Here is a 288,358-nt window from a genome sequence, read left to right as displayed (position 1 = left end):
CCCAAACATCGCTCCCATTGGCTGCAGGCAATGCCCCATGGGGGTGTTGCACCGCCATGGCCAGGCGGTAGCTTCCGCGATTTGGGTGACGGAGCATGCCCACCGCCATCTACCCTTGGCCCCATTCCAATGGCTACCGTACTTGTGAAGGGGGTGGTGCTGGTGTCACACCGCCGGGGCCAGGCAGTAGCCTCTGCGATTTGGGTGGTGGAGCATGCCCACCGCCATCTATCCATGTCTCTATGCCAATGGCTACTGCACTTGTGAAGGGGGTGGTGCTGGTGTCACACCGCCGGGGCCAGGCGGTAGCTACCGGAAGCTGTCCATCGCGAACACTGCATCAGTACACAGCAGTAACATGCTTAAGGGCACATCATTGGGCACACAATGCCATTATTCCATATAATCCACAGGTGGACGCACGTTATGTGTGACGCACATTGGTCTGTGGTCCCTGCCATGTCACTTATGCATTTGATGGTTGATGATACTTCGCAGTGTTAAGCTGGTGTCAATAATGTGTAAGAAATCAATGTGTTGTGGGTCACTGCTGACCTTGGCAAGGCTTGTCTCACTATATGGTGTTGTTACTTACTTGTGCTTTCATACCAGCTCATGTACACAAGTGACAGTTTTCCAGCTGCTGTGATCATTGGGTTGTGGATGTGTACCAAGTTCACATGATGCATTGAGGTGTGACAGGAACAGCAGATGGGTATGTGACAGTCATGGTCATTTTACACACATTGGTGGATGGTACTGTACAAGACGTGCACATGTGAATTGTGGGGTTCAGTATGTGTGCATTCACATTCACCTACGTGTTGTTTGCAGCACTTGTGTATTGTAAATGGAGAGGTGTGCCCTCTGTGTGTCTCAAATGTCCACCCATGTAACCTGCTGTGCCACGCATCTCTCATGGCAGTCTTTGCTTTTCCGTGACATCCTTAACGGTATGTGCTGTGGCCATCTCATGATGGTTGTCAGTGACATTTGTCCATTTACATCTCAACTAGGAGGAGGCCTAATCTCATACGTCACCTAACAGTGCTGGAGGACATGGAGGATATAGCGATCATTCGCAAATTCCGCCTCGACAGACCAACACTGAAGACCCTTTGTGATCTGTTGGACCCCCACCTGCATCCTCATCACCACTACCCAACAGCATTCACACCCACATTCAAAGTAATGGCAGCCCTCCACTTTTTGCAACTGGTTCCTTCCAGGAGACCGTGGCCAGCGCCAGTTGCAACTCATGTTTAGCCTGGTGCTGAGGGATGTTCTTGCAGCCATGATCTTATATAAGGATTGATACATACATTTCCCCAGGGGAGCAGAATTGGCCGTTGTGAAGGGTGACTTCTATCCCCTTGGGCACTTCCCCCATGTTGTTGGCGCCATAGATTGCACCCATGTAGGTCTGGTGCCACCACAGGCAAGTGAGCACATTTTTAGAAATCGTAAACATTATCATTCAATCAATGTGCAGGTGGTGTGCCTTGCGGACATGACCATATCACATGTGTTTGCAAGATTCCCCGGCTCAGCCCATGATTCGTACATCCTGAGGAGCAGCATGGTGCCCCGGATGATAGCAAATCTGCTTCCCGAGCGTGCATGGATTGTGGGTGAGTATGCCTAGTGCTGTGGTGTGCTGTGTGTGTGACCTGCTGTCCTCTGCCTGTGCAACATTGCAATGTGTGTTTGTCATTCACAGGTGACTCTGCATATATCAGCTGTCCATGGCTGCTAAGCCCACTACGGAATCCAAGGACCCCGGCTGATGTCAGGTACAATGAGGCCCATGGCAGGACCCGACGTGTCATTGAGCGGACTTTTGGCCTGCTCAAGTCAAGATTCTGCTGCCTTGACAGGACTGGAGGTGCATTGTCATACTCGCCTGGGAAGGTCTGCAAGATCATTGTGGCATGCTGTATGCTGCACAACATGGCCATTCACAAGGGGATTCCCCCGCTCCTGGATGATGGTGAGGACCCAAGGCCTCCGCCTGTTCCTGGCCCTGAGTCCAGTGATGAGGACACTGGAGAGGAGGAAGGAGTTGACATGCGTCAACAACTCATCACCCGCTACTTCACTTGAAGGTGGGTGACGAGGTACGACTTGCACATTGTCTGGTGTAATTGCTGTTGTTGTGAAGGGCTATGCGCAGATGTTACAGACAGGCACATGTTGAGTCACATGTGTGTGGAAATGTGGCAGTGACATTTCACATGTGAATGTATACAGAACTCTGTTTGGTGACACTTGCTGCACATTGTGTAGTCTGCCTGTAGACGTATGTGGATGTTTTGTGTAGTGTTATGTTATGTCTGTGATGCCACACTAACGCCAGTGACTGTTGTTCTGTTGTGTCTCCCTAGGTGCCTCGAAAATCTCCAGGCCTACCTACTGTACATCTTTTGAATACATCATGGACCTTTTCAAAACTGTAGATATTGCAGTACAAACCAAACTGCACAAATTCAAGTGTGTAAGGTGTTTTATTTACAAAGGTGACATGTGAGGGGTGCGGGCATATTTACATGAAGGTGGTGAAGGAGCAGTGAGTTGACAGTCATGGTAGATGAGATGCAAGAGTAGACACCACAGCGATGTGGTGACCCAGTCCAACAGACAGGTGCTTTCACAAGGCAGTGTGGGGAAGGACGGTCCAAACAGTCAATGCAGTGGGGAAGAGGGTTGCCATCAGGGCTGGCTCCGTGACTGGTGTGTGGCTGGTGCTTTGCCTCCAGAGACTCCCAGGCTCTTCTTTGGATGCCCCCTTGATTGCTTTGGCGGGGGGGGGGCCTGCTGCATGGCCAGCGGCGTCTAAGGACTCACCCCTTTCTGTGGCTGTAGGGGAGGATGGTGCACTGTTTTCCTGCAGCACAGCAGAGGGAGACGGAGGTGTTGTTTGGGACGCAGGCCTGTACCTCAGTAATGCCACTTGCTGGGCCATGAGGTCCACCATTTGTCCAATGTGTGTCGATGGACCTCATCAGCAGGATGAGCTCACGCAATAGTTTGTCAGATCAGCCACTTTGTCCCTGGACCTGTTCATATGTCCCGATGACTCTGATGAAGTGGTCCAGTGATGGTGTGCCAACCTCCTGAGGTCTGTGGGTGACCCTGGCCCTCCCACCGGCCCTGCTGCCACAGACCTGTTGCCTCGCCACTGTGGCTCCATGCACACTCTCCCTGCCCTCCACAGTTGTTGTTGTGTCCTGGTCATCCCCTGGGACAGGGAGTGTGCTGGTGGTGGTGGTGGTGGTGGAGGCACAGGCCGTGACTGCAGGGGTCTGCTGTGCTGTTGTTGTTACAGCAGCCGTGGTGGTGGGGAGGATGGGGGCCTTGCACCTGTTGGTCCCTGGCACACCAGATGGGCTAGCCTAGAGCTCATCGTCCAAACTATCCTGGGAGTCAACATCCAAGAGTCCATTTACCGGGGGTGGAGTCTGGCTCTGCTGGTCGTTGTTGTCCTCATCAGCGAGTTCTTCATCACCTGTGCATTAGATGAATGTTCAGTGTTGGGCACTGTGCAAGTATTCTGTTAGCTGCATGTCATCACTGTCTGTACACTACACAATTGAGAGATCTTCACTATTATTATTAATTGCAATACTGGGCGTAATTACATGGTGCAGAGGAACATCAATTACTCGTACATGTCATGTACCGATGCATTGCATGAAATTGGTGCTGTGTGTAGTGATGCAGGTCTCCCACCCCCAAACAGCCAGCCCAATGAAGATGGCTACCTTCCTGTAAGTTTGTTTAGTCAACAGTGCAATGGTTTCCAGGTGCTCCTGGGTGGGAGGGAGTGCTCCATGCTGCTGGGGTGTGGGACAGGGGGCATGGTGGGAGTAGGAGTGCAGGCCTCTCACCCCCAAACAGGCCTCCCAGTAAAGATGTTAACCTACCTGTAAGTTTGTTTGGTGAACAGTGCAGTGGCTTCCAGGTGCTTCTGGGTGGGAGGGAGTGCTCCATGCTGCTGGGGTGTGGGACAGGGGCTATGGTGGGAGTCGTAGTACAGGCCTCTCACCCCCAAACAGGCCTCCTAAGCAAGATGGCTACCTACCTGTTAGGTGAGGGTGAACAGTGCAATGGCTGACACATGCTTCTGGGTGGGGGAGGGCTCTATCCTGCTCAGCTGTAGGGCAGGGGGCATGATGGGAGTCATAGTACAGGCCTCCCACCCCCAAAACAGCCCTCCAAAGCAAGATGGCTACCTACCTGTTAGGTGAGGGTGAACAGTGCAATGGCTGCCACATGCTTCTGGGTGGTGTTGGGGGAGGGCTCCATCTTGGTAGGCTGTGGACAGTGGGCATGGTGGGAGTCGTGGTACAGGCCTCCCAAGCAAGATGACTACCTACCTGTTAGATGAGGGTGGAAAAAGCAATGGTGTTTGGGTTGTGCAAGGAAGTACTTATCAGTGTATTGGTTAACATTTGTTTGTACTTACCAGCCTCCACTCCCCCGGATACTCCTGTGAGACTCTCAGTATGCAGTATGGCAAGCACCTTCTCCTTCCATGGTGTGAATGGTTTTGGTTGAAAGGGAGGGCCACCACCAGTCCTTTCAGCCAGCTCAAGGTTCTTGCTTCTCCTCTCTTAGACAACCCTCTTGAGATCATGCCACCTCTTCATGATCTCCTTCTTGGATTGCTGCATTGATCCTTTGAACTATCCTTTCCCACATTTGTGTCCTTGTGGCTAATGGTGTCTGTTGGACCAGGCTACCAAACAGTTGTGGTTCCACTCTGACTATCTCATTGACTCACTCTCTGTGAATTTGGGCATTTTCTGTGGTGCCATGGTGCGTGGTGTTTGAAGTGTTTGTGGGTGCAGGGGTGGGTGTGGTGTTGATGTGTGAGGTGTGTTGTGTGCTGGGGGATAGTTGGTGCTGGTGTGATGGTGGTAGTGGTGGTAGTGGTGGTGTGTGTGCTGTGTTCTTTTGCCTCTCCTGTCAGATCTGGTGTATGCCCTTCTCTTCTGGAGTGTTGCAAAGGTATGTGGTCAGTAAAGGGGCTGGTTTAATACTCAGCGGTGTGGGTGTGTCCAAATGGGATTTTGATGTCAGGTGTGTTGTGGATGTTGTCTATGGAATTGTATGTTTTTTTGGGCATTTGTTTTTTCATTGGTATGTGTTTTGTGTATTTGGAGGGCATGCCTACTTTTATTTGTGCAAAGTTTGGCATTGTTGTGGTGTTTTGGCATCGTCCGCCATGTTTTTTATTTACCGTCCTCTGTGGTGGCTATGCTGCAGCTCCTCCGCTGTCTCTCCCATTCACTCCTGTGTGCGACCGCGGCGGTCGTAAACAGCGGATTGTACCGCGGGACCATCGGGGATATCCTAATTTCTTGTGCGGTGCATCCGCTTTGCTTGCGGCGTGTTGTAGCTTTTCCGCAGCGTTTCAGACCGCCGAGGTTGGTTTTTGGATGTCACCGCCCGCGTCCGGCGGTTTTGGTTTGCCCGCTACCACCACGGTCGGTCTTTTTTGGCTGTTGATCCTAATTTGATCGCCGGTTTATCCGTGGTACCGGCAGACGGTTGGTTCCCGCCTCCATGGCGGTCGGGTGGTTTTCGGACTGCTATCCTAATGGGGCCCCAAGTTTGAGTTACTATCTATATGAATAAATTAAGTGGTGTTTGTATAAGTGTGTAGGTGAGTAAATGTAAGTATGATCCATTGTTTGCATAAGTGAGTGGGATGACTGCATCAGTGAATAGGAAGTGTGCTGTTGTGTAATGTCGATATAGGTGCATAAGTATATTTGATAGTGTTCTATTGATCATTGACAGGCATGTGTGAGTGAATCTATAGGTAAGTGATTAGATTTGTGTAGATCTAGGAATCACTCAGTGGGTTTTTAGAAACTTGTATTGGTATGTCAATGGATTCAAATATGGTACTCTGTATTTTACAGTGAGTGATGAAAGGTTATACTAGTGTATGATGAGGTGTATCTGATTGTCACGTGGATGAAGTCATCAGTGATGTCATTTGAGATGTCATCAGTGATGTCACTGACCATGTCATTAATGATGTAATATGTGACATCATCAGCTGTGGATTGCGGGCGCGCGAGTTATAGTTAGCAGAACTAACTATAACAGAGGAATTTCAATGGTTTTGTACGAGTGAAATGTCCAGCTAACTATAACACCCCTAAAACCTATGTTTTTTTTCTGTGAATTTCTAAGGTTTTTTAAATGCTAATTCCTAACTCTAACATGTCTGAAACCTATGGTTTTTTCAGTGAATTTCGAAGGGTTTTTAAATGCTAATTCCTAACTATAACATGTATGAAACCTAAGGTTTTTTCAGTGCATTTCAAAGGTTTTGTAAATGACAATTCTTAAATGTATTAATTGTTATATTTGTTTTTTGATACTGATTTACTACATTTTTTTAAACTATTTATTTTTAGATATTTTATATTTTAAATTACATTATAATTACATTATACATTACATTACAAAATATACTTTCCTCAGAATGAATTACTTTAGTTTAAATACTTTGCAAATAGGCAATAGACTTTTAAGTACAGTAGTTACAGTTGTTGTAATGGGCAACACAATTTCAAACACAATGCAACATTAAGCTCAATGGGAATTTCTAGTTAAATGAAATGAGTTACTTTATGGATTACTTTTCTAACCACAGGACTGGATCCTAGATTCAGTCCTGGAACATCTCCTGTAAACAGTTGAGTAAAAGCGTTTTGGTTACAGTAGTGATTTTTAAGGAATATTATTGTATTTTAAAAGTTGACACTTAGAAACTTTTTCACACAGAATCACCAATGTTATCCTTTGGGAGGAAATTCACTTAGCAGGTAAGTAGTGTTATCGTTACTTTTTCTTACTCAGTGGTGGATGCTGGATCCAGCACTGGTGCATCTCCTGTAAACAGTTGAAAGAATGTGTTTAAGTTATACAGGCGATTTTTAAGGAATATTTGTAATTTGTGAAAATCGACACTTAGAAACTTTTCTGGTGACAACCAAACAATGGATTCCTATGGCAGGAAATACAAGTTACTGGTAAGTACGGTTAGAATTACTTTTCAGGGTCAGTGCTGGACTAAAAGATGCAGCACTGGGTTCTCTCCTGATAACAGGAGAGTAAATAGGAATTCGTTGTTCGGATGATTTTAGGTGAACATTTTAAAGTTCCAAAACTCCACACTTAGAAAAATTTCCAAGTGAAACCAGTAAATGTTAGCCTATGGAAGGAAATTTAAGTTACTGGTAAGTACGGTTAGAATTACTTTTCAGAATCAGTACTGGGCTCAAAGATGCAGCACTGAGGTCTCTCCTGATAACATGTGAGTACATTGGAATTTGTAGATTGGCTGATTTTACTTCGGTCCAGTATATATAGAGCCACTTTCCTACACCATCCACTCCCTTCACCACTGTGCAAACACGCCCTGTGGCGCATTTTAAGTTGGGGAAATAATTCCCCTTCAATCCTGAGGGTCTCTAGGGTCCAACTAGCCCACTAGGAACATCCAGTAAGCGCCACAGAACTGCGTAGCAGAGAGATGTAAAAAGATACAGGACCTAGACCACCTCTCTGCAACGCAGCGCAGGGGCGCTTACTGGAAGCACCTGGTGGGCTACTTCGCCCCCAGGGTCCTTCAGGATTGAAGGGGAAGTTTTACCCCAACTTAAAATGCACCACAGGGTGTGTTTGCACACGTCACCTCAGGCACCGTCCCCTCCCTTCACCACTGTGTAAACACGCCCTGTGGCCATTCTAAGTTGGGAGATTAAGTCCTGTTGAATCCTAAGGGTCCCTAGGGTCAAATTAGCCCACTAGGTACCTCCAATAAGCGCCCCTAGAGCTGTATTGCAGAGAGGTGTAAAAAGGGGCGTGTAAAAATGCAGCTCCTTGGCGCATACTGGAGATACCTGTTGGGCTATTTGGCCCTCAGGGACCCTCAGTATTGAAAGAGAATTCATTCCCCAGCTTAAAACGCGCCACGGGCGCGTTTGCCACAGGGATGAAGGAAGGGGGTGTGGCCTGAGGTGAAATGTGTGCAAACACGCCCTGCGGCGCATTTTAAGTTAGAGAATTAATTCTGCCTCAATCCTGTGGGTCCATGGGGGCCAACTAGCCCACCAGTTACCTCCAGTATGCGCCAGGGAGCTGCGTTGCAGAGTGGAGTACAGAGGCCATGCCCCTTTTTACAGCACTCTACAACGCAGCCCGTGGTGCTTACTGGAGGTACCTGGTGGGCTAGTTGACCCCCAGGTACCCTCAGGATTGACGAGGAATTAATTGCCCAACTTAAACTGTGCCACAGGGTGTGTTGGCACACATGTCAACTCAGACCCCGCCCCCTCCCTTTACCACTGTGCAAACACGCCCCGTGGCACGTTTTAAGTTGGGGGATTAACTCCTCTTGAATCCTGAGGTTCCCTAGGGTGCAACTAGTCCACCAGCTACCTCCACTATGCGCCACAGAGCTGTGTGGCTGAGAGGTGTAAAAAGGGGCGTGGCCTCAGAACGCCTCTCTGCAACGCAGACCCCTGACCCATACTGGAGGTTCCTGGTGAACAAGTTGGCCCCCAGGGACCCCCATGATTCAAGGGGAATTCTTTACCCATCTGCAAACACACCAGGGGCACGTTTGCAGAGTGGTGCAAGGAGGGGGCGTGGTATTTCTCATTTTTGGGCCCTGCGCCCTTATTTATTATTTTTTTTTTCAATTTAAAAAGTTGGGCCCCCCCGAGGCCTTCATCAGCCCCGGGGAACCTATCCCCCGGGGCCAGCCTTTGTGTTTTAAAAAAAAAAAAATATATTTCTAATTTGAGGAGGAGGGCCGCGTGGCCCCCCCTCCCGGGCCACTAATAGCCCCAGGGACCCCATCCCCCGGGGCTGGCCCACTCCGTTGGGGACCGTGAGAGGGTCCCCAATCCCCCCACGGTCCCACCAGCTCCCCGCCTCCTGCGGCAGCCAGCATTGCTTTTCCACATTGGGAGCTGTGTGGAAAAGCAATTTGCTTTGCTATTTGGAAGAGAGAGCAGATTTCCTGCTCTCTCTTCCAAATAGCAAAGCAGTTTGCTACAGTGTCACCAGGTGGGTGGGCACCCTGAGACACTGCTGGAGCCAGCCCTGGGGGTGGCGGTCCGCAGGGCCCTCGAGGGTGGTGGTCCACGGGGCTAGGGGGTCTGCCACAGACCCCTAATTTACATATTTAGAGCCCCAGGGAGGTGGCGGTCCCCGGGGCATGTGGGGGGCTTGAGCCTCCCCACAGAGGGTATTTGATTCAAAAAAATCCCCAGGGGTGGCGGTCCCCGGGGCTGCGGGGGGCCGTGAGCCCCCGCCAATCTTTTCTAAAAGCCCCGGAGGTGGCGGTCCCCGGGGCTGGGGGGCGCCTGAGAGCCTCCCACCAAATGTCAAGAAGCCCCAGGGGTGGCGGTCCCTAGGGTTGAGGGGGCCTGAGAGCCCCCCACCTAATTTCAAGAAGCCCCGGGGGGTGGCGGTCCCCGTGCTGAGGGGCCTGAGAGACCCCGCACACAATTAAAAAAAGCCCCGAGGTGGCGGTCCCCGGGGCTGGGGGCCCATCTGGGCCCCCCTTTACATAATTATTGCCCCCGGAATTTGCCCCCCCAGGGGCCAATTACCAAAGAAGCGCGGGAGCCCACACTTAGGGGTTTTTTTTATTGGCAAGATCCGCGCATCCTTGTGGGACTCCCTGGACAGGCCTAGGGGGTCAGGGTGTTTCTACCCTACCCCCTTTTCATGTTTTGTGCGTGTTTTATTTATGTTTCTTGTGCCTCGGTTCTACCAAGGCACAAGATGGCTGCCAACAGTTCCTGGTTTGGAGTGTTGACAGCCAATTAGCATACAGCTCGTGCTCGACAGGGTGCGCGGATTCTGCACGGCCATAGATATAAATGTACTTTTAATTGTGATTTTTCTCAGGAACTACTTAATGGATTTACACCATTTAAGCAAAAGGGACGAGCCTGAACCAATGACTACCTCTTTGCCAAATTTGGTGTAATTCCGTTTGGCAGTTCGGGCTGTAGCCTCGATGAACGGTTCCTATGGAAAATTGGAAGGGTGAAAACACTCTTTGGGACCCCCCTTTTTTCTCAGCCCCCGCTTCACAAATTACCCAGAGACATTCAGGATAGGAGCGGACCGGAGTGCCCCACTAGTTTTGAAAATTTTGCGAAGATTCGTCAACCGGCGCCAAAGTTATTCTAAATAGAATGTTGGGGATTTCCTATGGAAAATAGGTCCTAACTATAACTACCTACTGGCGACTATATATATATTCAGCTCTCCCACGTGGTGCAAGCATCACATGAGTTGACGACACTTTGTGCTGGCCATAATATAGTTTATTAAGTCAGCACTTCGGACGCGTTTCGCCTGACCAGCAGGCTTTTTCACCAAAAGTTTTACATTTGTAAAGTGGCTATTTTTAACCGTTGTGCAAATTACAAACATCACGTGACATAACTACAACTTGAGTGTACTAGAAGACAGACTCATAGTTTTCCAAGCTAAACCTCTCTTTTCTGTTTTTCAAAATATAATTGCTAGTTTAGCCACCATAAGTTTAAGAAACCTCATAGCTCAACTTTAGATTTAACAGAAGTTATTGGTGCGAATACACCGGGGAAGACGCACCCATTAAATCCGTCTTCCTCTCTTTTTCAAGTAACTTTATTAGCACCTTAATATATTCGCGGCTAAGAAAATTGCATAATGCAGAAATTTATATTCATGATCGCAGCAAGAATAGTAAATTGCCATTAACCACGCTAGACGTACATTGTTAGCCCCGTAGATGTCCCCTATGATGGTTACGTTTTGCATTTAGCCCCAGTGGGCAACATTAAGCTCTGTCTTCATAATGTCTCAACACTATAGATTAAAACCTTACAGTTTTGGTGACCAAGCCTCCTGGTCAGGCGAAACGCGTCCGAAGAGCTGACTCAATAAACTATATTATGGCCAGCACAAAGTGTGGTCAACTCGTGTGATGCTTGCACCACGTGGGAGAGCTGAATTTGTGAGGACCCGACTTCGGTGGTCTTTTTGGGACGACACACAAGCTGTTCGGGAAGGCGATGGCTTTAACCCGAGAACTGAGGTTTGATATATATATCCCCACAGGAATCTGTCACCACAGCTGCAACATTGACGAAATAGCAGACCCAGGATTTAGTGCAAATGTTTAGTTTATTAGATAAAGTCCCGCACCTCCGCTATGACGCGTTTCTGCCTCCCACGAGGCCTTGATCACATGAAGCAAAACGGAGTTGTTTTTTCATTTTTAAAGTGACAGTGCTCAGTAAAACACTTGTGAATATCGTCATCATGGTAATAAACGAAACACTTCTGTAGTTCTCCAATGCTCAACACGATAACACACATAAATAATTCTTAAATAGACATAAATATGTGCAAAAATGTGCTTGACAATAAATAAATACTTATTCTCTGAGCAACATAAATATAGGGCATAGTTGACACACAATATAAAATATTAAAATTCAATAAAAACCATGTTAAATCCATGCTCAATATGTAATTTTAAATGTGCTGATTCTGAGGATGACCGGGTCTAACTTTTCAATTTATAGTCAGATGTAGAAATCTGGGCCATGCATACAATATTCAAAATGCCTCCACACTCCTTCTCATCCATCCCAATCTGTACACAGCTACTTGACCTGCTGTGACAAATCCACATATCATATGTTATGTTACCATTCCCTTGCTCATACTTAATTCAGGTCAATTATGCACATGATTGCAAATGCTTTGCATTGTGTTTTGAGATACATCCTGCCCAAGTGGGCTTGAATCCATGATTATATTTCTTAAAGTGCTAGTGCATCTATAATCATAAAGTGCCCTCACCCTTCTAAATTGCAGCTGCAATGAAGTTCCAAATGTGTAAAAAAATAGTGTGTACCTAAATACTCTAAAATGTGTGTTCCTGATAAAAAAGCAATTATACAACTGTTTCAGCTAAAAGGAGTGAGCAAATGACCAGTGCAGGAGACATAGAGTCCTATAAGCAAGTGAAGAAATCCTCACTTGCATTCAGGCCCTGCGGTCCTTTGCAATCTAATTCTAAAATGTATTGGGTCTCCAATTTGCGCAAGAGATATTCTCGGTTGCCACCCCTTCTAAGTGGCAAGACTGTGTCAATGGCAAAATATTTCAAGTGTTGTATCTCACTGCCATATTGTTCTTTGAAGTGTCTTGCCACGGGATACGCAGCATCATTGTTGGTTAATGCTCGCATGTGCTGGAGTATCCGTTTGTAAACCTGTAGCTTAGTGCTGCCCACATAGCGCAGACCACATGGACACTCCAGCACATCCACTGTGTATTCTGTCTTGCAATTAAGAAATTGTGTTTAAAAAAGCGATTTTCAAATTAGTGTTATGTAATGTAGTATGTATTTTAAAAGTATGTGATCTATTTTTTTGTATAAGTATTCCTTTTATTTTGTAATATATGTGTTACATTTTTTGTAGTGATTAATTTAATGTTCATTAAATGTTTTTTTTAGGTCTGTAGCGGGTTGTGGGTTTATTTGGGAATAGGGTGGGAAGTAAGTCAATTATAATAAATTAATTAATATTTTGTATTTATTCATATTTATTCAATTTAGGTTTTATAGTGTTATTTGTGGGAATTGATTTATTATTAATTAATTAATAATTGGTTGTTAATTTTTATTAATTAATTATTATGTTAATTGTGTTATTTTTTTTAGGAGCGGTTAGTTGGTTTATAGGGGACTAGAGTGGGAAGTAATTTAAATATAATAAATTAATTCATATTTGTATGTATTCGTTTTTATTTCATTTAGATTTCATAGTGTTAATTGTGGGAATTAATGTATTATTAATTATTAATTGGATGTTCATTTTTATTAATTAATTGGTAATTATGATTATGTTCATTGTGTTTTTTTTTTTAAGGAGTGGGCTGGGAGTTTATAGGGGAATAGGTTGGAAAGTAATTTAATTATAATAAATTAATTATTATTTTGTATTTATTAGTATTTATTTCATTTAGATTTTATTGTGTAAACTGTGGCAATTAATTTACTATTAATTAATTATTAATTGGTTGTTAATTATTAACAACTAATTGGTAATTATGTTAATTGTGTCATTTTTATAGGAGCGTGTTGTGGGTTTATAGGGGAATAGGGTGGGAAGTAATTTAATTTAAATAAATGTAATAACATTTTGTATTCGTTAGTATTTATTTAATTTAGATTATATAGTGTTCATTGTGGGAATTAATTTAATATTAAGTGGTTGTTAATTATTATTAATAAACTGGTAATTATGTTAAATGTGTCATGTTTGTAGGACCAGGTTGTGGGTTTATAGGGGAATAGGGTGGGAAGTAATTTAATTTTAATAAATGTAATACTAATGTTTATGTATTAATATTTATTTGATTTATAATTGATAGTGTTGCTTGTCTGAATTAATGTATTATTAATTATTTATCAAGTGTTTGTTAATTAATAATATTTAATGAATTCATTGGTAATTAGTTTTGATAATTGTGTCATTTTTTTAGGAATGGTGGTGGGGGTTTTAGAGGAATTGGGTGGGAAGTAATGTATTTATAGTTAAGTAATAATGAATTGTTAACTAGTGGTCGTAAATTAATTAAAAAATAAATATGGCAATTGTTTAATTTGAGATGTGAGTTGTGAGCTTCATAGTGGTAAAGGATGGAGAGTAAATTAATTAATATGTTGTTATTAATTGATATTAATTTAATAATGTAAAAATAGTTGTGAAAATTGTGTAATGATTTCTATGTGTGTGTTGTAGTGTTTATTGGGGTAGAGGGTGGATAGTGTTTTAGGTTTCATTAATTAATAATTAGTTGCTCATTGTTATTCATTCATTAAATGATAAATATTTATACTCATTGTTTACTTTTATTTTGTGTGTGGATTTTGGTTTTATAGGGTTAACGTTTGGTGAGTAAATTAACATTTATCTGTTTTAATCAATTTTTTCATTAATAATATTTGTTTATTTGATAATTAATTATGTTTATTATGTAGGTACACTTTTTTTAAAGAAATTTAGATGTGTGTTGTGATTTGTGTGGTGTCATAGGGTAGGAAAATATTAATTTTATTTAACAGTTAATGTTTTTGATTATAATTAATGTCTATGAAATATAGTTAGTTGTTTGCAAATATTTTTTTTTAATGTTTATAAAATATTATTTGTAGGTAATTTTTTGATTTTTTTACCATAAAATATGTTTCTATCTTTTGTAATTTTTTATATTTTATATTTGTTTTGTTTAAACATTTTTTGTTTTGTTGTTGATATTTTGTTTGTTTTTAATTTTGAATTGACTTCTGTGAGAATATTAATTTTTACCCTTCCGCTATCCAACACTTTCGCTACTGTTGCACTCACAGGAGTGGGAATAGTAATTTGTACCCCTCCGCTATCCAACACTTTCCCTACTGTTGTACTCACTGGAGTGGGAATATTAATTTTTACCTCTCAGCTATCATACACTTTCCCTACTGTTGCAGTAATTGGAGTGGCAATAGTAACTTTTACCCCCTCCGCTATCCAATACTTTCCCTACTGTTGCAGTAATTGAAGTGGGATAGTAATTTGTACCCCTCCGCTATCCAACACTTTGAACTCACTGGAGTGGGAACAGTAAATTTTACCCCTCCGCTATCCAACACATTCCCTACTGTTGCACGCACTGGAGTGGGAATAGTAATTTTTACCCCTCTGCTGTCCAACACTTTCCGTACTGTTGCAGTTATTGAAGCAGAATAGTAATTTTGTCCCCTCCACTATCCAACACTTTCCCTACTGTTGCACTCCCTGGAGTGGGAATAGTAATTTTTACCCCTATGCCACCCAACACTTTCCCTACTGTTGCACTCAATGGAGTGCAAAATGTAAGTTTCAAAATGATTACATTTGATAATGTTTTATTTATAATATAATGTTTTTTTTATTTTATGTTACATGTGTATGTATATGTATATATAGATATATTTATTAGTACATTTTATATATTTACAACATTTAAAATGAATTAAATTATTAGTTTATTAATTTTTTTAAAGTAAATATACATATATACTACATTTTATATATGCATGGTTAACTTTTTTTAATTAAATGTATTTATTAAATTTGTTAAAATGTACATTACATCTAAATAATTTTTTAAGTTAATTTTATTATTTAATTAATTTTAAATTATTTTTTATACATAAAAAACAATATTTTGTACATCAATATTTTTACATCGAACATATTCTTTTGATATTTTTATACTTTACATTATAAAGATAGGATGTCGATATTTTTGACATCGATATTTATGTGGCGATATTTGTGTATGGGGATATTGTGTAATCGATATTATGTCAGTGTGACATGGCACTCCATTCTACGACACTCTCCTCCACTGTACTGTATGACACTCCAGTGGACAATGCTCCACACTAATACACTCTACGTCACCCCACTTCACTCTAAAAGGCTCCACTCCACTCTATGAAAGTCCATGACACCCTACTCCACTGTACAACATGCCAGTCAACTGTACAACTCGTTCCTTGACTCTACAATACTTGACTCCACTATATGAGACACCACTACACTATATTACACTTTAGTACATTGTACGCTGCGCAAGTCCACTATACTCTACTCCACTCTATTTCACTTTATAATACCCCACCCTACGAAAATAGACTTCACAACACTCTCCTCCATTGTACTGTACGTAATATGGAGTGTGGCGGTCGACCCAAGCATATTGCAGCCTCTGACCGCTGCTCAAATGCCAGGGAATGGCGGTCCTAGGGCAGTTCGTCCACCCAACTCCTAAAAGTGCAGTCAGACCACCGGTGCAGAGGTGGCTTGATCCACCACCGCTGCACCACCACCAGTCTGGCAGTCCTCGGACTTGACACTCTACCATGCACTGTGTTCTCCTAAATAATAACACTCCACTGAATGAGACTCTCCACCACTCTAATGTCTGACGCTGCACTTGACAATACAGAACTTTGCAACACTACTCCATTGAACTCTACTCTATGCTTAGCTCCAAGAATTTTAAAAAGTGTCAAAATGTGAAGAAAGGTTATAGGGGAAAAACTACGACACCACACACAAGTAAACCAATTATAAAGTAGCAGTAAACAAATATCACTATGACACTAGGGAAGCCAGTGGGCAATTTAAGATCCCAGGATTTGCCTGTTGGGAGAGCAGGTTTCTAGGGCTGGCAACAATCATTCTTCCAGGGATTTGTCTCCGGAGGAAATAGAAGAGAAGAAAAGGGCTAGAGCATGAGTTGGAAATCCTGAGGCTCATAATGAAGCGGATGGAAATGGAAATCCAGAACAAAGCAGGAGAGAGCCAGAGTGCTTCTGCTTTGGAGGAAAAGAAATTGCTTTTGGCACATGAGTTGAGCGCATGAGAGAACTAGACATTAAAGCCAATTAGGTGGAGTCCAGTACAAATGGTGGCAGCACACAGCCAGTGCATGGGGTAAGGTTTACATTCCCAAAGACCTAGTACAGAATTTCCAGAAGGGGGAGGATATTTATGCATGGTTTGCATCTTATTAGGCAGCACGGCATATGAATGAGGTCCCTGAGAAACATTAGGGGGCGGACCTGTGGAAAACACTTTGAGGTCAATGGAAGAACACTCTTACACCTTTGGAGGAGGCGGGTGCTCTGACCTATCCCAAACAAAGGAGGCTTTGTGCCTTATATATGGGCACACACCTGAGCAGTACAGGGAAAAGTTTCAGCCCTTCAAGAAACTTGACTCCAATAATTGGGTTGAGTGTGTAAACATGTATTGCAGAGCACTGGATGGTTGGATAAAGGGCAGCAAGGTAACTGATTACAAGGGGTTGAACAATATGATTGTTTGGAAGCACTTGAGTTGCCTTTGTCTTCCAGAGCAACGCCATCATCTGATGGATAGTAAACTGACTGACCCCAGGAAGCTTGCTCAGGACTACTGGACGAGTGCCAGCGTCCACAAAGGGCATGTAGGAAACCCAGCCAATGGTGGGCAGGGTCACCAGCAGAAGAGTGGGAAAGACAAGGCTAACCAGAAGGAGTTCTCTAAAAGGCCCCAAAATAGTTCCCAGGGTAACGATTCCCAATCCCCCAGTTCTATGCAGCCATGGCCCCTAAAGGTAGGCCAGACAACTAGGGTCCATGTAAGTGTTATGCATGTGGTCAGTAGGGTCACATGCAGAATGATCCCACGTACCCCAAGGCACCACCAGCACCCACTGGTGCACTGTCACCGGGGTTGGTTAGTATAGTACTGGGGGTGGAGTTAGTTTCTAGTGAGGGTGGGGAGCCTGCTATAATGACCCATATTTAATTAGGAGATAGAGAGATGTTCCAGGAAACCTGCCTGCCGTATAACACAAAAAGTACCAGCAGTGGGTGACTATCAATGGTAGGAGGGTGGAGGCTCTGAGAGACACAGGAACCAGTTTGACATCTGTCAGGTGTCAGTGGGTGTCTGAAGAGCAGGTTATCCCCAATGTACTTCACCCTGTAGTTGCTGAAGACAACTCTAAGCACCTATGTAAAGTGGAGCAGGTTCCCTTTGAGTGGGGTCTCAGGTTCCTTGAAGGTCACTGTAAGTAGGTCCATGACTGTTGACTGTCTGCTGAGCAATGACCATGAAAGCACACCTTGGAAGGAGGTGGAGGGCCAGGCTCATTTAAAGATGTTGGCCAGAGTGGGCCTGTGTGACTACTCAGTCAATGGCAGCCATTGATAGGGGTGATCAAGAGGACCTGGAGCCTCAAAGAGTGTCCCAGGTCCCCTGCCAGAAAGAGGATGAGCAGGCGGCATGAGAAAACCATCCCCTGAAGTTCCCACGGTCCAGGAGGAGGCAGAACCTGAGGGGGATGCCCTAGAAGCTACAGGGGAACAAGTGGCCAAACTGCGAGACCTGCCTGAGTTGACCCATTAACAGCAGGAAGGAGGTCCCTCCAGGAAGGAGGTATGCAAGGAGCAAATGGAATGCCCTACTCTTATTGGTTTGTGGCAGCCGGCTGCAGACCAGGCAGCAATTGGTCCATCCGGATCACATTTGATTTATTGGGAGAATGGTCTCCTTTACAGTGAGTTTGAGGCTGACGACCCATAGACAGCCCGTGGGCTGGTAGTACCTGTCTGCTACAGGATCTTCCTACGGGGTCCGACTTATGATGTGCCTTTGGTAGGACATTTGGGGTGCAACAAGACCTATCACAGGCTTGTCACCCACTTTTACTGGCCCCAAATGCAGAAGCACGTTGGCACACATTGTAGGTCTTTTCAAACTTGCAAGGCAAGTGGCAAGTCTGGATGGAAGTGCAAGGCTCCCCTTCAACCCTTTCCTGTGGTGAGCACCCTTTTTGAGCAGGTGGGAATCAACATTGTGGGGCCACTGGAACTCAAGACAGCCTTAGGCAACAAGTTTATCTTGGTCTTGGTGGACCATGCCTCCTGGTACCCAGAAGCTGTCCCTCTCAGGAGAATCACACCTCAGTGGTGAGTTGTGCATTGATGCGGATCTTTACCCACGTGGGGTCCCCCAGAGAGGTGGTCTCTGACCGTGATACAAACTTCATTTCCAGGTATATGAAGTCATTGTGGTAGGAGTGTGGTGTAATGTACAAATTCACCACTCCTTACCATCCCCAAGAGTCTTGCAGAACCCATGAGACTTAAGTGCAATGTATTTCTACCATGCCTGTTGTTTGCCTACAGGGAGGTACCACAGAAATCCCTAGCGTTCAGTCCCTTTGAATTACTGTATGGGCACCCTGTGAGAGGACCTCTGAGTCTGGTGAAGGAGGGCTGGGAGAAAGCTCCTGGTAAGACCCCCGAAGATGTGTTCAGCTACATGCTGGTCGCCAAAAACCAGACTCAACACTTCAGGAAACTCGCTCAGGCGAACTTGGAAGCCAGCCAGGAGAAGATGAAACGATGGTTCAACCAGAATAGCACTCTGGTTGAGTTTTAGCCTAGCCAAAAAACGTGGGTGATGGCACCAATGGAACCTTGTGCGCTCCAAGGCAGGTGGACTGGTCCATTTGAGGTTGTGGAGCACAAGAGTGATGCAACCTACCTGGTTAACTTGCAGACTCCTCTGAACCCTTTGAGGGTCTTGCAGGTGAACCGTCTCAAACCTCACTTTGAGAGGTCTGAAGTCACAATGCTCCTGGCTACAGATGATGGAATGGAAGAGGAGAGTGAACCTCTTCCTGATCTCCTGTCAGCCAAGGAACATGATGGGTCAGTGTATGGAGTGAACCTCTCTCCCACCCTGATCCCAGAGCAAACAGGGACTGTCACCAGGTGGGACAGTTTGGCTCCCTGTTCTCCCTTGACTCCCGGAATCGCCAATTGGTGTGTCCATAATGTGGACACTGGGGACAGACAGTTTACCTGTAAAACACAGCATTTACAGAATAACTGACAAAGTCAGGGCCAGCATTAAGGAAGAGGTTTCCAAAATATTGGCATTAGGGGTGATGATAGAGCCCTCCAGCAGCCTCTGGGCTAGCCCAATGGTATTGGTTCCAAAAGCTGCTGCACCCGGTGCCACTCCTGAACTCCGGTTCTGCATGGACTATTTGATTGGCTGGGAGCTGCTTGGTACCTTAGTACGTTTGATCTAACGTCCGAGGACTGGCAGAATGGCTTGACTGATGGGGCAAGAGAGAGGTCTGCATTCTGAACGCCGGGGGCACTACCAGTCATGTGTCATGCACTTTCGGTTGAAGAACTCCCCTGCCAAATTCCAGAGACTGGTCAACCAAGTACTGTCCAGGCTGGAATAATTCAGCGCTGCATACATGGAAAACATTGATGTGTTCAGCTCCAGCTGGGAGGAACATTTGTAACACCTCTTTGAAGTTTTAAAGGTTCTGCAGAAGGCAAGTCTCACTATCAAGGCCAGTAAGTGGCAGAAAGAGCAGGGTTCGGTAGTGTACTTAGGGCACCAGGTATGAAGCGGAGTGAGGGGTGAGAACCCAAAACTGTTGAGGTGGTCCATCTCCCTACAGGGAATGAACTTTATGGTGGAACACCGCCCTGGTACAGAACAGGCCAATGCTTATGGTCTGTCCAGATTCTTCTGCCTTACTGATGAGAACTCCCAAGAGGGTGGGTGGTTCTCCCCATCATTCAGCTGGAGGGGACACGTGTTAGACTTGGCACCTTTGGCATGGTTTCCCCTGACTTTTTTCCTCTACCTCCTGTATTTTTTATGCTGTGCTGGATTCCGATTTTGCTGGCTTAGATGCTTAGGGCACTTTGCCACTGCTGATCAGTGTCAAAGTGCAAGTGATTCCTGTGTAAATTGTTGTTACAATTGGTTCTCCCTGACTGTCATATTTGATTTACTGGTAAGTCCCTAGTAAAGTGCATACAAGTGTTCCAGGGCCTGTACATCAAATGCTACTAGTGGGCCTGCAGGACTGATTGTGCCACCCACATAAGTAGCTCTGAAAAGTTAGCTCAGACCTGCCACCGCAGTGTCTGTGCTCAGTTGTTAACTGCCATGTCGACTTGGCAAGTGCACCCAGTTGCCAGGCCCTAACTTCCCTTTTTCTACATGTATGGTACCCTTATGGTAGGCCCAAGGTACCTCCCTGGGCATGGTACAGTGTATGTGAAAGGTAGGACATTTACTGGCGTGAGTAACATATCCTGATAGTGAAATACTGCCAATTTAGTTTTTCACTATGGACAGGCTATCTAGCCCCATTGGATAGAATGGAAGTTTATCTATTACATCTTATAAATACAACGTCCCATTGGGACAAGATAGAGAAATAAAGTTTAGGCTCTCAGAATTTAATAACATATCTTTTAGTAAAGATAGTTGTTAAATATTGTGTTTGAAAATGCCTACTTTTAAAAAGTGATTCAGAAAAGGGGGTGGTGATGAACAGAGTGCCTGAATTAAGCAGACCACTCTTACCCAGTCCAAAGATCAGGGTTTGATCCATCACCGTTATTTAGCTCACTGCCCCATCCCAGCTCAGAACCTGGCTATATGCAAATTAGTCTGTTCCTGTCCCAGTGCATGATGGGAACAGGGCAAACCAAACTACCAAGCCAATTCTTATACTGGGAAGGAAACAAGCTTCCGGGGACCGGTTTCTGCCATTTCAGGCGTCGTCGGCCCGGCTTGCTTGAATCCTGATGGTGCAATGAGCAAGGGACTCACATCTGAGTATACCCTTCCACGCTTATGGTGGACAAAATGATTCAGAAAAGGGGGTGGTGATGAACAGAGTGCCTGAATTAAGCAGACAACTCTTACCCAGTCCAAAGATCAGGGCTTGATCCATCACCGTTTTTTAGCTCACTGCACCATCCCAGCTCAGAACTTGGCTATATGCAAATTAGTCTGTTCCTGTCCCAGTGCATGATGGGAACAGGGCAAACCAAACTACCAAGCCAATTCTTAAACTGGGAAGGAAACAAGCTTCCGGGGACCGGTTTCTGCCATTTCAGGCGTCGTCGGCCCGGCTTGCTTGAATCCTGATGGAGCAGTGAGCAAGGGACTCATGTCTGAGTACACCCTTCCACGCTTATGGTGGACAAAATGATTCAGAAAAGGGGGTGGTGATGAACAGAGTGTCTGAATTAAGCAGACCACTCTTACCCAGTCCAAAGATCAGGGCTTGATCCATCACCGTTATTTAGCTCACTGCCCCATCCCAGCTCAGAACCTGGCTATATGCAAATTAGTCTGAATCATTTTCTTGTTTAACCATTCTGTGTGCCTCTACCTGTTTGTGTATTGACTGTCTGGTTTTGGAATGACTGGGGGTGTGCATTCACTATAGACAGCCACTGGAGGGGTTGAGGTGTGCCTGGCATTTCCCGGATGACTCAGAGCTGGGCTGAATAGACCCTGGCTGAATTTAGAGTAGTGGGAGGAGACAGCCGCGGCCGGCAGTGGGAGTAAAAGCAGGGCGGTGACGTGGGGAGGGGGAGGGGGAGGGGCAGGGTGGGGAGTAGTTATGTATGGATTACGGAGTTTTACAGGTAAGTAAACATTTAAATAAATAAAACAAATTTCGTTGAGTACACTGCATCCCAAAATGCGATGCAGTGCGCGCAACGAAATTCGTTTTATTTATTTAAATGTTTACTTACCTGTAAAACTCCGTAATCCATACATTACTACCCCCACCCTGCCCATCCCCCTCCCCACGTCACCGCCCTGCTTTTACTCCCACTGCCGGCCGCGGCTGGGAGGAGATTTCCTTGCACCTGAATATGATCTGTCTGTCTCACTTGCAAAATGCTGTCTCCACCCCCTGCGGTCATGCTGCACAAGTGCGGACAGAACTGGTTTGGACTGGGCTCAAAGACTCTTACACAAAGAGAACAAAGACATTTTGGGGTATAAGTATTAGACCTAAAACCCCAGAGAGTTAGACTACTCCTGGAATCAAGAGGCACCTTTGCTCAAGGAGAAGAGCTGGAGAAACTGAGGAGAGGTACTGCCCTTTGCTGTGTGCTGTCTGGGGTTGGGCTGCAGTTGCTATTTCTGCCAAGAAAAGGAAAATGACTTTTCTGTGTGCTGTGTCCCCCTGCTTGAAGAAGATCTCAAGGGGCTTGAGTAGAGCTTGCCTCCTGTTCTGAAGTCTCAGGGACACAAAGACTTCACCCCCAGCTCCCCTGAACTTTGTTGCTGGGACTTCTGACCTGCCAAGAGGTGCCTGTGACTGTGTTGGGCCTCTGGAGGTTGTTTCTGCTGTTGGGAGCTGAAAAAGCAACGAAACTACAAGAAAATCAACACATCGCTTTTTTTGCAGATGTTTTTCTGATGCAGCACCGCTGTGCGAGAAGAATCTCCATGCATCACTGCGCCGCTGCCGAAACTGACGGAGCGAGAACTGCAAGAACCGACACATCAACGGATTGCGGATGAAGAACCCAACAGAGCGCCGCCTGACACCACTGCAATGATCGCCGACGCATTATGGATTTTCATGTATCGTACCTGTGCGGCAAGTTTTCCCAACGCATTACCCACGGACCAGAACCGTCTCTGAATCGACGCATCACTTCCCCCTACAGACCGGATTTGATGCATCACTTCTCCTGCTTGCAGCAGAACTGTCACATCACCTCCCCATGGTCTCAGAAACGTGTGCATCTCTTTGTTTTCAATGCTTCCCATATCTGTGTCTGTTTGGCCTTGTGAATTTTGTCACAACTACAGGTACTTTGAGAGAAATCACACATCCATAGTTTTCTATGGACCATGTTGTTTGAAATTTTTTCAAGCCATATTCTTATTACATGTATGTTGGATTTTTGTTGTTCTGGTCTTATTGAGTTTAGCTAAAGATACATTATTTTTCTAAACTGGTGTGGTGTCCATTTGTGGTGTTATCACTGTATTACTGTGTGTTTTCAGTACAAATACTTTACACATTGCCTTTAGGATAAGTCTGTCTGCTTGTGCCAAGCTCCCCAGGTGGTAAGCAGGGGTTATCTAATGTGTGTTTCCTCCTTAGCCTGGCTAGAAGCTAGAGTCCCTAGTTGGACAAAGGTACCTACCTCTGCCAACTAGAGACCCCCATTTCTAACACGCCCCAAATGGGATTTAGAGTAGTACAGAAACTGCTCTCCTAGCAGTTACAAAAGAACTGAGAGCAGTTCTAAATAGAGGTGGCTGCGCGACCTTGATCCTATTAGATCTAAGTGCCTCTTTTGACACCATCTATCACCCAACACTGATATAAGGATTAGCAAAAAGGAGGAATTGAGGGCACAACAATGAAATATGTGACCTCTTTTCTCCATAATTAAACGTTTCCAGTATGTGAAGAAGATAGGCAGGTAAATATATATCCCCTCACATGAGGAGTATCACAGGGCTCTTCCCTAAGCCCCACTCCATTTAATTTGCATGTCACACCTCTCGTGGAGATCACAAGGTTTTATGGTTTCTACTCCATCTCCTACATGGATGATGCACAGATTATTATTAGTCTGTCCAGTTGAACAGATAGCACCTCAATTTTCCTTAACTCCTGTCTAAACAACATAGTAGATAGGATTACAGCCAGTAGTCTCAAATTTAATGGAGATAAAACTGAGGTGCTGATAGTGGGAAGCAATCCTGCCGCATGGATGGTAATGAAGTGGCCAGATTATATGGGCAGTCACTCCACCCCTAAAAGGGAAGTCAAAAGCCTAGGAGTATGGATTGACAATAAACTGACAATGGAAATCCAAGTCAACTTCTGAAAGGTATTTGTTAAATGTACTACCTATGATGCTTTCTGACAGGGTGAGAATATTACTAATGTATCAACCCCTTTTAATGACAAGAAAATTCAACTCTGAAATCATTTGCCTGTCATATGGCACAGGTGTGCATGCACACATGTGCATGCACACCGGATTCGGTATTTTACCATCAAATATATTTGATGGTAAAATACAGATTCGGTAAGGGTTGTGGGACTCAGAAGAGTCCCACCTACATATCAAAATTATCGAATAGGTTAAAATACCGATTCGGTATTTTACAGATTCGGTAAATTTACTGATCGGTAAATTTACTGAATCTGTAAAATATGTGGCCCTACATACCATTTCGTTAATACCGGTCGGTAACGGCCGAAAATACCGATTTACGGCCGTTACCGACCGACCTACATCCGGCCCAATGATTCTAGTTATTTGGGGCCAGATGTAGGTCGGTCGGTAACGGCCGAAAATCGGTATTTTCGGCCGTTACCGTCCGGTATATGGGTGACAGGTATGTAGGGGGCATTATTTTAACGAATCGGTAAAATTACCGATTCGGTAATTTTACCGATTCGGTAAAATAAAAAATAGGTAAATTTACCGATTTTGAGGCATCGAGATGTAGGTGGGACTCTTCAGAGTCCCAGAGGCCTTACAGAATCGGTATTTCACCATCAAATCCAATTTGATGGTAAAATACCGATTCCGGTGTGCATGCACATGTGTGCATGCACACCTATGCCATGTGACAGGCAGACCTGCCCTTAGGGCATGTATGCCTGCCACATGGCGCACATGCCTATTTTTGGGGTGCCAGAGGGTGTCAAAGTGACACCCCCTGCACCCTTGCTAAAATCGGTATTTACCGATTCTGTAATTACAGAATCGGTATTGCCCATTGATTCCTATGGGCTTCACAGCCCATAGGAATCAATAGGAAATACCGATTCGGTATTTCCAGATTCGGTAAATATCGAATCTTAAAGATTCGGTATTTACACATCTTGAAATACCTACATCTCCCCCCTTCATATTTACCACTTCTTAAATACCGAATCGGTAAAATTCGGTATTTAAGAAGTGGTAAATAAGAATTACCTACATCGGGCCCTTGGTTGCTAGACACTGCCACATAGAGCATGGGGGTGATGTGAGTCTAATGCAAGACAGTCTTATTGATCATGTTGGAGTAGATACGAGAGGAGGCAACAGTGAGAATGCACTACACAGGTTAGAAACAAATTACATTCTACTTCTAACTACTAGGGAAACATGAGGCCTTAATGCTGTTGTAAAAAAAGTTTGTTTGTGATTTAGTGGTAAAGCACTAATGTCTGCCAATGCTTAGCAGGATGCCATTTAAACTTGGAGTTTTTTTAATAGATTTTGTTGTAAGGATTTATTTATTTATTTTTTATTTAATCTTTTTTCTTAGATGATAAATTATGTGTCGAGTTTCTTGGAAAATATCGGCTGGAATTGCAGCTTTCAGGTCAACTGAAAACGTTGAATATTTTTTTAATTAGGATTTCCTTTTTATGATTTCAGAGTATCAATTGGCATGATGAGTGACTATAGCAAGTTAATGTTTTCCAGTCCACTGGGGAGCAATTGTGAATTGCTTTGAAAATGATAGATGTGATGATGTCAAAATACAGACTTCATTTATGTGTATTTTATTAGCCCACTGGAGCAAGACTGTTGCTGATTTATGGACTATATAATATTTTAGATGCAAATTATTTAATGAGTTGCAAGATTAAACTGATATAATTTGGATATTATTTAAATATCAAGCAAAGAGAAAAAAAACATTTTTGGGTGGGAAGAATGAGATAATAACGTGTTTTCTATGTTAATTATCACATAACACATTGAGGGTGTATTTTATGTGTAATTATCGTGACTAAAGTTTCAGTAAAAGCCGAAACTCGTAGTTAGGTCAATTTTATGCCATGATAAATATATGTCTTCGATGTACTGATCTGAGTATGACAGCATCTTCCTAATTTAAGAGTGAGAAGATTTCGGTATGCAGAAGATGGGTGTGGCGGCTCCCAGCCGGACCCAGGGGCATATTACCAACTAGCGATAATTATCGCTATGTTGGCTTAGCGGCTATAAATTTATCGCCATGTAGCGACGATTTTTATCGCTTAGGAGCCTTGATATTATCAAGGTTTATCTCCTAAGCGATAAAAATCGGCCGAAATGCATGAATAGCGCTGAAAAGTCAGCGATATGCATGCATTACCGAGCAAATGCTCTTAGCCATGTTATCCACCTCCCATTGGATAACATGGCTAAGAACTGCTCAGGGCAGGTGTTAGCTTTTGGAGATATTCGCGCTTAGCGAGAATATCTCCAAAAGTTGGTAATAGGAGATAGCGATGTTAGCGACTGTTTCCAGTCGCTAACATCTTGGCACGCCCACTTTGCCTGTCATTAGTGATAAATTTCTCTGACATGCAAAGCGGAGCCCAAGATGGTCGCTATCTCCTACTAGATGTCGCTAACTGGTGTTAGCGACAGCTAGGTAATAGGGAGATCATTTTATCTCCGCTTTCTTGGCTTTTAAAGCCAAAAAAGCAGAGATAAATCCCTTGATAATATGCCCCCCAGTCGGCATTTAGGAACCTGCAGGCATTTGCTAAAAATGAAGGAGAAATGTATGGGTATAAACACTGCTGCATACTACTAACTTGTAATGGGAGGGTTCAAGTGGATGGAGTTTGTAGGTGATTTGGTGCATTTACATACTCAGCAGCAATTAAAAGGGAGAACTTTGAAATGTGCTGTCAGACTAGGATATGACACAAAAGAACCCACTCATCTTGGATAGTCTCTAGAGAAGAGATTGCGCTCCAATAAATCAACGATGTATTCATCCCAATGAAGGTTTTCAGCTAGTTTTTCAACATGCAATTGAAGAGAACAAACACTGTCCATGAACCTGTACAATGGGGGTAACGCTGTTGCATACTACTAATGTGAAAGGAGCGTGGCCAAACAGGTGAAGTTGTCAGTGATTTGGTGCCTTTGCATGCTCAGCAGCAATTAAAAGGGAGAACCGTGGACTTTGCCTTCAGACCCGGACAACAAGAAAGAACCCACTCATCTTGGATAGTCACTACAGAAGAGATTGTGGTCCAATAACTCAACAGTGCCTTCACCTCCAGTAAGGATTTTAGATCGATTTTCAACGTGCAATAGTAGAAAAACACACTGTTCATCAGCAAATGCAAATGGGAAGGGGTCCCCTGGGGACCCCCTTCCCATTTGCAAATGCTTTACCACCTACTTGAAGTAGGTGGTAATCGTGAGTGTTTTGCAACCGCTATTGTGGTTGTAAAACATTAGTACATGGGTTAGAGACTCGCTATTTGGAAAGGAATGCCCCTTCCAAATAGCAAGTCCCTAAACACTTTTTTGCGAGTCTCAATTAATTTGTGACTCGCAAAATTGTGTTAGTACATGTCCATACCAATTTTAGCATGCGCAAAAGGATCGCTAACCCATTTGCGCAAGCTAAAATTGATCGTACATCTGGCCCTTTGTGCCTTATTTTAAAAGGGGAAGGGCCCGCACTGCCCCCCTTTTTGAGCGTATTATGGGCCTCCATCTCCCGGTTCATAATATATATATAAATATATATATATATATATATATATATATATATTTCCGCACTTGTGCTCCTGCTACCACGCCACGCCATCAATCCTCAGCCAACAGACGAGCAAGAACACGGAAGACCCAGAGTGCAGGTGAGTTTTTATTTTGCAGTACACCACACCAGGATAACGTTTCACCCTACACAGAGGGCTTGGTCACATGGCGCACTGAAAGAGTTGCGTGAATTTAAAGTGCTAGTGCAGTAACAACGACATCAATGATTGGTTGCAACTTAATTAATGAAAATATATAACACATTTGTTAAAACCATCATTTACAAGTGCAAAAATGGGCAAGAAAGGCAATATTAGGCCACTACTTGATAATACCTGTTTAAATACAGTCTCATTATCCGATAGTATATATGAAGTTATGTAAAGAGGACCAACTGGCTATTCCCACAGTACATAATAAATTTGTAAGGTTACATATTTTTGTGAAAATTTCATGTATTAACAGTTTGCGCAAGATTGCAGCCGCACCAATGTACTTGATCTGGCTATTATGTAGTCTCTGCATAAATGCAATAGCTCCTGATGTACAATGTGAAAGTCCTCAAACTTCCTAGTAAAATATATACAAAAATTTCATCTATATACATCTATATACAATAAGTATCTTACATACTATTGCCAGTAATCACCTTGGAGTATTAACTGGTAATGTAAAACCGGATAACAAGAAAAAGGGCCTAAAATAATACATGCCTTACGACTTATTTCTAATGCCCCGCTAAGGTTACTGGTGCCGCATATGCCCATGACGTAGTTACTAACACCCTAACAAACAAGTGAAAATTGAAAAAGAAACAATTCTTACTGAGTTTGAAATTATAAGATACAGCTTAACACAACTAGTGAAGATCTATTGCAGTAACTGATAGAATGACTAATCAAATATATGTTAAACTACATGACATAGATTACAGGCGCACAGCCAGCAACATGCAGCACAGAGATGGGGGGTATTAATGAAGGCTGAGGAGATAGGCAGGACTATAGACATGTATGAAAGTCCTCCGTGGAATTAAGACCATTAGGGCTTTTACTGTCCATCTCCAAGATGTATTTGGTCTCAAGAGCCCTTAAGATCCCTTCTCGATTACCTCCCCTCCTAAGTGGACCTATAGCGTCAATAGCATAGTATCTAAGGAGCCCACTGTTATTATTGTGGAACTCCTTAAAATGCCTGGCTACAGGGTATGTGGCATCATTTGTGTTGATTGCTCGAATGTGCTGGAGCACCCTTTTGTGTACCTGCAATTTGGTACTACCAATATATTGCAGGCCACACGGGCACTCCAGCACATACACCACATACTCTGATTTACAGGTTAGCTGCTTGGTAATTTTGCGGGGCACTGTAGAGAATGCTGTCAAGAACTCGGTCTTGTTGAGCCCCTGGGAGCAAGCCTTGCAACTAGAACACTTCCTAAACCCGCGGCTCGCTGCTAGCCAATTTTTAGGTGGGATCACTTCCGGGCTGGATTTAACCAGTGCATCTTGCAACGAAAACGCCTTCCTGAAGGTGATCGCAGGTCTATTAGGCATGTGTTCTTCTATAACTGGATCTAATTTGATTAGATTCCAGTGTTGATTAATGATTTTTCTCAGCGCCCCATGTTGACTGTTATAGGTCCAGATGAGTCTGACTGGTTGTTCACTGCTGGCTGCAGTAGTTCTCTGAGATTTCCTATGGGTCAGTGCATCAGTACGGGATAGGGCATTGGCTTTCCTGATAGCTGTGTCAATGAGATGTTCTTCATAGCCCCTAGCAAGAAACCTTTGTTTGCTCGCTGCTTGTGCCACCCTGCAATGAGATTCTGTACTACAGACCCGCCGAATTCTAAGCATCTCCCCGTAGGGGATGCTACGAATTAAATGCGGGGGATGGTGGCTTTCAGCATGCAATATAGTATTGCCCGCAGTGGGCTTCCTATAAAGCTTTGTTTCTAGCTTGCCCTGACTGACCTCCAGAGTAACATCAAGGAAATGTGCTATTTCCTGACTGATATGCGATGTGAAGGACAAGTTATATGAATTATTGTTCAAAACATCAATGAAACTGGCAACTTGCTCATAGGTTCCTCGCCATACCATTAGGATATCATCGATGTATCTATACCATCGAATGATATGGCGGGTGCAGATGTCTAGGTGAATACCATTGAGGACCTGTCTCTCCCAGTACCCCATATGCAGACAGGCATAACTGGGAGAGAAACAGGCCCCCATGGCAACCCCTCTGACTTGTTGGTAATAGCGATTCAGAAACATAAAATAATTGTGATGCAAACAGAAGCTAATCATAGCAAGCAACATCTTATTGTGCTCAAATAGTTCTATTGGTCGCTTGCCAAGAAAAAACTCTGAAGCCCTTAACCCATCTGCATGTACTATGCTTGTATATAAAGATGACACGTCAAGGGTAATCAACCAGTAATCATCACACCACTCTAAATCAATCAATTTCCTCATCAGATCACTGGAGTCCTGAATATATGATGGCAGCGCCAACACATGCTCCTGGAGGAACAAATCAATGTAGGAAGTGGCTTTCTCCAGTAAGCCCCCGCACGCCGAAATGATGGGTCTACCTGGCGGCTTGTTCGCGTTTTTGTGTACCTTTGGGATAAGGTACAACACAGGGGTGATGGGATGGTCATTTTTAAGACATTTTAATTCGTCCATACTGATGAGTCCGCTGGAACGCCATCCCATCAGGAGAGAATGAAAGTCTGTTTGCGCTTTCCTGAGTGCATTTGCATCACAATGTCTGTAACATTCCGGATCATTTAGTTGGAGGTAGGCTTCTTCAAGATATAGTGCTCTCGGCCATAGCACGATGTTGCCCCCCTTGTCAGATTGCCTGACTATCATATTTCCATTCGCTCTGATTTTTTTGACCAGTTTCTGATAATTGTTGCTGCCATGATATTTGCCATAGTTGGATTTCAAGGTTTTCACATGTAATGCCTTCACCTGTTTCACAACTGCATCCTGAAATATATCTATGTTGTCGTAAGGGGTGGCAGGGGTGAACGTGGAACGGGGCTTGAGATTGCTTAAGCCACCAGTATGCATGTTATCCTGCCCTTGCGTGTTCTGAGAATTTGGAGCTTCTGCACGCAGAGCAGCCAGATCCTGCATCAGAGGGACATCGTTCACCACCAATCCCCCAGAAATATCTGTTGCCCCTACTTTTTTACCAGCATTGCGAGATTTTTTGTTGGCAAAATGCTTTCTTAGCTTCAGTTTTCGTGTGAATTTAAAAAGATCTAGTCTGGTGTCCACGTAATTGAAACTACTAGGGGGGCTGTACGACAATCCTTTAGATAAAATACTAATTTCCAGATCAGAGAAATTTGTGTCAGTCAGATTAATGACAGATAAGCCATTGTCCTGTGTTTGCGCCTGAATATTTATTTGAGTCGCGCTAGTTACTGCTTTTTGTTGGCATTCCACCGTCTGTAATTTCTTTTCTTTGGTTTTTCGTTTGGTGCGGCTTTTTCTCCGCTCCCGCCGCTTTGCGCTTGGGGTTTTGTGGATGCTGGAAATCTTGGGCGCAGTGTTTCGCGCCTGTCCTGCCGGACACATTCCAATTCCTGCTCCATAGTTAACCGTGTAAACCCCAATTGCTCTGTGAGTCTACTGGCTTCTGTTTCAGACCCGCTATCAATGTTGGAACTAAGGTCCGTGAGACTCGAGCCTTCAGGTGAATTAGATCGTGCCTGTGCTGCTCCCTGCGTTACATTGACGCCTGCCCGTGAGTTCTTTATTTTAGATGCTTTGATTGCATCATACTTACGGGCAAACGTGAAGATTCTGCCTTCATTATAATCATTTTTGTCACGCTGAAACTTGAATGCTTTACGTTTCCTGATAACGTCCTCTTCTTTCTGCACTCGTTGTTCCATTATTTCCCTGAATTTCTTGCATTCCAGCGTGATATTGGCATCTTCCTCGCACAAATTCGCTATTACTGCCTCTAGTGCGTCAATCTCAGTTTGTATTTTAGACCTATCGCTTTCTGCATAGCGCACCAACATTGTAACCAGTCGGCGAGATGAGTCTAAACTCCATTCCGCCCAATCTTCCAACAGTGCTGGGCCCATATACTCATAGCTCGGAGCTAGCATAACCCTTAGTCCACGCGGTATCCGGTTGACCTCTAAATATCGGCTTAGGGAGCGGTGCTCCCACCACTTAGACTGCTCCCGTTTTAGCAATTTTTCCAAAGCTTTAAATTTGACACGGAGATTATCTCCGCCGGTGGCGCCCAAATCCTCCGTAGCGGTAGCTGTAGACCCCCCAGCCGGGGAATCATCAAACGCTTCAAGAGCGGCAACCTCTCTCCCTTTGCGTGCGCCCGCTGCCATGGTGTATACTCAATTTCAACTAATGTCGTACTCACTCAGTACGGGGGCTGCTGCTGTAATCGCTGCTCGTCCTCCGACTGCGCACAACTCCTCCACTGGAATCGTTCTTTGTGGCTCGCTGCTGGAATGCGAATGCCGCAGGTTGAGACAGCCGTCCCAAAGGCATTCGACAAACAACCAACAGCAAACAATTGTCCCAGACGACCAGGGGCCAGAGCAGTAACTCCCCAACGGGAGAAAGTAAAGACTTCCGGTTGAGCGGAGGTCACAGTTTCCTGCTGCTCGGCCATTTGCGGAGGAGGGATCTTCCAAACACCGGAGAAACACTCAACCGGCTCAAAATGTTTCCGCACTTGTGCTCCTGCTACCACGCCACGCCATCAATCCTCAGCCAACAGACGAGCAAGAACACGGAAGACCCAGAGTGCAGGTGAGTTTTTATTTCGCAGTACACCACACCAGGATAACGTTTCACCCTACACAGAGGGCTTGGTCACATGGCGCACTGAAAGAGTTGCGTGAATTTATATTCCAACAAAAACTGCTCGCAGTTAGAGACACCCATGCAACGTTTAAAAATCACCTCTTTTATTCATGCAGCAGCAAGGTCAGGTGATGCTTCGGGACGGCGCTGTCGTGTGCCATATGGTTGCCTACGCGTTTCGGATTCAGTCCTTAATCATGGCATGGCATTGTGGGGGATAGGTGAGGTAAGGCGCATTGTAATTGTTCTTATAGTCTCAGTTCCGCCTAGTGGGGGGTACTTCGCTGCTCATGATGGTAATCGTAGTCACAGGTAGTGTTCAAACACATTGGATGCCGCTTTTTCCTCTTGCCCTCCATTGTGTCACTTCCTTCGGGAGCCCCGCTTTCAGCATAACGCGGCCCTTGCTTCTCTCATGCTCCAAGAACAGGTACGTTGCTCCATTCAATGCGCCTCTCTTTCCAGGCGTATGGATCCGCAGGCAGCGGTGGGGTTGTCTCCGTGACCTGAGTGCGGCCACATTATATTCCAACAAAAACTGCTCGCAGTTAGAGACACCCACGCAACGTTTAAAAATCACCTCTTTTATTCATGCAGCAGCAAGGTCGGATGATGCTTCGGGACGGCGCTGTCGTGTGCCATATGGTTGCCTTTGGTTTCGGATTCAGTCCTTAATCATGGCATGGCATTGTGGGGGATAGGTGAGGTAAGGCGCATTGTAATTGTTCATATAGTCTCAGTTCCGCCTAGTGGGCGGGTACTTCGCTGCGCATGATGGTAATCGTAGTCACAGGTAGTGTTCATACACATTGGGTGCCGCTTTTTCCTCTTGCCCTCCATTGTGTCACTTCCTTCGGGAGCCCCGCTTTCAGCATAACGCGGCCCTTGCTTCTCTCATGCTCCAAGAACAGGTACGTTGCTCCATTCAATGCGCCTCTCTTTCCAGGCGTATGGATCCGCAGGCAGCGGTGGGGTTGTCTCCGTGACCTGAGCGCGGCCACATTATATTCCAACAAAAACTGCTCGCAGTTAGAGACACCCACGCAACGTTTAAAAATCACCTCTTTTATTCATGCAGCAGCAAGGTCGGGTGATGCTTCGGGACGGCGCTGTCGTGTGCCATATGGTTGCCTACGCGTTTCGGATTCAGTCCTTAATCATGGCATGGCATTGTGGGGGATAGGTGAGGTAAGGCGCATTGTAATTGTTCATATAGTCTCAGTTCCGCCTAGTGGGCGGGTACTTTGCTGCGCATGATGGTAATCGTAGTCACAGGTAGTGTTCATACACATTGGGTGCCGCTTTTTCCTCTTGCCCTCCATTGTATCACTTCCTTCGGGAGCCCCGCTTTCAGCATAACGCGGCCCTTGCTTCTCTCATGCTCCAAGAACAGGTACGTTGCTCCATTCAATGCACCTCTCTTTCCAGGCGTATGGATCCGCAGGCAGCGGTGGGGTTGTCTCCGTGACCTGAGCGCGGCCACATTATATTCCAACAAAAACTGCTCGCAGTTAGAGACACCCACGCAACGTTTAAAAATCACCTCTTTTATTCATGCAGCAGCAAGGTCGGGTGATGCTTCGGGACAGCGCTGTCGTGTGCCATATGGTTGCCTACGCGTTTCGGATTCAGTCCTTAATCATGGCATGGCGGGGGATAGGTGAGGTAAGGCGCATTGTAATTGTTCATATAGTCTCAGTTCCGCCTAGTGGGCGGGTACTTCGCTGCGCATGATGGTAATCGTAGTCACAGGTAGTGTTCATACACATTGGGTGCCGCTTTTTCGTCTTGCCCTCCATTGTGTCACTTCCTTCGGGAGCCCCGCTTCCAGCATAACGCGGCCCTTGCTTCTCTCATGCTCCAAGAACAGGTACGTTGCTCCATTCAATGCGCCTCTCTTTCCGGGCGAATGGATCCGCAGGCAGCGGTGGGGTTGTCTCCGTGACCTGAGCGCGGCCACATTATATTCCAACAAAAACTGCTCGCAGTTAGAGACACCCACGCAATGTTTAAAAATCACCTCTTTTATTCATGCAGCAGCAAGGTCGGGTGATGCTTCGGGACGGCGCTGTCGTGTGCCATATGGTTGCCTACGCGTTTCGGATTCAGTCCTTAATCATGGCATGGCATTGTGGGGGATAGGTGAGGTAAGGCGCATTGTAATTGTTCATATAGTCTCAGTTCCGCCTAGTTGGCGGGTACTTCGCTGTGCATGATGGTAATCGTAGTCACAGGTAGTGTTCATACACATTGGGTGCCGCTTTTTCCTCTTGCCCTCCATTGTGTCACTTCCTTCGGGAGCCCCGCTTTCAGCATAACGCGGCCCTTGCTTCTCTCATGCTCCAAGAACAGGTACGTTGCTCCATTCAATGCGCCTCTCTTTCCAGGCGTATGGATCCGCAGGCAGCGGTGGGGTTGTCTCCGTGACCTGAACGCGGCCACATTATATTCCAACAAAAACTGCTCGCAGTTAGAGACACCCACGCAACGTTTAAAAATCACCTCTTTTATTCATGCAGCAGCAAGGTCGGGTGATGCTTCGGGACGGCGCTGTCGTGTGCCATATGGTTGCCTACGCGTTTCGGATTCAGTCCTTAATCATGGCATGGCATTGTGGGGGATAGGTGAGGTAAGGCGCATTGTAATAGTTCATATAGTCTCAGTTCCGCCTAGTGGGCGGGTACTTTGCTGCGCATGATGGTAATCGTAGTCACAGGTAGTGTTCATACACATTGGGTGCCGCTTTTTCCTCTTGCCCTCCATTGTGTCACTTCCTTCGGGAGCCCCGCTTTCAGCATAACGCGGCCCTTGCTTCTCTCATGCTCCAAGAACAGGTACGTTGCTCCATTCAATGCGCCTCTCTTTCCAGGCGTATGGATCCGCAGGCAGCGGTGGGGTTGTCTCCGTGACCTGAGCGCGGCCACATTATATTCCAACAAAAACTGCTCGCAGTTAGAGACACCCACGCAACGTTTAAAAATCACCTCTTTTATTCATGCAGCAGCAAGGTCGGGTGATGCTTCGGGACGGCGCTGTCGTGTGCCATATGGTTGCCTACGCGTTTCGGATTCAGTCCTTAATCATGGCATGGCATTGTGGGGGATAGGTGAGGTAAGGCGCATTGTAATTGTTCATATAGTCTCAGTTCTGCCTAGTGGGCGGGTACTTCAATGCGCATGATGGTAATCGTAGTCACAGGTAGTGTTCATACACATTGTCACGGAGACAACCCCACCGCTGCCTGCGGATCCATACGCCTGGAAAGAGAGGCGCATTGAATGGAGCAACGTACCTGTTCTTGGAGCATGAGAGAAGCAAGGGCCGCGTTATGCTGAAAGCGGGGCTCCCGAAGGAAGTGACACAATGGAGGGCAAGAGGAAAAAGCGGCACCCAATGTGTATGAACACTACCTGTGACTACGATTACCATCATGCGCAGCAAAGTACCCGCCCACTAGGCGGAACTGAGACTATATGAACAATTACAATGCGCCTTACCTCACCTATCCCCCACAATGCCATGCCATGATTAAGGACTGAATCCGAAACGCGTAGGCAACCATATGGCACACGACAGCGCCGTCCCGAAGCATCACCCGACCTTGCTGCTGCATGAATAAAAGAGGTGATTTTTAAACGTTGCGTGGGTGTCTCTAACTGCGAGCAGTTTTTGTTGGAATATAATGTGGCCGTGCTCAGGTCGCGGAGACAACCCCACCGCTGCCTGCGGATCCATACGCCTGGAAAGAGAGGTGCATTGAATGGAGCAACGTACCTGTTCTTGGAGCATGAGAGAAGCAAGGGCCGCGTTATGCTGAAAGCGGGGCTCCCGAAGGAAGTGACACAATGGAGGGCAAGAGGAAAAAGCGGCACCCAATGTGTATGAACACTACCTGTGACTACGATTACCATCATGCGCAGCGAAGTACCCGCCCACTAGGCGGAACTGAGACTATATGAACAATTACAATGCGCCTTACCTCACCTATCCCCCACAATGCCATGCCATGATTAAGGACTGAATCCGAAACGCGTAGGCAACCATATGGCACACGACAGCGCCGTCCCGAAGCATCACCCGACCTTGCTGCTGCATGAATAAAAGAGGTGATTTTTAAACGTTGCGTGGGTGTCTCTAACTGCGAGCAGTTTTTGTTGGAATATATATATATATATATATATATAGATATATATATAGATATATATCTATATATATATATATATATATATATATATATATATATATATATATATATATGTATATACATTGTAGTTTTCCTCAAAACATCCAGTAAACAACGATAGAAGAGTAGCGGACCCAAAAAGTTCTTTGTGCCAGAAATATTTATTTTGAAACACCCTGCATCGCCGCCATGATGCGTTTCAGTCCCACCTGGACCTTGATCACATGACGCGTTGCGTTAGTAAAAAGCCATTTTTAAAGCACCGTGCAACATTATTTACAACAGCTGTGCAACAAATTCATAGATAACAAAGACAGACTACGGCAGTGTTTTCAATGAGAACATAAATGTTGAAAAGCAAAATGTAAAATACTTACAAATATTTACAATTCAAAACAGTGTCTGCTTAAATGCATTAAGATCAAAAATAATTTATAAATATATCGAATATAAATAAATAAATAAATAAGCATCTATGTACACACTCTATATACAATAAAATATACAGTGCAATCATAGCGGGATCATGTGGGGCACAGTGAGCTTGACGATGAGGCAAAACTCATAAAACCCACAACACATGCATAACCTCATTTTTAGAGGATGCCCAAGCGAGGAGATGCAATAAAACCACCTCTCGTTTCCGTTGCCCCAGAAAGTTCAGCATATCATGATCTCATAGCTTCAAGCAATTGATTTACCATTCATAGTCTGTCATGCAAGGAAACTAAGGTCAATCATAGTTTCCTAAAAAGAATTAAGCCCAAGTGGGCATGCACAGCTGTTGATGAGTGAGCTTTCCAAAAAAGTCGAATAATCTTTGCATCTCATCACCAGCCGGGGATGAGAGATAGATTCTATGTGGGGTGATAATAGACAAAAATTATAATGAATTAAAACCATTGTACAATAGATCTTAAAAAGTGCACATGATAAATACAAATTCATAATGTAGTGAAAAAAGGGGTTCACTCATAGCCCCCATAGCAGCAAATGGATATAATGGTGAGCATAAATACATGATTAGTGTAATACAGTCATATAAACAATATTATTGCTTCCTTTAAGACTTGAAAAAGTGGAGGAAAAATATACCCAAAACTATTAGCCCATTATAAACATGTATGTAAGTCTTCCGTTGTGTTAAGACCTGCCGGGGACTTAGTATTTAATTCCAGTATGTAGCGTGTTTCTAATAGACGAAACACATTTTCACGGTTGCCACCTCTACGCGATATATATATATATATATCAGATTGGTGGTAGTGACTCTCTGGATGATCAGAGATAGGGATTTTTGTGGGATTTATTTCCCTTAATAGCTTTGCACCCGTTTGACGAATGTCCGCAAAACTCTGCTCATCTGCTGCCCGGTTTCCTTCTTGGAGTCCTGAAAGTTTCTCAGCATTTCATTAAGGGGGGTGCACAGAGTGAGGCATGCGGCAGTGTGCAGCATGCAGCAGTATGAGTAATGCAGCAGTGTACAGCGTGCAGCAGTGTGCGGCGTGCAGCAGTGTGAGGCATGTAGCAGTGTGAGGCGTGCAGCAGTGTGAGGCGTGCAGCAGTGTGAGGCGTGCAGCAGTGTGAGGCATGCAGCAGTGTGACGTGCAGCAGTGTGTGGCGTGCAGCAGTGTGAGGTGTGCAGCAGTGTGAGGCATACAGCAGTGTGTGTCGTGCAGCAGTGTGAGGTGTGCAGCAGTGTGAGGTGTGCAGCAGTGCTTCGTGCAGCAGTGTGTGGCGTGCAGCAGTGTGTGGCGTGCAGCAGTGTGTGGCGTGCAGCCGTGTGACGTGCAGCAGTGTGACGTGCAGCAGTGTGTGGCGTGCAGCAGTGTGAGGCGTGCAGCAGTGTGAGGCGTGCAGCAGTATGAGACGTGCAGCAGTGTGTGTCATGCAGCAGTGTCTGTCGTGCAGCAATGTGTCGTGCAGCAGGCGCAAAGTACAAAGCATTTTACATGAACTTTAGTATTTTGTGTCAGTCTTATTTTGACAAAATTTGGAAGGATTATATATTGCGGAGCAGAGATGAATATGTAGGGTACAGCACGTAAGTATTTCATTCATTTTAAGTGTTTTTAATGTAGGTATATCTGTGGCCATGGTAGTTCTGCAGTAATCCCGAGATATATAGTGATGACAAACTATTGACAAAGTGGTAATACGTATGGGAAAAATACCAAACCTAATACTTAACTACACTGAATGGCGTAACGCAAAATACAGGGACACTTAAACTGAAAACAAGATGGCTGCCTTTAATGTTTGTAAAGCCAATGATTACTTAATAATGATTTGTAGTTTAGTTTAGTTTCAAAATGCTTTATTCGGTATATATATATATATATATATATATATATATATATAACCATATAGCAGCAAAATAACAAGACATAAAATATTACATGTACCAAATATATTTAACCCGACAATATCAACATCAAATCCTAAATCATCAAAGGCCATGTCCTAAACAAATATTGCTCCTTCTTAAGCCAAAAGTACACATAGTAAAGTACAGTTTATCTTTATAATGTATGTGCAAAGTCCGCAATAAAGTGACATGTGCTTACAATCAATGAAGATATGTGCAACATTAGCATTCAAAAGTGCAATCTTCGTCTTTCGGTGCATGTGCAAAACTAGCAATGATAAAGTACATATAGATTTGATACACAGATTTAGAGTTTAAAATTCACAATGTCACTAGTGCACCGAAAACATAATACATTTGGAACACAAATTTAAAATTCATAATGTCACTAGTGTACCGAACACATAATATGGCCCAAAACAGTTGTCATCTCTTCCAGTTACAATAACATAAAAACTATTTGTACAGCTTATTCATACAATCGTCGATTTCCGTGCGGTTATGCATTTTAAAATATATGTAGCTACATAAAAACATATGTCTGGGCTCTGCAGGTTAAACATTATCTGAATAGCTGTCTTAGTACGTCGTAGCTCGTAATTTAAAAAGATGGGCTTTAAATAAAATTTCCTAAATGGAATATAAAATTTGCAAAACAGCATAAAATGACAGCTACTCTGCTTAGAAGTACCATCACAAGGGCATGGGGAGGTGCTGTGCTGGTTAACCAAAGGGAATGCCACTAAGTGGTGCACAGTGCCCAAGCGTAAGCGAGTTAATACAAAACGATGTGAGCTTTTTGTAACTACTGTTAGGTACGGTTGAAAGCCTTCGCTTACACTATACTCCTGATAAAGAGTAAACGTACTTTGTTTCGCGCATTCAGTGGTTCTGGTGTTTCTTTTATGTTTTAAAAAGGATTCTACAAGCTCTTTTTTTAGGTATAAAAGCCCCCAACTCAGGTTCATGAAAAGCATCGAATTCATAGAGTATTTTATACCAATGTTGGATGTGGCTAAGCCATGGTATACGTGAACAATAATCGAGCTTTAAACAGTCATTTATCACGTCCTGGGTAAATTTAGTTTCGGTTTTTGACCAAATTGATCGCCATAAAGCCAATGGGTGCAGAGCTGTTAAATCCTTGGCATGATTTAGGCTCACTTCCCTATGGGTTATCTCGGTAGAGGCTGAGGCCGGGGCACAGAGCAAGCGTTTCAGAAATGAGTTCTTCTCATTCTGAATTAGCTTTCCACTTTGAGTATGGTAACCCCATACACCCGCCCCATATAAGGCTGATGACAGACACCTTGAATTATAGATCGACACATCTCCTTTATTCTGCGGCCCCCTAATTTAGCAGCAAATCTAAAAACACTACTAGTGCTCCTAACCATTTTAAAACGTACGCTTTCCTGTTCGTTGGCCCACCTTCCGTCTCCAGAGAATGTAATGCCAAGGTAGCAGAACTTTTTAATGGTTTCTAATTTCTCCCCATCTAGAAAAAAAGTTGTGTTTTTTCTGGTCTTCTTCCCACATGACATTACGAATGTTTTGCCTTTATTTATTATCAATTTCCTACTAGTTGTAAAGGTCTGGAATTTATTAATAAGGCATTGCAGACCATTTTGGGTACGAGACAGGAGGACCGCGTCATCCGCGTACAGCAGTATTGGGATGGGGTTACCTTTAATAATAGGGGCTTCTGCTGGGGTTAATCTGAGGGTTTGGTCAATTTGATTTATAAATAGAGAAAATAAAAGGGGTGCCAAAACGCATCCTTGCCGAATGCCTCTATTAATCTTAAAAAAGGGGGTACATTCACCAGCAGTACCAAATCGAACTTTACTGGACACATTTTCATAAAGTCTTGCCAGGTAATGAATGATCTCTGTTGGTGCTAACATTTCTAATAAAACTGGCCATAAAAGAGAATGTTCAACAAAATCAAATGCAGAACTTAAATCGGCGATTTAAACATAAAATAAGTTACCTTCTGATTTGTAATAATTATGTACTGTGGTACTACTGTGAAATAACCCCAGATTTAACAAAAATACTGCAATAACAAATACTGCTAACATTCAATATATTTTTTTTTTTTTTTTTTTTTTTTTTAAAAACCTTTATTTGAGCAAGCAAAAAGGTACAAGGATGGGCCTACAACCACACGGGCCAGCCGCTAAAAAGGAGTAGACACATATCATATATGCCCGCAGAGGTAAACGTCAATCAACAATGCAATACTCCACATTATATACAGGACAAAAACAGGTTTTATATATATGAAAGAACAAACATACAGAAAGGCGAGAGTGTATCACTGAAGGTCAGCCCAAGGGACGCAAGGGGGGAACAGCAGCGGAAGTGCAGTAGCAATATCCTAAGCACTAAGGAGTGCGGAGTGGGGGGGGGGGGGGAGGGGGGCAGAGATCAGGAAGAAGAAGGGGGGAGAGCCGGAGACACCAGCTCAGTCCCTATATGAAGATTCCGGGAACGCTAGCCTAAGGAGACAGGGTAATCTCGATAGTGTCCACAAGGGGAGGAGTACAAATGTCGCCACGGTATTCGTTCCATTGACCCCACACCTTCACCCATGCCCTGGGTCTGCCCCTGGCCACATAGACAGTTTTCTCACGGAACATGGACCAATCCATGTTATCCTCCCATTGCGAGAGGGCAGGGGGCCTGGAGGCCCCCCAAAGTTGCGCAATATCTCGCTTCGCAATCATATAGCCCAGGGTGGCCCATCTAGTCTGTGCCACCGAATAGTCCGTGGGCTCCCAAACATTCAAAAGACAGCGACGAGGTTCCGGACGCAAGGATATCCCTGTCACCACAGTCATCAGATCAAGCACAGCCACCCAATAAGCAGCCACCATCGGGCACTCCCAAAGAATATGCAGGAAAGTAGCACGCAAACCACATCCACGCTTACACAGTCCATCGGAGGAAAAGCCCATCACCATCAGTCGCGGTCCCGTCACGTACACCCGATGAAGGATCTTCAATTGGACCAGACGGAGTCGAGCCGGTATAGCCACCTCCTTCGGAGAGGAGAGGGCCGATTGCCAATCCTCATCATCAAGTTCCAACCCATCTCCCATCCACTGTTCCCGAAGTCGGGCCAATAAGTCAGTCCGATTGTTAATCAACTTTTTATAGATCAGGGAGATAGTGCTATCAGGAAGATATTCGTCAAGGATACGGTCTTCAAGTGGGGAAGAGTCAGGCGGAATCTCACCAGGAGCTAACACCGAAACCAAAGCGTGCCTGATCTGTAAATAACGAAAGAATTCCCGACTACTCAGGCCGTAGTCAGCCTGGAGGGCCTGAAACGGGTGCACAGAACCCTTAGAGTATACATCCCCCACTTTAGAGATCCCAATCAAGTCCCAACGGTCAAAACCCTTGGAAGACCAAAGACCGCCCAGACGTTCTGAAGCATAAAGCGGCGTCGCCAACGTCAAGCGATCCTCCCAGCCCAGGCTCACATTCGCAGCACGCCACACCGTCAGAGCAGTCAAAGTAGGTCCCACAAGATGGCGCCCAGCGGAGCGAGAATAGAGCACTCTGTTAAAGTCACCTCCCGGAAGCTGAAGTTTATCCATCTCAAACGCCGGATTACGACCCGGCGAGAACACAGCGTGATTAATAGCGGACAGATGGGAAGCCCAGTAGTATCTCTTAATATCGGGGAGCGCCATGCCCCCATCGTACCACGGGATGGAAAGTTTCGCGAGAGCAATGCGCGGTCGCCCATCCCAAATAAGTTGTCTCTGAAGGCTCTCAATCTCCCGAAAATAGGTCTTGGGGATAGGATCATAATAATTCTGGAGAGCGTAGAGAAACCGCGGTAGTGACATCATCTTAAACAGGGCCGCCCGACCCAGTGGAGACAGGGGAAGTTTGCGCCAGCGGGCAACGTCCAAACGGAGCCTAAGCAACGGGGGAAGGAGAATACGATCAAAACGAAGGGACGGATCCAAGGTAACAAAAACCCCCAAGTATTTGAAACCATCCCGGACCACCTGAAGAGGAAGTCTACTCGGCAACGGAGGCAAGATACCAGATAAAACGTATACACAGGATTTAGAGCAGTTGATGACGAGGCCTGAGTTAGCGCCAAAGGACGCAAGAACGTCAAATAAAACAGATAAAGACTTGCGAGGAGAAGTAAGATACAAGAGGATGTCGTTCGCATAAAGCGAGACGCGGTCTTCGAAATCCGGGGCCCAACGAATACCTTTAAGGGACGGTTCCCAACGGAGCCAGGCCGCCAACGGTTCAAGAGCGAGCGCGAACAACAGAGGGGACAAGGGGCAACCCTGACGGGTACCCCTGCCCAAGGAGAAGGGGGCCGACACTCTACCGTTCACTACAACTTGCGCCAGAGGTTCCGCGTACAACAGCCTAACCCAGCTAATAAACTCGCACCCGAATCCAAATTTCTCAAGTGTCGCCCATAAATAGGGCCACTCCACAGTATCAAAGGCCATGGAGGCATCCAGGGACGCCAAAATGGCCGGTTCAGTCAAAAGCCCCGCCCTCGCCAGCGCGCCGTGGAGGCGACGTAAATTCAGAGCAGTGTTGCGATGCGGGATAAAGCCAGATTGATCCGGATGGACCAACTCCCCAAGAACCGAAAGGAGACGGGTCGCCAAAAGTTTAGCCAACACCTTAGGTTCAACATTTAATAGGGATATGGGCCTATACGAGGAACAGAGGTCACGCGGTTTACCCTCTTTGGGAATGACGACGATTGTCGCCAGACGCTGATCATAAGGAAGTATGTTCCGCTCACGAGATTCTAGAAACATGGCGCGGAGATACGGCGCCACCTTATCGGGGCGTAATTTGTACAACTCAATAGGCAAACCGTTCGGGCCCAATGCTTTGCCCGAACGGAGCGATCGAACTGCATTGGCTATCTCATCATTCGTAAAAGGGGAGTCCAAAGCAATACGGTCCAAGTCGGTGACACAGGGCAAAGTGATATCACGCAGAAGAAGGCGGGAGTCGGCAACATCCCTCACAGACACGGGAGCATATACCACACGGAAATATTCCGCAAAACGATCAACAATGGCGGTTGGATCAATCACATTCTCACCACTCGCAGACTGAATCACGGGCACCACACGATTAACTCTTTCTTTCTTGTCCAACCACGCTAGGAGTTTGCCCGCCTTGTCACCCACATCGTACAATCTGCCCTGCTGCTCACGAAACATCACCTTTGCAGCGTCAGTGACCAGAGATTTATATGCAAACTGTTTTAGACCCAGGGCATGGAGTTTCTCAGGCGTGACACCAGATTCCAACTCGTCCTCCAAAGCAGAGATCTCCTCCTCAAGGTCCACCACCTCCCTCCTCCCTGCCCTCTTAGCTTCAACAATCAAGGAAAGGGCCTGTCCACGAATCACAGTTTTAAAGGCTTCCCACAGGGACACAGCCGAAGAGACCGACCCCTCGTTTTCCAGGAAATATGCATCCATGGACTTGAGCAAGAGGGTACGAGTCTCAGGGGAGGAAAGATACCAAGGGTTAATGGGAGCCACTCGGCCCGCCGCCTCTACCCCAACCTCGAAACGAAGCCAGAGCGGCGAGTGATCAGAAATACCCCTCGGCAAATGTAAAATCTCACGAACCGCCGATGATTGGGCTGCGGGCATCAGGAAATAATCCAGCCGAGACAGACTGCCATGAGCCCCAGAATGGAAGGTGTATTGGAGCTGAGTAGGATGCAACAGTCGCCAGCAGTCCACAAGGCCAAAGGTATCTAAAAACCCACCCAACCACTGCTGAGCCTGCGGGGTATCTCTAGGGGGATGGCGATCGTGAAGGCCGGAAAGCACCGAATTAAAATCACCGGCCAGAAAGAGAGTGCTATCAGGGAGATCTAACAAAACACGGCCCAAGTCAGTAAAAGTAGAGGCCTGCAAACCCGGGGGAACATAAACATTGAAGAGAGATAGGGTGCGGCCTTCATACCTACCCACCAGGACAGTATATCTCCCACGGTCATCATGAATCACCTCATCGATCGCCAGGGGGAGGGAGGTTCGAACAAGAATACCCACACCCCTAGATCCGGAGGTAAACCCCGAGTGCGCCACAAGGCGGTAGCCCCATCTATTCATTGCATAACAAACATTACCAATCAAATGGGTTTCTTGCATGAAAACAATGTCCGGTGACAAACGTCGTATACATTTTAAGACCACACTGCGCTTAATACGATCTCCCAGGCCATTAACGTTCCAGGAAAGAAATTTCAACCCTCTACCCCCCATCCCAGCCGCCCGAGCCAAGACCCCTCGTCCATGAGCTAGACATCAGAAACAGCAGCAAACACAGGAGCAACTCGCCTTGAAAACAACACACAGAAAAGAAAAAACTTCCCAACCCCCCACCCCCAAACTGAAGAGAAACACCCCCCACCCTGCACCCCTGCAAAAAGCTAAAGAGCCACCCCAACCTGCAGTGTGCCTGTCGCCCAAGAACCCCTATTCTACACAAAGACCCCGGAGGAGGAAAGGTCTCCGTTCCATCCTCCCCCCGACCTCAGCAAGAACAAAAATAACAAACGAAAGACAGAATGATCACAATGTAGAGGGACGCCGGCCAACACTCCTGAGAATGTATTCAAAATAAAACATAAGAGCCGAACAGTTAGATCTCCACACCACCTTCGGCACCACCAGGGTGAGCGGCGGAGTCCGTCTCAGGAGGACGGTCAGGCAATGAGTCCAGCCAGTCATTAACAGCATCTGGCCGATCAAAGAAAAGGGTACGCTCATTGTATTCGACCCGGAGTCTGGTGGGAAAGAGCATGGCGTAACGTAGGCCCCGATCCCGGAGACGTTTCTTGGCACCACGAAACTCCATACGTTGTCTCTGAACCTGTTGGGAAAAGTCCGGGTAAAAGTTCACCGTAGCATTCTCAAAGGCCACCGGGCCCTTCACCCGCGAGGCCTGCAGGGTAGCGTCCCGGTCTCTATAATGAAAAAGCTTCGCTACAATGGGTCTCGGCGGGGCTCCCGGCTTGACATTGCCCCCTGGAACACGATGTGCGCGTTCCACCGTGAAAAATTTTGTGAGACCAGAAGGGGCCAGATGGTTCAAGACCATATCCTCAACCAGGAGATCCACCGAGTGGGGTTCAGGGTTTTCCGGTACACCAACCAGGCGAACATTGCAGCGACGTGCCCTATTTTCAAAGTCCTCCAGGCGACGGGTCATGAAGTCGTTCCCCCAACGGAGATTTCCAATCTCTGTTTGGAGCTCCGAGACGTCATTCGTAAGGCTAGAGGATTTAATATCCAGTGATTGTACCCTCTCATTCGTCTTGCGAGATCAGCACGAATCAGATTCACCTCAATAGCCACGGTGTCAAGTTTGTGGGCCAAGGCCTCGTACTGTAGGCCGATGGATTCCCTCACACCCGAGATGGCGCCCATGATATCCTGTAGGGAGGGCTCCGCCGACTCTTCCAAAACTCGTTCGGACGCTATACTAGAACCAGGCAGGGCAGCTCCGGGGGACCCCTTAGAATGGGTATAACGGTCCATGACATTTGATTGAACTGGAGCTCCGCGCAGAGGTGTTTTCGTCTTGCGCGTCTCTCTGTCCCCTCTGCCCGCCATTTTGAAGATGCGTCACAGGACAAGCCACCAGGTTCGACGGGCCCGACACCCAAAGTACAGGATCAAAAGTACATAAAAAAGGGGGCACAACTCGGGTAGAGGTCGCCAAGCCAGCAAATAGGTCACATGAAAGCCCAACAGCCGATCTGCCTCCAAGTCTCAGTCGCAACACGACATCCACATCCGTGGCCCAAGTCGGAACAGAATCGAAACCGAAACTTAGGAAGGGGGGACCCACAAGGCCAGATCTCCTGCCGTTGTTGTTCAATTGCAGGACGGCTACAGAACCGCACCCCGTCCCGGGCGCACCTCAAGGGCGGAGCCCAAAAGTTCAGAGCACCATATCTCAGGAATACGAGATCCAAATCGATTTCTGAAAAGTGCCAGGGTAATCAGCCAAACGTCCCCTACACGAATTCTTGCAAGAAATCAGGATTCAGCCAGGATAAAATGCCGGGAGCGGCGAGGGTCCGGAGAGCGCTGTGCTCAAGCGGCCATCTCGGATGCCCGCCAAGCTCCTCCCCAACATTCAATATATTAAAATGTGTAACATAATTACATAAATCACCTGCCCTACACAAAATAAACATTTGTGCACCACAATATCTAACCCTACCAAATTCAAACAAAATATGACTCCGGGTTTTCAAGCAGCACAAAATTTGAAAGTGTATTGCACCCCCATTTAGCCAACCCTGCAAAACATTTACTCCTTGCACAAATAAACTGGTGGAAGATGTTTGCAAACATTTGCCAACATTCCTCAAATGGGTGCAAAGTTATTAAGGTATAAAAAGAAAATGCAATCCATAAGTCGATAATATATAGAATTTTCTAAGCAAAAAAGTTAACCTATTGCCACTTCATATACATCGTAGCAGGTTTTTAGCAAAAATAGAACCTAATAATAAACTAAGGGCTAGATGTCTGAAACATTTTTGCATTCACAAAAGGGTCCAATTTGCTGAATAGGGGTATTAGCAAACACAAAAATACCATTTCTGTTGTACAAAGCCCATATTGGGTTTGAAAATCGGTATTTGGAGGGGCATGTTAGGGCGTCCCTTTCAAATACCAATTTGCATTGGTTTGTACGAGTGTTTTGCGACTGAAATGTGGTTGCAAATCATTTGCACTTTACTGCCAAAGCAAAGGCTTTAACCCATTTGCAAATAAATAGGGGTCCCCTTAAGGCCCCTTTCCCTTGGAGAGTTGTTGAATAACTATTTTTTAAGAGCAGGCCTTGGTCCCATGGACCACGGCCTGCTCTTAAAAAAATGAAATGTTTCATTTTATATTTTTAAATGTATCCCATTTTCCTTTAAGGAAAACAGGTTGCATTTTTTAATTATTGCTTTATTTAAAAGCAATCACAGACATGGTGGTCTGCTGACCCCAGCAAGCCACCATCCCTGTGATGAAAGCAAATTGCAGTGGGTCACGAATTGCGACCTACCTCATTAATGTTCATAAAGTAGGTCTATTTACGACCCACTATGGATTGCTATTTAGGAAATAGAGGCTAAACAACCCCTTTGTACATTAGTAATAGGAATTACCAAATAGTGATTCGCAAAAAATCACTATTAGGTAATTGCTATTACTATTGTTTGTACATCTAGCCCCTATGGGGTCTATTTGGATGGCGGGCGGACTCCGGTCCGCCCGCCACCCTAGCGGTGCTGGGACCAGCCGCCAGTGTTGCAGCGGTCCCGCACCACCAATTAGGATGCGACTGCCATGGTGGCAGTAGCATATATTGCATTGTGGCGGGCGGTGCTGTAAGTAGCACCCGCCACAATGCAATATCTGCATGTTGTGTATTGGCATGCACAATGTGACAGGCACCACGCGGTGCTTGCCACCTTGTGTATGCCAAGGTTGGGGGGTACCATGGGTACCCCCCAAGTGCAGCCCCACCCCCCGGGGGGGCCGCAACGGGCCCCCAAAGGAAACACTGCATGCCCTTCCATGGCAGAGTCTCCGCCATGGAAATGCTTTACACTGCCACCATCGTAATATGGATGGCGGTGCCTGCAAGGCACTGCCACCACATTGCAGGTCTTTTCTGCCGGGTAGGCAATTGTGACGATTGCCTACCGGCAGAAAAGCGGCGGACTGTCTTTCCGTCTGCCGCATTCCCCCCCCTCCCCCATGTGGCGGGGGTAAAACGCCGTCTGGTGGGGTGTTTCGGCGGGTGGATTGCCACCACTGGTAGGGCGGTGGCGATCCGCCTGCCATTCTAATAGACCCCTAAATGTTACACCCTACCCGAGAAGTAAGCGAAACGCTAACTGTACAATAATGCAAAATTTACATAAAAACGACATGGCTGATTTCTATCTTTGGTAAATACACCCATCAACCAATCACATCACTATTTCTAAGCCCCATGCACTGTGATATACCATAAAATGTGCACAGTATCCATAGCACAATATATAACTATGTTTTATACAACGTAAAGGCCCACAATTACTATTTATATATACAGCCAGAAATTTAACATTTAGATACTGAAAATCATATTTTTCAGATATAACAGTCACATGTTTTCACATCATTTTACATACTCCTAATTTAATTGCCAACTCCACTTTACGCCATTAATGTGTATAAGAGTTGGCTTTATGCCATTTTACTCTACGGTATTTACTGTGTGCAACTCCACTATATAACACTCCAGTATATACCATTAAATTGTATGCTAATCCACAGTATATTACTCCATTCTACTCCAGCCACCTCCACTGAAGCTATTATACTGTTCATCACTGTATTCTATTACACTTTTGTGCATGCCAATTTACTGTTCATCCCTACACTGTACTGTTCACAACTGTATGCTATTCCACAGTATGCAGCTTCACTTTACGCTATTCCACTATGTCCCACTTTACGGTACACCACTGGAGTGTAAGCAATTCAAGTGCACGCTACTTCAGTCTGCGACACTCAATTCAAGTAAAATGCAGTATGGGCCACTGCAGTGTATCACAATGTACTTCATGCTTTTTCACATTACAACACTACACTCTGCACTACTCCATTAAACAGCACTTCAGTGTATGTCACTACACTCTACGCTTCTGTAATTAACCCTATTGAATTGTACAACACTTTACTGTATGGTACTCCACTATATGCCACTCCAATGTACATCTCAAGACTTAACGCCAGAAAACTGTATGTTATTACAGTAAACACTACTTAATTATATGCTAATCTAGTGTATGGAAATACACTTGAGGCTACTCAAGTATACACCAGTGCACTGTACCCTGTTACACTGCACACCACTATAGTGTACACTATTCTGCTCTGTCCCACTGCACTGTACGGCATTCCAATATATGCCACTTCCTTTTACGCAATTGTACTTTTTAACACTGTACTGTACATCATATGCCACTCTACTGTATAGCACTCCAGTCAACCCCACTCCAGTGTACACTATTCCAGTTTACGCCACTCCAGTTTACCACATTCCACTGTATGTCACTCTACATCACGCTACTTTAGTATACGATATTCCAATATGTGCCCCTACACTATACAACACTCCACTCTATAGCTTTCGATTGTACGCCACTAAATTCTACCCGAATACACTCTGAAATATTTACAGGACATAACTTCACCTTGCTCACCTGCACTATACCCCACTATATGCCACTCTATAGTTGCCAACTTCAGTGTACGCCACTCCACTGTATGAGACTCCACTCTACAACACCTCACTGTATACCATTCCAGTGTAACCCACTCCAGGATACCTAAGTCCACATTATTCCAATTGAGTATACCTAAACATACTGAAACCACTGTACACCTCACAAAACTAACCTTCACTATACTCTACCACACTCCACTTACTAACACTTAACTCAGCACCACTAAACTGTACCAATAATATACATTTGTTACTAACATTAGAAAAACCATTTCAATTTCCAAAAAAAGCATAAGTTATAGTTTGGAAAACATTCTTTATGTTTTGCATAGAAACCAAACTTAAACTACACAAACATTGAAAATTCTACAGTTATGGTTATATATTTAATGTATCATTTAAGCACCACTTTCAAAGTAATATAAGGCATACTTAACTCACATTCATACTTGCGCACAACCTCAAAATTCAGATAACTTGAGCATCTCAGTACAGTCTTCTCACCTCACTCGACACACTATACTTTGGCCAACTCCCATAAAGGCAGCCAACACCACACTGCGGGGGGCCTACAGTCATGCAGTGGTGGACAGTGCACCACAGAGCCTGGCCTGCCATCACTCCCTGTGGCCAAACCCCGCATGCAGCCAACCCCATTTTGCACACAGTCGAAGGCCATGCACAGTGGGTTGTTGGGCCACAAGGCCTGACCTTCAGCTAGGCGCTGTCCTAACCCCAGCAAAGGCACCCAACCCTACATTGCAACGGCCTTTCAGTCGTGCATGGTGGGGGTTGGCCAAACCCCCTCCCCCCTTTGCAGCCAACCCCACACTGCACAAAATATTTTGTTGGTTAAATTAACATTCCTTTAAACACAACATGAGTTGTTTCATTTTTTTAGCATTTCAAAAAGATGTATTTGTTTAAAGTATTCAGTGTTCTTACTTAAGACAGAGAGCTTTATTAGGATTTTGGCGGTCTTGGAGCAGGCCGAAATGCCAGCACCCCCTCCATGACTGCCAAACTCATAAGGAGACCACTCACCGGTTTATGGCTGGAATCGTGGTTGGGTGGTCCTGTGGTGACTGGCCCATGGCGGTGCAAGGAGCGCTATTGCACATTCCTGGATGGCATGGACTGTGAAGTCCATTCTGTACAGGAATTAGGGGTGCATGCAGACAGGCATGCATTCCCTGGTGCAGAGGCACCAGGAGGTCCTGTGGGGCCCATTAAGTTTCCTCACGACCACAGTTTTCATGGTGGATCGCCGCCATGAAAACTGTGGCAGTGAGGAAACTCATAATATGCTTGGCGGTGCGACACCACCAGTATATTGCAGCCTCAGACCACTGTGCCACCACCGTGGGATCGCTGACCCATGTGGTAGCAATGGTCCAGTGCCGGTGTGACAACCATTGTCAGAATATGGCTATGGCAGTCCAATGAAGCCATAATATGCCCTCAGACTAATTTAATTGCCGCCCTAGTGGTCAAAATGTTTCTATCACTGAATATTACTTTCTGCAAATTAACAAAAATGTATATGTTGACATTCCTATGAAAACACAACTTCGTTCATTACGTATATATACAACCTACCACAAAAATATATTTGTTTGAAATACTCAGTGTCTTTTTGAAGACAAAGGGGTCCATTAGGATGGCGGGCGGATTGCCCCCGCCAGGCAGACGGTAGCCATCGCCGGCCTGGCGGGGGCAATCCGCCCGCCATCCTGACTAAAAACACCCCCTGCCATATTATCATGGCATGGTTGGCCGCTTTTCCGCCCCGGTCGCCTTGCGGCCGGGGCGGAAAATGGTTTATATGCCATATTATGATAGGCAAAATGGTTTATATGCCATATTATGATAGGCATTTGGGAATGCCTTTCCGTGGCGGCAATGCCGCCACGGAAAGGCATGCGGAGTCCCCCTGCGGGGGCCCGTTGCGGGCCCCCAGGGACTCCATGGGGGTGGGTGGTGCACATGGGGGTACCTATGGTACCCCCCTGCATTTCAATGCACAACATGACAGGCACCTCACGGTGCCTGTCAAGTTGTGCATTTCAATGCACAACGTGCATTTTTAGCATTGCGGCGGGCGGTGCTTTGAGCACCGCCCGCCGCAATGCTAAAAATGCGGGAAGCGCCCGCCACTGTGGCGGGCGCATCTTAATATGTAAAACGGGACCCCCGCCCTTATGGTGGGTGGTCCCATTCACCGGTAGGATTTGTCCGCCCGTCATCCTAATGGACCCCAAAGTCTCATATAATTATTTGCCAAGGGGACAAATATTTCCCAAATCTGAATATTATGTTCATCAAATCAACAAAATATATAAATTAATGTACTCTTCAACTATCAATAAGATCATTTCTACTATGAATCATATCATTTTCTGAAATACCCAACCTAAGTAAAAATAAAGTGTTCTTTAAAAAAATCTTTTAAAAACCATAATAGTTCCAAAATATAGACATCATTGCAAAAAAAGCAGTTTTACAAAAATAAAGAAGAAATCATAATTATACCATACAAAAATCTGTTGTGATTCTTTTTTTTTTAGATTTTGCCAAATGGTAATTCATATTAGCTTATATCACAAAAAGATTATATCAGAAGAAAACAGATGATGAAATAATACCATGCAAAACAAGACTTAATCAATATGTACACATAATTCATCATTAGTATTGAAACCTTCAGGGGTTTTTGCATGTAGGAAGATGATATATTCTGATTTCATCTTACACAGCTTTTTTCTCTAGCTCCTCCTCTGAGTGACCCCAATTCTGCCAATGCCAAAAAGTGATAGTGTGTCAGGATTTTGTTGGTGTTTTATTTACCAAAGGCTGGCAACTAGACAACTCTGATCGCAATGCTTGATTGCTTTAATAAAAAGCTTCAAAATAACACACCTTGAGTGCTCCTTTTATCCATTTCTTGTAAGAGGGAAACGTATGTCGTTCAAATACATACATATGTGTGTGTGTGTGTATGTATTTATGCATATATCTTTCTTAAAATAATACCCTTTCAGGTTTAGAGTGCAGCATAAATAAGCAGAGAACTCTAGGTGGTTAACAAGTTTAGGTGGAGAGCAGCTCCTGTATACAACACCCTACAACACAAACTACACTCGGAATCTGCTCACCTAAAATGCCTGTTTTTCTAGCTGGGTTGTTAAGCAGAGGATTAGCACAGTGCAATCCACACCAAGCTAGAAAGGGACAAGGTATTTCTACCGCAAAATCTTTAGGCAAAGATTTAGGACAGTGCCTTCCACGCCGAACTGTAAAATGACAAAAGGCTTTTACCACTCCAAGCACAGTGCTACAGTTTTGGATTGATAAAATACCATCCCAGTTAACCTGTACAGTGCCTTCCACGCCGAACTGTAAAGCAACCCTTGACACATATTTTGCTATTGATATAGCTCTACAGAGAGGTTTAGCTTAGTTCAGACACAAGGGAGCACCAGTATACGTCAAAACAATACCATTTCAAGCTAGACTACACCATAAATTATGCGAAGAAGAAGCTGAAAACTCTGGGTCGTTCCCAAGTTTAGGTGGGGAGCAGCTTCTGTATAGAGCACCCTAAAACACCAGCGATACTCTGCATCTGTTTTTTAGCAAAGTTTTTAAGCATAGATTTATCACACTGCCACCCATGCAGAGGTAGAAAGGGACAAAGTGTTTTGCCATTTCAACAGCAAAGTCTTTTAGCATAGGATTAGCACAGTGCATCCCAAGCTGGATTGTAAAATGACAAAAGCCATTTTAACACTCCAGGACAAAACTGAACTTCTCTGAAAAGATGTAATGACAAACATTTGAGATGAGCAGATTTAGAGTGTTGCTGGTGTTGTAGGGTGTTCAATACAGGAGAAGCTCTCCATCTAATCTTGGCCAACTGCGGCCAACCCCTTGCAGGCTGCCAACTCCACGCTGCACATAACCTTCAGCCATGCAGGAGAGGGGGTGGCCATAGGGCTTGCCCTGCAGGCAGCTCCTTGTCATAGGCTGTTAAGCCCTAGCACAAGTAGCTCGGAACAAGGCCTTTGCATCTCAACACCCAGGCCCATAAGGTACTTTTTCAACAGACTGAACTCAGTCCTGTATCTGTCCTGCATTGCATCACAGTTGGCCAGAACTTGTGCCTCTTGGACCTAGTCTACTGCAACCAGATCACGCTTCATCGCCCAGGCTAGCTTGAATTCGGTGATGTAGCAAGTACAGGATCTACAAAGGGGCACACCGTTCCCACCTAGAGCACCAAATAGAACAAGCATTGGAAATGCAATAGGTCTCGGATTTATTTGAGTTAGAGCTAATGGCATTGTAAAAGGCAATGTCTTTTAGCCATGTGTTATGGAGTGTATGCATGTGGTGTGTAGTGGAATTATGTGGATTGGATTGGAATTGTAGCCATGGTGGCATGCTGCGCTTTAGATGAATATGTGTAAAAGTAAAGTGCACCATATTGCGATTGCTACAATAGTTAATTGTGGATGCATTAACAATTGATGTGTGCACTGATGGCTGGTGGTGTGTGTGCCTGTAGAAATTGTGCACTAATGGCTGGTGGTGTGTGTGCCTGGTGGAAGCGTGCACTGCCGGCTGGTGGTGTGTATGTGTGTTTGGTGAAACCATGCACTGACGTCTGGTGGTGTGTGCATGGTGGAAGCCTGCACTGATGGCTGGTGATGTTTGTGCCCGGTGAAAGCATGCACTGAGGGCTTGTGGTGTGTGTGTGTGGTTGTGTGTGTGGTTGTGTGTGTGTTTGCATGTGTGGTGGTGAGTGTGTGGTGGTGAGTGTGTGGTGATGAGTGTGTGTGTGTGGTATTATGTGTGTGGTCTTATGTGTGTCTTTTAGCTATGTGGCATGCAGCAGTGTGAGGCGTGCTGCAGTGTAAGGCATGCAGCAGTGTGTGGCGTGCAGCAGTGTGTGGCATGCAGCAGTGTGTGGCATGCAGCAGTGTACAGAAAGCAGTGTACAGAAAGCAGTATGAGTAATGCAGCAGTGTGCAGCAGTGTGAGGCGTGCAGCAGTGTGAGGCGTGCGGCAGTGTGCAGCATGCAGCAGTATGAGTAATGCAGCAGTGTACAGCGTGCAGCAGTGTGCGGCGTGCAGCAGTGTGAGGCGTGTAGCAGTGTGAGGCATGCAGCAGTGTGATGTGCAGCAGTGTGATGTGCAGCAGTGCGTGGTGTGCAGCAGTGTGACGTGCAGCAGTGTGTGGCGTGCAGCAGTGTGAGGCGTGCAGCAGTGTGAGGCGTGCAGCAGTGTGAGGCATGCAGCAGTTTGTGTCGTGCAGCAGTGTGTGTCGTGCAGCAGTGTGTGTCGTGCAGCAGTGTGAGGCGTGCAGCAGTGTGTGGTGTACAGAAGTGTTTCGTGCAGCAGTGTGTGGCATGCAGCAGTGTGTGGCGTGCAGCATTGTGACGTGCCAGAAAAGGGGGTGGTGATGAACAGAGTGTCTGAATTAAGCAGCCCCCTTTTCTGAATCATTTTGTCCACCATAAGCGTGGAAGGGTATACTCAGATGTGAGTCCCTTGCTCATTGCACCATCAGGATTCAAGCAAGCCGGGCCGAAGACGCCTGAAATGGCAGAAACCGGTCCCCGGAAGCTTGTTTCCTTCCCAGTACAAGAATTGGCTTGGTAGTTTGGTTTGCCCTGTTCCCATCATGCACTGGGACAGGAACAGACTAATTTGCATATAGCCAAGTTCTGAGCTGGGATGGTGCAGTGAGCTAAAAAACGGTGATGGATCAAGCCCTGATCTTTGGACTGGGTAAGAGTGGTCTGCTTAATTCAGGCACTCTGTTCATCACCACCCCCTTTTCTGAATCATTTTGTCCACCATAAGCGTGGAAGGGTATACTCAGATGTGAGTCCCTTGCTCATTGCACCATCAGGATTCAAGCAAGCCGGGCCGAAGACCCCTGAAATGGCAGAAACCGGTCCCCGGAAGCTTGTTTCCTTCCCAGTACAAGAATTGGCTTGGTAGTTTGGTTTGCCCTGTTCCCATCATGCACTGGGACAGGAACAGACTAATTTGCATATAGCCAAGTTCTGAGCTGGGATGGTGCAGTGAGCTAAAAAACGGTGATGGATCAAGCCCTGATCTTTGGACTGGGTAAGAGTGGTCTGCTTAATTCAGGCACTCTGTTCATCACCACCCCCTTTTCTGAATCATTTTGTCCACCATAAGCGTGGAAGGGTATACTCAGATGTGAGTCCCTTGCTCATTGCACCATCAGGATTCAAGCAAGCCGGGCCGAAGACGCCTGAAATGGCAGAAACCGGTCCCCGGAAGCTTGTTTCCTTCCCAGTACAAGAATTGGCTTGGTAGTTTGGTTTGCCCTGTTCCCATCATGCACTGGGACAGGAACAGACTAATTTGCATATAGCCAAGTTCTGAGCTGGGATGGTGCAGTGAGCTAAAAAACGGTGATGGATCAAGCCCTGATCTTTGGACTGGGTAAGAGTGGTCTGCTTAATTCAGGCACTCTGTTCATCACCACCCCCTTTTCTGAATCGCATTGTGACGTGCAGCAGTGTGTGGCGTGCAGCAGTGTGAGGCATGCAGCAGTGTGAGGCATGCAGCAGTGTGAGGCGTGCAGCAGTGTGAGACATGCAGCAGTGTGAGGTGTGCAGCAGTGTGTGTCATGCAGCAGTGTGTGTCGTGCAGCAGTGTGTCGTGCAGCGGTGTGTCGTGCAGCAGTGTGCAGCATGAAGCAGTGTGTCGTGCAGCAGTGTGCATCATGCAGCAGTGTGTGGCATGCAGCAGTGTGAGGCGTGCAGCAGTGTGAGGCATGCAGCAGTGTGAGGCATGCAGCAGTGTGCAGCATGCAGCAGTATGAGTAATGCTGCAGTGTGCGGCGTGCAGCAGTGTGTGGCGTGCAGCAGTGTGAGGCATGAAGCAGTGTGTCGTGCCGCAGTGTGCAGCATGTGGCAGTGTGAGGCGTGCAGCAGTGTGAGGCGTGCAGCAGTGTGAGGCGTGGAGCAGTGTGTGGCGTGCAGCAGTGTGAGGCATGAGGTGAGGGGGTGTGAGGGTGAGGGGTGAGGGTGAGAGGGAGTGAGAGGGTGTGTGAGGGTGAGAGGGTGTGTGAGGGTGAGAGGGTGTGTGAGGGTGAGTGAGGGTGTGTGAGGTGAGGGTGTGAGGGTGTGGGGGTGTGAGGGTGAGAGGGTGAGTGAGGGTGAGAGGGTGTGTGAGGGTGAGAGGGTGTGTGAGGGTGAGAAGGTGAGTGAGGGTGTGTGAGGGTGAGAGGGTGAGGGTGTGTGAGGGTGTGTGAGGGTGAGGGTGTGTGTGAGGGTGAGGGTGTGAGGGTGAGGGGTGTGGGTTCTGAGGGTGTGTGGGGGTGTGAGGGTGAGGGAGTGTGAGGGTGAGAGTGAGGGGGTATGAGGGTGAGGGAGTGTGATGGTGAGGGGGTGTGAGGGTGAGGGTGGGTGCGGGTTGGTGAGAGTGTGTATGAGGGTGAGAGGGTGTGTGAGGGTGAAAGGGTGTGTGAGGGTGAGAGGGTGGGTGAGGGTGAGGGTGAGGGTGTGTGTGAGGGTGGGGGAGTGTGTGAGGGTGAGGGGGTGTGTGAGGGTGTGGGGGTGTGAGGGTGAGGGGGGTGAGGTGGGTGAGAGGGTTGTGAGGGGGTGTGGGTGTGAGGGTGAGTGAGGGTTGGTGAGGCTGAGTGAGGGTGTGAGAGGGGGTGAGGGTGTGAGGGGGTGAGGGTGAGTGAGGCTGAGAGGGTTGTGAGGGTGAGGGTGTGAGGGTGAGTGAGGGTGTGTGAAGGTGTGTGAGGGTGAGAGGGTGAGAGGGTGTGAGGGTGAGGGGGTGAGGGTGAGTGAGGGTGAGTGAGTCAACACAGCTTGCGAGGGATCAAGTGTCTAGAGGCAAAGCACAGCAGATTTAGCATTGCAGCTAGCAAGTCGAGTGTTTTCAAGCTGTGTCCCTAGAAAGATGGCAACACAATGTAAACATTGTCGGCATTGCTGGGAGGGCGGGGGAGCTGGAGAGCTCTTCTTTTAAGTCTGATGGCGGGGGCGGAGGAGCAGCTTGTAAACATTATCGGCATTGCTGGGGGGGCGGGGGAGCTGGAGCGCTTTTCTTTGAAGTCTGATGGCGGTGAGCGGCTTGGGAGCGGATTCCTCTGAAGTCTGATACGAGGCAGATGGTGTTTAATGTGCACGCGCGTCTTACACGACTGGATCACATGAACTGGACGTAATCCGCATTGAAAAGCCCCTTGGTAAGCTTTCCTGTTGCACCTCTATATGTCTCGACAGCTGCAATGCTCAAGCACATTGGCAGGTCGAGACCTAAAAATTCCAGATACTGGACGTAATGCTGGGCAAATCAAACATTCACCCCCATTCACATATCTGGGTTAAATCCACGTCCGCGCCGATGCGTCCATGAGTAAATAAAACTAAGGCGTTTTGTTCCTTCCCAAGGACAACTTGTTCGATCTGGGTCAACTGCTAAAATCAGTTATGATTCATTCTGATTTCAACCTGCTTCCAAGAAGTGGTGCACGCTATGGGCCGGATTCACACAGGGAAACACGCGTTTGTGCAAGTTTCTATTGGTTTTGGAATTCAGAAAACTTGTATTTTAATACTAGGTTTACCAGTACAGAGACTCCGCAGTTGGGGCAGACAACTCATACATAAAAAAGATGCACCATGCCTGTCTTTTTATTTAAGGAGTTCTCCACCCCATATACAATCCCCGCACTCCTAAACTTGGAATTATGCCTCCCCTAGCAATACGCTTTTTAGAGAAATAGTATATTTATATCTTTTTAGAAACTGTATTTCCTCTTGTAACTTCTCACTCTTGACAAATTGTTTTTTTTTTTTTTCTTTTTTAACACTGTTTTGAATGTATATGTTTTTCACTGTACTTTTATGACTGTACTATATACAGTCGAATAAAGGAATTTTGAATTTGAATTTGAATTTGGTATTAAAATGCAATTTGAGGAATTAAAAACAAAATGTAAAATTACACAGACCTGTAAGTTTAGGTTTGTGAACCAGGCCCCAGGATTCCCGTGGCTTGCTGCAGCAGTTGCATCAATCAGAATGCTATTGCAAAATATACAGGACTTTCATGAGAAAGGTGTGCGCGCATGTGCCTGTGTGTGACTAAGGTTGCGACGTACAATTTATTCAGGAAGGCAACTCCCTTCCTGGGAATATCTTGTTTAGTATTCATAGTGTTCAGGAAGCCACGTGGTGTTAGGACTCTGTCCTCTTCTGGCACACCTGTAGGGAGAAGCAGGAAGCGCCTAAAAACCTCAGGAAAGGCTATCGCGCTGCGCCGTGGATACTACGAGCTTCACAAGGACACCTTCGATAAATTAATAATACGCACCGTCTCAGCCCCGGAAAGGTGGGATGCAGCAGGCTTAATGGACTGAAGCGCGCCTGTGGGTCGATAAAAGTCCGGGTATTATTCGCCTGGAGAGGATGAGAAGCTGATTCGACATGCTCGGATAAAAACCTGCGAAATTCAAATTTACATGAGGAATCCAAGGCACAGTTTTTCCATCCGAGCTTCTCCTCTTGATGTCTTCTAAACTGACCTAGATGTGGGCTTTGATTCCCTTTGCGATACTTTTTTCCGCAGGTGGTGAGTACTCACACCTATTACCATGTCTCGGATTTTGATTTTAATTACATTTTAATGTTGTATTTAGTTGTTTCGTATCGTATCAACATGCCTTTCGAACACGCCACAGCACCGCGCACAACATAGAATAAGGTGGTGAAGGAGGATGTAGGGGAATGGTTCTGAACAAGGGCTTGGGGTAGCCAGGAGCCCGGTTATTGTTGGGGTCAATGGACAGCAATAAATTCACCAGCAATTTTTACAATGTTGACGATAGAGTCAGTGATAGTGTGTAAACCGTGTGATGATTGGTGGTGGAAGCAATTCAAAATAATGGACCGCAGCTCAGTCTTCATCAGTTTCATGAAGAGCAAATAGTTTGGGTGCGTCATCCGTGGTCAGTGAGGAGCGCAGCATTTCTGTTCTTGGGCCCTTGTACCCTCGGGTTTTCGTCATTTGGAGATGCCAGGTGGTCTGTGGGTTGTCTGTACCTCGGTTCCCGGTCGGAATGTAGCTTATGGCCCCTCCTGCATGTATACTAGGTCCTTATTCCACACCGACGTATGCATGGAGCGGATCGTTTTAAGTTTGAATCTGGATTCCACTGGGGCCAGGGGGGGGGGGGGTGCTTTTAACGCTGGTTTGATGTGGTACGTGTTTGAATGCAGTGCTCAGAACGGGGGCTGGATTATCGATTTTGCACACGATCGTCCAGTGATTCAAGTTCTCTATAATATTAGTCTGGTGCTTTCATTTATCAGTCAGACACATTCTAGGAGGTGAAGATGTTACCCCCCTAGTGGGCAAGCAGAGAGTTTGACAGACTATACTGCCCCAAATATACGTCCGTCCAACATTCTACACAACTCCTCGCGGTTCTCGGTCCACCCAAAAAACACAACACAAGGATTCTCCTCACCAACCAGAAAATCGCAAAGTCTTCGTTTCATAACACAATTCTGCCTTACGAAATGTCACATGAACCACCAATTAAAGAGCATCAAATGTCCTCTCAGCCACGTACTAAAGATGATATACTTCCTGCCCCAGACGAAATAGGGGCGACAGATACAAAGGGCAACAAATAAGTTCAACATAGGGGTATACATCAGACCCATACAGTCTATGTAGCACTTAGGGAAGTGTGTGTGTGGGGGGGGGGGCACCCTTTAAGGGAACCCTAGTTAACTTAAAGTATTTGAATATCTTTGATATCGGAGAGTCTCTGGGGCTCCTCACCATATCTTGAGGGGGCCCCCTCAGTGGAGTAGCTAGACACTTTGCTGCATGTGGTGGTTCTTGCCTTTGCTGCACAGAGGCAGTCGCATGTCTGAGGGGGTGGAGGAGGGCGGGGTGCTGGTGAGTCCTGCAAGTAAGTGCGAAGGGTGCCCCCAAAACTCATACCCCCCCTCACCCCCCCACTAGCCGCCCATCATTGTTTATCAAGCCACATTTGCGATATATAATCCCTCATCTTTATTGGTAAGGTAGGCCTTAATGCAACAGACAAAGAAAGAGAAATGGAACATGCCACACAGCCCTGTTCGTTTCCCACAATCAGGAAACTCTCTGACGTCATCAGGAGTGCACTATCCGGGGGAGTTGGTGGGATCTTTCTGAGGTGAGCTCGGAGATAATTGGTCAAAGCAGTTGATCTCTCTCGAGAATGGCTGATAAAATTGCAGTCACCCCAGGGGCCAATGCATACTTAGAACCTCAAGCACAGGAGCGACAGCTCACTTTGAGGGATTCTTTCAGAGGGAATCTCTGTGCTGCTGTCTGCTTCTTCTGTTAGTCCCAAGGCATGCACTCCGTTGCATTCAGGAACCTCAAAGGGCACCTGCGGATAACAGGCCCTTCCTGGGATGGAAGTGTACGGTCAGTGATGGTGTCTCCAGAGGCCTGACTATTTCTACATGAAATTAGTGTTACTACCTTACATTTTTCCCTTTATTTAGAGACATCAATCAAAAAGGACACGGCTTACACCAGTCTGTTGAGGGATTTGGGATAAGATAAAATATCTATATTTGTAAATGATACAGCTATCTATATGAGTTTACCATACAAAGCCTTAGTCGCGTTAGAGGAGGTTTCTATGAGCTTTGCGCTAACTTAGGCTAGAATTGAACTGAGACAACACTCACATTGTAGCGTATATATTTTAAAATGTTGTTCTCAGCATACCAAAAAGGTAATTTAGTCCTCAGAAATGATCTATTGACACAGAAAATACAGTCAACAATGATCAGGATCCATCACTTAAACATTTATCCGATAATTTCAAGAGATAGATAGATTTACATCTTTCTTTAGCTAGAAGCGTAAATCTTGTTAAGACTTAAAATGATTACAGTGCTCATTTCTTTTTACATTTTAAGGCTATAGGACTATATGTATCAGAACATATTTAACATTATTTCGGTTTAAACGTCATATCTTTTTTAGGAACTGCAAAAGGTCTCTATAATCAGTTTGCATACTAAAACCCCATATTTTTAATGGTAGTTGGTCACACCTGGACTTTCAACTTCATAATTGATATCAGTGGAGACAAAAGTATTCAGAAGGATGTATTCAGACTGGGGAGTATAAAATTAGCTGGTCCTTAGTATTGAAGAATACAGATAGGGTTTACTTCTGAAATTCATGAGACAATGATTTTTTAATAAAGGGTGCTTACAACAAACAACCTAATCTGGTGGGATATCCTGACATTACCAAGTGTGCTGTCTCTTACAAAAACACTATACAGTTTGAGAGAAGCTAAATTATCCACAGTTGAGCTGGATGCTACGTCAAAAATATGGTTTCCGATGGTCTGTTGCCATTTTTAGTGAATCAGTCAAAGTTCCCTTTTCCTACATCAGAATGTTTTAAATACCCGCATCAATATGGTACGCAAGTAGGTACTTCATGTCACTACAAAGATTGAGAATTTTATATGGCAGTTTTCCTATAGGTGAAAGCTGTTGTTTGCATAAAATCCTGAGCAATGTATTAAAATCTACAGAGAAATGCTTAACAGATTTAGATAAACAAAGTCAACGAGGAACCATTGGTGCACTCCTGAGAACTTTCCATGCAACAATTGTTTCTTTCAGATTCAAATCACAACGTTCTAAAGCTTTATGGCACAGTAATTATGCACCCTGGAAATGGTACAGCTAAAGTGTGCATGATTCATCTAACTAGGTACATTGTGGCTTAACAGACCGGAATCTATTTCATAAATCGGCAGCATACCAACAACCGGGCCAACTGTGACATAAGAGTTTCATTCAACTGAAATTAACTTCAAACCTCAAATCAATGCTACATCTCAATAGCTGGAGGAAATGAGAAATATGATTCGGCAGCCTGATTCCTTTTTTTTTTTTTAAATATCTTTATTCTTCAACAAGTCAGCAATTACAATAAACCACAGGCAGGATTACATATATCATGCACAGAAAAAACGGAAAAACAACAACAAAGGGCAGTAGATACGTAAATACCCTCAATCCTAATTCTAATCTAAACATTGCAATATAAATCCCCATATAGATTTTAATTTGTTCAAAGCTTGTGTTCCACTTGCATTCACCAGAGTGTATTCCATTGCATATATCTCCTTCATCAACATCCATCAATCATTAATATTTGGAGGGTGCAAGCGGATCCAGACTCGGGCAATCACCAATCTAGCTATTACCAACAGAATCAGTAATAGCCGATTCTGTCTATGATTAAACATTTCAGGCCCCAGCATAATGTCCCTCAATGTTGGGGAAAAATCTATCCCTAGCTTCTGAGAACAGATTTGGCCTACCTGTTGCCAAAAGTCATCAAGTTTAGGACATTCTAGAAACGTATGTCTCATATTCGCAGCAAAGAGATCACATTTAGGGCATTTTATTCACGTACTAGCTGTCCCCATATCGGCCCATTGAGCTATTTTCTCAGGTGTGTAATAAAGGGTACAGATAGTACAAAACTGCTGCATTTGTAAATTGGTAGCATGTACAGATTTCTTGACTACCCTTAAACTTTGCTTTATGTTGTTTACCGTAACCTCCTCCCCCAATGTTATACTCCATTTGTCAGCTAATTTATTACAATCCCCCTTTCTAAAACTAAAGAGGGTTTTGTACATACAACTAATCATAAATTTAGCTTTGTCCTGATATAATACATCTCATATATCCGACTTAGTTATATTAGTCAGTTTTAGATGCGTCAACAGATAACTCTTAATTTGCAAAGATTTAAAAAACATATGCCTTGGTAATTTAAATAAAAATTGCAAATTTATAAATGAAGCAAAACCCCCATGATCATATAGATCCCCGAGTGTAAAAACACCAAAATCAGCCCATTGTTTAAGTGTAATATCCTGAAAAGTCTCAGCAGCCTGATTCCAATGAATTATGGACTGTTTGAATACCTAAACGATACTTATACCATAGCTGCTTCCAACAGGATTATTAACTTTACCAATGTATGGGAAATGCTGATAAGGCATTTTATCTTGTTATTATTTACGTCTTCATTAAACAAATCTTCTGGTTCGATATGCAGGATTCTGGCTTTAACCATTTGTCTGAATTTTTATTTCACACATTTATTATATGATTCTTTCTTTTGCTAAAATAATTCACAGAGCTTTGATTGGTAGAATGATTTTGCTTTTTGTATTCATAACTCACAAACACCACTGAGAGAGAAAAGGAGGAAGGGGAGTTCTATTATCATCACCCCCATACATCTAAATCTAGGGGTCTTGTGTAAAAAGCATGATATTGTCTCAAAATGCCGGATGTTATTTTTGCAAAGTATCAGCAATCAAGGTCATTTTTGCGCTTTGTCAGTTGCTCAAACTCTGCACAGGGCAAATAGGCAGTTTGCAAGGTTTTGCAGAAATCGTGTCTTGTGAAAATTATGTATTCATGATTTCCTCTGTGAATCCTTCTGAATGGCTCTGAATGCTGGGATGAATGGCGGGAAAGGAGAACATGTCTTCAATCCCGCATTTGCATTCACTCACTGACATTATTGGAAACCCCGGACGTTTAAGGCACTTGGGCTGCAATATTAAAAATGTTACACAAACTGCAGGTCTGGATCTTAAGCAACAACTCTAACAACACCAGAACTGCCCCAACTCCTCAGCAAGTCAGATATGAGGTGAAGAGCCACATATTTCGAGTACACGGCTTAGATTTCACCACCCACATACTTCCTGCTTCAATTTAAACAATCCTGAATCGTGACTCAGTGCTCCTTCCGTGTTCTGTGCTTCGTTTCTCTGTAGCTAGTTTCACTAGAAATACCCACACATATATGTAAGGGCTGGGACTGCAGGCTGTGGTGCAATGAACAACAGCCTGTTCCCCTTGATGCCAGCAGCTGGCATTCAGATAGAGGAAGCGGTCCCTCATCAGCTTCCATTTGTGAATCTATAATGCCCCTTTTAGGAGTTGGAAATCTTTCAGTGGGTTGTTACCACAGGATCGATTGTGCAACTAAAGATATTTATCTTTGCTTTTTTTTTTCAATATCTTTATTGATTGTATACATATATGTCAACCCTCGATCCCTGAACCCACCCCCTCCCTTTTTCAGACTTTACCTGCACCGAACAGAGCTACAATTTGATTGTAGAGTTCCTCAAAATTAAGAAAACAGAGCATAAAATTTAAAGATGCAAAACAGTTCATCATATATACATTACAATCCAATCTTATGTTACGTAATTAAATCTGGGCTAGCATTCATCATCATACAACGGATCTATAAGGAGCATCTATCTGTCCCCAGTGTGACTTTGTATCCAATGCAATAGTGGATCCCATATTGTCAATCCTTTTCTACGTTTATTATGCCCTTTTCTTTTGTAGATACCCACCTCTAGGCTACATGTTGCAAATAATCGGGCTCTCCATTCTTGGAACACCGGTGTATTCGGGCGTAGCCATGCTGAAGCAATGCACAACCTTAAAACAGCCATTGCCACGAAAATGAACCCTTACATATGTTTTGGCTGCATAGCCTCTGCTGGGCCTAGTAATATTTCTTCAGTTGAGATAACTATTCCTGTTTTTAGAATCTCTGATAGAAAGCCTGATATTTCATTAATCAAATTTGTTAATGCATTGTATAAGGCGAATATGTGCACAATATCAGCCTTGGATAGTGCACAGCGTGGACATGTCGTTCCTTTTCCGGACCCCCATTTTGCTATTTTATTTGGGGTGTTTATAGAAGGTTTTATAGAATTGAGCTTGTCATTTTATAGACATTAAGCAAGTCTGAGATAGTTTGCAGGAGTGATGGGGAGTTTGGGGCAAAACTCCAAGTTTAACCTGCCATTTAGCCATCCATTTCTCCATTTTATCTGGATAATGCGAGTTCATAGACTCATAAACTTCCCCAATAGTTATGGTAGATTTTGTAAGCAGGTTTTCCATAGTTTGAATTGCCTGAAATGTTATCCTACCACCCCCTTTCTTTATCAAAAAATCTCAAACCTTTAAAAATTAAAAAAAAAGTACCTATGGCTACATTTAGAGTAATTTCGTAATTCTTCAAAGGTTTTCAGCCCAATAGACGTATAAAAACAACCAAGCTGTGTAATCCCTTCCTGTACTCACCTATCCATGCAGCTATCCCTGAAAATCTCTGGAAGGTCTACATTATTATATAATGGTTTCTAGTGGGAGAATCGCCCAAGGCCCAGCAGTTTTTGTACATTATTCCAGACCTTGTATATGCCGAAGATAGTCCTAAATCTGACCTATTGAAGTAACTATCATTAACGTGTTGTGTCGCCAAACACATCCTCTACAACCAACACCTAATAAAAGTTCTTGCGGTGTGGGGATATTGTCATTTAATCTACTATTCATCCCTGTGGAAATTAGTTCAATGCAATATCTCAATGTGGTAGTCAAATAATACAGTTTAAAATTGGGCATTGCCAGTCCCCCTCTCTCTTTAGGTAGAGTAATAAATCTGAGGTCTCTACGTGGCCTCTTATATCCCCATATAAACCTAGAAAACATAGATTCTCTAGATTCAAACAATTGGGGTGGGAATTCCAAACATATCGTTCTGAAAAAATATAAAAATCTGGGTAAAAAGAGCATTTTGATCTCATTGCATCTGCCCCCTATAGTTAGATGCAGATTATTTAACCGGACCAATTATTATTTTGTAGGTTGTATTAAGGGTTCCACATTATTACTAACTATACTTTCCAATTTTGCTGTTATACTGACCCCAAGTATGTGGCCTTCTCCATAACTCTGTCGTCTCTCATCTTGATTTTGTGATTAAGAATGATCTGGGTTTTGCCTTGGTTCAGTTTATATCCGGATACCTCTCCGAAGATTTTGGCCTCCTCTCCTATTGCGTTTATCGCATTGATGGGATCACTAGTAACTACGGCAATGTCATCCGCATACGTCAATGTTTTTGTAGAGGGATCTCATGCCCATATCGGTGGAATTAGCATGTTGTTTTCCAGTCTACGGATGAACGGGTCGATATAAATCGCAAATAGAAGAGGAGAGCAGGGGCACCCCTGTCTCATCCCCCTAGTAATGATGAATTTTTCTGACAATAACCCATTAACCATCACTACGGCTGACGGTTTGATGTATAGCATTTGCACTGCTTTAATAAATCTCTCCCTTATCCCGTTATTTAGCATCGTAGCACAGAGATATTTCCAGGAGACCCTATTGAAGGCCTTTTCGGCATCGAGTAGTATAAGTGCCATAGGGTCTCCTGCCGCCTCCGTACAGTCAAATAGTGAAATCACCCTTTGGACATGATCGGTTGTAGATCTCCCTGGAATAAACTTGTGTTGGCGGACAGATACAATTTTATACATAATTGGTGCCAGTCGGCTAGCTAACAGTTTAGAATAGATTTTAGAATCCCCATTTATCAACATGATAGGACGATAAGACCAGAGTTCTGTAGGATCTTTGCTTTTTTTTTTAAAGACTACGATCTTAGCTGAGGACTATGAGGCTGGTGGCCTCTCCCCTGAAAGATATGAACAAATAGATCCTGCATTATTTCTTTTAATTGAGATGAAAATTTAGCATAAAACTCTGTTGGAATTCCATCCATACCAGCCGCTTTTCCTGTAGCTAGACTATTCATAGAGAGAAGGATCTACTCCCAGTATGGAGAATTATCCAGACTATCTTGATCCTCTTCCTCAAATCTTGCTGCTAATCTTAGGTTTAAATATACATCAATTTTTTTCCGGAGGAATTTCTACCTATTTATATACTTTCTGATAAATTTGTTGACACGCAGCTCTTATTTAATTGGATTCGGTCTTTTGCCCAAATTCTGGATCCTTGATTTCTCTGACTAGATTAGCTGAACTTGGTTCTCGGGTACGTCCCGCCAATTGGGGGCCCACCTGTCATTTAATTAATATATTTTCTCTTTATGCGTTGTTGCCTTAACTACGTTTTTTTCTGTTAAAATATCGATAATAAGATTTTTGGCTGTTGCCACCCAGCTTAGTTCACTATCTGATGCCCACCCCTCCTGACCGGCCTTTATCAATCCTTCCTCTGCTATACCCAGATTTTGCTGTAGAACAGTCATTTTTTTGTTTAGCCTCTTTATTAGAACTAAGAGAGAATCATAGCGTCTCCCCTCTGATGCGAGCCTTTAGGGCATCCCAAACCACCTGCTACCTAGATTATCCTCTAGAAACCCCAGTATCCATCTTCACATATGCTGACAATATTTTTCATTAATTAACAGTGCTCTTTCAAACGTTCATATTTTCATAGTGGATTTCATTGTTCCACATTCTAGATTTGACATAAGAGGGTTCTGATCCGATAACACTCTTGGCAATTTTTCTATTGTGCTGGCAGATCTTAAAGAGCTAGAGACAAACATATAATCCAGCCTCGCATGCAAAGAGTGTGGATTGGAATAATACGTAAATCCTGGATCCCCTGAACGCTCTATTTGCCACCCGTTGATCAATCCATGCAATAAGCACATCGTTTTCAGAGCCTGAAAGACTTTCGGCTTCCTGCCCTGATATTTGAAACCTGGGCCTGACGAGCAGTCGCCTGGAAGATTTAAATTATAATCGCCACACACTATTAATGGGAGAGGCCAGTGAACCAATTCTTTGGATATGACAGTCAGTACATCAGAGTCATCCCTAACATTACCATAAAATGTACATAGTGTCATTTTACTTTCCCCATCATCATAATGGCATTCTGTAATCGCCCACCGCCCAAACTTATCAGATAAAGATCAAGTGAATTGCAGGCCGCCCCCTTTTTCCAGGATAGCCACCCCCTAGTTTGCACCCCTTGTGTTGTAGCAGTGATGAGTCTGTACCCTAATGTGTTGAGCAAGTATTGTTGTGACCCCTCTATATGTGTCTCTTGTAGACATATGATGTTAGCCCCAGTCATCTGTAATCCGACAGACACTCTGTCTTTTCTTTGCATCATTGAGGCCACATATATTGGCGGTCAAAATTCTCAGCCTAGCCATAATAACGCTTCTCCAACCCGTCCGTACCTATCTGTGAATGTATCCCACAGTTTAGTCGACACTTGCCCATGTTTAACATTTCTATATTCATAGTGGCCCCTCCTGTCTGCACCTTTCGTGTTCACCTCATGTCTGAAATCCCCCCTGCCTTGCCCTCCCCCTTCCCACCTCCCACCCCACCGTTATCTAGGCCGTCAGGCTCAATCCTGAGCCTGTGTGAAAGCGTCTAAACCAACTTCACCCACTCTCCACCTCCCCTCGTATATATACAAACTCCTAGCCCTCCCTTCTCCTTCTTTTATTTCCCCTTTTACAATTTAACCACTCTCTTAATCCAACTGAAGAGGAGAGTGAAGAGACTAATATACACATAATTACAAATAGTGCAAGACCATCAGGGCCATCTATCGGTTACTCTTGGTAGTCCCGGATTTCCCTGCTGTGATTTCCTTCAGTGCTCTTTCAACTTTTATCTCTGATGTGAAAAACAGAGTTCGTCCTTGTGAGATTACTTTTAGTGTAGCAGGGTTCTGGAGAAAAGCCAATGCCCCTGTTTTTTGGAATGGTGTAATCAATTGCCTGAGCCTCCATCGTCTCTCTACTGTGGCATGTGCGAAGTCGGGTTTTGCGAAAGATGAAAAATTCTCCCAATTCCTACTTTTAGTACGTAGGTCTTACCAGGTCATATACAACCTGTCAGAGCAGAAAGTTTCCAAAGTATATTAACATTACTCTTGGATATCACTGGTCATTTTGAAAGCACTTTGATATTGTCATCGGAAATATGTGCCTGCGTTGAATTTCTTTATCAGAGTCCCATTGTATTAGTTCTGGTAGCGCATTTTTCAACAGGTTTATTGTAAATGATCGGATATCGTTGCCTTCACTATTCTCAGGGAGACGGGGCGGAGCTTGCCGGCGCCGATGGCGGACGTGTGAGAGCTGTGCTCCGCGCCATTGCCCCAACTATCCTGTTAATTTCTCCTAAATCGCCGGAGCCTACAACCCCCTGGAGCGAGGAATCGCCCGCCGATAGTGGCTGGAGTGCCCCGATGAGCTGACAGCGGGAAACTGTGGCGAGCGTAGGAAGTGACTGCTGCCCGAGCCCTTTGGCGGACCAGGCCTCTGACCCCGGGCTGTCCTAGTGGAAGGGCCGGCCTGCGTAACCCTGCATGCGGCACGGGAGTGGCCGACAGTCCCGGGACCATCGAAGCGCTGCCGGACCCCGAACCAACCCGACGGAGTTGAGCGGTGAGGCGTAGAACAGGAGGGGAACGGCCTGGGGCAGCTTCGCGAGCAGGCAGAGGGCTGTGGTCGGCAGCGGATACAGAGGGAGAAGAGCGCGACTAGCGCCGAGGGTTATGCGCCCATCTTCGTCCCCGACATCGGGAGCTGCCTTAATGCTCGAGTTGCGGTACGGGAGGCGGGACGGCAGTGTGGCGCAATACCTGGCAATGAAGCAGAACTGATAGAACTGCCCTGGTGCCTACTCGCATACTATTCCACCGACGCTGCGGCCGCCCCTCCCCCTCATCCCCCCTGAGAGACTGCAATATTCAGCTGGGTGAAGGAAACGCAGGACTTGATTTGGGGAAGGGTGTACAAACTTTGCCCCCCCCCTCTGCTTACCTTTGGGAGGCCTGGAGTAGGGTCAGCCCCTTGAGAGAACACAGCGGTCAGACACCAGAGCGAAGTGAGTGTGGGGAGTGCGGGCCTTCTCAGTTGGCAGTTGCCCCTCCCCCCACAGCTGCCATCTTGTGGAACAGTAATTTAGCGTTGAGCAGGCCGTCATCAGTGCTAGACTGCGGTACAGCTACTTGGATCACGACTACTAGGGCCCTGACCTGGTACGGAGCTAGGAGGTACACCCAGGTGCGGCACGATCCTGGTAAGACACAGCCACGCTTAGTGCGGTGGCGGTGCCGTTAGACGCATCCGATAACACTGCGGACATTGTCATAAATATACCCCCTGGAGACGGCAGGTGCAGGGTCTGGTGGGGCGGTTGGGGGCTCCAGTGCGGACATACCTAGACTGTCACATCACTTGCACCAACCTTGCTGGAGAAAGCCCTGATCTACTTCAGAGGGAGATCGGCTCGGTGACTCTGCCTCCCCTACGACATCTGCAGGGCAACAGGTATCGAAGGAGTGGGCAACGCCCCTGACCTGGGCGGACTGGCCATCGACCATCCTGGTGGAAGTACAGAAGGACAGCAGCGGCGGCTGACTGGCTGGGTGCAACAGCTGTTCCGACCTCTCATTGATCCGTGCAGCGGTGTGCTATCTGGAAGCTGAGGAGGCAGAATACCCGACTAACTGAGTGACCTGACGGTTCTCGTATAGCTACCAGGAAGACACGGCAGAGTGGAGTCCACGTTGGTACGAGCGAGCGGAGGTTCGCCAGCCTGATAGTCGGAGTGTCTGTCTGGACTTAGATACGGCTCTGGTACGGTGAAAGTTGCGAAGTCTATGTCCAGCAGCTCCGCCATGGGTAAAGGGGACAGGACTCAGACCAAATTGTCATTTGATCAAAGACGGACGAAGGGGCCTGACACCCCGGCACCGGAGGCATCTCTGTGTCGTGCTACACCTGAGAGCTCACTGTGCGCGGATATTAGAGAAATGCTGGTGTCCATGGAAAAAGGCCTGCAAGACAGTATGGCGTCAATTGGTACCAAGATTGACGCGCTCACGTACCGCATGGACCGCATGTCGGAGCGCGTGGATAAGCATGCCGAGCACCTTGACATGGCAGAACGGAGACTCACGGAGGCGGAAGAAGCACAAACGGAGTGGGATAAAGACCGCAGGCAATTCAGCAGACTGCTACAGGTCATACAAGATAAGTCAGAGGACTTGGAAGCCCGCTCGAGACGCTCGAACATCCGCATAACGGGTGTGGCAGAGACAACACAAACCGGCAGGATGGAGCTCTTTGTAGAAAAACTTTTGCATACTCTTTTGGGGGAGGATGTTTTCTCTCCAATGTTCATTGTAGAAAGAGCACACTGTACGCTGGGGCCTCGTCCAAAACCGGGTGTGCCCCCGAGACCAATTATAGCAAAGCTATTGAACTACAGGGACAGAGACATGGCTCTGCGGGTGGCGCGAGAAAAAGGGAAACTGCAATTTGAAGGAATGGATATATCTCTATACCCGGACTTCACCGCAAAAGTTCAAGAGGAAAGACGGCATTTTGCGCCATACAAGAAGCAATTACGTGAACTAGGCCTGGACTACGCGATGCTGTACCCGGCGAAACTCCGGATCAACAGGCAAGGACACTCGCATTTCTTCACCGACCCAAGGGACCTGCAGAAATCTTTGAAGGAATGGTCCAAGGAACAAAGAAACAGCTCACGAAGCCAAACTGGAGATCTAGCTGATAATTCACATCTGGATGAGCAGGAATAATTGGCTCTCGGGGGGCGTCTGGCCCTCCTAACTGTTATATGGCCGGAGAACGATGATGGGGCTGAGAGTGGGGCACGCTTCGACGTTGGTTCCGGAGAGTCGAGATGTACTGACACCAGCGGACTGTAGGACCCCACGAGAAAAAACTGTTCAAAGGCCACTGGGTGAGATCCTCCCGTTATATACTTGTTGAGCAGCAAATGTATTAATGGTTTCCTTGCTACATTGATGATTGCAGAGTATTCTCTATGTCTGTCTACTGTTGCATTTTTGCTATTGATATGGATGCCACTGGGTGAGACTTCCCCACCTCTTTTTTTTTTTTTTAAGCAAAGCTGGTGGCTCACGCTGATAGACTTTCTTGGGGCAATGGTGTAGGGGCAAGCCCGTAATGCAGAATGTTGATCTGTGGTTCTTTGCTTTTACTGGTAACCTCTGCCCTAGCGCTTTTGGCTCGAAAGGTCCCTAAGGGGACTGGTTTGGGGATTGTTACAACTGTTTACTGTACAGTGAGGGTGGGGGGAGGGACTGGGATCTGTCTGACCAGGTTGGGGGTGGTCGGCTGTGGGTGGGGGGGAATGGTACTGGGGAATTGTTCAAGTTTTGAAAGGGGGAGCACACACGTCACACTAAGCAGCATCTCTCCTTGTTTTGGTCTCTACGTCCTGACTAGACACTATGGAGGTCGACAGGATATGGCGCGCTGGATTTGGAAAACTCTGACTGAAGACTATAAGACTCTGCAGCGGGGAGGACAGACCCCAGGGTAGCGAATGTAGAATGTGGTCCTGAAACACTGAGGGCGTTGACTTGGAATGTGAGAGGGCTGAATGATTATCGCAAGCTGAGAAAAGTGCTAAATTATTTATACAGACACCACATTGATCTCGCCCTCATACAAGAATCCCACCTCCCCCTTACAAGTAAAATGCTCTCTGCTAAAGGCTTAGGAGGTAATAGTATAGCAGCAGGGTTTACTACACACTCCAGAGGGGTGGTCACATGGGTGAATCCCCGATCCAAATTAAAGTTAACGCTGATGGAAGCTGACTCGGAAGGCCGCTACCTAATCACCAGATGTGTAGGTAAAGGCCACGAACTAGTGGTGGTTAATATCTATGGCCCCAACTATGATAACCCTGAGTTCTATGCTGCCCTAGCTGCCCTTTGTAAGACTCACATGGATACTAGAATGTTGTGGGGGGGGCGACTTTAACTTTATATTTAATCCGGACATAGATCGTTCATCGGGGCCAGCCCGTCGCCCAGCTGCTGCGGCCTTGCGCATGCACTCAGAACTGTTAAAATTAGACTTGGTAGATGTTTGGAGGCATGAACATCCTGGGAAAGGAGGATATACACATTACTCGGCATATCATGATGTGCACACTAGAATTGACCACTGGCTACTGTCTCACTCAATGATCAACGATATTAGGGGGTGTGTGATATTGCCACGTACACTTTCGGACCATTCTCCTCTCCTTTTGGTAATAGACACGCCGGTCAGGAGAATTCCTCCATTTACATGGCGGTTCCCACCATACTCCTTACTGGATGAAGTATTCAGGGGTGAACTGGCTGAGGACATAGACGCTTTCTTCGAAAATAACTTGGGTTCCGTTGACAGTTTTCAGACGGTGTGGGACACGTTCAAAGCATACATCCGGGGTATGGCAATGGCTAAGCACTCTAGTGTACTCAAATCCATAAGGCAGAGACTAAAAGGCTTAGAATCACAATTGAGGGACCTAGAGAAGCAACACCGGAACTCCACTGACCCCGACATTGAGGCCCAGATCAAAATGTTGATCTCTGAATTTAATGAGGAGGCTGATAGAGAAGTACAGCACATGGGCAAATACGCCACGGCACGCACATATGGAGAGGGGGAGCGCCCGGGCTCATTGCTAGCTAGACTAATTCGTAATAACAGGCGACCGCTGGTAATTGATGAACTGGTCCCATCTGCAGGGGAGGTGATTACTGGAGAGATGGAGATTCTTGAAGAGTTTAGGGGTTATTACGCTGGGCTTTATACATCCAAATCTTCCCAGATGGAGGAGGAAATGGATGACTACCTCAGCTACATTAAAATGCCCTTTCTATCTAACTTTCAGAGGGAATTTCTGATGGCGCCCATACAAAAGGATGAAATTCTGGAGGCGTTGGAGGGGATGCGTGCTAGCAGTGCTCCGGGGGCTGATGGACTGACGGTTGCCTTCTATAAGGCGTTTAAGGATAAGCTTATCCCACACTTGATGACCCTCTTCGCTGACATCTGCGAGGAGGGTAGCATGCCTGCTTCGATGAGAGAGGCTCTACTAGTCACCATCTTAAAGCCGGGAAAACCCCCTAATGTGTGTGGATCTTATAGACCACTCTCCCTGATTAATGTGGACACCAAGTTATATGCCAAGGTTTTAGCTAGGCGTCTGGCGTTGCTCGTCCCGGAACTAGTTGCCCCGGAACAGGCGGGGTTCATACCGGCCAGAAACCTCACGTATAACATTCGAACCGGCCTAGGTACCATGCAACATATGCGTCAAGAAAATAAAGCCATAGCGATATTCCTTGACATGGAGAAGGCTTTCGACTCTGTGGAGTGGCCCTTCATGCTGAGGGTGTTGAGGAAAATGGGACTGGGTGAACCCTTTTTGCAGATGATAGGTGCATTATATTATAGACCCACAGCAAGACTGAGAATAGGAGATCACGTCACGTGTGCATTTGAAATCAGCAGAGGAACAAGACAAGGCTGCCCCCTTTCACCCCTCTTGTATGCTCTGGTTGCGGACCCTTAGCCTGCGCAATTCGAGAATATCATAGGTCTGAGGGTATTAATTTTCCCACCTATAAGATTGGTATCTCTACATATGCAGACGATACCCTACTGTATATTCGTGATCCTGAGGCGAACCTCACATCTGTGCTGAGAGAAGTGGTTAAATTTGGGGCCCTGTCAGGGCTGAAAGTGAACTGGAACAAGTCTGTGGCATTCCCGTTAACTCCTGTCACCCTGCCCTTTGAAACGGAATATCCTTTGCAGTGGACGACTGACTCAATTAGATATTTGGGGATCCAGCTCCACACGGATCCAGACGTACTAATTCGAGAGAACTATGGGGTAGCATACACCAAGCTGGTTGATGATGTGGATAAGTGGTGCGCGCTTCCCTTATCCCTAATGGGAAGGATAGCCATCATGAATATGGTGGTTTTACCAAGATTCCTGTTCTTATTCTATAACATTCCGGTGGTGCTCTCCAAGGTCTTTTTTAAACAACTGACTCAAATCCTTATTAAGCTAGCCTGGGGAGGAAAACAACCTAGAGTTCAGTGGAAGGTTCTAATACTCCCATATGAACTGGGGGGCTGGGAGCTCCAGATCTAGAAAGATATTACAGAGCAGCGCAGTCGGCCCATTTGCATACATGGATTCATGGAAGCTCTACTATCCCGCATGTGATCTTAGAACGATTGTTTGCGGAGCCGCTCCCCTTGCCTGCCATTGTCTTTCAACGGGTAGACCGCAGAGTAGGTAGACTGGACTCCCTAAAATCCACAACACATGCCTGGAATGCGCTGATGCGAGCGCAGGACTGCGAACTACTATACTCCCCGCTAATGAAGATAGAGTGGGCGGTCTGGCTCTCCCCAATGACAGAGAAAGGAGTAACTACCGCACTGTATAAACTAGGTATCACAAAGATGGGGGACCTATTTTTGGATGGGGTAGCGAAAACATGGGATCAGATCAAACAGGCGCAGCCCGACTGTACTTTATTGCAACGTTTCCAGTTCCATCGGGTTCGTAGCGCGCTATTAGAATTGCTATGCCCCGAATTGACTGAACCCCCTGATATCCCAGAGCTAACATACTTCATTAAGACGGAGTCATCATCCAAACTGGTTACGCATCTCCATAAAATCGGGAATCAACACAAGAAGTACCAATACTCCAAGGCAAGGACTGAATGGCAACGTGACCTCCAAATCCCAATCACTGATGAGATGTGGGAATACTGTTGTGCTAGTACTAGGAAGCTGTCGCTGAATGGACGACATAGATTGATACACTTTAAATATTTGCAACGTGTTTATTACACACCAGAGAGGCTACACAGGTATGGGCTTAGGCACACAGCGGAGTGTGAACGCTGTCGCTTTCCAGTAGCTGACTTCATGCATATGGCTTGGCAATGCCCCGGAGTATATAAGTTCTGGACGGAGGTGTTTCAGGATCTGAGCATGATGCTGGAAACAGAGATATCAGCCAGTCCGTCGCTAGCACTGCTGGGATATTCCAAGTCACTTCCGGCATCACTACGGCGCCTGGCGGACATAGCCTTGCTAACAGCTCGGAGAGTGGTGGCGACGTGCTGGATGAGGGGACCGCTCCCAACTAAGAAGCGGTGGGCTAGGGATATGCTGTACTGCAACACGCAATCGGAAATATACAGTGAATTGCTCCCCCCGAAGAGTCGGCCCAAGAATTTTTGGGGGTTATATAGGGCATATTTAAATACAGGGGATACCGAGGGAGCTGACCAGGGTGAAGCACAGGGTGTGGAGCTAGACACACTTGGTTGAATGGGACGCTGGGCAAGATTAGGTCCTTACAGATCCCCAGCGGAGAGGGCGAACCAGATGGGAGACGGGACAAATGTCTACATACTTTAAGTGCTGTGGCGGGTTGTACTGACTTAGCTACCATACGAAGAGGTCCCCTACAGGGGGATTGGGATAGTAATACAAGACTGAATCAGGGTTGAATATAGGATTTGCCAGAGGGTTGACAGGGAGTGAGGTGTGATGTCAAGTGTGTGAGGAGTGGAGAGGGAGGGTGAGCTGCTGGTGTATAGTGGGTGGGAGGGGGTTGTTGGGGTTGGAGTTTTTGATTGACACGTCCTAAACACTGCACCAGGTCTACAGCCTGCAGGAGCTAACACAACGATTGTAGATCAACACACGAATGTGCGGTACACAGGCGGGGGCGGGGGGAAAAGGTGCGACATCACCATAGAACGTGATCGCGGAAACGCTGCTATGAAACTTTGTTGATACGCCGCCGGACCTCCGGGTTGTCGGCTAAATGGCTGTGTAAGATGAGACTGGGAAAATCAGATGGGTTGCAAAGGCCCGCCACCGAACGCTATGTAGTAGGCTGTATATCCTGTGAATTGCCTGATAAGTTAATAAAGGTTTTTGAAATAAAAAAAAAAAAAAACACTATTCTCAGGGATCCCTAGAAACCTTAAATTATTGCGGCGTTGGCGATTTTCTGCCTCTTCAAGCTTCCACATGACGTCTTTCAGAGAACTCTCTTGTGAGGTCACCTGCGTTTTAGGACATCCACTGTGGTTTCTAGGGCTTCCATCCGGTTTTCCACCATGCTTAGTCTTTCGGCAATTTCCGTGCATGTTTTCACAATTTTACTAATTGAGCCTTGTAGTTTTTTTGCAGCTACCCGGGCTTGCGATTTTCCATTTTTATCTCACTTTGGATCTCTGAGATTGTAGGATTACGGATAATGTGTGTTCAGGTGCCTGTTCCGAGTTTGTGTGTCCCACCATGCCCCTTTGTGGTTTCTTGACCATCCTCTCCATATCGTGCGGCCCCAAAAGGGAGAGCGCTTGAGTGTCTCTTGATGAGCATTTACAGGATTCTCAAGTTCATCCAATATAGTGTTCTCACAGATCCATGACACTCACTCGTTGTTTAGATCAGACATACTCTCATGCATAATAGTCTGAGCTTCTCCAGAAATCCCACTAGCGGCAGAGATATTTGTTGGGTCAATCATCTGTCCTCCCTCCTTAGCGTTCATGCCCTTCGTGGAAAACAGCCTTGTGATGACAGTCTGCTTTTTCCCCGATTGTCCTGCAGTTATACTATTTAAAGTCTTGGTATTCTTTGAGTTAATGTTCTTGCCCTTCTTACCAGCACATTGGTCGGACTTCCATGGTTCTGAGTCCGATTTCGGGTCAGTTTCTCGCCGCGTTTGGGCTGAGGTCGGCTGTATAGTTGGGCGCGTCTTGCACCCCGCTCTTTGCGCTGCCATAGCTTTTATACAATGCACTCTGAGGACTCTGGCGTCCCGGCTGTTAGGACACCCTAACTGGCATCCATCGGAGATTCCCCAGCCGGAGACTGCCATCAGCAGCAGCAGGGCCAAAGTCTCCCAGTGCGCACAGCAATCCCTACTTCGTTCAAACTTTCCGGCGGCTCGCTTCTCAATCGGCATTTGATCTCCTTGCCAGCCAGTCCACTGAGGCCAGAAATCAGAATCAGCACACATTCTTGGCCACACTCAAAATAAGCACTCGTCGAGGGGAGGTGGAGGTAAGCGACCGAGGTCTTACTCAGATGCCATCTTGGCCATCCTGTAAGATATTTATCTTTGCAATTTGGTAGCAAGTGAGAGATGCCCTTATTGCAGTCCATTTTACTTGCAGTTCACAAGCACTTGAAATGTAGACAGGCTGGGTTTGGAGTTGTTCAGGCTGTGGAGGTGCAATAACCTTTTGCACATCTAGCTTTCACATCATTTTTATGGTACTTTAGGTGCACTATCCATTGCCAACGAAAGGTGTCGTCTTTAGTAACTGGGGGGCATATTTACAACGAAGGTATGGAGTGCGTCATTAGCCTATCAGGCTTAATATCTCACTCCGCCACTTCAGATTCATATTTACAACAATATGGTGCAGCCTTGCGTTTCCCCCTGCGCTGGCACTAAACTTAGCAGCCTAGCGCCAACACAGGCACTCTTGGACCATAGTACAAGGGTGTCTGCGCTGAGGGGAAGATTGTTTATGGGAAGGAATGTCTCCCTTTCTGCACATAAACAATCAATAGCAATTTGCTGTTTCTATGTGTGCTGCACATCGCAGCACGCATGGAAACAGCAAAAACGAGATGAAATAAAGAATTTCTCCTCATTAAGCCTTTCAAAGATCAGGTTTTTCCTGGTCTTAATTTTGGCGCCGCCTCCTATTTACGCTATCCTTGTAAATAGGAAACAGAGTCAAAATCAATGGGTGTTGCGGTGGAACGCCCACCACAACACCCATTGCCCTCCCCTTTCACGCTAAGTACAGCGTGAAAGGGTGCCTTATTTACAAGGCAGCGTTAAGCCACGTTAAATGAGTTACCGCTGCCTTGCAAATAACGAGAAGCCCCTATCGCCATCACAACGTCAGTAAGAGTGATGTTGTAGTTGTGATAGGGGCTTATAAATATGCCCCTGAGTTCCTAAATAATTGTTTAACATTCGGTCTTGAATATTGGAGATCTCTTGGCTAGTGATTGATCTTCTTTTTCTCTGGTCTAATATTGGGATCTGTATGGTGTTTATCCTTCTTAACTCTCAGCCATTTTGATTCATACTCATGATAATAGCATTAATGGAAATCACCTTGGCTGCTTTCCCATGAAGACTGGGCTTTCCTCTATCATGAGTCCCCTGCCCAGAGTCATCAGTGAGAAGATGTAGAAATATGGCCCTGTTTGTGGTTCAAACATGACCAACTGAGAAATAACAGTAGTTGTCAAATCTACTGGTTTCCTAATCTAATGTAGTATACATGGTTATTAAACACTTTGGAACAGCATATTTAAAAGTTGACCGGCAGAGAGATACCACCAGTGGCACTTGATTAATCACTCCAGTCCAGTGATGCAAAACCCTCCATATTTAGATGCTTTCACCACCCCTTTACAGCAGCTTTAGTTCCAGTAGCAAACTTGTGTGTTGCTGCCAATTTTACTGGTAAAAGGTTTGCCAATACATAAAAGCACTGCAGTTACATCTTTCATGAAAAGGCATGTTATGTCGTTCCCCAATGGATGATTAAACTACAGTGAACATAGTGACCAACTATCAGCTCTTGGGTAGATGCTGACATGGTGGCCAGTGAGGTCTAGTGGTGTGCTGGGGCGTAGCTTCCATTCGCCCAGCAGGTGCAGTGGCACTGAGGCCCAGATTCCGAATAGTGAAATGAAATCTGATTATTGCTGTATTTCACAGTTCAACCAGTGGCCAATGAAGCCATATCCTTCCTTGCACTAGGGCCCAATGGGCCCACTGGTGGTGAGTCCTGGGCTCCAGTTCTTCCTTCGAGTGCTTAAGCTGGCAATCATGTGATAATGGCCATATTCGTCTCTCCAGCGACATAACAAAACTTGTGGGGGCCCCTCTTCAAAGTACATGGATCAAGAACAAGTCATGAGCTCTCAGGCCAGGGGCCTGTGCACAGTGCCCAGGGGGTCCCCTGGAGCTTGGGCTCCCGCACAGCCGGGGTTGCGGGGGCTATTGTTACACCACTGTCTCTCTCTGTGAGTCTTACCGTAAAATCTATAAATGCAAATTGTTTTAAACTGTTCTCATATCTTGGCTCCTGCAGTCCAGAACAACCCAGCCCCAGCCAATCTTTTGCTCCAAGCGCTCCTAAATCAAAAATGTATTTCATAAAGCATTACTGTTCTTTAAGGGCCTGTGTAAGTTTTCTCGTGATGCTATGCAGCTTCACAAAAAAAGAAGAAAAGAAAAAAGGCATGATGATGTCAATGTGCACATGCGCATGCACGCATCATGACGTTACTGACAGACTTCTAATACTGTATGCACATGCATGCATCACCAAATGTGTGTGCTCTTATGGAACGTCACAGGACCTATTTAATTCTTTCTTTTTTACCATTACAAGATAGCATTTGCCAATTGAACACTTGAAGGAGTAATGCACGAAAATGATTTTCATAAATGGAGCTGTCCAACAGCAAACAGCTGCAGCCGACCCTCGAAAAGTTCAACCAAATTGCTTCTTTTGGATGGGAGCAGTGGGGTAGTGTTAGAAAGTGGGTTTCTGGTCTGCAGCGGTATGCACCCTGTCCAAGCAGGAACCATAATCCTTGTCAGTGTAGATCACAACACAACCTAAATTAACCAGTGCTCACCCCCTGGTAGCTTAGGCACAGCGCAATCATGCTTAACTTAGGAGGCAATGTGTAAAGTATTTGTTTAACATTTCAAACACTAACACAGTGAAAACACCACGAAAAGACTCCACACGAGGTTCTGTTTTAAAAGAACATCTTACTTTGTCGTGATCAGTACATCGTCTGCGTACGCTGCAAGTTTTCACTGTCTTGTCTTTGAATTGGACCGCCTTAATTTCGGGGTTGCACCTTATCATTGTCAGCAGGTATTCCAATGCTAGCAGGAATAGGGCGGGAGATAGAGGGCAGCCCTGCCTGGTGCCTCTTTCTAGTGTTAGCGATTCTGATGCTCCTCCGTTTACGACTATCTTGGCTCGGGGTCTGTTGTGCAGTGCCATTACCATGCCCCTGTATTCGGTGCCCAGTCCAAATTTCTCCATGCATAGGTCTAAGAAGGGCCAGGAGACTCTGTCAAACGCCTTCTCTGCGTCCAGAGCTATCATGACTGCCTGATCTGTGCTGTTCATCGTGTGATCGATGAGATGACACTGGAGTCTGGTGTTATCTTGTGAGAGCCTGTGTTTGAGATAGCCTACTTGTGAGTTATGGTTCAGGTGAGGGAGGAGTATGTTCAGTTTGTTAGCTAGGATTTTGGCGTAAATTTTGCAATCTACGTTGATGAGTGATATTGGTCGGTAGCTTTGTGGGTATTGAGGATCTTTGCCTTCTTTGGGGATCACAATGATATTGGCTTCCGCCATGGAGTCTGTCATGCTTCCCTTGCGGATGCAATGGGTGAAGACCTCAAGCAGAGTGTGTTTTAGCTGCCCTATGAATTTCTTGTAGAAGAGCGCCGTGAACCCATCAGGTCCCGGCGCTTTGTTGGCTTTGAGCGTTGTGATTGCGGTTTCTATCTCTGCCCCAGTGATGTCCTCTCCCAGTGCGTCTCTTTGTTCTGGTGTTAGTGTAGGCAGGGTGATCTTGCTTAGTAGTTCCGCCCCCCCATCGGCTGCTAGGTTTTTTTCCGCTCTGTATAACTCCTCGTAAAACTGCTTGAAGACTTCTAAGATCGCCTTGTTGGTCGTTTGTGATTTGTTTGCTTTGTCTGTCAATGCCACGATCGAGTGTTGTCTCTGCTTCGCTTTCAGGTATGACGCTAGCGCTTCCCTGCTTTGTTGGCGGAGCATAGGTTTATGGATTTGTAGTTGTTGATCCATGTTCCCGCCCTTTCGCTTAGTATCCTGTTGAGCTCATACTTTGTCTTCGTTAGTTCTGTCAGCGTATTCTCGTCTGTGAGGTTTGCGCAGTGCCCTGCTTTTAGCGCCCTGATCTGTTCTTCTAGTTCGGCTATCTTCTTGTTCCTTCCCTTGTTCATCCTGGCTTTGATGTTAATTAATTTGCCTCTTATTGTTGCTTTTAGGGTGTCCCAGAGGGTGCCCTTGTCTACCTCTGCATTGTCATTGAAAGCTAGATATTCCTTAATGGCCTCCTCAATTTCGGTTAGATTCCCCGGGTTTTGCAAGATATCACTGTTGAGTCTCCATCTGCGAGTTGGCGTGTCATTGTGTCTCCCAGTTATCGAAAGTGATATGTGTGCGTGATCAGAGATGGTGATTGGGGCAATTCCCGTTTGGTCAATCAGGTGTGTGTGTGAGGATGACTTGCGGATATAATCAATTCTGCTGTATGAGTTGTGTGGATGAGAGTAGAAGGTGTATTCCCTTGCATCTGGGTGTTGCAGCCTCCAGGGATCTTTGAGTTGAAGTTTTGTGCATATATTCTTAAGTGTGTTGGTGTTCTGTGAGTCGTGACTCGGTCTGTGTGGGAGTCTATCCGTTGCCTGGTCTAAAACCAGGTTCTTGTCTCCTGTTAGTATGAGGAGGTCTTCTTGTGGGAGGTCTCCTAGTCTTCCCCCTACACTGTCCCAGAAAGCCGAAACATCATGGACTTCAAAACCTTTCAAACTGCTTGCCTAGCAAAACAAGGAACCTTCTGGATCACCACACCACAGGACTACGAGCCAGTATGGCTAGAGTTAGAATGAGACCTCCTAGGGGATTGAACCCCATAGCCCTACTCACGGCGAACAGACAGCCAGCTACACACAACCCCATCATCAAACAAACCAAAATAGCCCTGCTAAGGGTAGACAAGCAGCTGGGACAAAGCATCAGAGGCACCAAATGGGAGTCAATCTGGCACAACACTAAGATACAATACAAAGGGCGTACGCTATGTGACACAGTCTGGATCAACAAAGGAATCACAAACCCCATTCAACTAGAAAAGAAGAACACCCCACTCATGTTCCACACCCTTAAAAACTCACTTGACCTACCAGGGATAGAACTATACACGTTCCTTAGAATTAAAGCCGCCATAAACAAGGCGAACCTAAACCAAAACACACCCTCCATAATACAATACATGAGCAACCTCAACAGGATAGGACACCAAACATCACATATATACAAACTCCTCCGACCCAACACGTTCAGCCTAAACGCGAAAACAATGGGCTTTTGGGAAACACTGTCCGGCAGAAGCCTCAGCGAGGAGACAAAAAAGACACTGTGGGGGTCAGCCACAAAAAACAAGATAACACTGCAGCTGGCGCAGACTAAATTCTGGCTCCTACACAGAACGTTCTGGACCCCAGCTAGACTAGCGGCATGGGAACTAGGGAGGACGACACATGCTGGAACTGCCATAGGGAGAAAGGGGACCTACAACACCTCATCTTCGAATGTCCCAAAGTGAAAACGTTCTGGAAGAAAGTGAGCGACCTCATAAACACTGTAGTAGGAAGGGATATAAGGCCAGGGTTCGTAGGACTAGTGACAGCATTCATGGCACCAGATCTAGACAGCAAAGATGACAGAGACCTGGTAGACCTTCTACTCACCGCGCAGTTAAAATCATCCTAGGAAACTGGAAAAACACAGCCAAGGCTACATTCAAAGGCTGGGTCAACTGGGTCACCTTCCTCAGGGGAGCCGATGACGTCACAGGAAAACTCACAACCCCACCGCCAAAACTGAGATGTGGGCAGCTTTAGATGCACATCTGGAGACACACAAACCCCCACAGCAAAAGGGCAAACAGGTCACAACAGACTAAACCATAAAGATTCCCCAAACCCCCCCCCCCCCTTTTCTTCTTTCTTCTTTTCCTTCTTCCTCTGGTGCAGAGCATTCCAACGAAGCCTACGATGCAGATGCGTGCCTAATGTAACCAAGCAGGCGCCGAGAACGACAGCATCACAATACTTTCTGTACTGTAAATGTCTTCTTTATTTTTTCTTAATCAAAAACTTGTGAAATAAATAAAAAAAAAGAACATCTTACTTTTGAGAAGACATTAAAGGGTGCAATCAGTGGTCTGCTGGTCTGCTGGCACTGAGGCTGCCCAGCATGATTTTCATTGGGGAAGGTTTCCCAGAGGAACGGCTAACTCTCTGGGAATCAAATACCAAATTGGGAGTCAGTATCTTTCTGGTTGTTTGCAACAGCAATCATGGTCAGCCACGGCCCGTGCAGGTAAGGACGCTGGGACTGTGTGTGTGGGGGGGGGGGCATTTTAAGCGACGACGACGAGGGAAAATGTATTATTTATTTAATGTTCGTTAGTTGTCATCTGTCGAACTCCCCCTCACCGCTCTTACCTGCACAAGCCGTGGCTGGCAGTGGTGAGAAATCATTAATATATATCTTTTTTAATTGAAACTACAAAGGGATCGTTCTTTCATGTCCCCTCTTAATAGTAATGTGGAATGATTTTCAGATTCCTTTTAGCGAGATATAAAGGCGTTTCTCACTTAAAAAAAGAATTAAAACTAGATAACTAGGGAAACACTCTAAATGATTTTATGAATTACAGGGTTTACAGGCTTAAAAGTGATTTACACATGAAACCTATAACTTTTAACCATGTTTTCAGACAAGCACACCAGCGTCTTCCCAGCCAAATTCTGACAGTGTGCCCCTAACAGCAATGACCTTCACCATAAAAAAATTAAGGTCATTGGTATCATCCTGTAATTTGACTAGAATATAACTTGTCACTGTAAAGTAACCCCATCATACCCATCTCGAGGCAAATGACCTCAACAGAGATGCTAATTCTCAAAGACAAAAAAACGTACCCTAGTTTCTTTTCAAAATGTGCAAGAGAAATTTAAGCCTATAACTTTTTTACCGTAATAACCTTATAGGAAGACAAATGGAATCTTGACTGTGTAGATACTCAAGAGAGCTTCAAGAATGTATACTGCTTTAATGGTAACTTTGTTCACCTGCCCTAGGTAGCAGAAGATGTGGCCTAACAGCCAGAGCTGCTGACTTTGAAAGTGGGAAACCAGTGCTGAGTCCTAAAGTTGCCTCAAAATCCTGCGATCCTGGGCAAATCAGTTAATTTCCCTGTGCTAAAAATTACCATTTGCAATGTAACCTGATCCTCATGTAAAGCATTTTAAGGCCCTGGGCACAGTTCGTAAACATATCAGCACCCACACGCAAGACTATTCATTTACTGTTCTAATGTTATGTTGACCAAAAACCCAAGTTATCATTTTCCTACAAGTTTTTGCTTTTTACAATTTGGAACCTAAATTGTTTATCTCTGAATATTCGTACAAAATAGAGAACAGACTTGGCAGGCCCATAGGAGACTGGTTCAGCAAAAGCATGTCATTGGCATATATGAGCAATGGGAACACTCTTCTCCTCGGTGCAGCAGGAAAGCACATACCCTTGCCATGTAGTATGGAAGAACTGTTAAAGATAATGAGAAGAGCAGAGATGCCAGTATACACCACTGCCTTTGCCCATTATTTTTGTGGTCCGCTTGGTCTGCGCTATACAAATACTATAAATAAATACAATAAATAAAGACATTTTTATGAGAAGACACTCAAAAAATTGACAGAGTCTCAGTAACTAACTCTAAAGACATTCAACATTCTAATATATCAGATTGATCATAGTTTTGCTGAATTTACTGATACTGATTTGGTACCTTATAGTGCTCTACTTTCATATCCTTCCTACTTGTAGATTTCCTATCAGTGATCTGTGTGTAGTATTGTTACTTCTACCAGTACCCTTCCCACTATTATTGAGCTGATGTGCTTAAGTCAATGTGAATATGTTCAGCAGAACAAGGACCAGTACATATCAAGCCAGAAAATATGCAGCTGCTTTCTAATTCCTTGTGAACAGGTTGACATTTGGAGTCTTTACAAGAAGCAGTGGGGTTGGGACAGTATGCACACCTGATAAGACTGGGCCAGGTCTAAGTCCTTTTTTCACAAAGGAACTTCAGTTTCAACTGGGCTGTTCCTCGGTTAATGTTTTCCAAGGAGATAAGGGGCAACATCCTTCCAGTATTTTGCAAATAACAGTAGACAATAAAGTAACTCTTTAATGGTCGGTCTTATGAAATCCACTTTATAAATGATTAAATTCGTTCGTTCACACCTTATCTTCCACATAGGACTTTACGCTCCAGTTCCTTACATCTGGCCGCCATTAAGAAAATAAGGAAGGTGAGATAGGGAGGATTCTCCTTTTCATTTACTGCAGCTAAATTATGGAACTCCCTTCCCCAAGTTATGCGGGGGAACAACAATCTGCTGACCTTTCGCAAGCTCTTAAAAACACACCTGTTTGGAATGCTCCCCTAGCTCCGTGGATTGAAGCGATTCTGCTTTTCTTTTCCATAAGCGATACGAGGCCTCCGGGTAGTTAGGCGCTATAGAAATACTCTTCTATTCTATTCGTATTTGTTGTTAGGGTGTTCTTTGCTGCGAATTTTATTATTGAAAGTAAAATGTGGCTGTTGAAAATTTTAATAGGAAACGATCTGAGGATGTGGACATTGAGGAGCAGATCAAGAGCGCACAAGCATGCAGGGTGGCTGCCATAGGAGGTGGTTTTGTGGTTTCTTGGGAAGCTTCAAGGACGCAGACCTTGATGTTTCAAAGAGAAGCACATGGGTTGCGTGCTGTGCCTTCACTCCAGGTGCAGGTCTCGTTGGGCTTGATGTAGTGCACCCAGACACTGTGGACATGATTCACAAAGGTAAACTTACACTGTTGTATAATAAGTTAATGATTGTTTGCTAGTCACAAAGATAATACTAGTAGCAGCTTTACAGCGGTGGAGCCTCCTCACATAAAAAGATAGGCATATCCTATCTTTCTATCTGTGAGTTCTCCGCCCCAACTGTGGGGCATCCGCTGTTGTAAACTGAGGGCTTTAAGTGGGATGAAAAAACTGGGGGTTGGGGGTCTCTCAAAGGGGCGTGGCCAATGTTATTAAGGGAGTGGCTTAAAAATCTGTGCTTAGCATAGTGGGCCGCCCAACTTGTATTTTGTTGTTTCTGTCATTGCATCCAGATATATGATACAAGTAACACCATACCTACAACAAGTCAGGACTATTGGCTTTGCTAATGGTGTTAGTTGCTTGAGATAAATAAGCAGCAACTATGGCTTGTATATAATATTGACAAATCGTCTACTTAAAGCCCTGGTAATACCACAACAATGTTGCTGCTCCTGAGTTTCAAAAAGAGAAGGGAAATCTGGAGAGAAAATGACTCTCTTTAAAGGATTCCCCTAGAAGGCTCACCTGGCATGACGTCATGCCGTAAACTTCTCCACCAGTGAGAAGTGAGCAGTCTGAGCACGCACACATAGATGTAACTGCTGTCACTGAAGTCTGGAAAAAAACAGACCGCCCGTGCCAGGGAACAAAACAGAGCCCGATAGAGACCCGTTTTGAGGCCCCATTTAAAAAACTGCCGGTGCTCAGCAACAGTGAGACCCAACCCACTTAAACCCCTGCGTAAACTTACTATTAACTCTATGTGTGTGAATTCCCAAAAAAAGTAAACTTACACAAAAGACTTAGTTCACCTTTGTGAACCAGGCCCTGAATTTGAAAGTTGCACAAGCTGTCAGGTAGACATGTGTGGAAAGAGATTGTTTGAGTTTTAAATAGGACTTCCTTATGCAGGTAAATTCTCCAGTAATGCCTCATATCACCGCTATGATGCAATTAACATGATGCAGCAATGATGTAACCAGAACAATGGCGTAGCAAAGGATGCCATGGACGCTAATGTAAGGTAGGAACATGCGGTCCTCTGACCTTGTTTGCTAGAAAGAAAGCAGCCGTAATGGGGGTACAGTGCACGTGCAGCAGTGGGTAATTACCATTTATTTTAATTGAATTTATTTTAAATGTTTGAGTAGTTTTATTATGGGATTTTGGAGGGAGAGGCTATATTAGTTGGGCTTTTGGAGAGAGGGGATGTTTTACTAAGGGTTTTTTGAGGAGGAAGCAGTGGGCTCTTTGCCTTACCACTTTCGAAAGTTACCAGCTGCCCCTGGCTGTTATGAGGTTTTGTTGCTGATTGATTTCTAGTGCAATCTGTATATATTTATCTGTCCACAATTATCTTCCTCATTAATGCAGTTATGGCCACATGTTTGTTACAGCTCCTAGAAGTAAATTCTGTGGATATTTTACAGCTCAGGGTTGTGCTGGAAAAAAGCAAATAGGGGCAATCACCTCTGATTACCAACAGTTCTGGCTCACTAGTATCTAGCTACTGGTCAAGTACAAGCTCTCAAGTTTCTTGTTACAACATAACACTAGAAGGGTTGTTGAATCTGAACTAAGTCGTGGCATGGCATTTATATCCTACCATACCTATATGTTTCTGAGAATTGTAGTGCATTTCAAGTCTAGCACATGGCAAGACTCTGTAGGGGGTGTTAGGTGTGGGCTAGAGGCTAGAAGCCATGGGTTAGGTACACTGGTGTGTGACCACCTGGGACATAGGGCAGAGGGAATGACAATCTTAGACAGTGATTTATATGCCTCCCGCACAGATTGCTTTTTGTCTAGCCCTTGCCATGGTACGGCGAACCTTGACCCCACCAGGTAGGTCGCTCCCCCTCTGCACAGCACCTCCTGTGTGTCCCTGCCCCAGCTGCCTCTGCTGAGGAAGTTCGAGGCCCTCCACCACCCGCAGGCTACCACCTGTGCCTCATCCCTGGTGGCCAGTGGTAGGCCGTAGGTTTGTTCATCTCCCGCTTTATTGTTTCATTGTATTGCCTGTATTTAATTGTTGTGTCTGTGACTGCTGTTGTTCTGTCTTCCCCCGCTGCCTGTTCGTGGTCCGTGCCCGTTTTCCTCCATCTGTTCCCCTCGCTGTCCTCTTGCCTCTCAGCCCGGTTTTTCCTTCTCTACCCCTCGCTGCCCCGTGTCTCTGCCCGGTTTTTCCTTCTCCAGCCCTCGCTGCCCCCGTGTCTCTGCCCGGTTTTCCCCTCTGTTCCCCTTGTTGCCCCCGTGCCTCTCTGCCCATTTTTGCCTTCTATCTCTCAGCTGCCCCTGTATTCTTATGCCCTTTTGCCTTCTGTGCTACTCGTTTATTCCCTGTATTTCAGTACCCTCTTGGCTTCTGTGACACTCGTTTTTCCTGTATTTCTGTGCTCTTTTTGCCTTCTGTGCCTCTCGTTTTTTTCCTGTATTTCTGTGCCCTCTTGCTTTCTGTGACACTCGTTTTCCCTCGTTTGCCTCCCACATATGCCGGTCACTGCTCGGCCGCGGCTCTGGCGTGCCTAAGGCAAGCCCGTCTGTGACTGGACTGCGCCCAGCGCCAGAAACCCTGGCCCCCGCACCCGACATGACGACCGCCACCACTACAATGCCAGCCATCTGCACGCTCTCAACTCCAGATGGACCCACACCTGCTTCAAGGCCGCCCCGAAGCGCACACACGGTCCCATCACCTGCCGGAACTGCAGCTGCACCAGCCTCAAAGCCAATGAACCACCCGCCAAGAAAGACCCCAACCACCTCCGATGCATACTACTGAACACCCGCTCCGCACGCAAACACACCGTCGAGCTCTGGGACCTGCTCTGCACAACATTCCCGAACATCGCCTTCCTGACAGAGACCTGGTTGAACGACTCCTCCGCACCCGACATCGCCATAGCCATCCCAGATGGCTACAAGATCACCCGCAGAGACTGCACCAACGGAGTCGGAGGAGGAATCGCCAACGTCCACAAGAACAGCATCAGGGTCTCGACTAGCACCGACGATGCGCTCAGCACCCCCGAACACATGGACTTCCAGATCCACACAGACCCTAACTCCACCCTCAGAGGCACCCTCGTCTACCGCCCCCTGGTTCGGTCCCAAGTTCTGCGACTCCCTCGGCGACTTCATCAGCATGCATGCCCTGACCTCCACTGACTACATTATCCTCGGAGACCTGAACTTTCACCTTGAGAACAACAACAAGAACAACTCAACAACCCTGATCGATAACCTCGCCAACCTCTGACTGAAGCAACTCGTCACAACGCCCACCCACTCTGCCAGCCACACGCTCGACCCCGTCTTCTCCTCAAGCCCGCACGTCTCCATCAGCCACACCACCGAACTCCTCTGGACCGACCACCGCTGCAACTCACCACACACCACCACACCCAACAGATCCCCCGCCACTGCTGGAGCAAAATCACGAAGACCAACTACATGTAAACCTCGCTCTCAGCCCACCCACAGAACCCTCCAACCCCGACGAGGCTGCCCACAGCCTCAGACACTGGATCGAGGAGTGCCCCGACACCCTCGCCCCACTGAAGAAACCCCCCACAGAGACACCAGCAAGAGGGCCAGCTGGTTCACCCCAGAACTTCTTGCCTCCAAGCAAGCCTGCCAGAAACTAAGGAGGGGCACAGTGAACAAACTCCGGACAGCCACGCAGCACACAAGGAACCCATCCGCAACCACCACCACCTCATCAGGGCGGCCAAGAGGACCTCCTTCAAAGACCACCTCTACAACAACGCACACAATAGCAAGGAGCTCTTCAATATCATGAAGGAACTCTCCAACCCCTGCTCCAACATCAACGACATGCCGCCGTCGCAAGCCCTGTGCGACTCCCTCGCCACCTTCTTCCACCACAAGATAGCAGACATCCACGACAGCTTTAACACCCAGACAGCCCCAACAGACAGCAACACAACAGACCGCCGCACACCATCGACCATTACCCCCTTCTAGCCTAGACCAGCGTGAGCATCGATGACACCATCAAGACCATGAGCACAATCCACACCGGCTCTCCGTCAGACCCATTCCTCACCACGTCTTCAACAAAGCAAGCAGCTCCATCGCACCCCACCTGCACGTCATCAATCTCTCCCTCGAGACCGCGACCTACCCAGAGAGCTGGAAACACGCCGAGATCAACACCATACTCAAAAAACCTAAGGCAGACCCAAGAGACCTCAAGAACTTCCGGCCCATCTCTTTGCTCCCCTTCCCGGCCAAGGTCATCAAGAAAATCATCAACAGACAGCTAACCCGATACCTCGAAGAAAACCGAATCCTGGATCCTTCCCAGTCAGGGTTCCGCAGCAACCACAGCACCGAGACTACCCTCATCGCTGCCACCGATGACATCAGGACCCTGCTGGACTGCAGCACTCATCCTCCTTGACCTCTCCGCCGCCTTCGACACCGTCTGCCACTGCACTCTATGCGCACGCCTCCACACCGCAGGGATCTGAGACAAGGCTCTGGAATGGACCACATCCTTCCTCTCTGGCAGAACCCAGAGCGCCCGCCTCCCCCTTTCCATTCCAAAGCCTCCGAGATCATCTGCGGCGTACCCTAGCAGTCCTCCCTCAGCCCGACACTGTTCAACATTTACATGGCCCCGATGGCACACGTCACCCAACAGCGCGACCTCCACATAATCTCCTACGCCGACGACACTCAACAGATCCTCTCCCTCACCAAGTACCCAATTACCGTCAAAGACAACCTCCACGAAGGAATGAGGCCGTTGCCGAGTGGATGAAGATCAGCCGTCTGAAGCTGAACTCGGACAAGATGAAGGTCCTCATCCTCGGCTCCAACCCTTTGGTCTGGGACGGCTCCTGGTGGCCGTTGGTACTGGGGGCAGCACCGACACCCACCGACCACACACACAACCTGGGAATCATCCTCAACTCAATGCTCTCAATGACCAAGCAAGTCAACGCTGCCTTCTCCTCCTGCTTCAACACCCTCCTAATGCTCCACAAGATCTACAGAAGTATCCCGACAGATACAAGAAAGACAGTCACCCAGGCCCTCGTCAGCAGCAAACTCGACTATGGAAACATCCTCAACGCGGGAGCCCCGACCAAGCTCATCAAACGACTACAACGCATCCAAAAAACCCTAGCATGACTGATCCTCGATGTACCACGACACAGCCACATTACCCCCCACTTGAGAAACCTGCACTGGCTCCCCGTCAACAAGAGGATATCCTTCAAGCTCCTCATTCACGCACAAAAAGCGCTCCACAGACAGGCCCACCTACCTCAACAGATGGCTCTCCTTCTACATCCCCAACCGCCAGCTACGCTACGCCGACCTCTCACTCGCCATAACCCCGCGCATCCGAAGAACAACTACCGGCAGGAGATCCTTCTCCCACCTCGCCGCCAAGACATGGAACACCCTCCCACTGAGCCTACAACAGACCCAAGACCTGCTGATCTTCACGAGCATACTCAAGATCTGGCTGTTTGATCAGTAGCGCCCCCCTCCCCAGCGCCTTGAGACCCTCGCGGGTAGGTAATGCGCTTTACAAATGAATGATTGATTGCTTGATAGCTTGGGCACTCTTGGAGGACAGTCCAGAAAATCAGGCTAGGTAGTTTTGAAATGTTTGCAGAGTTTAACGTACTAAATGATACTGCACGATGTACCCACCCGTCCACGTGCAATGTTTTAAACTATACGCAAAGCACATGTGTCCTCCTATGTGGGTCCTCATTTATAATCACTCTGTCTCATTATTAATGCCCTCTCCTCCTTTATTTGTTCTTATCAGATTCCTCATGTTTTAATTTCCTCTTCCGTCTCTACTCTACCATAAGGTCTAAGGGCCAAACATACGACTCTAGTAAATTGCGACTCACAATTTGCGCTCGTTTGAGAGTAGCAGATTGCGAGTTGCAATTTACTATGTACAACAGTGTCAGAGACACTGATTGCGATTTCCAATATTAATATTAATGAGGAACTCGCATTTTGCGACCCCCATTGGAAATGGCTGGCCCCCCAGGGATGGTGGCCTGCTGGGCTCAGCAGACAACCATGTCTGGGCCTGCTTTTACATAAAGCTGCTTTTGTTTTTAAAATGCAGCCCGTTTTTCTTAAAGGAAAACAGGATGCATTTAAATAAATTAAAATTAAACGTTTTTGTTTCATTTTTTAAGGGCAGGCAGTGGCTGCACTTTTTTGTGAGTCGCAATTAATTTGCGACTCGCAAAACTGTGTTAGTACATGGCCATATCAATTTTAGCATGCGCAAACAGGACACTAACCCGTTTCTGCATGCTAAAATTGGTCATAAATCTGGCCCTAAATTATTTTCCCACAACTACCAGGTTATTTATTGTATTCATAAGGCTCACACTATTTGCTGTCTTACTGCCATCTTGATATTGTATTTCCTATTGCATTCTGGCCCCATTTTAGACTCTGTGCCCTCCTCAATACCCCTCCCACCTCCAATTCATTCATGCCTATCACAGGCATTCTAACACGCATCGCGCTTCTCCTGCTCGAATTTCCCTATGATCGGCTAATCTCAACTGTCTTTTAGGTCCACTGCCTTCTTCAAGCACTGTCAATTTAGTTGGCTGGGTATATATAATTTCTCTGAGTGTCCTTTGGATGAAATGCCTGAGAAACACTTCAGTACAAAAGCCTAATGTTCCCAGGGCTCCCAACTCTCAATGAACATGTTGACTTCCTAGATATATGTGTTCATGTAAACTCTTTACTGTTTCTGTCATAATTGCAACGGGAAAATGGCACATATGGGAGGAGAAGAAAGGGAAAGCCAAGGTGCAAGAAGAAAATCCATGAAAATACATTAAAGGGATGGTAGGTGATTAGAAGTACTGGTGGGATGGTGGGGTGAATCAAACAAGATTATGTACTGGTTCATTGGAGGCACAGACTCTTGTAACCCTCTGCTTCAGGGTCACAGCTACAAGTTCAGTTATATATTTTTTCTAGAAGATGAAAAATTCCTTACAAGATTGCCTCAATGCTTTTAAATATTGAGCAGCTGGTCTAGCCACAAGCAAGTGAGCATGAGAAGAACCGCCCATGTGAAGAAGCTACGGAAGTGACATCTGCTCTTCCATTGAGGAGTCTCGGAGGACTCAGTTTTATCTTCACCTAATGCTGCACTACTATCTGGCCCTACTTAGGGGCATATTAGCAAGAAGCTCGTTAAAATTGCTGCTGGCGATACTCCCCCCGACCTATTATGCCATTCGAGCCGACCGCCCTTCAGGCAGGCCTGGTGGAGGGGTAGCCCTGATCGCCCGTAAGGAATTCACTTTCCACCCTCTAGTCTCTCCCTCCATGGGAATCTCAGACTGCTTAGTGGTTCGATCCCTTTCCTTTACTCCACCTCTCACCTGTGTCCTGGTGTACCGACCCCCGTCCTCCCCTCAAACGTTCCTCCCCTGTTTTCAAGACCTAATGGCGACTTTGGTTGTTAACCATTCCTCCATCATTGTTCTGGGAGACTTTAACTTTTGGCCCTCCGACCCTGCGGAATGCGCCACGTCCAAGGAATTCTCAGACTCTCTTCAGTCGCTCAACTTTACGTCAGTCGTCAATGCTCCCACACACAGGTTGTGACATATTCTGGATCAAATCTGGCAACGCGATTGCCCGGTTAGTTCTATCTCCATCTCCCCATGTCCATGGTCGGATCACTCACTGATCACCTTATCCCTATCCCCCGTTCCACCATCTAAGCCCGCTCCTGCGAGGAATGTCTGGGCGCGCTCATGGAATCGTGTTGACATCGAAGCCCTATCGACCCTCCTCTCCTCTTCCAGCCCCGATCTGACCGCGCTGCCCTCCTCTGGTCAGGTAGATGCTATTACCAATTGGCTGCGAGCTGGGTGCGATACCATCGCCCCTCTAAAATGCATCGCAACCAAACGCCCTAAAGATGCAAACCGCTGGTTCTCAGACGATCTAAAGACCCAAAAACTCACTCTCCGCCAAGCTGAACGACAATGGAGACGAAACTACTGCCCCTTGGCTAAAACCCGGTACACTGAACTTCTCACTCAGTATAAGAAAGCCATATTAGACACAAAGAAAAACTATTTCTCCTCTAAAATCCAACTCGCGGAGAACCGGCCAAGAGAAATCTTTTCTATCGTCCAAGACCTTGCCTTTTCCGATAGAGCTTCACTCAAACCATCACCCTCTCAATCACTATGCGACTCCCTTAATCACTATTTCCTAGACAAAATCAGCAAAATTAAAATTAAAATTCCTCCTCCATCCCCGACCTTCACCGACCCCCGACGTCCTCCAGTCACTGCACATCTGGATTCAATTCCCCCCCCTATCGACGACTCATTTCTTTCCATTCTTCCGTTGGTCAAGTCCGGCTCCCCGCTGGACCCCTGCCCTGCCTACATCCTAAAGCAGATCTATACCTTCTGCCCCTCACCACCTTTAGTGCTTCTCAATAGCTCACTGGCTCAGGGCATCGTTACCCCTGCACTCAAATCGGCAGTGATCGTACCGATCTTAAAAAAACCTGGAGCGGATCCCTCCGACCCAGCCAACTTCCGCCCAATTTCCCTCTTGCCTTTCCTGGCAAAGGTATTGGAACGACATGTGGTAAAAACCCTGAGTGAGTTCGTGGAAAGTCATGGTGTTTTGGCTTCAAGACAGGCCGGCTTCCGCCCAGCCCACTCAACTGAGTCCGTTATAACATCGGTTCTGGATAACCTCCGACAAGGAATGGACACCAATCAACATCAGGCCCTGATCCTCTTAGATCTTTCCGCCGCATTCGACACAGTGGACCATACCATCTTACTCTCACGTGTCGAGGCGGCGGGAATCCGAGGAACAGCCCTACTATGGCTATCCTCCTTCTTGAGCGGCCGGACTCAGGCGGTTCGTCTGGGAGAGTTCTCTGCGGAATTTTTACCCATCCAGTGTGGTGTCCCCCAGGGTTCCTCTTTATCCCCCCTTTTATTTAATCTTTACATCGCCCCTCTTATTTTTGCTTTACAGCAACTGGAGGTCTCTGTGTACAAATATGCAGATGATCTCCAGCTCATTTTCCGCCTTTCCTCTGCCCCTGAGTCTATGTCGAAGGTTCAGTCCATCATGACCTTCATCCAGGACTGGATGAATTTCAACCACCTGAAACTCAACCCCGATAAAACGGAGCTGGTGTTGACAGGTGGTTGCTCCAGTCCCTGGTCCCCCTCCTTAGGTCCCCCACCCACTCCTGTATACTCTGTCAAAACACTTGGTTTCAAAATCAATAACCAACTTTCCCTACACTCTCAAGTCTCTGCTGTGGTTTCCTCAGCCTTTCTTTCACTCAGGACTATCCGCAGAGTCTCACGATTTTTTGACCCAGACGCGCTCAAACTAATTCTTCTGGCCATGGTGACTTCTCGCCTGGATTATGGCAATGTCCTCTACCATGGCATGCCCGACTACCTTATGAGGCGTCTCCAGCTGGTTCAAAACCAGGCCGCTCGGCTGGTTTTTAACCTTTCCAAATCACACCATGTAACTCCTCTCCTCTTTTCCCTGCACTGGCTCCCCGTTCGGCAGCGCGTCCTATTCAAGCTCGGCTGCACCATTTTTAAAGCCAGGACAGGTTCTGCCCCCTCCTTCATCAACTCTGCTATTCAAACCTACACTCCCTCACGAGACCTCCGATCCTCCTCTCACCATCTTCTCTTGGTTCCCCGCTTCAAACGGAAGAAGTGGGGTGGTTCCAAGTTTGCAACCACGGGTCCAGCTTTTTGGAACTCTCTCCCATTGTCCCTCAGAACCTGCACCCAGTACCCCCTTTTCCGCAGAGACCTCAAGACCTTCCTCTTCACCCAAGCCTTCCCATCCTGAATGTTCACCTTTCCCCTTTTCCGACCCACCGAGTAGTGGTCGCCAGTTAGCGCCAAGAAACCGCCAGGTGTACGAGCGCTGTACAAATCCCTTCAAATTCAAATTCAAATTCAAATTCGATCCCTCCTCATGACCTCCTCCTTTGGCTGCCTTCCCCATCACCCTGCAGAAGGGCCCTACATCTCTCCATAGCCCCTTTTTCACATACATTTAATTTGTTTTAAAGCGCTGGAAATGGCTGGCTTCATAAATTCACTCAGCTATCCACATAAAATACAGATCTGTTTATTGCAGCATGCATATAAACCCTCTGCACTACTTTATGGCAAGTCAAAACAGCCACAAGACAACATTCTGATCCCTCCCTCTAGCAGGTACATTAATCACAAGAGTTACTTTGACATTTGTATTGCTGCTTGAAAACTGGATGCACAAGGAACTCTGCAGCAGATGCTTTTAGATTGTGAGTTATTGCTAAACACAGCAACCCCATCTGAGGCCAGTGCCTACTACCAGGTCAGCACACAGAGCAGCCGCACTGGTTTCACCACCACAAAGTTGGCCCGGCCTTCAGTTGTGATTAAAGTCGACAGAGTGCAACCAAAGAGGGCTTTGCTGTATTTCTCTGCTTCCACTCATAGTCCTGGCCCCTCGATACACCTCCGTAAAAGTATTTGTTGTTCAGCGATGTAAATTTTTTATTTCTGTTTTTGTAACATTAGAGAAATTATTTAGCTTGGATAGGAATTGCTAATCCTGGCTGAATTTTTCTGGGAGATATTAAAAAAAAATGGCGAATATGTTGCAGTGATGATGTAACATTTCAGGAACCATGAGACCTATACTCATCATTTCGGTGTCAAAACATAGGTTCTGGGGGTGAACTAGTCTTATAGAGCCAGAGCAACCTTCCACCATTTTCCAAAATGGTGGCTGTAATAGAGGAAGAAGAGACGGATGTATGTTGTTACAACGCATGCTTTTACCACGCATGCTGTAACAACGCAAGTTTTAAAACGCATTCCATTACAACGCATTACACTGGGGGGTGCTGGATAGTGAATAGTTTAATTTACTATTCCAACACCAGTCCCCGTGGACACTAGGGAAGGTATTGGATAGTAAATTAAAACAATTCCCTATCCTAGAGCGCCCCCCAGTGTAATGCGTTGTAATGGTTTTCGTTTTAAAGTCTGCGTTGTAATAGCACTGCGTGCTAAAAGTTGCGTAGTAAAGGTTGTTCCCCAGAAGAGACATATATAGAAAGCCTGCCTCCATAAAAATTAACTGGATACACTGGATCAGTCATGTGAACTGCCTAACATTTCAATATACAATCTAAGACCAAGGAAATATGACCCTCCATCTTTGATATTTACCCGCAAAGGCTCACCAGGGTTCCCATTGACCATTCACACTCAAGGGTCAACTAGTTGTGAAGGGATCTCCACATAGAAAAATCATTTACTTTGATCATTGACTATTTGGGCAAGAAATAGACAACAATAATAAACTGGGTGGTGAAAAAACACATGCTATCACCTAACATACCTAGGAGCCAAAGAAGAGATACACAGTCAATTGACAATGACATAAGACAAGAACATTTATTTCTACCAAGCCCAGAGATACTCGTCCTACTCAGGTCAGGAACATTTATACCGATTATTGGTCTTCCTTGTTAGATATGGATATGTTCAAAGCCACAATCAATGGCCTAAATTTTTCACTTTCAGAAAGTGAATATTCAGGTGCACTTATTAAACATGTTGGTGATCTTTGTTACTGGTATTGATGCTAAACTGGAAAGCATGAATAATTTCATACTAAGGTCAAATTCTGGGTCTAAACCACAACCGGAGTCATGCGTGTGCCCCCCTGTTGACAAACTAAGTACGCTCCCGAAGGTTTGTGCAAGCATTAATAACTGATAATAAAAATAATCTTATGCTTTCTCATCAAAATAAAGCGGTACAAAAGGGGGTGGTGATGGACGGAGCATCTGAACCAATCAAACACTCACACCCAGTCAACAGATCTAGGTTTAATCCATCACCGTTCTTTAGCCCACTCTGCCACCCCAGACTAATTTGCATATGGCCATGTCTGAACTGGGGTGGCAGAGTGGGTCAAAGAACGGTGATGGATTAAACCCAGATCTGTTGACTGGGTGTGAGTGTTTGATTGGTTCAGATGCTCCGTCCATCACCACCCCCTTTTGTACCGCTTTTTTCGCCATAAATTGGCAGGGTATGCTCAGACGTGAGTCCCTTGCTCACTTTGCGACTGGATTCAAGCAAGCAGGGCTGATTTGCATATGGCCATGTCTGAACTGGGGTGGTGAGGAGTGAAAAATAACGATGGATTTAGGCCCAGATCTCTGTACTGGGGTGAATGTATGACATTGTTCTGCATTCTGTCCATCAACTGTTGGTTTTGCATTTCTCTTCAAAATAGGCCTGGCCAAGAACTTAATACCGTAACTACCCCACACATTTTACCTTATCAACACATCTGCACATCATTTAAGCATACTGAAATTCAGTTCAGTGATCTACATTCAAAGGGCAAAGCAGCATTTCGAGATGTGCAGAGAAAGTTGCAAACTACATGCGCTGTGGTTTTCCATAGTCAACATTGACACGGTGGACAATTTCCTGTTGCAGACCCCCAAAACCTCAGATAACAACAGATCTGTTTAATTCAGGTGAACACAACTCTCTGACTGTGGGCAGGGCCGGCTTTAGTGATGTTGGCACCTGGTACGACAGTCACTTTTAGCACCCCCCCATGACCTCCTCCTCAGACTCCCTCACTACCACCCGGCAAAAGGGCCCCTCATCTCTCCATAACCCCTCTCTTACTTACATTTCATTTGTTTTGAAGCGCTGGTGAAGGCTGGCTTTACCAATCCACTAAGGTACCCACTTTAAATACAGATCTGCTGTTTGCAGCAGACATATTAACCCTCTGTGCTACCTTGTGGTCAGTCAAAACAGCCACAAGACAAAGCTTTGATCCTTCTCTCTAGTAGGAACATTAATCACAAGAGTTATATTGACATGCTTCCTGGAATCTGGATGCACAACGAACTCGGCATCAGCTGCTTTCAAATCATAAGTTATTTCTAAACACAGTGCCCCCATCTGAGGTCAGTGCCCCCCTCCAGATCAGCGCACAGTATGGCCACATCGGTCACACTGTAGTGTCTTACTGGACACGTTATCGTGTCTCAGCAGGCAACAGGTTTACCAACCACTCCCTTGAAAGATTGCGACACACACCGCACACCCATACATCACATGTGTCACGAGTGATGTAGGCATGTTAAAAAAAGGGCCTGAGTGCACATGCTTATGGCCAGTTAACTACACATACCCACGGTGTCTGTGTCAATCATTGCCTAGCATGGGGGCCTAGGGCACACAACTCAACATTGTTGACGAGGGGTACTGACCAATGCCATGCTGCCTTGTAGGTCACACCCCCGCATGAAGAAGTGATAGGGAGTCCCTGCTGAAGCCTGCCTGTCAAGAAGGTTCATCACCCAAGAAGACGGTGAACCCTGACCTCAATGCTCCTGCTGCCAATTGCCTGCTGAGGGATTGTGTCAGGAGGGCAGCGTGGAGAAGTGAGTGTGGCAAGAAGCAGTGCAGTTGGCAGGAAGCACGCGCCTGCCCAGGTATGACCAGGCACATGCCATGTACTGCCCAACCTGGTGAAGTGCCTAACTTCTTGAGACGGCCGGCCTCTGTCCCGGCAAGAGGAGATAGGAGCTACACACTACCAACAAAGGGGGTGGCCCAGATGTAAAACACAGCGAGCACCTGAAGTCCCTGACAGAGTGCCCTACACGTCTCACACAAGACGAGCCTGTAAGTGCCCCTGCGACCTCGCCCTAAGCAGGAAAACTGAGAGACTGCACCTACCTTTGGAGCAGGTACTAGCCTAGGGCGATGAGAGGTCGGTCACTTCATCCAGTCAGCATGGAAAGAGGCCGTGCACCCACATCTGCAGTGCCTGCAGCATAGCCTGCAAACAAGCCACCCTGACGACCGAGTAACCACTTGCTGCACCATAATAGGGCCGGGCCAGGGAATGCAGATAAGGGAACCTCACCAAAGGCAACCACCTCCACAGAACATAAACTTGCTTTGCCGCCTCACAGACCAAGCTCACAATGCCCCGCGTCTCTTTTTTAAGCCACCTGCAGAATTCCGTGTAGTGCACAGATGCTAGTGCTACATCTGCAACCGGCTGCCAGTATAAGCAGCTGCTTTCGGGATTGGTGGGCCTGTGAGGCGTTATATGCCTCCATCAGTCTCTCCATCCTGCAAGCGAGGTGCAGGAACTGCCGGCAAGCAAGAGTGCTGGTGGAGTGGGTTATTGCAGTGCCACTTAGTGGTAACTTAGTGCACTGCACCTAGCATTGACATGCAGGAGGTGGCCTGATGCGGCAAAGAAAAGGAAACAACCCCCCCCCCTGACAACAGATAGTCTACTCTGCTGCAAAACACTACAAGTGAGAGCAGCATGGCCCACTGTTGAGGAAAGCAGCTGTGGCATTCTGAAGAGTGGCTGCAGTGCCACCTATTGCCCATTTGGAGATACTGCATCTGAACAGTAACAGCCCCAATGAGTCAGAGACTCATGGTATGTATCCCCTCCAGTGCTCTGTAAAGATCCCCCAAGGTCACTGCCAAGAGGGTAAACAGCCATAACAGCGCGGGAATTACCCTGCGCTGCTATTACAACGCTGCTTTTACAACGCAAGTTGTTACAACGACTTGCGCTGGAGGGTGCTGTTGGATAGGGAATAGTTTAATTTTCTATTCCAACACCTTCCCTACTGTAACGTGGGCTGGAGTTGGAATAGAAAATTAAACTATTCCACTATCCAGCGCTTACAGCGCAAGTCGTTGTAATGACTTGCGTTGTAAAAACAGCGTTGTAATGGCACGCGGGGTAAAAGCCCGCGTTGTAATGCCATACAACCGCCAAGAGTCCAGCTAAAGCCAAATTAGTGAAACCAAGGCAGAACCCAAGAGGAAGAAAATGTGTTTGGCAGACAAGCCACAAGGAGCAGAGCATAAAGAGAGGCTGTGCCTGTGAGGAGCAGCATAGCCTGCAGTGTGAAGATGGCTGCCCCGGCCCACAGAGGGGCCAAGAATGAGTACCCAGACTGTCAAACCCAGCAACTGCAGCATTACCCAGCGAACGAGAAAACTGCCTATCTCCCTGACAGGGGAAGAGAGCATCGTGCAACACCTAGTGGAAAGCCACAGTATAGACAGGTGTGCATGTAGGGCACACACTTAGGAAAGGCCTAACATGCCCACGATGCAGAAGGGAGAGCCTCAACATCTCCACTGCACTTAGCATAGCCCCGAAGTGGGCCAAGGACGGCAAATAAGGTATGCTCCCCCACACTGCCTTAGGACGGAGTCACCAGTGGCCCCCTGCGGGCAAGTGGAGAGTTGCACACTCCAAGTGGCAAGCTACCACCACCGCAACATTGAGAAGAGAATGTGGCACAACGCTACACCATGAAGAAGAGCGAAAATCCTGTCACCCTGAAGAACCGGTTGAACACAGGGGCGCTTGAGAGATCAACAAGGGGAGATGAACGGGGACTCCTACTACTACAAGACAAGAATGCACCCACAGACACAAGACAGCCACCTAGGTGGAGCAACGTCCCTGGAGACTTAATGGGAGAACAAAATGTAAGCCACTAGTAAGCCCAAACTGCACTGCTCTCCCTATGCTTTCCAGTGAGACTGTCAGTTCCTGAGCATCTGCAGTATGAGTCTCATGACAGCCCTGCTCGCAAACGCATAAGCCATGGGATAAGATCAGTACCAGCAAAGATACGTGGCCACGTAGTCACTCTAGCAATCCTCACTCCAGGTGAATTATCACCACCTGTCGCTCAGGTCTGATGGCAACCACATCATTATTGCCATGTTGTTCTAACAGCCCATCCACACCTGTGTCCTATTGGTAAGCACACCGACCACAGTCTCACCTCCATGGAGGTGTTGTGTAGTTCCTACAAATCTATATAGGTTCTGCGTTTTTAGACAATGTAAACTAGGGGATTGGTGTCCAAACAGCTTCCGGACACCCCGAATGATATATTAGTTTGTAGTCAAGCTAGCTCACAGTGCCACTATGAGCCCCTCTTACCAAGGAGTGAATAGTTTCTGGCTACTATCGAACATGACAACCCTGACCCCTCAGAAGTCGTGGGAACAGTACAGTACTTTTCGCTCAGTCACTTGTGCTCACTTTGTCTCAGAGATATACAGAATAAACTGTGGGAACATTTTCAGTAAGCCTTTATTGAACCAGCGTCATTCTAGTGTAAAATACGTGTGCTGCAACAACCATTAGCCACAAATAGATATATACAGTTATGAGCACCAATAGGGTAAAGAAAAGGTAGAATCCTACCATAGTGCTAAAACAATGAATATAGGCAGGCATATATAAACATAACAGTAATAATGCATACTCGTACAGTGCAAAACCCTAACTAGATGTATCTAAATGTACCTACCATGTATGTAGATGTATAGCCAAAAGTTCCCTTAGGAGGGAGCCAACCCCATTATCTGATGTGGGAGAGCGAAGGACCCCTTCTTGGTCTTGAGATTGACAGCCCGCAAAGGATATCAGACCACTGCGTGCTGGAGTGTCTGCATGCAGGGACCTCAGCGTCTCACATTAGTATGTCTGCATGGAAGTCTTTCTCCTCTAGTATTCCCAGGGAAGATGTAGCGCTTATATACCCAAAAAGTACCCTCGGGGTTCTACCTAAATGTGTACTGTGGGCATGTCGGGCAAGGATGATGACAAAGGGGACCCTTATATAGAGTTATTATGAAGAAAATGGCAATCCTGCTGTGATACTGAAAATCCTCATGCATAATACAAGAGGCTAGTTTCGGGCGAAAACCACAGGACAGTCATGTAGCACCTGAAAGGTAAAAGGTCAGCACCAAACCCCGTTATGTAGAACAAAGGTAGGACAGATGTAGGTAAAAGATTGTTTTACTACCTAGACCTATATGGGGTACATTGGGGTTCATAACAGAGGTTGCACAAACAACTTCGTCGTGATTATGTTAGTGATCCTACAGCAGCCCCTAGACAGCCCACCAGCAGCCCTGCACAGTCCAAGCGGTCCTACGGGAACTCCGCAAAAAAGGTCTCAAGGACATTCCTGCACAAAGGAATCCTGGTACGAGAGATGGTTTGGAAGCTGTTCTACCAAAAAGGGCCCTGGGGCTTCAGATGAGAACTTCCCAAGCATTTTCTACACCATCACAGTCCTGGGAAGACTTGTCATCACGGTGCCCATGTGCCAAAAGAGTAGATCCGGTAACAGGACTCCACCGACCCTCCTGATGCACCATGTTTGAACTGTTTAACACCAACAGCATTACTGCCAAAGCATGCAGGCCCATCCGACAGTGTGTAAGTGGACATTGATCCAACAGATAGGCTGCCAAAGAATCTGGACTCTGTCTACAGAGCATTCATGCCCACTGATAGCTGGTTAAATTATGGACATCTGCTGAGATGCCTGGGTGCTACCAGTTGCACTTGTCCACCGATGTCTTGTGGACTGCCTCTTGAGGCCGAGAGACTAAGTGGTGCCTTGTGTGCTTAGTTTTATTTCCGTAGGTTGGACTTTGCTTTGTTTTAATAAAGTTTGGGAGAAATGAAGAGTCCTCCTGGACATGTTCTGGTGTGTCAGCAGGCACCAGTTTTACCAAAATTGCAATCAGTGCTTCCAAGAATCTTGGTTGCATCCCCCTAAGGGCACTCCACTTATATCCGTAAAGATTTAAATAATTAAAGCCATATTCTTTGTCATTTATTCATGAATGTATTCATTCATTGCATTTCATTAATCGTCTTTGCATTCCATATGTTGATTCTTTTTAGTACATGACTTCTTCAAAGAATTTGGCTTTAATTATTTATCCTTTATGGATATAAGTGGAGTGCCCTAAGGGGGATGCAACCAAGATTCTTGGAAGCACTGATTGCAATTTTTGTTTTAAGATGTTACCTAATTGGACGGAAGCGTGACCCCAAGGAGCACCCTACAGAAAAATAGAATTCAATACGGAAAGTTCAAGGATAATTCACTAAACTATTGGTTATGCGCTAGCCAATTAATTTGAATACACAAACCAGTTTTACCAGCCACTCCCTTGAGGGCTGGCCACACATACCCCACACCCATCCACCACAGGTGTCACAAGTGACATGGACCTGTTAAGAAAAGGGCCCGAGTGTACGTGCTTATGGCCAGTTAACCAAGCATAGCCACAGTGTCTGGTTCACTTATTTCCATAGTATGTGGGCCTAGTGCCCACAACTTTACACGCACATCCCTAAAGCCGGCCCTGACTGTGGGTCCAGGCCATCCTTTGACTGAAGCTTCATACACATCTATGACAATGAGGAAACCCTGGAAGTTATGCCCCTTCAAATTCGGACTCGTACTATTGACATTGACTCAATAGGTCATTCTCAACAAGGAATTTTAACACCTACAGTGGGAACATTAATCTCAATTTGCGACAAAACATCAAATACTGATCAAGGTGAAATAAATGAAAATAGTAGCAATCTTTTAACAAAAGGATAACGCAAAAGACTGTGTAAAGAGAAAAGTAAACATTTGAAATCAGTAATCACTAAGGATTTAGAACTTTCCGTGTCACTTTTTACTAAATTCTATCTTATTTTTTCCAAAAACACAGTAAACCTGGATGACGACTCAAGGAAGTCGAACAAAAACACTGCCTGATTAGAGATTGTAAACCTGAATCATAAAGTCCAAGTAATGAAATTCAGATTATGTGAATGTTCAACAATGCTCAATAGTAAATCCTGACATCGTAACAAATGCAAGTTCACAAGAGATTGACAGTACCTCAATTGACACACACCAGGACGCCCTGCAGACAGAGGCCCCCAAAATATAAAAACTTTCTACTTAGCTAGCCCAAAGGAAATCCTCAAGTTTAGCAATAGGATGAAGGATAAACACGCAGACAGTGAAGCTACATTAACAGTAAGGGTTAAGTCACCTATGGCCAGATGTACAAAAATGCAATTTTGCATTTCCTAAATAGCGACTCCATAGGAATTGCTATTTAGGAAATGCAAAATGATATGAATGAAATGATGTATTTCCTGTAGAAATCGCTATTAGGAAATCGCAATTATGAAATCCCATGCCATTCGTACCAAAGTGCCGGTTTTGCATTTCCAAAATTGTGATTTCCCAATAGGAAATCTTTTTGTAAATGATAAAGCAAGGATGGCTATAGGCATTAGGCCCCCCTTAATGTACCCCAAAAATAGTGGTGCACATGTAGAGCACACATATGCCCGAGGGTCATGTGGGGGCTCTATTCCTCTTTAAAAATAATAGCATCTTGGGGTGTTTTTTTTTTAATTGCACATGGTTACCATCAACATTGAGTCGATGGTGATTGCATTTCCTAAATCCTCATTTTGCATTTAGGAAATGCTTTGTACATGTGGCAAGAAATCGCAAATAGGAAATCCCTATTTGCTATTTCCTATTTAGGGAATCGCAACATGTGATTTCTACTAGGTAAAAATAGCATGCTGCGATTCCTAAAGGCCTTTGTACATAAGAAAAGGCTGTTTTGTATTTCTTAATGGACTGAAATTACGATTTGGCCTGTTAAGAAATGCAAAAGACCTTTGCATATCTGGCCCTTAAAAACCTCGGGCCAGATGTACGACCAAGGAATTTGCGACTCGCATATTGTGTCGCAATAGCGACTCGCAAATTGGTATGTACAAAAGTGTCTGTGACACTGATTGCGATTGCATGGGGTCGCAAATTGCATGCCTCATGCATATTCATGAGGCACTCGCAATTTGCGACCCCATTGGGAATGGCTGGCCCTCCCAGGTATGGTGGCCTGCTGGGCTCAGCAGACTTCCGTGTCTGGGACTGCTTTTCAATGAAGCAGTTTTTTAAAAAATGCAGCCTGTTTTACTTAAAGGTAAACAGGATGCATTTAAAAAAAGAAAAATTATACGATTTTGTTTCATTTTTTAAGGGCAGGTAGTGGTCCCTGGGATCACAGCCTGCCCTTCAAAAACATTTTTAGAGCCAGTCTCAAAGGGAAAGGGGTGCTGGGGACCCCTTCCTACTTGTGAGAGGTTTACCACGTGACTTTTTTGCGACTGCAAATGCGGTCGCAAAACAGTCATACATGGCATTTGGGGTCGCTATTAGGAAGAGAAAACAAAGAGATGCTGGGAGAATACCTCCAGTGTGTCAGGGGTGTTTATTTTGTGTTTCGAGAGTTTGCTTTTGAAAAACAAAAAGCTTTGCTAAGCAGCGACATTAAACATAGTAGTTGCTCAGCAAAACTCGTAGATCTCGGCCTGCCTTTTGGAGAAGTCTACATATACTTTACTATCTCTTCACTTTATTTCCTTGCAATGGCCACCTATTGTAGAAATAACCTCTTGCCTCATTTATGAAAACTGTTGCATCGCTGCGTGAAAACAGCGATGCAATAGTTTTCAGTGCGCCCTCCTTGCGACAGGATGGATGTGCCATATTTAATGTATGGCACTCCATGTCGCAAGGTGTTACAGATACGTCAGTATTTCTGAGTATCTGTAGGCGCAAAAGTGGTGCATTGCTGGGGTCTGAAAAGAGACGCAACTCCAACAATGTGTCCCTTTACATGGAGCAAGCCCCATGAGAAAGGGCCTCCACCAGTCTTACACCTGCTGTGAGGCAGGAGTAAGATATTGACGCAGTAGCGTCCTAGAAGTGGTGCACTGAAATCTTATAGGTTTCAATGCGCCATTTCTACGAGGCTTTTTGTGGGGTAACACTCTCACTGCATACATTAAACCTGGCACAGGTATAATGTGGCACAGGGGTTTACAAAGTGACGCACCTGCCTTGATGTGTAACTTTGTAAATAGGGTGCAAAATGGAGCATTTTTTACGCCATCAGTGCGTCACAAAATGTGATGCAAAAGTGTTGCAAGACCTCATAAATGAGGCCCTTCATCTTTAAAGTCTTGTGCAGTTGTTACAGTGCATTCTCTAACCAAGAACTCTTTATTTTCAAGAAGTTTTGTGGTAGTACACCCTTCTGAGTTAAGATGGGCCATAAGGGGCCTGTGCTCTGAAATACTGCATTTGCAGAACCATTCACATTTATGCTGACAGATCAGAAATAAATTATGTAGTGACATTTTCATGCACTGTCTGAATTTTTATGTACAGGACTGCTTCAAAACAGAGTGTTATCTAACATTAAGCATGCCTGCTTTGTGCCTTCTTGCATCTCGTCCAACCACGCACAGGAGAGGGATGGCCAGGATATTGCATATTCGGAAGCTTCTAGGAAACAGAACCTCCTGCATAGTCCTTCCAAATTGTTTACTTTTATAGAGTATATTTGGCAGCATATTTTGATTCTGGCCACTGTGCTTGTGCTTTGGCCCCTAGAACCGTGACAACTAATTTGAAATGGCATAACTGGCCTATATGTAATGCTACAGTAATGTTGCACATAAAATGTGCATGTGGTATGAAAGTCAAATATCACATGTGGTCTGAAATGTGAATATGAGTCGCCCACTTTAAAAACCTTACAATATACATAAAAGTGATGGATGTAATGCTTGAATTAATCTCTGCCACTGGTAATTACTCGGACTGCATCTCAGTCCCTAGTTAGGGCTCATCAGCTAGGTACAGCTTGGTTCCAGTGACACAGTGTTCACAGGGACCACGTCTGGCCATTCATGTCCCACTTAGGGTGACACACTACAGTATACAAAAAAGTGATAGCTAGAATGCTTGAACTATTCTCAGCCACTGGAAATTACTTTTGCCACATCCCAGTCCATAATTATTTTGCACACTATGCCACCTCAGTTTGGACCCAGCTACATGCAAATCAGTCTTGAGCCTGTGCTGCCCAAACTGCAAAGCCATGTCCTCCCTGAACCAGAACACAGGTCATCCAGGACTGGTTTTGCCATTGCTAGGGCTCATCAGACAGGTATAGCTTGGTTCCAGTGACACAGTGTGCAGGGGATCCTCGTCTGGGTATACCTGTCTCACTTAGGGGGACACACTACAGTAAACAAGAAAGTGATGGATGGAATGCTTAAATAATTTGTACCCACTGGTAATTACTCGGGTCCGCATCCCAGTCCATTGTGATTTTGCCACCTCAGTTTGGACCCAGCTATATGCAAATCAGTCTTTCATTGCTCCAATAGGAACAGTGCAGGCCGAACTGCCAAGCCAGGTCCTCCCTGAATTGGAGCACAGGCAACCCAGGACCATCCATCACATTGTTTTTGTTGCAACACTTTAAAAACCTAGCATCAGGGTTTCCCCTGCATCCCTGAATTGATGAAATGCTGTAGGCCCAAGATATAGCAGTCCTTTGTCAGATTAAACTTGTTGACATGTTTAAAGTCTATTTCTCTTATTAGGTAGATTCCCTGTGAAATGTGCCTTTGAGCCTACAAGCTACATGTTATATAAGAGAGAGACATACTAATTAGGTAATTTCTTGTGTATCTGCAGTAACAGAGTTCTAAACAGCTATTTGAAACACTGGCTGTAGCAAGCCTTGCCCTTTTTAGATGCCTGGTGTAGTTACAAAATCCATGTCTTGCCCTATAGTCAATTCATTTGCAGTCTCATAAACTGGGCATCCTGCAATGATTGAAATTACATTTCTCCTGCAGTGACTGAACTTAATATTACCGAGGCTAAAACGGAATCCTTTCGGACAACATAGAACCATCCGAGGTAGCCTCTCTCATGGAACATTGCAAGCAGGATGACAACGGACATGAATTACAGGAAGATCCCATACACTTACAGAAGGATTGCGAGAAGATAGTAGTGGACCCCAAATGGGTGCACAAAGCACAGACAATAGTTCTGTAAGTGTTCTTTCTTATGTGAAAGAAAGAATGTAGTTCGAATCTATCTACTTTTGAAGTTGGTCTGCTTCTTTTTGGGCTGGGTCCTCTCTCACAAGAGGGTCAGATAGGTACAGGGGCAGTTTTAATGGGGGAGGGCTGCCACCTGGGATCAGTACTGAAAATGGCCATAAGCAGCGATGCATTCAAGCTCCCCTGCTGTCCTGTTTGTATACACTATCAATGTATTGTTCTCACTATCTGGAAGATTGTACTGATTGAAATATCTGGAAGTGGAAAGAATGTTAAACAAATCCTCGGGGAAAATCACAGAAATAAGAAATAAATAAAAGAACCTCGGACTGATATTGAAAGTTATCTAACATTTTTTTGAATTTTGATTGAAAATTTTCATTGTAAAAATACAGAGATATATAGTATGCTCAGGGAATCTTAACCAAAATTGTAGAAAAGAATGATGACGAATACAGTTTGATAGCAAACAAAATCAATCAATCAATCACGGTATTTATAAAGCGCACTACTCACCCGTGAGGGTCTCAAGGCACTGAGGGGGGGAGGGGGCTGCTGCTACTGCTCGAAGAGCCAGGTTTTGAGGAGCCTCCTGAAGGTGAGCAGGTCCGGGGTCTGCTGTAGGTGGGTGGGGAGGGTGTTCCAGGTCTTGGCAGCGAGGAAGGAGAAGAATCTGCCTCCGGAAGAGGTCCGTTGGATTCGAGGGACGGCGGCGAGGGCGAGATTGGCGGAACGGACCTGGTGGGCGGGGGTGTAGAAGTTGAGTCTGCTGTTCAGGTAGGCTGGTCCGGAGTTGTGGAGTGCTTTGTGTGCGTGGGTGAGGAGCTTTAAAGTGATCCTCTTGTCGACGGGGAGCCAGTGCAGTTCTCTTAAGTGGGGGGTGATGTGGCTGTGACGGGGGAGGTTGAGGATCAGGCGGGCCCAGGCGTTCTGGATGCGTTGTTGTCGCTGTAGGTGTTTGGTCGGGATTCCAGCGTAGAGTGCTTTGCCGTAGTCCAGCCGGCTGCTGACGAGGGCTTGGGTCACCGTTCTTCTGGTTTCGATCGGGATCCACTTGTAGATCCTGCGAAGCATTCAGAGGGTGTTAAAGCAGGAGGAGGAGACGGAGTTGACCTGCTTGGACATGGAGAGGGAGGAGTCAAGGATGAATCCCAAGTTGCGAGCGTGGTCCGTGGGTGTCGGTGCTGTTCCTAGTGTTGTCGGCCACCAGGAGTCGTCCCAGGCAGACGAGGTAGGGCCAAGGATGAGGAATTCCGTCCTCATCCTCAATCGTTTGCAGATCAGTTAGATTTTTTTTTTCAATTTTGAATTCACAAGATGAATCATGAGCAGACTTAATTTGCTCACAGAAAGGAGAATACGTATGTCGAATATAGGAGCAATAAACTTTAAGAGCAGGTTTGAAATAATTTTGCCATTTTTCCATTTTTGTTGTCTCAAATGTATGTTTTAGAATTTGCGCTGATGTTAGCAAGGCAAGTGCAAGTGCATCTGTATAAAAGGGTGCTACTGGAGCAGTTCTATGAGATTATACTACCTATAAAGGTTTGGTATCATAGAGGGATTCATTCATCCTTCGGGGAACAAGTTCTGATTGGTTGTACAGCCATCGGACTGGCATATGCGTAAAACAGAGATGTTTAGAAGAGGAGGTGTCCCAGACCCTGGACCCAGCAGGCACAATAACGGTAGGAGCAGGTCATTGCTTCCTCAGAAGGGGCCAGGAGTAAAGGAAAGGAATACCAAAGTGGTCCAACTAAGTTTAAGCAATAGGGTCCAAGATCGAAAGTGACATGTAGGAAGCGAAAATAGGATTAACTGATGGCCCTTTAAGTTGCTGGAGAAACTACTAGTTTCTTAAAATCCAAAGCAGAGATATAATCGAATAAGATTGAACATTCAGGCGTGGTTGGTTCATCAAGCCAGGGGATAAGGTCACCTAAAACCATAAAGTTTGTGAAGCGCATAACTCAAGGGGAAATTAACAAAAGTAGATAATAAGCAAATTTGAGAGTTTGTGATAAGTAAGGGCGCCAACAAGAAACAGTGAGAATCAATGCATAAGTTAATTATCCTCGCAGTAGTTGTAGGATAATGAGGTCAAAGATTAGCTGATATATAAGATTGGAAAATAATCGCTAAACTTTCCCAGGGTTTGCTAAGTGGTCACAGTGCAAAATCTTATAGCTGCAGGGAAGGGCAAGTGAAATCTATGGAACTGGTATATTTTTTGTAGCCTAGTTTCAGTTAAAAACAAGGCATCCAGGATTGCCGAAGGAATAAGACCATAAATATCGTACTTCTGCCTTGGGAAGGGTTGGACATTAATAAATGAGGCATATGCATTGAGGACCCGAGTCATGTATGCACAGGGAGTATGTCGCCCTGCCCACTGTGCATTGTGCACAAGGCTGCTAATCTCTGGTTCACTCATTCAGCTGTTTTCAAACAGGGATACGTTATCATTTTGGGAACCTTGTTCATGTGTGCCAGGATGAGAGAGTGGTAACAGGTATCTATAAACTTCAACATAGTGGAATGCTTTGTGTAAGGCTAACATGTAAATTGTCTCTGTCGGCAAGGAGACACCCCACTCTTTGAATTAGCTACAGATTCCCTACCAGGGTGATAGGAACATCTTGGTATACAACCTTTACAACGCATTTTTTACAACGCACTACCATTACAACGAAACTTTTACAACGCAACATCCATTACAACGCATGCATTTACAACGCAGTCATTACAACGCATGACACTACAACGCACACCACTACAACGCATGCCATTACAACGCAGTCATTACAACGCATACCATTACAACGCATAGTATTACAACACATAGTACCCTTACACTATCCAACACTTACCCTACTGTTGCACCACCTGGAGTTAGAATAGTAATTTTCACCCCTACACTATCCAACACTTACCCTACTGTTGCACCCCCTGGAGTTAGAATAGTAATTTTTACCCCTACACTATCCAACACTTACCTTACATGCAATGCAATGTAATGCGTTGTAATGGTATGCGTTGTAAATGTAGTATGCGTTGTAGTGGAATGCGTTGTAAAGGTAGTTTCAAAGAATTTGTTGTAATGGCATGCGTTGTAATGGTGTGCGTTGTAATGGATGTTGCGGTGTAAAAAATGCATTGTAAAGGTGGGCGTTGTAAAAGTATGCGTTGTAACGTCATACATCCGGACATCTTTCGTTTCCTGCTCCAGATCGGCATTCCTTTAGGCTATGGCCTCCTATTTGAGGCTAATAATTATTTTACCTGAGCCATTTCAGACAGGCTCAGCAACATCAGAGGTACATGACTTGAACATGGGTTCGCCACAAAAAAGGCATGCCACTTAAGAATTGGTGGATCCGCTAGAATCAAAAAAACAACACATTGTATGATTACCCGGGCAAGGCTTAGCCATCAAGGAAAATAAGAAGTGGGCCTGTGGACCTGTACTTTGTCTACCGTCTCACTCTATATCCGTGGACGAGCTATGCACCAGTATTGCTGAGAATATATCCAGGGTAAGAACCTCCATAGGCTACTACTGTCCTGCCAAGACTAGGGCCATGTCTACCAAAGAATCCAGACACACAAGGTTACACCAGCCAGCTGCCCAGGAAGAAAGACTTACAGCACAATGAACTCGGGGCCTGCAAAGGTACATTTACCTTCAACCATTTTGGAAGGGTGTGGTTTCTCTGTCCTTGGCCCTGTCCATGTCTGTAGGGTGCCTCTGCCAGGATGTCTAGAGGCCCTGTTTTCAAGAAATATAAGCTTCATTACCCTGCCCTGGAAACTCATTTGGTATAATTAGAGAGGATGGCAAAGTCAACTCATGCTCACAAATATGATTCTGTAGGTCATACTTTGTGGCCAATTGGCTGGATCGACTTCATAATTCTGAAACAAGCATAGTCAATATCTGTCCTCACATAACCTTCCATGCAACTGGCCTCTGCTCCTCAGTGAGGGATGTTTGCTTCTCCTTGTAATTGAAGTCTTCCAAAGGCATGCTGGTCTGGTCTTTTTTTCTGCTCAGATCAGCACAGACGTGGCTCTGCAGTCTTCTACAGACTTGGTCATAACCTGTGTAGGAGTGTAGCAAATTACAGAGATTCTTCTGATCTATTTGTGTCTTTTCAGCAATACTGGGGTTCAGCTCCTCCTTAGATGACACATCAAACATTAAGCAAATTACTTATCGGAGGGCCTTGGCGCCATATCCTCATGTTCAGATCAAGTTGCACTACAGCCCCTCCTGAACTCGTATGAAATTGCTCAGGCAAAATGGGCACCAGCTTCATATCGGAGGCCCTATCCTAAAGGAGGGATTGTTTCCCACTGGCAGAGGAAGTACAATATTTCAAAAGGTGAGCTACTTCCCCACCCAAACAGACAAAAGGTTCAGAGAGTGAGTCCGGAATTTATACATGTGTTGGGTCTGTTGTATGACAAAATATTGCGGACAAAAATATCAGTAACAAAAATAACCCCAAATAAATTTCGATGACACAGAGATCGACTTTACATTCCTTGTAGGTCAAAAATATAATCATATAACAGGTAAATGTATTGTTTTTTAAGTATAATACAACATATTAACTTTAAAACATAAATTAATTTTAAAAACAACATTACATTAAAAAATCCTTATACAAAAAAACAAAATATTTACCACACAAACATAAAATAAAAATATATATTTTAGAATAAGTGAAAAAAATAAAGCACAAAAAAAATTATGTAAACATAAAAAAGAAATAAAACAATACAAAAATATTTTATGTAAACATAAATAATAAAACATAATATTAATAATTAACTATAACTATAAAAACTAGGGGCCAGATTCACAAAGGTAAACTGAGGCGAAAGTCTCACAAAGGGCATTTACGAGTAGTAAAGTTAGACTTTTGTCTCAGTTTACCTTAAGTTTTGGTCTTAAGGCTAACTGAGTGCAAACTTAAGTTAAACTGAGACAAAAGTCTAAATTTACTACTCGTAAATGCCTTTTTGTAAATACCGAAATTTATAAAGTTAGCCTTTCGTCTCAATTTACCTTTGTGACTCGGGCCCTAGATGTTAAGAGAATTAAAAGTTGTACAAAAACATCATCAAAATAAAAATTAAAAAATTAAAAAATAGTACAAAAATTACTTATATTAAAATTACTTTTGAAATTCAAAGAAAAAAGGATATTGCTAAACAATGTTTAAAAAATATGTCATAGTCTAATTCGACTTATAGGTGTCAGATTCACCGCTCCAACCTGATCAACAGTAGGGAAAGTGTTGGACTTTGAAGAGGTCAGATTTACTATTCCCACTCCACAGTAAGCAACAGTAGGGGAAGTGTTGGAGTTTGGAGGGCTCACATTGACTATTCACACTACAAAATAAACATCAGCATGGTAAGTGTTGAATTTTTTGAAAGGTCAGAACTACTATTACTACTCTAATGTCAGCAACAGTATGGAAATGTTAAACTGTAGAAATCTCAGATGTAATTTTCTCTATCTTACTACAAACTAAATTACATATATATAAAGTAAATAGACATAAAATATATTACCATAAACATATCAAAACATTTTTAACATTGTAAAATGTATATGAATTACTAAAAATAAAAAAATAACAAAATGAACATACAAATTAAAAATGTTAGCAACAGATTTTAAGTACTCCCCACCCTATTACTCTAAAATCCAAACAACCACAAAAACAAATAAATTAGTAACAGTAGAAATAACAGTACATAGTAATTAAAAACTTAAGCATACTGTAATTAATATCCAAATTATTCAACACAAATGTTTAACAAAATGATTTCTCTTAATAACCAATAACAAATACAATATTATTAACATTATTGATTAAATAAGAAAACAATTGCATAATAATGTATTAAATTAAAATATTAACCCATAAAAAAGCAAAATCAATTAAAAAGAAATACATTAAAACCTCCACACCCTATTCCTCTACAAATCCAACAAACTGCCAAACAAAAATTAACATTAAAAAAACTGAAGATGTTTTAGCAAATTAAATAATACAAACAACACACAACAAATTATTAAGCATACTTAACACTAAATATTAGTAAGAACTCATTACACAAATACAAGTGAAACTGAACTAAATGAATAAAAAATGCTATTATGTACTACTATATTTAAAAAAAGATTTACAAGACAAAAAAATGAAATTCTTACCTTTTAAATGCTATCCCACTGTACATTTGACACCACAATACTTGTGTCTCATGATATTTGTGCAATTATTTTTTGGTGGAATTCCTCTGGCTCGTAGTTCTGAGATGGACCTGGGTCAGCCTTACAGAAAGCCTTACACCAGATTAAAGCACATGCACACGGAAGTCAATCAACTCCACAATTCATTGTTTTAGGCACATGGGCAACCAACCTCACTTCAACATACAGGTGCAGTTCAAGTCCAATTATGTTCCAAATATGGGACCAATTATTCAATTTAATGAGAACTGCACAGACTTTACATGGAGAGAGTTGGGTAGGCCTTCCACCCAATATGGGTACAAATAAAAATGCTTGTTCTCACCTAGGGATTCTGAGGGATGATAGTTATCATTGCAAATGCGGTGCACATTGGGGAGGCCCCTCAACACCAGGGACCAACTCTGGTGTCTCAAAATCATGAGGGGAAATCTTACCTTACCACCTGATTTGGGTATGAATCTGGTTGCTAGAGGTGATTTTCCTGATTCCAGAGATTGAAGAGATGTTGTCATTTGAACCATTGACCATCATCCCAAAGTTTTGACTAGTCTCCAACTTACTCCTGGTCACTTAGGTGCCCGTTGTGTGTGCCCCCTGGTTATGTGGGTGCCCAACCACTAGAAAATTGTGGCCACATTTGATGGGTTTAATCTACTCACAAAAAGGACTACCTTAGTGGACAACCAAGGTGAACCTGCACCATCACTTGCCACCACTCACAAGTAGTACAGTGGTTATTGGAATGTGGACTCCAGTTGACTGACATCAGAGACAGGACCCTGGTCAACTTACCAGACTCAAACAAGAAACAAGAATCAGCCTAAAAAGAATTGTGTTTACTAGCCGTTATGGAAACAACGTTTTTGGTAAATGTCCTTTTTTCCAGAACCACGAGGTATTAAACCTTTCCTAAAAAGATGAATGAATGTCTCTGGGATTTTACCCACAGCACTGATAATGGGACCCGCAGAACTCCTCATTTGGGTAGTTGTTTAGAACCCCACAAGCAGTTTCACTCATTAATCTTAACACTGGAGTTTGTTGGTCATAGGTTGTATCTCCAAGATGGGCGTGCAGGGAAAAGAGAACAAGCATTGGCATAGCCAATAGGTCTCGCCTTTGGGACCTTATGAGTGTTCAGTTATCCAGCACAATATCCTTGGTGCCAGGGCCGGACTGGCCATTACGGGCACCGGGCAATCCCCCGTTTTTGTTACATCACCGTTTTTGCATCGGCCCTGTAACAAAATTGGTTGTAAACAGGCCCCGGCAAAGAGCTCAGTCGCACCCCCCACCTCGGGGGGGGGGCGGCTGAGCACTTTGCCAGGGCCGGTTTACGTTCCCAATCCCGCCATGCTTGGTGCAACAACATCAGTGTTGCATGGCTAAACACTTATAAGGTCCTAAAGGCGAGACCTATTGGCTATACAAATGCTTGTTTTAGGACTTGTGCCCTTCCCCTACACACAACGCAAAGTAATGTTTAATAAAAATGGTTAGAAAAAAAGGAGAAAACACATTGGCGGTAGACAACAACTGCATACAGATTGTACTTTACATGCTTTTGTAGACTTAAGATGTTTGTAAACTGCTGCAGTGTACATACAACACTGCTATTGTCTAGATATGGATTCACTGTAGCATAGGCTAGGAAGGTCTTGCATTTGATGCTTTGCAAACAACCCTCTTGTAACCTTTAAATGGGGTGGGAGGGAGGGTATAGCCCATCGCGGAATCCCACACAGTGCTACGCACGGCTAGGCCAAACAAAGGATTTTTTATTCCCTCCCCAATGCTTGTTTACTTTTGTTTGTGACTAATTGGAAGATTAGAGTTACAAAGGGCGGGCAGAGCCTCAGGAAGAGAATTTAAAACCAACGAAGACAAGATAAAATGGACACACGCCTTGTACTGTAGTGCATTCCTCATTTTAGGAATTCCCTGACGCATGTTATTATTACATGCAATCTTTCCCACAGAGACACAAATAACTGATTATTACCACTAACGGTACATTAGTAAAAAAGAAACGTGCTTCAGAGCACAATATACACGTGACATGTCCACGCTTCTAAAAAAAATAACAAAAGAACGTGCGAGACACAAAAACACAGGGTGAGAGAAGACGAAAACAGGGCAGAGAGGCGCAGGCACATGGACACTACAGTACAACCCAGAGAGCTGTTATGCGAGGAGGACAGAGGTCGAGAGAGCATGTGTGCGCACCTCACGCTAAAAGTAAAAACAAAAACAAAAAAGGAGGCACGTCTGGCAAGCGATGCGCTTAATGAGCCATGACGAGAGAGGAAAGCCAGATGACACCTCCGTGCGTAACTGTGCACGTAACCATAAGCTTTAGGCCAAAAGCAAATCCGTCTGGTGAGTTTTTTTAAAGCCCACTTACTAAAAGTCTCGCCAGAGCGGTGCATGCACTGGCTCAGGCTAAACCTAAAAATGTAAACACAAAGAAGTGTTATGAATGTTAACTACCCCTTCCGTACCTTTCAGTGACTATAGAAGGTGTTGGCCAAATGCTATGGTGTTAGGCAAAAGATCTGGCAGGGGGGGGCTTTCTGAGCAAGCCTCATTATCCTTGAGCAAGCATTGGCTGCTCAGCCTTGTACACTAGGGAAGTCAAGTGCCAAAGGGGAAGACTTGACCATCCAGTTAGAGGGTATTTGTTCTGTGGCCCCTGACCACCAGTGTTAAATGACATCAATTATTGAAATTAGACAGAACTCTTCAAAGAACACAACAACACAGTGCTTTAACAGTCCACAAACAAGCCTACTAACCTTTATTTTGTTGACTTTATTCTCATCTTTTACCCTCTACAATACTTCGCTGCCTTTTGAATAGGTTCACGCTGTAGAAAAGCGCATACATTGATATACATAAGTACATAAGTACATAAGTACATACATGCATACATAAATACATACATGCGTCTATAAATACATACATTCGCTGATTAATTTGTACAATAATGAGTGCCCATCCCCCAAGGTCTGCTCAGAAGCACATGGCTAGTGGAATTAAATGTGGCTGCCCTGAATACCAAGGCTGCATAGTCTTAAATCCACCTCATGTCTCTTTTACCCACTACCAGACACTTCCTCCCTCTTTATCACATGCCTGCAAGCTCCTGCTTTCTCCTCTGTTTTTCTTGTCTGTGTGCGTTTCCCTCTCTTACTATCGCTAATTATCTGATGTGGGAAAATAAGTTCCCGTTCATCAAAATAAGTACTGGTGCCCCCAACTGTAACCACCAGCTCAAATTATGCACTTTATACATAAAAATTAAGGGAAATTAACCCAGACTGCATCAGGACCCAAGAAAAGGCCTAATATGTATGCTATCATCCAGAGAAACTTTTGCTCTTGAGTTTCATTCCATCTCAAAAATGTTAATTCACATATCAATTGCTTTTATGGCACTGCACTAGGTTTACCAACAAGAATTCAACTTATCTTTAACAAATATTTGTCTTTCATGCAACATCTCTCAAACGTCCTTTACAAATAAATCCAAACTAATGTCACTAAGCGTAAATGCAAGATTGATCTTCATTACTTCACAGACAGGTAACACACCTGTCAGGCTCATACACTCCCCTTTACACCCCTCCCTGAGGGATGTTACAGCAAACATCTCCATTCTGACCAATCGGAGAAGGGACATGCCTCTGCCTCATGTACGTGAGGATGACATTGGTCTTTGTACCTACCAAGGAACCTGACTAATTATAAACTATTCAGGCCTTAAATCCCCTGTGTCCTCGTTAATAGGGTGGACATAGTAAGATACTTAGGTTCAAGTGTATATTGTGCCTCCTGATCATTCAGTGGTTATTCGTTTTTCTGTTCTCCTGTTCATGACCTAGGTGACTCCCCCAGGTGTGCTGCCCACTTCCAAGGGATATTTAGCATGCCATTGTGGATCTGCTGGTGCACTGGCTGCCGTTCCATTTTTTAAATTCTGCTGTAATTCTTTTAATTTCTTAAGAATAAAAAAAGTGGCTCCATGACTCCAGACTCCTTTGGAAGTGCTTTCTTTTATCCTGTGGTTGTAAACAAGGAGTACTCTGACCTATGAATAGCAAACAGATATCCCTTGCGTTATGTTTTTTACCCGGGCTATGCTTTCTCTGTGGGCATGAAAGAAACTCCTGAACATAAGGCTTGTCTTTATTGAATCCAGGAGTTCTTAGGCATTAATAAACTGTTCATACCCCTTGAATATAAGGAGGAAGCCTAGCGAAGAGTACAGCCACCTTTTCTGAAGTTATTATCTAGCGAGTTCATGAAATTAACATGCCCCCGGTTACTTAAAAGTCTTATAGATCACACCTTAAAGATAGAACCCATCTGCTTGAAAATGGAACTGGAGACAGACACGAGGGAGGAAGCAAGTAAGGCATTAGGGTAATGGAACGAACTTGCTGGAAATCACTGTGAAACAAAGGGGCAGAATTACAGGAGATGGCGCATCTCTGCATATTAGCAGAGATGCACCAGTTAATTTGTGACACGTAAGAAAACCTTTGCGCCACCATGGATGCATTGCATTTGCAATGTGGCACACCGTGGCGCCAGGATAGACAGATGCGTGGCGCATCTTTTGACGTAAGGGCAGCGCTTTGCTGGAGTCATGTCGGAAGCACAACGCAACTCCAGCAATGGTCACGAATGCCCATTCCTATCATGCTGTGTCATGCAAGGTTTTGACGCAGCGGCGTCGTAAAAGTGACTCCGTGAAATCTTGCAGATTTCACTTCGTCACTTTTACTAGGCTTTGACACGTTGGAACACCCAACCTGCATACATTATACCTGACGCATGTATAATGTAGTTCAGGGCTTTAAAACGTGATGCATCTCCCTAGATGCGTCACATTGTAAATATGTTGCAACGTGGCGCATTGTTTACAACTGGAGTACCTGTCATTTGACACAATACAACACACCTGAACCCTGCACTCCCAAGAGGAGGCAAATGCACTACTGCACCTTTAATCAACACACGTAAAGCAGCACTCCCAAAAGACGAGGCGAGAAAACAAGACCCAGCACTCTCTTAAGGCGAGGCAAGAAAACAAATTCAGGTAAATTTAAAGTGACAAGCACTTGTTTATTAATTCAATATTTTAAAAAGGAAGGCAAAATATATTGGTTAATGCAGACTCCCAAATATCAAATAGCTCAAGCAGAAAACCAAAATAAAATGTGGCATATGTACATGTAGCAAAGAAACTTAGAAATTATGTACACAAAGTAAGGAACACCTCACCGATCGATCATGCAACATCCTTGCCAACTCAAGCTGGAGGAGCCCTTCGACAGCCTAGGAAGGAGTTCGATCAGGTCCCAAGTTCCGTTTGTCTTACATCAGTACCTCTACTCTAAGTGAGCTCCTACCTGCCCCCGAAGGCTTCCAGCCCTTAATACCTTTTACTCAACGTGAGACAAAGGTTCTAGAAACCTCGCCTCCTTTCTTCTGTTGTGAAAAACCGAGCTGACCGTGCTGGTCTGTGTCAAGGTCAATACAGAAGCTGGCCAGGCTCTTGTATTTTGACTCCGAGACAGAGCTGTACATTCCTCACATTCCTTGAAAGGTATCAAGCACGCATCCCACACAACACGTTCCAGTTCACTCTGATCGTTGAGGAGCAAAAACAAGTGAAGAGCGAAAACATGCCCTCCCCACTTTGCAGCTACGTGCAAGCCCAGAAAATTGAGTCTGTTACATAAGATGGAGTGAGCGTAGAAAATTGAGTCAATTATGCCATATTGAAACAATGGTCAATTATTCATTGGCTTTCATAACATATCGGTCTGAGACCAACAGCTTTAGGTCAAAGCATAGATAAGAGATTATCCCACCTAGAACAAAGCGAAGTTTACCAAAATCTGGCAACCACCCAAACAACCAATCCCACCACACTTTTTCTACATCCTGCTTGACATCTTTATCTAACTTGTGTAAAGCTTCAATGTGGGATTGAATTGACTTAGAATGATCTGAAAGATAAAACCAACACATTCCCTCAAAGTCTGAACATCCATGATCATGTTTCAAGAGTAAATAAACAATTGTAGCTCTGTGATAAAGCTTTTCTTGCCCTGTACATCTAATAATAATTCAGCAGAAAGCTACTGATGTATGATTAATATTTTTCACTATGAAACATGCTAATTCACTAGCAGTACTAGAATTATAAATGGTTAGGCCTGGAATTCCTACTATTAAAGCATCTAAACTAATATAGTCAGACTTAGATAGTAAATACATTTCAGAATCACAATGTTCACTGAGTTAAATAGCTTCTCTCGTATTCCGAACATGTGATGATGGATCTAATGGGAACACCATGAGGCCTAATCTAGTAAAGGCACACGGTCCACCTGTGATATTTGCTGGAATGTTCGTATATGTAACATTACCACATGAGAATAACCACCCTACAGGTATTTTAACATGCCTGAAATGACTGGCAACAGGTACTACATTTTTGCATATCATATTATTCTGCATATTTTTGCATGTACTTTAATTTCGATTTTTGCATATAGTTTGTTGTTCCGACGTCATTCCTTCAAGTTGTATTGTAATGAGATCACAAGTTAGATTGTAGCAAATGTCGCCTTTAGAGATAGTAAAAGTTATGATTTATGTTAGATTTTTCCAAGTATCATCAATGGTTTCTGGACAAAATCGGCAAAACTCATAAGGTGACAAGTGAGTTCTCACATCATGTTCCTCCACTGCTTGCTGCATTTGTGACATTGAATGTCTGCAACAGCACATCCACAGGGGTAGGTATGGCTATGAGGCACGTACAAATAAGATCCATGATGCTTTTCATGTTTGTCATGCAAAAGTACGACCTGTTGAGGACTGTCTGTGCAAGAGAGGACCACACATTGGGGCCTATTACGATGGAGGATTTTCCGCATCCTCCGGGCCGGCGGAAGCCTACCGCCGGCCCGGAGGATGCGGAAAATCCTCTGCGGACCCACCAAAGACCCACCGCCACATTAGGATGGCTGGTGGGTCCTGGTTTCCGTCCGCAGCTTTTCCGCCGTGGTTGGCTTACAACCGCGGCGGAAAAGCACTAATATGGTGACGGTGTCTCTCAGACACCGTCAGCCAGATTAGGATGGGCTCTGAAACATGCTTTTCTGCGGCGGCTTTTCCGCCGTGGAAAAGCATATGTAACTTCACTGCGGGGGCCCGTTGCGGGCCCCCTAGGTGAAGGGGGGGTGAGGGGTGCACATGGGGGGTACCTGTGGTACCCCCCTGCATTTGTATGCAGAAAGCGGCAGGCACCGTGCGGTGCCTGCCACTTTCTACATACAAATGCAATGCGTGCATTTTTAACATTGCTGCGGGTCCAGCTTGAAGCCGCACCCGCCGCAATGTTAAAAATAGAGGATGTGACCGCCAGGGTGGCGGTCACATCCTAATTGAACAGGAGGGAACTCCGCAGCCCATGCGGAGGTTCCCTCCTACTCTATGGTGGCGGACGGACTCAGGTCCGTCCGCCATCATAATGTGCCCCTTAGTCTGGTCGAGTCAGCAGTGCCGTTGATTTGCGTAGTCGGTTGGCAACTTCGGAGTAAGGGGCTCCCGGTCCCTCCCGGCCCCACTCGAACATGACCAAACACACTACAGCGAGCACAAGCAGAGCACAGACACAGCATGGTATGATCTAAAAGAACAGAGAACAAACAGGTATTATTCATTCTTGCAAGTAACATTTATCAGCAGGCACATGTTCCCATTTTTTCTGCCCCGGTTTCATGATTAACAGGACGTTGTCCTTTCCTGTTGCAATAACCTCTGCCTCTGCGGTGGGACTATTTGGAGATTCTACCCACACCTTGGCTCTTGGATTTTTGTCAGTAGAGCCAAACCCTCCTTGGTGGCAAGGGTTGGGGCAATCCCCTTCTTGACTTTCCCTCTGTATACCGGCATGATCACTATTTGAGCGACTCTGTCTCCAGGTTGTATTATCAAATCTGCATCTCCACTATTCAGTAGGATAACCTTGATTTCACCTTGATAGTCTACATCAATGACCCCCTCCCAGCACTTGGATGCCCTTTAGTGCCAAGCCAGATCGAGGGGCAATCAAGCCAAAGTGCTCTGGGGGAATCTGGATTCCCACCCCTATTTCAATCAGTGCTATATCTCTTGGTTTGAGTCTGTACAATTTGAAAGCATGCAGATCAAGACCTGCAGCCTCCGGTGTTGCCCGGAACAGAGCCAGAGCTCCAGGAGGTGTCTCCCAGTAGAGGATGGTATTGCTGGCTACATGAGGCTGAATCTGCAAGGCTCGTGATCCCTCATGCACCGGCGGCTGAGTTTGTCTGGCCTGGCGTTCAGAGAACCTGCCAGGTGTTGAACCACCAGAACATGCCCTGGTGTTCCAGCCAAGTCCAGAGGCGCAGAGCCTCCTGACATAGGGTCCATGACCCCACCCTGCACTGTTTGTTGCAGTACCACAATGCGGTGGTGTTGACCGTGAACACCTGCTCCACTCTTTCCCGGACAGAGGGAAGGAATGCCTTCAGTGCAAGATGCATTGCCCGAAGCTCCAGAAGGTTGATGTGAAGCCCGGACTCCACCGGAGACCAGAGGCCTCTGTTCTCCACCTCTCCCATGTGTCCGCCCCATCCCAGGAGGGACTCGTCCGTCACAACTGTATGCTCCGGATGGGGAAGGGAGAGGGATATGCCATTGACCCAATTGCGATTCGTGAGCCACCACTGCAATTCTCATGCAGTGCCATCCGAGATCTGGACGTGATCGGACAGGTTTTCCTTATGCTGTGTCCACTGGAACTTCAGGTCCCACTACAGAGCCCGCATATGCCATCTGGCATGATCCACTAACAGCATGTAGGAGGCCATCAGGCCCAGGTTTTGGAGGGTCATCCTGACCGAAACCCGGGATAGAGGCTGAAAGATTGGAATCATAGCCTGAATACCCCAGACTCCCTGCTCGGGAGGATAAACCCAAAACAGCGCAGAGTCCAGAACCGCTCTGATAAAGAGGAGCTTCTGAGAGTGAATCAGGTGCGACCTCTGCACATTGATAGAGAACTCCAGCAAATGCAGGAGGTCGGCCATAGTCTGGAGGTGGAAGACGACTGCCTGGGGTGAGCCCACCTTCAACAACCAGTCGTCGAGATTGGGGAAGACTGGAACCCCTGATCTGCGCAGATGAGCTGTGAGCACCGCCATCACTTTTGTGAATACTCGAGGGGCGCTGGTAAGGCTGAAAGGGAGCACACTAAACTGAAAGTGCTCATGGCCTACCGTGAACCGCAGGTAACGCTGGTGGGCCGGCAGGACGGGGATGTGGAAATATGCTTCCTGCAAGTCCAACGCTACCATCCAGTCTCTAGGGTCGAGAGCAGACAAGACCTGAACTAGCGTCAAAATCTTGAACTTTTCTTTCCGAAAGAAGCGCTTGATATTCCTGAGATCCAAAATAGGATGCAGGCCCTTGTCCTTCTTGGGGACCAGAAAGTAGTGGGAATAAAACCACAACCTACTTCTGACCCAGGAACGCGCTCATTGGGCCCCTTGGATAAGAGGGCCTTGACTTCCTGCTGAAGAAGTGCAAGATGGTCCCCGGACATGTGGTGGTATTGAGGCGCATGGCTGGAGGTGTAGTCTCGAAGAGGAGGGAGTGCCCCCTTCGGACTATTTGCAGCACCCACCTGTCTGTGGTAATGTTGCACAGGTGGAGGAGATGATGGCAAATCTTGCCGCCCACTGCCATCTGATGGGCCTGAAAGTTTAGACTAGGAAGGCTTGGAAGTGGATTCTGAAAGGGTGGAGGTGGACTGACCCGCCGGCTGGCCCCCAGAACCACCTCAGCGGTTCACTCGTCCACGCTGAGGTTGTTATTGTGCAGGTCTGTGGCTCTGAAATGAATGTGTTAGGGGCACCCTTTCCGTGGCCACGAAAGAAGCGAAAAGCAGAAGGCTTAGGAAGGCGAGTGGCCGACAGGCCCAAGGACTTGGCTGTTGCCCGTGAATCCTTAAAGCATTTCAACGCACTATCTGCCTTATTGCCAAAAAGGCGAATGCCATCAAAGGGCATGTCCATCAGAGTGTTCTGAACATCCCCTGAGAACCCAGTTGTCCTCGGCCAGGCGTGGCGCCGAAGCGCCACAGTCGTGGAAATCGCAATGCCCAGCAAGCCGGCGGTATCAAGCCCACAACAAATGCTGAACTTAGCTGCGTCTCTTCCAGCTGCTATAGCTTGGGAGAGTACTGTCCGGGCCTCCTCTGGACAGTTCGGCAACACCTGCGCAACCGTGTCCCACACAGGGTCGGAATAACTGCCCAAGAGGCATGCTGTGTTCACCAACCGCAGCCCTAAGCTAGGAGATGAAAACAGCTTCTTGCAAAGCTGCTCCAGCTTCTTGGATTCCCTATCCGAAGGTTTGGAAGAGAACACGCTCTGTGAAGCAGAGGCTTGAGCAACTAAGCTCCCAGGAGTGTGGTGTTGGGAGAGGAAGAGGGGGTCGCCCGGAGCCGGGCGATGGCATCGAGCCACATTCCTGTCCACAGGAGCTCCTATGTTGGGCCTGGACCAAGTGCCCAAAAGAGCGTCCAAAAGTGTATCATTAAAAGGCTGCAAGGGCTCCGAAGAGGTTGCCGCCGGCTGAAGCACTTCTGTCTGGAGGCTAGTCTGACTGACATTATAGGGAGTTTGAGGTGGAGGGCCACTGCGTAACTTGCTCCCTCCTCCGTAGCAACGGTAGGTGGCAACAGCATGCCAAGGTCAGGTGAGATGTCAAGACCACTGGCATCCCCCAAGTCCCCTGCCCAGTCCAGATCATAGTCACACTGTTGTGTGAGAGGGTCCCCCGACTCCTCCAAGTCCTCCCCTTCCCCCAAAGTCTGCAAAACAGGCTCAAAATAAGGAGCACAGACATAGGGGTACAAAGGCCCCATCGGCATTGGAATCGGCTTCGAGCTATGCCGATCTGGCGCCGTGTCCAGTTTGGGGCTGAAACTGGGGCCAACTGGGGCCAATGTCGGCGGTAGCACCGGACGACGTCGGAGGTGGTGCCGGTAGGGGTGTCAACACCGTTGGAGGTGGTAAGAGGTCAACCGGCGTCACCCGGGTTCCGAGCCCGGATCCAGTCGGGTCTTGCAGCGCCAGGGCCAAAGCCAACAGCGGCACCGAGGCCAAAGCCGTCGGCAATGGAAAGGACTCCTAGTCGGGCCCGTGGGGCCTGCAGGCGTACCTGCGGGGCCAGACGGTCCAAAGAGTCTGGCCATGGCAGCAAGAAAATCTTGCACCTGAGCAGACGTCGCCAACGAACCCGGAAAGGGCAGGTAGGCCGGCGGCGGCGGGGCCAGACAGTACAAAGAGTCTGGCCATGGCAGCAAGAAAATCTTGCACCTGAGCAGACGTCGCCAACGAACCCGGAAAGGGCAGGTAGGCCGGCGGCAACGTCGCAGCCTCCGCCGGAGCTGCAGGGGTGGCACCAACCTCACCCTCAACCGCGTCGCACGACGGGTGAGGGGACGTCAAAGAGCGACAACGCTTCTTCGACTTCTTCTTGGAATGCTTCAACCTACCCGACCCCGAGTGTGAAGACTTAGATCCAGGGGAACGATGGTGCCGGTTCCGCGGCCGGTCCCTCGACCTCCCAGGGGATCGGGACCTTGAGCGGCGCGGATCCGACTGCCGGACCTTCTGCAACTTTCGGGACCGCTCCTGCAAAGTCTTCGGCGCCATTGCCCGGCAGTCGGGGCGCGACTTGGAGTCGTGGTCGCTCCCCAGGCCGTAGAGACACACGCGCTTTGGGTCCATCATTGACATCATGCGGTGACAGTCCCCACAGTTCTTGAAGCCGGGCTTCCCTACGTGACACCAAGAGTCGATTGACTCAAAAGAAGTGAGACAAAAGGCCTTGAAAAAACTCAGTCAAAAAGTGACTGGGGGCTCTTGCTCTTTCCGGATCTGCACTTGCTGGCGCAGAAAAAGAAATAACTGACGTCTCCGCATAAAGGCAGCATCTAGGTGGCTGCCGCGATATCATCTCGGCAACCATGACGCCAACGACTGACGAGGAGCAGCACGACGATGCCTTCCGACGGGCAGGGGTACTGCTGCGAAAACTTTCAGGATTTAGTCAGATGCTTGGGGTCATTCTAAGTTAAGGAATCTATCACTATGTGTTTCTTTCAGATGTTCAGTATTTGCAATGCCTTATTTAAATGATCTCTCCAATTTTTCAATAACCCATCAGACAGCTTTCTCAATTGATCATTCAACAATCCATTCATGCGCTCAATCAGACCCGCAGCCTGCGGGTAATACGAAATTTGAAAGGCCCACTCAATGTTGTGTTGTACACAATAATCCTGCACCAATGTGCCTTTGAAATGAGACCCATTGTAACTTTGAATTTGTAATGGAATTCCATAATACAAAATCAGCAAGTCTAATGCTTTAAATGTGTACAACTGAGTAGCACGTTTACATGGAAATGCTATCAAATATCCAGAGTATGTGTCTACAGCCGTGGACACATATTGACCTCCTCGACTAGTTGGCAGGGGCCCAATGTAATCAATCAACCAGATCTGTGCTGGTAATTTTCCTCTGCCTAGGTGGCCTCTCACTATTTGTGGGACTGGTCTATGTTGGGTATGCTGACAAATAGGACATTGTGAGATCGCAGTTTTAATAAGATCTGCGGGAATGTGTATCCCTCTATTCTCTGCCCACCTGCTAGTAATTTTTTCTCCAAAGTGTTGCACTTTTGATGTACCTATTTTGCAATCCCAACGAGGTCAGAATCTTGCATTGCCACCTCGGCCTCCAAAATCTTAGCTTTTTCATGTGTGAGGGAATTAAACCAACGGTCGAGTGAGTCGGAGGAACAGTGAGCATCTACATGATACACAGTAACTGTGGTTTGTGGCAACTTGGTCCAGATCTCTTTCCACAGCTCTTTACACCACACTTCCTTTGATCATATCATCCAGTTATGGGCATACCACGTGGGAAGCCAAGTGGCTTACCCATTGGCAGTGGACCATTAGTCAGTGTATATATGACATTTTCCTGACAATTCTTGTTTCAAAGCTTGATACACAGCATATAGTTCTGCAAACTGGCTACTCTCCCCCCCCTAGTAGTGGTCAACAATTTCTTGGTCACAGGATTGTATGACACCACATTCCAGTGCCTTTTAGCCCCTACATACCTGGCTGAGCTGTCAGTAAAACACATATGCTTCCTGTCCACTAAGGACAATTATTCAAATGAACTACCCCACTTCACAGGAGACTCCTGTATCTCAAGTACATCATGCAACACCTCTGTATCTCCCATTAGGGCTTGTGCCACCTGCTCATGCAACACTGCAGTGCCTTTGGGACCTACTCGGGCCCTATCCTGTATGTACCACTTCCATTTGATTATGTTGGCTTCTTGCACATGTCCTATTCTGTGAGTCTTGGGGGAACTCATCATCAGCATTATAGGAATCTCAGGTCTCAAAATCACATTGTGCCCTAGGATCAATTGCTCAGTATCCACCTGAGCCCAATAACATGCAAGCAACGTTTTTTCAAAGGGAGTGTACTGCTCTCCAGCATCTGGCAATTTCTTTGTCCAAAATCCTAAAGGTACCCTCATTTTTCCTTGCTTCTGCCACAGACTCCAATTAGCATACAGTCCCTGCACTGTCACATTCAGCTCAACACCACCCTCCCGCACTGGCCACAAATCCAAAGCACGCTGTATAGCCTCTTTTGCTGATTCAAATGCAATTTGCTTTTGCTCTCCCCATTCAAATGCATTTTTCTTTTGTGTAACTTTGTACAAAGGGGCCAAAATCTGACTCAAGTGAGGGATGTGCTGTCTCCAAAAACCAAACAATCCAATGAACCTCTGGGCTTCCTTCCTATATTGTGGCACAGCAAATTCTTTGATCTTTTGTTTCACCTGTGGCACCACCTCTCTGTGTCCCTGATGCCATTAAATACCCCAAAACTTCACATTTTGAGAGTGTCCTTGTACCTTTGCAGGATTTCTCTCCCACCCTTTACTCTGTAAATGCTCCTCAATCCTGTCCAACTGAATCTACACTTGCTTATGTGTCTCTCCCTGTATCATTACTTCATTGTAATGGCAAAGCTGTACTCCAGGGAAAACTGGTACCTCATCTAAATTCTCTGCCACCAGCCGGTGACAGATAGTAGGACTGTGTATGTCCCTCATAGGGAGCTTTTTAGGTCTCGCTGAACCAACGCGCATGCGTTGTTCTGCGAGAGTATAGTAAGGGGGCTTTCAAAAATGTTCCCAAAATCTGCAGGCGGATTGGGCACAGTGCATGTGCGCCGGGCGCGCGCACCATTTGTCCGCCTACAGCCTTTGGGAGCATTTTCGCGGCCACTTTGATGTTCTCAGTGAGCCGCGTGGCCACTGAGAACATCAAAGCGACTGCGAAATGCTCACCATTTGCCACTCCTCCCTTATCCCACTTCATGCTTGTTCTTTTAGTGTTCCAAGAGTGTGAATGTGGTTTCTCGTCCTCTCCTTTGTGTGCTGTTAAGTCCCCAAACACTTGCCCCCACTTCTGCAAGGTCCATGTTACTGCTGCAACCCACCCCACGTAATCCTTTTTTCTTTGTTTTTTTAACTTTTTATTGACTCGCCCAACCTCAGATCCCAACTGTTTCCCTTTGTTGTCTTCAACCCGCTCCCCCTATCAGCTCTTCCACTGCCATCATGGTCCTCAAAGCCGAGCAGCTCCCACTTGCAACTAGACTGAACACTTTTTAAAAACATGTTTTCGCTCCAAATTGTGCCTGCCATCTTGTTTCATTTACGTTAGACACTCCGTGAGAGTGCGTGCGTTTTGCACCTCTGTCTCTCCGCTGTTACTTCCCCACAGAAATCCCTGCCCCCATTGCTCCAAATGCTTTTTTTTTAGGCATGTCTTCGTAAAAATAAAATAATAATAGCAATTTACCCTCGCGCCAATTTACCCAGGCCAGGCTGTTGCTGGTCTACGTGCGTTTTACTTCCCTATTCAGTAGAGTCTGCTGGGGCTCAGTGCATGCAGCTCTGCAATAAAAGTCAACATACAAGCTTTTGAAGTCGATGATATATTGCAGCAATTTAGAGACAGGCAAAGGCAATAGGGCTCAGATCTACAGAGGGGCGGGAAGCACATTCTAAAGGACGACTGCAGGCGACTGTGAGAAAGTTGCACCATTCCTGTTACATTGATTTCTTTTTCTAAACCCTGACTTAAGGAACGCCCCTTAGCACCTTTTCCTGAATGTGCCTTGCTTAGTGAGCGCATACCTCCGACTCAGCAATGGGCCAGCAACGCAGCCTGTGACCTGCTCTACCCTCCAACTCCTTAACGTGATTCACAGCTTCCTGTGACAGCGCTTCTCCAACAGCCTCCTGGGCGGACATTTATGAGAAATATTTCAGTAGCTACGTGTTATTGGGTCGTTTTATTAGCTCTACCTAATTTTCTAGGAATACACCAACTTGAGCATCACAAGGCACAGACTGGAACCACTAGAAACGGAGTTGTACACATGGCCTCAAATGAGCTAGGATTCCTTTAACGAGGTAGATATGCTGCTTAGGAGAGCATGAAAGCAGGAGGTCTACACACTTAACCAAAAAACTGCCCATCTACTCTGTGATGCAATCAGATTTTTTATCTTGGCCCGTTCTAAGGCATCCAAAACGGACTTTTCCCTTCTCAGAATTTCTATCATCATAAGCAGCAGTGACTGGCAACAGAAATGTTTAATACATGCTAATGAACTTATCACACGGTAGTTCCTTGATCTCCCCCCAGCAGAGACCTTTACAAAAGAGGTGGCATTCAAATAAGGCACTATTACCTGGCTGCTCTAAAGCCATGCTTCTTGTGTGGCTGGCTGAGGAATGCGGCAGCAGGGCACACTGCTCCACACCATGCCAGCAGCGCTTTCCCTTAAGTAGTTTGCCAAGTGATTACCTTGTACTGTTGATGCCTAATCCTACAGATACCTTTCTCAAGGCGTCTTACAATTCCATACAGAATTAGTTATGCTTAGCAGCTTAAACAGTTGCATGTAGACTATTCCAAGTAATCTGCAGTTCACAGCATTAGAAGAAACCATCGGCTGAACGCTAAAGTTGGCAGGGGTCCTGGCTTCTATGGCGGTCACGCTTTAAGCAGTTGTACTAATTTCATAGAATGATGACAACAGATTTAAAATTGCGTACATTTCCATGCAAATCACTGAAATACATGGGAATTTGCACTTTTTTTATAAAAAGCTCTTGCTTCTTCAAGTTACTGGACCACCACGCATGTAATACTTTTAAAATTAAAACATTTTAGCTGAGTTGGGGGCATGATGTGCACATCATTAGCGTCTGCTGCCACCAACATTTGCCTTAAAAATTCTCTTTGAAGTCATTATAGTTAATAATGCTCCATTTACCACCAAGAAATGCTGGGTATATGCTTTACTTTATACAATAAGGCACAGCAGAAGATGCAGAGATTTCGACTCATAGCTTAACAAGCATTTGCAATGCAATAGGTCTCGCGCAGCTGGTCTAAAAACTCTATTTCCAGTTCGGAACAAACGTCTGCCATGCTCTATTGTGACCCTTTTGATGCACGGCGTGGGTGGAAAACATGAGCTTTCATTGTTATTTTCGTGTTGTACATTTTAACAGACACACTTTGAGGCTGTTCTTGGCAGGATGTCGGTGTGCTCCTCTTTCAGCTTTCAAAAGTTATTATTTGGTGACTTTGCAAGGGAAGTTATATTATGAAAGCAATCTACAAATATATGTAATACAAGAAGTGTGCAAACTTTTTTATTATCGCACACACCCTTTGTAAGCACTGGTTTAATGATCTTTAAAACTCCAAATAAAAAAAAACGCACACTAAGTTAACCAACCCACCCAAGTTAACAATCACAGGCGGATATTAAGTATATTTATTTCTTGAATAGTAGTTTGGTACGCGCACACTGTGCACTCCTAGCACTAATGTTGGAACCTACGCAACTTAAAGTTAATACAAGAAGTCTGCAAACATTTTTTTGATCGCACACACCCTTTGTAAGCACTGCTTTAATGATCTTTAAAACTGCAAAAAAAAACGCACACTCCTTGTCAGCACTGCATTGATGACATTTAAACCTCACAAATATCCCTGAACGCCATCGCCATTTGATGCAGGATTATGTTGAGATGAGTACAACACCCAGTGGCAATGGCAGTATATTTGAACTATTGTCACAATGAAAGTTGAGCTTTAAAGTACTCACCCTACCTGCAAAAGCCTTGCATTAATGGCTGACTCACTCTCACTGACTATCACATTCTCACTGACACTCTCACAGACTCTCAGTCTCTCACACTCTCACTGACACTCTCACAGACTCTCACTCTCTCACTGACACTCTCATTCACACTCACGCTAACTCTCACTCACACTGACTCACACTGACTCTCTCACTCACACTGACTTTCACTCACACTGACTCTCTCTCTCTCACTGACAGACTCTCCCACTCTCACTCTCTCACTAACTGACTCTTCCACTCTCTCACTCACTCACTGTCACTAACATACTCTCACTGACCGATTCGCCCACTCTCTCTCACTCACTGACTGACTCTCCCACTCACTGACTAACTCACTCACTGTCAAGACTCTCACTGACCGACTTACCCACTCTCTCTCACTCACTAACTGACTCTCCCACTCACTGACTGACTCTCCCACTCATTCTCACTCACTGACTCACTCACTCTCAACACATATTGCATTACAAATGCAATAGGTGTCACATTTGCTAAAGTTTTAGTTATTGTAAATGACAATGCAATTAATGTATTTATTTTCAAAACCAACACATAAATAAAACATTTGTCATTTACAATGCCGATAGCTCAAACTTTCCTAATGCGGGACCTATTGCATTGCAAATGCTTGTTGAATGTTTGTTGTTTACCACTCCATGAGAACGAGAATTGTTCTTGGCATTCAGTGGCTATTGGTATAGAAAAGCAAGCATTGGCAATATCAATAGTCGCATACCAAGTCCCAGGATGCTTCTGTATTTTCTCAATTAAGGTAACAGTATCTGGGACAGCGGCAGCCAAAGGAGATGTGTGCTTGTTCAATTCGCGATAATCAACTGTCATGCGCCAAGTATTGTCACTTTTGTGCACGGGCCACACAGGGTTATTCCAGGCGGTAGTGATTGGAGTCACCACTCCTGCATCTATCAAGTCGTGTATGGTTGCACTGATCTCCTCATGCCCTCCTGGAATTATTTACTGTTTCAAATGAATTATCCTAATTAGTAGCCTGGGGCACCTTCAACGGAGCAATCCTCAAGTGATCCACTCTTACGGCGCAAACTGAAATGTACCTTTTTGATCCAAATTGAGAGTACCCATCCTCTAAATACAGAGACATTCCCTTCTAGATATCAATTCCAATAATTTATTCATAGAAGGGCACAATCAATACAGTGTACCCTCTTTTTGGGATTCTCCCTATTTTCATTTGGACCTTTGTATGCACAGCTGGTGTCTCTTTTCCGCCTAAGCCTGTGGTTGTGAAATACTGCCCTTTAAACGTTTTCAGATTTCCATATATCAAAGTGGCCTTTGTCCGGTGTCTACTAGGGCTCGGGCCTTCTGAACATTGCAATGTTTCCAATTAATTTCTATGTAAGCATAAGGTCTGTTGTGTTTGTGAGCCCATATCTGTACCGGAGCTTGACCTATTTCCTAATCTGCTTTAAATCTGTCAACCTATGCCCAGGTCAAATCTGGATACAACCTGTCATATTCTCGGGGGAACTCCTCCCCCCTCCGGCTCTCACTGAGCCATTCACGTTCTGAATCTCTCCCTTCCTTTGTTTTCAAACAGGCAGCTCTCTCACCCTCCTTTTCCTCTTCATCCACCTCTGGTTTTCTTCGAATTTTATTTTGTCTATTCACTCTCCTGCTTCCTTTCTTTTTGTCCAACTCTCTTTTCCGATACATCTCCCACAGACTTTTAGTCTCTATTCCATCTATCTGCTCTGTCTTCACTCCATCATTTAACAGAGCCATAAACAGGTCTGTTCTAGACAGCCTATTATTGTCTGTATGAGTCTCACACCTGGAAGCTCTTTCAGTCTTTATCCAGTCCCCCAGCTCTCCAGACTCACGGACTGCCTCAATCACCTGCGCCGAAGTATTACCAGTCGGATTAATTTGCAAAGTCAGCATGACCTGTTTGTAAGCAGGGGGAGCCAAATTGATTATTTAATTTTGCACTGACACAGTTAAAATTCCATCCATCAAAAAAATAGCAGTTTTCATCACTTCCTCCTTAAGCCTCTGCATAGCATCTCTTAATGTATACCAGGGTTTATCGTTCACTGGCCAGTCTGACGCTGTTGGGTATTTTTAACTGCATCCAACCACTGCCATTGTAACAGGGAGTTTGATTTTTTCCCCCGTAATTCCCAAACTGTTCCTGCACTGTACCGAGTGTGCACAATTTCATTGAATTTCGGTGATCCAACATCACTCCAGAGGCGCCGATATCAAACAACCGCACCATCCATGTAAGCAGAGATTCTCCAGTTCTTTGTAAGAATCTGTCTAAAATGTCACTAATCTCCTGCTGAGTAAAATCTTCCATGGAATCCATTGCAACCCCCTGTGGAAAATTTGGACCACTCTGTATTTTCCTACAATGTATGGGCTGCGCCTGAACCACTTTGAGTTCTTCCGACTCACCCTGACTACTGGCTTGATCACACTCTCCCCCAGAGTCTTTAAACTCTGAAGAATCCCAAATATTCTCATCTCACATTTCAGGGTCCCAGTTGATTCCTACCTTTGCAATAGCTAAATGTACTTTTTTCTTGTTAACCCTTCCCCGCCTTTTCTTGTACTTGTATTGCGCGATACGTACTGCAGCCTTTTCTGCCACAGTCTGGTAAGTTTCCAACTTATCTTCTAATAACTTATTCTGACTAGTTAACATCCTAGCGGTATTTTTGGCTTCAACAAACAGTTTTTCTATTTTCATGCTGCAGCTGAACACATTTTTCATGCATTGTACGATAAGCACACAACGTGCTAAGCTCTTTCCCTTTCTCAACAGGCACTTTTTGCAAACACGCAACCACTTGTGCTGGTTCAGCGTCAGCTAAACACACATTCCAATTCTCCCTCAGTCCAGCGCAATGAGGCTACTCGTGGGCAAGTATATCATATGGGACTACCTCCCATCCAGGTATTTCAATTGGTATCTGGGAATCTGCCTTTGTTTTTCTGTAAAAAAATTTTCTTTCCCATTTTAATTTACTTTTTGCATCCTTTTTGTGACACCAAAAATGTGGTGCTTGTAGTTTGACACAATGGAACACACCTGAACCCTGCACTCCCAAGAGGAGGCAAATGCACTACTGCACCTTTAAACAACACATGTATAACAGCACTCCCAAATGACAAGGTGATAAAACAAGACCCAGCACTCTCTTAAGAAGAGGCAAGAAAACAAATTCAGGTGCATTTAAAGTGACACACACGTTCATTAATTCAATATTTTAAAAGGAAGGCAAAATATATTGGTTAATGCAGACTCCCAAATATCAAGTAACACAATCACAAAATGTAGCATATACATGTAGCAAAGAGCAAAGAAACTTAGACATTATGTACACAAAGTAAGGAACACCTCACTGATCGATCATGCAACATCTTTGCCAACTCAAGCTGGAGGAGCCCTTCGACAGCCCAGGAAAGAGTTTGATTCGGACCCAAGTTCCGTTTGTCTTACAGCAGTACGTCTACTCTGTAAGTGAGCTCCTACCTGCCCCCGAAGGCTTCCAGCCTTTAATACCTTTTACTCAACATGAGGAGAAGGTTCTAGAACGTCGCCCCCTTTCTTCTGTTGCGAAAAACCAAGCTGACTGTACTGGTCTGTGTCAAGGTCAAGACAGAAGCTGGCCATGCTCCTGTATTTTGACTCCGAGACAGAACTGTACATTCCGCACATTCCCTAAAAGGTACCAAGCACGCATCCCACAAAACATGTTCCAGTTCACTCTGATTAGTAAGGAGCAAAAAGAAGTGAAGAGCAAAAACATGCCCTCCCCACTTTGCAGCTAAGTGGGAGCACAGAAAATGGAGTCTGTTACACAAGATGGAGTAAGCACAGAAAATGGAGTCAATTATGCCAAATGGAGCCAATGGTCAATATATCATTCTTAATATCAGTACAACGACGGCGCAACAGCGGCGTAAATTTGTCACAATGGGCTTGTACATCTGCCCCTGAGAGTGGGTAATCCTTCTCGTCTCCTTATGTGTAGGGGAGATGGATGGAAAGAGGGATCAGGGCAGTTGTTTGTTCTGTATAACTACCACAATGTCGGCCTCTGGGGTATAGGCGTGATTACATGTTTTATTTTCTCTCCTATGCAAAAGTTACTAAAAAAAACAATGGATCCTAAAAAGAGAGACAAAGTAAATCCAGTCATCTACAGGCCACTTGCTCTCCTAAATTAATCAAAAGGTATTTTGAAAATATTTTAGTCCGCTTTCAATAAAGGTCATCCCACTCATGATAACATTTTGGAACTAATATTCAATGCTCAAAATCAAGAGAAAAGGTAAGAACTCACCTATTTCGACTTTTTATGGATTTCTCTACACATTTTAGAACAATGGGTCGTTAATAATTTGCTTTTTAATATGATTCATTTCTTTTAAACAAATACTTGGGAAGGATAAAAGTTGTTCAAACTAACTTGTTGAATTCCACATGTTCCTCCTACTGAGTATTGTAATCGTATACGGGCTTCAGTGTCCCTTGTACGTCGATGTCGCAAATGTTGCTGGCTGTCTGTGTTGCAGCCTGCAGTAATAAAAACTTCCCAGCAGGCATCACAGCTGTCAAATATTGGATATCTGATGATCTTGTATGATTAAAACATGGAAATCTGAAATTTTGTTGATTGGTCTTCTCCCAACTATTTGTGTATGGTTCATTGGCCATCTGCATTGATACCTGTTCGATTCATGCCTTGCTGCTAACACAGCAGAATTTCAAAAGCAGCTTATTTACACCTGTGTAATCTTTCAGAAATATGCAATTTTGTTGTGGGAAGGTCGCAAAAAAGCTCTAGTTCAAATGAATGTAAGTTCTAAACTGTTGCAATGTCTAGTTATATATCCGAGCTTCTCCCACCATTTGATGGGCAATTACACGCGGCTAAAAACAGGCAAGGATGAGTGCTTTTTGAGTCTTTTGATGTCCAGCAATCAGAGGAAACTGGGGCGTCTTCATATGGATACACAAGTCCTCTTGAGAGTACTCTGCATAGTATGGAAGCCAATTGAAGGTAGACACCTGAGTACCTGTACAAGCAATTTACTATATTGAAGCCTAGAAGGTCGCTTTAGTCATCTTCAGCTTCAAAACAAATGGTGAAATGCTTGGGTATGAAATCCAAAGTAACATAGCACAGCGCAATGCTCTGCCTTGAGTTACTTTGCATCAAGTGGGCATTCCATGGGTGGTGCATGAGCGATCCCATGCAATCGCCCATGTATTTTAACACAAATCTCTATCTACAAAGAATAGAATAAAGGGATTGTTCTTCGTTTTTGTCCCTTTGCATGTGTGCTACATTCTACAGCACACATACACAGTGGAAAATGCCTTACAGCATAGTTTTTGTCCAGGCATTGCCCCTGCCAGTGCAGCCAATGCATGTTGAGGTTCAGTGAATTCTGAACCCGTTTCATAAAGGTCATGGTTTCGTTACGAATTTGATATTAGCGAACCGTAACTAGTTAGTGCGGCAAGTATGAGTGTTTTCATCATGTTAGACCGATGGATTCACTACGTATTTAGGGATTTCGTTCTGAACCCTTGGGTTCCATTTTGTGTTTGGCAGCCATTTTGTGGTTGCCCTCACATAGGCCGATGACTGTGGTTGAACTAGTCTTTTAAGGACATGTACACCTTAGCTCGAGTTTGTGCTAACTTCTGATTGACCTGAGTGAACGGACCCTGTTGCCTGAAGCTGACCTTGTTAAACCAGTTCCTGCCCTTTAGCTGATCAAGATTAAGGATCAGAGCACAGGACATCATAAACTTTTACTGCACACAAATATGCCTTATCCTACTCTCACCTGTTTCTGCTCCTTTCTTTATGGTCTATTTACGATTGGGTTGTGCCCTTTTTTATTATGGGTTCGTTCGAACTGTCTAAAGAAGAATGTTGGGTTTGACCGATGATTGATCATGGGCTGGGCAACTGAAAAGTGGGTTTTACTGTCATGCGATACCTCTGGTGTGGATACATGTGATTGGACAGTTTGTAAATGTTAGGTATTTGTCTGGAATGTGATTTTTGGGATAAAAAGGGATGACTTGCTTTGTAAAATTGAGCAGTCTCCTGAGAACTCATACCGTGATGATTTCTAGGACTTCTGTTACTGGCTGCAGCCAATAAATTTGATCTTTGACGCCACCAAGAAGTATCCCGTGTCCCTGTATTCTAAGACAGGTGAACCCGAAGACTTTGGGCTTGGCCCTGGCGCCGCTGGGTCTTAAATAACCCGGTTCTTCAGTTGGCGCTTCCAACGTGGGGCGACTTCAGCGGTACCGCTCCAAGCCTGAAGATCGTGAGGACCTTCGTGAGGAAATTCTGGAGGACGGCCACCACTTCATCGACCCCTGCATGTCGATTGTGGACTGAAGGTCTTTTCTGCAAGGCTTCCCGCTTTCCTGATGGCTACTAAGGACTGCTGCCCTGACTGTCGCCCTGTCTTGGACCCATTTGTGATGCTTTGTACAGCGAGACGATAGACGGGTCTTCTGGTGGCGTGACTGATACCTCAGTTAAGTATAAGTGGGCCGCTCCCAGTCCTTAGTTTTTGGTTCTTGGTTCTTAGTTTGTTTGGTCCTTAGTTTTGATTGGAAAATTGCAATTTCCAAAGCCGAGGGACTCGTATATTTGCGAGACTATCGTTGTAGATAATCCCTTGAAGTTTGAAGCTAGATTAGTGAGCGAAGATGCCTGGTCTTAGCAAACTTGGGAGAATATTCTGTTGTGGTTGTAACAGGGATTCCCGATTGGAGGATTCATGTCCGATACCTCCAGTTGGAACTCCGACTTATGAGCTCTATTCTGAACACGGCGTGGGCCCCATTTCGTTTAATGAAGTATGGGTCCGTTACACTAGGAAAGATGGGGTTTTACGATGGCCCCAACATGGTAGTTTCGATACTGAGATTTTAGATAATCTAGAAACAAAATTGTTTAGGAAGAAAGCCCGGACGGCAATGGTTGACTCCTTTCGCCTTTGGCGTAAAGAAGCCAGACAACGAGAAATTAAACAGGCTAAAAGAGATAAGAGAGAAAAGGGGTTGTCGATAATGCAAGCTGCTAGGCAGTTTAAAGAGGATGAAGAAGATAAAGCAGTTGATGTGTCAGATAGGCAACATAATATGGCTATTGATAAATGTTATCCAGCTTTGCCATCTCTTCTTGAGAATGTAACGAAGGACCCTGAGAAGGATCCTTTGATGTCACATTTGTTGAGACTACAACCCCCTTATGCACAGAGTGCTACGGCACCTCCGAAACCTCCAGTTGCACAACCTCTTGTTGCTGTTCCGCCACCGGCTCCTCCTCAGCTGGTTCTTCCTCCTACGGTGCAGCCTCCTCAGGGGCCGCCGACTTTGCTATCGGTTTTGTCTGGAACTACTTTGCCTTATTCTCTTGTACCTTCAACTTCTCTTGCTACTAACCCTACACTTCTATCACCTCAAAATACTTTGTCTCCTGCCCGTATGACAGCTTCTCCTTCTGCTCGACAACGAATGACTGATACTGTTACTGGTCTTTTGTCTCCTTTCTTTGGGTCATTGAGTATGACCCCTGTTTCTGCACGTAAACAAATGCGTAGTCAGCTACCTGGTCCCGAAGAACGGGCAGTGTTAGATCTCTTGGCTCGCAGATGGGTTTCGAATGTTTCGAAGTATAACTTAGAGTCAGTTATGGATGTTTTCCAGCAGCGGGAGCACCCAAGCAAAGGTATGTTTTTGAAGTTATGTGTACTTTCCTTCGTGAGGAATGGGAAGATAATGATTTGGGTTCAGTCCCTGTAGAATTGCTAAATGTCCAGTCTGAGTTTGCGAAAGGGACGAAAGTGGGTCCCGGAATTGAGAATGCAGTTGCGATGGTACTTGCGTTTAGAAACGATTTCCCTTCTCAGCGACTGTTTGAGCCTGATTCCACAGTAAGGAGAAAAGTGAGACAGTATCCGATGAGAGAAGTTCCTCCAGTATGGCGCGATGAGGTAGCTGCTGGTGCGAATAATGTTCCCCCAGCTATACCAGCACATTTTCAGAGAGTATGGGTACATGTGCCATGGAAGAGAGTAGAGGTTTTGGCCCTTAAGCAGTCTTTACCTGATCCCGTAAGAATCCAGCTGGCTATTACAAAGAATTGTCTCAGACAGTTGACGCATGCGTCATGAATTTAGCCGACATAGATATGCTGTTGGGTAATGTAGTACCTCATCCTCTGTGGGCAAAAATTCGTCATGAGGATCATGCAATTGAATTAGGTGACTCATGGGTCAATATTGCTGCTGCGGACGCTAGACAAGTTGGTGGTGCTAAGCCTGAGGCTATAGTGGCAGATCTACCTGGCAGAATAATAAATCTTATGAAAACAATGATGCCAGCGTTGCGAGTAAATTGGGACAAGTTAGCAGCATGTAAGAAGAAGAAGGACGAACGTGTATCTGATTTCTTCACTAGGTTTGAAGAGACATTTATAGATCATAGTGGCCAAGATATGAGTACGGAAGGTGGACAAAGATTGTTCATAGATAAGTTTGTCTTTAACTTACTTCCTGAACTGTGTAATAAATTGAAAGATTCTGAGAGTTCTTGGGCTGTTTCCTCGTCGGCCCAGATTTTGGCGACTGCACAGTACTATGAGAATAGGGATAAGGACGAAAAAGACAGAGTAGAGAAATAGACTAAAGACCTAAAGACAAAGGTTCTTTTGCAGCAGGCGTATCCGCCTCGCTTGAATCAGCAAGAGTCACAGCAACGCCCACAGTTTCAGCAACCTCCATAATTTCAGAGACCGCAACAAAACGCTGGGTATTTTCCTCCAAGACCCCCCTTGGGTTTGAATCAGTGTGCGTACTGTAGGGAGGAAGGTCATTACGAAAATGAGTGCCCTGGTTAACGACAGCGTGTGAGTGGTATGCCGGCCCCGAGAGGCCGTGGTGGTTTTCAGCAAGTGTCTAGGGGTAGAAGACGTGGTGTGTTTCCTCAGAACGAACGTTCCTTTCCCCCACAAAATTCTATGAATTGCTTTGATCAACAGAAAATTGCATCTGGTCAGTCGACTCAGTACTATGCTGATGACTATGATGTTGAGAGTGAGAATGCTGGCTATAATGATTGCTAGGACAGCCATAGACAAAGAGAGGGAGTAGTGTCGGTTCCAGTAGATCAGAGTGGGCCTTATGTTGCAGTAGCCACATCGGGTGTGGTAGAGCCTTTTCTTTTGGATACTGGTGCAGCGAGGAGTTCTATCATGCACTCTAAACTCCCTGGCGCACCTTTGTCTGGCTTAACTAATGTTTCAGTAGGATTCTCTGGCACCACAGTTCGTAACCCAGTTTCTAGTCCCTTGTCTCTTTCTAAAGGGCCTTGTGAGTTGGAAGCACCTCTCATTTTAACGACAGGTTGTGGTGAGAATTTGTTGGGTTTGGATTTGTTGAAAAGGTTGCATGCAACATTACGTTGTTCTCCTTCGGGAGTACAGCTTACATTGGGTAAGAAAGTGATCTCTCCGATGTATTTGTCTAAAGATCGGCTTCCACCGGAATTGCGTTCTCTCCCTGATACTCTTTGGGTTACTGGTCCTAATGATGTGGGTCTTTTGGGGATTCCACCTTACATTGTAACGCTTAAAGCAAATGTTAAATTGCCACGCATCCCCCAATATAGGATTTCTAGCGATGGTGAAAGAGCGCTTTTAGCGATCATCTATGATTTGATTGAGAAAGATGTGATTGAAGAAACGAGAGGTAATGTGTGTAACAGTCCCGTTTTGCCTGTCCTGAACCGCACTGACTCTACTCAGCCACCTGTTTATAGGTTTGTGATCGATCTTAGAGAGATTAACAAGATTGTCGTGCCACAGTTTCCAGTTGTTCCGGATATTACTGCTTTGTTGACTTTGATTCCTGCTTCAGCTGCCTGGTTTTCGGTTATAGATCTGAAGAATGCTTTCTTCAGCATTCCAATTGCCGAGGAAAGTAGAGATATTTTTGGCTTCTCTTTAGGAGGCCGAAGCTTCCTGTTTAAGGGAGCTCCCCAAGGCTATTGCGAAAGTCCTTCTATTTATAGCCAGGCTTTGAAGACTCAGCTTGATACTCTTGCGTTGCCTGCTGGTACTGCTCTTATTCAGTATGTTGACGATGTATTAGTGGCTGCTGATGATGAGGAAACTTGTAAAGAAGCTACTATTTCTTTGTTGCGACATTTGTCGGACTTGCATCATAAAGTGTCACCTTCTAAGTTGCAGTATTGTCGCAAAGAAGTGACCTACTTAGGTCATCTCTTGTCGAAGGAGGGAAGGAGGTTGACCCAAGAACGAATTCAAGCAATTGCTCGAATGACTGTGCCAAGTACACAGAGAGAAGTGCGTGCTTTCTTGGGTATAACGTCGTTTTGTAGACAGTGGATTCCGAACTTTTCTTTATTGGCAAAACCTCTATTGGCATTGACTTCTAAGGATATACCGAACCCTCTTCCTTGGTCCGATGATTGTCAGAAAAGTTTTTCCGAATTGCGTTGTGTTCTGCTCCAGTGTTGGGTACTCCTGACTACAGTAAGCCTTTTACACTCTATGTCCACGAGAGAGAGGGTTGTGCATTGTCAGTTTTGACTCAACAGTTTGGTGATAAGCAGCGTCCATGTGCGTATTTCTCGTCAACTTTAGATCCGGTAGCTAGAGCATTGCCGAGTTGCTTGAGAGCTACAGCGGCAGCAGCTGTTTCTATCCGACAGTCTGCTGGACTGGTGATGGATAATACGTTGATTGTGATGGTTCCACATGCAGTGGATACCTTGTTAAATCGTATCAAGACTCAGCACCTTACTAGTGCGAGGTTGTTGGGTTATGAGTTGACACTTTTGGCTAGTCATGTGCATATCAAGCGATGCAATGTATTGAATCCAGCAACATTGTTGCCCACGTCTGTGGATACAGATGGTCAGGAACAGCATGATTGTTTTTTGAGGACGGAAGAGGAGACGAAGGGTAGGATTGACTTGAAAGATTCTCCTCTTCCGGATCCTGATGGTACGTTATGGGTTGATGGTTCATGCTACAAGCTTCCGAATGGTGATACGACTGCAGCATATGCCGTCACGACATTAGGCACAGTTGTTGAGACTCCACGAGTGAGCTATAATTCAGCACAAGCAGCGGAATTGATTGCATTAACGAGAGCGTTTGTTTTGTCTGAAGGAAAGAGAGTGAATGTGTATACCGATAGCCAGTACGCGTTTGGTGTTGCTCATAGTTTTGGACGCTTGTGGAAAGAAAGGGGATTCTTGACATCCCATGGGACTAAGATTCAGCTTGGACAGTTGGTGAATGAGCTTCTCGAATCACTTACTTTGCCGAAGCAAGTTGCGATTGTAATGTGTAGTGCTCATCGGAAGGTTACGGATGATGTTGCCCGTGGTAATGCGTTTGCGGATGAAGTTGCGAAAGACACAGCAAGAAATCTGATGAGCCGAATGTATGTTGCAGGCCCTGCGAGATGGATTGGTGATGTTGGAATGTGCGAAGATACGATTGAGAGTGTGAAATCAATACAGGCTGAAGCTACTGAAAGTGAGAAGTATGTTTGAGGAGAAACTACGGGTAGATTGGATTCGACTGGCTGTTGGGTTGAATTGTCAGAACACCAAAGATGGATGTTGCCAGATGCACATGTGCTTGCGGTGGTTACGATGGCACATGGTTTGTCTCACATTAGTGTGAAAGGGATTTTTAAGTTGTTGGCTCCAGTATGGCAGAATGCTGGAATTCCCAAATGTGCGGAGAATGTTGTCAAGAATTGCATGGTGTGTTTGATGTATAATCCTGGCAAGGGAACTCCAACTCCAGCTGGTCATTTTGCGCCTCCGACGTATCCGTTCGAGGTTTTGCAATTGGATTTCATCCACATGGAAAGGTGCAATAGTTTAAAGTACATCCTTGTAGTTGCATGTGCCTTTTCTAGATGGGTAGAAGCATACCCCCTAAAAGATAATACTGCCTCGTCCACTGCCAAAGTCCTGGTCAAAGAATATTTCCCTAGATTTGGATTGCCAAGGATGGTATGGAGTGATAATGGAAGTGAATTTGTGGGGAAGGTGATGAAAAGAGTGTGTGAAGGGTTGGGAATTCGTCAGAAGTTTCACGCTGCGAATCATCCCCAATCGGCTGGTTTAGTGGAATTCTATAATGGCACCCTAAAGCTGAAACTGGCCAAGATTCAAGCGAGCACTGGTCTCCAATGGCCCGATGCTTTACCGTTGGCACTTTTGTCAACTAGAACTACAGTACATTCCCGAATAGGCCTTAGTCCCTATGAGATAGTTTTTGGCCGTCCGGCAAATGTGTGGGGAGTGCCGAGGCCAACGAAGTTCAGTGACATCGATTATCCTATGCTAGTGGACTACTTGTATGACTTAACGACTAAATTACGTGTCTTGCATCAACCGGTTCATGATAAATTGCCGCCAGCTTCTGTGGATCCAGGTCACACCCTCAATATTGGTGACTGGATTTTGGTGAAGAACTTTCAGCGAACCAAGAATGATCAGCCCAGCTGGACCGGCCCACACCAAGTCTTGTTGTCTACGAGGACCTCAGTGAAAGTTTTCGGGGAAAAAGAACTGGATCCACGGTGTACATTGTAAGAGAGCACCGTTGCCTCTGCCGTACGACCAGTGGGTCCGTGAAGGTATTGCAGATTCCGAGACTGAAAGGGTGCCGAAGTTTGCACCGTTTAGCGATGCTGAGTTGGTATGGAGAGGTTCCGAGAAAGAAGATGACGATGTTCTGCAAGAAGCTGTGCCTTTGTCTCTAAGATTGGACACTACTGAACCTGAACTATTATTCCAAAGTCAAACGAAGCCTGGAAAAGACCGTTATAATCTACGACCTAGGGACAATGAACTAATAAAGTGAATAATTCCTTTTTGATTTTTGGAACTGAACTCTCTCAGCCAAGAAACCTTTTTGGTATATTTTTGTGAACCACCATCTGGGTTCAGCTATAGGGTCACGGTGTAAAGACTAGGGAGTGCAGCCGAAGACGCAAGGTCGACGGTTCTGGTTGGTCTAAGGGAGTTCCCTGGGCTGACAGAAGCATTCTTTAGCAGAAGAAAACCAACCGCCGTGAACAGCACGGTTAGAGGATGGAGTTTTTTGAGATCGAGAGAGCTGTTGTAGAAATGAACTTTAAGACGAGACTGTGTAGACTAATGAGTAGCAAATGTTTTTTGATAACATGTCTTTTAATGTTACTTAGCATAACGATGTTCTTAGTGGGATATCTTGTTTTTTCTTTCCAAGTGACTTTTGCACCCACCATACAACCTATGTCTTTTCCTACTACTACTTCTTCGCATTCTTTTCATCCTTTGCCTGAACATGAATCTATCAGAAGATTGGAATTCGTTAATAATTCCTTTGTGCAGCTTCTGCATCAGCATCAGTTAGTAGTGAACACCACTAATTGCTGGGTGTGTGGTCTTATGCCTTATACCACGGATAAGGGTATTCCTTACCTGGTTCTGCCATTCAGCTATAATGGTTCTGTATGGGCATATAGGACGATGTTTATTTATGCCCCTGAAATTTACCCCCTGCGTTCTATGAAAGATAATCCAAGTAATAGTGCTCTAGTGAAAGGAATAGTAGATATGATTAGAGGAATCGATTCCTATGAGACTATCCCTAAAGATGAGACACTAGCTTATATTGGTTGGAACGTGACTGGATATGGTGTTAGTCTGAGTGAAAAGCAGCGAAAGGAAAAATCATCCCCGATTTGGATCGTGTCCCATCGTGGTCATTTTTGTCTGCAAGGTAATGGCAAGAATCCGAGAGCTCAGTTAGGGAAGAGTGTTTGTACTGAGACGTGTGTTTTTGCGTCCCAGACTTCCCCACCGTTTTTAGCAGCTAAGGGTACGTATTTTGTGTGCTATGATAGAGCATATGCATGGTTGCCCCCTGATTTTTCGGGAACATGTTATGTTTTGTATCTGTTGCCCCCTACGTATACTGCAGCAGCAGATTACCACAGAACTAGAGTAGTTAGAGGTGTCTTCAGTAAGGATGATACTTCAGGACAAGAATTGGGAGATTTTCTCAAGGGTTTCCTGCCGTTTTGGGGACCTATGGTTAATAGTAGGAACAAACGGCAATTTACGAGAGTGGTTGAGTCCACCATAGTTGAGACTGCCGGTGCCCTTAGTAATTTGACTGCTGAGCTTCAAGCGGAACGTCTTATGACGTTACAGAACCGTATGGTTTTAGATGGCATACTTGCAGATCGAGGTGGAGTATGTAAAGTGATCCAATTGAGTTGCTGCGTTTTCATTCCAGATAATGCTCCTACAGTATACGAGGCCATTTCCAGACTGCATAAGATCTCCGAGTCTATACATGTGGATGAAGGAGATTGGTCGTTGATGGGATGGTTCTGGGGATTGTTATCCACTTGGGGATGGAAGATTCTGATGATCATTGGGATGGCTTTAGCGATTCTTTTTCTGTTCTGTCTTTGTGTGCAGTGCGCTCCTGCTATATGTGGCCTCTGTGCTACTACGTGTGCAAGGAGGCCTGCCCCAAGAGAGGTACTAAGTAATAGGATTATGCTCCAGCAACATCTTGATATTCTGATGAATATAGACCTGGACTCAGATTGACGTGAGTTTAGGTTATTGCCTATGTAAGGGCAAAAGGAGCGTCTGAGGTTCCGTGAATTCTGAACCCGTTTCATAAAGGTCATGGTTTCGTTACGGATCTGATATTAGCGAACCGTAACTAGTTAGTGCGGCAAGTATGAGTGTTTTCATCATGTTAGACCGATGGATTCACTACGTATTTAGGGATTCCGTTCTGAACCCTTGGGTTCCATTTTGTGTTTGGCAGCCATTTTGTGGTTGCCCTCACATAGGCCAATGACTGTGGCTGAACTAGTCTTTTTAAGGACATGTACACCTTAGCTCGAGTTTGTGCTGACTCCTGATTGACCTGAGTGAACTGACCCTGTTGCCTGAAGCTGACCTTGTTAAACCAGTTCCTGCCCTTTAGCTGATCAAGATTAAGGATCAGAGCACAGGACATCATAAACTTTTACTGCACACAAATATGCCTTATCCTACTCTCACCTGTTTCTGCTCCTTTCTTTATGGTCTATTTACGATTGGGTTGTGCCCTTTTTTATTATGGGTTCGTTCGAACTGTCTAAAGAAGAATGTTGGGTTTGACCGATGATTGATCATGGGCTGGGCAACTGAAAAGGGGAAACATCATTTACTACGAAGTCTTTACCACGCATGACGTTTAGTACGATTCACTTACCACGCAAACGTCTTTACAACGCGGGTGCATTCCACGACCGTCTTCACCACGCAACGTGCTTTCCTTCCAGTCTTCGTTCTCTCGTCCTGTTCTTTTATAATTAATAAAAAAGGAACTATAAAAAACAAGGGGGGCTCAGGGGGTTTGGGGGGGCTGGGGGGGGTGTCCCCCCCAATAAAATACCAAGCGGTTTGAAAAAAAAAAGAATAAAACTGATAAAAAATAAGATTTAAGTGCCTCTGACGATCAAGAAAAGAGCCTCCCCAGCGACGTGACGTGTATGTCATAATAGTAGTCCTATCTCTATTTTTTTGTTTTGACGCTCGTTTCCGTGAAGGGCAGTGGAGAGGTGAGATAAGGATCCAATATTTATACATATACAAATATAATTAAAGCGCATTGTAAATTAAAAATGTTTTTAGAAAATGGTAATCTGTATTATTGTTATGTGAAAAACATCGATATTTTGCTTTGTTAGGCTGTTTCGAAATAATTTATAGTAGCCTATCAGAAGGGACGTAAGAGGTCAGTTAACGTAAAAATGCACACTCCAGGTACCTGATCCCGTGGTTGCTTCACAGGAGCTATGTAATAACATCTCAGATTTCTTCTTTAATAAAATTGATGACATCTATGTGGCTCTTCAATCACAGAGGAACACTCTTAGTGAAGAAGACCTCTCCCGAGTTAAACAGCTTGAATCCTGGGATGCGTCTTCTCCCCAAGTCTTGAACCAATTTCCCTTGCTCTCATTGGAGGGTCTTAACCTCCTGTTAGACAAAACTAAATCTGCTTCTCCCCTGGACCCGGTTCCTTTGAGAATACTAAAGGACTGTAGGGACACTATTCTTCCTCCAATGTTGGAAATTATGAATGGAGCTCTGGAGCAAGGTATCTTCCCGGCGGCATGGAAGAGGGCCATTGTAAAACCACTTCTTAAAAAGCCCACCCTTGACCCTGGTCTATTGAAGAACTTTAGGCCCATATCCCTTTTGCCGGCCTCTGCTAAGATGTTGGAGGCCCATCTGAATTGTCATCTTTCCAACTTCCTGGATGTATCAGGATTTTTGGATGGGTCCCAACATGGCTTTAGAAAGCTACATAGCACTGAGTCTGCACTGACGAAGGTCGCTGATAACATCCGTCGGAAAGTTGATCTTGGACAGACGACCGTGCTAGTGCTGCTGGATTTAACAGCAGCATTTGATACCCTGTCTCCCGGTACTTTAACATCTAGGTTAAGGGAGGCAGGGGTAGCAGGACCGGCCCTGAGTCTCCTGAACTCCTTTCTACATCAGCGAGAGCAACGAGTGATGCTTGGGGAGCACCTCTCCCCTGTCAAGTCGTTGCATTGTGGGGTACCACAAGGGTCGGCATTGAGTCCGACCCTGTTCAATATCTACGTGGCCCCCCTTGCAAGACTTGTAAGATCTCAGGGGATGGAGGTCGTGTCGTACGCCGACGACACGCAGATTATGGTGTCCCTGACTCACTCCGTGAATGTCACCGCGTCCAACTTCAAGTCCTGTATGCAACTGGTTGCAGACTGGATGATTTTCAACTCATTAAAGCTGAACGGTGACAAAACGGAGGTCCTGGTCTTCGGCAAAGACCAGGAAATGTGGTCAGGTGAGTGGTGGCCTTCATCCTTAGGCATCTGCCCCACACCCACACAATCTGCTAGGAACCTAGGCGTCATTTTTGACACCCGGCTCTCCATGGAGCTGCAGGTGAATAGGACAGTGGCCACCTGTTGGGGCGTCATCAGGATTCTGAAAAGAATCGCGTACTATCTCTCCCCACAGGCACGAAAACAGGTTGTGATCGCCCTTGTTGGCTCAAGGCTGGATTACTGTAATTCACTCTATGCCGGGGCCAACAAGGGCTTTCTTCAACGCCTGCAGGTTGTGCAAAATGCCGCGGCGCGTTTCGTTTTGGCCCTGCCATGGATGTCCTCCGCGACCTCGGCAAGGAAGAGTCTTCACTGGTTGCCCATCCCTTTCAGAGTCTCTTTTAAACTTCTCTGTCTTACTTATAGCGCCTTGAGGGCAGGCCCGACTGATGCCTTGGGTTCTTTGCTCTCTAGGTATGTGCCAACCAGATGTCTTCGCTCGTTAGAGCTTAACCAACTGGTAGTCCCACGCGCTAAGACGGTAAGATGGGGGAACAAGGCCTTTTCTATTCTGGCGCCTCAGCTCTGGAATACTCTTCCCTTGGAGATTAAACTACAGCCCTCTCTGGATCTTTTCAAGAAAGCTCTGAAAACTTGGTGTTTTTCCAAAGCATATCAGTGAGCTCGTGTCTCTGTCTGCCCGCAGCTAATCTTTTTGAGTTAGGCGCCTTGACGCCCAGTGGGCATAGTAGCGCGTGAATAAATCATATTTCATTCATTCATTCATTCAAAAATTGCGGAGTAGAATCCTGCGTTATGATTTGCTGCGTGGAAAAGACACATGCGAGGTAAAGTTCGCGTGGTAAAGCCATGCGTGGTACAGGTAAGCGTTGTAAAATCATATATTCCTGAAAAGTGGGTTTTACTGTCATGCGATACCTCTGGTGTGGATACATGTGATTGGACAGTTTGTAAATGTTAGGTATTTGTCTGGAATGTGATTTTTGGCATAAAAAGGGATGACTTGCTTTGTAAAATTGAGCAGTCTCCTGAGAACTCATACCGTGATGATTTCTAGGACTTCTGTTACTGGCTGCAGCCAATAAATTTGATCTTTGACGCCACCAAGAAGGATCCCCTGTCTCTGTATTCTAAGACAGGTGAACCCGAAGACTTTGGGCGTGCCCCTGGCGCCGCTGGGTCTTAAATAACCCGGTTCTTCAATGTAACAACACAACTATTAACCATTGCACGCCTCCAGGTGTGACAATTCAGACTATTCCAGGCCTCCAATGCTATAAGAACAGCGTGGGCGGCATGTATTAGTAGTTTTAATGTATATTGAACTAGTAAACAACTGTTATTGTTATCATCTCCCAATTTCACAAACAGCGCCACCATGTGGCAGGCTGTCATAAGTGCCAGTGTTGACAATTAAGAGCGGGTGGTAAATATCAGACAACTACACAAAGTATCAGAGGGTCTGAAATTTGAAGAGTTTAAAGGAGACAGGCGAAAAAACTGACAGTACAGACCCTTACACTTACTCAACATCTCAAGTGGATGAGGATAATACCCATCAGTCACCACTCGAATCCGCCCTTCATCATTTGGGATTTATCCGAACCATCCGTCAAGGTATATTATGTCACAGATATAAGGGGACCAGATGTTTTAAAGGTACTCTTAGCTGTGCCAACAACGGTATGGTATACCACTCAGATAGCAGGTAATGAGTGGAAAAACAGGGCAGTGAGACTGGGGTGTGCAGTGCAGAAAATAGTGAATTTGAAAAGCAAAAAAACCAATGTGTTATAAAATTGGATGAGGGAGCACAGAACCAACTTTATTCATTTGGTGCTCACTGGACCAAGATTAAAATGTATGTCAAAGACAGTAAAGTTACGTGAACTGTCTAAGATGAAAACCGGGTCAACATGTTTCAGCAATATAGGACTTTTATGTCCTTGCTTTCATCAGGACCTTAAAAAACCAGTGCTACTGCAAAAAACAAAATAAAGTGACAACAAAGAGTTAGTGTAAAAAACAAGTGCAGATGTCACCTGAGTTTTCCAATTTATGATTACAGCTAGTGTTGTTCACATAGTCTGTAAGAAAGGAAGACCTCACCCCGCCTGGCAGTGGCTCAGGAAAAGAGTGAAGCACCGCTCTGTCCGTCGGTACTTCGTAGCCGGCATCTAAGCCGACTGGGGAGGTAAATATCAGACACCACCAGCTCAAATTAAACACTGAGGCCCTTGTTATGAGTAGCAGAATAAAATTCAGGCTTTTTCCTCACCTTGAAATTACTGTCACCAGGAGTCCCGTTATTTCTGGGGAAGTGGAGGTAAATAACAGTGATTAAAAGGTTTTTGGTAATACCATGTGTGAACTGGTGTTTCCGTGCTGATTCCAATTTGTTTTTCCCCGGAGTTTCACACAAAGATTTTAAATGCTTTCAGCAAAAGTCTACTTGTGGAAAACCAAAAAGTATAATTCATATGGTCGAGGTAACCTTGTTAACATGCGTTTTGATTTTTTTTGGGACAATCGTAATCAAAACAAAGGTCACTTTGTGGGAAACTACGAGTCTGATGGTACCATATTGCACCTAGAAGCACCAAATATAGTCAAGTTACCTTTACAGGGGACAAAGAATGTAAATATCCATAAGCCTGAAAAATCCTTGCACTGGTCCTTAACGTATAATTGTTTTTTGATGGACTAAATACTGTTTTTAACTGTGGCCATCCTTTTCTTACAGTGCCTGTGTATGCTGCATGTTCAAATTTCACAGACTATAGTATAACGTTGCATTCCAAAAACTTCGAATGCATTTGGAAATGGGAGGAAGGAAACAGACTTCCACCTGGGACTCTATATGATGTACAATACAAGCTGTGAGTATTAAAGTTTTTTCAGCTAATTGTTAAAAAAAATATTTCCCTAAAGCTGAAAGGGGTTACACTGAGACCTTACACAAAAATAAACTCCACCTAACGAAAAATACCAAACCATCTCAAAGAGTAGTGTGTTGATACATGACGAAAAGCACTGCAGATGAAAGGAACATTAAAACACTAATGTCAAGCATGGGTGCACCTATCATGCAGGCCAATATGATTCATCTTATTTCTCTTTCATTGATAAAGTCGTCTGTTTGGCGAACTTTCTTCAAACAGCTTATAGATTCATCAACGAGTACAGTTTATATATAACGACTGGTCCCTTAAATTTCAAGAACATTTGTTTCATTACCACTCTGTGTTTCAGTGCTCTACTGACAGGAAGAAAGGAGAACCAACGGTTCCTGTGGATCATATGGACAGAATAGATAATATTATGTGCACAATCGCAATGGTTAGTCAAAAGATAATCATAGAGAAGAAAAAAACACTTATACATATTTCAATAATGTGACCAAGCACTGCGTTTTATAAATATTCATATATATTTGGGGAAATGTACGTAAATGTAGGAAATCGAAGGTGCTCAGTGTCCCAAGGGAATATAGAAAAAGTGACACATTGTGGCATACAGTGCCTATTCACTGTTTCTGACATGTGCTATCTGTGCTTCATGCCTTAATTCAGAGAAATTCCACTTTATGAGCATTTCCTTTAGACACATCAAATGCAAAAAAATAGTCCTTCAGTTCCACGCACAACCAGCACACCTCTTCATGACACGCACCCTTTTGTTTGACTTTTGAAAAGTTCCAGCTCTTTCGCTATGGAGGAGAAGCATTGCCTCCCCTCTGGCCAGCTAAGGGAATGGAAAAATAAAATGATCCTAAAAAACAGTGTTATTATCATTTTATTTTTCCTCTGGACGTAGCCAAGTCTTTGGGGGTGGGGCCATGCCAAGACAGGCACGGAAGGAGAGTGGTGGGCAGCCATCTTAGGACAGCCAAACCGTCATGAGCATTGACATCTACCCAACCTGAGCTGCATTGCCAGGTGGAGAGAACAGCAGGCGTAGGCTCTCAGTCCCCTTTGGAACGGAAAACAAGCCACCACAGGCCAATCTCAGTGCTTCTCTCATGATTGTGAATACAAGGAGATGATGGACGGAGTGCTGAAACTTTTCGGGCACTCGCCCCCTGTCACAGATCTAGGTTGAATCCATCATCATTCTTTAGCTCACTTCACCACCCCAGTTCAGACCCAGCTATATGCAAATCAATCTTGACAGTGTGCCTCATGGGAGCAGTCCAGCCCAAACTGCCAAGACAGGTCTTCCCTGAACCGAAAATAAGCATTCTGGGACCGTTTCTGGGTAACACCCTTCATCAGCCAGGCTAGCTTGATTCCAGTGGCAAAGTGAGCAAGGGACCCACGTCTGGGCATAATGGACGGAGTGCTGAAACTTTTCAGACACTCGCCCCCAGTCACAGATCTGGGTTGAATCCATCATCTTTCTTTAACTCACTTTGCCACCTCAGTTCAGACCCAGCTATATGCAAATCAGTCTTGACCCTTTGCCTCATGGGAACAGTCCAGCCCGAACTGCCCAGACAGGTCTTCCCTGAACTGGAAACAAGCATTCTGGGAACGGTTTCTGGGTAACACCCTTCATCAGCCAGGCTAGCTTGGTTCCAGTGGCAAAGTGAGCAAGGGACCCACGTCTGGGCATACCCTGCCAACTTAGGGCGAACAAAGCCAATACAAGGAGATGAGAGCTGGAGCGCTGAAACTTTTCAGACACTCGCCCCAGTCACATATCTGGTTTGAATCCATCATCATTCTTTAGCTCACTTTGCCACTGCAGTTCAGACCCAGCTAAATGCAAATCAGTCTTGACCCTGTGCCTCATGGGAACAGTCCAGCCCGAACTGCCAAGACAGGTCTTGGCTGAACCAGAAACAAGCATTCTGGGACCGGTTTCTGGGTAACGCCCTTCATCAGCCAGGCTAGCTCGATTCCAGTGGCACCAGCATCAGTTGCATAATGAAAGTTGAAGGCCCCCTGCAAGGTACATGGAGGGGCCCAGCCCCGGATTTAATCCGGAGCTCCTAGGCCCAAGTACAGTGGTGAGGGGGCCCCCTGCAGCTCGGCCCTCTCCACACCGCTGGGGCTACGGGGCCTGTGTTACGCCCCTGACCAGCATAAGAGAGCGACACGCTTGAATTGGATATGGGGAGTCTGGGAGCCTCAGCATGTACGCAACAGGCAGGAGAAGAGCTGCGGAACGATGATATGATCGTCGAGGAGCACGTACGTTATTTTCTTTTTTTTGTCATCCGTCCCTCTCCCCCACCCTTTCATGCCCCTCCCTGCCCTCCACTCTGCCATGAGACAAGCCGCGACTGCTTTTGCATCTATGTTTAACTCGAAATTTCTCCAAGTTATTGCATGAATTGCAGGCAGCACAACTCACACACATTGAGCAGTGATTGCCTCTGTCTGTTTCCAAGCTTCGTGTCTGCAGTTCCTGCATTACATTTACAAATTCTTCTGTATACACATTTGGAAAGTAGAAACAGTTCCTCAACTCTGGGCTGGGCAAGGGGCCCTGGGAACATACATGATGGGCTCCGCTGCATCATTGCAGAGCGAACGCCTGTGTTTTACTCACCTGCAGAAGGGAAAGTCCATTAATAAACCCGATATTTCTCCTAGTTATGGCTTCGTTTTCCTACCTAATACTCAGAAACAGTGGGCAAGCTTTGCTCTTTGTGTTTCTGAGCTGTACTGTTCAAAATAATTCACTAACTTTGAGAAATATTTGGTTAAATGAATTGACTGTAGGCACCGCAGGTGCATAAAAACAGGTGCTCGGCTAAGCGTTGGACTTTCAAAGACCATCGTATTATGGCCCTAAGTGTTAATAGATTGCTCGGTTTATGTGTAGATGCAGAAAGCCTTTTTGCTCATGCATTTTTTCAATGGATGAAAAAAATTACACGTCTAGCAATTAATACAAAATGTCAATAATGGATTGAATGGATTTGATGTGGAAGGTTTGAGATTTGTGTCGAATGTATTATCACTAACATTTCTAATCAAGCTGAAAATATTGTGTAATAATCAAAATGTTGCAGAAATTGCAAAGACATTTCTGGATATTTGATGTCAAGTCTCAAGTCATTCTCGGAATTATGTCCCATTCAATTATCTTCGTTCAGAGAACAAATAATGCATTGAATTCATTGGTTACAAGGAACAAATTTCTCACTGGCTTACCAAACTGTGGGGCATATTACCAACAACTAGCGATGATTATCGCTATGTTGGTTTAGCGGCAATATTAATATCGCCGAGCTCCGCCGATTTTTATCGTTTAGGAGCTTTGCTATTATCAAGGTTTATCTCCTAAGCGATAAAAATCGGCCGAAATGCATGAATATCGCTGTAAAGTCAGCGATATTCATGCATTACCGAGCAAATGCTCTTAGCCATGTTATCCTAAGAACAGCTCTGGGCAGGCGTTAGCTTTTGGAGATAATCGCGCTTTGCGCGATTATTTCCAAAAGTTGGTAATAGGAGATAGAGATGTTAGCGACTGTTTCCAGTCGCTAAAATCTTGGCACGCCCACTTTGCATGTCATTAGCGATAATTATTGCTGACATGCAAAGTGGGCACCTAAATGCCCGCTATCTCCTACTAGCTGTCGCTAACTGGTGTTAGCGACAGCTAGGTAATAGGGCGATAAAATTATCGCCGCTTTAGCGGGAAAAATTCCCGCTAAAGCGGCGATAAGGCCCTTTGTAATATGCTCCTGTTTTATTTACCATAGGGGTGTCCTATCTAAGTGCAGAAGATGTGGCTTATGCCAGTTTTCTCATGAGAACTACAGACTATGGCCCTGATTCTGAGTTGCATGGTACTGAGTGGGTGGTTTCTGCCTGGTAAAATTACTCGAGTGCTGTGCAATTACAAAGAAAATTCCATGGAATGGGGAATTTCTGTGTGGGACTGTTTTTTATAGTCATAAAACCACACAGAACCCTCTATTCCATGTGGTTTTACCACATACATTCATCACCTGCTCTGAGCAGGCAGTGAATGTAGGCGCAGGCCTGGGGATGTGGGAGGGGGATGTTAAAGATGCAAGGGAAGGGCAGTTTGTTCTAGCTGTAGAGAGCTTTGTAATCTCCCCCCTCCACCCTGTAGAGAGCCACCCGGGTTCTTCCCTACAATGTATCTTTACTACACGCATCCATACAGCCGTTGGGCGGGCTCGACCCGAGGGGATAAATAAACAGCTGGAGACCTCTCGAAGTCTTCCGGCCAGCATAGTAATCGTGGTGTGGCCTACCTTTATTTGAGCATTGCCGCAGCCTGCTTTCCACGTGGCCCCGCCGCGCTATGTTGGCGACGAGGCCGGTCGTGCCCCTCGCGTGCACCGCCTCCTACCCGGCGTCCAGCTGGGAGCTTGCGGAGCCCACCCGCATTGCTCTGCTCCTGCCTGCGGAGGAAGTTCTGCCCTGGGCATCCATGTGTTGCTGTCGGCGACAGAGGCCTGCGTTACCAGCCCCAGCTACTGCTGCCTCAGAGACCCACGTGTCCTGCGCCCAACCACGCGTCTCCCCAGTGCCATAGGAGCGTGTTCAGCTGGTGGCGCACGCGGCAGCCGGAGTCCTCTGCGGTGAGTGCCTGACTTGAGAGGGTCTTCCTCGTGGTGGTGGATCGCAGTACTGCAGGCACTCCCCCTGCCTTCTACGTCAAGCTGCACCGGTGCAGGACGTCTTGCTCCAGCCTTCGGCCCACCTCCGTTTGGCAGCACCCAGGCCAGTGAGAGGCCCATACCTCTGCTCTGCCTCTGCCATGTGGCGAGCCTCAGGCCCCAACTCTCGCTGCTGCCAGGTATGTTGCCTGCACCTGCCTAAGAGAGATAATAAGGAACAGGGGAAAGATTGGAACAATACACTTAAAGAAGGCTCATCCAGCGAGAGAGGGGAAAGCACGTTGGGAAAAAATCAAGACCCACCAGCACTCACAAAGGATATGGCGCCTGGTCTGTCTCATACAATCGTGCCAGGAGGTGGCCATCCACCTCAGCCCGCGCCTGGGAGAAAAGCCGCCTCATACGCGCCATCAAGGCCCCAGATCCACCAGCCAAACGCCGGCGCGCACGCTCACCCACAGATTCCTAGCGGCAGAGCTGCGACTCCTCACCTGCACACAGACGCGCAGACACCATGAGCAACCCAGCTCAAACTGGCGTTGCCAGCCAGCAAGCCAGGGGAAGCAATCCGGACAGGTTGCCAACACACCTCCCCAGGGCACAGTCACATGGACTTCGCACCACTACCACCCTTCAGCGAAACCTCAGACCCCGCCATGGCAGCGCCACAATGGAAAGCGTTGGTTGGTAGGCTCAACCATTACTTCAAAGGCACCAGGGAGACCGATAGCACCGTGAAGAGGTCGCTACTCATCTACTATGGAGGCTCAGAAATTTACGACCTCTTTGAAACGCTCCCTAACACGGGTAATGGCGACGATTACGAAGCAGCGGGCACTGCGGTCATAGACACTTTGACCCCCAACTTAACCCTGACTTTGAGAGGTTCAAGTTCAGACGGGCGTCGCAGTCAGACTCGGAGTCAGTTGACATGTTTTACGCGTGGCTGCACCGGTCGGCCAGCACATGAACCTTCCCGGATCACAGGGAGGAGATACGAGGTCAAATCATCCTAGGATGCCGTTCCAAACTCCTGCGGTAGCTGATCCTTTATCAACCTGAGAACTCGCTGGACGAGATCCTCGTCTTGGCCCGAGCACACGAACTGTCGGATGTTCGGGCTAAAGAATTGGAGGCCGCCCTACATACGCCCGTCGCAGCATCACATGCGTCCAGGCACATGCCAGTCAAGGAAGAGAAGGTCGAGGTGATCCAAAGACACCCTAACACGGCTCACCAAATGCCGAAAAAGCAGCCCGGAGGGCAATGTGGCTATTGTGATGAAGATCACTCAGCGACAGCCATCTGCGGGGTAAGAGGGAAGACATGCTCCAGCTGCGGCAAGATCAACCACTTCGCCAAGGTGTGTCACAGCGGTTGGTTCCAACAGGCTCCTTTGAGGCCGCGATGCATGTCGCTGCACCTTCGCCAGGTCTCCATCAACGACCTGCCATCGCCAAGGGAGGTCCAGCAGCCTTGCTCTTGAGGATGATAACGAGGATGTGTTTGTCGTGTCATATGTCAGCAGGACTGACAATCTGCGAAGGTCACCACTAATGTGCTCTGTCTCGGTGGAAGGGACGGCTGTTCAGGCTCTCATCGACACCAGTGCCTCTGTCAATGTGATGGACTCAGAGCAATACGACCGTCTGTCGCCACGGCCCCCGCTCACGCCCTCCAAAGCCGTGATTTACACGTATAGAGGGACAGATCCACTTCCTCTCTGAGGAGTCATTCATGCCAAGGTCGCCAGCGGAAAGTATATCACGGAGACCAGGTTCCAAATCACAGAAGGAAGAAAGGGGACACTGCTCAGCTGTCATACAGCTGAAGACCTGGGGCTAGTCTCCTCTGCCCACCAGATCCATGACTCTCACGTCAAAGCCATTCTGAAGGAGTTTCCAGCATTGTTCACCGCACTAGGGAAACTCAAGGGGAAGAAGTTCAAACTCCACATTGACCCCACAGTGAGACCGGTCTCCCTAAGGCACCAGAGAGTGCCGTTCAATCTCTGCTGGCAGGTGGAGGAAGAGCTGAAGAAGCTTGAGGACCTCGACATGATTGAGATGGTCTCTGGCCCACCATGTGGGCGTCCCCGCTGGTCATGGCTCCTAAACCCAAGCAGCCCAGAGCCATCCGACTCTGTGTGGACATGACGCTACCCAACATGGCACTCAGGAGAGAACGCCACATTACGCCCACTATGGACGACACAGTGGCAAACCTGAACGGAACCAAGTGGTTCTCAAAATTAGATTTAAACACGGGATACCACCAGCTGGAACTTGAACCCGAGAGTAGGTACATCACTACATTCTCAACGCAAGTTGGCCTTGGGAGATACAAGAGACTCAGCTTTGGAGTGTCGTCGGCAACTAAAGTCTTCCAAAACGCCATCAGGGAAACACTGTCAGGTCTGCAGGGTGTGATTAACCTCAGTGACAACATTCTGATCTTCTCAGACACCCTGGAAGACCACCACACTCACCTCCAAGTCACCCTGAAGAGACTGGAAGACTGTGGGCTAACCCTTCACAAGTCGAAGTGCTCGTTCTACCAGGAATCTTTCGATTTCTTCGGGTACACTTTCACCAGAGAAAGACTCCTAGTGGACCCCAAGAAGGCCACAGCCATGTGAGCAGTAAGCACCCCGAAGAACCCCAAAGAAGTGAGAAGCTTTCTCGGCATGGCTACATACTGTGGAAGATTTATTCCAAACCTCGCTGTCCTGTCAGAACCGCTCCGTGGTCTCACACGCAATGACCACAAGTGGGAGTGGACTGTAGCTGCCAATACGGCATTCAATGACATCAAGGCAGCGCTGCTGTACAAGACGGTAATGGCTTACTTCCATCCGGGGCGGTGCACTGAACTGATCGTTGATGCCAGCCCAGTTGGCCTTAGAGCGGTCCTCCTTCAGGAGCACAGCCCAGAAGCTTGGAGGCCTGTAGCGTACACCAGTAAGGCCCTCGAAGACACTGAAACAAGGTATGCCCAAATCAAGAGGGAGGCCCTGGTGATAAAATAGGCTTTGCAACATTTTCACTTATACCTGTGCGGCCAGGAGTTCCACGTTGTGACCGACCACAAGCCCCTACTCCCGCTTTTTGCAGGATCGTCCAAGCTGGCGCCCCCAAGGATAGAGAGATGGGGGTGCACCTGCAGTCCTACAATTTCCATGTCCAAGTCCATGTCGCCTCCAGGATCCTCAGCGGATGCATTCCACTAAGAGGCATTCATGAAGATGGTCTCGCAAGGAGCGTGCCCCACAGCCATGACACTCGAGGGAATCGGCCATGCCACTACTGAAGATGAGACACTGTCCCGGGTGAAAACAAGCCAATGGGGAGGTGGAGCTTCTGATGCGAACGCTTAACCGAGCACTGCGCATTGCTGTAGACCAAAGAGAAGATGCAGAAGCAGCACTGGACCAATTTCTTGGCACCTATCGACAGACACCCCACAGCACCACCAAATGCGCCCCGTCCCACCTACTTTTCAAGCGGCCCCCATGAGATAGCATCCCGTCAGACCCAATGTGGGAGCCCCCAGATTGAGACAACGAAGCAGTTCAGGCAAGAAGGACAATGACCAACCTCAAGGCCTGTGAGGCCCGCTGGGCACAAGAGCCACAGCTAAAAGTAGGGGATCGAGTGGTGGTCAAGGACAGGCATCCATGCTGGAAGTTCAGGACACCCTATGAGCTCAATAGGTGGACAGTGGTCGGCATTCAAGGGACCATGGTCACTGCCCAACGCGGGCAACAGTTTGTCACAAGGAATGTGCCTTGCTTCAATAAGATCTGCGATCAAGGTTCGGCCAAGAAGAGTCTGAATGTCCCGAGGACACCCCAAGCATTTCCCCACGTGGTTCACCGGGGATGCTGAGTTCCTTGCAGGGGAACTTGCAAGTGTAGATCGACGAGGCTGTCCCCAGGGCTGGTCGACCCTGCCAGGACGAGGTGACTGGGGCACCCCGAAACACTCCAGCAGGTGCAGCAGTTAGTTCCAGCTACCGGAGCCAGAAGTATGGTCTCCGGCGAACCCTTCGCCAAGTCAAAGACAGAAAGACTTTGTGTGCACCTCTCCGTGAATTTGAAGGACCTGATGGTTGTGTAATAAAAGAAAGGAGGGATGTAGAGAGCCACCCTTCCTCTTCCCTACAATGTATCTTCACTACACGCATCCATACACCCCTCGGGCGGGCTCGACCCGAAGGGATAGATAAACGGCTGGAGACCGCTCGGGGTCTTCCGGCCAACATAGTAATCATGGTTGGCGTACCTTTGTTTGAGCGCTGCCGCGGCCTGCTTTCCATGTGGCCCCGCCGCGTTACACACCCCACCCAACACCTGCTAGAACACAGAATAAAGCTTGGCTGCTGCAGCAATCGTGCTGGCTGAAATTACCAGCCGGAAAAGTCATGGTGTGGTCTCCCATGCCACGCATGGTAAAACCAAACATGACATGCTATTTCAGAGCAAAATTGATCTATAAAAGCATGCATTCATTTTGGTCAGTATTAGTTATAATCTGGGCCTCAGTAAATATTTTTGATTTAGAATATTTTAAGGTTATTTACTAATGTTTTATGTGGGCACTCGCGTTGCACACATCGAGGTTAAGAAGTGTGTGAATTTGTTTACAATTTAATTGCTGTTATGAAAGGCCACAGGGACTAGTAAAATTGCACAGTGCCGCTGGAGCGCCTAGGCAGGCCTTAGTAAATCTAGCCCATTGCGTTTAAATGTATCTTACAAGAGATAATGAAAATCTTGCATGGATTTAACTTTCCCCTTTTCAAGCTGCCACCTCACACTGTCATGAATAGTCATGAAAATAAAATGAATAATAGGTAAACTTGTAGTTACATATTTTTTCTTAAAATCCATTTAGTAAATGATCCTTAATTACATTAATTATGGAAAACAGTACAGAAATAAACGCTATTTTACTATCCATCTTTCATGGCAAACTTAAACTTAGTGTACTGATCCCAATGATGCATGTCTGTCATTCTTCTCTTTTCATAGATATGGAGTTAAAAACTGGATTAATAAATATGAATGCCAAAATATCCCAGAAAGAGTCTGCAATCTCACGACTGAAATGGCAATTGCGACTGGAGGCTTTAACTACGATGAATACGTCGTCAGAGTGAAAGCGCGTTTCAAGAACTGCTCCTCTAACTGGGTGGTGTCAAAAAGGGTGCACCTGAAGGAATACAGTAAGTACTTGCGATGACTTCCGCCAGGCGTCAGATAACTCCACGTTATCAATGACGTGATACTCCATCCAGCATTTTACTTCGTCAAACTTCTGCTTCACTATATTACATTTGATTCAGCTGGGTTGGACAGGAAGACAGCTTCCAGAATGCAATTGGGTTCTTAAATGCATATCCAGGAGTAGATATGGTTCCTTTCTGAGATATAGGTACATGGTAGCCAAGCACCTCTTCCAAGACTGAAAAGCAAAGCTGAGAAGTGGAATTGGCACTCTCTGTACCAATGCACTCAAAACCAGGGCATTGCTTTGATCAGAAACAGTTGTAGAGCAATAAAAAGCAGGCAACCCCATAGGGCAGTCGTCTTCAAACTTTTTGATGCCAAGACCACGCATCAATTCTTCTTAGGCGCGAGGACCCCTTCCAGACAAAAAATTCTCGAACCTGGTACTCATTATTGATGACCATCAATGTTCTCCAGAGAAATGGTCAATCTGTGGTTGCTCCTCATTTGTACCAGTTTAACACCCATATATAGCAATAAGCAAAAAGAAGGTGACCAGTGCATCTTTACAAAGGGCCTTCTGCTTAGCGGCAACACTTGTTGCTGCTTTTTAGTAACTTTGGAACCTTTGAATTTTTTGTTAAAATCAGCAGATTATGCAGCAGATTATGGATTATGTGGAAAATACGGCAAATCTATAATTATGATAAAATCGCTGCGGCCACACAATCACATAATACCAGTGGTCCTTGGTATACTAGCTGTAATGCATGGGCTGCAACTTTATTGCATGGCATTAGAGGAAAACCATACTATATTTCATTGGATACTGACGGCTCTGCATTTACAGCTGCATGTAACTGGACGTAGCTGACCATCATTCATCATACTTAAAACATAGGTAAGTTTTTTAGGTCTCTCACCATCAGGTAGCTACATATAAAATAACGGCAGCTTCAAAGAATAATAAATACATTTTAAAAAGTTGTTACTCAGTGGGAAATGCACTATAATACATTAGGAAACCTCTATTAGTTAATGCACAGGAAAGGTCTGTGTGAAACCAGAGAGCCACAGAATTAATTGTGGTTGGTGTAGTGGAGATGTGTATTTTTACTGCTATGAGGCCGCAGCCTGTGACAGAAAGCACTGTGAATATGTTAGTCTTTATTTTATACTTGCATTACACACAGTATAAGATAGACCACTAAAAATGTGCAAAATGTTTTATGATAAACTGGTGCTTCCGAAATATACGAGCTGCTTTCAAAATACAGGGGCTTATTTATAAGCCCCTTGTGCTGCAGGTGCGTCACTTTTTATGACACGTTGATTGCGCAGAGTGCAGACCCGTATCTACGAGGCAATGCAGAGTCACTTTGTGTGACTTTTCATGGCCTCCTAGATATGGTGTACTGCAACGCAGCGCAAGTCAATGCATTGCTTTACACTGCGTTAGGGGGGCATTCCATGGGCGTTGCGGTGGGTTTTCCCATGGGTTTTGACACATTTCCAGATTTACAATGAATTGTAAACCTGAGGATGCCTGAAAACTGTATGCTGCCCCTGGGCATGTGTAACAAGAAGAAATATCTTTCTTTCTCCTCAATTGTTTCCTCTTTCTATGTGTAGCACACATAGAAAGAGGAAAACGCCTCTAAGGATTGTTTTTCGCAGGAAGGTGTGCCTTCTTGCACAAAAACAATCCTGCCAACAATGGTGCGAGGGTGCCTGTATTGGCACTAGGCACCAAATTGTGTGGTGGCTGAAAGGACAGGAATGCACTGTATCTTATAAATACAACCCATTCCTGCCCTTTTGAACAGGCATAGGGCAGTGCAGCAAAAATACTTGCGGAGCTGCCCTACATCATTTCATTGTAAATGAGGCCTATAGATTCTAGTAATATTTAGACCCTATGTAATGCAATTTTTTAGGTTGAGAATTCAAGACCTCTAGTTTATACTTTAGCATATACTTATTATATATTTATATGTGTATGTACTTTGTGGGTTCTAGCAGGATAACGTGCCAAATGACTGAGCAAAATTCAACGCGACAAACAAAAAATGCCAAACACAAACGCCCAAAAGGTTGCGATGCTCCGAAGCGCGATAACCAGTGACAGCCTTGCAATACCCACACGTCAAGCGGGAAAACACACTATAAAAGCCAACACAAAAAAACAGTCCAAGCACAGCGTAGCACCATGGATGCACCCGGACCGAGTACAGAGGAGAAGCCAAACCCCACAAGCCCCACAGAGGACCAACATGGAACCCCGTGTTCGAGGAAAGACAAGGAGAAGTGCAAGACATGGCAGTTCAAAAATATACACAAATCATTACGGATGGCAACGGTTTCAGCCCACCTTGCCTTGCTGGACGAGTCATGTGATGTTTGAGGTCTGCCCATTGCCCCGAATGAGGGGACACGAGTCACAACCATGGGGTCTGCATAGTGCTGTGCCAGCGGACTGCACCAACTGTCTGCTCTGCCGATAGTGATCAGGTGGAATGGTCTAACAAGGTCACATGTCATGCTACATTGCCATGTGTGTACTCCTCCCAGAAGTATGTCTGATTTGGGACCGTTGCCAAACGATGCTGTGCTGCTCCGACCATGGAAGTGCCTCACCTTGCACAGGTGTGTGTACACACGCGTAGTTCCACGCACATGCATTCAGAGTCCAGACGAAGGCAGACATGTCCACTGTTGTGGTGGGATATGTGAGCATTCCCCACAATGCAACAAGGTTTTGGGACCTGTGCTATGGATGACAATCTGATGTGGCTGCAGGAACGTAGTTACTCGTCCATGAACCAGCATAGCTTCATGGGCAATGTGTTCCAATAGTACATCGTTGTCGGTTTCAAGGAACACCAGGGTGACCCAATCCATTAACTGGTCCAGGCAGATGTGCTCAGTCCATGCCGGTTCCCCAATCCGCAACACAGCCCAATAGGGTAGCGCCTCGATGTGGTCACTGCACAAGAAGAGTTGTGCAATCTCCCATGCACAACTGCCAGCACATATGCCAAAGATCAGTGCATCCCATGCACGGGTATATGGGTGACACTCCTGTTCATGGGCCAACAGGGGGCGCACTGTCAGGTCATAATCCAATTCAGCTACCGTTGCGTTGGAAAGGCAGACCTCCATGGCCACTCGAATGTGCATTATCGACAGTGGAACAAGGGTTGGACGCAGGTGACGTAGGCAAGATGGAAACTCAGATGGTAACTGATTCGCAACACTGCCATTGGCACAGATCCCAACAGATGCAGCATTTGTGTGCTGTACAGTTCCACGTGAAAGGGGTTGTGCATGTGCCCAGGAATGCCTGCCATTACGTTTGTTGGTCTCGTAGCACCGGCACTCCTCAGACCGGCGGCAGTTCTCTGGATGATATGCCGCAGCTCAGGGCATTGAGCCATATGTGTGTGCAACATTTGGACATATGGGTAGTTTTTGACCAATGTGTCAAGGGCATCCCTTGCAGGTGTAGGTCATGCCGGGACAAGTGTATGTGGGGTGTGGGCATGTTGGTTTTTCATTAGCGCAGTTCATGGTGTGGGAGTCGTCGGAGGCTGGTTTGGTGTCCTACGCAGGCCGTGCCAGCCGCATTCAGGACCAAGGTCGGGGGGTCGGTCGGCCTTCCGCCTTGTGTGTATGGACAAAGGAGCTTTCATTCCTAACTTTAGTCTGTCTACTGCTTGCATTTCGGAGATGAGATGTGGCCTTCGTACCAACTTTGATGCCAGGCCTGTGATTTGGGGCACACGAATTTCGAGACACACGCAGCTGTTGGCATGCTTGCATGAGCCAAGGGCACGATTGGCATTGTGCTCCTTGTTCAGTCTCTCTCTCTCCCTGTCCTTTGCTAAGAGCCTGACACACCTTCTTATCTTGGATATTGTCTTGCAGGCTGTGACTCACAGATTGTCCTAGGATGCCCCACCATGACTCTTCACAATAGTTGTTTGGACACAAATTAGTATGTGACATTTTGTTTGATTTTTTTCAATGGTAAATGAATGACTTAGGATTTCTGTATTCAACTGTGCGTTGATTGCTGCAATTGTGCGACATAAGACGGGTGCTTTTTCCCATGTTTTCGGGCCTTTGATGTGCAGTGTCTTGGTCCGATGTGGTGGGGTGTGCCCGGGGGGGTGGGGGGTGGTCCTGGGGGTGGTGGTGGGTGTTGTGGCCCTCTTGGGTGTCCGGCCCACAGGATCAGTGGCTCCATGGCATCTGTTGTTCTTCAGGTGTGGCTCTCGGCTGGGCTCACTTTTGTGGTACAGGCTGTGGTCCGACTTTGCACCAGGTCAGAGCAGGTGTTAGTTTCCTGCTGCTAACATGCCTTATCGCCTGTTTTGGGTTCTTAACGCCGATCTGGCTGGTCGATGAGAATGTTGGGGAGTGGTGTTGTTGCAGCTTTTGGCACGGGAACGCCTACTCTGCATCTCATTAGCGATAGTTGTGGGGGTCATCACTGGCGATGTTTTTTGCGGCTGCTATTGCAGGTAAAATGGTGCTATGGGCTGTTAGCACCAGCTTGTAAATGGGGTGATAAATGTATCGCGATTTTGGCTACTATAAAGTTCTGTTAACTCGGCGATAGCTCCTTGAGAATATGTCCCTATGTAAATACAATGACAATTAACCCCTTTGCTCCTAGGCTTTCCCCCCCCCCTGTGCTAAGCCTTTCTTTGGCTATTTGGGGTAGTTCACGCTTAGGCCCCTGTAACTTTTTGACCACATAAGGTATCCACGCCGAATTTGCGTCCTTTTCTTCCAACATCATAAGGATTCTAAAGGTAGCCAGGGTTTGTGGATTCCCCTGGAGAGGACTCAGAAATTAGCCAAAATACACCTAAATGTTGTTTGTTTTTGGAAAAATGGGAAAAAGGGGCTACAGATGAAAGCATCTGATTTTTTGCCTACAAATGGTATCAAAAAAGGGGTTGTGGTGAGGAAATCACCATCTTCCCAGCTTTCAGGGACAAGCAGACTTTTGTCAGACAACCAAAGTTTTTTACACAGTTTTGGCATTTTTCTGGGACATAACCTATTTTTTTATTTTTTGTGCTTTCAAACTCCTTCCAGTTAATGGTAGAAATGGGTATAAAAGCAATTATAGATCCTGGATAGATATACGGTTTAGAAAATTAGACGAAATTCTGAATTCAGCAAGGGGTCATTTGTGTAGATCCTTCAAGGTTTCTTTATAGAAACTAACAGTTAAATATAAGAACATTTTTAAATTAGTTGAAAAAAACAGCCAATAGTGTCAACGTTTTCACCTGTAACTTCTTCTAATTATGACAGCTGTTTGAAAGCAATATACCATTACATCTGCTGGACCTTTCTGGTTGTGGGGATATATAGGTCTTGTAGGTTCACTAAGAACCAGACAAACCCAGAGCCAATAACTGAGCAGCGCCCTGCAATGGTTTTTTCACTGTGCACCGGGTTTATAGCAATTATTCAGGGAAAATGTATACATGAAAAAAATTGGTATGAAAGACACCTATGTATTTCTGAAATGGGAACAAAATATAGAGTTTAGTAGCAGTAGATATTTGCACTTTTCCAAAATTGGGAGTACCCATACTAGCATGAGAGTTATAGGTCATTTTTCAAAATGACTTCTTTTTTATACATTGTCTTTCATTTGGAAGGCAGAAATGCATCAAAAGTGCATAGGTAATAATGGTTGCTCTACAATTCTGTGTTACCCTAAGTCTCTCAATAGAAATGGTATCTCACTTGTGTGGGTAGGCCTAGTGCCCGTGACAGGAAAACAGCCCAAAACACAACATGGACTCACCACATTTTCAGAGTGAAAAATGACACTTTTCTTGCAAAGTGCCTGGCTGTAGTTTTTTAACCCTAGCTCTGCCGGCACCTAAGGAAAACCAGCAAACCTATACATTTTTGAAAACTACACAGCCAGGGAAATCCAGGATGTGGTGACAGGACTGGCTCTCACCAGGTTCTGTTACCCAGAATCCCTTGCAAACCTAAAATATTGTTAAAAAACACATTTTCCTCACATTTCTGTGGTGGAAAGTTCTGGAATCTGCGTGGATCCACAAAATTGCAACCACCCCGCTTTTCACAAAGTCTTCTGAGAAAAATGGTACCTCACTTGTGAGGGTAGGCCTAGTGCCTGCGGTAGGAAACGGCTCAAAACGCAACGTGGACACACTACATTTTGACAGTGAAAAATTAACCTTTTTTTGCAAAGTGCCTAGCTGTAGTTTTTTAACCATAGCTCTGCTGTCACTTAGGGAAACCTAGCCAACCTATACATTATTTGAAACTAGACACCCAGAGGAATCTAGGATGGGGTGACTTGACTGGGTTTCACCAGGTTCTGTTACCCAGAACCCCTTGCAAACCTAAAAATGTGTCAAAAAAAGACATTTTACTCACATTTCTGTGGTGAACAATTCTGGAATCTGCGTAGATCCACAAAATTACACCCACCCCGCATTCCCCAAAGTCTTCTGAGAAAAATAGTACCTCACTTGTGTGGGTAGGCGTAGTGCCCGCGATAAGGAAACGGGGCAAAACCAAAGGTGGTGATGGACGGAGCGTTGACAATACAAGCACTCACCCCCAGTCAACTGATCTGGGTTTAATACATCACCGTTCTTTAGCCCACTCTGCCACCCCAGTTCAGACGTGGCCATATGCAATTCAGTCTGACCCTGTGCCTCATGGGAATAGTCCAGCCGGTGAACAACACTTACAACGCAACTTTTACAACGTAGTGCCTTTACAACGCGGTATTTACAACGCAAACCATTACAACGCATTGCGCTGGGGGGCGCTCTAGGATAGGGAATAGATTTAATTTACTATCCAACACCTTCCCTACTATCCACGGGGACTGGAGTTGGAATAGTAAATTAAACTATTCACTATCCAGCGCCCCAAAGCACTATGCGTTGTAATGGTATGCGTTGTAAAACTCCCGTTGTAAAAGCATGCGATGTAAAAGCATGCGTTGGAATGTCATACATCCGTCCAGCCCGAACTGCCAAGCCATGCCTTCCCTGGACCGGAAACAAGCTTCCGAGGACCGGTTTCTGGCATTACAGCCATCTTCAGCCCGGCTTGCTTGAATCCAGTGGCAAAGTGAGCAAGGGACTCACGTATGAGCATACCCTGCCAACTTATGACGAACAAAGCAAAACCAAAGGTGGTGATGGACGGAGCGTTGACAATACAGGCACTCACCCCCAGTCAACTGCTCTGGGTTTAATCCATCACCGTTCTTTAGCCCACTCTGCCACCCCAGTTCAGACATGGCCATATGCAAATCAGTCTGACCCTGTGCCTCATGGGAACAGTTCAGCCCAAACTGCCAAGCCATGCCTTTCCTGGACCGGAAACAAGCTTCCGAGGACCGGTTTCTGGCATTACAGCCGTCTTCAGCCCGGCTTGCTTGAATCCAGTGGCAAAGTGAGCAAGGGACTCATGTCTGAGTCCCTTGCGATAAGGAAACGGCGCAAAACGCAACGTGGTCACACCACATTTTCACAGTGAAAAATTACCCTTTTTTGCCAAGTGCCTAGCTGTAGTTTTTTAACCATAGCTCTGCCGGCACCTAGGGAAACCTAGCAAACCTATACATTTTTTAAAACTAGACACCAAGGGGAATCCAGGATGGGGTGACTTGACTTGCTCGCACCAGGTATTTTACCCAGAACCCCTTGCAAACCTAAAAAATTGCCAAAAAAACTACATTTGCTTCACATTTCTGCGTGGGTCCCCCAACATTCTCCTACCCAGAATCCCCTGCAAACCTCAAATTTTGCTGAAAAAATCACTTTTTTCTCAAATTTCTGTGTGGGAAATTTCTGGAATCTGCGTGGATCCACATATTTCCTCCCACCCAGCGTTCCCCCAGGTCTTCCGATAAAAATGGTACCACACTTGCGTGGGTGGGTCAAAGACCCGCGACAGGCAAGGTCCCAAAATCTATTGAGGCGACAACAAAATTACCTATCACAAACCAACCTGGTTTTGCAAGGGGGATCCCATGAGTTTTTGGTCCAGGGCTCAGCGGCCATCTAAGGAAACCTACCAAACCCACACATTTATGGAAACTAAATACCTGGGGAGTCCAGTGAGCTATGGCTTGCGTGGGTCCCCCAACATTCTCCTACCCACAATCCCCTGCAAACCTCAAATTTCACTGAAAAAATCAATTTTTTCCTCAAATTTCAGTGTGGGAAAGTTCTGGAATCTGCGTGGATCTGCAAATTTCCTCCCACTCAGCGTTCCCCCAGGTCTCTGGATAAAAATGGTACCTCACTTGAGTGGGTAGGCATAGTGGCTGCAACAGGAAATTTCCCAAATGGTACTATGGAGACTTCAACATTCCCTATAACAAAACTACCTGGTTTTGGGGGGGGGGGGCACCTGGGGTTTTGGCCCGGGCTCGGCAGCCATCTTGGGAAAGTACCAAACCAAAACATTTCTGAAAACTAGACACCCAGGTGAGGCCAATGAGGTATGGCTGTCGTGGATCCCCCAATGTTTTCCTACCCAGAATGCCATTCAAACATCTAATTTAGCTGAAAAAAGTTACCTTTTCCACATATTTTTGTGTGGAATCACTGTGCCTGCACAAATGTCCTACCCCACAGCATTCCCCTGAGTCACCCAAGGAAAATGATACCTCACTTGTGTGGGTGGGGCAAGGGCCTGTGACTGGGAAGAGCCCATAATATAGGGTATAAGGGTATAGCACCAAGAATTCTAAGCGCTACATTTAAAAAAAAAAAAGTTTTTAGCCAATTCTGCATTGGACACCCACACAAGTGAGGTATCATTTTACCATTTGACTCTCCCGGGTGTCTAGTTTTCAGAAATGTTTGGATTTGGTACTTTCCCGTGATGGCCAAAACCCCAGGTGCCCCCCCCCCCACCAAAAAAAACCCCAGTTAGTTTTGTTATAGATAAATTTGAAGTCTCCACAGTACGATTTGGGCCATTTCCTGTTGCAGCCTCTATGCCTATCCACACAATTGAGGTACCATTTTTATCGGGAGACCTAGGGGAACGCTGGGTGGGAGGACATTTGTGGATCCACGCAGATTCCAGAACTTTCCCACACAGACATTTGAGAAAAAAGTACATTTTTTCAGCAAATTTTGAGGTTTGCAGGGGATTCTGGGTAGGAGAATGTTGGGGGACCCATGCAAGCCATACCTCGCTGGACTCCCCCTGGTGTCTAGTTTCCAGAAATGTGTGGGTTTGGTAGGTTTCCCTAGATGGACAAATATGTTTGCACAACCACCTATTCCTCAAGCATACATACATACTGGTTGGATTTGACACGAGGGGGAGTGATGGTTCAGTATATACAGTAGTATTAACCTGAGATTTCACAAAAATGAAATGCACTGTGGATATTTGAAAGGACGAGAAACTAAACCATTGACTCACAGCTCATGAGCTATAAAGGAACAATAAGGCACCACCGCTTTACAGGCCATTCAAATACCTTTCATACATGATAAACACAAGACCATTCACACCACCAGGCACGAAACCAACACATTACAACATTCACAAAAAGGGACACGGTACACCCTGCTTGACAAAAACGACAAACGTTTTTGCACAACTACCTATTCCTCAAGCACACAAACATACTGGTTGGATTTGGCACGAGGGTGAGTGATGGTTCAGTATATACAGTTGTTTTAACCAGAGATTTCACAAAAATGAAATGCACTGTTAATAATTGAAAGGACGAGAAACTGAAACATTGACTCACAGCTTGTGAGCTTTAAAGCCACGACAAGGCACCAACCTCTTTACAGGCCATTCATACACCTTTCATAGGTGTGACACATACAAAACCATTCACATCGGCAGCCGCGGACCCAGTACATTACAATACTCACACCAGCAGACAGAGCCATTCAAGGGCCCATTACTTTCACTTGCCCACATTCCTGACACAGCAACCACACCAGCTCACAGATTGCATGGAGTGGCGTTTGGCTAGCAGTGTGTGTAGGGACCAGCAGCAAGTCACTACTCACATACCGCCAGCCAAGCGTCAGTCCACCCACACTGCCAGCCAAGCGCAAGTCCACCCAACACCACCAGCCCATGCACACCACCAGCCAAGCGCCAGTCCATTTACACCGTCAGCTAAGCACCAGTCCAGGCACACCGCCAGCCAAGCGCCAGTCCACACTCACCGCCAGCCAAGCGCCAGTCCACGCATACCGCCAGTCAAGTGTCAGTCCACGCACACCACCAACCAAGCGCCAGTCCACACACACCGCCAGCCAAGCACCAGTCCATGCACACCACCAGCCAAGCATCAGTCCAAGCAAGCCACCAGCCAAGCACCAGTCCAAACACACCGCCAGCCAAGCGCCAGTCCACGCACACCACCAGCCAAGTGACAGCCTACACACACCGCCATCACATTTAGGATATTTTTATACAAAAAAGAAAACACAAACACATCGCAAATAGATACAAATCTACTAACACAAAATCTGAAACTAAATACATTGCACAAATGCCAACCTTGAAACTGAACAAAAATATAAAATATTAGAGACCAGGCAGGTCACTTGTGGAGTAGTGTGGCTCACTGGTTAGAGGCGGCAGGCCTAAGAGCAGAAGTCAGCCTGGGACCAGGGTTCAATTCCCGACGCGGCAGGGTCGTGGACCTTGGTCAGCGTACTCGATAATTCTCGCTTCGGTGCTTACTCTAATCAGGGGTTCCACTCGGCAACTCTGGGCATTAGCTTGCCTAATCTCCACAACGGCCCCACCAATTCCGGGGATGCCTGGCTCCACCTTGGGGACTCCCAGCAAGGGACCATCCCACAGGGAAAGCCAGGACGGGTTCCCCAGAGTTATACAGCGCCGGGACGCCCCGTTGCTGGGGCAGCTGTGCGCTTTACAAGTATACTACATTTACATTTACATTTACTTTAGCACTCATGGATGCTCCCAAAAATTCTTTTGCATGTGGTACATTCTAAAGCAAGCAGGCACACACAGCCCAGGGTTAGAAGGATACTCGGGCAGTACAGACGAGTCTCCTTCCGTGTACCTCTTCGCCAACAGACTCTACATCTCCTACTGGGAAAGTCTTTTGAGGGTGTGGGAGGAATGTGATCAGGAAAGTGGTGATCTTTCAATCTAGCCACATCCTCCACCTCTCCAACTCTAGAAACACTTGCCTGTTCCACTAAAACAAGGCTGTCTATTACAGACTCCTGAAACTTAGCAAAAGTCATCTTTGACTCAGGACAAAAATCCTTGAATACAACAAAACCATTAAAGGTTGCCAAGTGGAAAAAATGGATAGCCAACTTCTTATACCAAATGTAAGACTTACGAAGAGCAGTGTATGGTTCCAACCTCTGATCTACTCTGTCAACACCGCCCATGTGCCTTTTATAGTCTAAAATGCACACAGGATTGCGCGCTTCCGCAACCTGACCCCAAACAGCCACAGGTGAAGTGCTTTCATCATGGATGGTTGTCAGCATGTAGACATCTCTCCTGTCTGAAAACTTCACAGCTAGAAGTTCCTCACAACACAACGCACTGCACTGTTCCCGCACAAGCTTTTGACAAACTAGTTATTTTAGGAAACCTTTATGGTTAGAACGGATTGTGCCACAAGCAACAGTGTCCACTTTGGCCAATTCCCTGAACAACCGCACACCAGTGTTGAAGTTATCTACATATAAATGGTGACCTTTGTTAAAAAGTTCTCCACCAAGTTCCCACACAATTTTCTCAGTCACTCATTCAGACGGACAACCAGGGGGGTTAATCCTGGCTTCCTAACCGGTATACACCCTGAAATTAGAGACATATCCAGTCTTATTGTCACACAACATATGGAGCTTAATTCCATAGTGTGCCCTCTTACTAGAAATGTATTGTCTAAAAACCAAGCGGCCCTTGAACAAGACCAAAGACTCATCCACTGCTATTTCCTTCCCTGGAGCATACATCTCAGAAAATTGATCTACAAAGTGATCAAGGACAGGCAGAATCTTAAAAAGATAGCCACACTCAGAGTGATCTCTTGGCAACGCTAAACCGTTATCGGCAAAATGCAGCATCCGAAGCAGAAGCAAATACCTATCATGACTTATGACTGCCGAAAATATAGCCATTGCCATCAAGGGACTAGTAGACCAATATGAAGACATTGATGGCTTCCTTAGCAAGCCCATCATAAAAGTTAAACCCAAGAAAGTCTTCATCTCTTCCAGATTCATGGAAGTCCACCGGGTAGCTCTAGAGTGGAGCCTAAGGCTGGCACTGTTGTCCCTCAAAAACTGTTCGGCATACAAATTAGTCTGCTCAACAATCTCTGCCAAAAATACATCGTCCATAAACAACTGAAAAAAATGTATTAGCAAAAAATATTCTGTATTCACTCTACACCCTGGAACACCAGTGAAGTCTGGCAATGCTGGTTGCACCATGCCAGGGGCAACCCAGAAGTCATCACTTCCAACTGGAAGCCTTGCAGCCCCAGGCTCATCAATGTCCTCCTCAAAAACAGGCACTTCATCTGCACTAAGAGTCGCTTAGATATCCGATGAGTCCATGTGGAGAAAAAACTCACTGCCTGAATCTTCCCCTCCCTCCTCTGCCTCAGGTGCAAAGTCAGTCTCTGAACCATGGTCAGAGGAAGACTCAAAAAGCATATCAACAACCTGCTGAGCAGTAATCCTGCGGCTAGTCATTATCCTTACTAAGAAAGGAGACTGCACAAACATATCAACAACCACCAACACTGTGTAAAATAAGTAAGTAAAACGATGTGTACCTTTATCACAACGATCTATATACTAAAAAACTCTACAATTCACTTGGAAGAGACAGCTGCTTTCACCAGCACCTTCATGCAGAGAAAGGAAACTCATTTACATTGTACAAAAAAAAGTCTTTTACAAAACGCATGCAGCAACACAAACAGCAGAACAACCAGTAATGAAACCGCAACCTGGAACAGTCTAAAGAGCAAAAGCTTTGAACTAGTACAAAAAGGGAGAAATAAAGCATTACAATTGTTATTCCCAAGAAATAAAACAATTAACATTATAACACGCTATGCCACTACCCAAATAGTCAATCTGCCAGATGGGCCTTCAAACAGGGCTGAAGAAAATGGGGGGATGATCTTGTCAAGGGATCGGGTGAAGCTGTCTGCCAGGCAGATCTGTCCCCCAGGTGGGGCAGAAAAGAGCAGACAGAATGTGCCCCCCTTGCAAAATAAACAAATCCCTGGTGCCTAGTATGCTTTTCTGCCTCCCCCACCCACCTAGGGCAGAAAGGCCAAAAAAAAGGGGCAGATCTGTCCCCAGGAGGAGCCAAAAAAACATTAAGTAAATGTTACCCCCTTGGAAGCAACCATGTCGCTTCCATTACACAAAAAACAAAATCCCTGGTGCCTAGTGGGGTTCCCCCCCCTCCCCAGGCAGAATGACCACAAAAACAGGCCATTATACATATAAAAAAATATGTCCCCTGGAAGCGGCCCTTACCCAAGGGGTGGCTTCCATTTTAATTTTAAAATTAGTCCCTGGTGTCTAGTGGGGTTTTCTGCCCCCCATGGGCAGAAACAAAAAAAAGGCCGATCTACCCCTAAGGGGGCAGAATACACATACAAAGAAAAGGAATCCCCGGAAGCGGCCCTTGCCCAAGGGGTTGCTTCCATTTAAAATTTAAAGAACTCCCTGGTGTCTAGTGGGGTATTCTGCCCCCAGCCAGGCCAAATAAAAGGTCCGATCTGCCCCCAAGGGAGGCAGAATACACATAAAAAAGAAATATGCCCTGTGGATGAGACCCTTGTCCAAGGGGTCGCTTCCGTTTCATGTTTTACAATATCCTTGGCTAGTGAGCTTCACTGCCCCCCCTCCCCCCGGGGCAGAAATGGCAAAAAATAAAGGTGATCTGTCCCCAGGGGGGCCAGAAAAGTCTTAAAAATAATGTGCCTCCTAAGGAAGCGACCCTTGCACAAGGGGTCACTTCCTTTAAATAAAGAACTACCTGGTGTCTAGTGGGGTGTTCTGCCCTCCCCCCGGGGGCAGAGAGGCCAAATAAACCTGCCGATCTGCCCCCAGGGGTACAGAATATACATTAAAACAAATATGGCCCCTGGAAGCTACCCTTGCCCAAGGGGTCGCTTACATTTTATATTTTAATGATCCCTGGCTCTAGTGGGCTTTTATGCCCCCCCTGGTGCCAGAAATGCCAAAAAAATCAGGCGATATGTCCCCAGTGGGTGCAGAAAAGTCTTCAAATTATTAGGCCCCCTAAGGAAGCGACCCTTGCCCAGGGGGTCGCTTCCTTTACATAAGGAACACATCCCTGGTGTCTAGTGGGGGCATTACTGCTGCACAATCGCGACACTGTGCCCGATCGTGCAGCAGGAATGCCCTGCATTGAGACATCAGGGGAGAGGAGATGCCTCAATGTTCAACAAATCACCCCCACCCACCGGAGCAGCAAACACTGACCTTGCTGTCTGGGCGCCTGGAAGCAATTGGCTTCCACCGCGTCCGGGGCTTCCTGATGATGTTGGTGCGTGCTGTGTGCACTGACGTCATGGGATTGCCCGGCGGGGTTGGGGGTGGCAGCGGCAACTCTTCCGCTGCCATCCCCCGCTGTGGGGGCCAGATCCGATGCCCATGGGTGGAGCGCCAGCGTTTCCCCCATGGGTGGGTGCCATGACGGAGCGGTTCCGTCATGAGCACACGCCGACCGTGGCTCATGACGGAACCGCTCCAACATGAGCATTGAAAGGGTTAAAAGCAAGCACTTCTAAGCGCAGTTAACTCAATTAACTGCAACAGCACTCTCCTAAGAAGTCAAAGCCAAACACACTTTTCTGCCAGTGTGCTGCTGGCCTGAAAGAATCTTAAATCCTTTACATTTGCAGATTAACCCTTGCACATTTGTATTTGTCAGTCCAGCAACACACTGGTAGAAATGCATGTCTGGCTGTCTGCCTGCCTTGGAAACATCTTTTTCCAGTATGGCGTGCCTAAGGCCAGACAGGCATTATTGGTTTTAAAACAACTAGACACAGAAAAAAATCCGGTGGCTGTAACTAAATTCATTCTTAATGTGACAAACATTAGTAAACAGTATGGACTAACGGCGCTCTGAATAGGGGGTTGAAAGTTTACATTTGAATGTCTTGCACAGTGGGTCTTTAGGGAATTGTTTTTACTGCACTAAGGGCCAGATGTAGGTCGCCAAATACCGGTTGGTAACGGCCGATACCGAACGGTATTTGGAGTTTGAGATGTAGGGGGCCTAACTTTACAGAATCGGTAAAGTTACAGATTCGGTATATTTACCGATTTGGTAAAATACCGAATCGGTAAATTTACCGATTCTGTAAACCCAGATGTAGGTGGCACTGAAAACAGTGCCACAGGCCCTTAGGAATTCATTATTTACCACCAAAAAATACTTGGTGGTAAATAATGAATTTCTGTGTACATGCACATCTGTGCATGTACACCGGTGCCATGTGGCACACATACATGCCCTAAGGGCATGTATGTGTGTCACATTGCACACAGAATCAGGGGTGCAACAGGGTGTCAAAGTGACACCCTGTCCCCCTTGTAAATTCGGTAATTTTACCGAATCGGTATTTACCGATTCAGTAATTGACATTGATTCCTGTGGGCCTCAAAGCCCATAGGAATCAATGGCAATTACGAATCGGTAAATACCGATTCGATAATTACCGAATCTTACCGATTCGGTAATTGAATAGGTAAAAATACCTACATCCCGATTGCCAGTTCTTAAATACTGAATCGGTATGATTCGGTATTTAAGAATCGGTAATCTTGGATTACCTACATCTGGTCCTAAATGTTTCAATGAATTACTTTATTCGTAAAATGCATAACATCCTTGAACGCTCGATTTTCCTCATTATTGTGTGATTTTAGGATAATGAGCATCAGCTAGTCATTATCTGTGTAGTATAATTAGATGAAAGATAATTTTTTTCTAGGTGCTGTGACATAACGTTTTTATAGTTGCTCCATAAGATGCTGATGTTAATCTGTTAAAGTTTTAATTAATTTATATTTGAGTTACAACACAATCGGTGTGATTATTAGTCCTTTTTTGGCAATTGTGACCATTGACTCAGCTTCTGTTAGATAAACAGAACCCTCCCTTTGGTAATGGCTTAGCATATCTTTTGTGATTTGAACCTGCAGACAACCACTCAGCGACACCCCAGCACACACTTCTCCTTACAGCCCCAGTGCAACGTATTACCTTCTAATGATGATGCAACACACTGCACAAATTGTTCTACTCCTACTACAGTGGAGCTAAGTCCACTTGATGTACCCTTCAGCACCAAACTCTTCAGCTTCAATTTCACAATAAAGCCATGCATCGATCGGGGACATTGAGGCATTTAGGAGGCGCTGGGCCAATCATGAAACCTGTAAGTAACGGGCACATCCGGGCGGATTTATCCTTTCAGCGACCAACTTGATTTGATAGACACAGCATTACCAAGGCCGGACTGGCCATGCAGGGCACCGGGTAATCCCCTGGTAGGCTGGATGGAGGTGAGGGGCGTTTTTGTGTCACGGGCCGGTTCTGTTGTTGGGGCCGATTTGGACCGACCGTGAGTCAATGTCGGTCCAAATCGGCCCCAACAACAGAACACAGTGCTTACATTAAGCACAATCAGGCCGCCTGTCTGAGTGAGGCCTGGTGTGAGCACAACGAATGATTCTCATGCTGCATGATGAGTCATGCTGGTGCTCCGACCCTCCGACGCTTGTCCGTGGATTTCAAATCAATTTCAGCCATACTCATTATAATTTATGAAACACCTACACCACCTGACCTGTCACCTGACCATGGTGATGTTGTGGAGGACGCGTGCAGCGGGCAGATGTCCCCGCATCCGCGCCATCTGCACCCCACTGTTTTTTTAGGGTGGGGTCTACTAGTGATGCTCCTCATGCACATTAGAAAAAAGTGCGCGTGCCTCAGTCTCTGAGACGAGGTCGAGGCAGGGAGGCAGGCATTCAGAGGCAGGGACAGGGAAAGAGAGCGGCCGCCCGTAATTTAATTGCTTTGCCAGTGTCTGCCGCCCGCAGGCAGGTGAGTCAAGTGCTATTTGTAGATAATTTGTTCCTGGCCCTGGCTGCCGTGGCCTGTGGCTGTTGGACTTGGCCCTCTTGGCAGGGTCATCCCTGAACATTTTGCCTTCCTCCAATATTCTTTCTGACCTGTTTTTGTTGGTTTAATGACTCTGGGCACTTTACCACTGCTGACCAGTGCTAAAGTGCATATGCTCTCCCTAATATAAAAAGTATATGTGATTGATTTCCATGATTGGTTCATTGGATTTACTGTCAGTCCCCAGTAAAGTGCACCAGGAGTGCCAGGGCTTGTAAATACCCATACTGCTAGTGGGCCTGCAGCACTGGTTGCGCCACCCACAGAAGCAGCCTTTTAAAATGTGTCTAGGGTCTGCCATTGCAGAACCTGGTGCAGTCTGGTACTGTCATGCTGGCTGGGCAAGTGCACACACTTGCCAGCCTCTAAACCTTCCCTTTACTTCATATTAGTCACCCCTATGGTAGGCCCAAGGGCAGGGTGCATTGTAAGCATAAGGTAGGACAAGCCCTGATGTGTGTGGCATGTCCTAATAGTGAATTACAGCCATTTTCGTTTTTCACTATTGTAAGGCTACCTGTTCTCATAGCCCAAGATGGGCTGCTGGAATTATTACACCCTATTATTCCAGCAGGCTCAGGGAACATGGTAGAAGGTCGAATTTAGTATGCCTGAACTCAGAATAATAAAATACTTCTTTTAGTAAAGTTTATTTTAATATCCTGGGTTTGCAAATGCTACTTTTAGAAAGTTAGCATTTGCTTGCCTAACCATTTCAGCCCGCCTCTGCCAGGATGTGTATCTGGTGTCTGGGTGTGAGTGACAGGGCTAGGGATGACAGGTGGTGGGAGTGCCCCTTGACTCTGAATAGGGCTGTGATCTGCCACCACAATGCTGGCTCCACCTACTGGGGAGCGACTGATGACTCTGCCCGACACCAAGCCCAGGAAGGGGGGAGACTGTCAACAACGTGCTCCTGGCTGTCCTTATCATCTCAATGCCGGCTCCACCTCCTGCGGAGCGTCTGCTGCCCTGCCCCACACACTGAAAGCAGAAGGCACACCCTGCACAACAAAGTGCTCAGAGACTGAAAGAAACTATGCAAGGCCCCCCTAGCCGGGCAAGACAAAAGAAATACTGTATAAAAGAAGGAGCCCTGCTCCCAAAAGATCAGATCCTGTCCTGACCATGACGAACCTCTGCCTGAGGAGAAGGACCCCGAGAAGCTGGAAGAAGAAGAACTGTCCCTGACCTGGGGACTTGGACTACATCTGGTGCCTTGCTACACTAAAGGAGAGGAGAAGACCCCTAGCGACTTTGCAGACTTGTGCCTGGAACTAATCTCCAAGGGCTTGAACCCGAGCTAGCCCCCTGACCTGAGCCCCGGGACCATTGGGCTCATCCTGCCTCTCCTGACGTTTCACGACGGTCAGCCTGACCTCTCCTTGCCCCCGGGGCCTCGCCTGAAGTGCGCCTCAACCTCCCTTGGCAGCTCGTGCCTGGCCGCCCCCGTCTCGAGCCGCACTGCTCCTTGCTGAACTGTGACCCGCTCTGCCTGGGCCGCCCGCATCCTGCCCCTCTGCAGCGCGTCCCTGGCCGCCCCCACCTCGAGCCGCACTGCTCCCTGCACCGCACCTGATTCGCCGCCGTTACTGGCCGAGTACCCGCCACCTAGGTGCCTGTGTTGCACGCCTACGCCTTGCCTCCAACCCCTAAAGAATTGTGCTTTCTCCCCGTCCGCCGTGTCCGCTGGGCGCTTGATCTTGCCAAGGCGTACGCCGAGAGCACGCCAAAGAGTACGCTTGAAGCGTATAACAAAGAAGAACGCTCAAGGCATACGCCAGGAGTACGCCGCATCCACTGAGCGCATTCCCTTGCAACCGTACGCTTTCCCCCACCTTTCAGCACTTTCTTTGTCACGAGCTCGGGGCCCGCAACATTCTTATTTCACCGTGGCCTTGTGCGCTGTGACCTGCCCCTGTGTGCTCCTGCCTGCCCGCCTTCGCCTACGACTCGTACCCTGCAGGGGAGATCGACCGCGCCGTACGCGGCACAATGCGAGAAGCGTAAGGATCGGCAAGGCCGGTTTTCCCGGCCCGTACAAGGCGCACAGAAGCGCCATGAAGCGCACAGCCCTCACGCCCCTTGCCCCAGCGCCTGGATATAGTACCATAAGTGTGGTCACATTGTTTTTGAAACCATAAGAACCGGATGGAAGAAAACTAAGCCATTTTTGAACTGAAGAGAACAATTGCCATTACTTTTTCACCTTGTGGCCCCAATTTTGAAGTGTTATAAAAGGTCTTGTGATAATTTGCCTGCATATATATAATTTTACATAAAGTATACGTATTCTTATAGAAATACCACCTGCTGTCCATTTGTGGGGGTATCATTGGATTTGCTGTGTGTAATCATAAATGCTTAACAGTAGCGCCCCGAAGTTTAGCCTGGTCTGCTCGCGCCACGCACCTAGAGGGTGAGCAAGGGTTATTCCCAGGGGTAATCTTCCACCCTGACTGGAGGTGAGGGTCCCTACTTGTCGCTGGTACTTACCTGCGCCAACCAGAGCCCCCCATTTCCAACAGTGGCCAGATCTGATTTATGGGTGGTGGAACTGTCTGGGCTTGGGGACAGGGGCGTCGCAACCGGGCCGGGGCCAGAATCAAAAGCAAAAGGGGCCTAAGGAAGGGGCAAGGGCCTAGCCCCACCCCGGTTCCACAGTGGCTTTTATTTGTTGTTCTGTCACTTGTCTGTGCGAATGTGAGCAGGGAGCAAGGTGGTGGCTGGGCTGGCCTGGCCTCTGGCTCTAGTCTAGGCCAGGCTCTGAGTGACGACTCTGCGGAGCGGGTATCCCAGACCTGGACCCCAATCCTTCTCCAACCTCCGCTCCATGTAACTAACTTAGCCAGCTATGACTCTGAGCCATCACTTGGTCCTCACCCCTCCGAGGTCGAAACAGGCTGTAAAGTGAAGAAAGAGGGAGCGCTGTATTGCTTCCCTGCTTTGGAATGGGTTCGGGTCTCGGGGCGATTATGTGCACTTTGCTTGGGTTTAATTATAAGCTTTTAAAATGCAATGTGGTGTGTCCGGTCACTCTCCGGTATACAGACTAGTGGCCCACTAAACAGCTCAGAGTCCTCCAGGAGCCCCAGAGCGTGGAACAGGACACAGGGCCAAAGGAGTCCTAAGGGAAAGAGGCAAGAGCCCCCAGCCTATAGTGGAACACTGACTTCACTTGTCCGGTTAGAGCACCTTGGCAAGAGGCCGTCAATGCTCGAATCAGTCACCTTCTCGCCTAACTGGGCGAAAGGTTGTGCTGTAAACACCGACGGTGAGGGGTGGGAATAAAGGAAAAGAAAGAAAGAATAAACAAAGAAATGTAAAAACCGCCGCGTAAGAAGCAGATAAAGCCCCATAACTCTTCTAGATTTGCAAACAATGACTGCACCGATGTTTTTTTTAACATTTTCCCTATCGACAATCTGCAGGGCCATTGTGTGGGGCTGGCTCCGAACACGCATCGAGGCAGCCAGGCTTCCTTCCACAATTTTAAGGATGAATTCCAAACAGAAACTCGTAGTAATATTTAAGAAATATACCATTAGAAGCCAGTAAGGAACTATTAGGTTAAAAGACTGTGGTAGAAACCCAACATCGCTGTAGTGATGAAATGCGACCACTACCCATGAGGCTGTGCTGCATCCACTGATGGACGTACGATGCCAACCGATTTACATAGTTGTGTTTGTTTTTCAGGTGCAGTTTGCTCAGGTCCGCACAGCTAGCAATTTAGACACGCTGCAGAGCAGAGAGCCCTCGGACCGGGGATCGCACTCGCATAGACTAATGCTTTTCCCCATTATGATGGATTCTGGGAGCTATGGTTTCGAGACAGAAATACAAACACATAACTATATTTACAAATACTACTGAACAAGTTCTTATTTGTGTTTTGCAAAATTATTGGCGATCTTATGCTATGCAGCATCATTTCTTTCCCACAACATAATATTCACACTATTCACCATATTTCAACGTTTTAAAAAGTATGATAATTCATTTTAGTAATCACAAATTAACCATTGTGACTATAGATCATTGTTCATCCCTGCCTCAGTGACTAACCATAGTTCATTTTGATGGTGGCATTCTTTTATGGTGGTCTGTTAGTCAGCTGTTAATTTCATTAATTCCTGAATGGCCCTTGTATATAGTAAAAACGTTTTACACGTAAAAACGTTGTAAGATCTCTCGTTTTTATTGAATATTTAGCACGAATTCATAGTGCATTTTATTATATAAATGTACATTTCATTCTCATCCTTATTTAACCCAAAGGAAATCTTTGTTTTTAGTCTGATGATACATTTGGATAATAATTGGTGGAGTTTGCGCGTACTATCACCACTTCTGTCAGTTCTGATGATCATAATACCTCATGGTTTTCCTTTCAAAGCTGTGGTGTCTCTTATAGTGTTTTTCAATTGTGTAGCTAGTATATCTGTTTTGTAATTCTTGAATGTGTTCCAAAATTCTCTTTTTAATGAACACATTGTTCTCCACAAATATTTCAAGCCACACTCTCATTCTATGATGTATACCGCATATAGGGATTCACAGGTAATTCTTTTCTGATGGTTATCATCCTGTCATTGTGATCCGTAATAGTTTTTGTGCTTTTCCCAGTTTTACAGGCTTTACATCTATTACATTTCCAAAATCCAATTGTTGGGGTTGGGGTCAGCAGGTCTGCTTAAAATATATTTTTCAGCACAATTTGAGGCTTGTGCTGATAAATATATTTTTAGCGGACAATTTGATGCTGGCTCAGACTGGTTCGTCGCCTATTTTTTTTTAATTGTCCAGAATATATTACAATCTGGATTTCACAGGAAAGCTCCTTTCTAAGAAAGGAGTTTGCGCTGGTAAAATGTGCACTTGTGTGTTCAGTGCGGGTGATGGTGGCGCCTGCTAGTGTCTTTTTTGAAAGACGCCTCTTGCTAGGGCCTGCTGTTTTGCTGTGATGTGAGGAAACAGAAAGGGCCCCAATCAATTCCGCTTGGCTAGCGAGTTGGCACTTGGCAGCCTTGTGCAAAACAACATTCTCCCTGGCGCGTGTAAACAGACACCCAAAAACAGGGAGGCGGCGTGGCTTCATGGCTTGTTGAAAACAAGAGGTAGCGACATGGCTGGTTTTGCGGCTAGTTGAGAGAGCAGCCCATCCAACCCCCCTCACTTCCCCCAAAATACAACTTAACAGCCAGCATTGGTATAGCCAATAGGTCTCGCTTTTGGGACCTTTATAAGTATTTAGTTATGCAGCACAATATCCTTGGTGGAACAACATTAAGTGTTGCATGGCTAAACAGTTATAAGGTCCCAAAGGCGAGACCTATTGGCTATGCCAATGCTTGGTTTATATAGTGCTTCCTACCACACTTTTCTCTTGCTTAGTGCTTTCAGTAGCAGTTATTGCTTTTACCCCGTTCACTGTTATTAAATTTACAAATCTTGGAATCATGGGACGCTTAGTTAGTCTTTGGTGACTTACATGCTGGCATTGCCTGAATCAGAGTACAAGTGCAGGGAGGATCTGGGTGGACAGAGTCCCCTCACTAATTTTAGAGAGAGCGGACACTGACCCCCTCAGCTATAGCCAGAAATGTCATTCTTTTTATGAGAACTGGAACTCGTGGTGTCCCCTTACTTGTACCAACCCAATCTCTATAACTGTTATATTATAGCCAGGTCCAATGGAATTAGATGTAGGGGAGGACCAACTTAAGCAGGAGGTTGACTAAATTATGTGGCAGCAAAAGGCAAATTACGCTGCACATGCTGTGTTAGCATAACCTTATTATTTTTGCTTTTTAACACATGTAAACACTTTTTTAAAATGCTGTACCTCATTATTACCAAATACAGAAATAGGAACATAAAGGGGACTAGTCAAACTTTAGGAATGACCCTCCACTGTGCTGCAATGTGTTTCTGCATTTTTAGTAACTTAAGTTCCGTGGCAAAATAATTTTTTGTTGTTGTTAAAATCTGCACTTGATGGGTAATTTGTAAAATGCAGCATTTTTAACTTGGTCAATTGCCAATATTGTTTCTTGTAGGTCAAAATCTAATTTACCTTCATTTGGACTTAGCGCTAACTCATCATTTAAAAAAGTCACATCGTCCTCGGGTGACATTCTTGTTACCAGCGGGATAAGTTCTTTAAAAAACACCTTATGTAGATCTAAAAATATTTTCCTTTCCGCTAGTGTGGTCGCATATCTACAAAATGTATTTGCAAATGTATTATACACACTTGTCAGTATTTCACCACGTTCCAGCATATATGCCCATTTAACTGAGCGACGGTTATTACTAACTATAGTGTCATCTGTATTCACATGGGTTACACTGTTGCTCTCGGTTGAACTGAGCAACAATCTACTGTGGAAGTCAAACTCAAGTGGACGGTGGTCACTCTCTACTCTTGGGATAATATTTAAATCTACTGCATACGGCCAGATGTCAAAAGATAAAATGACATAATCAATTTTACTCTGGGACTTACTTCCACAGAAGGTTGGGGCCTTAGATACATCAGATGGTAAACGTCCATTGCATGCTCTCAGTCCATACCCAACCGTTAATCTCATAATTTGGAGCGCCAGCACAGTACACGGAACCATTTTGGGATCGTGCATTGTAGGGATCTTATTAGCAATATCTTCATTTTCTAAGATGTTTCCAAGCCCTGTAATCGGTTCATAATTACAGTTGAGATCACCGCCTATTACTATACTTATCTTTGTTTCAAGTAGATTTAAAATGGAGTCTACTTGTTCCATAATTACAGACTCCTTAGAGGCCGGGCAAGGTCTATTATAAATGTTATATAGGTGCAGTACCCTCGTATCCTTGGTTACTATTTTTATTCCAAGTATATCTAATGAGTCAATGCATGATTGCATGACTCTAATATCGAGGGTCACTTCAACCCAAATGACTAGGCCCCAGAGGGCCTTCCTCTTACAGATGGAGCTGCAGCCACATAAAAAGTTTTGTACCCTACCCTGTGTGGAATCTGCAAAGCCCATGTCTCCTGTAACATACAAATGTCACTCCTTTCAATATAATCATTCCACTCAGGGTCACTAACATTCCTTCAAAGACCGGCAATATTCCATGAAATAATTTTTAATACAGCAGAACCCTTGGAGCCTATGACTTTCATTGGCCAATTCCTTAGCGTAATATCTGTGTTTTTATCCCCCTTGCCTGTATACTCTCACTTGTTTCACTTGCTGTTAAAGTTGATAATGTAGTTTCTCTCACACCACACTCTTCGCCTACTACCATTTCTTCGCAATAATTATTAGATAATACCTTGTTTCCTCTCCCTGATTTCTTCTCTACATATCCATCCTGGATACCTTTTAGTATATCTTTTGATGATTGAAGTCAACCAACTGCCTCTAGGGATGCTAACTCTTGGAACCTATTAAACGTCTGGGGAAATGTAAAGTTAACAGGGTTATGACTTCTTCCTAACTCAACAGGTTTGTAAAAATAACCTAATAGTAGGGCACAAATACTAGTACTCTGTATTGGTGTCTCCTCGTGTGCTCTCAACAAGTTATGTATTATATGTGGATGCTTAAAGTTTATAACAATACAATCACCTTGTATATTCTTTGGAGAGTTTCCCACCCACCCTACCCTACGCACCATCTGGATTTCATTCATTTTGTGGGGATTAAACTTTTTATACTTGGAGAGCCACTCTACTACTTTGTTCCTGAGATTAGACCATGATTCGGTTTGTTCCCTTCTCAAGAATGGCACACCAGCTAGTACTAAGACATATGGGCATGTAGCGGGGGTAGCTTCAAGACATCAAAGTTGGGTATCAAATCAGTCCCCTTTGGAATGTACACTACTTCCATAGGGCTGTCTCTTCCCACTTGGGTTGTTCTAGTATCAGCACAAGTATCAATCTTCCTCTGTAACTTGTTGCATCCTAACTCTTCTGCTTCTCTCCCCGTCCCAGCACTATTTGTTGGTTCCATTCTGAGTTGCTTAGGGATTTGTTCATTTCCACTAACTTCCTTACTTTCCTTTCGTGTTGTTCTGAGGTCTACAAGCAATCTGGCCCCCTCTTCTATTATTCTGCCTCCATCCCCAATCATGGTTCCTAATTGGGCTATGGTTAGATTTAACGGATCAATTTTACTATCCATAGCCTCATTTTAGCGTCCATACATTTTGGTCCGAACTGAGTCCAAGGCACCTTTAAAAATATCCACCACCGTTTGTTCTATTACTCTAACTGCTTCATCCTCTTTTCCTAAATTTAGGAAATTATCGTCATCAGTTTGCACCCCAAATGATCTACATGTGACCTCCTTCTTTCCCGACACATTCATTTCACCTTTGTTTCTTGCCATCGTTCCCCCTGTTTTCCCTTTCTTTTCACCAAATCTTTTTCCTCTCTGCAAATTCTTGGTTCTCTCTTTTGCCGATCCCACAATTTTTTGGGCCCTTAATCATGTGGATATCCCGGGGGTCCCTGATGTATTTGCGCCTGGAGAACCCTCTATAATTTGAGGTGGTTCTATTACAGGGTTACATAAAACTGGTTGGGGGATTTCAATTCCACTATCCACATTCAGTTGTATAACATTCATTGGCAAAAATGTGCCAGATTGCCTATGGGTTTGGATTTTCGAGGGGTCAAGTGATAACCTTTTTGTGCTAATTCAATTTCATGACATAATACAGATTCTGCTCTTATTATAAAGTCATCGAGTGTGCCAGCGGCACCCTTTCGTTTGCGCATGGTTATTTTTTTTTTCCTATTGAGATTACTAAGTCAATTCCCAAAAAGTTCTTAAGCAACCGCAACAAATTGTGATTGTTACAACGTAATAAAAATACCTATTTCTTCACCCCCCAGTACTACTCCTGCAGAAATATAACCAAGACTTGTATCAATATATTAGCACAAATTCAACTGAAGCGAATTTCTCAAAAATCATATATGATCTCCAATCTGCTCAGTCTGTACAATAAATTAGCTCGGGGGGTATCTACTACAGTTATTACAAATTAACCCAGTTTGTGGCAAAGTTCTTAGTATGTTCCAGCACAGTCCAAAATCATTAATAATTAGCAAAAGTGATAAGCCGGGAAATGGTATTTTAGAGAACAGATTACAACAAGGATCTTCACCACTTATACCTTTAGAACACGAGAGGCCAAGAGAGGGGGCCCGGCCCTTCCTCCTTCGGCCTTTGACGGCCTAAGATGGCCCCGCCCCTGTCCCGGGCTTCTCCCGGCGCAACCCGCGTGTGTCCCGCGAAGCAGTAGCTTTGTAGGGCTTTTAAGCACCACCGGGCACTAGATGAACGTAGGCGGCATCCAGGCCGCAGGTGTTGCCGGGAGTTGTGGTCCCGGGTGCGATGGCAGCAGCGTTGATAGCCGGGAGGCTCAGGGTCAGCAGCAGCAGCAAAGTTCCCAAAAGTAATTGCCCTCAAACATTAATCAGGGCTCCCGCTCCACCGGAGCTCTGCAGGGCTTTTAAGCGCCACCAGGCGCTAGGTGAACGTAGGCGGCGTCCAGGCCGCAGGTGTTGCCGGGAGTTGTGGTCCCGATGCGGTGGCAGCAGCTTTAATAGCCGCGAGGCTCAGGGTCAGCAGCGGCGGCAAAGTTCCCAAAAGTAAGTGCCCTCAAACATTAATCAGGGCTCCTGCTTTCAAAAACATGTGCTCCATTAGGGACCACATCGGTTTGTGTCCCCGCAAGACTGCACAATATACCCCCTGATTGGTTACACTTAGTTTACTTGTAAGTCCCTAGTAAATGGTACCAGATATGCCCAGGGCCTGTAAATTAAGTGCTACTACAAGGCTGCATCAATCATGGTACCACCTACTAAAGTAGCCTTCTAAACATGTCTCAGGGCTTTCACTGCAACCTAAGGTGCATTTTTAAATTGCCATTTTGTCCTGGCAAAATAAACCTTTTTGGCAGGACTAAATCTTCCTTTCTACTACTTATAAGATACACCCAAGGTCGACCCTAAAGGCTCATAGGGCAGGGGGCATGGTATTTAAAAAGTAGAACATGTGTACTTACGTGTTACATGTCCTGACTGTAAGAAATTCCTAAAGTCATTCATCACAGTTGTAAAGCTATCTCTCATATATACTATAGACTAACACTGGTTTGCCTTATTACACCTAATAAGTAATAACTTCAGTTTGGTAACAAATAGAGAAACACTTGTTCCCCTCAAAAACATTTTAATTTAAAATCCTCCTGGCAAAGTCATATTTTGAGCTAGTATTTTAAAGTTGCCCGTTTTAGAAAGGTGGCATTTTTCATCCTAAAGCAAATGTGCTTTTCTGCCAGTGTTCAGGGTCACATGACTATGAATGTCTCCCCTGTTTTGTTTTGTGTATTCTTTCCAGCCATTGGGGAAAATGCTTTGGGTGTGGGGAAGGGTGTTGCTCTCCTGATAAGGATGCCCTGGGGGAATTGTACTCAGCCCTACCTATGCTTCAAAAGGTAGCCTCAAGGTTTGCCTGCCCCCTTCCTGGCTTCTAAGGGCTGCCTGCCCAGCCACTGGCACTGCAGTTCACACTTAGGCCTGCCTGACCTTTGTTACTCTAGATTGTTTGGAGCAAATCCCTCAATAAAGGGAAGGTAAGACAAATGAGGCATCTCACACCAACAGACTGGAACAGGGTATGAACGTGGCACCTTCAGAACCCCTAATTAGAACATTCCAGGACCAGTGGAGGATTCAGAAGGAGGTCTTCCCTGCCATCTGAAGAAGGGAGACTGGACCTGCCTGCCTTGATCCCAGGCTCCCAGAAATGACTCCAATCTGGCCTCTTTTTTAATATACAGGGACCCAACACTCTTCCAGTGGTCTCTCCTGCATCTTCCAAGGTCCAACTAGACCTGCCTTAGCCCTGCCACTAACCTCTGCTGCAATAAGTCCTGAACCCACAAGGGGTGTTGCTCCAGGTCCTGAACCTCTGACTGACATCAGAGTGTACATCCCCTGTCTCAAAATCACAATTCCTGAGCTCTAGGTAAGAAACCAGACATTTCTGGGCTCTTTGCGACCACAATCGGATTCTCTGCATGGCCTCAAGACTGTGGGAGTTGTCAACGTGAACATTCAGTGATGACCTGCACTTCATGCTGATCAGCACTCGTTACAACGCGTACCAATACAATGCGTACCATTACAACGCAGGTATTAGTACGCGTTGCCAATTACGAGATACCATTACAATGCAAACTTTTACCCTGACTATGCCTTTATCAAGCATGCCATTACAATGCAAAAACATGTGTGGTAAAGGTATAGTTGTGGTAAAAGTTTCTAAGGTAAGTGACAGTCCTCTCACTACATTTCCACTACCCTGAACGAACCCCCTACACTACCCTAAACCCTAAAACACTACCCCCAGTACGACCTCCCACACTACACAAATAACACTACACTACCCTAAACCCTATAAACACTACCCAAGCATGACCTCGACCCCCAGTCCTGTCCCTACACTCAAACACTACCCAGCACGACCCCCCTACACTACCCTAAACCCTAAAACACTACCCTACACCACACAAACACCACAACACTACCCTAAACTCTAAAACACTACCCCCAGCATGACCCTTTACACTACACAAACACCACTGAACTACCCTAAAACACTACCCCCAGCACTACCCCCTGACTCCCAGTCCTGTCTCTACACTAAAACACTTCCCAGACCCCCCTACACTAACCTAAACCCTAAAACACTACCCTACACTACACAAACACCACAACACCACCCTAAAACACTACCCCAGCACGACCGTCTACACTACACAAACACCACAACACTACCCCAAAGCCTAAAACACTACCCCCAGCACGACCGCCTACACTACCCTAAACCCTAAAACACTACCCAAGCCGACCCCCTACACTACACAAACACCAGTACACTACCCTAAATCCTAAAAAACGACCCCCAGCATGACCCCAAGTCCTGTCCCTACACTCAAACACTACACAGCATGACCCCTTATGCTACCCTAAACCCTAAAACCCTACCCTACACTACACAAACACCACAACACTACCATAAACCCTAAAATGCTACCCCCAGCACAACCCCCTACACTACACAAACACCACTACACTGCCCTAAACCCTAAAACACTACCCCCAGCATGACCCCCCCGAGACCCAGTCCTGTCCCTACACTAAAACAGTACCCAGCACAACCCCCTAAACTACCCTAAACCCTAAAACACTACCTCCAGCACGACCCCCGACCCCCATAAACCCTAAAAAAATAACCCCCACCTTATGCCCAATCTCTCCTCATGGTTCCTCTCTCCTCCTGGTTACTGCTTCACGTCGTCTCAGCGGGGCGGTGGCGTCGTTATGAAGAAAACAGCCTCTGCTTCCTTACAATGACATGGATCGCCTACATTGTTTTAGAATGCATGGGCATTTACTATACATACCTTTACAACGAAATTAGTTGTAAAGGCATATGTGGTAAATGACCATGCGTTCTAAAAAATGTGTAGTAATTACTACGCAAAGTACAACGCATGTGTGGTAATGCATGCATTGTAATGGTATCGCGAAGTAAAAAACTTGTAGGAATGGCTGTTTACCCTCCATGTCAGCTCTGAAATTCAGCACCAACCGCAACAGTCTCTGTCTACCACCAAAGCAAAGCTCCAAACATTTCCTGCTGAACAGTGACCATCCACCGACTTGCTCCTCATGCCAACAACTGCCTCCTTGCATAGAACACCCAATACGAGGCTACGCTGCAGCCCCCCACATGGACTTGGATCCAGAGAAGGTAAAATGTTCAGCAGGACGAACCTGGTCCCTGTAGCCAACCTGTGCTCGATCTTGGTTGGCCTAAATATATGACTTTGACCTGGTCCAGCGTGACCAGATAAACTTAATTGGTGCTTTGTACTTTTTGGCAATATTCTTACTAGAAACTTTAGAAATTCAGAACTCTGGTTCTACTGAATTTTATCATTTTATTTTTATTTTATTTATTACATTTTCATCTATTATTTAACGTTGGTTTGGGATCTTTCTTGTGTTGTGTTTGAGTGCTGCATAAATACTTTACACATTGCCTCTAAGTTAAACCTGACTGCTTTTGTGCCATGCTACCAGGGGGTTAAACATAGTTTTATTCAGTGACTTTTTGAGGTCCACCCTGACAAGGATTGTGTTTATTATCTGAGTAGGCCTTTCACCCCTCTCAACCAATAACCCAATTTCTTACCAGGGTACAATCAGTTTACCCTCCTCACCCCCACTTATTTGTGATTCATGATGGAGCCAGAAGGAGCCAAAACCCACTATGAGTCAGAAACACTTTTCAAATCCACAAAGGGGGTTTGTATATAGAAAAATTAATGCTGTGTTTGCAAAGACTGTTTTGAGTCTGGGAATGTATTTAGTTGGATGCTTTGTTCTAAAAGCTATGCATGTAGCTTTTCATTCACTTTAGAGATATAAAAGGTTTGCGCATGACATGATAGGATGTAAAGTCCAATATGTTACAGGAAGTAACCACTATAAACTTTCCTCAGTCGTTAGCCGCATGTTTGTGTTGTTCAGTTAAAGACAAACCAGTAAATGCAATTTTCAGGCCTACACTAAACATGTCCTTGGGTTTGGGTCCAGGTTAATCAATAGTCTGTGAACCTATATCCTGTAGATCTGCCACAATGTTTTAGCAGCTTTGAAGCTCATGTGTTGATCTGGTCTGTGGTTGCAAAATCAAGTGCCTGGCCCACATGTAGTGGGTTGGCAATTTGTGCATGTTTCGGGCCATCTACCCAACAAAGTCTTATGTGTGTTTTGAATGACTATGAATCTGATTGTTCCATTTAACAGAAGCCAGTGCACAATTGTTATGTCTAATTTGATGTGGTTATTCTACCTTAGATTCAGGAATAACCTACTTGGCAGGTTTTGATACCTTCTGAAACTTGTCAAGGAGCCCACTCTAAATGATCTGGCAGTTGTCTAAGCATATTTACAAACATAAAGGCACAGATTAATTTTAATGACATCAAAAGGGGGGCTGTGCATAGTCATTGACCTGGAAGGCTTGTAGGAGACAGATGTACTAACATTAGGTATACCAATGTCCTAATTGCGATTCTCTCTTAATCACAGTTGGGAAATCAATATTTCCAATGTACGACACTCTTTTGAGTTTCATGAGTGATTCCTAGTGGGTCGGAAATAGACCTACCTCGTGTATATTAATAAGGTAGGATCGCAATTTGCTAACCATTGGGAATCACACCCATCAAAGGGATGGTGGACTGCTGATGTCAGCAGACCAACATGTCTGTGATTGCTTTTCAATTTTTTTAATGCAGGCCATTTTCCTCTATCGAAAAGAGGATGTTTTTATAAAGAAAAAAAATGAAACTTTGCAATTAAATTTTTTAAGAGCAGGCAGTGGTCCTGGGGACCACTGCCTGCTCTTAAAAAAATATTTTTTTTCTATTCTCAATGGGACATGGGTTTTTTGGGGACCACTTCCTGTTTGAGAATGGGTTACCACTGCCTTCAAAGAGTCTATAAAATATTAATGTTTTGCAACCGTAATTCGGTCACAAAACATTCATAAATCCCCTTCAGATTCAGTAGTTGGAAGGGATGCCCTAGACACGCCCCTATCAAATACCGAATCACAAACACAAACGGCGATTTGGTAAAGTGTTACCAAATCACAATTAGTGTTTTGTACATATGTAATAGCATTTTTGCAGTGAAAAACTGCATGATCGGCCGTTTCAGACTACAAACATTGCTTCATACATGAGGCCCATAGTCCAGAATATCTTGTGCTAAATATCATTTGCCATAATATCGGGGCCTAACTATCAAATACATGAATATCATAGGTAAGTGCATATAGATAGGTATAGATTTACTATTCTCAAATCCACATCTACATACCCTGATGATATATATTGTAAAGATGCGTATATGTGGAGTTAAGGTTTAGTAAACCTATACTTACCTATATACTTATCTATCTGTTGAAATTTGGGATAAGCCCATTCTTGTCACCAGTATTGCAAATAAAGATAAATCCTTGGTAGGCATGCCATGTAGGTTATGTGATGTAGCTCTATTGCAGAAGATACATCTTAGTTACAGGTTATAAGGTGAATGTGTATGCTCCACCAGGAGCAGAATCCTACTGCTCTGCCCACTCTCTCCAACTGACACTCTCCCAGCCCATGCACTCGTCAACATTCCATTACATGACACACACTGACCGAGCAGCAGGTAACAGGGAAACTAGAGAAATAATGCATTACACCTAAATCAGGATATAACACTAACAATATATATTTTTTAATACTTAAGCGTCGATGTTGTGGTAAAAATATGTTTACCACCAGGCTCGAGTCTGGGGGAGATGCAGGTAGACGTCATCCACCCATTTTTTCCCGAGGGTAGACACTGTATACCCTGCTGTAAAGTGGGCTGCTTTCAGCAGAGTGCCACGTTCCTTTCCTTCTTTTCCCGCCACAAAAATATGCTGAACTCGTCCCAGTGTAATTTTCTGACACCTGGGTACTTTCAGCAGCACCTGCAAGCTGTCTGCTTTTCTTCTGAGCAGCAGTGTGCAGGCGGGAGAGGGGCTTATCAGATTTCAGCTTCGACCACAACAAAAGCTTAAGTTAAGGGGCCATTTGGCCTCTTTTAGGTGGAGCATCCTGGCTGGGAGCTATTGGGAGCCTGACACCTAGATGCAAAGGAGGGGAAACAAAGGCTCACATTTAATCACTTCAAAGGTACTTAACATAGAAATGCTTTTGACTTTGTTCAGTCTTTGTATAAAAGAGATATGCATAAACTGTAAGAATTCAGATGTGCTGGCTGTCCCAGTATTTACACAAATAACAATTTAAATACCACTATTTTGTTTTATTTCTGTTATAGGGCTTAAGCACTACAGTAGTGCTAAAGTGATATAAAAAATACTGGTATTTCAATTGTTATTTGTGTATCTGTGATGTAAAGTGCTCTGACACCCTGCCACTACTAATCCCAATGCAGGGTGTCAGAGCGCTTTACATCAAACGCACTGAATATACACTGACAATAAGTCAAATGTGTGCACATCAACATAAATGATGTTTTAGCTAAGACAGTGACTGTTACAAGGTGTAGTAGCCACATGTCCTTAGAAGGTTTATAATGTATGATCTGCAAGTAACAAAAGGATCTCTGTCTTTAAAGCAGTAAACCACTTACCCATTTACCTAAAATATACATCTGTCATCCGCATGTTACATGATGCGCTTTGCAGGAGACACATTAACCCTCTATGCTACTTTGATTCGAAACTAGGAGTAGGCAAAACACCGATCTCTCCAGCAAATAATTTATCCTCCCGAGTTAGATTTAGCTAGCGCACAAAGATCTCTGCAGTAGGTGCTTTAACCCCATAAGAAATGTTAAAATACAGACATTGCAACCAATTAAGGAGAACACATTTACTGCCATGTTTCTCCTTGTTGGCAATTTCTTTATGGCAGGGTTAACAAAACATAAATGCATAAGTTGAGGAAGTTGAGGCCATGATTTTGCGTAGTGGTTGCATCAATATTTTAGCACTATTCCAGTGCAAAATCTAATTTGTTAAATATTGTAATGCGCTCAGATGCACTCATGTTAGACCTGCTAAACATATGTGAGGTCTTAAGTTCTGATGTCACTTCCTGTGAGGTCATGGGTTGTGATACCACTTCCTGTGATACCGCATTTGATGTAATTTAATGTGATGTCACTTCATGTGATGTCACACGCTGTGATGTCACACCCATTCTGACTAACTTGGTGAGTTCCCCACTTCTTTTTTTAGGACTTGAGCACTTTTAACCACTCGATATACCAGACCCACAGCAATGCAAGGATTTCAAGCTCCGTTTATGCTCCGACATGTACTTCTGGTTCCACACCCAGCCCAAAACATGGAATGTTAAGTTTAAAGAAAAAACAAATGCTCCAGTTATGGTAGCTTTTTTCTTGTGTGGTTAAAATAAGTATTTTTTTTGTGAAGAAATGAGTTTTGACTATTGCAGCCACTGCATTAAATGTAGTAATTTCGTTTTGCAAAATTTCACATTTCAGCTATCCGAGCTTTACTTTAGATCTCCGATAACATATATAGTCCTGTGTTGTTAGTGTCTAATGGTTATAGTTTAGCATTCGATTACAAATTCCTCCAAAGCATACATTTATATTAATATTGTATTTCCTTTCTTACAGCGACCATTGGACCGCCATTGCTGACCTACGTGTCTGAGATTAACTCAATACAGTTTATGTTAAGGTCTCCACATATTTTCATTCAAAGCGCCGATGGCCACCCGCAAACAATAGATGATATATTCAAAGAACACCCGGTAAAATATCACCTGACTTTATCCAGCCAGAAGAAAAATCAAACGGTAAATGACAGTTGCTCTTTATTTGCCAAGAGATCCCCCAGGGGATGATTCGTTGTGCCATACAAATATTACATTAAATGAAAATTTGGGATAACCAACTACGCAAGGTCCTAGAACTTGTATCCAGTTTGAATGTATGTTTAGTGAACGGGGTGATAGTAGCTAATTTCGTCCTTAATCCAGTAGCTAAGCAAGAATGCCATGGGCCCTGGTGCAGACACGAAAAATGGGCTCTTTGACTGCTGTTGAGGAGGTAAATATAGCAAATATTGGGATTCAATGGGCCCTCTTAGGGGTCTGGATCCCGGTGCCGCTGCACCTGCTGCACCAATGGCAGCTACAGTCCTGCCTTCATCCTTTGTGAAGGATACATTGAGTATTATTAATTTTGGGCTTGGTATCACGTGTCATTTGCAGCAGTATCCAAAGACAGATCTGCTATGCAAAATACACTATACGTTTGCATATTATTATTATTATTACTATTAATATTATTATTGTCATTACTCTTCTTAATACTATTAGCACATTTTGCAAAAACAAAATATTTGTGTTGGAACCTGCCATCAACGTGACTTATCTAAGGCATCACTAATATTGCTCAGAGAACTATGTATCTGTCCTCTGATGTTTTTTTCAACTCTAATCTATATACTATTTCATTTTTTGAGAAACAGCTTACCATTGCACAGAAGGAATTTAATGTTTATAATCTGGAACCTGCTACTGATTATATTGCAACAGTTTATATGATTTTTGAGTCAAGACAAAACAGCGAAAGCGGGACATTTTTGGTGAGAACTTTGCCAGGTAAGAATGCCAATGCTGCAGATAGTGGCTGTAATGAGTGTAGAGCAATAGAAAGTATTTGACTTTGGAACTCGCTCCCAGTTCATATAAATTACTGGTCAGGCAGGCTTGTGGAGAAGTGTGGCTCAGGGGTTAGAGGCAGCAGACCCGGAAGCTGAGATCGGTCCTGGACCAGGGTTCAATTCTCCGCCTCGGCAGATCTTGGGCTAAAAATTCCACGGACTCGATAATTCTCGCCCCGGTGCCTCCTCGACTCACGGGTTCACACTCTGCGACTCTGGGCAATAGCTTGCTTAATCTCCACAACGGCCCCTCGCGGCGGGATGCCTGACTTTCACCTTGTGGATACCCTGCTATCTCACAGGGGAATACCAGGAAGGGTTCCCTAAGCAAGCGCCGGGAAACCCACTGCGGGTAGCTGTGCGCTATATAAGCTCAACTACATTTACATTTGTGGTATTTTTTTCCTGGCTAGGTAGTAATGGAATGCATAGTGGAATTAAAGAACAAATCATGTGTTAAACTGGGTTACGTCAGTCCACCAAAACCTTTCAATCCACAAGATGTTAGTGGAGTAACAGAGGTCTGCCTGCATCGCCCACAAAAACAACTTGAAGAAGATGAGTAAAAGGAAGTTAGTATATAAGAGATACATTACCCCCTGCTGTACAATATAAGGATATTGCATGTCACTGAGTAGTTTCAAAACAATATAGAAGAGCAAGCCTGAAGACCGATTCCTTTATAAGGTTATGCAACTCTGAGGTGGCTTGCTGTATCCTTATCATTTATTATAGAGGGTACTTTTATCCCATATGATACATAGTCACACCATTGCCTTTCCCACAAATCGCTTAATTCTTTGGCATGTTGCTCTTTCATATGAAAGAGAGAGCATGTTTGCACACATGGAGTATAAAAATAGAACCTCTAGTGCAAAATTAACTACATCTATATCCTGTTAGATATTTGCTATATTTTTCTGCAAAAAAGATATTAGAAATAGTTCAATACAAGTCAGTTTAAAAATAAAAAATACTGCAATAGCTCAGAATGTGTAGAAGCATGCAGAAAGATTCCAGCTTTTCTTAAATTATCTAAGGAGTGCAAAATATAAACATGTCTTTCTGCTTGTCACTGTATGCTAGACAAATAGAGCAGAAGAAAGAAAAGCATAGTTTAATTTTGGTTGCTTTAAACAGCTGCTCCGAGACCTGACCTGCCTTTCAAATTGCCTGCAGGCTCTGGTAGCAGGCATTGTGATCTCAGAACTCGACTGTAATAACTTATTACAGTTGATTTCTGATGTCTTTTCTTTATAATCGGCGACTGTGGGGCATCACAAGTTGCTGATAAGAAATAAATTAGAGATGGGAGTTTATACACGGATTGCAGAATCCCATGTATTATCTATCATATTACATTTGACACTGTGGTGATTGATAGCCATGCCAGAGAAGTAAGGTAGTGGGCTTTAAAGTGAAGGAGGTTTGCAGGAAGCCCACACTACTTAGGATCCCAGGAAGCAGCATATATCATTTGTATGTAGGTACATTTCCTTGCTCTGCCAGAGGTGGAATCTCTGTTGGACAAACACCACCAGTGGATGACATTTTCCATGTCTACATGGCCACTAGTTTGTCGGATGGTGAACTACCACCCTCAAAACAGCTATCTTGTGGGTGATGTCACAATAATAGTTCTCAGAATCCGAACTGATGTCATAAAAAAACTTCCTAGAATGCCTATTGTGGATGATTGTTAGAGATGCAGGAGTGGAAAAACAGAACTAGACACCTTTGGGTGGTAATGCGCAGTATATAGTCATTCATTTCATGTCAACTCTTGATGACCCCTAAACACAGTAAGAACCTAGAAGTTTTCTTTAATATATTGCAAATTAATTTTGTAGAGCCTGACTACACTATTCTGTTTTTTAAGATATCCATCTTTTCTCACCTGTACCTTTCAATTGAAAACAAAGTTTCTTTTATAGAAATGGCAGCCATACTTTCCTTGTACTCCCAGATGTAAATTGCAGGTCTCTAGGAAAGTCATTGTGCCACTATCTTGTTTTATTTAAAGGTTAAAGCTAAAGTTTGGAAACATTCTGCTGATACAATCCTCTCTTGATCTGAAATGAACAGTGGAATCATGATATATATTATGAATTGTTCTCTTACAATAATAAAAAAGAAAGTATGTTGCAATATTTTGTTACACCGAATCTAAAAAATCAGTCGCACACCACAACTATGGCTGTAAATATAACAGCAAACACACCACTCTAAATCGCACCTTTACAATTGATTTCCATTGATAACACAACACCTCTTCTGTACCTCCTTATCTGTATTTTTGAGAATCTAGACACCAGGTAGCGCCAATTGTTGCCTTTAGTAATTTGAAGAGAGAATGAAATGAAATAAACATAATAAAATCCCAACTCTTTACTTGTCTCACACACCACTTATCCTACATCCCTCTGATACTTCTGAAAGATTTGTCTGCTCATCCCATGTTATCGAAGAATCTCTTGCATAACCCTGATCTCTTAATTGTTTGAATGGTGTAGTCTGGAATATCGAGTAGAGAATATCCTTATACCTTAAAATGGTAACCAAAAGATTTAGGACAAAAATATTGACAGGTAAGTATGTATAGATTTTCTACATCTAATTATACCTAATTGAACCTGAATAAGAAACATGACTGTATATATAGCTTCAAGTTACTTAGATGTGGTGTTAAGAATAGTAAATGTAGCTTCCTCATATGCACTTAATTTACTATATTGTTGTTCTTGATATTTTGGCTATGATCTTAAGGTTCAATGATATTCCTTACTCAATATTCCAAATACAACCCTTTGAAAAATATTGAGGAAGTTGTGCATGTGTGCTGAAGGTCCAAATCCATGTCAGACTTCCAGGAAAGTTACTTAAGTTAAGTAACCACTGAAGTAAAGATGGTCCATGTTTAGACATGGGCCAAATCACAGCCTCAATCAATCAATCAATCACAGAACTTGTAGAGCGCACTACTTACCCAAGAGGTCTCAAAGTGCTGGGGAAAAAAAGGGGGGGATGACACCACTGGTCAAAAAGCCACGTCTTGAGTAGCCTCCTGAAGGCCAGCAGGTCTTGGGTCTGTCATAGGCTGAGTGGAAGGGTGTTCCAGGACTTGGCGGCGAGATGGGAGAAGGATCTGCCGCCGGTGGTTGTTCTTCAGATGTGCGTGACGGTGGCGAGGGTGAGGTCGTCGGAGCAGAGCTGGCGGTTAGAGATGTAGAAGAAGGTCATCTGTTGAGGTAGGCTAGGCCGGTCTGTTAAGTGCCTTGTGTGCATGGATGAGGAGTTTGAAGGAGATTCTTCTGGCGATGGGGAGCCAGTGCAGGTTTCTTAGGTGGGGAGTGATGTGGCGTGGTACGTCGAGGATCAGGCGTGCAGAGGCATTTTGAATGCATTGCAGTCGTTTGATGAGCTTGGACGGGGCTCCCGCGTAGAGGGCTTTTCCATAGTAGAGTCTGCTGCTGACGAGGGCCTGGGTGACTGTTCTTCTTGTATCTGTCGGGATCCACCTGTAGACCTTGCGGAGCATGCGAAGGGTGTTGAAGCAGGAGGTGGAGACTGCATTGACTTGCTTGGCCACGGAGAGCGTTGAGTCGAGGATGACTCCCAGGTTGCATGCGTGGTCGGTGGCTGTCAGGGCTGCCCACAGTGCCGTTGGCCACCAGGAGTCATCCCAGGCAGAAGGGTTGGAGCCGAGGATGAGGACCTCCGTCTTGTCCGTGTTCAGCTTTAGTTGGATGCTCTTCAACCAGTCGGCGAAGGCCTTCATTCCTTCGTGGAGGTTGGGTTTGGCAGTGAGGGGGTCCTTGGTGTGGGAGAGGATCACTTGAGTGTCTTCAGCGTAGGAGATTATGTTGAGGTTGTGCTGTCGGGCGATGCGTGCGAGCGGGGACATGTAGATATTGAACAGTGTTGGGCTGAGGGATGATCCCTGGGGTACGCCGCAGATGATCTCGGAGGCTTCGGATCGGAATGGGGGGAGTCAGACTCTCTGGGTTCTGCTGGAGGGGAAGGATGTGGTCCATTCCAGGGCCTTGTCTCGGATCCTTGCGTCATGGAGGTGTGCGCATAGAATGCGGTGGCAGACAGTGTCGAAGGCAGCGGTTAGGTCCAGCAGGATGAGGGCTGCGGTCTCACCGTTGTCCAGCAGGGTCCTGATTTCGTCGGTGGTGGCAATGAGGGCAGTCTCTGTGCTGTGGTTGCTGCGGAACCCTGACTGGGATGGGTCCAGGATGCTGTTTTCTTCGAGGTATCGGGTTAGCTGTCTGTTGATGATCTTCTCGATGACCTTGGCTGGGAACGGAAGCAGGGAGATGGGACGGTAGTTCTTGAGGTCTCTTGGATCCACCGTGGGTGTTTTGAGTAGGGTGTTGATCTCGGCGTGTTTCCAGCTCTCTGGGAAGGTCGTGGACTCAAAGGAGAGATTGATGATGTTGCGCAGGTGGGGTGCGTTGGAGCTGCTGGCTTTGTTGAAGATGTGGTGCGAGAAAGGGTCTGACGGGGAGCCGGAGTGCATTGTGCTCATGGTCTTGATGGTGTCATCGATGTTCACGTTGGCCCAGGCTGGCAAGGGGTCGTGGTCGATTGTGTGCAGCGAGTCAGGTGTGTTGGTGTCTGTTGGAGCTGTCTGGGTGTTGAAACTGCCATGGATGTCGGCGATCTTGCGGTGGAAGAAGGTGGCGAGGGAATCGCACAGGGCTTGCGACGGTGGGATGTCGTTGGTGTTGGAGCTGGGGTTGGAGAGTTCCCTCACGATGTTGAAGAGCTCCTTGCTGTTGTGTGCGTTTTTGTTAAGGTGGTTCTGATGAGGTGATGGTGGTTGCGGATGGCGTCTTTGTGGGCTGCGTGGCTGTCTGGTATCATTTCACTGTGCCATTTATTCTCTAGTTTCCGGCAGGTACGCTTGGATGCTATGAGTTCCGGGATGAAAAAGCTGGCTCTCTTGCTGGTGTCTCTGTAGGTCGGTTTTTTCAGCAGGGCGAGGGTGTTGGCGCACTTGTCTATACATCGTCTGAGGTTGTGGACAGCGCTGTCAGTGTTGGAGGGGTCGGTGGGTGGGCTGAGAGCGAGGTTTGCCTGTAGGTGGTCTTCAGTGACTTTATTCCAGCAGAGCCGTGAGATCTGTTGGGGGCGGTGGTGTGTGGTGGGTTTCTGGAAGGTGAAGTGGATGCGCAGTGGTCGGTCCAGAGGAGTTCGGTGGTGTGGCTGAAGGAGACGTGGGAGCTTGAGGAGAAGACGCGGTCTAGCATGTGGCCGGTGGAACGGGTCTGCGTTGTGATGAGCTGTCTCAGTCCGAGGTTGGCGAGGTTGTCGATCAGGGTGATGGAGTTGCTGTCGTTGTTGTTCTCCAGGTGAAAGTTCAGGTCTCTGAGGAGGATGTAGTCGGTGGAAGTCAGGGCGTGCGTGCTGATGAAGTCGGCGATGGAGTCGCTGAACTGGGGTCTGTAGACGAGGGAGCCTCTAAGGGTGGTGTTGGGGTCCGTTTGGATCTGGAAGTGCATGTGTTTGGCGGTGCAGAGGGTGTCATTGGTGCTGGTCGAGACCCTGAGCTGTTCTTGTGGACGATGGCGATTCCTCCTCCGACTCCGTTGGTGCAGTCTCTGCGGGTGATCTTATAGCTGTCTGGGATGGCTATGGCGATGTCGGGTGCAGAGGAGTCGTTCATCCAAGTCTCTGTCAGGAAGGCGACGTCCGGTGATGAAGTGTTGGGCAGGTCCCAGAGCTCGACGGCATGTTGGCGTGCGGAGAGCGGGTGTTCAGTAGGATGCATCGGAGGTGGTTGAGGTCCTTCTTGGTGGGCGCTTCAGCTGCTCTGAGTCTGGTGTAGCTGCAGTTCCGGCAGGTGAATGGACCATGAGTGCATTTCGGGGCAGCTTTGAAGCAGGTGTGGGTCCGCCCGGGGTTGAGAGCGTAGAGTGTGCTGGCATCATAGCGGCGGTAGTCGTGGGGGTGGGCGCAGGGCGCGAAGACCAGGGGTTCTGGTGCTGGGCCCAGTCCAGGCACGGACGGGCGCATTCGGGCTTGCCTTAGGCGCACCTTCGGCGTGCCAATGGCGCGTCTGCTGCGTGCGTCTGCTGTGTGTGTCTGCTGCGCGGCAGCGCAGCGGTCGCCATATATGGGGAGGTAGGAGGGAGGAGCAGCTTGGTGGCGGGAGGCTAGGGCAGCGAATGGTCAGTGAGAGGGGCTGGGCCGCAGGGGACACAGAGGCAGGACCCGGGAGCGGCAAGGTAACCGGGGGCAAACCGGGCACAGAATCAGGGGCACAGAAGGCAAACGGGTGCAGAATCGTCGGCAACAAGCAGAGGAAAATGAGCACAGGAAACCGGGGCAGCGGGTGGGCCAGCCAGTAAGGGCACAGGGACAACAAGCAGAGGGGTGAACTTACCAGCAGCAGCAGCGGGCAGTACAACACAGGCGGAGCTGTGTGGTGGGGAAGCGACATGGCTGGCAAGGTCAAGGGTCCAGGCCAGATCTTAGTACTGCTACCACCTCATCACCACTCTGTCATATGCCCCAGTGGTTTTTGGGCGTTGATTAAAAGGAATGTCAAACTGTGGAAGAAGGGTGGACTTGTGGTGGTAGCCATCAAAATGCCAATGTTAGCACAGTAAAACAATAAAATTTAGGTTAGCTAATTGTAAAGATATTTTGAAACGGAGGTGTCAAACTAAAGTAGTGTAAGGAAACATACACGGTTTAATAATATTGTCTATAATTGTATTATGTAACTTAAAACGTAAACTCGTGTGCATTCATGTGCACACACATAAACACAAATACAAATCCCATCATGACCAAAATGTCTTGAGAACATTTAGTACAGGTGGCATTGTTAAGAATGACAAAATTAACCAGGCAAATTGCATGCTTGGTAACTCTCTTTCACTTTGGTGTTTTTCTTTCGATTCTGGTTCTCTTTTTTTGTTTTCAGAGTAAACATCCTAATTACTTCAGATGGACCTCCAGCCTTCAACCCCATGCTCTTATTCTTGTCCAACGTATTCCTCTTCCTTCCACTCCTTGACTCTCTCTCTTGGCCACGTTTGTGTCCCCATCCATTCCTCACGTTTGAAAAGGTGTTGACTTTAATTCCCCGTATCCCATTTCTCCATCTCCAGTCTTCTCAGTTCATCGTTTTGGCCTCTCACCCATCTTTCAGTGGGTCTGCTTCCTACCTATGTCTTCCTTTGCTGTAATCTTTAGCTCAATTCTTCTGTGCCTTTCCTATGCTGCCTTTTTCACCGTTCTTGTCTCCTCAACTACACCACAAACTCTTTGTACATTGCCCACCTCTCCTTTTACCCACTTCTGGACTTTTTTTCCAGAATACTATGTCCCTCTTCCTCTCCCCATCTCCAATCCTGCTCTTATTGCAGCAGAAATAGAAGAGATGTTATGCTCCTCAGGGAACATTCTTCTCTCCTCCTGATGATGACATATAGATATATGTCTTAACTTAATTAATGCTAATGCCTCCTTTCCCTATTTGCTGACACATCTTTGTTATAAAATTAGGTCTTCTCAGACATCAATAGCACTAAAGCCCCCAACTAAATTAGATTCTTGCCCTGACTAGAATTCCACTCTGGCTGGGCCATCTTAATATGGAGCTCAGTGGCTGGTGATGAGCTGATTGAGCCAACCTAGCCTTCCGCCATGTTCTGGGTGATTGCTGGGGAAGTGTTAATAATCCTTTTGTATATGGCTGTCTTACCAACTTGTTCAAAAGAGTTCTCCAGAATGATAAAAGGAGGAGCATCCACACACTTCTTTGTTAAATTTATAATGAAGGGCAGTTATGATGCAGTAAGTGTTGACTTTATTTATCCCTGTTGTTATTTCTGTTTCTTGAATAGGTAACTCTTGGGTTTTTATTCTCGGAGGTATTCTAGCATTGATAGTGCTGTTTGCTATCGCAGTAGTCTGGCTCAGCTATAAATATGTGAATTTGCCAAGAAAAACGCCTATGTCTCTGGTAAGCATGCTTTCCATTATCACATTGAATGATATATTTTGTTGAAAATCTTCGAGCTGATAACATTACGTTTAAAGTGACACTGACATTATGTGAGGACACTATTTCTTGATTTTGCGGGTAATCTCTGAACCAAAGTAGTTGATGTTCTGATAAATCCCTCGATAGACGGGCGAACGAACAGTGTGGTACAAATAATGCTTTAGGGATTATATCTATGCTGCTGCCATTTGCAGTAGGTGTGTTTCTCATTCTATTAACCGCATGCGTGCGGCGAGAATTCCCCGCCCATGCTGACTCCGCCTTGCGCGGGCGGAGTCATGACGGAACGGTTCCGTCATCAGCACAGCTCAACCGACGCTCATGACGGAACAGTTCCGTCATCAGCATCGAAGGGGTTAAACACATCGCCATTTTCAGAAACGAGATAGTGCATGAATTTCAAAATCACCATTTTCAATCAATCAATCAAGTCGTACTTGTAAAGCGCAGTTTATAACCCGAAATGGTATACAGGCTATAAAAAAGGGGAAAGGAAAAGACATTTCCTTATCAGTGTAGTTTGTATGATTGTTCCATGGTAAAGTAAATCAAGAGAGAATTGACAAAGGACAAAGCCTAAGTATGGTATTCCTCTTCTTCTTTGTAACATAAAAATGTTTTTTTGTATCTTGCAAGTAGTTTGCATACATAGTCATCAACTTCAATTACAGTATGAACATAGAATTAGTCATCAGTGCTTAAATGCAAAATAGTAAAATAAATAGATTTAAAAAAAATATCCGTTACTTACTCTCAAATCCGTTTGTTAAAAAAGTGTGAACATCCTGCTATGAGAAAAGGTGTCCCTCAACAACTGTGTACTAACATGCCGTCCATTCATCAACAGCAGGGATAACAATGCAATAGATTCCTATGTTTTTTTTAATTGTAGAAGTTTGAAGGCTGGGTTCAAGGAAACCAGCTTTATAGCATTCTATGAATTGTGATAACTGATTACCTGACTGCTAGACTCCAAGGAAATTCCACCCCAATGCAGGTAACCCATCAAGCAGTGTGTGACTACTTCACACATAGGACTGTAACTGCTAGTTAAACTAACCCTATCAAATTTAGTTGAGGCTGACCTTACTCACGGGTGGAGGGTTGCGCAGGGAGGGGGTCACGTGAGGGGAGAGGTTTAATTTTAATTATAATAGAAAAAACTTACCTCAGATGGCCCGAACCGGTCCCGCATCGTCTCTCCTTCTGTTTTCCCTTCAGGCACCCCTCGTTCCCCTCCCCATAGCCAATCACAATGCTGCAATGGCAGCGTTGTGATTGGTGGGGACAGCGCCGACCAGCCAGGCGCCTATGGGGAGGCCATCTTCTCCATGTGGGCTGCATGCAGCCTATATGGAGAAAATTGCAGAGTGCGTATGACTGGCTTGGTAGGCCCCAGAAAGCCGTCCAAACAGTCGGGCCCACAACATTGGGCTTGGCACTCCTCCCCTACCATGTTGTAGGACCGACCAGACCAACCAAACCCTTCCTCGGCTTTCTCGCAGTGCGAAAAGCAGTAACATAAAATGGTATTTGTACCATTTCATGTTACTGCTCCTTGCACTTCGAGAAAGCAGTGGGGCGATGCTCCTCCCCCACATGGAGGAGCCGATCCTGATTATATTCCATTTTCCTTTCAATAAAGTGCATTTTCTGGCATGCACACAGGTGAATACATGGGAAGTGGATTAAAACAGTTGACTTTAGGGGCAACAATTTCCAAAACATAATGAACCATTCTACCCCGCAAAAAAATTTCCATTGGTTGGCCTAACTTATGTCAACATGTCTTCCTTCCTTCCGTAATTAATGGCTAATAAATGTGATGAGTTCATACTTTCACATTCTGAGGCTTTCTTTACTTACTTAATTTACTTAAACAATCTAACCTCTTTAGGTATTTTCAAAAGGCTTTGAAGCGTTTGGCATCATAGCCTCAAAAAAACACCCATTACATCTGCATGTATGTTTCTTGGTTGTTTGAGCTATGGAGTAATCCAGCGTCTACCAGCTTTTTGTTAACTGTGTGGGATAACTCTATTTACACCAATTGAACCACTTTGGGAAGGGAGTATTAATACTGCACATTCCCTCACCCCTAGGTGGAAGTTTTGCCTAACATATTGATATTAACTCTAGTAGATATAGTTGTCTTTTGACTTCATGTTCAAAGTCAATAGTTATGCATTACTGCCCTCTACTACGGGAAATAACTATTGTTAAGTTGGGAAATTATTGGACTGAGAGAAGGTGAAAATGCATGATGGTGAGGGGGAAATTATTAGCCATTAACACCTTTGACAGAAGGCAATAAAGCTATGGTCAGCTATCTCCCCAATCTTACCATTACAGGAGTATACACAAATCCTTTGTCTTTGTTTGACTTGTGTCTTTGCTCTGCACTTTCACACAATTTAGGAAGACATTGAGCCTTAGTTAGAGCTAGCAGATGTGGAACCACCTCCAAAAAGTGGTGGATTTCCCAACAGTCCTATTTAGAGTGACTAGAGCTCCGCGAAATAGGACAGGTGCGGCATCTACCACTTTTGGATGATGTCCCACATTAATCAAACTCTAAATAGGCCCTTAGAAAGCCAACAATAAAAGGAGGCAATACAAACAGTCTTTACCTTCTGATTTGCCAATCTCATTATTCCACAGAGTTTACTGAAACGTGGGGCAGATTTATCAAAGGATTGCATTCCCCGTGCATCAATGCAAAGCTTAATTCAGATTTATCAAGCCATGCAAAACCGCCTTGAATGGCCCTGCATGGCTTTGTGAACATGGAGTTACACAAGGCAGCACATGTCGCTGCAATGCATTACTCTGCGCTGAGAAGGTGTTCCATGTGTTGAGTGGTTGTTCGCACGCATCCACCCATGCTTTTTAGCGCATTCCCAGATTTATCAATGTACTAATCCTGGGAATGTGGGAAACTTTTACTCCCGAAAGAGACGCAACGAGGAGAAATATTTCCTCTTTTTAGGTGGTAGCATCAAATATTAATAAATCTGGCCATTGGTCTGTTTTTGCCCATGACGTGGGATAATTTTGCCATTAACTATATTTCATACAAAATAGAAGAGGTTTGAAGCTACATTTGAGCCATCACTGGTGTCTTTTGAGCAGTGCTTAATTTGTAAAATAAGAAGTGCAGGTGCTCAAATGTTTTCGTAGGAGGCCAACACCCACTTTTCTGGCTCCACCCATATCCACCATTGGCTCCACCCACTTCCACCATTGGCTCCAGTGATATGTACCCCATAATGTGGCCTAGATATTGACTGATGGAGCAACATAGGCTAATAAGGCTAAGTCAAAGGCAAGAGAAATGTTTGTGCAGCGCACATCCTGCACTCAAGTTTTCGAAGGAGCGCTCAAAGTGAAACTGAACAAAAAGGTGTTTCGCTCCATGAAGTAAAGTATTTGCCTAGGATTACAACCTTTGGTCAAGCATGAAAGCCAGATTCTCCACTTTCAAGCGCTGCAATTCACCAATTATAACAAGTGTATTTGACATTGACATCAAAGGTTAACACTTTGTCCTTAATCTATGGGGACATAAAATTAGCACAGAGGGGACAAGCCGAAACACATTTTATTTTTTGCATGTTCACATGGTGCGTACCCTGACATGGACAGACAAAGGAGCACTTCACAACAGGCAGACGCAGTTCGCATTACACTTTTTTTTCCAGGCACATCTAGATTTGCCAGAATTCAAAGCTGAGCCCATGGATTCGAACCTGCTTCCGTATGTCTCTCCTTTGCCTTCGCCTCACTTGCAAGCTCCTCAGACTTTCAGCATCTCACCCACGTCTATCGCAAGCACACGCACAAAAATAAGCAGCAAGAATCCAGCGCCGACAATGGTCTCTTTTTCAAGGTCTTCAAGTTCAAATAACTACATCTTTATTTTCGAAGTAAGCACTTTACACGGGACTTTAATGCTTGCACTCCACATAATAAAGCCGGAAGACTAGAGCACAGAAAATGGCCCTGATGCAGGACTTAATGGATACCAACTTAAGTAAAGGAAGGCATGGGAAGGCTGTTCACATACGCCAACCAGCTCCAGAAGAAAGACGAAGCAACAAAAAATAATATCCTGCTTTGCTCTGCACCAGCAGATAAGTTTGCCTACACCTACCCGTATTTCGTCTGCTAGTGCTTAATATAAAAGTGACACCACAGCTGAAGAATTCCATGTTAATAACAACTCAAATAAGTTGAGTTCAGTTCAGTTTCAGTTAATGAACCAGTTTCCGGTAGGGAAGACATTTTGGAAGACAGCTTAACCTCCACTACCACCACAAGCACCCACATAGACACGGGCAACTATTATGTAATCTCGATGTAATCAATGAATTAAAGGCTATGGTTGTGACTTGGATTCGATTACTGACCCAGTCCAGATGAAGAGTTAGACTCAGTTTCAAACGCAGGCATAAGATTCTAGCTTGACACAGCCTCTGTACTTTTACTAACACGATGCATCTACACCAAATAATGTACATATTGACGTGCCTCCAATTTACCCAGTTCTTGCAGCAATAAGCGAAACATTAACTAAATTATGAGACACATTGATTGAAAAATCTCTGTCATTGGTCAATCAGACAGCATTGATAAAATAATTTTCTCTGAGCATGCAGATAATATTCACTCGACTCTGTTACGTTAGGCAGGCTGCTGCGCAGCTTCATTAAATGATCAGGCCTTGGCCTGCGTCGCCCTCGCCCTCACACTGGTGCGTGCTGCTTAGGCTGAGCTGTGCACCTTTATTTACTTTAACTGATGGTTAGGCCTATCACCATGCTGTGCCTCACCTGGTGCTCTGCTGTTGCCTGTTGTAAGTAACTAGCTAGTGGTAACCAACGTCGTCCAGCTCACGCTCGCCTCTCACTAGACAGAGCGGCCGGTTGAAGGACCCAGTCCACGATGGCTCAGTGAGTTGCGGCCGTGTGGGTATGCTGGGGCGTGGTGGCGGCAAAAAGCAGCAAATGCGCGCGCATTACAAAAAATATCTGCGCGCGCTGCCTGCTGCCGCGCACAGCCTCAACCCCTGCAGAAGACCGTCACCAAAGCCCTGCCCAGCTCAGTGTCCCGCCCACTGGGCCGGAAACACTGAGCCACAGGCTGCATTCAACACGTCAACAGAATCAGATCAGGGGAGGAGCCAAGCTCGCGAGCGTGATGGTCGCCTTTTAGCTCGGCTCCCGCAGCCCTCCGGCCTGATTGCCTATCCTGTCTTCGATTCCTGTCCGGAGACGACACATTATCGGGGAATTGGAAACAGAACACCTTGTTTGTACTTACCATTTGGCCCGGAGATCTCAATGTGCAGCGGCTCCAAAGTTGTGCCCTCCGCAGGATCGGGGCCTCCGTGGAACCTAGACCGGGACCTAGCCTGTGGGATCCGACGGCTCTCGGCCCCGGCCGAGAGCGTGAACCAATGACGAGAGCCGTTGTGCGAAAATCCCGGCGATCCTGATCCGGGCCTGCCCTGGTGACCGCGCGGCTGAGGTGGGTGAGATGCACCGGGGACTGACTCTGTGAAGGGGTCCTCCCCCCGCCGCTGCTTTGTCCGGCGGCCCTGGTCCTCTGCGCCCGGACTCTGCTTGTTGGGGGCGCCGGTGCTGGTGTAGGCGGGGACCCGTATTGGGCGGACATCCTTTCGGCACCAAGGCTGCCATTGCTGGGACCCCCGGAGCTCTGTAAAGTCCTACATTTTTGAACTGTTTTTCCGGGGGTCGTGGAGGGCGGCGACTGGGCTGACTTCACGAAATGGCGGCCGACCCTCTGGAACAAGAATCACCCTGTGGCGGCGGGCTTGGATTGCCTAATTGCGCGGGGATCTGGTCTGGTGAGCGTGAGCTTACGGTCAGAGATATCCTGGAAGCTCTGAGATCCCTGCGCGCATCCCTGGACCCCGATGTCCCTGTGGGTCTGCCACGATCTGCCGCCATTTTGGGCAGCCGTTTCTTCTTGCCGCCCTCTTGTTTCAGTGACTCCATTGCCTCGCCCCCCTCGATTGCTGCAAGTGTTGCTGCCGCTGATCAAAGATCGTTTTGTGTGCCGGTGACTTTGGAGCTCCCTTTTTTTCGAGGTTCTGACCCCGGGGACTTGGACATTGTGCCGCTGCCCTGTCCGACATGGATGCCTGGAACTATTGGTGGACTGCCGCCTGCACTTGCTCCGATGGCTTTGCCTTTGTCTATCATGGAGACCCCCTCGCCCTCCCCAGCGGCGAAACTGAACTCCTGTTTTTCATCATCCGTGCTGCGATTGCTGATACATCTAAACTCTCTGTTTGGACTTCTGCTCCCTTGCGGACCGATTTACCCCCCATGTTGTTATGGTAGTCGCCATTTTTCTCGATTGTATGCTGGTCTTGTATTTAGTATCTCATTTTACACTGTCATGTGGTGGGTGGGATTTGTGGTTCGGAAGGGATGGGGGTGATATGCACGACTCTTGGTTGATTCTTGGTATACGACTTAGTGGCGCAATTGTTTCTACCCGTGGAGAGGTGGGAGGTCCCCTTCTCTGTACGTTTTATGGCGCTTGATGGGGTGTCGTCCTGGTCTGTTTTTGCTGTGATTGTTTGATTGGGCGGAGGGCGGCGGTCGGCCATATTGATTGCTGTTCTTCTGCTCCTCCCTCCTGTTTTCTTCTTTCCGTTTCTGTTTCTTTTTTGTCTCGTTCTTCTCTCTTTCCTTCTCGCTATATTTCGGGATCTGGTTTAGGGCGACAGGCACGCTGTTTGAAGGGTAGGCCATAGCCTTCTACAGGGGTGCAGGGTGGGATGGGTGGGTTGGGTTCTATTTGTTGTTTGTTTTCTGGTTCTATGGCCCTTTTGTGTCTCTTTTTCGTAAAGCCGCGTCTGTCCCGGCCTCCCGTGGTGTGTTCGGGGTGGGGTGTGTGGCGTCGTTAACCCTCATTTTATGATTCGGTTGCTTTTCTTCTCGATCGCTGTACCCCCACTGGTGCTGATACTCCTGTTGTCTCCTGTATTCCCGCCACGGGACGCCTGTGTCGACGTGTCTTTTTTCTTTCGTTTTTATATTTCATTTCTTTTTTCCTTTTTTCATTGTTCCACCTTGTCCTCCTCCCCTCCCCCTCCTTCCCCCCCTCTTCCCCCTCTTTTCCTCGTCCCCGCCCCCCTCCCTTCTTTTTCCTAGAGGTCACTATGACGGGCTGGTTTTGATGTGCTGTTTCTCCGATCCCTCTGTTCTGGCTTAGCTGTGGTTTGGGTGGTGGGCATGTGACGATGATAATGCTCAGGTGTCGACTATGTCTCAATTATCCTGATCTTCTTGTGTGCATTGTGTTGTCTCTCCTGTACTGCGGCCCCTTACCCCCTTATTGACGCTGAGGCTGGTTCTGGGACATCGGACGTCTCTATATTGAAAGTGAGCCTGTCATACGCCTTATCCCCATATTATAAAATTAACCTTTTTTTGCTCCTGTGTTTTGGCCCTCTGGTTCCTAAGTCTCTTCTCCCCTTTTAACGATTGTATTGCCTCTGCTTCGTGCTGATTGATTCTGTAATGTTTGCCTTGGAACCTCTGATTGCTTTACACATTGCGGCCGGCCGGTTTGGTTGTAGGCCTAGACTTGTATATCCTTTTGATGCCAATAAAGGTTTAAAAAAAAAAAAAGAGAATCAGATCAATGAGATCATACTAGAAATACGAAGTAAGTGAGAAGAAATACTTGTGACTCGAGTGGTGTGACTGAGTCATGAAGCAGTACTTAACAAACCTAATGCTAACAGTAACAGCAACTTACGGTAGAGAAGCACTGCAGCACTCACTTTGTTGCACATAATTACCATAAAATTAATTACCTGCACTAAACGTGTGTAGACCCGGCCCTCATAATTAAGCACCGGCACAAATTAAGCCCTGCTTTTGAGCTGTCTGATGCATAAACTCTGAATTGGCAGCTTTCATTTTCAAATGTACTCCTGATTTGTATACCTACCCAAATATATAAACTAAAATCGCTTAACAGATGGGTTAAAAAAATAGATCTTACTTTTAACCATATTATATTATTGTTTCTGTAAGTCTTCCAAGTAATTTCTTTTTAAACTCTTCACTAATCGTACGTATTCTCTTCCTCAAACTCTGTTTTAAAGACAAAAGCAAGTAACTTAAGAGGATATTTTCTCACTGCTCTAGCTTTAAGAAACAGAGTTGAGTTTTATCACAAACCCTGCACGGTGAGTCAAGAACTCAATAAAAATGTGGACATTTTGGTCCATTTTTATAATTTTTACACGCAACGCAATGCAGCAAGATACCTTGCTGCACTACGCTGCGTGAAAGGGCAGGAAAATGCCATGTCTTTCAAGCGCATTTCTGCTCTCTTCTGGCGCTGGTGCATTTTTGGCTGCTTAGCTCAAATGCAGGGACCCTTGCACCAAAGAACACAGCAGGTACCCTAGCACCATGATATATGGGTGCCAGCCTTACAGGCCGGACTTATTTATGGAGTAGGAAGGGACACCTTTCTGCATAAAAACAACCCTTTGAGGTTGCTTACTCTTTCTATGAGTGCTGCAGAATGCAGAACCAATAGAAAGAGGAAAAAAACCAAGAAAAAATAAAGGTTTTTCTCTTTGTTACGCCTCCCCTGGGAAGGAGTAGCATTTTGACTAATTTCCAGGTCTACCAGGTCTACCATTCATGGTATATTTGGGAATGAGCCAACATCCACGGATGGATGCGTTGGAACACCCTCATCCAACCCATGGAATGCCTCCATGGGGCAGAGTAGTGTAAGACAACGACTTGTGCTGCCTTGCATTACTCCAGAATTACCAAGCACCGCAGGAAGGCCTTGCGTGGCTTGGTAAATCTCATCTATGTTTTGTCTTGCACTTGTGTTGCTTTGCATGGGCTTTTCGTTCACAGAGCTGCCCGACTGAGCTCTTGACTCAGAAAATAACTGTCCCCTGATATGATTCATTTCCATCACCGTCAAGAATTCAACCTTTGGTGGATTATACCTTGAAGGCTCCTACTGGTAACCAATTCCAACATTACTGGCTGTCCCCATTGTCCTAAAGAAGACCCGCCTTAACTCCATTTTTAATCACGCTCTCCTCTGGGTCGAAACGTCGACGTTCCTGTACAATCCATACCCTACCCACTCCACTCCACGTGAAAGGCAGACTGAGCATTAGACGAAATATAGATTCATGTGCTTAGGGACGTATGTCCACTGAACTGAACATTTTAGATACCTTTTGTAGAGCACTGTGTATATATTTAATTCACTTACAGCACCTTGTCTAGATCACCTAATCACCTATGAGTTATCCTTGTGTCGTTTTTCAATAATCTTTGTTTGCTTGTGACAGCCATACTATGTCAGAACTATAAAACTGAAAAAAGAAAAAAGTGATTAAGGTGTTAATATATCGCCTTTGATTGATCCAACTCAAGGTGTGTTCTCCTTTCTTTATGTACAATTATTGATGAAACTTTAAAGTAATTCCTGTACCCGACAGAACCAACGTTAGCACATATTCTCGACACCCAGGTTCTGGGGGTCACTGGGTCTTGATGTTGCATAGCGCAAGGGCATTCCAAACTTTGATAAATACTTCCATTTGCTTCAGATTATCATTAGATCTATATGAATGAATGAAATAGATGTACCTCATTACAGAGAAAGACAAAAGAGATTGATGAGGCATAGAACAATGGCTCTGCAAACACAGTTTACCCAGGTTCATATGGTTTCTCCAGATCATTTAAGCAGTTAGCGCTAGCTGTAAATGATTCTGCAGGTGAAAGAACATTTATTGCTGTAGTACAATGCCCCTTTTTACTACTCCTTGAGTTTATCCTTTAAATGTGGTATTATGTAATTGTCCATCGGTACAAGCAGCACAATTAGGAGTAGCTGCTTTTTTATGTAAGGCTAATCTGAGAACTGGTGAGAAAAATAATTAATTCACAAGGTTGACATCTCTCAGAGGGTAAAACAGAAAGTACAGTGTTCTACATTTGGATCCATGCTAGATTGATATGTTTGTGTCAGCAAATGTCCAAACAAAACAAAATCAAGTGCAGCAATGATGACCACAAAATAAAATGACTGCTTTTCACAGTTCGGAATAAATAGTAAACATCTGTGGTTTGTGCAATGAATGTGATGTATATGAATTATGTTACTTTTTAAGCAAATCATCTAAATTCTAATAAATTATTGTTTCATTCCTTAAACCAGGATTTAAGACATGTTTCAGTCTTCAAGGAAATAAATACCAAAACAGACCTCAACATCACCTCCTACATTCATGGATTTTCTAGAGCTGAAAAAGTATTCCCGCCTTTGTTAACCTCAGATATCAAGTTGTGCCAAACCAAACACTCACACCAGTTCCCTATAGAAGTCCCCCAAGATCATCAATATAAATCACAAAGAACAAATTCAACAATGCACACTAATAGCCAGTCTTCCGATCAGACAAGCATGTCTCCTGTCTCCTATCTTTCTCAGGAAACCCAATCAAGCTTGTCAGAAAGCAACAGCAAGAACTCCTCCATGACATATGGACTATGTGCAGAGGAAGTGAGCCCAGTCTGGAAAAATAACCAACAAACAACCCCTCTACCGCAAAGCAATATATCTTGGGACGATATCCTCCAACTCAAGCCCAAAACAGAAAGTCCACTGAATTGTTCTTCTCCAAGCATGTCTGGTTTATGCATTAGGCTCCAGGAAAACACATGTGGTTTACAAAAAGGAAACTGTGATGTAGATCTCCCATGTGGAAATGACCAGCAATTTCAACTGGGATCTTCACTATTCCCTTTGTCAATGGAAGAAAACTCTGTGCACTCTGGGGTGGGCATGGGAAGCTACAGACCACAGGCCACAATATCCTTATCATTGTTGTCATCTGTAAGAGTTAACAGCTTATATTCAGACAATGAATTATGTGAAGAACAAGTTTTCCATCACAGTTCTCAAACTGACTTTCTTGGTGGTGATCACACTACGGCACATGCCTTACTAGACACACTGTCACTGGAACAGCCTACACAGCGTCAGTACAAAGCAAATGGTATAGGTGGCCAGATGAACTGAAATGTAAGCAGACTTATGAAGAATAAAAACACACATTTTCATAACGCAGTGAATTTTCTTTCAGATACTTAATGTAGGAGGTACAATGAGGCCAATTGATTTTTTTGGGCTGTGTCCTTAATGGTAAGGGCATATTTTGGAAGATTATGCATTATTAATATCCTCAATGTTTTGGTAATATAATAAAATCTTGATGGCAGAGGATGACATTGCGGCAATCACATTTCCTGAAACAATATGGAATCAGAGCTAAATGACAATGTGCCCCATTCTTGGAGCACTTCGCTGAATATGTGTGACCATTAGCAAGTTTTTTTAAATGTATTTTTTCTCTCCCCAACTGCCTCTTAATGCTATTGCTGGTTTCTGTATTTTGAGTGTGGTTTGTGGGATCAGTTTTACACATCATTCCTTTCCTCACCTAAACTTAATAATTCAGTTATGTTCCCTCTGTCAAGTTAGCAAATGATTTTTTAATTATATGTCTCAAGTAGGAATGTGGAATGGCTGCAGCTCACTTTCAACACTTAGAAAATCTGCTGGGCTCCATCAGCTCAAAAGAAATTCAGCGAGGTCCTTGCTGGCAAAGGGGTGCTCATTATTTCTTCTTGTAAATGGCAGGGGTGAAAGGTAGGACCGCAGCTTCTGTGGGTTAAGGTGAGGCACTTTATAGAAAAGGTCTGGCTTTTTTCTGTCCTTGTTTACTGTTGCAGGAAGCCTGATAACAACCAGGTGCAGACATCTCACACTTGTGCCATTGCTAGCCGCTGTGAGTGCCATCACCTTGCACAAAAGAAGTGACTGAGAAACAGTCCGAGGATTACTTAAAGAGAATCCGCCCAAACCAGGTCTGAATCCACACACCCTGTCAGTGCCAGGGCCGCTACTCACTGCTGTACTGAGCCGGGTGATCATTTGCATTAAAACATAGGCTTCAGCTGGTTTCCTCGGCACCCCCTGAGACTGCTCACCTCAGCCACCCTCCTGTGGGGAAAAGATGAGGCTGCTGGATCCACTTGGGAGGAGCATCAGAGACTAAACTCATTACCCACCTAAACACTAGGGGTAAGAACCTTGAGACATGTGAACTGAGTGTCTAGAAAATGTTTGTAAAAGTGGGACCCAAGCCACCTCACTTTCATATCTTCAGTGATCAAAGATAGGGAATGGTTTGCCGAATACTTGAAGGACTACTGTGAGGCTAGTGCTGATGTCTACCTAACAGTTATTGTCCTAGAGGTGAGATCACCTGAAATCTCTCTGTCACTGTCTGCTGGTGGAGTTGAGGATCTGCTGAGCAGAAAAAGGCAAGAATTTTGCAAGGCCCTGCAGAAGGAGAGACTGCTTAGGAGGAGAATCCCGGTGGGTCCCAGTGATGAAGGGACACTTAGAGGAAGTGGACTACCTAACAGCAAACCCAGAAGCGACCTGTGCTGCAGATAGTTCCCCTAATCTCAAAGACAAAGACAAAAACCACTTCAGGCCTCCATGAGTTCATGATTGGAGCTGCAATTGCCTTCATCATCCTGATCAGGACTACGAGTTATTGGTGGCTACACCGTCCTGATTAGGGCTATAACTGCAATGATGGTTGTGCCAGCCAAATCAGGGCTACAATTGCTGTGGTGGCTGTGCTTACCCAGTCAAGGTTACAACTGCTGTGGTGACTGTGCCAACCTGATCAGGGCTACTTCGGATTGGTGACTGTACTAGACCAGTTGGGCCTGTACCTGAGACACTCAAAAAGCCCATTTAGGACTAACTCCCAACCTTTGGCTGAATGGAGCAGCGGCAGCAGAGCCTGCATCTGCACTTCATTGCCAGGAATATTGCTCTCTACTGTACTGGCCCGGGCGATCATTTTAATTGAAACACAAGCTACAGGTGACTTCAACATGACCCCTGAGACTATGTTCACCTCAGACATCCTCCTCAGGGTGGACGGCGAAGCTGCTGAATCCAGTGGAGGAAGTATCAGAAACTAAACTCATTACCAACTATGCCACCAGGGGTAAAAATATTGGGAAACATGAACTGAGTGCACATTTGACTGTGGGGGGAGGAGGGGTAATTGGCATTACACTTGAGACTTATTTATCCTGCTGGTGTAGTATCACAAGGGAGAATTGTAACCATGATCGCTGCTCTGTATACTGGATTGAATTGTGTAAAATGTATTACAAATAGGTAATTAAAATGTACTTTCTTCACTTACAAACATAAACACTAGGCTTTACATGGGAGTTATTATATCTAGGAGTTGAATACTGTTTTTGAGGCCATGCACTACCACGTCAAATCCCTGAGAAGACAGTGACTGCTCACCCTCGATACCCTGAGAATCAAGTACTGAAAAGTGTTTACTTGGCCTAGATTGCAGAGTCATAGTAGGGCAGACCCCAGGACCCCAGAGGTAAAGGATCTCAACCACCACAGTTGTGGCCCAGAAGCCCCTGGTTGTTCTGTGGACCCTCAAATGGAGTCTGAGAGTGAGATTGATGACAAGAATAGTTGGGAGATAATATTGGGAAATAAGTTAGAAGCTCAGGGCAGAGAATGCATTTGAGATACTCATGGTCAGAAAAGCTGTTACTGGAAGGTGGGTGGAGACATTGGGGAGAATGTGCTTTGGAAAAAAAGCGTATAAGAGGGATTATCAGGGAGTCTGGTGTAGTTGTTAATGAAGACGGGAAGAAGTGAAAGGGGGACTAGAAGTGAATAGGGGTGTTTTGCCACATTTGGGAAAGTATGGTGTTTGTCAGGACTAGAGGGGCAAATCATGTTTCTGGGAAATTTGTGGTGCAGCTCGGACACTTACACTTAGATGAGGAAAATGATAACCGGTCAAAAATAATTATGCATAAGTGACTGCCTAAATAAAAAGGTTACAGATTACACAGTTTCCGTGTTTAACATTCAAATCATTTTAGGAAAGCATTTTAGGAAAGCACAAAACATTTAAAAAATAAAAAGGTGCCACCTTATGAGGAAATAAAGCATGAAAAGTGGAAGACAAATGAAATATTGTTTCACTTCAATACACAATGTTCAAACGGCCCGATGAACATTGTGTCTTCTAAATATCCTTATGGATGGCCACACTATGGCCTCATTATTTCATATGCCAGTGAGAAGCCTTTACTTGCATTGTAGATGTTAACATGAAATCAATATTTCTTTTGTAAGGACTGTCAGATGCAATCTCCCGTAATATTTGTAATTTCGGATCACAACATACCCAGAGAACCTGAGTCCTCGAGGCTCTATGTTGGAACTTAGAATGCAAATAGCAGGTGCATCAATTTATGTATACTCAGGCCCAGATTTTCTAAATTCTCCCACAGAACAGCACATCATCCAAAAATGCTGTGCTGCTTGAGAAGGAGAGAGTGCCATATTTACAGAGATAAGGCACACCTCACCTTTTCCTAGCACTGGTGCAGAAATTTGCTGCCATGTGCCATGCACACACCGTTGCACAATTGTGCAATGGTGTGTGCGTGAGTTTAGCAGAGGTTTTCTAGTGGAAGGATAACCTTCCAGTACAAAACCTATGCTAGATTAACTTCAAAACTTTTCCCATTTTTATGTGTGCTGTACAGTGCGGCACATATGCAAAGTCGGAAAAGAAAAGAGAAATAAAAGCATTTCTCCCTGATAGCACCTATTTGAATTCGGGGCTATTTTTTATGTAAAACCATGTCTACTTTTTTCAGTAAATATGATTGTGTGTTAAAAACCTTGGGTGGTTGCATGAGAATGCCCATGTACCACCCATTAAAAGACCCCCTTGTTGCTAAGTAAACCGAATCATGCACTGCTTTTTGTTACTTTTAAGTGATTTTATGGCAAGACCGGAGTCTAACATTATTGCATTACTTCTTTAATGCTCACCACACAGCAGCACCTTTAAATACATAGAACTTTACAACTTTAAAATTCCAACACTATAAAAGAGAAGAACACTCCTTCCTCTTCCTTCTTTTTTGCTGCTGCACAATGAGATAAGTATATAAAAGTGGCTCTCTAATTTTCTTCTATTAAATGTGATAAGATGAGTTATGCGATGTATTTTTCAAGAATATTTGCGGAAACGTGAGGATATGATTGTGGATTAGTTTAAGACTTTAGGGATAACGAACATTGCGGTTAGTGGCACGATTGGAGTGGACATTATCTCGCGCTCTGGCGCGTGAGCAAGCAGTGCCCCTCACTTCGATGTAAGAAGTAATTCAAAGTGAGAAAGGACTTCAGGTCGGATCACGTTTACGTGACGGACATTTTGAGGCATTGGGAAGTGCAATTATTATTGTATGGGGGAGTTTCTTTGTACGATTGGGCTCGTTTTGATCGGAGTGGCAGTTACAAAACCGATCTGTGACTGGTTTTCGAGTGCATTTTTTGTGTGAAGGGCTTTTGCTTCGTTTTGTTTGGGGGAGTAATTAGAGTTTTTCTCTATTAGGATGAGTTAACCTAGTAATTTAGGGAGTTTGGAGAGCAGTACTATGAAGGAGATAATTTTAAATATGTTAAATAAATTCTCTACTGATTTTAATAGTAAAATGGAGAGGAAATTAGATGACTTAATTCAGAGTAAGGTATTATCAGTTAAAGATGAGAGATTTTACTCTGCAGGGGAAGGTCCACCAATAGGAGGAAGAGGAAAAGGAAGTAGGAAAAGAAAACATTTAGTGGAAGCGCGATCTGTGGCAAAGAAATTTAGGAAAGGTAACATGGATAAAACCGTAGGTGGTTTTAAGAAGGGTGATGGTGTCAAGGACACACATGGGCACCAAGTTGACGGTCCAGAGGATAGAGGAAAAAAGAATGTTGAAGTTCAAAAACATTCCTCAGTGTTTTGTGTGGAATCCTCTGGCAGTGTAGAGGTGGAAATAAGTTGTTCTTCAGATTTTGAATCTGAGGACGGTATCAGAGAGAATATAAAGAAACCTGCTGATTTGACAGGTTATATGGAAGAGAAAGATGCTCTTATGGATCCCTTGGGTGAGTTTTTGTTTGACCCCATGTTAATAAAACATCCATTGTCTTCAGAATGGGTGCCGGTGGCTCATGTAGTGGAAAACATGGAGGCTCGGTTGAGGAAGCAGATCCCTAATGACGTTAGACTACATTTAAGTTCTGAATGTCCAAGACCCATGGGCATATTATTAAGAACGGCAATAAAATTATCGCCGCTTTAGCGGCAGGAAACTGCCACTAAAGCGGCAATAATGGGCTTGATAATATGTCCTTGTGAATTCCCATAGCAACCCAGGTTCTGGTGTTAACATGCCACCAAGTTTGGCCAGTAAGGTCATGATGACGCCTGAATTAGATGCACAAATCTTTGCCTTTTATAAAGGAGGAAAGGATCCTAGAAAATGTCTGTATATGGGCCTTAAAATGTGACAAGATCGTTTCCTGAACTCATCAGGTCCTTTGGCAAAAACGTTTGAGATGGTAGAGGAGACTTATCTGGGTAATAAGTAGTTGTATATTGAGGAATTATGGCAATGGGATCAAATGGCAGTTTGTTTCCTGGGGCATGCAGGCACTGCTTTATCTGTTGAGTGAAGGTAAGGTAGTCTATTGAAAATTGATCCTAAACTCATGGAACTGGCTAGTAGTCAAGTCAAGTCAATGCACTTTATTCGATTAATTAAAATCATAAAAGTACATTATACATTTATAAAATTAAACTAATGCACATATAAAAACATGTTCATAAATTCATAACGCACTATTCCATATCCATAAAATAGCCTAAATAGGTCAAAACAATTAAAACCCTGCTATGATAGGTCGATTAGTTATACAATTATTAGTCTGACACATCTTTTTTGTTTGAATCGTATAACGGCTACAAGAAAAATAGCAATGCCGAACATATCCATGGGGTTACTCAGCATTTGAAGGTGGAGCAAGGCAGGTCTAACTTGCAAAAAAACCTTGCCACTCAATATAGGAACTGTCTAGTAACAAAGGGGGTCAATCAGCGAATGGTTTGCTGTTTGGGCACAATTTCATAAAGGAAATGTCCAAGTATGTGGGGGCATTTAGCTTTTTACAGAAGTCATAGAGAGAGATAAAGAAAGTCTTTGACAAAGGTGTTTTTGGTGGGGCCGGGAGAACAAGAGGTTGGTTCCCTCAGCCAAGGGCAAGAGATTACTAGGGCACCAATCAGGCCCAGTACATATCAGACCTCTTATCAAACAGGATGTTTCTACCCACAAAGGAATAGAGGAAGAGGTGGATGAGATGAACATCTAAAGAGGTACAGGTAAGGCAAGACCCTTTTGTTGCACCTCAAAAATTGGGGGGGCAGACTTACCCAATATTTCAGAAATTGGAAGAGGGTGACAAGGGATTCTTGGGTTTTGTAAACAGTTTTAGGTTACCGGATAGATTTTATAGAGGACCCAATTCAAAATCGACTGCCTGTAAGGTTAAGATTTAACACAGAACTTGCAGCTTTAGTAGACAGGGAGGTTCAGGATTTGATGGCCAAATGTGCAATTGTGGAGGAAAAAGAGGATGTAGCAGGTTTTGTCAGCAATACTGTTTGGGTGGAGAAAAAATACAAGGGTATGAGACCAATAATAAATTAGAGAGAATTAAACAATTGGGTGGAATATAACCATTTCAAAATGGAAGGTATTCATTTGGTGATAGATGGTTTGCAAATGGGGGACTGGATGACTCATCTGGATTTAATAGATACTTATCTGATAATTCTATTTTGAGAGTCTCATCAAAATATCTACAGTTCAGTTGGGGAAGAAACATGTGGAAGTTTACTTGTCTTCCGTTCAGACTGTCATCTGCTCCATTGTGCCTCACAAGGGGGCATCGACCAGTGGCGGCTTACTGGAAAGAAATAGGAATAACGCAGATTATTTATTTGGACAACATCCTGTTGATGGATCAATAAAAGTCAAGATTTGTAGAGAACATGGCTTTGACAGAGGAATTATTAGAAAGTTTGGGATTTTTGGTGAACAGGAAAAATTCATATCTGGTACCAGGACAGGTAATTCAGTTTTTAGGTTTCATGGTAGACACAGTGGTTGGGCAATTGAAGCTACCAAGGGAGAAACTAAAACCTATAAGGAAGGAAATTCGGAAGGTTTTAAATTCAGAAAGATTGTCGCTAGGAGCTTTGGCAAGGGTGTTTGGTTTACTTTCTTCAACTACACAAGCTATTTTTCCAGGTACTTTGAATTATCGGGTTCTCCAGATATTAAAAGCAAGACATTTGAGAAGTGGTATAAAGTATTCAGAGGAGATTGTTCTGACAGAGGAGAGCAGGGAGGAACTGGTTTAGTGGTTAAGGAACTTGGAGGCATGGAATGAAAAGGCTATATTTGGGGAGTGTCCGGAGATAGAGATGGAATCAGATGCGAGTCTGGAAGGCTGGGGGCATGATGTGGATCTGTTACAATTGGGAGGAATTTGATCGGAGGAGGAGATGAAATTGCATATAAATTGTCTGGAACTTTTGTCAGGGTCTTTTGCTATAAGGAGTTTTACAAAAAGACAAGGCAAAATGTTCAGTTTTGCTTAAGATGGACAATGTTTCAGCTGTAAGATATGTGAACAAGCTGATGGGTCCAAAGTCAAAGGATCTTGCAGATTTAGCAAAGGATTTTGGGGATTATTGTCTTCACAGGGAGGTTTTAGTACAGGCAGAACACATTGCTGTACTGATGAATGTGGAGGTGGTCTGATGTTCAAGACATTACAGTTTTTCCAGGGATTAATGTTCCTCAGGGGCCCTAGCAATGTGGATCTGTTTGCGAACAGGTTGAATACACAGTTACCAAGGTTCTACAGTTGGCATCCAGATCCAGCTTTTCATCAGAATTGGAGGGGCCTCAAGCTGGATACTTTCCCTTGGTTTGCTATGATCACTTGGTTGACAGGTCTATTATGGAAGCAGAAGGAAACATTGGTTCTGGTGACTCCTCTTTAAGGGTCACAGGTTTGGTATCCGGTATTCCTCGAGTTAGCGGTGGACATTCTGATTTTGCTACCAGTGTTTCAGGATATTTTACTGAATCATTGGAGGGAGAGACAGGAGTTAATGATGTCAGGACAATCGAGGCCGGTGGCATGGAACATTTCAGGCGTGTTTGGGAAGTGTCTGGCCTTTCACAGGCAGCTACAAACCTTATTAAAGATACCAGGGCACCTGGAATTTGTATAGATTGGCATGGGAGCAGTGGGTATGCTGATGCGTGGAGAGGGAATTTTATCCCGTTTCAGGTGAAGACGTAAACTATTTGACAAGTTTGTTTGAGAACAGACTGTCTTACAAAATAATTAATTGTCATAGATCTGAAACAGCAGCAGGAGCTGTGTTGGTAAATGGAAATTCTGTGGGACAAGATGTGTTGGTTGTAGGGTTGTTGTGGAGTATCAGAATTTCGAAACCTCCCGTGACTAGATATAGTTCAGTTTGGGGTGCGCCTAGAGTATTTAATTATTTAGAAAGTTTGGACAGCTATGAACAGTTTAAATGTTTTATCGCTGAAGGTGACTATAGGGCCAGAAGTATCACAGGGTTTTGCCCATTCTGTGTCTATGGTGATACATATGGCCCTATGTTCTTGTGCTTGATTTCTTTTAGAAGAGTATCTGATGCAAGAGCTCTGGATGTGTTAAGTAGGATCTTTTCCCTTGAGGAGGTTTGTTTTCCTTAAGTAGGAGAACAAAAACAAATGATTTTTCAATTTTTTAACCATATTTTGATGAGAGGGTGAATTTATGTGGGGTTCATGGAGTACAAGAGTATGAGAGGAGGAAACTCCCTTAGGAGTGAGTGCTGAAAAACAGATGCTTTTTTCTTTTAGAAGCCCTTTTAAGGCAGTATCTCCCACCCCACTCTGACTCATTGGGTGAAGGAAGTGAAGAGATGTGCAGGTGTGAATGTAAGCGTGTTCGGGGCTTATTCTGTGAGAGGAAAGTCGGCATCTAAAGCTTTTCTTCTTGGAGGTGCTTTGCAAGATATTTTGTGTTTTGCGGACTGGTCGAATGATGCAGCATTCAGAAAATGTTATTTTAAACTTGTAGAATGTGCTTCTTCGTTACTTTTAGAAAGACTTTAAACTTGCAAGAATGTTAGCATCTGGTCCTGCCATAAAATGGAGATTTTCATCAGCTTGCTGTTCCAAAACTCTGGATTTTATTAAAGACACATGGGCTAATATTATTCCCACACTGAGCCCAGCCGGTTATTAATGGTGTTTTTGTATGTTTCCGGTTAAAATCAACAATGATGGCGTGGAATGAAAAGAAGATGTTTCATGGAAGATTTCTGGATTTTAAAGATTTCTGAATTTCTTGTGTTTGGAATCATGGACATGTTTTTATGTAATGTTTGCTTAAATAAATTTAATGCAGATGGCAGAAAGCAGGAAGAGAATGGAGTGTTCTTCAGTTTTTATTAAAAACAAATATTCTTCTGTTTTTTGGTGTTGGAATTCTAAAGCTGTAAAGTTCTATTTATTTAAAGGAGCTGCTGTGCGGTGAGCATTAAAGGAGTAATGCAATAATGTTAGCCTCTGTGTCTTTAGTAAAATCCAGATTTTCTGAACAGCAAGCTGATGAAAATCTACATTTTTCAGCGCAAAACTTTGTGCTGAAAGTAAATTAATAACTGAAAGGGCAAAGATGACTTGGGGATGATGCTCTGATGTCTCTAGATACAATCCTATGGTTTCATGGTCCATCCTGAAACTCACTCCAGTTGGCAGTCCCTTCCCCTTCAGGGTTGGCATCTAATTCTGTGGCTTATTGTAAGACAACTGTTGTGGGCACAAGGAGGGGTTGGGTTCCTATCACTCTTGATACTGTAGAAGGGGGGAATTCAAGGATCGCTACAGTGACCCCAGCCTTGTGATCGGTATCTAAGGTTTCTTGTCTGGAATGTGGCAGTGATTTCCAAGCTATTAGCTGACCCATAATGGTGTACCTTCCTGGACTCCCATGATGTGTTTTTATATCAGGAAACTTGGAGCCTGTGTACGCCCCATAGAAGTGAATTTCCTGCGTATGGTATTAATGCCACTAGGAAAGAAATGGGCAGACCCTCGGGAGGTTTAGCAGTCTGGGTCAAAACTGCACTAGGGTCCAAAGTCAAGCTCCTCCATGTCGAATCTCTAGATATTTTAGCATTAGAGCTGGTACTTTATAGTGGTTGAAAAGTCAGGATTTTTAATGTATACAGTAGAGTGGTGAAGGGCTCTAAGGAAACCAACATGATCCGCATCCTTGACCACGCCCTGTTCAAACACTCAGACAAAATTCCTGTGTTAGTAACGGGAGACTTCAACTGCACCTTTGAACCCCTCACCCCGCCAAATCTGACTGAGGAGTAGGACCGTGAGTGGCAAACCCTACATTTAGACCTTCCCACCTGCTAGGTTGACAAAGTGAGGAGGCCTGGTGCTGGCCCTTGCTCTGCAGCATGACCTGAGAGATACTAATGGGAGAACTAACTCTGACCCAAATGGAGATTTCACCTTCAATAGACCAGACTATGCTAGCAGAATCGACTATTGTCAGGTTGCCCTCAAACTTTGGCCCCTAGTCCATGACATGGCAGTGGCCAAAATAAATGGTAGTGACCATAATGCCCTTGTTCTTTCCCTTACTAAGCAGGGCATTCCCGAACCAGACTCAACGGGTAGACCTGCTTTGGGTGCCCTATCCATTACGAACAATCAGAGATTACTCAGCTGGGACTGGGTGGAGGAACATCTGAGGGTTCTTGATGCAGTCAAAGGCTAAGTTTGCCTGGAACTAGAAGAACTGGCCAAATACCCCACAAATGTTGTAGTGAAGATCTTGGGTTCCCGCCATGAGTCATTATATAATGAGATCAGGGACATGCTAAGTAAACCACGTAAGGTGCAAAAAAAAGGAGATAATTGTACAAATTCGATGTGTGATCCCACGGTTGCTTGGTACAATCAGGAGTGAAGGGTAGTGGCATGTAGAGCTAAGTACAGGCAGGTAATGGAGACAGCCAAGAAGACTTGGGAAGGCTCCCTGTGATCCTCTCTCTACAGAGGGCATTGACAGCAAAATATCCTAAGACTTTGTGGAGCAAAGCAGCGTATTGTCTCAAGGGTAACAAGTCAGCTCTGGAATTCACAGTCCAGCCAGAGGAGTAGGTTTCTCATCATGGATCTCTTTATGAATCAGGCACCACAGAAATGGAGGAAGTTAGAGACAGGATGGAGGAGGTCCCGAAAGAGGAGGGTGAAGCTATGTTTTTTCCATCGAAGAAACTCAAGCAGTGATTCGCTCGTGTGTTCCAGCCAGTGCCCCTGGCCCTGATAGAATCCCAAACCATCTGTATAGAGAGAACATAATCATTAGGGCCTCCTACATACATGTGCTTGTCAACACCATTGCATCTTCTGCCACTAGCCCCCCCTTCATGGAAAATAGATGATATAATCTCCATATTCAAGAAGGGGGACAGAGCCAATTCGGAAAGTTATAGGCATATAAGCCTTATTGACGCCCTGAAGAAAATCTTTTGTAAACAGAATTTGGCTAGAATCCAGGACTGGATCCTAGAGTCCCGAATCTTGAGTGACTATCAAGCAGGATTTTGTGCAAAAACTAGTACCCTAGATTAGGCCTTTTGCCTTCCTTGTATCTATTGGAAGGAAGTTGTCATAAAGGGAGAGAAGCTCTATGTGGCCTGTGTTGATTTACGGTCTGCGTTTGACCTAGTCACCCGAGTCAGTCTATAGAGAGTCTTTAAAGAGATGGATATACCGGGAAATCTTTTAGGTATTTGAATTAGATTGCACTCATCAAACACAGCTCAAGTTAGGTGGGAGGAGAGCAATCAAGTAACGGAGACCTTCCCAGTTCAACTTGAAGTGAGACAGGGATGTGTCTTAGCTCCCACATTTATTTCTCTTTTTATCACTGGGGTGGTTGATTTTTTAGATAGAGATGGTTGTGACGCCCCCAAAATCAGCAGAAGAAGATCACCTGCCCTTCTCTTCATCAATGATATCCTACTTATTTCAAACTCCCAGCAAGGTCTCCGACAACTTCTGAATGATTTCACTTGGTTCTGCGACGAGTGGGGCCTGGTTTTAAATGAGGCTAAAACAAAATATATGATTTTTACTATATTAACTTCCAAACCATCCAAAAGACCTGTGCTTGTTAGAAGCAGCCATTGGGAACAAGTTGATATTTTTGATAATCTAGGTAACCACCTGACTCCAAACATACACTGGGCTCCCCACATTGAGGATGTGAAACTGTTACTAACTCAGCAGACTGCTCACATTGGTAAAATCCATTAAAAAATGCTGTTGAGGCAAGTGGCACCAGCTCTGGAAATCCACAACATTAAGGTTCTTGGAGGGGACCTCTATGGAGCGAGCTTTGGAGGACTGGCAATACAAATTAAATCCCTGTTAGACCTACCTTCCAGTACCTCTCTGACTCTTCTTCATTTGGATTTTGCCCATAGACAGCTGGCCCGCAAGATAGACTATAATAGACTATAAATTACTTATGATTTGGTATCAGCTGTGGTGTGTTGAGGAGCTTACCTCCTACCGAGAGGCTTTGTAAGGTCTTTTGACACTTTCCCAGGTTACCTCGATTCCATGGTTCAGCTCATCGAGGAATTTATTGCTGAGGCTTGGGACGGAGGCGTTCTGGTCCAATCCGGAAAATATGGCTCTCATTCCGAGGGCCAGGGTTAAAGCAATGTTCTGGGAATCAATACCCAAAAAGTAACTGACAAAATCAGAGGGTTGTTTGACCCAGGAGTTCCTTAATTTCAAATGTGTTTCTCTCTTTGAGGACACTATCGATGAGATTGTACCCCCTTTGGCATGCAATCTTTTTTTACAGTTCCGTTACAAGACTCTGTCAACTAAACTGTTTTGTTTTAAGTGGTGCTGTGATGCTTTTAATGATGACCTTTGTCCCTCGTGCAAAGTCTGCCCAGAATTTATTTCGCATTTACTATTTTGTTGTCCAAACTACATAGCTCTGAGGAAAAAGTGGATAATTAATTTATGTAGATTGGTTGGTCCCGGCCATAACCTAGAGTGGTTGAGAATCTTGTATACTGATACACGCGAGGTAGTAGTTTTTTGGCCTGGTTAAATATTGGTATGCACTTTGGATTAAGCATTCTAAATGGATTGAATGAAGTACTGTATTTTCCACTTGTTTTTACTCCCTTTGTTTTTAAACTATTTTATGGCACCAATGTCTTTTTGAAAAAAAAGAAAAGCAAGAAACAGTTTTGTTTTTATTCCTCTTGTGTTGTGTACTTTTTAAGATCTCTGTGATCGAAATAAAGTTATATACATGATAAATTGGTAAAAAATATATATAGCGTAATTTTGCATCACTTTTGTAACAACAATGCTGCAACATCTTAGTATACCCCCCAATTCTATGATGACATCAGATAGATAAACAGAAGTAGGAGCAAAAAGAAATTGCAAAACAAATAGTGAAAATGTGCTACAATTTGTGAATAATGTGTTTCATTGTGTGTAATTTTCTCAAATTGCACTTAGGGGTATCTGAATGAAAAATTAATGTCACTAGAGATAATGGTCATGGATCCTGCTCGATGCGAAAGTATCACTCGGAGGCATCTTCTTCTCAAACCAGCATTCAACAAGACATATTCTAACCGAACCAGTCCCAAAGAGAAAAATGTGCGAAATGTTGTTTGTTCGAAATTTCTGAAATGTTGCGATCTTGCAAGAATAATCCAAATATTACATGGGCTTCTATGGTGTTTATCAGTATTATGAGAGTTTTTTAGTTGTTTTTTATGCGTCCCTGTGACAAAGGGCACTTCAAGTTTACCACTAAGGGTGTCCTTATATATAATATATCATTTTCAAAGTCAAATACCAAAAGAATCTTGTTGGAAGCCGGAGTCCCCGTCCCTCACCACTTTCACAAAATGCGAGACCCAGGACTCACCTCCTTAGTAGCTTGGCACGAGCAGCCAGGCCTATCTTCAAGCCATCCCCAAATGTGATGCAGTGCACGCAAGGAAATTTATTTCGTTTATTTATGTTTACTTACCTGTAAACCTCTGTAATCCATAGTTTACTACCCCCCACCCTGCCCCTCTCCACATCACCGCCTGGCAGGTACTCCCACTACCGACTGCGGCTGGGTGCCAAATGTGTATGCAAAAGGAAAAGTAAGGCCTGACAAGTGGTTGCACTTGTCCGGACAACATGCTAACTTAGCAAACTGCACGCGGGCCCTACACTGCAGGCCTGAGTTCCCTTGTCCGCTTGCCTGTGCATTACTAGCCCTGGTACACACAGTGCACATCACTATGGACTTCACTAGTAAGGCAAACATACCAATTTTGGCCAACCAATTACCATTACACTTTACGTAGGGAACACTTGTACTTTGACACTGATCAGCAGTGGCAAAGTACCCAAAGCATCTAAATTGGCACCTCTATGTCAGGAAAATGGTCTAGGTGGAAAGCAAAAAGTTTAGGGAACTTTAGCCAAAAAGGGCAAGTCCTACAAATCTATAATTTCCATAAATGTATAAAATGTGTCTAGGTGCAGAAATCCTGATCCTGCTAACATGTTGCATCAGACAGAAAGATGGCATCTTAAGGAGGGCAGATATCATATGCAGTGACACCTCTCAGCACTGTGTACCCAAATTACTTATTTTCTAAACAACCTGTTAACGACAGCGCACATGTCGGATGATATATGGTGTGTAAGAACATAATGGTTTGTCATTACTGGTGATGTTGAGGCATATGTATTCACAATAAGGGAATACAGGTGATATGGATCTGTTTACTGAGATATTGCTACAGTGTATACAGGCGAGGCCTCCTCCTGTCTTATCAGATCTGCCCAGTCTGATGATGTCGTAGTTAGGGGGTACTAGTATGTCAATGATTGGTGAAGAGGAACCCTTTAGCCAGGTTTTGGTTAGCATTATCAGGTCCGGTTTTGGTGTGAGAATGAGGTCAGCTATGTCCGCTGCGTGTCTAGAGGCCGATCTACAATTTAAGAGTATGCATTTGAGACGGGGTGTAATGAGGGATGACGTAGGTTCCTGAGTGAGGGGGACTCTTCTTAGGTTGTTGTCAATGACGCCTCTAGTGTTGTGTTTAGTGGTCCTGTGTGGGTTGGGGGGATAGTTGGGATAGTTATTGAAGTGGGGTTGAGAGGGTTCATGAGGGCGGGTTCATATGAGTGAAGTAGAGAAAGTAGATCACTCTCCAGGGGCGGATTGGTGCTTCAGATTGGGCGGGTTGATTTATTACGGGAGGGAACTGATTTCCAGCTGGGTAGAGTACATTTTGAAGTGACTATTAGGTGGTTCAGGAGCCCACTAGCTTTGGGCTGTCTTGTAGCTCTAGTGAACCATGGTTGTTTCGATATCAGCTCATTAAATGCTTGGAGTTCTTCTTTGATTTGATGTAATGTGATCATGATCTCATCAAGTCTGGGGGCTGGTGTGGTTATGAGTAAGGTTGGAGGCTGTGTTATGGATGTGGATGGGTGCGTTGTGGTCTGGTCAGGTTTGTGGTCTAGTGCAGGCATGAGTAGAGTAGGAGGGGGTGTTGCGGGTGTGGATGGATGAGTTGTGGATGGTTGAGCTGTGGAAGCGGATGGCTGGGATGTGGGCGAGGGAAGTGTACTTGAGTCCAATGTAAACTCAGAGGGTGGCATGTCTTTAATGTGGTAATGGAGTGTCCTATTATGTTCTAACATCTGAACTGGAGGTGGTGGGCTGGAATGGGGGATGTACGTGCTAGGAGTATAAATGTGTAGCAGGAATGGAGTAGCGGGGTGTTGGTTATGGAGGGGATGATGTTGACAGGGGTGGCAGCTGTGATTGTAAATAAGTAGGACTGTTGGGGGTGCGTATGCTGCCGCAATTGTGCTGGGTAGGTGTATTATGTGTGGGTCAGGTGGCTTGATAGTGGCCTGTGTCTCCAATGTGCATAATGGTCGGTGTGAAGGAGGAACATAGTTGGGGGAGTGTTTGATGATGTCGAGGACAGTCTACAGCATTGTCCATGGATCAAAGGTGCCCGCTCCCGCTGCGTCCAGGATCGCCTGCAGTCTCTTCCCGGGGTATCAGGAGATATTCAGTTCTGCCAATAGCTGGTGTAGAGGCAGCTGGTGCTGTAGTCGATACCTGGGTGCTAGTGGTGCTGGTGGTAGAATTGATGCTCAACCCAGTTGTAAAAGGCAACTTCGGGTTCTCGAGGAATGCAGGCGTCAGTATAGGAATACGCTGGGGACATTGCCGAGCATGAGACCTCAAGGGTTCCAGCCTGGTGATCAAGTCCGCAGGCGTGTCTGTTGCAAGTGTCAGACAGAGGTTCAACATGCATTCGTCACCGCAAAACAGGCATCGAAGAACAGGTAAGATGCAGTCCATCCAGACTGGTCTAAACTATAGGAAACAAGAGGCCCTCTATTCCCGTATTCGTGGTATGCCCAGATGTTGTACCAAACGTTCACGTTATTTACGCTCCAGGAGAGCTTTTGGTATCTCATTGATAATTGGGCCGTCCATTGCGGAGCAGATGGACAACAATCAGGATTCCAGCTATTGAGAGCAGGATCAGAGGTAGACCTCCAAAAATGCTTCCAAATACAGAGTGTATACAATTTGGAATAACCCAGAGGATTGCATGAAAGGTGCTTAGAAATCCTGACCCTATAATCTTAAGTGGGTGTACAATACCAAAAGTATCAGACATGTTAAAGATACGACTCACCATTTCTACGAAATAAAAGGGGCAGTTTGTACATAAAAGTAGCTGTATCTCGGTCGAGGTCCTTGCGACTTGAAGATCAAAGGTCTCTCACGGAAAGGTTAAGGGTACTTTTTACTGTAAAAGCATGGCTTTCAGTCTGCTCAAAGTATCAAATCGTATAAATCAAACATTCAATGAAGGCCATAACGGCGCCTCCCTGACTGTGCTTGTTGGGGGAAACAATACTTGCATACAGCAAGTAACCCTGGAGTTCACAGTGACCAGATAGGCAATGCCCAGAAGCATCCCACGGTAACCTGATGGTTCAGCATCAAGTAACTCCCATTCGAGAGCAGCTCGAATACCGGTTTAATCACAGCAGCTGGAGTCCCTTTCATGTTGCAGGACTAGTTTGCTACTGACCCATTACAAGCTCTGTGCAATGAAATGTCCTGGCACACGAGAGAACCGCTTAAAGCGTTCTTGCAGTTTGTACCACTTAGAAACACTTCTCAATCCCCACTTCGGCGCCAAAATGTAAATGGTAAATCCCAGGATTCCTTAATGTATTCCTTACCCATCTTTTCATATTTGCCCACCTGCCTCGGTTCAAGGCAATATTGGAACTGAAAAGTAGTGACCGGTAGAGTTATGTGGGCATGGATAAGCCACTCCATAGTCGGAGCTTCCACTACTGTAAATGGTAGTCAGTCCAATTTATCAATATGCAGCATTGTATATTTAGCTCCCCTTTGTGCCATTTTAACCTGTTTATCTGTTAGATTATATTCAGAAAACAGAGACGTACTGTTTATAAAACGCCAAGGCACATAGCTTGCATGCAAAGATTGCAGCGCCCAGCTCAATAACATGATAGTACATTATTGAGATTGCCCGTGTTGTAATATTCACGAATTTTGTTCTAGGATGTCTGTCGCAGAAGGCACAATGTTGCCTAAAGGATCTATCCTGGAGGTCAAAGTTGTTAACCCATTGTCTACCACAGCTAGAGATTTCTCCAAGTTAAGACGGTCTATTTCCTGTATCCTCTCTGCAGCCTCTTGTTGAGATATTTTACAGATTTCATTATAGGCAGCATAAATGCCAGCATATTTAAAAAGTTTCTGACGTGGTTTCCTGGGACCATGTAAAAAATACCTAAGATCCATGCCTTGTGAGAGTAAGGCTGAGTGTTGCTTCACTTCTGTGAGTGTTGAGGTTTCTAGCCAATCAAGGCACAACTTCCCAACACTGTAGGATGTCACTACCCCGTGGGTGTTCTCTTTGTACATAACGTGGGTCTGGCCTATGGATATTGAACCCTTCGGTGATACTCAAGTTTGGGTCTAAGGGTCAAACCACCAATTCTTTCCAATTAGGGTCTGATCTATTGTACTGTAAAATGTTGCCCCTTCCTATGAAGTTGAGTTTTTCCACTCCTGTGCTGGTGTTGGAAACCAAGGTGTGTTAAGGTCCTTTATCTTGTCTAATCCAAGACAGGATGTCTGTTGCACAGTTTCATTTAGAAATATCATCTGCTGTTGAATGAGGCATGCTCTAAATAGAGCTTCTGTTCCCTGGATTTGCCAGTCCCTAGAACCACAGAGTGATTTTAAGTCTATTGTGCCCTTCCATAGGTCGAAACCCTGTCCAGACAATTGGGCAATAAAGGGTGCAGAGTAAATCTGTTTTGTGTTTGTTAACATAATTTTCATTGCTGAAGTTGGTGTAAGCATATCATAATATGAGTTTGGGTCAGTGGTGTTAAACCCTGAAAAAAATGAAAATTTCTGTGCAAACGTTTGCAAACTATTTTTTGGTGGTGTAGGGCAATGTTTCAACTGATGGTACTCAAAAACATTTCTTGGTGAAATAGATTTGTGCAGAAAATGATTACCATAATTTGGTAACAGTACAAAGTGTCATAGTCTGAATTACCTTCTAACATTTCAGTGTTCAGAAATGCAGCAGTTCTTTTTAAATCAGACAACATGTTTTTAACAGTTTCAGAGTCTCAATCATCAGAAAATGTACTGGAGGTAATGATATCACTTAATGAAATTATAAATACATGAGAAATTTTTAAAAGTTCAGTAGGGCGAATATTTCGAAATCAACCTTGTTCCAAACTATACCGTCTGGTATCGGAACCGCTGTGATGTTCACTGATGAGAAGTCTGTTTGCTCATGATGAGACGATTGATGTGGTTTTAAAATCAAATTAACTTTCTGGCTTATAGAGCTTTGTTGAAGGTATCGTCCATTAATAAGCATACTAAAAGTTATAACTAAACCTAGCCAGAAAAGAAAAAAATAGTATCCCAGTAATTACCCATAGTTCTAACCAAGGCAATACCAGGTACGTCTTTTTGAGAAAGCTCCGAAAGTCTTTAACTTGCTGCTTGAGTGATATTTGGGCTGGTGTTGTTTCCAGTTCACTTGGATCCAAAGAAAACGCATCAAAGTTCATGAAGTAGCCAGAAGCAGTTTGATCAATTGTTGGAATTACATCAGGAATTGTTAAAAACGTATTTTGCTCACGTCTAGGCATGTTGATGAGAAGTCTGTATTTGGTCTAATTGCAACTTTAGTGTTGCTTTGAGTTTCATTATGATGATGAACTTCGTGTTCAAGGGGAACAAATTCCATAGCATTGTTGCATAGTCCATCATTCCGCACAAGAGGCTCTTCAAACGTGATGAGTCTTTCTGTTTTAACTTCTTAGATTGTAGCTAGAGGAGGGCTTCGGCTACTGTGGAGTCCACGAGGCCTACTGTTTAGTATTGGCCACATAGTGTGGTTTGATTAAGTCAATTGAGACAAATCGTTTCTCCTTTTTCGCAGCAAGAGGCGGCAAAAGTACAGTTCTTGTTCCTTATACAGCTAGGACCAGTACAGGTTTTCTGTATGATGGCCTGTATTCTTTCTTGTCCGCTATTTTCTCTCTGAACAGATCCCCAACCTTTGGGATCCAGACAGGTCTTGCCGTGACTGCCTTGACTTCCCCAGTGGAGGTCTGTTTTATGTGGACGTTATTTTGTCTTGTCCTGGCATCATTTAGATCCTGTAAAATAGCCAAACAATCATGGATATCAATTGGTTTCCCATCCTCCACTGTGCCTTCACATTCAAGATCAGGTACCCACATTCTCGTCCCAAGTAGGACCTCATATGGAGAGATACCCCCTAGAGAACTTCTTGGCTGGTTGTTGAGGGCTCTCTGGACCCCATATAAGTGATGGACCCAACTACCACCCTTGCCTAATACCCTAGCTGTTAGAGACTGCTTTAAGTCCCAGGTTTTTCTCCCCACAACTGAATTTCCCTCAGGATGGTTCGAAGAGGAGTACCGCAATGCTACACCCATACTTTCCATGGCCTCTTTGTAAGCCCGAGAGCTAAACTCTTGGCCACGGTCCGAATGTAACGTGCCCACTGCGTATGTCTCTATAAAGACTTGCAAATCTTTGATAACAGTTTGAGCATCAGCCGAGCACTGAGGCCATTCTCATAGGAATCTTGAGCATAAATCCACTGCCACCAAGATATACTTGTAAGCCCCATCAGATTGTAAGGGGCCGCAGATATCCAAATATACACAAGCAAGTGGTTTGTCTGATTTTAACAATGGTGTCTGTTCCAGGCGTGTTATGGTGGACCCCTTCATCTGCTGGCAGATGTCACATTTAATACCACTAGTATCAGACATGTTAAAGATACGACCCACCATTTCTACGAAATAAAAGGGACAGTTTGTGACTATATCTCGGTCAAGGTGCTTGTGACTTGAAGATCAAAGGTCTTCAATATGCCACCAATAGCACTGTTTCAATAACGAAATAGTCGCTGTAATGCCTGTTTGCTTAGAGCCCAAACCCTTGTGTGCTACAACAATCAAACCTTATCTACGATCCATTTTTGGTATTACTCTGTCCCCCACTACAGGAATCTGAGCATATGGAATGTTGTGAGCATTTAACTTGTAGGAGTACTTGAGTGGAAATGTTTTAGGTACTGCTGAGCTGTCCTTAAGTGAAGCAAAGACAGCCACCATTATCTTGCCATCTATACTCGTTTTAGAATGAGTGATTGCATCTACGGAAGCCCTGCGTACAGCCCCCTTTGCAGCTTCATCAGCCAATGAATTCCCTTCAACGTGAATGCCATCACGTTGATGGCTCAATGTGTGTATCACGTGAACCCGTGGTAGTTTATTTTTTAATTCAACTACCTGTTCCTACATGCTTAATTGTGCCACCTTTTGCATCTTTAAACCCGTTTTGCTCCCAATAATGAGTACTCATTGTGCGACTGTACACAGTAAAAGGAATCACACACAATTAGTGCTGGGAATTTGTCATCCGCATTTACAAGTGCCAGTTTCCGTGCTTTTAGTTCTGCCAACTGAGCCATGCAGTCTCCTAGAGATTGCATTTTAGTGCAACTTGGATGGAACTTTCCATCTTGCATGCAACCTTTAACGATAGCACATGCCAGTGCTGCATTGTTGCTTACTCCCTATGGCCGGTTGAGCTGATCCATCAGTGTAAATAATATATTCGTACTGGTCTAGAGGCAAGAGTTCATTTGGTAAAGGATATTCTTGTTCATGTTGCAGAAATGCATGCGTTTTTAGACTTGGATCAAACCTATATTTAACATCCGTTGCATTGTATCCATCTCAGATGTAAGGCTGTTACATTTGGAATGCTAGCCTTCGTAACAGCCTCTAAGGCCGGTACTGGAGTGACAGCGATTATGCGCTTCCCCTGAACCAGTGCTCTTTCTCCTGCTACAGCGATTTGAACAGCTGTCAGTATTATCTCTGTTGAAGTAAAACGCATTTCTGCATTTGTGTACAGGTGTGATTTGTATGCGATTGGTACCGTTTCGCCTTCATTGAAGGTTAAGTAAGTGTACCCGCATTGACCCGCTATTACACGGATCACCAAGTTGCGTACGTTTACTCATGTCTGTAAATGCTTGGAAGCTATCATGTCTTCTTGTAGTGAACGTAGGATGTTTGAAAGTTCCTGTGTCCAATTCTTAACTGAAAAGTCAGGTTTTATTAAGTCATACAAAAGGTTTTACTCTTTCTGCATGATTCAAAATATATGTTCTACCGAAATTAAGGAATCCAAGTATTCATTGTAAGTTTTTATATGTTTTTGGAGGTTGGAGCAGCGCACACTTTTCAAAAAATGTAAGCTGCCGGGCTTTTTCCTTCCCTTGAAAGCTCATATCCTAAAAATAGGACACTGAGATGGGCAATTTTAGATCCTTTAAAGTTAAATTTGCAGGTGAATCCCATAATTATGGTGCTCACCCTGGTCAAAGGCCTCTTTAAGTCATCGTCCGCCAGATAAATATCATGCTTCCTCATCAAAATTTTGGAGTACTTCGGTTACTCTTGCTGACAATACACCCGGGCTGTTAGAGACCTGGGGGGGGTAACAAAATTGTTGCTGTGACCCCAACGCTAAGAATGCGGTCAACTACCTGCTTTCAGGCGCTATATTTGGCAGAAAAATCCATTTGAGATATCAAGTGTTGTTTTGTATTTTTTCCACACAATGTTATTCATCAATGTGGCACTGTGTGCGTTTTGGACAGCGAATGTCTTTGTGCATGTGTTTAAATGTCTGTGATCTAAAACTAGACGATATGAGTTGTCCGGTTTTGATACGGGAAACAAAAGATTGTTCATAGGTGAGGTGCAATTTTCGATCAGCCCTTGGTATTCAAGTTGATCTAAGATCTCCCTGACCTGTTATTTAGCTTTCCTTCTTTATTGGATATTGCCTCTGTGCATTTGGTGAAACTTTTAACTGGATCATGTGGTGGGTTGAATCCTCATCCCACCCTGCATGATTTGTATACAGTGCTGGAACTAGGGCTACTGCCCACTTCCGTGCATATGCATGTTTAAGATGTGTGGGAACGAGGTCGGAGAATGCTGAAAAAATTACATCTTCCCCCCTAGGGTACACCATAAAGAATGCTGGCGGCCAATCTTGTTCTGCTAATAGGATGTCATAACTAGATGACAGATTTTCCCAAAAGAGACCTTTAACTTTCCTGGGCTTGTCCCCCTCCATTTAGAGTGTTATTTCGTGTAACTTATGTGGGACGCTCACCCTTGTGTCTGTTGTTTCCACCGTGATGTAATCATTCAAGTCCGCTGTCACCAGCAATTCCATCAGGTTCTGGCGAGCTATTGTTACTTCTGCTGCACTGTCTGGCATCGTCAGAGCCCATTCCCCGTTCAGAAGCTGCGTCCTCAGAATTCTGGGCATGTCTGATCTTCAGACCTGCCACTTTCTTTTTCCTAAATTGAGGTTTTGATTTTGGCTTGTCTTCTTTTTTGGAAGTATAGTCTTGATCGTGCTGCTTGTCTCTGTACTTTGTACGCTCTTCTTTGTGTTCTGACTGTCCTTCTCTCTCAGAGGTTTTTGTCAGGCCATGAAAGGAACGAGAGCAACATGTATCAGTATCCTGTACCCTGTATCCTGTCAGGTTTCCTAATATTATCCCTATTCCTGAGACCTGAGATTATACCTCTTTTCAGAGGGCTCCTGTGGAGGAGATCTACCTCGGGATTGAGATCTCTTTTCTGTAAAGTTTTGTTGTTTTTTATTATCCCACTCCTTTTAGAAGAAGCTGGTGTCTGCTTAGAAGTGTCCTTTTCAGGACAGCCCATCAGTTGTGGTTTTAAAGCTTTCCCACCCAAACTGTCTTTATATGCAGATGCAATTATTTTGTTGACAGTTCGTGAACTCCCTTAGGCGTTGGCGGATTGCCCCTGAAGCTGCTTCTCCTTTATTATTAGCTAGTATTATGGTTGATACCCGGTCATAGTTATTTAGTAACTTAAATTCAGAGCAGGCTCTGTTCCATATTCATTTTGTATTTGCCTTAATATATTGGGTATTACCGCTAACAAAGGAAAACCATGTGTTCTGGTATATATGGCAGCAAAGACTGTACCCCAAGTGGTACAACCCTCTAACTGTGATGTTATCCCCATGGGCAAGCAGATTGTTAGCATTCTGTGTTTTTAAAAGTTATTTTCTGAGCTACCCAGAATTATATTTGTTCACGTTTTGTGGGCATTTTGCCCATTACCGCATGTAATGTTTGTGGAGTTATTTTAGTTGCTGTACCCTGTGATTGAGTTCCATTTGTTGCCACTGTTGTTGGTTGGACTGTGACAAATTGTGTCAGGTTTCTGTAGATTCTAAGTAAATCTTTGTGTTGTATGAGTAAGTCTGGTTGTGGCATTGTATCAATGTCAGGATGTGGTGTGTAGGTCACTAATATTGGCCATGTTGCCCCGTCTCCTCCGAGCGGGCCTAATCTTACTCTGTGTCTTATGTAGTGTAGGGTGCCTTTAAGCCAGTAAAAAGTTTCCTGGTACGTGAGTGGAACTTCTATGTCCTCACAAGGACCACATTCCACTGGTTTATCTCCCTCTGTGTAAGAGTGAATTGTGTGTGTTCTAGCATCTGCTTCTGGGAATGTAAAACCACAAATAGAATACCTCTGTTTTGTTTGATGTGTGTGCTACAATCACAAAATCTACGAAGCCACTCCTAGCTGATAAACTATATTCTAGCAGTTTTAGGGTGATAGTACGTCTGAATTTAGGTGCAATGAGAATTCCATCCACCTCCTCCTCTCCTCAGAGGTTCAGATCCACTACGGGGTTATTTTCGCCCTCAGTCATTTTGTCATGAAGAAGTTTCCTCAAGGGAACTCAGATAACTAAGATATACCTTTCAATTTGACCCGCAGCCCCAATCTACACAGGGGGATCTAACCTATGAGACTAGAAGAAACTGGAATAAACTTGAAGTAGAATCACTAGAAGCAGAACTATTGAACACCCCTCCTGAGTTAATAGGTGACCCCAGCCAGGATAACTCAATTTTTCTCCACTGGGTCACATCAGCGCTGGATATTATCCCTATGATGCCCGTAAAGCATGCTAGGAATGAACCCTCTGCCCCCTGGTTCTCTACGGAACTCCAGGCATGTAAAAGTGCATGCAAAAAACTTCAGCGTGCATGGAGAAAAAAAATACGATATTGCAGCAAAAAATACATATAAAATAGAGTTAAAGAAATTTAGGAAACTCAAACGTCATGCTATTAGGGATGACATTGCAGAACACATTAAATCCTCCAACAACTCGACCAAAGAGATTTTTAACCTAGTGCAGGGATTTGTCAAACCACGGGCACTAAAGAGCTCAGTTACCCCTTCAGTCACTCTCTGTAAAGACCTAGCCAGCTATTTCCAGGAGAAAATTCTGGCAATTTATATCTCCTTTCTACAGTCTGAGCGGATAGATAAACCCCATAGTCTTTCCCAATCATTTAACTACTGGTCAGAATTCTGCCCTTTTAGTTTGGATGCTTCACTGGCTGAACTAAAAAGAATAAGCTCAGGTTCACCTACCAACCCTTGTCCGGACAGGTTTTTTAAGTTACTAGCCACATGCCTCAAATAAGTATGGGTGGAAAATTCTTTCCGCACGTGGAATTTGTGAATTTTTGGCAATTTCGCTACCCGCGAATCGCGCGAAATTGCCCAAAAATCCGCAATTCGCGAGTTGGCGGATTTTTTTTTTCTTGTTCGCGCTTCAAAAATACAATCTCGGGCGCGGCATTGACTTACCATGATTCTGCGTTCGCTAATGAGTTTTCCTCCCTGTTCGCGTGCGCTGCGAGATTTTGGTAGCTGGCCGAGCGACGCCGCGATCGTGTACACATTATTGCGACCCGAAACAGGAAATTGCAAACGTGAACACGTCATTGCAACCCGAAACAGGAAATTGAGAACGTGAACACGTCATTGCGACTCGAAACAGGAAAAAGGCATCGCGAGCAGGCTGGTTAAGTAGAAACAACATGTTCGCGACCGCATGCGCAAGTTCTCGTTCCCGAACTGGTAAAAAAAGCTCGCGAACTTGCAGAAAAAAAATTGGCACGCTCGTGAAATTTGGCGGATTTTTGCGAATCGCGATTACGAATTCACACGAATTCGCGTATCGCGAATTTGCAAATTCCACCCATGCTTAGCCTCAACCCGATCCTGAACTCTATTTGGAACTCCTCTTTGAGATCAGGCTCCTTTCCTGCATCCTGGAAGACAGCACATGCTGACCATGCCTTTTTCAAAAACTACAGACCGATCTCTTTACTCCCCGAAAATTCTGGAGAAAGAGGTCCAGAGACAGCTATCTGCCTACTTAGAGTCAAATTCCCTCCTACATGACTCTCAGTCAGGCTTCAGGGCTGGCTATAGCAAAGACACAGCTCTGCTTGAGGTGGGAGAGACCAAGCGCGCCACAGTAGACCAGGGAAATTGTACAATGCTGGTGCTACTGACTCACTACGTGGCCTTTGACAAGGTCTCCCACCGGATACTAATAAAAAGGCTTGGAGTGATGGGTGTCGTACTTGCTTAGTTTAAATCATTCCTTGAAGACAGGTACCAACTAATCTCCCTCCATCCCCACATTTAATCGGCGAAAGCCCTTACATGCGGTGTACCTCAAGGTTCGGCACTGAGCCCGACCCTTTTTAATATTTATCTTGCCCCTTTGGCCTCTTTAGTTGAAGAATGGGATGTTAAGGCTGTCTCCTACGCTGATGATACCCAGCTGGTATTCTCCTTTAAGGACACCCGGAGGCAGCCTTCTCCAACTTCAGGCAGTGTCTGCTCAATAGTTCATCTTGGATGACAGACAACTGCCTGAAGTTAAACACGGATAAAACAGAGGTGCTATTTTTCAACCAATTGCAGACACCAAGATCAGAATGTTGGTGGGTGGTAGAGCTCAACCCCCCTCCTGAACCTGTACAGGTGGCAAAAAAACGTAGGTTTTAAATTCGATTCTTCACTTACCGGCAAAGCACAGGTCAATCATGTCTCCTCCCAGTGTTTCTGGAACCTAAAAACCCTACACAGGTTTCTTCATTTTTTCCTGATGGACAGTAGGAAGACAGTGGTGCATGCTCTGATCACCTCACAATTGGACTATGCCAACAGTCTGCAAGGGAGATCAGGAGCAGCCCACTACACCACCATATCTCCTCCCACCTACGAAGCCTGCACTGGCTTCCAGTGAAGAAAATAATAGAGTTCAAAGCACTAACCATAGCATATAGGGCTCTGGGGGGAAAGGTTCTAACTATCTGAAAGTAAGAATACAGAAATACACCCAGACTAGGGCCCTAAGATCCAACTTCCAGGAACTATTAGTAACTCCTCGTTACAAAAAAGCTAGAATCGGTGGATGCTCGTTTTCTGTAAAAACTGCGGCACTATGGAACACCATGCCTATACACATCAGGGAAGCCAAGACAGAGAGATTGTTCAGGAAAACATTGAAAACCTGGCTGTTTAGTCTCCCGTGAACTGCATAGCTATCGCTATCCCTGCTGCTGCAAGCGCCGGGACACCCCCGTTGGGGGTAGCCATGCGCTTTATAAGTGGTAATAATGATAATAAAAAGTGTTATGCACAATTTAGGAACACAATGCCCTTCAAGTTAGATTAACCAGCAGCCAATAAATAGGATATTTTGCCCACTCAGCTGTGGTGGAGTTTGTGCCCTCCGACTCCAGACATCTCTGGCGTTTTGTGAGAAGGGCTCTCTGAGAATAGCATGACTGAACTACTCAGATTCTACTGCTAAATAAGAACCCAACCAACGTTGGGCGACATGTCGTGTAGTTCCTATTGTACCCATGCAGGACCGGTGCGTTTGGATAACATAAACTGTGGGATTGGTGGAAGGCTGGTTCCGTATACCACCATCGAGAAATGTTAGCCTGTTTGCATTAGCTAGCTCACAGTGCCACTAGTGTCTCCTCTTATCGGGGAGAGAATAGTTACTGGCAACCTTAGAACATGACAACCCTGATCCTTCATGATCGTGGAAACAATATAGAACTTTTCGCTCAGTCACTCATGCTCACTCAGTTCGTCTCAGTGATACACAGAATAAACAGTCTGGGCGTTTTAATAAGGGTTTAGGGAACAGTTGTTATTCTCGTGTAAAATATATGAGCTGCAACAACCATTAGACAGTAGCAGAGATATATGATTATCAATACAGTGAATATAATAGGATAGTAAAGTTCTACCATCTTGCAATAAGCATGAATAAATACATGAATATAAAATGCATGATAAAAGTGTGGGTACTCCTACAATGCCTATCTAGTTGTACCTAAGTGTACCTAGCATGTGAGTAGGTGTGAAGCCAAGAATCCCTCTAGTATTTAGTCAAACCCCATTACCTGAAGTGTGAGAATGTAGGAGCCCCTCTTGGTCTCGAGTTGAACACCCCACAAGGGATGTTCAGACCACTGTCAGCTGGAGCATCTGGATGCAGGAGCCTCATCGTCTCTGGTCAGTGTGTCGACCTGGAAGTCTCGGTTTCCTCTGAGTAACACTAGCAAGAGGTGCAATATTTATACAGAAAGTATCTAGGGCTCCTTTGTCCCTTGTTGCTTGTATTAGCCATTGTTGGATTTGAGGATGCCATATGGGATGAATCGTGTATGTAGAAATGGAAGGTGATGTAGCCCCAGTCTGGTTTCTAGGAACCCTTATGAATATTCATTCATACTGTGTGAATCTATTGATGGAGTTATAGGACTCCATTGTTTAGGAGAAACCCTCCTTCTGCTCCCAGGACTAGAACTAGGTAAAGGTTCAATCCTAAAAGGCTTGTTAAATTGTAGTGTAGGGTAGGTAATGTAGGTGAAGGGGTATGATGTTACCCGGGCCTATATTAGGGTACCTTTATGGTGGGTGGGTGACAGCTGAACATTTTCCATTACCTCTAGATAGCCACAGACAAAGGAAGGGTAAGTGTGACTGAGTGCCCATCTGCATCTTGATGGCTCAACCTGGGCAGGATGGGAGGGAGGAGCTGACACACCTGAATGGCCAGTGCTCTGTCCCTACACAAAGGGTTGATTACACCCCTGTAGTGAGTCTGGAGCCAGGGCTGGGTATGGGGGCCCTTCTTTTAATTCACTTCTTATTGAAAGGCACAACTGGGTATAAGTACTGGGTCTCTGGCCCCACCAAATTAGACACTACTGGACCTGTGAAGAACACACCCAGGAAGAGGGTTGCTGTGCTGCTACAATGACTACCACTCTGCTGGACTGCTGCTCTGGACAAACTTCCCTCTGCCCTGCTGTGGAACAGATGCAGCTGAACCACAGCATTGAAAAGAATGACGCTCTTTTTTCATCAGGCCATTCGGTTTCAGAAATGAGGTGATTAAAAGATGTAATATATGTTAATAAATCCTTAGTACGTTAACGCAAGTTCAGGAGCTCGTTATCACTAGCCTAAACAAACTGATGTCTGGCAAACAGTTTGCACATCTCTGCTTTAAATTGCGGAAAATTGTATAATAAGGGATCATCTCTCTCAACAAATGAATGGACCAGGTGGAGGCTACTCCACCCAAATAGGACAAAACAAAAGCCACCTTTGCCTCATCATTGGGAAAAGCTGCAGGTGGGATCCTGGGTTCAAAAGATATAGGTTTGGTCCTTCTCACCCACGCAAAAAGGTAGCATTTAGCAGGTCAGCATAGCAGGGAAGCAGTCCCTGCAGAGTGGCAGTCCTTTGAGCAGCACAGCCATCCTTCTTCCTGGCAGAATCAACAGGTGCAGAAGTATACTGAAGAGTTGAGTCTAAGGGTCCAATATTTATACCTGGTCCCCACTTTGAAGTGGAGGAAGCTTTTAAAGGTTTCCACCTCTCTGAGGTGTCAGGCATCCCATTCTTCCCTGCCCTGGCCCCAGCTTGTCAGGGGTCACAATAGACTAGGGACAATCCCTTTATGAGAGTGCTCTGGCAGTGCCATTGCGATGAGCAAATGTGATTGGTGACAGCTCCTTCCCTTCTTTAACTCAGGGTAGCCCAAGCTGCCAAACGTATCTCCATTTTTCCTCACTGTTTGGAAGCAAAACACAAAGACCAACTGCAAACAACACCTAGTCATGTCACCCTGGATCAGACTGAATGGAACAAATGGTTAGGAAAAGAAAATTCCAACTTCCTAAAAGTGGCATTTTCAGAATTGTGATTAAAAATCAAACTTTATCATTAAAGAGAGCTTTAATTATAATTCTTTAGATACCACATTTGACTTGTGTACCTAGTCCCAACTGAAAGTTACAGCCTATTATTAAATGTAATAAGGTAAGTCCAATGTTATCGTACGGGAGAGGTAGGCCTTGCAATACTGAAAAACGACTTAAGAGTTATTCACTACTAGGACATCTAAAACTTTAAACTAAATACACTTCTCTTTGCAATCTGGGCTGTTCAGGGCCCAACCGAGAGGTGACTTATAGTTATTAAAAAGGAAGGTTTAAGCCTGGTAAAAGGTTTATTTTGCCAAGCCGAAATGGCAGTTTAAAAATTGCAAATACAGGTTGCAATGGCAGGCCTGAAACTATTGTGGAGGGCTACTTAAATGAGTGGCACAGTCTGTGCCACAGGCCCACCAGTAGCATTTAATTTATAGACCCTGGGTAGGTACATGTAGTACCACTTTACTATGGACTTACAAGTAAATTAAATGTGACAATTGAGTACAAGCCAATTCTACCATGTTTTAAGGAGAGACCACAAGTACTTTATCACTGGTTACCAGTGGTAAAGTATGCAGAGTTCGAAAGCCAGCAAAAATGAAGTGAGTAATGCAGGAGGGTTGAAGGGAAAAAGTTAGGGAAGAAACACACTAAGGGTGTCAGATCTAACACAGCCTCTCCAATGCTCCTCCCATTTCTCATTGCCAGCAAAAATAGTGCCTGAGCTGGCAAGTCTGGTTATGGTAATGTAAATATATACAGGTGAGCATCTCCGGGAATCAAGCTCTGCTCTGTTTTGCTCTGCTTTTGCATCCAACAAGAAAAGGAGGACCATCAAGCTTGTAAGGGGTCAATTTTTGTTCCAAGAGGCCACAAATCACTGGTCCATTAGCATCAATCGGGCTTTCGCCACTTCACCAAATTTAACTAAGCAACTAGGCTGAGTTTGAACAGAGTTTAGTCATTTAACATGCATTGTGGATTTGAGAGTGAGACACTTTCACAGAAAATGCACATAGACAGAGGGGCAGATTTACATGCCCCTTGCGCCACCAATGCGTCAGTTTTTGTGACGCATCAGTGGGGTTTTTTACGCGAAATTGACAATGTGATGCATCTAAGAAGATGCGGCACGTAAACATAGATGAGATGGAATGGAGCTGTGTGAGATTCGTCTGCGATACGTAAATATTAAGATACGCAAGGTAGGCGTTCCCACTCAAAAACCAATGCATTTCTGAGGCAGGCATACTTACATCAATACCCCGCATTGACTCATCTATAAAATGCATCACACAAATGTAAAAATGCGCTCGCAAGCCTCTGCCTCATTAACCCACGCGCAGGAAGTGACGCAAATACCATGTAAATTGAAATAAAAGTGCAGCAGAGCAGTTGTGCAGCAGAGCAGGCAACATGAACCTCCTAATCTTGCAGCTGGGAGTTGCACCAAGAAGAGGACAACCCCCCCACAACAAATCTCACAACCTCACCCTCCACCATTACCACAAAGGCAGCGCTGGAGAAGGGAGGGCATCTACCACAGCACATCCATTTCCCATACACACCCCAGCAGCAGATGGACATTAAACAAGGCTTCTATGCCATTGCTGACTTCCCACATGTGCTTGCTGCAAGGAACTGCACTCGTGTTCAGCTTGTACCACCTGCGGCAACTTCACAGCCATACCGCACCCGAAAGCACACACACTCCATCAATGTCCAGGCCATTGTGGACCATCGAGGACTATACATCAATGTACTTGCAAAATATCCTGGGAGTGTGCATGATTCGTATATATTCAGAAACAGCATTATCAATGATCATTTCCAAAATGGACAATATGGCAATGGGCTCCTTGTAGGTAAGCATAAATACATTTGCATACTAATATACTCTTCAACAATAGCTGGCCCTCTGCCACATTACATGCCCTTGTGTCTGAATGATGCAAGAAGTCAATGCGAAAATGCCGAACCACATATCCACTATAACCACAAAATATACAGTCCAAAGCTGCATACATACATAGCAGTATAACCTAAAGTTCGAAGGGACACCAGATAGAAATGCATGCAAATATCCTACATAAAGTTGTATAGATCAATAAGTCACACTGTTGACATATGCACAAATGGCATCTAACACAAATTAACTATTAAAAGGTTCAATGTTTTGTAAGGAATGCATGGAAATAGCAAACCATCCAAATAGAATGTGCATGTGCATTTATGTGTATATAAGTGTACATATCAATTACACACTGGATGCATGTATTGGTGCACCATGTGTCAAAGGTACCTGTTCAGAGGCATGTCAAGCCAAATGAGTGATAATGCAGGGCCAAATACATCAAACCATAACGTCAACAAAATGTGTAGGACCACTATGCCATGCAACTGACTCTCTTTTGCACAGAATAAACTTTTGTCATACTCACATATTGAAATGAGCCCAGATGTGCAGAGCACAATGTTGGAAAGTGTGCAACCAACTAAAACATTACGGGGCAGATTTCCAAGGAAGGGCCACAGCGTGGCAACGCGAGCCCCTTGGCTGTGCCATGCTGTGGCACTTCCATAGCACAGGAATGCAACATATTTACAATGATTTGTCGCATTCCTGTACTCTCCCCTGCGATGGTGCAAAAACAGCTGTCATGAGCTGGCGCAGGCACCTTTGCACCTTGGTGCAAGGATGCCTGCCTCATGGGGAGATTGTTTTTGTGCAGGAAGGGGCACCTTTCTGCACAAAAACAATCACTTCAGGTATTTTCCTCTTCCAATGTGTGCTGCAGAATACAGCATGCATAGAAAGTGGAAAAATAAAGAGAAATGAAAACATTTCTCTTCTTTGCACCTCGCCACGCCACCTCTATGGTGGTTAGCATTCAGACACATTTCCAGATTTACAATTCCTCGTAAATCTGGAAATGGGTGTTGCGTAAAACCACCCACAGCAACACCCATGTAAGCACGTTTAATGCTAAGTGCTGGCTGCGTGTGAAGGGGCCATATTAACAAGGACAGGAAAAGCCACGTATGGTGGCTTTTCCTGTCCTTGTAAATATGAGGCAGTATAATGCGCTGGCAGTGCATCACAAAAAGTGATGTTATGTCAGTGCAAGGTTATATAAAAAGGGGTGGTCGATTACAAAACAGTTAAGCATCTCATTACTTAAGAAGAAAGGTACATCAACCAAGTAAATATCATTTAGATTGCATTTAATCCAACTCATTGCAGTGATTTGCTGCAGTTACACATATATTATATTTCAAATTCATACAATACATGGTAAATTACGCTTAATTCTTAAATTAGTGCTCGGTGAAAGTCAGATAGGGAAAGGGATTTAAGGGAGGGTAGGGTGTGTTTGGAAAAGAATGAGGGACAAAGAAAAGGAATTGTGTCCTATAAACAATTCAGTCTTATTCAGCAAAACATTTCCAGTCATGTTACAGATCTCAGTGTGTTCCCATGGTATACACTATACACATGAATTGAATTTGGCTGATTTCCGGTAGGATGTGTATGTGTAGGTCATGATGTCGACGTTTCGACCCCCAAGTTAAGGGCAGGTAAGTCCTCAGTTTGGGGTCTTCCTCAGGACAGTTAAAAACAGTGACAGTGAGCACCTAGGAAAACAGAAATGTGTATCACTAGATGTAATCAATTGAAATCTAAAAAACAGGGCCAAAATTGAAGATGTACCTACATGTGCAGGCGAACGAGGGGAAACCCGTCTGAGTTGGGGCTCGCGCCTGTGTCGTAGTTCTCTGAAGAAAATAGATTTCGGTTAGGAAGGATAATAAGGGCAGGTCCTGGTGACTTAGACCAAGCAGATAGAACACGACTTACTCAGTTCGCCCGTTCTTTGAAGAACCAATGACGTGAATTGGCGATACTGGGACCGGTCAAGCTGTGGGTGAGGCAAACGTCCTACATCCACCGGGCGGTCGAGTTCAGCGTGTAGATGAGTTACACAATCTGGAGAAACATAGAGAAGTTGTCCAAAGACCTGTATCAATAACCGGCCATGGGGGAAAAAAGAGAGGGGAATCCCTCCCATGTTTTTTATATACATTAATGGTCGGTCCGAAATAGGAGATCCCTAGTCTATCCCGGGCGGGAAGGCCCACGTTGTTGTGAGAGAACAGGAGATTGCGGCGGTATATTGCCAGAGGAAGTCGCGCTGTCTGGGTAAGCCAGGGTTGTGAGCGTAACTCCTCGATGTTTAATCAAGTGCATTCAAAGGATTTCAAAGTTTGGGTAAAATATCCTACATAACTATAAAGGTCACGCAGCCTGAGAAAGTCTGGGACGAGAGCGCTTATCCTCGATAATTAATCAAGTGCATTCAAAGGATTTCGAAGTTTGGGTAAAATCTACATAACTATAAGGGTCGCGCAGCCTGAGAAAGTCTGGGACGAGAGCGCTTATCCTCGGGGTGTAGTTATTCTGACCTGGTGAATTCGCAAATACAGCGCGGAGCGAGCATACCTGCGTGGCCGCTGCCGAATCGTCCAAAGTGACAGCTCGCAGGCGCCCGTCAACCTGTAGATGTAACAGGCGTATCTAAGGCGCGTCTCCAAGGGGCGTGCCAGAGGGCCTCGCGGTGCCGCCGCTGGCTGCTGCGCGGCTGGTGGAATATGTGGGGCGCATGCGCCGACCTTGAGACACTGAAAACCCTCGAGGGGTCTCTCTGAGTTCCTAAAACGTATCACAGACCCAGAAAAAGAGGATACATCGGGATCCTCTTGTGGCACCTGGCTCATTGGGCATAGATACTGCGAAGGCAACTGTAGATGTGTTGCAGGATCAATAAAATAAATGTGCGTGTTCATGCATATGTCTGTGGCAAACCTCTACAAGGGAGATGATGAGGTACGTGGCTCTCTAAGTGAGGATCACTCATATATGTACACTTCCCACATAGCTTTAGCGTCACCATACGTTTGCAGATGTACAGTTCAACAAAGGGTCCCTGCCCTGGATATTACATACTCCATCATTGGACGCTAATGCACATTGTTCTCTAAAATTAGATCACTTATATGTACACATCCCGTATCGCTTTATCGTCAACATTTGTGTGCAGAGATACAGTTCAACAGAGTGCCCCTGCCCTGGAAATTGAACATGTAGATGTACATACCCCGCATTGTATTATAGTCAACAATATTGATACAGTTGCACAATTCAACCCAGTGTACCTGTACTGGATATACCACCATTTTGTTATGACATCTTACTGGTCGGGTACCAGTCCCGCCAATTGAGAGTAAGTGGCATCAAGTTCATTCAGGCCATTGTCAACAGTGTCAAGAGTGTACATCCATTTACACTCCCTCACATTTAGCAGTGAGTTCAGATTACCCCCCCTGGGACCCACAGTTATTTTCTCAATCACCAACCATTTGAAGGATTCTGGGGTGTGTGATTTTGACGTGAAGTGTTCAACCAGAGGGGAGCCCGGTGTCTGACACCTAATCCTGCTACAGTGTTGTAAGATACGCTTTTTCACATGTTGTTTGGTTTGTCCGATGTATACCAGATCACAAGGACATATGATGGCATAGATAACGTCACTTGTGTTGCAGTTAGTCATTGTTTTCAAAGTAACTGTGTTGTTACGATAGTTCCAGACCTTGGTTTCCATTGCCTGTGGGCACGCTTTGCACTTCGTGCACTTGAAATGGCCAACCACTTGGGGAAGGTTCCATATGCTTTGCAGAGTGGGAGGTGCCGGAGTTCCTAGGTAAGACGAGACCACTTTATCCCTGATGTTCTTAGCTTTCTTGAACGCATGCATCGGCAGTTGTTCATGGTCGATCACATCCGATACCATAGGCCAGTGTTTGTTAACCGTCTTCTTAATCAGGTTACTCTTCGTGCAAAAAGTAGTAACGCAGATGATCCTTTCGGAGTCCAAGGAACGTTCTCTAGGCTTCAAAAGTTCCTCCCTTGGGCTGTACCAGGCTCTCTTTCTTGCTCTTGTAACCAGTCGTCTTGGGTAGCCTCTTTCCATTAGCCTCCTAATCAGAAGGTCAGATTCTCGGAAGTAGTCTTCTTTAAGTGAACAGTTCCTCCTTATCCGGAGAAACTGACCAAACGGTAGATTATCCCGTAGGCTTCTAGTATGGTGACTTGTGTATCGTAGTAGGCTATTCCGTTCAGTGGGTTTTCGGAAGAGGGTTGTGTGGAGGCGACCATTCTGGACCTTGATACTGATGTCTAAGAAATCCACTGAGGTCCTACTCATGTTCATAGTGAACTGAATGTCCTTAGACCGGTTATTCAGCCATGTAAAGAATCCATTGAGATCATCTATACTCCCAGTCCATAGCATCAGCACATCATCAATGTACCTCCTCCACATCCAAATGTTGGATTCAAATGGATTAGTCCCGGTGAGGACATGGTCTCCTTCAAATTCCGCCATATACAGTATTGCTAAGTCCGGGGCAAATGCCGCCCCCATCGCCACTCCCTTACTCTGGAAGAAAAATTCATCCTGAAAGATGAAGAAATTTTTCTTCATCGCCACTTCCAGGAGTTGAATGATGAAATCCGTTGGTACCTGGGTTGGTTGGGTTCTCCTGTCCAATGCCTTTCTCATGGTTTCTAGAGCCGGGTCCTGAGGAATGCTCGTATATAATGAGACAATGTCTAATGTCACCATTATTTGTTTATCTTGATCAAAGGCAATTTCATCCACTTGGTTAATGATCTGCATGGTGTCTCTGACATAGGTGGCAGTCCCAGTTGCTAGGGGTTTCAAAAAAATATCTATGTATTTACATAGAGGTTCCAGAAGGGAACCGCAGCCCGATACAATGGGGCGTCCCGGTGGTTTGGTCATGTCCTTATGTATTTTAGGCAGCGTGTAGATCGTCGGTGTTCTGGGTTGTGCGACGTTCAGGTACTCGTATTCTTTCTGGCTCAGGAATCCCTCTTCACGGCCTTTACCTGTGATCTCTAGGATCAGTCTCCTAATCTCCCTGGTAGGGTCGGCGTTGGTTGCAGTATAGCTCACTCCATCCCGGAGTTGTGTATGGATCTCTTCTTTGTAATTCTGGACATCTTGGAGGACTATCGCCCCTCCTTTGTCCGCCGGTTTGATTACCAGTAGTTTATTGTTACTTAAATTATCCAGTGCTTGTCTTTCACCTTGAGTGATGTTGTGTTTGACATAGGTACGTGTTGTGCAAATGTCCATCACTTCTCGCATCACCATGTTCTCATATGCAAGGATCCGGTGTGGTGTCTGGTGGGTTCTGGGAGTGAAGGTCGAGGGCGGTCGTAGTCCGGTTACTGAGTTGGTAGTTGGAGTGGGAGAGTGCAGGAAGAAGTGCTTAAGCCTGATTTTCCGAAAGAAACGGGTCAGTTCCGATCTTATGTTGAAGTGGTTCGGGTGGGACGTTGGTACAAAAGATAGTCCTTTATTCAACACACTTGTCTCCTCCGGAGTGAGAACATGCTGAGAGAGATTGACAATAGGGCTTGATTGACTCACCACTTGTAAGTCTTGCGTCTCGTGCTGATCTCTCCGTGGGGCTCTGGTTGGAAGCGGACTTGTTTCTGTGGGTTCTCTGGACGCTGGGTAGTGCCCCCTCTGGCTCGGGTTGGCCAAGATTGGCCTCTGCCTCTGCTCTGGTAATTTCCACGTCCCCGAGGTGGTCGCCATTGATTCCCCCCTAAAAAAGGGTGCCATTCTGGTTGGGGTTGGTACCATTGGTCCTGATAGCTGTCGAACGTTGGGGGGCCAGGCGTTCCTGAGTCACTGCCTGAGCTGTAGGACGAGTCTGAGAAGTTGGTGAACTTCCGTCTGCCCCTGTAGCCACCTCTACCCCTGTTGGTGAACCTGCCTTGGGTGTCTTGATTATAATAGTCCTCTGCTAGATAAGGGTAGGTCTTCTTCTTATCGTAGTTCGCGATGTCTTTGTTAAGTTTATCCAATTTTTTGGATTGGGTTTCAATGTCAAATGTGTCAAGAGTTTTCTCCAGTTTCTCTAGAGTGTCTCTCGCGTTGGTAAATGCACTATGACTCTTGATCTCAGCCTTGAGCGTGTCAATTTCCTTCATGAGAGTCTCAACCTGTGTCTTGGCTGTCTCAATGCCCAGCACCATCCAGTGGCGCGAGCATGTGTTAGCTACGAACTAAATCCCTCCTTGAACTTGGGATCGTCCACAAATATTGCCGGTTCGTTTTTGACCTGGACCCACTGGACTCCAGGTCAAAAACGAACCGGCAATATTTGTGGACGATCCCAAGTTCAAGGAGGGATTTAGTTTCGTAGCTAACACATGCTCGCGCCACTGGATGGTGCTGGGCATTGAGACAGCCAAGACACAGGTTGAGACTCTCATGAAGGAAATTGACACGCTCAAGGCTGAGATCAAGAGTCATAGTGCATTTACCAACGCGAGAGACACTCTAGAGAAACTGGAGAAAACTCTTGACACATTTGACATTGAAACCCAATCCAAAAAATTGGATAAACTTAACAAAGACATCGCGAACTACGATAAGAAGAAGACCTACCCTTATCTAGCAGAGGACTATTATAATCAAGACACCCAAGGCAGGTTCACCAACAGGGGTAGAGGTGGCTACAGGGGCAGACGGAAGTTCACCAACTTCTCAGACTCGTCCTACAGCTCAGGCAGTGACTCAGGAACGCCTGGCCCCCCAACGTTCGACAGCTATCAGGACCAATGGTACCAACCCCAACCAGAATGGCACCCTTTTTTAGGGGGGAATCAATGGCGACCACCTCGGGGACGTGGAAATTACCAGAGCAGAGGCAGAGGCCAATCTTGGCCAACCCGAGCCAGAGGGGGCACTACCCAGCGTCCAGAGAACCCACAGAAACAAGTCCGCTTCCAACCAGAGCCCCACGGAGAGATCAGCACGAGACGCAAGACTTACAAGTGGTGAGTCAATCAAGCCCTATTGTCAATCTCTCTCAGCATGTTCTCACTCCGGAGGAGACAAGTGTGTTGAATAAAGGACTATCTTTTGTACCAACGTCCCACCCGAACCACTTCAACATAAGATCGGAACTGACCCGTTTCTTTCGGAAAATCAGGCTTAAGCACTTCTTCCTGCACTCTCCCACTCCAACTACCAACTCAGTAACCGGACTACGACCGCCCTCGACCTTCACTCCCAGAACCCACCAGACACCACACCGGATCCTTGCATATGAGAACATGGTGATGCGAGAAGTGATGGACATTTGCACAACACGTACCTATGTCAAACACAACATCACTCAAGGTGAAAGACAAGCACTGGATAATTTAAGTAACAATAAACTACTGGTAATCAAACCGGCGGACAAAGGAGGGGCGATAGTCCTCCAAGATGTCCAGAATTACAAAGAAGAGATCCATACACAACTCCGGGATGGAGTGAGCTATACTGCAACCAACGCCGACCCTACCAGGGAGATTAGGAGACTGATCCTAGAGATCACAGGTAAAGGCCGTGAAGAGGGATTCCTGAGCCAGAAAGAATACGAGTACCTGAACGTCGCACAACCCAGAACACTGACGATCTACACGCTGCCTAAAATACATAAGGACATGACCAAACCACCGGGACGCCCCATTGTATCGGGCTGCGGTTCCCTTCTGGAACCTCTATGTAAATACATAGATATTTTTTTGAAACCCCTAGCAACTGGGACTGCCACCTATGTCAGAGACACCATGCAGATCATTAACCAAGTGGATGAAATTGCCTTTGATCAAGATAAACAAATAATGGTGACATTAGACATTGTCTCATTATATACGAGCATTCCTCAGGACCCGGCTCTAGAAACCATGAGAAAGGCATTGGACAGGAGAACCCAACCAACCCAGGTACCAACGGATTTCATCATTCAACTCCTGGAAGTGGCGATGAAGAAAAATTTCTTCATCTTTCAGGATGAATTTTTCTTCCAGAGTAAGGGAGTGGCGATGGGGGCGGCATTTGCCCCGGACTTAGCAATACTGTATATGGCGGAATTTGAAGGAGACCATATCCTCACCGGGACTAATCCATTTGAATCCAACATTTGGATGTGGAGGAGGTACATTGATGATGTGCTGATGCTATGGACTGGGAGTATAGATGATCTCAATGGATTCTTTACATGGCTGAATAACCGGTCTAAGGACATTCAGTTCACTATGAACATGAGTAGGACCTCAGTGGATTTCTTAGACATCAGTATCAAGGTCCAGAATGGTCGCCTCCACACAACCCTCTTCCGAAAACCCACTGAACGGAATAGCCTACTACGATACACAAGTCACCATACTAGAAGCCTACGGGATAATCTACCGTTTGGTCAGTTTCTCCGGATAAGGAGGAACTGTTCACTTAAAGAAGACTACTTCCGAGAATCTGACCTTCTGATTAGGAGGCTAATGGAAAGAGGCTACCCAAGACGACTGGTTACAAGAGCAAGAAAGAGAGCCTGGTACAGCCCAAGGGAGGAACTTTTGAAGCCTAGAGAACGTTCCTTGGACTCCGAAAGGATCATCTGCGTTACTACTTTTTGCACGAAGAGTAACCTGATTAAGAAGACGGTTAACAAACACTGGCCTATGGTATCGGATGTGATCGACCATGAACAACTGCCGATGCATGCGTTCAAGAAAGCTAAGAACATCAGGGATAAAGTGGTCTCGTCTTACCTAGGAACTCCGGCACCTCCCACTCTGCAAAGCATATGGAACCTTCCCCAAGTGGTTGGCCATTTCAAATGCACGAAGTGCAAAGCGTGCCCACAGGCAATGGAAACCAAGGTCTGGAACTATCGTAACAACACAGTTACTTTGAAAACAATGACTAACTGCAACACAAGTGACGTTATCTATGCCATCATATGTCCTTGTGATCTGGTATACATCGGACAAACCAAACAACATGTGAAAAAGCGTATCTTACAACACTGTAGCAGGATTAGGTGTCAGACACCGGGCTCCCCTCTGGTTGAACACTTCACGTCAAAATCACACACCCCAGAATCCTTCAAATGGTTGGTGATTGAGAAAATAACTGTGGGTCCCAGGGGGGGTAATCTGAACTCACTGCTAAATGTGAGGGAGTGTAAATGGATGTACACTCTTGACACTGTTGACAATGGCCTGAATGAACTTGATGCCACTTACTCTCAATTGGCGGGACTGGTACCCGACCAGTAAGATGTCATAACAAAATGGTGGTATATCCAGTACAGGTACACTGGGTTGAATTGTGCAACTGTATCAATATTGTTGACTATAATACAATGCGGGGTATGTACATCTACATGTTCAATTTCCAGGGCAGGGGCACTCTGTTGAACTGTATCTCTGCACACAAATGTTGACGATAAAGCGATACGGGATGTGTACATATAAGTGATCTAATTTTAGAGAACAATGTGCATTAGCGTCCAATGATGGAGTATGTAATATCCAGGGCAGGGACCCTTTGTTGAACTGTACATCTGCAAACGTATGGTGACGCTAAAGCTATGTGGGAAGTGTACATATATGAGTGATCCTCACTTAGAGAGCCACGTACCTCATCATCTCCCTTGTAGAGGTTTGCCACAGACATATGCATGAACACGCACATTTATTTTATTGATCCTGCAACACATCTACAGTTGCCTTCGCAGTATCTATGCCCAATGAGCCAGGTGCCACAAGAGGATCCCGATGTATCCTCTTTTTCTGGGTCTGTGATACGTTTTAGGAACTCAGAGAGACCCCTCGAGGGTTTTCAGTGTCTCAAGGTCGGCGCATGCGCCCCACATATTCCACCAGCCGCGCAGCAGCCAGCGGCGGCACCGCGAGGCCCTCTGGCACGCCCCTTGGAGACGCGCCTTAGATACGCCTGTTACATCTACAGGTTGACGGGCGCCTGCGAGCTGTCACTTTGGACGATTCGGCAGCGGCCACGCAGGTATGCTCGCTCCGCGCTGTATTTGCGAATTCACCAGGTCAGAATAACTACACCCCGAGGATAAGCGCTCTCGTCCCAGACTTTCTCAGGCTGCGCGACCCTTATAGTTATGTAGATTTTACCCAAACTTCGAAATCCTTTGAATGCACTTGATTAATTATCGAGGATAAGCGCTCTCGTCCCAGACTTTCTCAGGCTGCGTGACCTTTATAGTTATGTAGGATATTTTACCCAAACTTTGAAATCCTTTGAATGCACTTGATTAAACATCGAGGAGTTACGCTCACAACCCTGGCTTACCCAGACAGCGCGACTTCCTCTGGCAATATACCGCCGCAATCTCCTGTTCTCTCACAACAACGTGGGCCTTCCCGCCCGGGATAGACTAGGGATCTCCTATTTCGGACCGACCATTAATGTATATAAAAAACATGGGAGGGATTCCCCTCTCTTTTTTCCCCCATGGCCGGTTATTGATACAGGTCTTTGGACAACTTCTCTATGTTTCTCCAGATTGTGTAACTCATCTACACGCTGAACTCGACCGCCCGGTGGATGTAGGACGTTTGCCTCACCCACAGCTTGACCGGTCCCAGTATCGCCAATTCACGTCATTGGTTCTTCAAAGAACGGGCGAACTGAGTAAGTCGTGTTCTATCTGCTTGGTCTAAGTCACCAGGACCTGCCCTTATTATCCTTCCTAACCGAAATCTATTTTCTTCAGAGAACTACGACACAGGCGCGAGCCCCAACTCAGACGGGTTTCCCCTCGTTCGCCTGCACATGTAGGTACATCTTCAATTTTGGCCCTGTTTTTTAGATTTCAATTGATTACATCTAGTGATACACATTTCTGTTTTCCTAGGTGCTCACTGTCACTGTTTTTAACTGTCCTGAGGAAGACCCCAAACTGAGGACTTACCTGCCCTTAACTTGGGGGTCGAAACGTCGACATCATGACCTACACATACACATCCTACCGGAAATCAGCCAAATTCAATTCATGTGTATAGTGTATACCATGGGAACACACTGAGATCTGTAACATGACTGGAAATGTTTTGCTGAATAAGACTGAATTGTTTATAGGACACAATTCCTTTTCTTTGTCCCTCATTCTTTTCCAAACACACCCTACCCTCCCTTAAATCCCTTTCCCTATCTGACTTTCACCGAGCACTAATTTAAGAATTAAGCGTAATTTACCATGTATTGTATGAATTTGAAATATAATATATGTGTAACTGCAGCAAATCACTGCAATGAGTTGGATTAAATGCAATCTAAATGATATTTACTTGGTTGATGTACCTTTCTTCTTAAGTAATGAGATGCTTAACTGTTTTGTAATCGACCACCCCTTTTTATATAACATTGCACTGACCCAGGTCGATGAGGTAAGGGTTTACCCCATTATTACCTACCACACATGTCAGTGCAAGGGCCACGAAAATCTGACCACCAACTTTAAGCACAACATGTAATTGGCACCAACGTAATTCACGATTACAACCTTCAAAAAAATGACGTACAACACATGCCATGTACACTGATGTCACCCAAAAGTAACACATTTTACTTACTTTCCACTTACCGCTGATCAAGGATATGGCCTACAGAAGTGGTTGATGACAGCATTTGGAAATCCACAGACTGATCTGCAAAAGGCATACAACCATGGCCATTGCAGAGCTAGAAACATCATAGAAAGAAGCTTCGGAATGCTCAAGTCCAGGTTCCGTTGCCTAGATTTATCAGGTGGAGGGCTACTCTATTCTCCAGAAACTGTGTAGAAGATGATAATGACATGTGCAATACTCCATGATATATGTGTGAAAACAAATGTGCCCTTGGATAAAGAGGAACAGCCCCTGAACAAATAGATGATGCTGATGAGAAGCTGAAGCTGAAGGACGAGACATACACCACACTACAGCAGGGATAGGACGTCGCACACACATTGTCACACAATTCTTCACATGATGTAGCAAATCGAATTTTGTAACAATATGCACCAATATCACAATAAAAATGTAAGTAGGAGCATCAACTCTGTGTCTATTTGCTTCACAGGTCATAAGATACAAATATATATGTGCAGATAAAGATGAAACTGCAGCTGCATGCCAGTGCAATAATTTTGATTGTGACAAGCTGTGGCACTTTTGGAGCACAGGAATGCTACATTATTACAATGATATGTTGCATTGTTTTGTACGACCCTGCAATTGTGCACAAAAAGCTGATATGCAGTGGTTATGGCACCCTTGCACCATGATCTAAGGATGTCTGTGTGGTGTGGCTGACATACATAGCTGCATAAAGTGGCACCTCTCATCACTCATTAAGACACAGGGGTAAAATCAAAAGCCCCTTGTGCCACTGATGTGTCACGTTTTGAAATGTGAAAAGTGGTGCACCAGTGCTGCAAGGGGCCTGAAAAGAAGCCAAATGGTTCCTCGCTGTGACATGGTAACAAATGGAATGCATGTAGTGCCAACAATGCATGATGCAATGTTATCGACATGCTGTGCAAGTGCTACTTAAAAGTACCACAAACAAACTAACCGATTTTCCCAATAATATGTACACATATCCCATGACGGAAGGGAATGTTGGTGACAGAAAACAACACAACTCATCATTAAATCATGCAACATGTTGAGAAGGAATACACACATGTACTTTACGTGAAACATCCCTTGCACAACACCACATATATCCATCTATTCACTAACAAATCTGGCTTGACTCACTCAGACCCCTAAAACATGTTGCATCCGATCGTAAAGTGCCGCAAAGTCACAAGCGTAAAGCATCTTCAAATCTGCCTTGACATACTCAGACCCCCTGAAACGTGTGGCATCAGACCATAAAGTGTTGCAAAGTCACAAGCGTAAAGCATCTACAAACCTGCCTTGACTCACTCAGACCCTGACCCAGACTCAGATCCAGGTGACCACCTGGATCTCATCCGAGACGGTCGCTCCCCCCCACGCTCCCTGGCAAAGAATTCTGCTGCAATATCATCTGGCTGGTATCGTAGCAGCACGCTTGCTCGCACTTGCATCTGTGTCAACGTGCTTGTTTAAATAGCTGCTTCCGACTTCGCACTCGTGTAATCTAGCCCTTTAAATATCGCGCGTCATTTATAAGGAACTAATAACATCGGACTCCATTGGAATAGCACTGTTAACATCGCGCTCGACATTTAATCACAGCGCCCAAGTAATTTTGCTTTGGTAAACATCGTGCACGACAGGATTAGCAAATTCACATAGCGCTTTGTTGATTCATCGCGCCGTACCTCACACTAAGCTAGCATTTTGGTAATACTTCGTGTGACTGCCGCCTTTTATAATCTGCATCTTTTTCTGCTGCCTCAATTGTGTGCACTATTGTTATTTAGCTTTGCACTGACCAAAGGCTGCCCAAGTTTCACTTTCTAACTCCATTTTGTATCCAGGTTGTTGTCTACTCCCTTGCCCCGCCTACCCTCCCGGCTAACTCCTCCCAGCTGACCCTCCCACGCTCCGCCCCCCCCACTATCCATTTAAAGCAGATGTCCCAACGCGCAGCGTCCACGCGCTACGGCCGCGCCGAAGGTGCGCCAAAGGTAAGCCCGTCCGCGCCTGGACCGCGCCCAGCGCCAGACCCCCTGTTCCACGCAATGCCCAGCCCACCCGCATTACATACGACTCAGCCACCCTCCTAGCACTTAATCCTGGCCGACTCCCCAACTGCGCCCAAACCTCACCTGGACACACCCATGGACCCTTCACATGCATCTCCTGCAAGTTTGACGGCACAAAAACCAATTCCGCATCCACTAACACCAAACATAGATCTGACGCCTACCACCTTAAATGCATCCTACTCAACACCCGATCGGTCCACAGCCACGCCATCAACCTTTGGAATCTACTAGACACCATCTCTCCAGACGTCGCCTTCCTAACAGAAACATGGATGAACGCCTCTTCGGCCCCAGACATCACCATAGCCATCCCGGAAGGCTACAAGATCATCCGAAAAGATCGCCCCAAACAAACAGGAGGAGGCATCGCCATCGTCCATAAGAACTCCATCCGCATCTCAACCAGCTCAGACGACAACCTCTCTAGCGCCGAACACCTTCACTTCCAGATCCACACCGACCCCAAGACCACACTCAGAGGCACACTCCTATACAGGCCACCAGGACCCCGTGCACAATTCACTGAAGACATCACTGACTTTATCACCCAACACGCCCTCTCCTCCGAGGACTACATCCTATTGGGAGACCTCAACTTTCACCTGGAAAAGAACAACAACAACAACACCACCACCCTTCTGGACAATCTCGCAAACCTAGGACTCAAACAACTTGTTAATACCCCCACACACCGCGCAGGACACACTCTCGACCCTATCTTCCCCTCCAGCAAACATATTTCCTTCAGTCACACCACAGTTCTCCAATGGACGGACCACAGCTGCGTTCACTTTGTCTACAAAAAGACCACATCCCACAACCATCCTCAACCTACTCTGCAAAGAAATTGGAACAAAATCACCATCGACCAGGTCTCCACATCGCTTCTTCAAAACCCCCCTGCCCACTCATCGAACCCCAACCAAGCAGCCATCAACCTCACACAATGGCTAACCGACACTGCCGACAACCTAGCACCTTTGAAAAAACGTCAAATCAAACTAGGCAGCAAAAACGCCCCCTGGTTCAACGATGATCTTAAGAAATCCAAGAAACTCTGTCGCTCCCTTGAGAAGACCTGGAAAAAAGACCCAAACACCAACACCAGGGACGCCTGAAAAACGCCTCCCGCATACACCACCAATTGATCCGGACTGCCAAGAAAACCGCATTCAAAGACCGACTAGACAAAAACGCCCACAACAGCAAGGAACTATTCAACATCGTCAAAGAGTTTACCAACCCCATTGCCAACTCCAACGACATCACCCCCTCTCAAACCCTTTGCGACTCACTAGCTTCGTTCTTCCACGACAAAATCGCAGACATCCACAACAGCTTCAACAACCAACCCGAAGACCAACCCACCAAACCCTCTGCCGTACCTTCACCCCCCTTGAACATCCTTAATGACTGGAACCCAATCTCCACTGAGGACACCATTCGCCTGATGAACTCCATCCACTCAGGATCCCCCTCAGACCCTTGCCCTCACCACATCTTCAACAAAGCAGACTCCATCATAGCACCACACCTCCGAGACGTCATCAACTGCTCCCTCAAATCCGGCACCTTCCCAGAAAGCTGGAAACACGCCGAACTCAGCGCCCTTCTGAAAAAACCCACAGCTGACCCCACCGAACTCAAAAACTACCGCCCCATCTCGCTCCTCCCATTCCCGGCCAAAGTCATCGAGAAAGCTGTCAACAACCAGCTCGCCGCCTTCCTCGAAGCCAACAAATCCCTCGACTCTTCACAGTCCGGCTTCCGAGCCAAACACAGTACTGAGACCGCACTCATCGCAGCAACAGACGACATCCGAACTCTACTGGACAATGGAGACACAGTCGCCCTCATCCTCCTCGACCTCTCCGCAGCCTTCGACACAGTCTGTCATAACACCCTGCTACAACGACTTAGAAACATCGGAATCCAAGGAAAAGCACTGGAATGGATCACTTCTTTCCTTGTCGGAAGAACTCAGAGAGTACGCCTCCCACCATTCAAATCAGAGGCCACTGAAGTCATCTGCGGCGTGCCACAAGGATCTTCACTCAGCCCCACCCTCTTCAACGTATACATGAGCCCCCTCGCGACCATCGCACGCCAACACAACCTCAACATCATCTCCTACGCTGATGACACTCAACTGATCCTATCACTCACCAAAGACCCAAACATCGCCAAAACCAACCTACATGAAGGAATGAAAGAGGTAGCCGAATGGATGAAGCATAGCCGTCTGAAACTGAATTCAGACAAAACAGAAGTCCTTATCTTAGGTACCTCCCCCTCCGCCTGGGACGACTCTTGGTGGCCAGAAGCCCTTGGAAAAGCACCCATCCCAACGGATCACGCACGGAACCTAGGCGTCATCCTGGATTCCTCACTCTCGATGACCAGACAAGTCAACGCCGTCTCCTCATCTTGCTTCAACATTCTTCGCATGCTCAAAAAAACATTTAGCTGGATCCCCACCGAAACTAGAAAAACGGTCACCCACGCACTGGTTACAAGCCGCCTTGACTACGGAAACACCCTTTACGCCGGTACCACCGCAAAACTTCAGAAAAAACTCCAACGCATCCAGAACGCATCAGCCAGACTCATATTACACATCCCGCGTAAAGAACACATTTCTGGTCACCTGAAAAACCTCCACTGGCTCCCCGTCAATAAGAGAATAACTTTCCGCCTCCTCACCCACGCACACAAAACTCTCTACGAACTTGGACCCGAATGCCTCAATTCACGTCTTTCCTTCTACACCCCCTCCCGCCAGCTGCGCTCTTCCAACCAAGCCCTCGCTACTGTTCCCCGCGTCAACAAAACCACCATAGGAGGAAGATCATTCTCCTACCTAGCGGCCAAAACCTGGAACTCACTTCCCATGCACCTTCGCCTCACTCAAAACCACCTAGCATTCAGAAAGCAGCTTAAAACCTGGATATTCGAGAAGTAATTCCCCACCCCTCCTCAAGCACCTTGAGACCCTCTGGGTATGTAGCGCGCTATATAAATTTATTGACTTGACTTGACTTGACCCCTTGAAACATGTCGCATCCCACCGTAAAGTGTTGCAAATAATCAAAAACGGGTAGCATCTGGACAAAGCGCAACACAAAGTTAAAACGTCACGCTTTGTATTGACAAATGCATGTTAACACATGAAGCCAATTGCAACAAACAGGAAACACATTCAATACAGAGACACGTCACACGTGCAGATGTGAAACGAAATGGCAATTGAGTCAAAAACACGACAGATCATCAGAAATATGACGCAAAACGTCAAAACGTGTCACATCTAAGCAGGAAATTAAGCAATGATTCTAGAATGGCGTAAACCAGGATGAGTGTGCTTGGTGGAGGAGGCTGGTGTGGAGTGCTTAGATTGAGATTAGATTTTGGAGTATGTTTTGTCAGACTTGTGTGTAGTTTTAACATTTGTTGGTCAGTCTTTTGTCACTTGGAAGTCTTGTGTGTGTATAAATAGTTGTATTTTGGGGTGTGTGTGTTTAATAGGGGTAGTTAGGTGTAGGATTATTATACGGGTGGGGTAAATTAATTTTTCTGTATTTTATCTTTCAAGAAGTTTCATTTCTAACTATTTTTAAGTTTCATTTACACTAACCACTCATAAGTGAGCATGTCCGGCAGCTCCAAGAACCTGTCCAACAGGCAGTTTGGTGGCCTCATCTGGCTAATTTATCTTTTCCTCCCAAGAGTGATCAGCACGGGGGCCAGATGAGCAAGGGCTACACAGCACCTGAATGCAAGCAGAGGTGAGGCAGGGTCCAGCACCATCTTGCCAGGATTTTTGACGTGCAATGCACAACCCACCAAATCAAACAACGCTGGCAGGATGTGATCAACCATGAGAGAGACTTGCTGGACCATCTTGGCCTGGAGGTCGGTGGGCCAACTGGTAAGTAAATTTATAATATGAGTCATATTGGTTTTGTAAGAGGTGCACAGCAATGCCATACACTGTAATCTCCATACTTTCAGATAGATTCAGTGGTGTTGCAATGGTGTCGTAGAAAATACATCTGACCTCAAGGAACTTATTGCATGTTGTGTGGACATAAACACATATGTTGTAACCAATTTATCTGATGTTGACTTTTCAATGGTATATTTGCACACACACAAGCACCGGTGCGCCAAAGGTGGAAATATTTCTGTGATGCTATAAACTATGGGGCAGATCTACAAGCAACTAAAGCAGCGCGGTGCAGCAAGTCATTTTTGTGCGCAAAGCAGCATTATTTTTAACGTGCGGGGATGCAACATATTTACAACAATATGTTGCATCTCTGTGCTTACCCCTGAACCGGCACACAAACTGCTGCAATGTGCTGGCTGCCTGTGTTGTGGGGAGATTGTTTTTGTGCAGGAAGGGGCACCTTCCTGCAAAAAAAGAAATATTTGAGGTGATTTCCTCTTCCAATGTGTGCTGTAGAATGCAGTACGTATTGAGAGATGAAAAAATAAGGAAAAATAAATACATTTCTCCTCGTTGCACACCGCTATGCCACCCCTAGGGTGGCACCGCATTCTGACGCATTTCCAGATTTACGCTTTATTTTAAGTCTGGCAATGCATCAATGGCTATGGGTGTTGAGTGTTAACACCAACAGGAACACCCATGGAACATCCCTTCTACGCAAACTACTCCGTGTAAAGGTGGCATTTTCACAAGGGCATGGAAAGTCACGCAGGCTGGATTTTCATGACCTTGTAAATATTGAGCAGGACAAGGCACCACCAGTATGTCAACAACAGTGAAGTACTGGTGGCACAGGGGTCTAGGAAAGTGGCCCCATTGTATTCAAGTGCTCAGAAAGTTACACAGTGTGGTGCAGACAAAGGGCTTGTGGTGCCTCAATGCAGCACTCTCTTGAAAATCCGGCCCTATCCTGTGTAAATCTCATGATATACATAAGTCTGGATGTCTATGTAAGGATGAGGCATCAATCAACCAACCAATCATTGAAATTATAAGTGTGCTACTCGCATGTGAGGGTCTGAATGCATCTGGGAGCATCTGCGTGCTGTTGAAGAGTCAGGTCTTTACAGTTGCACTAAAGATGTGCAGGGTGGGGTTTGTGCAGGCCGATGATTGTTAGCTCATTCAATGTGGGTCAGAGTTATGCGCACTTCCACTTGACTTTGAAAATGCCACTTTTAAGGCTGGTTTTGATTGTAATCTTATAATGCTGGAGTGATCGCTGCAGCAGCATTGTGAAAGAGGCGTGGGATGGAGGGGTCGTTGGTGTTGCCTGATTATTGTGTGGTTTCAGAGACCTGTGTCTGTTCTTTGAACTTGTCTTGGAGGCACAAGACATCCGAGGGGAAGTATGAGCAGTGCTTGTTGTAGTGGTCCTGGGAGGGAGAGATGTTTGTATTATCCATGTGCGTTTTGCCAAAATAACTGATGATACCGAATAGTTACTTTGCATTTCTGGAGTTTGTGAGGATCGATTGTGGGATTAAGTTCCTTTTTGTAAGTCTGATGTGCTGGTGGAATTCTGATTTGGTGTCTTGCAGTTGGATCTGTCTTCAGGGGATTTGCTGTTACTCTGCTTTTCCACAAGGTGTCTGCATGTGTGTCACAATTGATGTCGGTTGGCCTTGAACCATGTTAGTTTCCTGTGCTGCTGTGTGTTGGTGTTACAAACTGGTGCAAGGTCATTTACATATTTTGAGATCCATCTGTGGGGTCCATGTTTGGCAAAGTTTGTGTTGTTCAAGGTGTTGGTGGCATTTATGTTTGTGGCTGATTGTAGTTGTTCCATGTTCATTTTGTGTCTGTTCCTTTGTGGAGTGCATTTAGAAATTTTTGTATGCAGATGCTCTGTTGACGCGGAGGTGTAAGCCGTGCTGGTCAGTCCATGGGGGTTACGTGGGCTGGCTGTAGTGGATGTTCCTGCCCTGGCTTGTGGTTCTGGGTGGTGACAAGTTGTTACAGTCAGACGTTTGCAAGATTGTCCATGCGGCTGGTAACTTTGTTGTCACTGAGTTTGTCAAGCTGTGAGTAGAGGTATGTTACAAGTATGTAGTACATGTATGAAACGGCATGTTGTGCAATTATGTTTACGATGTAGGTGGTGTACACAGTTCAAGGTCTGGATGGTCTTTAGCCAATGGTCCCTCGCAGTGTTGTCCTTGTACTGACCTGGATGTGGAAGTGTAGGTGTTTGGTGTTGAGCGGGCTGTTGCTTGAGCTTGAGTTTGTGATTCGGAGGTAGCTCTTAAGTGCAATGGTAAGGCCTCATACAGGGCGGTTGTTGCAGGCCCTTCCTCATATTTGTATATCGTTCGTTGATGTAGTAGGCAATGTTGTTGGCAAAGGTGGCATTTTCCCTGGTTACTGTGAGTAATGCAACATCTGGTGCAAGGGTGTTGATGATGACCCAGATCTCCATAGCTAGTCTGTGCATGGAGGACACTTTCAGGAGGATGCATTTCAGAGATCATGAGTTGGTGCAGTTTGGTGTGTACGTAGTATGTGTGTGTGCAGTTGGTGGTGAAGGTCTGGGGGCAGTGTAGTCAGGATTACTGTCCATGGTTGTTGCTCTGTGTGTACAGGTTGCATTTATGAAATTTTTCACTGGTTCAGTGGAAGGACATTTGCTGAGTTATAGCTGAGGGATTTGGGAGATCCATGATCTGGGGTGCTGGTTGTGTTTGGGTTGTTGACGGCTGCAGAGGGGTTTGGCTTATGAGCAAATACTGTGCATGCCTGCTGTGTGGACATGCATCAAACACCATCAAATTGGGAGGGGGTTATGGATGTGCAGCTGGAACTCTGGAATTGTCAGGGTGGAGGCACTGCGGGTGCATCAGCATCAGGAACTGAGGGGGTAGCGGGAAGCCAAAAGAACAACAAGACACGTGCAATAAACAGTGCAAAAGCCACAAGCAAGGTCCAATCAGTGTGCAATCAGGCAACAAGATAGTATTTAATATGTTGCAAGCATGTAGAGAGTCAAAGAACTATTGTGAGTCATCTCATCAAAAAATTGTGTACACATGTGCATGCGCAGACCAATTTTCGGGACCAGACATCCTTACAGCATTGTGTAATTGTGTCTGCGCAAGGGCATGTCTGATGAATCAGTCGATGTATCCCTAAGGAGTTAGGTCCTTATGCGTGATTGAGACTGGACCTTATACTCATATGAAAAACAGAAATTGTCTCAACCACATTGAACTCAGAACAACTTAAGTGGATGGAAAAAATAAATTAATTCCCTTCCAGGCAAATCTTTTATTGCCATTTGCTTTATATTTTATCAGAAATTTTTAAGTTATACTAGCAAAACACAAACACTGTACAATCAATCTTCAAACATTTTTTACAAAAATCACATAAATTATACATTTATAGGTCAGTTTTCTTTTGGGATATTTATGCAAACAATGTCACATATTGGCGCCCCAGTTACACGCGCTATTCCCTTCTTGTTGCCATCAGGTACCCCCCTCTTTCAAATAAAGCCCCTGGTGTCCCAGATTCGCAAGGAAAGCGACGCCCCGCCACATGACCCCAAGTCGGTATGTACAGCCAGCAAACACTTGTGGAGAAGCTAGTAGAGTTAATCAATGGATAACAAGTCCAGTAATTAGCTTTTTTCTTTACATCTTTCAGATATAAAGAAGTAAAGCCCTGATGAGAGACCAGGGACACTTGTCCTGGCCTCGAAACGCGTCGGCTTTTGTGTTGGATGGAACAAATCTTGATTTGTAACAATAACTAGGACTCAGTAGTCCAGTGATTTGTATTGTTTGCCATTAGTTTGGTACAAGTTCACCGCACAGTTTCAAAATCCATTTATTGTTATTGATATATGCATTTGTTTTGAAATTTCCTGTATTTCCTGTAGTATGCTTTGATGTTGTCTTAATTGATTTATAATTTATGTGATTTTTGTAAAAAATGTTTGAAGATTGATTGTACAGTGTTTGTTTTTTGCTAGTATAACTTAAACATTTCTGATAAAATATAAAGCAAATGGCAATAAAAGATTTGCCTGGAAGGGAATGAATTTATTTTTTCCATCCACTTAAGTTGTTCTGAATTCAATGTGGTTGAGACAATTTCTGTTTTTTATCTGATGAATCAGTCGAAGCACATGCAAACTCACAGGGATGCTACACATGTTTGTTTCACACTCAGTGAACTGTGATGTGGAATTGATACAGCATTTACAATGTCCAGGTGTAAGTGGCACAGCATTGTTGTCTTAATGTGAAAGGGGTTACATGGTCTCGTAATTATATGCATGTGTAACGCTAACTTTTATTTTGCATAGAATGTACATGTGTCCGGAATTCCAACACGACTGTCCATCTGTTCATGTTTCTTAGCTTGACCACAGCCCTATACACAGGGGGAGGTCAACACATTTGACGACCCCAACGCTACCTGTGAGTATCATTCATCATTGATTGTGATGGTGATGTGCAAGGATGGAAGCTTGACTCTGTATGAGGACAACTATAGTATCATCACTACATCCAGCTGCAGTCTCAACTGGTTGAACGCTATCAAAGTTCAAAGACCATGATGAAACACTTTGTGAATGTTGTACTGCGTGGAGACATGCATGGATATATTAAAAGCCATGAAAGTGTCAGACGGGCCTTCCCTAAATCCACAATGCAATATGGAATGCCCATTGCCACTTAGACAGGGGTAGCAGAAGCCAAGTGGAGACAGCAGCATCAGATGGATGATGTTTGGAGAGAAAGGCATGCTTAACACAGTCCTCACTACATGTGAGTAGTCAAATCGTTGGACAGTATGATGTTCCTGGGTTGCAGTGTGGGTGCAAAGTCAGTCAGCTGGTCTAGGGAAATACATGGGTTCCAATGCCTTTTCGCATAGAGTCAATGTAATAACACAGAGAACAACCAAGCACAAACTGGTCATGCTCAGTGTCCATCATTGTCATATGTCTCTTCACGGTTTTGACATTTTAAGTGTGAACAAGTTCCGTAATCTGACTGTTATTTGTCATCCATGCCTCAAATGTCTGATGTATCGTACTAGGAATACCTGATCCATGACGCACTTTCAAACGACATCCATAGACCATACTCATTTGTATGCAAATGAGCTATAGGAATGGCAGTCTGCCTTATGTATTTGGATGGAGTCATCCTTGTGCTGTGTCAAGAACAATATTTAATTGTGTCATCACACAACTGTGAAACATCTTGTACTCCAAAATTGCCTTCACAGTCATGACTCCGTAAAACTTATTTCATGATACTGTAATGAATCCTTTGTCCATTATCATGAGGACTTAGTAGCTGTAATCAAACTGTAGCTTTGTTTTGTGTGTCGTAGTTTAAACAATGTACACAAAAACAAGATCCAACGTTTTGAAGCTAGGTGCATATATGCTTGATAAATAAGTTGAGGTGTATTTCACTCTGCTAGTACTACATGGCATGCTGCATGCCTGTCAACATGAGTAGTGTCATAAATTCTGAGGTTCATTGTTGTGGAGACAGCAACCACATATCTTTTTCCAAAAATGGAAATTGCTACTACAGTGCATTAATCTGTGGATGTGTGAAATGAACGGTCAAGCGGCATAGATGTCTAGAAAAGATTATCTTTATCCACGACACACTGTGACACTGTCTGATCTCAGCTGGTGTTGCAGATTAAGGATCACATGACTACATGATTTGTACATGGGGAGCCAGATAATGTAATTTTTTGTGGAAATGATCAAAAGCCATGATGTATGTTAACTGGTTTCTCATTTCTATGGCTCATCATAAATTGATTCGTTTTTAAGTGTGAAAATGATTTACGTAGAATCATGACATTCAGCAGACTGTATAGTATGTGATGAACCAACTGAGTGGTATTGTATTGGGTTGTGTGGGCCACACAGTGACCGGAGGATTGACCCTAATGTTGGAATCATCGCACATGATAGCATGCATTTCCTAACTACATTTGTCAGTCATGTACAGACTGACTGCCACATGTGTACTTCTTTTCATACAGATAACATGGGTGTGGAAGAGGAAAGGCTTTTCCGCATATGGAAGACCCGATACTCAAACATTTGTGAGGTAGAAAGGGGTATGACAAGCAGAAGGCAGCTAATACCTGGAATATTAACGCCCCAGCCAAGAATGGGAAGAATGGCAAGCATTCAGACCAGCATACTGGACCATCAAAAGCCCCAACCCCAGAACCAGGAGCTGTCAGTACATCCCTGTCCACGTCAGGACAGTGTTGCGGACATGGCGTGTCAAGCGAGGATGTGGATTTAAAAAAAAAAAATTGATGGACTTGAGCAACAGATGCCTGCAATATCAGACAAAATGGACAAAATCCAGCAGTGTGTCGACCATCTCATTAGCCTCATCTGATGGGCTGATTGTACATATTGTTATATATTGTGCATTGTTTTATAATTAGGATTCATATTATTGTAAAATTAGTATTGTCAATATAGGTACTCTTAGTTAGTTTAGTGAGGTTAGTTAGGTCTTTCTTATTAATATCTTTATTCTCTTTTTTTTTGTAAAACCTTTATTAAGTCAAACAGAGCAATACAGGCGCAGGCCTACAACCACGGGGGCCGGCCGCAAAATCAGGAGATAAAGACAGGAGCATTGTAAATGTGTACGATAAAAGGAGGAATCACGTTATAGTCGTAGTACGTGGTCGTAGCACAGCAAAGCACAAGGATAGGAGAGGTTTCATTTTTATAATATTGAGAAGGAGGCAGTGGCTATATCAACAGAGGCATCACACTACACAATAAACAAGAAGAGACGGGAGGGGTGTACCCCTCCATGCAATCAGAAATCGATGATAAGCAATAAGGCCGAAAACACCCTATGCCCGCTGAAGGCAGGCCAGGAGTAAAGGTCAAACAATGGCTAGCAATTTAGCAAGAACATTGTGTGGAAAACCCACCCATACAAAACAGAAAGAAGAGACAAGTGCAGATGCCAAACAGAAAAAGGATGTAAGAAGAAGATATAGCCAACCCCCTGGGGAAGAAAGAGAGAAAAGGACTATAGAACAAAACAAACTAAAATAACAAAACCCCTCCAACACCCGCCACCCTACATCACCGTAATGGCTATGGCCTACCCCACTAACAGCGTGCCTGTCGCCCCAGAGTCACCCTAAAGAAAGGAAATAAAGAGAGAAAGAAGAAGACAATAAAGAAAAAGAATGAGGAGAGGAGCCGGTGATTCAGAGACCCGGTCCCCCTCACCCCCGCAACTAAAATCGTAGAGACAGAGGCCACAGAAAGTACAAAGATCAGCGAGCGCACAACACGCAATCAGTAACAGCCCCACAAGACGTGTCCTTGAGTCACCATTAACCAGCAAGAAGTCCCTCCAAGACCCAAGCGAGGTCACCCCTGGCCACTTCTGTGAATAGTAGAACTGCTAAACAGCCTTGCAGTCAGGAGACAGGTCGATACAAAAAGTTCAATCCTTCCAGGCGGAACAAGCAGCGCCGCCGCACAACATCGTCCCAGCCACCAAGAAACAACCGAAGATGCACGGCGGCGGCCAGAATGTAACAATGCCCCGACCACCAACAAGTCCAAGTCCAAAAACAGGTCTGCCAAGCACGGAAAGGAAAGCACAGGATGCGGGAAGCACTGCAGCACAGGAGCCAGATCCATTCGCACCCTCAAAACTGTAGACTCATCCGGGGAACCTGGCACAGCGACCGAAGGAGATTCAGCGGCACCAACTCGGGGGAAAGCCACTACGCCACAAAATGGCGGATCAGCAATGGCAGCGATCCGTACCTCCAAGTCCCGGGAATTCCGGAGCAGAGCAATCCGCAGGGTAACCAGTGCAACCAGCACGTGACTACGCGTAAGCGTCTCCCCATGTAGCCGAAGTCCGGGGGTCTCAAATTCAGCGGTGTCTCCGTCCCCGGGAGGGGTACACTCCAAGGCGCCATCCGCCATCTTAACCACTTCGTTCTCCGCCACTTCCCCTCCACCTCCGAGTCCAGTCCGACCACCAGAGGCAACAGGTCTCACGGCTGATCGTCGGCCGTCGACGCCTGGTGCGGAAAGGAGAGTCACCGAAAGGTCGGGTGCGCTCCCCGCAGCTCTTCGGGAGCCAACCGCCGGTTCCCAGACGGGACTATTAACATGGGCGGGCGTCACACCCAAGGGGAACCGGGCGACACAGCTTCTCTCCGGCTCGTCGACAACTCGGGCATACGGGGCAACCCACTATTGGGAGTGGGTCAGCACCAACTCTCCCGGCTCGTGGCTCTCAGGCTCCCACTGACCGGTTTCTCAGCCCAACCAGGGCCGCCAACACTACGAACACTGCCGGGCAACCTCTGCACTCGAGGCCCCGGCGTCAGCGCCACGAAGGCCGGCAAGCAGACGAGGGCAGTTCTTCGGATCTACTGCACGGTGGAGCCCCAGAAATAGATGGTAAGTGAGCGCTTCTCTCTAACAACGTAGATCAAAAAGCCTCGCTCAGGATTATCAACAGGATAGGCGTGCGGGGAGGAAGGGACCTCAGAGCGAAGCGTTCATGCGACTGTTCCGATCGCCATCTTGGCTCCTCCCCCTCTTTATTCTCTTTTATTTATAGAGTATTTTATAATATTTAGGGGTGGGTGGGTCCTTTAGTGTGTGTTTACGTGTTTAAAAAACATAAATCCCAAAAAATCTATATGTGTTTTAATACCTTTCTACTTAGTTTATGTATAGGATAAGTATGTGTATGTCTATTGTGCATTGATGTGTTAAGGGAGGTGGGGGATGATGTTTAGTTGTCTTACGTAATTCTTGATTAGTTTAGGATAAGTTAAGTTAAGTTAGGTAGGTTAGGCATAGTTAGTATAGATAGGTTTTAAGATTTTAAATTAGTTAATAAGATATTTACGTGGGAGTTTTTTAGATGATTGATGATATACGTTTCAAATGTTATTGTTATTAAAATAATGTTATTTTACAAGCTTTGACAATATTCTTTGATGGTCAGCATTTAGTATGTTGTTTGTGTGAGTAATTGGGCACATGGATTGTGAACATAGATTACTGTTTGAGAGTATCTTATTTGTTAATTCTAGCAGGTTGGTGCTCCTGTATGAATATTTGTACATGTTAAACCAACACATGTGCTTCAACTTTTTGGGGTACCCACTCTTGAGTCTTCACATACATATGGGTCTGATTTAAACCATGAGTCTTTGGGCAACCTCTGAATATGTATCTATCACGAATCTGTGTCATCGATGTATGATGTTGCTATATGTAAGTGAAATATGGGTTGACTCTTACACAGACGTGCAGAACGTACACGCCACACATTATCTCTCTCGGTGCTGTCATAGCTATTACATGTTAATGGACAAGTAGTCATTGTGTTACGAGTGGCTAATTCGTATGACTGGACTACCCAATTACTGTATACAGGCGGAGTTAAGTGACACGGCTGGTGAATGAAGTACCCTGGTCAAACTTTGACTACATCTTGTTTGCAGGTATGTATATTTTCATGGGCTGTACAAGTTCAATATTTTTACACTACATCATTAATGTTTTATATGCAGATTTACAATCCCATTGCGCTGCCAGTTTGTGACTTTTGGTGACACACTGGCAGCGCTTTTCTCTGCCCCATATTTACAAGGACGTGACTAGCCCCCCTGCCTGGCCTTTCATTTCCTTGTAACTACAGCCACTTTACACACAGATTTATTTGTGAAAGGGGCGTTCCATGTGTGTTGCTGTGGGTGTTCACACCTCACTCCCATGTAAATACACATTTCCAGCTTTATGAGGAATTGTAAACCTGGCAATGTGTCAGTATGCTACGCCCCACTAAGGGTGGAATAGAGAGGCGCAATGAGGAGCAAGCTTTTCATTTCTCCACGTTTTTTTAACTTTGCAGGTGTGCTGCAGTCTACAGCACGCATTGATTTTAGAAAAAGCCTGTTGTGACCATTTTTGTGCAGGTAGGTGCCCCTTCATGCACACAAAATAATCTCACCATGATGCAGGCATCCTTGCCCCATGATGCAAGGGTGTATGCACAGGCGCATGGTAGCTCTTTCAGCGCCAGCACAGGCGAGAGCACAGGAACGCCACATTTGGTTGGATATATGTGGCATTCCTGTAAAGTTACACAGTGTGGCACAGACAACTGGCTTGTTGTGCTGCTCTGTGGCACATTCATGTAAATCTGCCCCTCAAATCTCCATATGACAACATGTATTTTCACATTTGCATTGTCAAACTAAACAAACATTGATCAAGTACTTACACAGTCTTTCACGTGTGTCCGAATTTTACAACAAACATTATACCAAGTGATATTGTGGAATGGTACAAACATGAAACAAGGGCACATTTTTCTTGAAACACAAGTAGTGAAGCAGCACTCATGTTGACGTGTTTGTGAGTGTTAAAACAAAGAGATTTTATATGTATTTTGCTCTGTGATGAATACAATGTTGTCACAATGTATTCTACTTCAGTTAGTGAGGAAAAAAAGATGTGTGGCACAGGTGTTACCGTTGTTTAAATGATATTGTCGGTAGGTCATTTTTCTCCTTCAAAGGCAAATTGTTTCTGTTGTCATACGACACCTGTGACTTTGTGTCAATTTAGTGACCAGTCTTCCTCCTGAACTGTGTTGCTGACTCGTTCTCCTCCTCAGAGTCGTCAGATTGGGCCTTTGTTGGCTCTGTAGCTGCAGAGCGTGTTGTATCACTGCTACCACCAGCAGTGGCAGAGGAGGTGTGAGGAAACACATATTCTGGTAACATGAAGTTTGCCATTAGGGCATTCAACATTACTTGCTGATCTTTAACAACAGTCAATTCCCCAAGAAAGGCAGTCATAATTACCATGTACATGTCTTGCTTTTGCTGCATGTATCTCATTGTGCCATCTATATTTTGAAGGTGCTGAGCAACATCCCTGGTGCCACTTTGTGGAGGAATTTGTACATACCTCTGACTCATTATGTTGGATATGTTAGCCAGAGATTGTGCAAGTCTTGGTGTTTGGTTGTTGCTGCCTTGTTCTGTACCAATGTTCCCCAAATCAGGATTCAGGCTTCGGAGTACTGCTTGCAGGATGCCACCCACACTCTCCACAGCCACATGAACCTCTCTGAGGAGTTCCAGTTGTAGAGCTTCAGCGGTTCTTTGTAACCCTACCTGTGTGTTCTCCTAGTCTGGGCTTCTGTTTGTTGTGGCAGAATCTGTTGTTGTTGTTGGTTGGGTTTCAGCAGGAGCAGCTAAAACACTGCAGTCAACCTCAGAAGGTGCTGTAGGTGACCGTATGGTGGTAATGAGGTCCTCCAGTGTGTCACTGTCAATTGAGGGCAGGGTGTCATCCAAGTCCTCAACAAGATTGGTGCCATCCACCCGTTCTGATGTGGAAGTTGCATTCTATGAAAAATAAGGTGGAAATGTGTTAGTTGTGCTTGCATGTTAAATTGTAGTGAGGTTTAGTAAGAGGCAACACTTGTGGGTTAGCAAAGCTGATGTCTGTGTCACAGTCAAGTGAGCTATGTCCTGATGCAGACTGATGCTCAAAACTCATACCCATTTGCATGGACATTGCAACACCTATTGTTACAGTAGTCATGCTGGTCATTGGTATTCATTATTACTGACCTGTGGACATACACTGCATTGGAAATGTTGCTCTTAGTTGCAGATGTACTTTTCTGGCAACACTGCAATGGCAATTGTAAATTAGTGTGTGATATCAGTGTTTTGACCTCCTTTCAAGCACAACATACGGATAATACACTATGGTGCTGGAGCATTCGGCCAATGATTTTGAGCAGTGCAAGACGGTGAAACAAATTCCATGAAGGTCAAATTTCGAGGTTCTCATGCTCTGTTTCCTTTCTGGGTGGGTGGGTGATTGGGGCTGCTCTACTCACAAGTAGGCCCAGGGCTCAGTGGTATTCCCACTAAAGTGCACAATGACTGTTTCTTTGGCCCTCTCAGTCCGTCCGGAACAGTCATGTGCAGTTCCCTGTTTTCAATGCAGGCAGCATTACAGCGTGCATGGAGAACATGCCCACCCCTCAATCCCCTGTCTGAACGTATTGTCTCTGCGCGCATGAGCAATCACAATGCCACACTGCGGCCTTGTGATTGAGTTAGGGGAGGGAGCCTGGCTGGCCGCTTCCTGTTCCTTGAAGCAGAGTCAGAGGAGCAGTAGCACAGAATACACAGAACAAAGGCTTGTTGCACTTTTCCTTTTGGAATGTGATGCCAAACCCCGCTCACACGCAACCCTGCATCCAGTGTAATTTCAGGCTTTTTCCACCTCCCAGCTGGTCAGTGCCCCCTAATTCATTTCTCAATGCCATATGCTGTGCAGCCATGCGCAGCAGGCAGACCAGTGGTATACCAAAGGAATATCTTTGGTTGCAAGTCATACCATTACATTGCATTCCAATACAATGCATACCAAGAGGTCTCATATTGCTACAGTGGAGAAAGAATGGATAGGGTAGCATTGTAAATTACAGTTCCCACTACAGTGAGTGCAACTCTAAAAGGAACACTCTTAAAACATAACAACCCCTGATCCCTGAGATTCATCTCACACCTCCAAAATCGCCTTAAATGTCACATTTGAGGCCAGAAGACACCCCAATTTAATTTTTTTGACCCCAAAAGACACCTTAATTTAATTTTTTTGACCCCAAAAAAGATCCTAATTTCATTTTTTGCCTCCAATAAAGACCCTAATTTCATTTCTTGACCCCAGAAGACACCCTCATTTCATTTTTGACCCCAAAAGACATCCTCATTTCATTTTTTGCCCCAAAAAACACCCTAATTTCATTTTGTGACCCCATAAGACACCCTCATTTTCATTTCTGCCCCCAAAAGATACCCTAGTTTCATTTTTTTACTCTAGAAGATTCACTATTTCTCTTTTTTTACCCCCAAATAAATCCATTGTCAAATTTTATCCAAACAAAAATGAAACTATATTTCATTATTTAACCCACAAGACCCCCAAATGTTATATTTGATCACAAGGAAACTCCCTTATGTGTGATTACCCAGAATTAGCTAACCTGGAAATGATGAATGTCCATTACTTGCATCACAATACGTTGATAAGACATGCAATATGAAGGCAACTGCGTGCCTGAAGTTACTTTGAACTGGCATTCCAATGTGATAACTGTGTTGTAATGTATGTCTCCCGTGACGAAGGCAAGCCATGGATAAGACCATCTGTGTCCATTTGCCCCTGGACCACATTCACCAGCAAGGGCCATTCCTCTCATACACTCCTCCGCTGCAACACAAGCACAGCCCTCGACATCTACCCTGGATGCAACACCACCTGCCATCTTGCAAGTCTGTATGCATATCTTGCACCCTGCACCAATCTAAACTCCAAACAAACCTCTGCCACATCAACACACCAGTGCCTTGTGCCATCCAGCCAAACAACACTCCATACAACCAGCTCAACTGCATCCTCCACAAAGTTCAGTCCCTACACATACGCACACTACAGAAATGTTACAAAATAATGGGGTTGGTCAGAGTTGAAGAATTTCAATTGGGCTTATAGAAAGCCAATTATTTAAATGTACAATGTTCACACAATCAACAACTTCGTTATGAATTTAACTGAAGAATATATTATTTTAGACAATTCAATTCAAAATATTTTGGCATTTATTTAGGCAAAGTTTCAATCAAATTGCAGCCAAAGGTTCATTATAACGACATAGTAGACATGTAATTGTAAATTCATTACATTCGAAAATTCAAAACAGTGCTCTCAGTGAGAGGGGAAGGGGTGAGTGAAGTGAGTGGGACACGGTAAAGGTGTGGTGACATTTTAGTGGCATCATTTCGCAATTAAGAAGCCTTTACACTCAGATCAATTAGCAAAGGTTCCAAATAATCATCACACATAGAGGGCGAGACACAATCTCTTATTTCAGTCCTATGGTGTGAAGTAAGCAAAGCGTAGTTCTACGTTTCGACCCCTGGATTACGCTAAAGGGTTGCTTTCAGCCTCATGTTGGGGTCTTCATCAGGAAAGGGGGGGAGAGCCTAGGGGGCAAGGTAAACACTTGATTTAATATATATCAGTGATTGTGCGTTTATTTACAAAGGAGTATGAGAGACCAGGGATGTGGTATTACCTACATCAATAGACGGTCGACGTCTGTGCCGTCTAAAACGGGGCCATGGTACAGCTCCCAAAGTTTATCTGAAACAATAATAAATTAAAAATCGGCGTCAGGGTGCTAGTTACTAACCAACTGCCAGAGGGTGAGTGGTCGAACAGAACGGGACTTACTTTAACGTTGTACTACCAGACATAGTACCGGAAAACGCTGTGGGCACGTCCCTCATTCACGGGGACCTCAAGTGCTCCTTAGCTGTGAGAAAAGAAAGGTAGCGCATTGAAGCATGCCGGACAAGGGCATAGATTGGCAGACAAATTGTGCGAGAAGAGTTAGTTATATGGTCAGGCAGGAGGGGTTATAATCTCACCTTAGGACGGGACCGCAATGGCTAGATCCCCGTTCCAGCTGCGAGCTGTATCCGAGTGAAGACTCGCGGTGCAGCCGCTGGATGCCGGTAAGGCGAAAAAAGGGCTCGTCTCAGACAGCCAATCAGCGCGGAGGTAGGGCGGAACCATTCTGAAAATCAAGGGAGCGTCTACTCTGGATTGAGTTGGAAAGGAGGACTGCAAGGGGGGATCTGTAAACACCTAGATCGGTTGTCACAGTAGATAGCCTCAAACACGCCCCGTGTCTTTTCAATTGATGGCAGTCGCTTTGACACAAAATAGGATCGGGCGAGCAGTCATAATTGCACACATTAATATGTAATGTATTATAGAGCACTTGTATATGGCCTCATACCATATCGAGATTTAGACAAAACAAGGTTTGAACATTAACATATGGACCCTCATTGTGGTTAAGAGGTACGTTAAAAAGTGCAGCTTCACACAATGTATCTTTTAAAATCGCAGATGTCCAGAATCAGAACACATTCAAGTATGCATAGTTTTGGTACATTGAGAGGGCGGTGGTGGATTGAGCGTGACCTCCCCAACAGAATTAAGTGATCATTCATGAATATACAGGTGACGTGTGAGAGGTCGTTGCAAAAGACCTAAAGCAATTTAAAAGGCCATAAATTGTTGTAGGATTTATGTAAAATAGCATAAGTAACCACTTTTCAGCTAATGCACTGGAGAGTAAATTATGTGGAGGAGATGGCTGTGTGAAGGGATTCATAGTCTATGATGACACAGAGTGTTCATTCTGGACATAAACTGGCCATCTGAGAAAAATTCGCCTCGAGTTCATTCAGTCCTCTCCTTATAGTTTGAAATTTTTGCATCCACTTGCACATTGCACAGGTCCGTAACGAACCAGCCATCTTCGTGGATAACCCGAAATTTAAGGAGGGATTCAGTTTCGTGGCCAACAACTGCTCCCGGCACTGGATGGTGCTGGGAGTGGAGACGGCCAAAGACCAAGTGGAACAACTGACGAAAGAAATTGATGATTTAAAGGCGGAGATTGCCAACCACTCGGCTTTCTCTGACGCTAAAGAAACATTAGAGAGACTAAAAAAGACTTTAAAAGACTTTGATGTTGAGACCAGACAAAGAAACTAGACAAATTGGCCAAGGATATTAAGTATTTTGACCGGAAAAAGACCTATCCTTATCTGCAACCAGACTACTATAGGCAAGACAATCAAGGCCGTTTCTCCAACAGAGGAAGGGGAGGATACAGGGGTGCAAGAAGATATACCAATTTTTCGGATTCCTCCTACAGTGGTGACAGCGAGAACGACCAGAGTGCATCCAGTGCAAACTACCAACAACAGGAACAATGGTATCAACCACAGGAATACCCACAAGAACACCAATCCCCTTTTTTAGAGGGCAGCCAGTGGAGACCACCCAGAGGAAGAGGCCGAGGGTCATGGAACAACCGCCCCAATCGAGGCAACCAACAGCAGAATTGGGACAGCGGGAGACAACAGGGCAACACCCCCAAGCAAGTACGTTTCCAGCAAGAAGTGGTAACCAGGGCACCTGAGAGAAGTGATCCCATCATAAATTTATCTAAATACACACTCACTGAAGATGAAAGAAAGATACTGTGCAAAGGCCTCTCCTTTGTACCGACCTCCTATCCAAATAAATTCAACATACAAACTGAACTCACCAGGTTCTTCAGGAAACTGAGGCTGAAATTCTTTTTCAAAAACAAACCAACTCCAGCTATGACTGCCTTCACCAATCTGCGACCACCGTCCACTTTTATGCCTTCAATGGCTTCAGTTGCCCATGAGATACTAACTTATGAAAGTGTGGTCATGAGAGATGTCTTCAAAACCATCAATAAAAAACAATACGTGAAACAGAACATCAGTGGCGGTGAGAGGAGCGCTCTCCAATCGTTGAAAAACAATAAATCTGTGGTAATCAAGCCGGCGGACAAGGGGGGCTCTATAGTCATACTGGATGTGGACGACTACAAAACTGAGATCCAATCCCAACTCACTGACGGGGTCAGCTATAGACCGGTGGCAAGGGACCCTACCAGGGAAGTACGTAAAGACATTGTGACTATCACAACACAAGCATTAGAAATGGGATTCCTTTCGAAGAAAGAGTTCGAGTACCTCAATGTGAATCACCCTAGGACTCCTACTATATACGTACTACCTAAGGTACACAAGAACCTCAACAAGCCACCTGGACGACCCATCATATCAGGATGTGGCTCACTGATTGAACCACTTTGCAAGTACGTTGATGTTTTCTTAAAGCCCCTAGCGGAAGCCACCCCGACTTATTTAAGAGACACCATGCAAGTCATCAACCTTTTCGACCATAAACCATTCAGCAAACAGAACCAGATTCTTGTGACCATGGACATCGTCTCGCTGTATACCAGCATTCCGCAGAGACCAGCTCTGGACTGCATGAGGAGAATACTTAATAGACGGGAACAACCTACACCAGTCCCTACGGAGTTCCTGATCGAATTACTTGAAATTGCAATGACTAAAAACTTTTTCATCTTCCAAAACACCTACTACATACAGAGTAAAGGAGTAGCCATGGGCGCTGCCTTTGCACCGGACCTAGCTATTCTCTATATGTCCGAATTTGAGCAAGACTGCATCCTTTCACCAGACAACCCACACAGGGAGATGATAACAACTTGGCACCGTTACATCGACGATGTGATAATGGTATGGACTGGTGATGAAGACATCCTCCGAGCTTTCTTAATCTGGCTTAATAACCAATCCTTAGACATCAAATTCACGATGCATATGGATAAAGAGTCGATTGACTTCCTCGATATAAGCATCAAGGAGAAAGATGGGTACCTATACACCACTCTCTTCCGTAAACCATCAGAGAGAAATTCTCTCCTACGCTACTCCAGCCACCACACGAGGGGTTTGAGAGACAACCTCCCCTTTGGGCAGTTTTTGCGCCTTCGAAGGAATTGCTCACAAAAAGAAGATTTCTTTAAGGAATCAGATGAACTCATCAACCGTCTGATTGACAGAGGCTATCCTAAACGCCTAGTGAAGCGATCCCGCAAGAGAGCCTGGTTCCAGGATCGATCAACCCTACTTGAAACCAAGAAACGAGCATCGTCATTTGAACGCATGATATGCGTAACAACATTCTGCACCCAGAGTAACACTATAAGAAAAAGTGTCAACAAACATTGGGGCCTGGTGGCAGACATCCTTGAGGTGCCGGAACCTCCAATGCACGCCTTCAAAAAAGCGAGAAACGTCAGAGACATGGTGGTACGATCCTTGCTTGAAACTCCACAGGCACCCACGATCCAGAGCCTATGGAAGTTACCGGAAATTGTTGGACACTTCAAATGCACCTCCTGCAAAGCATGCCCTATGTGCTGGGAGACCAAACAAATTCAATACAACAACTTCACTATCAATCTTAAGTCGCTGACCAATTGCAACACCAGTGGAGTGATCTACGCAATTCTGTGCCCCTGCGACCTCATGTATATAGGTCAAACTATACAAAAGGTTAAAAACCGTATTTTTCAGCACTGCAGCAGAATCCGGTGCTCCACAACCGGGGCCCCCTTGGTGGAACATTTCAAAGAAAGGAATCATACACCTGAATCTCTACGCTGGCTAGTGATAGAGAAAGTCTGCCTGGGACCACGGGGAGGCAACTTGACCTCCATCCTTAACACCAGAGAATGCAAGTGGATGCAAAAATTTCAAACTATAAGGAGAGGACTGAATGAACTCGAGGCGAATTTTTCTCAGATGGCCAGTTTATGTCCAGAATGAACACTCTGTGTCATCATAGACTATGAATCCCTTCACACAGCCATCTCCTCCACATAATTTACTCTCCAGTGCATTAGCTGAAAAGTGGTTACGTATGCTATTTTACATAAATCCTACAACAATTTATGGCCTTTTAAATTGCTTTAGGTCTTTTGCAACGACCTCTCACACGTCACCTGTATATTCATGAATGATCACTTAATTCTGTTGGGGAGGTCACGCTCAATCCACCACCGCCCTCTCAATGTACCAAAACTATGCATACTTGAATGTGTTCTGATTCTGGACATCTGCGATTTTAAAAGATACATTGTGTGAAGCTGCACTTTTTAACGTACCTCTTAACCACAATGAGGGTCCATATGTTATAGTTCAAACCTTGTTTTGTCTAAATCTCGATATGGTATGAGGCCATATACAAGTGCTCTATAATACATTACATATTAATGTGTGCAATTATGACTGCTCGCCCGATCCTATTTTGTGTCAAAGCGACTGCCATCAATTGAAACAACACGGGGCGTGTTTGAGGCTATCTACTGTGACAACCGATCTAGGTGTTTACAGATCCCCCCTTGCAGTCCTCCTTTCCAACTCAATCCAGAGTAGACGCTCCCTTGATTTTCAGAATGGTTCCGCCCTACCTCCGCGCTGATTGGCTGTCTGAGACGAGCCCTTTTTTCGCCTTACCGGCATCCAGCGGCTGCACCGCGAGTCTTCACTCGGATACAGCTCGCAGCTGGAACGGGGATCTAGCCATTGCGGTCCCGTCCTAAGGTGAGATTATAACCCCTCCTGCCTGACCATATAACTAACTCTTCTCGCACAATTTGTCTGCCAATCTATGCCCTTGTCCGGCATGCTTCAATGCGCTACCTTTCTTTTCTCACAGCTAAGGAGCACTTGAG

The 288,358-nt window shown here is 45.2% G+C and overlaps 1 protein-coding gene across 1 annotated transcript; it reads left to right on the top strand.

Moving 5' to 3' along the window:
- The first annotated feature begins 59,939 nt into the window (after window positions 1–59,939).
- IL22RA1 (interleukin 22 receptor subunit alpha 1) lies at window positions 59,940–219,715 on the top strand. Its single transcript, XM_078681254.1, has 7 exons — window positions 59,940–60,380; window positions 154,660–154,795; window positions 164,558–164,751; window positions 199,317–199,498; window positions 200,176–200,308; window positions 208,236–208,354; window positions 218,648–219,715. The coding sequence occupies exons 1-7, from the start codon at window positions 60,338–60,340 to the stop codon at window positions 219,509–219,511; spliced, it is 1,671 nt and encodes a 556-aa protein (XP_078537380.1). The 5' UTR covers window positions 59,940–60,337; the 3' UTR covers window positions 219,512–219,715.
- Window positions 219,716–288,358: the final 68,643 nt, after the last annotated feature.

The sequence above is a fragment of the Lissotriton helveticus genome, chromosome 3_1 (genome assembly GCF_964261635.1).
Source record: "Lissotriton helveticus chromosome 3_1, aLisHel1.1, whole genome shotgun sequence".
NCBI classification, from domain to species: Eukaryota; Metazoa; Chordata; class Amphibia; order Caudata; family Salamandridae; genus Lissotriton; species Lissotriton helveticus.
The sequence above is the reverse complement of the archived record's forward strand: the minus strand, read 5'-3'. Positions and strand labels throughout refer to the sequence as shown.

Coding starts and splice junctions, on each gene's coding strand:
- IL22RA1 (XM_078681254.1), top strand. CDS start 60,338: ATGTGGGCTTTGATTCCCTTTGCGATACTTTTTTCCGCAGGTG. Junction 60,381..154,659: donor GATACTTTTTTCCGCAGGTG/GTGAGTACTCAC, acceptor CTTTTCTTACAG/TGCCTGTGTATGCTGCATGT. Junction 154,796..164,557: donor TATGATGTACAATACAAGCT/GTGAGTATTAAA, acceptor CTCTTTTCATAG/ATATGGAGTTAAAAACTGGA.